General features: G+C 37.7%; 8 protein-coding genes, 1 long non-coding RNA gene and 3 pseudogenes across 22 annotated transcripts; 4 read left to right on the top strand and 8 right to left on the bottom strand.

Moving 5' to 3' along the window:
- Positions 1-30,687: 30,687 nt before the first annotated feature.
- On the bottom strand, positions 30,688-33,083 carry LOC127426836 (5-hydroxytryptamine receptor 7-like). Its single transcript, XM_051673860.1, has 2 exons — positions 32,608-33,083; positions 30,688-31,441 (listed from the first exon to the last, which is right to left on the bottom strand). The coding sequence occupies exons 1-2, from the start codon at positions 33,081-33,083 to the stop codon at positions 30,688-30,690; spliced, it is 1,230 nt and encodes a 409-aa protein (XP_051529820.1).
- Positions 33,084-47,931: 14,848 nt separating this feature from the next.
- Positions 47,932-75,203, bottom strand: LOC127427172 (uncharacterized). 5 transcript variants are annotated; one of them, XM_051674612.1, is made up of 30 exons: positions 74,163-74,540; positions 73,554-73,961; positions 73,375-73,461; positions 72,039-72,425; positions 71,876-71,947; positions 71,231-71,626; positions 70,620-71,027; positions 70,441-70,527; positions 69,114-69,500; positions 68,951-69,022; positions 68,305-68,700; positions 67,696-68,103; positions 67,517-67,603; positions 66,204-66,590; positions 66,041-66,112; positions 65,396-65,791; positions 64,786-65,193; positions 64,607-64,693; positions 63,285-63,671; positions 63,122-63,193; positions 62,477-62,872; positions 61,897-62,304; positions 61,710-61,799; positions 60,768-60,887; positions 60,468-60,652; positions 60,073-60,230; positions 58,447-58,692; positions 54,818-54,980; positions 49,388-49,490; positions 47,932-48,342 (listed from the first exon to the last, which is right to left on the bottom strand). In XM_051674612.1, the coding sequence occupies exons 1-30, from the start codon at positions 74,413-74,415 to the stop codon at positions 48,239-48,241; spliced, it is 7,230 nt and encodes a 2,409-aa protein (XP_051530572.1). In that variant the 5' UTR covers positions 74,416-74,540; the 3' UTR covers positions 47,932-48,238. The 5 variants fall into 5 exon arrangements, with proteins under 5 accessions (XP_051530572.1, XP_051530573.1, XP_051530575.1 ...); XM_051674613.1 differs by lacking the exons at positions 71,876-71,947; positions 72,039-72,425; positions 73,375-73,461; positions 73,554-73,961; positions 74,163-74,540 and adding exons at positions 74,808-74,879; positions 74,971-75,203 and having other exon boundaries at positions 47,933-48,342; XM_051674615.1 differs by lacking the exons at positions 70,441-70,527; positions 70,620-71,027; positions 71,231-71,626; positions 71,876-71,947; positions 72,039-72,425 and having other exon boundaries at positions 47,933-48,342.
- Positions 75,204-97,454: 22,251 nt separating this feature from the next.
- On the top strand, positions 97,455-117,798 carry LOC127427180 (pantothenate kinase 3-like). 4 transcript variants are annotated; one of them, XM_051674630.1, is made up of 8 exons: positions 97,455-98,975; positions 101,503-101,855; positions 103,049-103,302; positions 108,386-108,562; positions 108,661-108,784; positions 109,385-109,510; positions 111,347-111,445; positions 116,813-117,798. In XM_051674630.1, exons 1-7 carry the CDS (start codon positions 98,705-98,707, stop codon positions 111,404-111,406), a joined length of 1,365 nt encoding a protein of 454 aa, XP_051530590.1. In that variant the 5' UTR covers positions 97,455-98,704; the 3' UTR covers positions 111,407-111,445; positions 116,813-117,798. The 4 variants fall into 4 exon arrangements, with proteins under 4 accessions (XP_051530590.1, XP_051530593.1, XP_051530591.1 ...); XM_051674631.1 differs by lacking the exons at positions 97,455-98,975; positions 101,503-101,855; positions 116,813-117,798 and adding an exon at positions 107,934-107,973 and having other exon boundaries at positions 103,202-103,302; positions 108,391-108,562; positions 111,347-112,919; XM_051674632.1 differs by lacking the exons at positions 97,455-98,975; positions 101,503-101,855; positions 116,813-117,798 and adding an exon at positions 107,934-107,973 and having other exon boundaries at positions 103,257-103,302; positions 111,347-112,919.
- A 4,167-nt stretch (positions 117,799-121,965) lies between these two features.
- slc16a12b (solute carrier family 16 member 12b) lies at positions 121,966-142,938 on the top strand. 2 transcript variants are annotated; one of them, XM_051674626.1, is made up of 7 exons: positions 121,966-122,302; positions 124,174-124,428; positions 127,281-127,384; positions 129,267-129,410; positions 133,682-134,276; positions 141,162-141,421; positions 141,864-142,938. In XM_051674626.1, exons 2-7 carry the CDS (start codon positions 124,319-124,321, stop codon positions 142,094-142,096), a joined length of 1,446 nt encoding a protein of 481 aa, XP_051530586.1. In that variant the 5' UTR covers positions 121,966-122,302; positions 124,174-124,318; the 3' UTR covers positions 142,097-142,938. The 2 variants fall into 2 exon arrangements, with proteins under 2 accessions (XP_051530586.1, XP_051530585.1); XM_051674625.1 differs by having other exon boundaries at positions 124,171-124,428.
- Positions 142,939-144,120: 1,182 nt separating this feature from the next.
- On the bottom strand, positions 144,121-145,927 carry LOC127426835 (interferon-induced protein with tetratricopeptide repeats 5-like; annotated as a pseudogene).
- Positions 145,928-159,347: 13,420 nt separating this feature from the next.
- Positions 159,348-166,193, bottom strand: LOC127427179 (interferon-induced protein with tetratricopeptide repeats 5-like). Its single transcript, XM_051674628.1, has 2 exons — positions 166,035-166,193; positions 159,348-164,152 (listed from the first exon to the last, which is right to left on the bottom strand). The coding sequence occupies exons 1-2, from the start codon at positions 166,037-166,039 to the stop codon at positions 162,778-162,780; spliced, it is 1,380 nt and encodes a 459-aa protein (XP_051530588.1). The 5' UTR covers positions 166,040-166,193; the 3' UTR covers positions 159,348-162,777.
- Positions 166,194-166,277: 84 nt separating this feature from the next.
- On the bottom strand, positions 166,278-169,746 carry LOC127426833 (interferon-induced protein with tetratricopeptide repeats 5-like; annotated as a pseudogene).
- LOC127427192 (uncharacterized) lies at positions 168,181-171,491 on the bottom strand (annotated as a pseudogene).
- A 13,291-nt stretch (positions 171,492-184,782) lies between these two features.
- On the bottom strand, positions 184,783-202,352 carry LOC127427193 (uncharacterized). Of its 2 annotated transcripts, XR_007894913.1 has the most exons (4): positions 202,194-202,352; positions 201,936-202,068; positions 185,174-185,285; positions 184,783-184,909 (listed from the first exon to the last, which is right to left on the bottom strand). It is a non-coding gene; the product is annotated as an uncharacterized LOC127427193 (long non-coding RNA). The 2 variants fall into 2 exon arrangements; XR_007894912.1 differs by having other exon boundaries at positions 201,936-202,352.
- Positions 198,501-200,173, top strand: LOC127427190 (cholesterol 25-hydroxylase-like protein). 2 transcript variants are annotated; one of them, XM_051674654.1, is made up of 2 exons: positions 198,501-198,701; positions 199,189-200,173. In XM_051674654.1, exons 1-2 carry the CDS (start codon positions 198,674-198,676, stop codon positions 199,821-199,823), a joined length of 663 nt encoding a protein of 220 aa, XP_051530614.1. In that variant the 5' UTR covers positions 198,501-198,673; the 3' UTR covers positions 199,824-200,173. The 2 variants fall into 2 exon arrangements, with proteins under 2 accessions (XP_051530614.1, XP_051530613.1); XM_051674653.1 differs by lacking the exon at positions 198,501-198,701 and having other exon boundaries at positions 198,788-200,169.
- Positions 202,353-220,090: 17,738 nt separating the features above from the next.
- Positions 220,091-259,596, bottom strand: stambpl1 (STAM binding protein-like 1). 4 transcript variants are annotated; one of them, XM_051674634.1, is made up of 14 exons: positions 259,201-259,596; positions 259,004-259,102; positions 256,648-256,754; positions 253,576-253,793; positions 252,285-252,360; positions 244,306-244,401; positions 243,559-243,868; positions 242,622-242,746; positions 240,328-240,465; positions 239,587-239,699; positions 238,371-238,470; positions 238,198-238,250; positions 220,829-220,931; positions 220,091-220,560 (listed from the first exon to the last, which is right to left on the bottom strand). In XM_051674634.1, exons 3-13 carry the CDS (start codon positions 256,675-256,677, stop codon positions 220,862-220,864), a joined length of 1,329 nt encoding a protein of 442 aa, XP_051530594.1. In that variant the 5' UTR covers positions 256,678-256,754; positions 259,004-259,102; positions 259,201-259,596; the 3' UTR covers positions 220,091-220,560; positions 220,829-220,861. The 4 variants fall into 4 exon arrangements, with proteins under 4 accessions (XP_051530594.1, XP_051530595.1, XP_051530596.1 ...); XM_051674635.1 differs by lacking the exon at positions 220,829-220,931 and having other exon boundaries at positions 220,094-220,560; positions 259,201-259,594; XM_051674636.1 differs by lacking the exons at positions 220,091-220,560; positions 220,829-220,931 and adding an exon at positions 235,714-238,089 and having other exon boundaries at positions 259,201-259,593.
- Positions 227,266-234,955, top strand: acta2 (actin alpha 2, smooth muscle). Its single transcript, XM_051674646.1, has 9 exons — positions 227,266-227,419; positions 229,552-229,723; positions 230,448-230,576; positions 231,424-231,534; positions 231,762-231,846; positions 231,942-232,103; positions 232,256-232,447; positions 233,641-233,822; positions 234,419-234,955. Exons 2-9 carry the CDS (start codon positions 229,595-229,597, stop codon positions 234,560-234,562), a joined length of 1,134 nt encoding a protein of 377 aa, XP_051530606.1. The 5' UTR covers positions 227,266-227,419; positions 229,552-229,594; the 3' UTR covers positions 234,563-234,955.
- Positions 259,597-272,309: the final 12,713 nt, after the last annotated feature.

Raw genomic sequence — 272,309 nt, 5'->3', positions numbered from 1 at the left:
AAAGTCATACACATCTGTGATGGCATGAGGGTGAGTAAATTATGAGAGAATTTTCATTTTTAGGTGAACTTTTCCTTTATTATGGATTAACAATAAACAATACTTTTACAGCACTTCTTCATTCTCGTTTAATGTTAATTTTAACATATTAGTACATAGTAACATTATAAGTTGTATATGGTAGCAATGAATGCATTATGAGCATACAGTACACAATTGTGAATGTATAAATTAATATTAACCAAGATAATAAAGGCTTAAAGTGATACCAAATCATTAACTAATGCTAATAAAAGAACCTTATTGTAGAGTGTTACCAAAATATCTGATCAGTGGGTTTTAATGTGTACGGAAGCCCTGAACCGCAAGGTGAAAAAAAAAAAAAAAAAAAATAGTGTCTCAGTTCCTTCCTGAGCCTAAGTCTTAAATTGTTTTCTTTCTCTCCTCAAAAAAATGCATGTGGTACCAACCTTGGCCACCAGGTGCCACTATAAGTAAACATGTAATCTTATGCTTTTAATGCTTTCTCTGTTGCTATATAGCTGAATAATACATTTATTATTTATTTAAGGGTTTGCAAACCTTAAGACAAAATCAGGTTTCATATGTTTGATATGGCATTCGTTGTTGTGTAACAACTGGAGTTATTTTTTTTTGTTTGAAATTGTTGGTCTTTCTAAACCATCTATGCCATTTTCTCAGTGTTACATGGTGGAAGCGAAGGAATGTATTGAGGAAAACAGGAAACATGGGGAAATTATTATTATGTCTGTCCTTTTGAAGTGCTAGGGGTACATCTGGTAATGTTAGTATTGTTGTAAGTAATCTAATTTCTAAACAAAAAGATCATTTATAAATTAAATCCTCGTGACTGAACAGGGATGTCATGTGCAGACTTTCATGGTGGAATTTAATTATAATAATATATTTTAATATAACAAGTTGTCTATGCTTTTGAAACACACTGTCTACTGCAGAAGTGAAGAGTTCCAGATGAAGAATGTCAAATAAATATCTAAATATTGTTGGTCTGTCTAAACATGAGCTAGACGATTACACCGATGTAAAATGCTCATCCCAAACAAATTGGTGAGGGGTGAGGAATCACCTATAGTATCGCTCCCCGGGTTCCGCCGGGGGGGAAGAATAGTAGGCTACACACACCTGTTTTGTATTAGCAGTATGGGCGTGAAGCTATAAAAGTACAATGATTTCTGTTGTTGGGGGGGTTTGGTACTGCTAATTTTTTTGCCGGAGCTGCCGTGCCGGGACATGGGCTGGCTGTTATTGCGAAAACGCCTTGAGTAAATTGGGAGGGGTTATTTGTGACTTCTGGGTAATCTTGAACTCAAAATCTTTAAAAAAAAACTTTTTTTGAAGAGAGAAAAAAAAAATTTTTGAAGAGAGAAAAATGTATTCTTTTTTTTTTTTTGGAAGAGAGAAAAAAAACATTTTTTTTAGGCTCAGGAAGGAACTGAGACACTATTTTTTTTATTTTTTTTTTACCATAATTTTTTTTTTTTCCACCTTGCGGTTCAGGGCTTCTGTAAATGTGAGCATTATTGTTGGTTAATGTTATATTTCACATCCTGATATCCTTTAAAAAAAAGTTTCCAAACAAGCAGAGGTGAAGGATATAAAGAATGTTCCAGATGAATGTTTGGGGTCAGCTTGTTGTATGAAGGCCATTTATTACTACTGTCAGTAAATGGAGGGTGGCTGTCATCAAAGAAGAGTAAGTAATACATTTTACCAGCGCCTCTTGATCTCTGCACTCTACACTAATACAGGTCACACCTGCACTAATACACACCTCACTTCGCGAGGTGAAATAAATTTGACATTGAAAACAAAAACCTTGTGTGTATGTGTGTTTTTGTGTGTGTGCTTGCATGTCATCACAATAGATTAACTTGCTATGGATTGTTGCACGATAAGATTTAGTGTATGGTTTGCATTTGCATCCCTGCTGCATCTTCCATGTAGAAGATATGGGATCTGGTTTCCAAAGTGTGCTGTCCTTTTCACATTCGATAAATGTTAGATTATACTGTTCTATTAAATTTGGTTATCAACGTGTGATGTAAGCTTTAATGTGTGTAAATTGCATTACTATGCTCCATGATATCATCCTAGTTTTAACATCCTTAAAATAATCTGGAAGTGCTTTATAATTGACTAGCCTGAAGAGTGAGGAGAGTGCTCTTGTCTTTGGTCTCTGTCCGCCACACATAGGTGAATTACGGACTGGGCCAATGGGGCCAGTGCTCAACTTTGAAAACAAATGTTTATATATGCTTAAATATACAGCCTGGTCTCATGAAATTTACGTGAACATGAACATGAACGTTTTTGCAGTTAAAAATATACGTTTAAAAATTATTTTTTTTAATTTACGTTTTAAAAACATTTTTTTTTAAACATACCTCTCTATCACATACTGTAACACATACAGCCTAAACCTAACCAGTAGTGGTTTAAAATATAAATGAAACGTTTAAAAAAGACACATCAAATGAATGCCTAAACAACCATTAGTGTTTTAAAATATTATACGAGAAGTTAAAAAGACATCCTTACCTTATCAATGCCTAAATCTAACCAATAGTGTTTCAAAATGCAGAAGCAAAATGAAAAAGCTCATTTTCTGAAACAACCACCCCATTTTATGCCGCTTCCATGACTGTAATGTCACCTGTCAGCTTGAGTTCAAGCTCGGCCTTGACTCTTAAGTCCAACGCCCTATCAAGTGAACTACCACACAAGCTATCTGTGTTGGAATAAGTGTCTATATGTAGGTGAGTCTGTAATAAAAGCATAAAAATGTGTTGTTTTTCAAAAGAGGTGTTTGAATAAAAGTGTTTCGATATCATAAAATAGCAGGTTCTGAGTAACAGAGAGAAAAATAAGTATTTATAAAGTCATGATTTGAGTGAAAGTGAATAAAAGTTGTTGTAGCGCCTCAAGTGTTCATTTCTCCTGGAAATGGCAGGGAATTGTACCTGGAGACACATATATCAAGTTTTGCAAAAATGTATATACAGTGTAGTCATGTTTTCACTATGAGACCAGGTTGTAAATATGTGGGCCCCACAGCTTATTCAAGGCCCCCTCAACAGGTCCCTGTGACTATGAGGGCCCCCAGCCCTCTTATATGACCCTTTTGCCTTTCTGTTTCTAATTAAATTTTTTGAGCAGCTCTTTAACCTTATAACGCCATGCGTATCATATTTGATACATTACTTTCTAAAGCCTCTGCATCATCATCACGATGTGTATGAGATGTCTACTGTCTCCTGGTGAAAGTTTTCAAGCTGTACTGGAAGTAGAAGACCTTGTTATATAATTTTCCAAAATAGCTGCCATGATGCACTCATCTTTTTAATGTGAAATCTTTGCTGATTTTGATAACATTTACATTTATTCATTTGGCAGACACTTTTATCCAAAGTGACTTACAAAAGAGGAACACATAAGCGAATCATCTTAAGGAGACAGTGGTACGAAAAAGTGCCTTATTAAAAAGTTTCACTAGCATCAGAATAGTATTCAAAACAGATTAAAGTGCAACAAGAATTTTTTTATTATTATAATTGTTTTTTTTTTATGACTGGTTAAGTGCTCATGGAAAAGATGTGTTTTTAGCCATTATTGAAGATAGAAAGTGAGTCAGCTTCACGGATGGAGTTGGGAAGGTCATTCCACCAACGTGGTTTGAGATGTGGTAAGTGAAATTTAGTTTGTTATCAATGGTTACCCCTAGATTTCTGACCGTTTTGGAAGGCATTACTGTAGTTGAACCCAGCTGCACGGTGATGTTGTGTTCAACAGCAGGGTTGGCTGGAAAGACAAGGAGTTCGGTCTTGGCTGGGTTAAGTTGCAGTTGTCACGTTCTGTCTCCCTCATGTTTACCCTGGACTCTTATTTTGAAGTTTCCTCCCAGACTACATCTCCCATAGAGCACTGCCCTCATCACTACCAGCTGTTCCTGATTATCCTCACCTGTCTTTCATTCCCTCATTAGTTCCTTTGTGTATTTATACCCTCCTGTTATGTTCATTCATTGTCAGTTCTTGTCCATGTAAAGCTTGTGTTGGTTAGTTGATTTTGTTTATGGCACGCTACATTGTCTTATGTCTTCACCTTCAATAAAGCCTGCATATAGATACATCGCCTCTCTCGCCTCTCCTTCATCATCCTCTCCACCACAACTTGTGACAGAAGAACTGACCGATAAGGATGAATCTAGCGGCTGTATGGATCATCTTCCTCAAACAGGGGGAGTGTCCAGTTGAGGATCACGTTCATGAGTTTCTCCATCTAGTGAATTTGGTGCACTATGATGACCATGCTCTGGTGAATTTCTTCTGGGCTGGTCTGAGTAGTGCACTGAAGGAGCTGATGCCTCCGACAGGTCCTCACTGGACACTCGCCGACTATGTTGAGGAGGCTCTTAAACTTAGCGGCTCACCATTATCTGTGGGTAAGGAGGATGAGGACCTTGAATCTCCCCCCACAATGGATGCCCTCCAGCCTTCCATGGCTCCTCCCTCGTCGCCTTCAACGTTTAACAAGCCAGTGCCCAAGCCCGCCACGGTTAACGAGCCAGTGCCCATGCCTGCCACGGATAATGAGCCAGTGCCCATGTCTACCACGGTTACCGTCCCAGAGCCTGTAGCCTTGACCGTCCCAGAGCCTGTAGCCTTGTCTGTCCCAGAATCAGAGCCTGTTGCCCCGTCTGTCCCAGACCCAGCTCTCGCCAAGTTGGTAGACCTGGACTTTATTCCCACCGTGATCCCCACCCTGACTACCCATCACCCTCTGCTGGTTCCAGCCAGAATATTGGACACTCTGGTTCTGTCCTGTACCTTATCCCTTCCTCCTCCACTGGCTCCACTTAAGACATTTGCTCCTCCTCCTCTTCCCTCTGTTCAGCTGTTCCCCTCAAGTCACCAGGCCGACCATCGGCCTAGTTGACTCCACAGACATGGGGATCTGCCTACCCCCTGCCTTTGCCCTCCAAACCCTCTTCATCACCTTGGCCCTACATCCCCTCGTCTCCACCGTGGGCCGTCGGCCTGTCGGCGTCACCGGGGTCCTTCGTCCCTTCAGCTCCACCTTGGTCAGTCGGTCACCTGGCTCTGCCTTCGGCTCTACCAGGGACCTCCTTCCCCACTGGCTCCGCCTTGGTCCTCAGCCCCACCGGCTCCGCCTCAGTCCTCTGATCCCCAGCTCCACCTCAGTCCTCTGAGCCTTCAGTGCTGCCTCGGTCCTCCGGCTCTGCCCTGGTCCTTCGAGTCTTCGGCTACGCTTCGGGCACTAGGATCCCCAGTTCCGCCCCTCGAGCCTCTCATGGCTCCACCTTCCATGACTCTGCCTTCTGGCTCTGCATTCCATGGCTCCCCCCCTCAAGCCTCATGGCTCCACCTTCCATGGTTCCACCTTCCATGGCTCCTCCCCCAGAGCCTTCTAAGGCTCCGCCTCCTTTGACTCCGTCCCTCAAGCTTTCCATGGCTCCACCTTCCTTGGCTCTGCCTCTCATGACTCAGTCTCCCAGGCCTCCTGACTCTGTCCCAGCCCTGAAGCCGCCCACCCAGGCCTCCTGACTCTGTCCCAGCCCTGAGGCTTCCCCCCCAGGCCTCCTGACTCTGTCCCAGCCCTGAGGCCGCCCCCCAGGCCTCCTGACTCTACCCCTGTCCTTTGGTCACCTGTTTCCTCCTGCCCCTCCATCTTTAGGTGCCGAAGCCGCCTTGTAAATGGGGGGTGTAAATGTCGCATTCTGTCTGCCTTAAGTTTACATTTGACTCTTATTTTTGAAGTTTCCTCCTAGACTACATCTCCCATAGAGTACTGCCCTCATCACTACCAGCTGTTCCTGATTATCCTCACCTGTCTTTCATTCCCTCATTAGTTCCTTTGTGTATTTATACCCTCCTGTTATATTCATTCATTGTCAGTTGTCCGTGTAAAGCTTGTGTTGATTAGCTGATTTTGTTTATGGCATGCCACGTTGTCTTATGTCTTCTTCTTCATTAAAGCCTGCATATAGATATATCTCCTCTCTCGCCTCTCCATCATCCTCTCCACCGCAACTTGTGACAGCAGTAAGTTGATAAAGTAAAATTAACAAAGTTTCTGCTTCTGATATTTAAAAATTAGTAATTATTGATTTCAAGCAATATGTGCATCAAATTTCATTATTTTGTAGAAAAAAATGTTTAAGCAGGTTTTTTTATGACTTATTTCATATGTTAGGCTTTATATGGTTAAGGTTTATTCTTTGTGTAAAAGGGCTGTCGAAGAAAAACGTTTATTATATTATTCATTGCTATAACTGCATGTTTGCCCTACATTACAAAAAATAACTTGGCTTAGGTGGTTGGGAAAATGAAAATATTTTATTTTGTGTGGTTCAGAACAACTGTTTAAACTAGATACATAAAGTTTGTCAAGACAAACTATAATGTTGGTCTGACTAAACCTTGTCTGGAAGTTTTAAGTAGTTTTAAATGCTTTAAGTTAGATATTTTTACAGGTTTTGCAGAAAGAAAGAAAATAGGGATGATCACTTCTAAACGGAACGCACCCCATCATTCAGATGAGCTAGAAAAGATATAGCAGCACGAGCCAGAACTGCCTGAACTCTTTGCCGAATTTCACCAAACCCTTGTGTAGATGCTGCAAGAGCCTACTGTATATATTTAAAGTGTTTGAAATTAAAATATTTCATAATTTATAATGGCCCCTGTAAATTATGCATTTTGTATGCATAATTTGTAGTATTTACATTGAGTTTACATTATATAAAGTAAAACGGCACTGTCTCTTTAAAAACATTGCCTGTTCAGCGAATGTCTTCCGGTTGAGTGGTTTCATTACCACACCTGTGCTGTGTGTTTGACTTCTTTTAGGAGGGCCCTTGCTAGTCATAATCCGCCCCTGCTGCCACAGTGTGATGAATTGATTGACATCTTCTCTCTGTCATGGCCATTCATCAGCGCAGTCTCTGGGCAGCAAATGGTTCGTTAAGGGGAAGTGCTTGTGTTTTTGACCTCTGCTTATCCGCATTACTCAACTGAGAAAGGACAACACTGCATGGAGCCGTTTGCTAATATGGTCATTTGAAGGTTGAGGGATAAATTTGGTGACAGCTGGCTCATTTCGATGCCTTTAGTTGTCTGTGGGTGACAAACATGGTCTTGTCTAAAAAGTCTCGTGTCAAGATTCTAGCGCATGCGCGTTCTGTTGATTCTTTCACCACTCTCACAGGAATGCGAAATGGTGAAACTCTCAAATTAATTAGGTTATGCACAGTAAAAGATTATTTTAAATTGTCTGATTTCAAAATTGTCATTCTTGATGACAAATTCAAGCGCTCAAATAATTACAATTAATGTAATAGCTTCAGCTCTTACATTTACTGTCCTGGAACTGTTAGCTCATGGAAATACTGGTAGGTAAAGTGAGTAACAATGTTGTCATTATTAGTGACTACGGTTGCAGGTTCATAGCCACAGTTTTGTTACTTTTATTTTAATTAACCGAAACTGCATCTGCACATACGGAGACTTTTCTTTGAATATTTTTTTTTTTGCGATTCTTGACTGGAAAGAAGCAAGTAGAGCTCGCGTCTGTGTGCACAATAAACATTACAGCTGTCACTCAGTGCCTCTGATAACAGCCAACAATCACTCATCATACCATTCAAAATAACACATTATAGCACTGGATCGCCACTGATTTTCAACACATACGAACGAAATGGAAACTACTGCTCAAGAACTGGCAATGTTCCCAAATCTCCCTGCACACAATGGAGAAAGTACCATCCATCTGATCCGAACCACCAATTTTAAGTCAAAACATGAACTTCCAACACACTCTCACGGTGAAATCGTCAGGATTCCTATGACTTCTAAATTTGGCTAATTCGTATGATATCATGCGACTGCACTCGTTTGAATTCCTACGAATTTCACTACAGCCAATGATGTCGCTGGACATCGTTTCCATCTAATACGCGATAGTTACTTGCTTCTGTCACACACAACAGCTTCCTATCATGTTTACACACTCTACTGATCAGTAAAAGTTTGGGTAAGGGCATAATATTAACAAGTACGTTCTTAATGCCTCGTGTGCGGAGTTCACGCTTACTTCCACATTAGATATCCGGAAATTTGCACGTGATGAAGTTGGACGAGTTTATGCGAACAACATCGTGCGAGACCATATGAAATAGCCAACTTGTAAATTATGTACGAATTTTCATGAGATCAGGTTGTTTTTTAAGTTATTCATGGCACATGTGATCATCATTGCAGGAAATAATAATAATATTTGTTATCATCATCTAGAAAAAGCTATTTGAAACAGGTATCAAAGAAAGTAAAAGGAACAAAGGCCAAAACATCAACTAAGACAACTTTACCATTCTAAAATTACTGCTGCTAAACAGGGCTGCTTTTCCCAAAAGCATCGCAAGCTTAAGTTGACTGTAGAGACCATTGGCACCAATGGTTTCTACGATCAACTTAGCTTATGATGCTTTTAGGAAACGCAGCCCAGTATTGCCGTTGCCAGCTGTTCGAATAACACAACAAAAAGTACAGAACTTGATACAGTGCTACACACTCAAATTCTTCCTTGCGTTAATCAACTCAGTGCGACTTGATACTTAAAAAGAGACTTAAAGTATTTAAAGGGATAGACCTTTTGAAGCTCCAAAAATCACAGACAGTCAGCATAAAAGCGGTTAAATAAATGTTTTCTAAAGCAATGCGATGTGAGAAAGATCACTATTTAAATACTTTTCAACTATAAACCATCGCTTCCGGTCAGCAGCACTATTCGTGTTGGCATGTTACAGACGTAATCTCACATTCTTCTCTCGGTTGTGACATCCAGCATAAGCACACAAATGCACCATTGTGAGTAAAGAAACAGATACAAATACAGATCTAAACCAAAACCAATTGCATTTTAAAAAATAGCATTTTAAGGACTGAGCTAAGATGTTTTTCTATTTTTCTTCAAATGTGTTCTGCAAAAGAAATAAAGTCATACACACTTGGGATATCATGAGGGTGAGTAAATGATGAATCACCTTTTTTGGGTGAAGTAACCTTTTAATGCTCTCCATCATTATGCGAGCAGCGAAAGCATTTACAGAACGCGCATGCGCAGGAATCTTGACATGAGACGGTTATCTTCAAGACACGACCAACTAGGATTAGGGACAAAACATAATTCAGAGAAATGCTTTTGATTATTGGGACTAAAAGCTCCTCTGCATGTATAAGTTTGACAGGGTGAACCGAAGTGGGCTCACAGCGCTTTCATTCACGTAGCACTTGGGAGGCCTAATGTAAACACTGTCAAGATGGTTGGTTTTCTGTCAGACTGCAGAGGGCAATATGACTTACGAAAAGTGGCATTAAATATTGAAATCCAAGCAAACATGTCAGCTTTCATTTTCTACTTCATTTGTTTTAGAGTGAAAATCCCCTCCTCCTCTCCCAGCAGCCTTCTGAAATATTTCAGGAGTGCCATATTGAGCTTCATTGCACCCTTATCAGAAGGGTCACTGCACCAGCCCAAAAACTGCACTCATCAATTACCTCATACCAGCGAGATCCTCTGCAAAACAAGCAACTAATCACTCTTGTTAGAAATAGCTTTTTAAATGTAACTGCATATCCAGTGTCACATCTCTTCTCAAGCCACAATGTAACCTGTGAAAAAAAAAAAAAAAAGACAAAAATGCAAACAAAATCTCCTCAGGAATTTACACAGAGGGATCCAAAAGTCTTGTGAAATTATTCTATTTTGTGTTTTTAATTAACACATTTTTTTTTTATTACAAGTTATGTTACTATGAGCATAAACATTTGAGTGTCATGTTGATTAAAATATATATACAGGTGCATCTCAATAAATTAGAATGTCATGGAAAAGTTAATTTATTTCAATAATTCAACTCAAATTGTGAAACTCGTGTATTAAATAAATTCAATGCACACAGACTGAAGTAGTTTAAGTCTTTGGTTCTTTTAATTGTGATGATTTTGGCTTACATTTAACAAAAACCCACCAATTCACTATCTCAAAAAATTAGAATACATCATAAGACCAATAAAAAAAACATTTTTAGTGAATTGTTGGCCTTCTGGAAAGTATGTTCATTTACTGTATATGTACTCAATACTTGGTAGGGGCTCCTTTTGCTTTAATTACTGCCTCAATTTGGCGTGGCATGGAGGTGATCAGTTTGTGGCACTGCCGAAGTGGTATGGAAGCCCAGGTTTCTTTGACAGTGGCCTTCAGCTCATCTGCATTTTTTGGTCTCTTGTTTCTCATTTTCCTCTTGACAATACCCCATAGATTCTCTATGGTGCCAAATCCTGCTGGAAAATGAAATCAGCATCTTTAAAAAGCTGGTCAGCAGAAGGAAGCATGAAGTGCTCCAAAATTTCTTGGTAAACGGGTGCAGTGACTTTGGTTTTCAAAAAACACAATGGACCAACACCAGCAGATGACATTGCACCCCAAATCATCACAGACTGTGGAAACTTAACACTGGACTTCAAGCAACTTGGGCTATGAGCTTCTCCACCCTTCCTCCAGACTCTAGGACCTTGGTTTCCAAATGAAATACAAAACTTGCTCTCATCTGAAAAGAGGACTTTGGACCACTGGGCAACAGTCCAGTTCTTCTTCTCCTTAGCCCAGGTAAGATGTCTCTGACATTGTCTGTGGTTCAGGAGAGGCTTAACAAGAGGAATACAACTGTAGCCAAATTCCTTGACACGTCTGTGTGTGGTGGCTCTTGATGCCTTGACCCCAGCCTCAGTCCATTCCTTGTGAAGTTCACCCAAATTCTTGAATCGATTTTGCTTGACAATCCTCATAAGGCTGCGGTTCTCTCGGTTGGTTGTGCATCTTTTTCTTCCACACTTTTTCCTTCCACTCAACTTTCTGTTAACATGCTTGGATACAGCAATCTGTGAACAGCCAGCTTCTTTGGCAATGAATGTTTGTGGCTTACCCTCCTTGTGAAGGGTGTCAATGATTGTCTTCTGGACAACTGTCAGATCAGCAGTCTTCCCCATGATTGTGTAGCCTAGTGAACCAACCTGAGAGACCATTTTGAAGGCTCAGGAAACCTTTGCAGGTGTTTTGAGTTGATTAGCTGATTGGCATGTCACCATATTCTAATTTTTTGAGATAGTGAATTGGTGGGTTTTTGTTAAATGTGAGCCAAAATCATCACAATTAAAAGAACCAAAGACTTAAACTACTTCAGTCTGTGTGCATTGAATTTATTTAATACACGAGTTTCACAATTTGAGTTGAATTACTGAAATAAATGAACTTTTCCACGACATTCTAATTTATTGAGATGCACCTGTATATATATATATATATATATATATATATATATATATATACATTTTAAGATTTATTATATTTGGTATGGCTCCATTTTTGCTTCAATGAATGCATGCACTCGAGCGGACATGGACTCATTGTATGTCAATGTTCCAAAGAGCATCTTGTGTGCTTTAGAGGAAGCAAGCAAATCTGACCTTTTGCACAATGTTGCAAATTTGCTTACATTTGATAAAATATCTAGAAAAAGTGCAGAATCTTTCATATTTCTTCTTAATTTGGCTCTTTAACATTTCTTTGTTTTTTTTTTATCGAAATCATAAAACTTTGTATATTTCCAAATAAATAAATAATAAGGAATCCCAGATTTTCAATGTGGTCTCACATCTGGACCCCACTGTATTCACAGTCCGATCTCATTCCAAATTAGAACCTTTTAGTTCAGCAACAGATCTCTATTTATGTTTTCAAACCTTTAAAAACGACTATACCAATGACCATACTTTTTATTTATTTCTCTTTTTTAGAATGGAGAGAAGTTAAAGACATTTCACCTGTTTTAGTGCTGTGAAAAGTAATTTAAGACATGGTGAAATATTGTGGTGTGATTGTACTTATTGTTGTGATGATGAATGTCTATGGACTGATCCAGACCTGGTCAACCTACAGATTGTGATTAATGTGGCGGGTGCTGAGGGGGCTGTTTTAGACCTCTACTTTAAAAACTATTGAGAATTATTAAATTTTCTAATTCAAAAGAAGACTTTCAAAGGCTTGATTCTGCCATGCATTTACCTGTACATTAAAAACTTCAAAGAAAAAGTATATTTGGTTCATACTATGTTCTTCACATCAAGTTCTTGGTTGATTTTCTCAGCTATGGCCTTCAAAAATTATTAGTCCTACTTTTTGAAGTATAAAATATAAACAGGCGTTGCTGTATGCTGATTGAGCATCCTTTGTTCTTGATAGCTTGTTAACTTGTACAGTATATTGAATTCTTTGGAACAGCACCAAACTGGTTCGATTAGATAAGGAGACCTTGTTCAATAGGGAATGCTGAAATTGAATTAGTCTGTGGCTATATGCCACACTTTTCTTGTGCATGAACATTATTAAATTTTGTGATTGTGAATTAGTTTTAGTTTTGCAACCTCAAATGTCAGCACACAATTTCTTTAAAACAGCTGTGTCAGAAAACAGCGGGGGTGCTTTTTTCTTCTTCTTTTTTCTTCTGGCACTTACTGTGTATAGCTCTCTGTAAAGAAAAAGGGTGAATTAGGATAATCTGGGTCTGGGACTTGTTTTGCACTTTCAACTTGCCATTGATCTGGCTGGAATTAAAATGTTTTCTTACTATTTTTAATACTTATGATTTTTTTCTTACTATTTAACAAGGAACAAATTAAAAAGTAGGAACAATATACAGTATCATTCTACTTGGCATGTCACCACTTATAATGTGCAAAACCAATTTTCATGCTTTTCATAATTTGGGACAGTACACTTAGTAATTTTGGACACTTACTAAAGGGATAGTTAATCCAAAAATGACATTTCTGTCATCATTTGCTTATCCTCATTCTGTTCCAAACCTGACATTCTTTTTTCAGATCAATATTTTAAGTCCTTTTTATTTATTTATTTTTTACTATAAATCTTGCTATAAATCACATTCTTCTTTTGTTTTTTGGTGATTTGCCTACTTCATGGATATCACCACCTACTGGTCAGGTCTGGTCAAAGGTGGAGATTATAGTAAAAAAAAAAATATGATCTGACTTAAATATTGATCTGTTCCTCACCCACATCGTATCACTTCTGAAGACACGGATTAAACCACTGGAGTTTTATGGATTACTTTTATGCTGTCCTTATGTGCTTTTTGGAGATTCAAATTTCTGGCCACCATTCACTTGCACTGTATGGACCTACACATCTGAGATATTCTTCTAAAAACTTTGCTTGTGTTCAGCAGAAGAAAGAAAGTCATACACATCTGGGATGGCATGAGGGTGAGTAAATAACGAGAGAATTTTCATTTTTTAGTTTTTGATCCCTTTAAGTTAGTTTCATAGGTGTCTAACCAAGACCACTGTAGCACAACATTTGCTGACTATGCTATTGTAACACCTAAACATATAGTATTTCCTTCATCTGAAACATGACAGTCAAAAGCAAACTTATACATCATAAACATCGCCAAATTAAAGTTTGTTTTCTTTATGACAGATTTGTATCCTTTTTATCTTGTAAAAATCGAATGTCATTGACTTTTGGATTCCTTTTCTTGGGGTTCCTATACTTTTACTCTTACAATTACCCCACTCAGGGTAACAGGGCCATTGACTCACATCACCTCAATCACTCATCTAAGCCAGAATATGTTAACATAGACTTGCTTGTGATATATCGAGAAATGTACACATCAGAGCATATATGTCTCCCAATGTCCCAGATTACCCTAATTCACCCTACATTTCATCAGTTTTATTATGTATTCATTTCAGCAACTGGCCATTTGAAAATGGGGTCTCAGCACATCTGAGTAATTGATTTTAATAGAAACAGTTTTGCTTCAGTTCCAAATTAATCTCCAGTGCTGTCTCAGCAAGGTCAGTGAACTGCTATTAACCCGATTTGTTTCCTTTTAATTACTCATTCAAATTATACAATTAAAAATCTGCAATAAAGCCCATGGTGAAGCAGAAGTTTTTTGCAAATCTTGATACAAATAAATACATGAAATAAAAAGTGTGTATAAAACATGTATATCTGGCAATGCCAAATTTATTTCCTAGAGTGCCACAGTCCTGCATTAACTTTGAGTCTGCCTTTGCAAGTACAGAGATTGACTTACATAAGCATCAATGAATAATTTTTTGAGCATCACAGTACATGACTGTGCTTCTAACAGTGAGGTCTATTCCATTAAAATGTAAAGTACAGCGAGAGAGGATTTTGTGACCCAAATCCTTGGTCAGCTTACTGGGTGGGTTCAAATGGAAATTATATCTGTCCTGCTTGAAACAAGAAGAAATGTTTTGAAGACTGTTAACAAGAAAATCCTCTGATTTTGAGAGTGTCTTTCACCAGTGAGCTGAAGGTGAACAATTTCACAAATGTGACGTAACCTTGAAAAGACAAAGTAAAATGTGTCACAGTTGATTGCAGTTTGCAACCTGTCTTTCTGGCTGCCACCCAACACATTCTCACTTCAATCATCCCTCTCACACTCACACACAGACGACCTGCAGGAATAAACTGTATGGAGTTCAAGGTTTCCATATCTACCTAGAGATCCAAAAAATGCCTCTAAAAGGGATAGTTCGTCCAAAAATGAACATTGGCATCATTTGCTCACCCTCTTTCTGTTTCAAACCCATATGAATTTTCTCCCCATGGAGCACAAAAGGAGATGTTTAGAAGAATGTCTGAGCTGCTCTTTTCCATTCTATGGAATTGAATGGTGACCACAGCATAAATCAAGATATTAAAGTGGGATTTTCAGTGAATAATGACTACAATTTTTGTCTGTTCTACACACAAAGCTGTCATAATTTTTGGCTTCAGAAGACTTGGAATACAGTTCATAAGTCATATGGAGTACTTTTATGGTGATTCTTTTTGTCCTTTTTGGAGATTTTTGGAGCCAAAGTTCACCATCCACTTTCATTGGATGAAAGAAAGCAGCGTGAACAATCTTGAAATCTTCTTTTGTATTCCACAGAAGAAAGATAATCTGATGGGTTTGGAACAACAGGAGGTTGAGGAAACAAAGACAGAATTTTCTTTTTTGGGTGAACTATCCCTTTGATAACATGGAAGTAAAACAATTTGTAATAACAAGAAGAACAATTTGCATTTCAGTCATAATTCTTTATTTTTCTGTGATGTTTACTTGATCCATAGTCCCCCACTGATTGATCATAGATTGAGTCTCACTGAAGCTATGCATGTTAGAACACCAAAGCAAGCCTTTAAGATGACCCAATCTAATAAGATTTATGGCACAATGGGACTTTGTTGAAAAACATGACGCAAATGATTCCTCTAGGGAGTTCCCATTTAGACAATAAACCTGACACCTGACCTGACATTGTGTACAGAAGCTCTTGCCACCTTTTTGGCTGCTGAAGAGTCCTTGAAAATGTCCTGGTGAAAACTGTTTGTCAGTGTATTATGTTGGGCAAAGTGGAATGTTTCTGTAGTAATATACATCTCAAAGTGTGGGAAAAATCGAATTCCTGAAGTAGTCACCCAGGCCCCAGTTTTTAAGTGAAACCATAACATTCACAACCATTTGCATTCAAAATGTAAAGAGAGCAGTGGCAAATTCTCAGGGCCAGCAAAGCCTTCACTGCTGGCCTAACATGCCAAATAAATAAATATTTTTCATCCTTTCATTGTCAATCACCTTTTTGCCTATGTATTTTTAATCGTTTTCCACTCTTAATTAATCTACAAACAAATATAGAAAAACAAAAAGTTTATCCGGTCAGAATGTATTCCTTGACGCTTACAAACAAAGCGTGACAACTGTTTCACAAATCGCATGCCCGAAGCAACGTATGAGTTTCAGCTCCACCCTGTCAGGCCTTCAGAATTTCCACAGAATCCCTCAACACTGCACATGAATGGGCAACTAAAGTCAGATTGTCAGATTCATCAGCCAATCAGATTGATTTATTTGTTCTTGGTGGGTGTGATCTTTAGGATATGTCCCGGTCGAGGCCTTCTAGCTGGCCTTGAGTGACGCAATCGTGCTTTAAGTGATCTACATAATTTGAAAGTCAAGAGCGCGAGATCTATAGCTGACGAGTCAACTGTCATTACTGCCCCTATCGCCATTGAGAAAGAGATCCTTATGGATTTAAAAACACAAGATGTTCTGCATGACCTTGTGATTGCTTAATTTATTAAACAGGAAAGGAGAACTGATTTTCACTTCAAGTAAATTGGTAAGTGCTTTTTGCATTGTTATAGCAACATCAGGAGTTTTCTAAGTGTAAATTAGGCTGCTTGAGCATTCAGTTTTCAGTTTTGAAAAGTAGTGCTGTGTTCCATTCAACTCGGAAAGTTGGATTTTACAACTTCCTACAAGGAAAAGTACAATAGAATGCATCTTTAAGTCAGAATTACAACTTGTAGGCTCATGAAGAAATTCTTTTGCCGAGATGCAGGTTCATGATGTCACACAAACATGTCGACACTCAGGGAGAAATACAAAGTAAGTGATAAACATTCACTTTATTAAGTAATATGGATAAATGAGTTAGTTTCCACATTACATGATATTAAAGCTTGTTTAACAAACACCTGCAGAAACAGGTGTATAAAACATTATAATTTATTTTGATAATCGTACACCTGAAGCACAAATGCTAGCGCTGCAGCATTGTTTATCAGTTGGGTTGCTAGGAGACATCTCAAACCCTTGCTATGCTAACTGGAGCGTTGCAGTTTTGTTTCCTTAAACGTCATCTTCCGAATATCGGGGAATGGAATGCATTTATGGTCGGAGATATCAAGTAGGAATATCTCACATCCAACTTGAATGGAACGCAGCATAACTGTGTACCCTGATGAAATTAAAATTATCAACATTTAAATCGCAAATATTATTAGATAGATTTTTCCAGGTATTAGACCTCCCTGGTAGATTCATATTGAAAAATTATGATTTTTGTTCAGGAGACAATCATGCTGCAGTTAAAATTAGGCTTGCTTGAGCATTAAGTGTCGTTTCAAGTTCTGGCTTTCGTGCGTGGACGTGTTTTTAAAATGTCAATTGGTATTATTAGTTAGCTGCGACATAATGTATGATGCCCAAAGGCGTAGGGTGTCTTATTCATTGTGAAACTGTGTTTTCTTAATGGCATGAGTCACACTGAAGGCCTAGACTTTTAATACATGGCCCGCCACTGAAAGAGAGGGAAATAATTTCCTAGATTTCCATATGTTTAATCAACATCCAACCAAGGACGGATTAAGAACTGAGAGGCCCATGGGCAGGTACACCATAGAGGCCCCCCATGTTGTGTCACGTGACTAAATTCACCTTTATGCGCTACAGGACACTTGCCAGATTTGGTTACATTTTCCAAATTGACGGAAGAAAAGTTTGGAGCAATGTCTTACACGGCCAATTATATGTACTTTTTAATTATGAACCGGTCCAAAATCATGCGTCATTAATAGGGACGTGCATGGTATTCAAATACCAAAATCACTATTCAGTTATTCTGCATGTGTTTAGAGGTCTTCAACCTGATCTGAGTCCGACAGGACCCGACAATCCTACAAGTTTTGGGCCAGGTTCGGGTCAGTGTTTCAAGTAGGCTATAGGGTGAGTTACGGGCTGTTAACAGGTGTGTCGAGGCCATGTAAACACGCACTGGACGGACATCACAGCTCACTGTAAAGTTTAAAAGAACTTTAATATTTAGAATCAGAATCAGAATGAGCTTAAGGAATTTTTTTTGGTGATAAGAGAAACAAGTGCACACAGAACATTACAGTGAGGCACAGAATATAAAACAAGGTAAGAGTATAAATAGACATGCAAATAATACTGTACGGGGAGTGCGGGGAGATTTCTTCTGAAATCCACTATCATCTCCACTGTTTTGAGAGTGTTCAGCTCAAGGTTGTTGTGACCGCACCAGACAGCCAGCTGTTCAACCTCCTATCTGTATGCAGACTCGTCACCGTCGCGGATGAGGCCGATGACCATGATGTCATCTGCAAATTTCAGGAGCTTGATAGAGGGTCCTTTGCAGTGCAGTCAGAAAGCTGCTGATCCATCGACAGATTGGGGTGGGCACGGAGAGCTGGGTCAGTTTGGTTGAGAGAAGATCAGAAATGATGGTATTGAAGGCTGAACTGAAGTCCACAAATAGGATCCTTGCATTAGTCCCAGGTCTGTCGAGGTGTTGCAGGATATAATGCAGTCCCATGCTGACAGCATCATCCACAGACCTATTTGCTCGGTAAGCAAACTGAAGGGGGTCTAGCAGGGGTCCAGTGATGTCCTTCAGGTAGACCATAACCAGTGTTCCCACTGCTCCAGTGATCTATTGAAGATCTGTGTGAAGATGGGGGCCAGTTGGTCAGCACAGACTTTCAGACAGGCAGGTGAAACACTGTCTGGGCCTGAACCTTTCCTAGTCTTTTGTTTCTTGAAGACCCGGCACACATCCTCCTCACAGATAATAAGTGCAGGTTGAGTAGCAGGAGAGGGGTTCCAGGAGGTGTGGGCGTGTGTGCGTGTGTGTGTGAAGTGAAGATCAGAGTGGGGGAGGGGTGTGAGACTGGGATTTTCAAACCTGCAGTAAAACACATTCTTTACTGAAAAATAATTTAAATATTTATTAACACATCTCGAGACACCTGTGTTCTGTTTCACCATTTGTTGAACTGCATCAAGCTTTTTCAGCACTGGTGTCACAAATCGACATTCTAATGAAGTTCAAGTTGCAAAGAGGATTTGATGTGACTGTTACACATGATTCCAGATTGTTTTTCACCTGGCAAAGTTTCAGCGCTTGATAAATGGTGAGTTTTTTCCCCTGTTTGCTCTGGTGTGCAGACAATAATTACACAATTTAAATGCTGAATCATTTAAAAATCAAAGCATCCCAAAGAAGTCCTATAATCCATAGTGTTCACTGCCTCGTGGAAAGTGAATCTGCCTGGGCACAATTATGCATTTTCCATCTATTAAGTATAGGCCTACTATGTTGTAGGCAGTGACAGAGATTATTTTTGTTCGACTTTTATGTGATTTTATCACATTTATGTAGGCCTATTGTGCTATTTAGGCTCATAGCTCACTGTGCACTTTATTCCATGCTATCTGAGATTGTGTTTGACTCATCCGTGGCAATAAACGTTCTTTATTCCTGAGTCCCGACTCCCGACAATTAATAGACTAACCGTTCGTGAACTCTCACGGTTAACCAAATAGTACAAATGGTTACCGTGCACATAGTTAGGGTATTAAGGCACCTTTTGCTTTATCATTAAACATTAAAAGCATGCAGGACTTAAACATTTTAAAGTACTCTTTACCTTTGCACAAATTCTGTTGCTTATATGAATTTAAACCATCAGCATTGTACACAGCCAGGGTAAACTGCACCTTATCTTTGTGTTTGGAAGCATTTTGTAATCCAGACACTGTTTTCTGTAGCTCTTCAAATAAACGCACTGCACCTGTGAGACACAGATTCCCTGAGCACGCACTCGAGTCGACCAGCACGCTTTCAGCCGAACAAATGGTATTTCACATAAGGCTGACATTTATGTGGATTTGTAATAGATATCTCAAAATAAATAAATAATTGATTCAAAGCTCGGGGCCCTTTAGGTTTAGAGACCCCTGGGCAACGGTGGTTAATCCGACTCTGCATCCAACACATGTAATAAGCACATTGACAAACATGAAATTGAAATTAAAGTGCTATCACTCTGGTTGCATTGATTTGTTTTACCTGGTGGCTTCATTTATTATATTTCTACACAATGTTTGAGGAACTTAACAGGAATTTTGCTATTGTGTGTGTGTTTTTTTTTTTTTTTTTTTTTTACCTCATCACAAGTACACTAACAATTACTTTGGTAAAAGGATAATTTATCTCTGTAGGTCTCTAAATATACAATAGACCAAGACAAAGCATTTATTGATTTTAATCTTACTTAACATATTTCCTTAACAATTACTGTAACCAAATGGTGAGTGAAAAGATCCTTTTTATCTGATCAATGATAGCAAAAGAGGAGAATCTTTTACCACTGAACCCCCTTGCATGAGCCAACATATATACAGCAAACAATAATAATAATAATTATTATTATTGTTATTGTTATTATTATTATTATTATCATCATCATTCTCATTTACTTAATCAGTTTTTGTCTTGTTTTTCAGTAAAACTATATAAACATATGTACTGTAAATATATGAAAAAATACTTAAAATACTTGTTCTTGTTTTAAGCATAAATCTGCATAAATGGGGTGTATGCATGAAACAATAAAAAAAATTGCCAACTGGACAAGAAAATAAACTTAAAGGGGTCATAACATGAGAAATAAACTTTCCTTTGATCTTTTGACATATAAGTGGTCCTTGTGCTATAAAAACATACAGTAAGTTGCAGAACTCAAAAGTTCCTCCTCACTGCGAAAAGAGCATGTGTTGAAACCAAGCTGCCAAAACGACTCTCTCTACTCTCTAACGTTCTCTACACAATTTTGCTCCTTAAGTGTACAATTATTTAGTTTCAAGAATGTTTACATATTTTACTACAAAACAAGACAAAATACTGATTAAAAAGATTTTTTTTCTGTGTAAAGTTTGATGGAAATTTGTCACACTATTGAAATGTGTAACTCTTATTCTTTGAGTGATGGGCCTTTTGTTACAAAGTTTGAAGTTATGGTTTAAAGTTATTTTGCTCTACATAATGTCAATATATGCACACAATTTCAGTCATCTCTTCCCTCTCAGATGAACACATAAGCATGTTTGACAGAGCTGTAACTCAAGGTTCAGTGGAGAGTGAGATTAGTGCAATATTGCAGCCAGCCTCTCCACATTAGCACAGGACATTAGCTCGACCTGCTGTGAAACTGGCCACTGCTGGGGATCTTAAAATTACTCTGAAACCCACAAATCCACCTCTTTTACCTTCTTTTTACTTCACCATTCAAGGGGCGATACTCCATACTATCCCCTTCCATACCATGGTGCTATTTACCTATTAGCATTTATGTTTTTCTATAAAATATGTAATATTCAGTCTCCTCCTGAGAGGTATTATAAAACAAGGAGACAATATCAATGGTCCTCTGCTCCTGCTCAGAGGAGAGCTGTTAAAGCAATATGGAATATTGACTCATACCTTTATTTGTGAAGATTACAGTTTATGAAATCACAGTAGATCAAAGGAATCTGATTGCTATCACAATCATATTCATTACCATGGAAACACTGATTTAATTATACACTTTACGTTAAGGTTATATACGTTAACACATGCACATGTAACGTATAACATTCCAAATAAGTCAATATTTTTTTTACGCATTTGTTCATCTTGTTTTATGTTAATTTATAAATACAGTATTGTTCATTGTTAGTTCATGTTAGTTCTTAATGATGTTACATTACTAATTTTTAATATTAAACTGTGTTAGTGTATGTAGAAACTGACATATACCATGATTAAAAATGGTGTAAAAATATTGTTAATTCTTCATGTTAATTATTTGTGTAATGTTAATGTTTACACACAACCTTACTGTAACGAGTTACCAATACATTTAATAAAAAATGAATCAAACAATACTCCATGGATAGACTACCTAAATGTAAATATTATCATGCCCTTTCTCAACTACTCCTAAACTAACGTTTCTTCACTAAATAGTAAAAACTTCCCTCTTTGTTCTCTTCCTCTAGCTCTTGTTGTCTTCACTGGAGATTGAAATCTCAGTACAAAAGGAAGGATTTATTTACTTGTTGCAAATATCACTCCATGTTTCTATAATTCGCTTTCATTATAGGGATTAATTGAACTTTTTCTTGGTTCAAACATAGTGCTTTTGTGAGTAGGGTTGTTTCTGACAACACTACCATCAGGATATTTGAAACAGAAAAATGAGTTGATTTTATTTATTCATTATTCTTAATAATGTTATTTTGTGTGACGTGAAACCACGTCATATTTTCATTTCAAAAAGAGCGCTAGCGTTTTATTTATTTCTTTTTCTTTCAACAGGCCAATGATGATTCTGAGAAAACACGCCCACAGCCTATTATTTTTGCTATAGTAACGAACGCAACTTCCAAGCCTGTCTGATTGACAGGTAAAACGCAAACTTTTACTTCAGCTTTTTTGTTAGATTTGTGGTTATTTTCCATAATTTCAGCAGACAGCTTACTTCACACATTCAAATCATCAGCATTAAGTTAAAAAGGAGAAACTTTATCATTCAACTGATCTGTACACAAGCATTTTAGACACTTACATTCGCTGCTCTCTGTCCATGCACGGAATGAATGTGCATCATTGAACTAGGTTTTTCCCCCGCACATTCACTTGAACCGCTCAGGCAATGACAATGGCAGTGGCAGCCCATGCATTTTAAGTCTAGGCCTTCAGTGCGATTCATGCCATTAAGAAAATACAGTTTCACAATGAATAAGATGCCTTATGCCTATATTACATTACGTGGCAGTCAACTAATAATACCAACTGACATTTTAAAAACACATCCACGCACGAAAGCCAGAACCAAGGAGGTCTAATATGAAGAAAAAGCCATCTAATATTTACGATTTAAATGTTGCTTGCAATAAATTTTGTTTCGTCAGGGTACACAGTTACTTTTCAAAACTTGATCTGACACTGAATGCTCAAGCAACCTAATTTACATTTAGAAAACTCCTGATGTTTCTATAACAATGCAAAAAGCACATACCAATTTGCATGAAGTGAAATCAGCCCTCCTCTCCTGTTTAATTAATCAATCGCACGATCATGCAGAACATCTCAGGTTTTTAGATCCATAAGGATCTCTTTCTCAACGGCAATAACAGCAGTGATGACAGCCGACTCGTCAGCTATAGATCTCGCGCTCTTCACTTTCAAATTACGTACATCACTTAAAGCATGATTGTGTCACTCAAGGCCAACAAGAAGGCCTGGACTGGGACATATCCTAAAGACCACACCCACCAAGAACAAATAAATCAATCTGATTGGCTGATGAATCTAACAATCTGATATTAATTTCTCATTCATTTGCACTGTTGAGGGATTCTGTGGAAATTCTGAAGGCCTGAGGGGGTGGAGCTCAGACTCATGCGCTGCTTCGTCTAAGGAGCTCGGCTTCTGGCATGCGATTTGTGAAACAGTTGTCACACTTCGCTTGTAAGCATAGAGGAATATTTTCTGATTGGATAAACTTTTTGTTTTTTGCTATTCGTTTGTAGATGAATTAGGAGTGGAAAGCAATTAAAAATACATAGGCAAAAAGGTGAATGAGAATGAAAGGATGAAAAAATATGTATTTATTTGGCATGTTACTCCAGCAGAGAAGGCTTTGCTGGCCCTGAGAAATCGCCACTCAGTGATATAGTCCATTTTAGGGGTGGCCTAGATTACAACATAAAATCAAGCAGAGCTATAGAAATGTTCATATTTACAAATAAAGCTTCATATTACGAGTACATTCTACGACCCCCACCCAAAACTGAACATTCTGTCATTGTTTACTCTCCCTCATGTTGTTCCACACCCGTATGACTTACTTTCTTCCCTGGAACACAAAAGGAGATGTTAGGCAGAATATTAGAGACTGACAGGCTCCATCACCATTCACTTTCATTGTATAAATATTGAAAAAATAGTGACTGAGACTGACATTTCCATACGGGTTTATGTTGTAGAACAGCATGAGGGTGAGTAACTGATGACAGCATATTCATCCGTGTGTGTACTATCCCTTTAATGAGAATTTCTTGTTAGCCTGCATGCCCATTTTTTTTTTTTATGCCAGAGCCGCCTATGATGTCAGGCTAATAATATCACCTCCTCTCACTTTCAGTGCTTTTGGGACTGTCCTTCAGGGCCGTATGATTTATTAGTCGTGAGACTTTTTTGTTTCAAAGGTAGCAGGCTCTAAGAGTGGAGAGCATGTTCACATGGAGTGGCGTATTGTGTGGAATCTGCTTGGGGCCACCAGTGTAAAGAAAAGCTGAGTGGAGGTCCAAGCTATAGTCATCTGATAGGGTCATCCTAACTTGCCTTTGTAAGTTTAGGTGGCAATTAAAGTGATGCCAGGTGGAATTAATGTCATTAAACTAGAATTCAAAGACATCTTGTTAGTCTGATGGAACATGCTGTTTTGCTTATGTTGTATTTTAAATAAGACACTTCACAATTAGATTGTGTACATAACATTGGTTAATGTTCTTTTTTACATAAATATTTTTTTAACATTACAGGGGTAGTTCACCCAAGAAATGAAGATGTGGTCATCATTTACTCACTCTCATGCTGTTTCAAATCCATCTGACTTTCTTTGGTCTATGGAACACTAAAAAACATGTGAGGCAGAAGCATGGTCTCAGTCATCATTCACTTTCATTGCATCTTTTGGGGATGAGTAAATGATGACATCATTTTCATTTTTTTGGGTGAACTAACCCATTAAAGGAAAATTCTGAGTTCAATTAAAGTTAAGCTCAATCGACAGCATTTTTGCCATATTATTAATGGGATAGTACACCCAAAAATTAAAAATCTCTCATTATTTACTCACCCTCATGATATACAGGTGTGTATGACTTTCTTCACTAGAACACAATTGAAGAAAAATACAAAAATATCTAAGCTCAGTAGGTCCTTAAAATGCAAGTGAATGATGATCGGTTTTTGAAGCTCCAAAAATCACAGACAGTCAGCATAAACGTCATTGATACGACTCCAGCGGTTAAATTAATGTTTTCTAAAGCGACACGATCATTTTTGGTGCAAAAAAAATAAATATTTAAGTACTTTTTTTTATTCTAAATCATGCTTCTGGTCAGGAGCGGTACGCGCATGTGACGTAATCACATTGGCATTTGAAACATGCGAGAACTGAGGCACGTGTGTCACAACCAGAAGAGCAGTGCTGTTTACAAGTGAGAAGGAGGAACACTGTACAGAAGCTTTGTTGGTTTTGGTTTAGATCTGTTTTGATCTGTTTCTTTACTCACAATGGTGCGTTTGTGTGCTTATCCTGAATGTCTCAACCGAGTGAAGAACGTGGGATTACGTCTGTATCATGGCAACAGAATACGTCACACGAGAGACCACGTGATCTCCACCCACTCGTGAAGCTTGCCGGAAGCGATGATTTAGAGTTAAAAAGTACTTAATTATTTATCTTTTTTCTCACCAAAAGCGATCATATCGCTTTTAGAAGACATTAATTTAACCACTGGAGTCTTATCATAGACGTTTATGCTGACTGTCTGTGATTTTTGGAGCTTCAAAAGAGAAATCTCCATTCACTTGCATTCTAGGACCTATTGAGCTATGATATTTTTCTAATTTTCTTCAAATGTGTTCTGGTGAAGAAAAAAATCATTCACATCTGGGATATCATGAGGGTGAGTAAATAATGAGAGAATTTTCATTTTGGGTGAACTATCCCTTTAAACAAATTTTGACCCGTCCCTCCTTAAGGGTGCACTCAGTGATTTTTTTTCCTTATTAAAAAAAGTTTTACTCCTAAATAAATGAATTATAACTGTGAAACATATGTATAAAATCATGACCACTCACATGAGATGAGGACTAGTCATATCAGTAACCTTATAAAAGCTGTTTTATTCTACATGGAGAGGGTCCCCTCATGGGGGCTGCCATGTTAGGATCACATGACCAGCCGAATACTACTCAGCAACCTCAGTAATCATCTTGTTATTGAACATTTTCACTGTTGGATTAAATTAATCATGGCTGACTGTGAATAGTAAATTTCTACAGTGGCATCTGTAACTGAAAACTATTGTGTTTGAATGAAAAGTCCAAGATGTGACAAGATGTGCTAATTTAAAAAGCACATGCTGTGAGGCATTTACAATGGAAGTGAATGAGGCCAATTTTTTGAGGGTTTATAGGCAGAAATGTGAAGCTTATAATTTTATAAAAGCACTACCATTAATTATTATTTTAAAACTCATGTTTAAATCGTCATTTTTGTGGTTGTATAAGGGTTTTGAGGTTTACAGAGTTACTTCGTCATGGCAACAAAGTTGTAAAATTGTATCTTTACTCATAAAAGTTTAGTAAGCAATTTTATATAATGTAAACACGCATATTGTTTATGTCATGTGGTAATACTTTTCAAAAACATGCATGCCTACTGACTACAGATATTATTGACTTTTGTATGACAATTTACTTGCTATGCTCCTTATTTGCCAGTCACTTTGGATATTTTTTGTATTTTTACAATGAAGGTGAACCTTATTCACGTTAGCGCCATCTTTGATTTTTATTGGGAATGACAACCAGGCTGTGAGGGATAGATGTACAGTCTCTTCAATGGCACACACGGTATAAAGCTGTATACAGTAAAGCTTCTAGATCACATCTGATTTTCCACAGCTCATGTTGTCATGTTGTGGAGATTTATGTCTACAAAGTGTTCTTGAAAATATATTTTTTCAATGTTTTGTCCGCGGAACGATCCAAAAACACTTTAAACTGCAGTACAGCCCATTGAAGAGACTGTCTATTCCTCACAGCCTCGTCATTCCCATCATAAAACAAAGATGGCGCTGCTGTAAAATCTATGAAACAGTGTTTTAAGGTTTATGGATTAAGTAATGTTAACACATAAAGACCTAATTGTAAAGTGTTTCCTGAAAACTTAAGTTTGACCAGCTAACTATTACTTTCATAATGAAGAACATACAGAAGATCAGTAGGCTACTTGAGGACAAGCAAACCTGTAGTCCTTGCTGGAAAGCATCACTCTTTCATCTGTTCCACATGGTCTAGGTAGAAGGACATGTCTCTGTGATTGAACTGGTATAGTGCTTCTTAAACTGCTGGTTGTAGATTCACCTTGTAATTCTCCCTTCATTTTGGTTTTGGAATTAATTTCTGAAATGACTTGTTTTTACAAGCAGCCTCATTAAAAAAAAAAAAAAAAGCTGCACAAATAGGTGACAAATATGTTAGTATTCTTAAAAAAAAAAAAAAGAAAAAAGAAAAGAAAAACACATTCCAACAAACAGAGCAATGTTTCGATAACGCAGCAGAGACAGTGTTTACACTTTTTGCGGACATCATCAACCTACCAATGGCTTAGTTGATTTAGGCATGTTACACTGAAATAAAGTTTATTTTGAACATGAAAAAAGCAAAACACACTTCACCTTTAAAATTGCTATACCTGTCTGTGTGTGACAGTGAGTGCATCTGGAGCAAGATAAATCATTTATCACCCTCCTCACAAAATGTCATTTTAATACACCATCTTTACTGTACAAAACAAGATATACATTTCCATTAACAGATTCACAGATTGCATATTGAAATTATTCACTTATTCAAGGTATTTTAGTCAGACTGCATGTTGCATATGAAACACAACTGTATCAGCCGCAAAAGAATGCAAAGTTGGCTATATCAAAGTCCATTCTCTAGTGATCACCGAGGGAGTCAAATTTACCATTTTACATTGATGGTCGACATGGTTAGAATTAATCTACATTACATTAGAATTAAAGAATATATTTGCAAGAACACTGATTCCGAGAAGCCTTCGGGAAAATGGATAGGAACCGGCCCCCATGCTGTGCTACCTTAAATGGAAAAAGAAGAGTACTGAAAAACTCAGCAGGGTGCAGCGTGTCACAGCATTCAAAAAGAGATACAATTTATAGAGCAGCCGTTCATATGCAGTTCAGTTGTAACATGAGAAGAAAACCTCTTGACCAGTTGAGACTCTATGCAAAGCTCTTTTATTTGTTTCTGTTTGCTTTTTGTAATGTGACCCCATCCAACCCATCCTCAGCCTATTGCTCTTGGAAGCTAGACATATTCAGCTGATGACATCCCCATTCATTTCCCCTTCTGTGTCTGACAAAGGACAATATATGTCCTCACATGGGATGCATACAAAGCATAACTCCCAAATCCTTTCTATATGAAAATCAGGGCAGTAATGGAAGCCGAATGTTGACTTTGATCATGTAGAATAGTATGTCCATAGACTGAAGGGCAATCGCAAGGTTAGGGATTTTATAATAAATCCTATTTAATTCTATTTCCATAGCCACCTTGCATCTGCCACTGTGAATGAGCTTCACATACATTTCATATACAGGCATTCTCCCATAATTTGGCATGTTCTATAAATCCAAACAACAGCTGGTTGTTTGGAACAGTTACATTGCTCTGTGCCTGTTTAGTGCCCCCAGCATCTTAATGATTCACTTCCAATGCCATATTTCCATTTACCACTCATATTTCCCTTCTCCTCCAGGCCCAGAACTCATTAACCATTAACCTTTGTATCTAGGAGGGATTTTTTGACAGGTTGCTGTGTACTCTGTTTACACTGCTTTGCTTTAAAGTTTTGTTTTGGGAGGAATTTCTACTTGCATCGCATCAGTCTGATTCACGTACAGAATTTGACAGCAATTGGAGCTGTCTGCCATGTTTTCTTTGAGGTGGTCTGGATGCATTAAGTTCATTGCTCTTTTTTTTTTTTTTTAACAGTAAGCCAAAACACATCTAATCGCATTATGTAGCAACTGATAACTGCCCTCTTCCAAGTTCTGCCCTTGCAATGAAGAAGGATCATCCCACATCAACCATAAAATCATAGAAAATCAAATAATCTTTTTTCCACTGTAATAATGACTGTTTTACCTAATGACTTTCAATAACCTATTTCAAACTTTCAGTATTAGTCTTTCACACAACATTAACTGTAAATTCATATGCAAAGAGGTTTTGTTCCCAAGATCATGGTCATTCAAAATGTTTGACGAATTTGCAGGGGTACTTACTGTAGTGTTGATATGTTGTTGGCCAAGCACGTTGTCAGAAATTAAAGTCACCTGCATCGTATTTGCCCTATCCTGCCTTTCTCACAGCTTGAAGACAATAAATGCCTTGCTTCTATTAAGAAGATTATTGGTGAGACATGCCCAGCTTGCTGTCACATTATTAGTGTATATCACTGATGGTCAAATCAGGTGAATGTTTGGAGGACAGAACGGACGGTTCTACAGAGACTCAAAGCAAGACTGTAAAATGAAGTGCATCACCCTAGAGGATTTTTAACACATTTATAATCAACTGTACACTAACACTGCATATCTTATTCTTTTGTTCTGTTTTGCTTTTATGACTTTAAAGGGATAGTTTAACCAAAAAGACAATTCTGTAATTGTTTACTCACCTCAGTGTTGTCCCAAACCCAAATTACTTACTTTCTTCCCTGGAACACAAAAGGAGATGTTACAGAATGACAACTTCAGTCATTCACTTTTTTTGTGTGTGGAAAAAGGATGTTCCATGGAAGAAAGAAACTCATACAGATTTGGAACAACATGAGTTTGAGTAAATAATGACAGAATTTTCATTTTTGGGTGAACTATGTCTTTAAGTCACTTACTGTAAGACTTAAGAATTCTTACACCCACAGCAAATCTGTACTACTGCCATAGGGTTCATTACTTTAAAGCAAGACAGATATTACATATATAATAAAAACAGCACATAAATAAACAACAGAGTATACTGTAGGAGAAAGACGAATATGGTACTGGAGTTTTCAGCTATCAGTGATAGCTTTTACAATGTTCCTCCTTCATCAAGAACATTGCAGAGCAATACAATTTCAATAATAAAGCACTTTATAAAACATTCCATTCCAACCTTTTCGATTTCACTTAAGGAATATTCCAAGTTCAATACAAGTTAAGCTCCATCGACAGGAGTTGTGGCATAATGTTGATTACCAAAAAAAATAATTTCAACTCGTCAAATTAAAGCAAAAAACGAGGTTACAGAGAGGCACTTAGTGGGAGTGAATTGGGCCAATTTTTGGAGGGTTTAAATGCAGAAATGTGAAGCTTATTATTTTATAAATGCACATACATTAATTTCCAAAACTCATGTAATATTTGAGCTGTAAAGTTGTTTAAATCATCATTTTTGCAGAAATTTTAAGGTTTTAGTGTTTACGGCATTACGTCGTCATGGCAACAAAGTTGTAAAATTGCATAGAACTTTACACAAAAAAAAAAAGGTTCATAAGTGATTTATCACACTACTATCATGTTAATACACATATTTTTTTTTTTTTTTTTTTTTTTTTTTACATCTTGTGGCTATACTTTTGAAACTGTGAGTATTTTAATGTTTACGGATTGGCCCCATTCACTTCCATTGTATTAGTGCCTCACCGTAACCCAGATTTTTGCTTTCTTTAAAGAAAAGGAAGGAGGGATGAATCAAAAATACTTTTATGGTAATCAAGATTTTGCCACAAATGCTGTCGATTGAGCTTAATTTGTACTGAACCTGAAATATTCCTTTAACTAAAGTCATTCCAATTGTACTTAACTGAAGTGACTGAAATCCACCTCTGTGAGAGCAATAAAGAATTAATCAAAACTGTCTCTGTAAAACGGTCTCTCAGGCTCAGTGTGATTACATCGGTCCTGTTTGTCCCTGTCCCAGTAGATACATGAAGGGTAGGAACAGCCTACAGCACCAGGTCTGGTCTTTCAGCTAGTTTCAAAGTCTCCTGCATGCTGGCCCCCGAGAGTTTGCGGTTGATGTTGCGATAACGGCAGCAGATGAGATTGTGGTAGGTGGTCCTGAGGTCCCGGTTGAAGAACGCATATATGAAGGGGTTGATGAGCGAGTTGGCGTAGCCAAGCCACAGCAGGGTCCTCTCCACCCACAAAGGCACACAGCTGCACTGCACCCCACAGATGAACGGACGTGCAGTGGAGAGCACAAAGAAGGGCAGCCAGCACACGCCAAAAGCCCCCACGACAATCCCGAGAGTGGCTGCTGCCTTCTGCTCCCTCTTGAAGATGGAAATGTTTTTACGGTCATTTTTGAGGAGGCGAGAAAAGCTCACACACTCCTCCATCTCTCTCTGAAGCTTTAGGACTGCAGTAACGCAGTTCAAGCTGTCCTCATCTTCAGCTTTGGGAAAGCCAGCAATAGTGTGTTTGGCGACACTCACCTTTGCCACCCTGTATATCCGGTAGTACATAATGAGCATCACAGACATGGGAATGTAGAAGGCCACGGCAGTGGAGTATATAGTGTAACCCAGGTCCTGGCTGATCAGACATACCTTGTCATCGTTGACATTCTGAGCCCATCCAAATAGTGGGGGTAGGGTGATGGAGGCGGAAAGAAGCCATACAGACAGTACTATTTTAGCCATGCACTTTCCACTCTGTCTCATGGGATATGTCAGTGGCTTAGTGATACCCAAGTACCTGAGAAAATGGAGTGCAGAAAGGAAAAAATTTAAAAAGAACTGTTCAAGTGCATCAGCATCAAAGAATGAATAAGTGGCAGGCAATTTCACAGTGACTTTCTTTGTTTTTCTTTGGGATATTATAATCAAAGCTCAAAATAGCCATATATCATATTTTCAAAAAGTGCACTCTGAAAAAGTGTTAAAAGAATGTTCCGTGTTCATTACAACACCTCCTTTTCTTTAAAGAAAGCACAAATCTGGGTTACAGTGAGGCACTTACAATGGAAGTGAATGGGGTCAATGCATATACTTTAAAATTCTGTTTCACAAGACATAAAAATGTGTGTTAACATGATAGTACTAAAGGAAAAATCGAGGTTACAGTAAGGCACTTACAATGGAAGTGAATGGGGTCAATTTTTGAAGGGTTTAAAGGCAAAAATGTGAAGCTTATAATTTATATAAGTACTTACATTAATTCTTCTGTTAAAACTTGTGTATTATTTAAGCTGTAAAGTTGCTTGAATAGTTGTTTTTACAGTTGTTTTAGATTTTACGAGTTATGTCGTCATGGTAGTAAAATTGGATATAACTTTACATGGAAAAGGTTAGTAAGTTATTTTATCACACTGAAATTGATTGGCCCCATTGAATTATATTGTGAGTGCCTCACTGTAACTCAAATTTTTGCTTTCTTTAAAGAAAAGGTGGGGAAAATATGAAAATTAATGTGTGTGGGAATCAACATTATACCACAAATGCTGTAGATTGAGCTTAACATGTATTTTACTTTAATTGTTAGTATTAGTGTTTGTATTAGTATAGCTATTGAGATTCTTGTTATGATAATAATGATAAATACAGCTGAATTATGACTTTCTTTTCCCGAGAAGAAACTTTGATCACAAAAAAAAAAAAAAAAAAACTACATTAAAAAAACTAACGTAGCCTATTCTACCTTTATTCTGCCCTGTGATGTATACTTGAAACTTACACTTGGTCACTCTATATCATACATAAGTGCCTCCTTTATTTTACGCGAATGATTCAACTCATCAGCTCATTAAAAGTGGCTCAAAAAACTGAACTGGGTGTGTCAGATAAAGAAGAGTGCTGAAGTCCTCCAGGACCAGGATTGAGAGTCACTGCCATGCATGAGGCATAATACTATGAGAGACCTACCTATCAATACTTATGACACAAAGTGTCATTATTGAAGCGGTGCAACACATCACGTCCATGGCGATGAAAACATTGCAGAAAACACGACCAAAGATCCACTGTCCTCCAATGAGATCAGTGATGCTGACAAAGGGCATTACGACCACTGCCACTGAGAGGTCTGCAACGGCCAGAGAAACGATTAAAAAATTAGAAGGTTGCTTGAGTTTCTTGACAAAACACACCGATATGACTACTAGCAAATTCCCGCAAATTGTTAGAAAGTTGAGCAAGAGAAGAACCCCTCCGATGAGCACTTTCTCAATATGTCCGTAACTCAAAATCTGCTCTCCGCATCTGGTCTCATTATCCATAAAACTTGCCGTCGTCAAAGTTGTGGTCACTTCTGATGTCAAACTAGTCATGAGTGTTTGAACGCGATCCATCATGTTTTCTGTTGAGAGCTGTCCTTGGTTCTGAAACGAGGTTTCTCTCATTATCCATCAGATATCCAAGTCCCCGTTAAAAACATATATTTTTAATGACACATAAATTAGATCTAGAAGGTATTTCATTGATTTTTTTTTCCCCCCCCCCGGCTTTTTTTGTAGAAAATATCACAGCTAAACCCGCTGTATGAGAGCCACCACAGTGAGTTGAGAAGTTAACTCTCACATAACGAACCGCGCGCTCTTCACCACTTATATTTGCGTCTAGCCTGTGCGTAATGACGTTCAGATGTTTGTGGGCGTTGGTCTTTTGACTTTAACTTATTCTCGAGTTCATTAAATAACTGTTTATATCAAATATTTGATTCAAGATAAAACAGAGCAATATCATGTGTAAAAAGGCCCCCGGTGTAAAAGGCACCTTTGATTTTATTTTCTCCAAAAGCCTTAAATCAGGTTCCAGATCAAAATGGCTGAAGGTGCTTCTGAAAATAGTGTGGGTGCTTTACATAAAATGGAGCAATGATGTGTGTGCGTGTGTGGGGGGGGGGGGGGGGGGGGGGGTAGGAGCAACAAAGAGGTAAACACTTAATCTGCTTCAAACAGTAGGCTATAGCTATTTTTTAATATCTTTCAAAGATTAAATGCCATAAACTTTGCAAGCTTTGGCAAATCTAATAAAAAGTAGTTCTTCCGAGGTGCCCATTGCAGTCTGGTTTTAAGCAAAACTTTGTTACCTGATGAACTGATAAAAACCCATATTGCACACCTGTCTCACAAGAGTTGCCTAAAGCACGCCAGCCAGCCAGTCAGAATGGATATTCTTGCCATTTTTGCTGCAGTATGTATCATACTTGCAGTGAATGGTCTGTGGGCGTTCCATGGGCATGCTGTATACGACTGAGATGAACCTTTAGCATTGAGGAAATTTAAATCTCCTTCCTTGTCTTTATTGAAATGTTTAGTGTTTTACATATAGCAACTACAACATACGTGAGAGCAAAATAAATGATCAATCACTTTTAATTAAACCCATATTCATAACATGTTTTGATATAATAATTGCATATTTTATTTCTGTTAATATACACGTTAGGACAAATGATAGCAATTTCTAAAACTCCACCATACCAAAGAATATGTTTTTTTCTAAATTCCTGCTTTGTAATTAAATGTAATGGTGTAAACTCTGAAACGACAAATCCCGAAACCCATTTAAACGTTTATTTAAACATTTATTAACAAGTTTTTACAGAAGAATGAATGTGTTTTTATAAAATAAAAAACTTCACGTTTCTTTAAAACCTCCAGAAATTGGCTCGATTTGCTTTCATTGTAAGTGCCTCACTGTAACCTTAATCTTTGCTTCTTCTTCTTCTTTTTTTAAAGAAAAGGAGGGACAAGTTGAAATTATTTTTGTGGTACTCAACATTACGCCTCAAATGCTGCTTAACTTGTATTGAACCAGGAATATTCCTTTAATGGTGTTTATTTTCTCACCAACACTGAATTTTTTTTTTTTTTTTTTTTTTTTTGAAATGGGAAAATGCAGATTGTCCGATTTACTAAATCATATTATTTGCTAACTACACAACAAATTGTGTTTCTCTTCTAAACTTGTTTTCTTTGCCAGTCAAGTTCAAAAACAGTGCAAAAATTTTGCTGCTTGGTCAGTGTACTTAATTAAATACACAAACCTTGAACATTTTGTCACAATTTTATTGCATTAAATCTATTTACACATTTAAATGGAACTTTACTGAATCCATGTGTGTTGGAACTACATGAAACAGTTATATTGACATCTAAATCTGGGCTGAGGATTATTTCCCAGCATGCTTTGCATGGGACTTGATGGGGAGAATAAAATGTTTTTGAGCAAGATGAGAAAAGGGAGAGACTTGATAGTGTTTAATGTTCTGTTATTTTGGGATTTAGAACAGATTCTGTTACGCTGGCTTACCGTTGTGATGAAGAGTGGAGCTTTTGCTTAGACTGAGGGCGGGTACAGGGAAATGCTGTATGCTGCTTTACTCAAGGAGCAATTACTACTTAACTTTTAGCATGCTAGTGCAGCTATTGCTAGCTAAAATGTATGTAAAACTAAAGAAATGAAGCATTTCAGGGACACATATAAAATCATTTTGAGGCTACTTAACTGGGTCATTTCCATTGTGTTGAAAATATGTGAGCAAATTAAGTTTTCTGACAATTAATTAATGAACTAAACTAAGAGGAAGAAAATTATGTTGATGTAACTTAATCAACTTAATTCAAGTGAAACTGATGCACATGATTAAATCGTGTAAATTCAATGCATGTTTTATTAGTGAAGTTACAGTTTGCTTGGTAGCTTACAATGATTTATATTATCAATAAAGATAATGTCTAAATATGAGAATAACTTTTAGAGGTTCTCTTTTAATTATTTTCCTTTAATCAGCAGATAAACAAAACAATGAGTTCACAAATGTTTTAATAACTATTTGAGAAGCAGAAGGATGGGTGAACACTAAAAAGTAAAAGTGTGAAAACTTGTAGAGATATGAAAAGTGAATTGAACTGAACCTGTAAATTGGAGTGTGTAGAACACTAGATGAGTTAAAATACAGGATTTGTTTTTCCAGTAATCGTCTAGATTTGTACAGATAGCTACTAGGGTATATGTGAATAAGGCTCCTAGAACTGGGATGAACACTGAGGCACAGGAACAATAGAGTATCTGGCCGCTAGTTATTATTGGCTTATCGAGTCAGGATATGGTGGTGTGTTCTCCCTCTGGAGAGTGACCGCAACTAACGTTAGGAGAGAGCATAACTGGATGGTGGTCCCAAAAACCCTGCAGGAGAGAAATAAAAAGGTGAGGTGATGTATTGGTCAAGAACAGCAAAGTAAAAACAATGGAAAGTGGGGGACAGAGAGGACAGGTAAGAGAAAGGGATGAGCCACTAGAGAGAAAGGAGAGAGAGAGACTAGAGTAAATGGAAGGAACAAGAGAGTGCAGGAGAAATTAGATATATGATGTCAAGGACACAGTTTAAGCATGTTTGAATATTTAAGTAGGCACTGTAGATTCATGATTGATCATGTAATGTCAAACTGACAGATCATTTTTATTAAAACAGATTGTTGAATATTGTGATACTTAACCTTGAGTACACATCCTTCAAAATGATATTTAAAATGTACATCATAATTTAAAAATAATGTAGTTTTTTTCATGGAAATAAAAATTTATAAGGAAGTAAAATCAATCAACCTTGATTTAAATACTGCACAGCAAAATCCCTGGTGTTAAATTAACACTCCTTGGTGTCTCCACGAGTTCACTCTACAAGAGTGTTAAAAACTAACACTGAAGAGTGTTGAATCTACTCTGTGTTGTGTTGAATGTTGAATTGCCCAAACAGATGATTAAATAAAGTAGGTACACTCTCCGAGTGATGAGTGATCATTAGTGTTGACACCTGCTGTTAACAAGCAGAGTCTACTGAAGGAAAGAGGAACAACAAGAACAGGAATACAAGAGAACAAACCACAACAATTGAATCTGTGTAACTGACATGTACATCAGCTGCAAATAAAACAGATTACTGAACAACAATCTCTTAATATTGTTGGGCCTCATGTATTCAGATAGAAGGCAGGCCTAACACAGTCCATGAAGCCTTGCTCACTAAAGGATCGAACTTTCAACTTCTATTGGATGAGGCACACAACAGAACGTCACCTCAAACCATGACATCATCAGGAGTAGAAATACCTCTGAAATGCTTCCGGGATTTGCTTCCAGCAACTTTGCTCACCATGCGTAGACGCAGCTCATCGCTGCTCTCAGGTGTAGCCTCGTGGCACAAGGAAGTAACGTACGACTTGAAACTGTGGCCATACAATCTCCATCTCGCTGGACGAGTTGAGATTACTCTGTGTTCCACCGAACACTCTAACGGATCCGAAGGAGACCGCCGAGCAATCCGCATCTTCATCCGTTTGCCTGCAGAAGTGAAGAGAGGAAAGATTTATCTTCCATCTTCAATCAAGTCGATGTCGCTGATTTCTCCGCCAGCCTGCCGAGAATCAGCAGCCGTACCGCCCGCTGACAGAGCGAGGAAACGGCCTCCCGTTATCACCCGAGCCTCGAGGAACCAAGTCGGAGTTAAAGGACAGATGAACACACATTCTGCATCCTCATGCGATTCAAGTAAGAGGTTTACGTCTGGGCAGAGATAGAATATTATAGTGTGATATTCTTGTGTATCAAGTTATTGCTTGTACAGTTTACGGACCACCGAGTCCGCTCATTGCGGCTAATACTCAGAGTATTAATTATCACGAATGAGATTTGCTGTGTTGTAGTCCAACCACATTGGACTGTTGTGCATTTCCGCCATCGCGGGTGAGACCGGCACACTGAGTTTATCCATTAAAAAATCAAAGACCGCGGGACGGTTTACGAGCCATCCACTGTGTCTCTGAGTTATAAACTAACAGCTGCTTTCTCTCCTACGATCGCGAAATCGGCTTTGGGGCCGTCACTTTATTCTCTCTCTCTCTCGTACTAACCACACACACACATGCGCGACCCCTCACAAACTTTCTCGCACACATTTTTGGCTAGTAGATAGCTTCGTGATAAAGCTCAGCTTTGTCCCTAAGCTATAGTACAAGCGGATACACGCGGTAACTGGTAGACGCCATTGACTGGTTTTTCTCCACCCACATTCGCGGCCATATTCTCTGGCCGGAAGTCTCACGTGACATACTCTCCACGAGAGTCACGTCCGCCATTTTGTTTGTGACCCTCCTTACACACACACACACACACTTGCTCTCACACACACCCTCATGTGTTATAGGATTATTTTGATTTCCATTTCTAATCATATCACTGTTTAGTTTGTAGTTGTAAGTCGGAAGTTTATTGACTGCATTGTATTAATTATTAATTGATATTACTGCATAAATAAACTTTGTTATATTACAAAGATAAGTGTTTTGGTTTGTTTTGCATACACCTGTGTCATGCTGATGGGATGTCAGTGCTCGGATTCAAGCCTTCATTCATTGTTTTTTTCCCGAAAATCAATATTCTTCGGATGTCGATTTTCCTAAGAAAACAATCTAATATTGAGACTGTTATACTATCTGGTTATTAGTCCCTGATTCCTGGGTGGTGCCCCAGCAATCTTAATCCTTATTAATATTCTATTGTTTTATTTTTGATAATTATCTTTGATGATTGTTGATTTTGAAGGATCAATAAGCTAGTGTTAATTTTAATTAATGTTTCATCGATGTTAATGACTGGTGATTATCTTTGATAATTGTTGATTTAAAGGATTAAAAAAGCTAACATTTATTCTCATCAATGTTCTATTGATTTTAATAATTAATAATTATCTTTGATAATTGTTAATTATTGCTAATAACCAAACCCGCTCCTAAACGTAGCGCACTACATTTACTGGAGCCCCATATGAGGTTTTAATGACTTAGATTAAATTAATTAATTTAAATATTAATTAATAACTAAAGAAATAATTATTAATTATTTCTGATAGTAACACTGATCTAAGCAACCAGTAAAGCCCTATAATATGTTGTGTAAGGATGTTTAAGATATGTGGGTTATTTTGTTTTTCATATGAGTACAAAAGTTATTTTTAAGAGAGGTTTGTCTCTATTTAGTGTTGATGTCATTTTGTTTCATTTGAAGTCACCATTATGGTGATTAGTGTTCACTTTGGTTAGACACTTGAACTTTGATTAATCATATGACAAATTTTTTCCAGCCAGTGCAATATTGTTCAAGAGTACAAAAATAATGCATTGTGATGGAGAAAAAAAAAACATTTGGTTAAGTTCAAGTATCTTCAATTAAAACATTTTATTGATTCAAAAATACACAACAGAGAAATCATAACACATACATATCGAATTAACATTTAACCCCCATAATATCCCTCTCCAATCATCAACCCCACCCTGACCCCCAACAAACACCCCTGTGGTCACATATCATAATACACACAGAGACACACAAAAAAAAGAAAATATAGTAAACATACATAATTAAACTAAACTTCTCTCTCCACATCCCCTCCCCGAGAGTCCCCTCACAACGCTAAATAATTGCCCATTTCCTAACAAACAAGTCCCCAAACCCCAGCCTTCTACTTGCCACCTCCTCGAAAGCTGCCACCCTCCCTATCTCCGCACACCACTCCGGAAATGATGGCGCTCCATCCGACTTCCATCCCCTTAAAATAATTTGTCTACCAATGATGATACTGGTCAGAACCCAATTTTTTATGTGTTTATCCCCCAAATTTATGACCACCCCATCACCCAAGATACAGAGTCTGGGGCAAAGTAAAATTTGAGTGCCCAAAACATCACACATACAACTCTGAATCTTCAACCAAAATTCTTGGATCTTAACACACCCCCAAAAAACATGGGTTGTGTCTCCATCTTCTGATTGGCATAGCCAGCAGGTGGGTGTGTCTTTAAGACCAAGCCTATACATTCTAGAAGGGGTCCAATAGAATCTATGTAAAATCTTGAATAGCATAAGGCGCACCCTTGCATCTCTAGATGCACACTTGACATTTTGACTCCGACCCCCAGACTCTGAATTAGCAGGGAGTAATTCACTGATGCCTCATGTCCTTATTCAAAAGCAGTAATCACCTCTCCCAGAGTATATGCCGCTTTAGGGGGGTGTGTGCTACTCCCAAAAACAATACAGAGCAGGCGGCACAGCTGTAAATACCTATAGAACTGAGATCTGGGAATTCCAAAATGTTGAACCAAATTTTCAAAAGATCTCAACCCTCCACTCTCATATAGGTCACCGAGTGTAGTAACCCCCTTCACAATCCACTCTGACCAGCAGAAAGGGGACTTATGAATTCATAATTTAGGGTTCAGCCATATGCTTGAGGCAACATTTAAATAAATGTCTGAATTAAACACTCTGGACACTTTTGTCCATACCGAGTGCAAAGATAATGGGGTGTAACTTAACTTCTCCAATTAGTTTGATAGAAAGGCTTTGCAATGGCAAAATAGGGGCAAGAACTTCCAGTTCAATACAAAACCAGGGAGGAGCTCTCTCAGGTGGAAGCGACCAATGAGCCAAATATCTGGGACCGAATGCATAATAATAAAACAAAATCTTGGGTAGGCCTAGCCCAACTTTGTCAATCGGCCTATGTAACTTATTAAAATGTAATCTAGGATGCTTACCATTCCAAATTAAGGACTTCACTATGCTATCAAATTGCTTGAAATAAGAGAGGGGGACATCTACAGGGAGAGATTGTAACAGGTAGTTATATTTTGGAATACAATTCATTTTGATAACATTAACCTTCCCAATCATAGATAAATGTAATGAAGCCCACCTGTCCACATCGCTCGAAAACCTTTTTATTAAGGGGTCAAAATTAACTCTAACTAAATCAGACAAATTTGCTGGGAATAAAATGCCCAAATACTTAATGCCCTGTTTGGGCCACTGGAAGGCACGTGGCTGGAAAGCCGTAACTGGGCAGTACGCTGTCAGAGCCAAAGCTTCGGATTTAGACCAATTGACTCTGTATCCTGCGAACTTAGAAAAGGAATGAATAATTCTATGGAGGCAAGGCATAGATCTAATGGGGTCAGAGACGAATAATAAAATATCATCTGTGTAAAGCAAAAGCTTATGCGCCACACCTCCCGCCACCATCCCTGGAAAATCATCTTCCCTTCTTATCACGGCTGCTATTGGTTCCAGGGCAAGACAGAACAATAATGGGGAAAGAGGGCAACCCTGCCGGGTGCCCCTGTCCAGAGTAAAATAATCTGAAATGAATCCATTTGTTTGTACCGCCACTACCGGTTGTCTATAAAGTAACTTAATCCTTCCAATAAAAGTATTCCCGAACCAGTATATTTCCAAAATCTTAAAAAGATAATCCCATTCTGCCATATCAAACACCTTTTCGGCGTCAAGTGAGATGTCCGCGACCTGAGTCTGATCATTCGCCACTGACCACATGGTATTGATGAAACGCCTAATGTTATCAGAAGAGCTGCGGCCATGAATAAACCCCACTTGATCTATATGTATAAGAGATGTCATAACTTTACTTAATCAGTTAGCTAGAATTTTTGACAATATTTTTACGTCTAGCTGGATCAGGGAATTTGGACGGTAACTCTTACACTCGCTTGGATCTTTGTCCTTTTTAAGAATCAGACTGATCCAGGCTTGCGTCATGGTTGGCAGAAGCTTTCCATTCTTTAATGATTCCATATAAACTTCTAACAAAAGTGGAGCCAGTTCTGTAGCATAAGATCTAAAAAACTCAGTGGCAAAGCCATCTGGCCCCGGAGACTTGCCTGTAGGCAAGGCCTTAATTACCTCGCCAAGCTATTTTTTTGCTCAGTCATCAGTTTAGGGAGTTCTAATGGTTCCACAAAGTTTCTAATGTCTTCATCAGTAGACGAAGATGTGGAACTATAGAGATCAAGATAGAATTCTTTAAAAGCATTATTAATATCAATGGCTGAGGTAAATATTTAATCACCAGCAGATTTCACTGAGGGAATGGTAGAAAAAGACTCTCACTGCTTTATATATCTAGCCAAAAGCTTCCCTGCTTTGTCCCTCAGCTCAAAATATGACTGTCTTGCCCTGAATTGCCAAAACTCCACCTTCCGCGACAAAATAGTATTATATCTATATTTCAATTGGGTCAATTCTCTGAGGCCATCAGACGACATTCGGCGCTTCAGCTCTGCCTTGGCACTTTTAATATTCCCTTCCAACTCCACGAGTTCTCATGCTTTTGATTTTTTGATGAATGAGGTATACTGTATGATCCGGCCCCTAAGAACCACCTTAAGTGCCTCCCAAGCCATGCCCACAGAGGATACTGAGGACCAGTTGGTCTCCATATAGACACTGATTTCAGCCTTTAGCATTTGTTGGAATTCAGGATTTTGCAAAAGGGATACATTAAAGCGGCAACTATATGATTTATTTTTCTCCGTATGTGACAACACCTCTAAATTCACCAGGGCATGATCTGAGACTAAAATGTTTCCAATTGAACAATCAACAACAGATGAAATGAGGGACTTAGATATACATAAAAAAAATCTATTCTAGAATAAATCTTATGGACTGATGAAAAAAATGTAGTCCCTACCAGATGGGTTCAAAAGTCTCCAGATATCTGTAAGACCAAGATTTTTACACATCCTGTGAAGCGTCAATGTTGCTCTAGGGGGCTTACACACTTTTGCTTCACTATGATCAAGGACTGAGTCCATCAAAAGATTAAACTCTCCTCCCAATATTATATCATGAGGGGTGCCAGCGGCTTGCAACCTCCCTTCAAGATCTATAAAAAAGCCCTGATCATCAGCATTAGGTGCGTAAATATTAGCCAAAATCAACCTATGCCCCTAAATTTCTGCTAAAACAATAATGACTCTTCCTAATTTATCTTTAATCTGTTTGAGACATTTGAATTGTAAATGCTTACTTATCAGTGAAATGACTTGTGCCAGCACTAAAGAAAACATGTCCACCCCATATCTTCCCAAATTTTTCAGCTTTGAAAAATCTATAAAACAAACTAAAAGCCAATAGGAGGCATAAGCACAAAGAACATGTAGATTCATCCACATAACTGTTCTGAAGGTGTGTTCCTCCACAAAACAAACTCCAGCCACAAGGCTGAACCAGCACAAAAAGAAACAAAAAAGGCACCCAGTTTCCTCGGACAAACAAGTGAATGTTCAGTGAGTCAGGCTCACTTGGCTGTTACATGAGTGGAACAGATGCCCTAATCACTCCAATGTTTTGCAAGAAATATTCCACAGAACAAACTCCAACCAATAGGAGGCATAAGCACAAAGAACATGCAGATTCATCCACAAACTGTCCCGAAGGAGTGTTATTCCACAAAACAAACTCCAGCCGCTAGGCGGAACCAGCACAAAAAAAAACAAAGAAGACGCTCAGTTTCCATGGACAGTCAAGTGAATGTTCAGTGAGTCAGGCCCACTCGGCTGCACAGAGAGTATCACACAATAACCTACTCATTCCATTGAATTTATGAAGGACATCACTTGCTGTGGGCATGTAAATATTTGCAGCCATTCTTAGTATCTATTCTCAATTTGACCAGGAACATCAGTGCATAAGCGACCTTCCGCTGATGTAAGAGTTTCTTGCATTCCTTGAGTCTATCACTTTTCTCTCTTGTCCAAAGTCTGGGAATGAGAAAATGTTGTAGTTCTTCCAAGAAAGCCTTCTTTTACTCCTCGCCTCGCGTAACACAAGATCTTTATTGGATGATCTCAGAAATTTGGCCAGAATTGATCGGGTCCTGTCTCCCTCCGCGAATCTCCGAGCCGGAACTCTATGAGCTTGCTCGATTTCCAGCTTATGGCCTGTTATGTCGAGCAGACTCAGGAAGAGCCCGTCTAGGAATTTCACCATATCTTTGTAGGGCTTTACTGGTTGTTTAGATCAGTGTTACTATCAGAAATAATTAATAATTATTTCTGTAGTTATTAATCAATATTTAAATTAATTAATTGGATCTAACTCATTAAAACCTCATATAGGACTCCAGTAAATGTAGTGTGCTACGTTTAGGAGCAAGTTTGGTTATTAGCAATAATTAATAATTATCAAAGATAATTATTAATTATTAAAATCAATAGAACAATGATGAGAATCAATGTTAGTTTTTTTTTTTAATCCTTTAAAATCAACACTTATCAATTGTTAACATCGATGAAACATTAAAATTAACACTAGCTTATTGATCATTCAAATTCAATCAAAAATAATTATCAATTATCAAAAATCAATAGAATATTAATAAGGATTAACATTGACGGGGCACCACCCTGAAATCAGGGACTAATAACCAGATAGTAAAACAGTCTCAATATTAGATTGTTTTCTTAGGAAAATCGACATCCGAAGAATATCGATTTTCGAATAAAAAACAATGAATGAAGGTTTGAATCCGAGCACTGACATCCCGTCAGCACGACACAGGCGTATGCAAAACAAACCAAAACACTTCTCTCTGTAATATAAACAAAGTTTATTTATGCAGTAATATAAATTAATAATTAATAAAATGCAGTCAATAAACTTCCGACTTACAACTACAAACTAAACAATCCTATAACACGTAAGGTGTGTGTGTGACAGTGTGTGTGTGTGTGTGTGTGTGTGTGTGTGTGTGTCAGTGTGGTTAGTGAGAGAGAGAGAGAGAGAGAGAGAGATGATTAAGTGACAGCCCGAAAGCTGATTTCGCGATAGCTGGAGATGAAGCAGCCGTGTTCATCACTCAGAGACGCGGTTTTACGAGCGGGGCTCGTAAAAGTCCCTTGTTATTTGACTCTTTAATGGATGAACTCAGTTGCTGTCTCACCCGCGATGGCGAAAATGCACAACAGTCCAATTTGGTTGGACTACAATACAGCAAAACAAATTCGTGATAATTAATACCCTGAGTATTAATAATTAGCGGACATGGCGGTCCGTAAACTGTACAAGCAAAAACCTTGAAACACAAGAATAACACGCTATAATATTCTATCTCTGCCCAGACGTAAACCTCTTACTTGAATCGCATGAGGACACAGGTAGAATGTGTTTTCCTCCGTCCTTTAACTTTGACCCGGTTTCTTGAGGCTCGTGTGATGACTAGAGCCGTTTCCTCGCGCTGTCGGCGGCCGGTACGGCTTGTTGATTCTCAGAGGGCGGTACGGCTGTTGATTCTCGGCGGGCTGGCGGAGAACTCAGAAATCTTCCTCGTCCTCAGGAATTCCAACAATTCGGACGTTGTTTCGCCGGTTATGTTTCTTAAGGTCTTCCAACTTTTCCCAAACATGCTCCAAGTCTATCTTGGTCGCTAGCGGATTAGCAGCTAATTTCCTCTCTGACGACTCCAGATAATTGATCCATTTCTCAACATCTGACGCTCTTGTAACCATATCAGTGAATTTCGTCTCCATGGCAGTGATCGATCGACATATTACAGCAAGATCCTTCAAGTCAGCAACGACCTTCGCCAGCATTGCCAACATGTTCAACAGTTGACGCTGAATCTCTTTCACCGCACTGTCCTAACTGAGTCCTTGGCCTGTGGCCTTGTCAAGTGTTTCAGCTTGAACACGAAAGTGTCTTTTAATGTCTCCAGAGCCCGAGTATTTTGAATTCTTTGACATGCTGTCTTCCTAGAACAGTTAAGAATCAGAGTGTATAGAATCTCACCGGTTTATGACATGAAAAGTATTAAAACTAGCAAAGTGCACAGAGCTCGCCGTTCACACGTCCGATCCTTGCATGGCACTTCAAAAGGTGTATCAGTAAGATAACTGAACTCATCAAAAGGTATCCTCTCCATAGTGCATCACAACTGTTCTCTTGAATAATACTGCACTGGCTGGAAGAAAATCATTTTACTATTAAACAAAGTTCAAGTGTCTAACCAAAGTGAACTCTAATCACCATAATGGTGACTTCAAATGAAACAAAATGACATCAGCAACACTAAATAGAGATAAACCTCTCTTAAAACTATCTTTTGTACACATATGAAAAACAAAATAACATTTCTTAAACATCTTCACACAACATATTAAGAGTCCAGTAATCTGTTTTATTTGCAGCTGATGTACATCTCAGTTAGACAGATACAGTTGTTGTGGTGTCTGCTGGTTTGTTCTCTTGTTTTCCTGTTCTTGTTGTTCCTCTTTCCTTCAGTAGACTCTGCTTGTTAACAGCAGATGTCATCACTAATGATCAATCATCACACAGAGAGTGTACCTACATTATTTAATCATCTGTTTGGGCAATTCAACATTCAACACAACACAGAGTAGATTCAACACTGTTCAGTGTTAGTTTTTAACACTCTTGTAGAGTGTTAATTTAACACTGGGGATTTTTCTGTATGCCGTTTAAATTATTGGCAAAAATAATGGGTGATTTTCACTGTTTAAAAAATAAATAAAATAGGTTCCATCAAACTTTGCCTACCTGAACTGTATTATAGTCATATTCCAACTGTACTAGCATGGCAGCACCAGGACACTGTTAAAGAGGGCGATGCCAAGGATCTGCTGCATTCTCCTGTTGTGATGGACATTGCTGCATCCTAAATTTTCCTAAACTCTATGATTTTTGAATTTGTAAGGTCAAGACATAGAGGCAATCACAACAGGGGAATAAAACCTGTGACAGGTAAGACTTTGTAATCACAGGACATTTTTAAGTGTCTACTAGCTGTAAACCTCTTTACTATTTACTAAGTAAACACATTTGAACATAATAAATCAGTAAAAATTACACACAATGACATTTGAAGAAAAGAAAAAAAATTAAGATACACTGAGGAGAGTTATACTGCTACACTCCAAGGTATTATTAAAGCATAGAGCTTGTGGGCCTAAAAGAGCAATATGTTTATGAATACTGTATAACTACACATATTCTTTGAATAGGGAGACTATCCAGAGGTTGTCAGTTTTGTGGATTTCCAAAAAAATGTTAGAGGTGTGTATGAGCAGGAGCAAATTTTTCAGCTGAATTTAGTGAACTTCATCTCCCCAGAAGAAATGTATTTGCATGGAAACTTTCTGGGTTTAGAGGTGTAAAGAGGAAAAAATTAGCTTCAGAAGTCTTTTTCTACTGATGAAAACTCTGATTGATTCTGCCTCCCTGTGAAATGTGAAAATACCAAGAGATTGGGATTCTTTTAAAAATGCGAATGATAGTTCTGATGGTGGTTCCTAGATTTATACAGCAGAATGAATTTAATGATAAGAGTCAAGGACAGGTCCTCTTACAGACACAGTGGTGGACACCATTTTTATCCTCACCCCATCCCATTCATCCTCAGATTATTCTGCATTGAGCTCTTAACAAGGACAGGTCAATGCCAAAAGAAAGAACATTATATTCTTACAAAAGCCCTATATTACACCAAATCTGTAAAAATGTGTGTGCCAAAAACATAGACTAAATGTGCATACAGATAAACAAAGCGAGAGATGATTGACAAAATCATAAAGAATCAGGGTGCAAAAAATAAATAAATATCAAAAATATTTAAAACCCAATTTAGTTAGTATAAAAGATACTATGTGCCTAAAACCTAAAGCAAGGAAAGCTAATTATTACACCAGACTGACATGGCATAGTCAATGATCTGCAGATGGATAGACAGGTAGATGCCATTTAGGTTTACAGTAATTCTATCAGCTAGCCACTAGATAGAGTCATTCAGCTATAAATTCATAAAGTCGCTGTGTACACTTGTCTTCATTCAATTGTTTAGCCCTGTTTAAGTTAATTGCTGAAGTTCTTTGCTGAGAAGTTTGTGCTCGCCTTTGACTTTCTTGAGTTTTTCCTGTGTATATTTAAAGTTTGGTTCATTTGATTCAGGTCATCGTGTTCGACCTGTTTTACACTTGGGTGCACATTCTTCAGTTCTTCCAAAAAGGCTTGAGGTTAGAAGCCTAGTTTCTTATTCCAAAGCCTTGAAATCAAAACGACTACTCAAATACTAGTGACCTCCTGTTTTGACCTGTATCTGAATTGAGCATTCAGGGGCATGGATTTGTCAAGTGGTTTCAAATTGAGTTACCAAAGTGTTCCAACCATGTTTATTATTAAAAAATAAATAAATAAATAAATAAATAAATAAAATTTGTGTGTGTGTGTGTGTAGGGGGATGCATGAAGCATGCATCATGTGCACTCCAAATACATGTGCTGGACCTTAGAACTGCTGTTTGCAGCTAAATTTATAATTTATCATAAATACAAACTGGACACACACAAACTTTGATCTGACATTTTATTACAATAGCAAAACATTAGCACAGGTCAGTTAATATTTTAACTTTCAAAATAAACCTTTTTTATTTAATTTTTTTAGCTATAAAACCTAATAATCAAGAATAATCAAGAATGTCACATTCAGCAAATAATTAATCAATAAACAAATAATAATAATAATCACAGTTTAAAAATGTCAAGTAATATTTCAGATAATGAGGTTTTGTTTGTAAGTAAACAAGCTAAGGTCAACACACTAAGTTATGATATATGTACAGTGTATAATTCAACCAGATCTATCTAAAATGTTTCCTACTATTTGTAGGAAAATATTAAAACAAGGTCTGGACAGTCAAGAGAGAAACAAGCAAAGCCATCAAAGAACCACACAGAACTGAGGTCCTGGATGCCCTCACTTGGTCTGTGACCCATGTATCTGTGAACAGATATATTGTAATACAGTGATGTTTAATGCTGATATACACCAATCAGCCACAACATTAAAACCACCTGCCTAATATCGTGTAGGCCCCCCTCGTGCCACCAAAACAGCTCTGACCTGTTGAGGCATGGACTCCACAAGACCTCTGAAGGTGTCCTGTGGTATCTGGCACCAAGATGTTAGCAGCAGATCCTTTAAGTCCTGTAAGTTGCGAGATGGGGCCTCCATGGATCTGACTTGTTGGTCCAGCATATCCCATAGATGCTCAATCGGATTGAGATCAACACCTTGGAGGCCATTTGGAGGCCAAGTCAACACCTTGAACTCTTTGTTGTTTTCCCCAAACCATTCCTGAATAATTTTTGCATTGTGGCAGGGCGCATTAGCCTGCTGAAAGAGGCCACTGCCATCAGGGAATACAGTTGCCATGAAGGGGTGTATGTGGTCTGCAACAATCTTTAGGTAGGTGGTACGTGTGAAAGTAACATCCACATGAATGCCAGGACCCAAGGTTTCCCAGCAGAACATTGCCCAGAGCATCATACCGCCTCTGCTGGCCTGCCTTCTGCAATTTGTGCTACAGTAGCTCTTCGGTGGGATCGGACCAGATGGGCTAGCCTTCACTCACCACGTGCATCAAATGTGCCTTGGGCGCCCATGACCCTGTCACCGGTTCACCAGTTGTCCTTCCTTGGACCACTTTTAGTAGGTACTAACCACTGCATACCGGGAACACCCCACAAGGCCTTCCGTTTTGGTAATGCTCTGACCCAGTCGTCTAGGCATCACAATTTGGCCCTAGTCAAAGTCACTCAGATCCTTACGCTTGCCCATTTTTCCTGCTTCCAACACATGAAATTCAAGAACTGACTGTTCACTTGCTGCCTAATGTATCCCACCCCTTGACAGGTGCCATTGTAACTAAATAATCTATGTTATTCACTTCACCTGTCAGTGGTTTTAATGTTGTGGCTGATCGGTGTACAGTATATAATGAATAAAGATCACATAAGTCATTTTTAAAAGAGAAAATTCTTACCAGTTTTCCCATCAGACCAGATCAGAGGACCCATAGTTATGGAAGCTGTGTCATGGAAATCTACAGACCTGGGTATTCTCCTCTGGTGACCTGGGTTACAGTGCTAAAAGACAATATTTAAGCAAGTTTATTTTAAATTCCAAAAAGTTTGAAAATGTATAATATTATATTAACATGTAGGGCTTTACTGGTTGTTTAGATCAGTGTTGCTATCAGAAACAATTAATAATTATTTCTGTAGTTATTAATTAATATTTAAATTAATTAATTGAATCTAACTCATTAAAACCTCATATGGGGCTCCAGTAAATGTAGTGTGCTACGTTTAGGAGCAAGTTTGGTTATTAGCAATAATTAATAATTAACAAAGATAATTATTAATTATTAAAATCAATAAAACATTGATGAGAATCAATGTTAGTTTTTTTAAATCCTTTAAATCAACAATTATCAAAGATAATCGTTAATTGTTAACATCGATGAAACATTAATTAATATTAACACTAGCTTATTGATCATTCAAATTCAACAATCATCAAAGATGATTATCAATTATCAAAAATCAATAGAATATTAATAAGGATTAACATTGACGGGGCACCACCCTGAAATCAGGGACTAATAACCAGATAGTAAAACAGTCTCAATATTAGATTGTTTTCTTAGGAAAATCGACATCTGAAGAATATCGATTTTCGGGAAAAAAAAAATCAATGAATGAAGGTTTGAATCCGAGCACTGACATCCCGTCAGCATGACACAGGCGTATGCAAAACAAACCAAAACACTTCTCTTTGTAATATAAACAAAGTTTATTTATGCAGTAATATCAATTAATAATTAATACAATGCAGTCAATAAACTAACGACTTACAACTTCTGTCTCACCCGCGATGGCGAAATTGCACAATCCAATTTGGTTGGACCACAATACAGCAAAACAAATTTGTGATAATTAATACCCTGAGTATTAATAATGAGCGGACATGGCGGTCCGTAAACTGTACAAGCAAAAACCTTGAAACACAAGAATAACACACTATAATATTCTATCTCTGCCCAGACGTAAACCTCTTACTTGAATCGCATGAGGACACAGGTAGAAAGTGTTTTGTCCTTTAACTTTGACCCGGTTCCTTGAGGCTCGTGTGATGACGGGAGGCCGTTTCCTCGCTCTGTCGACGGGCGGTAAGGCTGTTGATTGTCGGCGGGCGGTACGGCTGTTGATTGTCGGCGGGCGGTACGGCTGTTGATTCTCGGCGGGCTGGTGGAGAACTCAGAAATGTCGACTTGATTGAAGATGGAAGAGAAATCTTTAATCTCTTCACTTCTGTAGGCAAACAGATGAAGATGCGAATTGCTCAGCGGTCTCCTCCGGATCCGTTAGAGTGTTTGGTGGAACACAGAGTAATCTCAACTCGTCCAGCGAGATGGAGATTGTATGGCCACAGTTTCAAGTCGGACATCACTTCCTTGTGCCACGAGGTTGCACCGGAGAGCAGCAAAAAAAAACTACGTCTATATTCGGTGAACAAAGTCGCTGGAAGCAACTCACGAAACATTTCAGAGGTATTTCAACTCCTGATGATGTCATGTTTGAGGGACGTTCTGTTGTGTGCCTCATCCAATAGGAGTTGAGAGTTCGATCCTTTAGTGAGCAAGGCTTCATGGATTTGTAGTCTGTTTTGGACTCCCTTTGTTTGATTTTGGCACGATTTATATCAGTAAAATTTACGACATGGAATGTGTGGGGGCTGAGTTAGGTTTTACGACTGCTAGGCCTGCCTTTGTCTTCTATCTGAATACATGAGGCCCAACAAACAGAATAGTCCTAAAATAGCAGAGGACAGTATCTTAACAATCTAACATTGTGCTTTCAACCACGCATGTTGCAACAGGACGTGACCATTATAATAAAATTGTTGTATTTCTGGTATTTGATTCATCTATCTAATCCTAATGAATCAATGGCTAATTTTGGGGGGAATTGTAATTGCTATGGAGGTCACCTAGAGTTCAGGAAAATAACCAATGATCTACTGCTTGGAGCTGTCAATATTATTGAAGCCAGGTTTAATCTGGTGTCTAAGAGTGACAAGAACCCTGATTCATATGTGGTGTTCAATGGACAAAAGATCACTATATCCATCTGCAGAGATACAGTATGTAAACAATCTGGAGAAACTCCTCCACATTTCTACCTATATACAGTGGCCCCAAAAAGCTTTTAGACTCTTTAGCTACACTTGAAGGTGCACTCAGAATTTTTTTTCCTCATTAAAAAATATTACTTCTTAACAAATTAATAGTAATATTGAAACATATGTATTAAATCATGACCACTCATGTGAGATGAAGAGTTCAGTCATATCAGTAACCTTATAAAACCTCTTTTATTCTACATGGGGCAGGGGCGCCCTCATGGAGGCAGCCATGTTAGGACCACGTGACCAGCTGAATACTACTTGTTTAAAGGTGAAGTGTGTAATTTCTGCACTACTTGTGGCACCAAACGGAATTACAATCATAGGGCAATCCCATTATTGCCGCTCCCATTTGCCAGAGTGATCACATCATTGGTGGTGTGTTTCCTTCACCTTGTTTTACTCCATTTTTTTGTCTCCGAGTCTTTTAGCAAGTCTTCTAATTTTGGCTTTAACATCTGTAGACGAATCTAAATTTCTTTTCCTCTGTACAATTCAGCCATGGTTGTTCATATTCTCCCAGCTGAAAAGCTAGTTCAAGTAGCCACGCCCCAAACTCATGCTATAGGCTGAGATAGAAAGGGATGGGTGGAGCTGAGCAGGCAGCTCAAAATATAAACATCTACTGTTTTGATAGTGCCTGAAGGGTTTATACTTTTGGGGGAGGTAAACCAACGAATGGCTTACTTAAAGTTGTCAATGAACAATAAACTGGGAAAGTAGAACATATTTTGACATCAAAAAAGTTACACACTTCACATTTAATCTCAGTAACTGCCCTGTTACTGGACACTTTCATTCACTGATTAAATAAATCCTGGCTTACAGTGCATAGTGAATTTCTACAATGCTTTGGTAACTGAAAACAACTGTGTTTGAATGAAACAGCTTCCAGGCCACTAGGTGTCACTGAAAGCCAATGTAAGTCACTTCGACATACATAAAACATTTACTGAGAGCAGATTTAAAATATATTTGTGGAAGCCCGTTTCCGCCACGTCAACAAAAAACAAAAACAATCCAGCACAAAAGTCATTATTTTGAGATATATCTCATTATTTAGAGATAATATCTCATTGTGATAATATCTAAAAATTTCAAGATAATAATTTAGTATTTTGAGATAATATCTCATTATTTTGAGATAATATTTCATTATTTTGTGACAATATCTAAAAATTAAGATAATAATGTATTATTTTGAGATAATATCTCATTATTTTGAGATAATATAAAGTAGTCTATCCAGAACAATATATACACCGATCAGCCACAGCATTAAAACCACCTGCCAAATATTGTGTAGGTTCCCCACGTGCCGCCAAAACAGCGCCAACCCGCATCTCAGAATAGCATTCTGAGATCATATTCTTCTCACCACAATTGTACAGAGTGGTTATCTGAGTTACTGTAGACTTTGTCGGTTCGAACCAGTCTGGCCATTCTTTGGCACCATTCAGAGTAAATTCTAGAGACTGTTGTGTGTGAAAATCCCAGGAGATCAGCAGTTACAGAAATATTCAAACCAGCCTGTATGACACCAACAATCATCCATGCGATTTTCTAGGTCAACAGAGAATGGCCAGACTGGTTCGAACTGACAAAGTCTATGGTAAATCAGATAACCGCTCTGTACAACTGTGGTGAGAAGAATATAATCTCAGAATGCTATTCTGAGATGCAGGTTGCCGCTGTTTTGGCGGCACGAGGGGGACCTACACAATATAAAAGTTAGGTGGTCGATACCCTGAATACTAACTCAATCAATAATTTCAGATATTATGAAATTATTCTGAAGTGTAATCTTGGAATAATGCAATATTATCTCAAATATTGAGATATTTTCTCAAAATGATGAGATATTCTCTCAAAATACTAAGATATTTTCTAAAAATAATGAGATCTCAAAATATTGAGATATTATCTCAAAATAATGAGATATTATCAAAATAATGAAATAATATCTCAAAATAAATTACTTGTGTGCTGGATTTTTTTTATTTGACTGGGCAAAAATGGGCTTCCCTATTTATTAGTCATTGCATTAGATAGCAAAATATCAAATTGATGTCATCTTTAAACAAATGATGCAAGACTTCTTAAGAGATTTCTTAAAACAAACTTTTTTGAGCCATTTTTGCAATCACTTTAAACCAACTATTTTCAAAGTGATTTTTATTTTATTTTATTTTATTATTTTCTCCTCTTTTTCTCCCCAATTTGGAATGCCCAATTCCTAATACGCTCAACCTGGGTGGTGGAGGACGAATCTCAGTTGCCTCCGCGTCTGAGACCGTCAATCCGCACATCTTATCATGTGGCTTGTTGAGTGCGTTACCACGGAGACCTAGCACGTGTGGAGGCATCATGCTTTTCTCCGGCATCCATGCACATCTCATCACGCGCCCAACCGAGAGTGAGAACCACATTATAGTGACCACGAGGAGGTTAACCCATGTGACTCTACCCTCCCTAGCAACCAGGCCAATTTGGTTTCTTAGGAGACCTGGCTGGAGTCACTCAGCACGCCCCGGATTCGAACTCACGACTCCAGGGGTGGTAGTCAGCGTCTTTACTCGCTGAGCTACCCAGGCCTCCCAAGGTGATTTTTAGTGGATATATGAAGTTAGCTCCCCTCAAGTTCACACAGGTGCCCTAGCAGAGTATCCATAGTTGTAGTTCATCACTTTAACTATAAACACATTCTATTAACATTTTGACAACAGAAAGGGACCAAATACATCTTAATTTCGAACAGTATACCTTATAATTTTATGATTTTAAATCTAATTTCTTTCTTTAGAATAAGTGCCACTTTGTTTGATATTTTGTTATATATAGCAATGACATTCATAATTTTTTTAGGTGTGTCTTAAGTCTCCAAATACTCTTTGGGGCAACTGTATGTCTCTTTCTTGAAAGTTTTAACCTTATCAGCTTATAAACTGATTCCTACTTTTGAGGTCAAAATTAGGCTATATTGGCCAACAAAGCAGAACTATAATGTGGGTTATCTTCTATATGTCTATAGGCTTCTTTGAGTACTGTAACAAACCTGATTTTTCTTTTTCCAAAATAAGTATTCAATGTTACATTTTAGATATAATATCGATTTACGACTTTTTTGTTGAAAACTATCTCATCAATTCAATCCTGTTCCATCCACATCGGTAAAAACAAGAAATATTAATGTGAATCATGGATTAGAAAAGTTTCACCAACTCACCGCTAGGCAGTCATTGTTTTTCAGAAGGCAAAGGTGAACAGAACAATGCAGGAAAATCTTATATGAGTCTGCAGTGAATGCAAACATTCTGAAGGAGAAACGACCTGAAGTGGACACACCATTCTGCAGCAGATCCACTGTGCCATCTTTTGGATTGGGGCACCTGAGAATATTTGGACAATACTGTTAATATCATAAACTTCAATAACTATGCATGGGAAACAAAAGAATTTGAAGAGTACAATAAAGAAAGCTGGTTGAAAAAAAAAATCAACAGAAAGACAAAAATCCATGTATCATTCATTCATTTCTTATTCAATTAGGAATTCAAAATCGGGAAAACAAAAAACGACTTATTTCTTTATTCATTTACAAAACCAATATTAAAAAAACAAATAATGACTTGTTTTTCGTAATTTCGATTTAATGCTCAAGTTAAAAATAGGACATTAGGAAAACAGCCACGGGACACTGTGCGTTTTGATTATTTAATTCACAAATCTGGGTGGACCTGAAATGCCCCCTTTCTTCTGATTGGTCAACCGGCACTGTCATCTTCCTCAATGAGTTCCCTGCTGTTTAATTGTTCAGATGAATTCGTCTCAGTTAATATTAAATTATTTACCATTTATTCCTCAAAAATCACCAAGTTTATTGCAGCTGAGCTAACTCTGTCTAGTAGTCAGATTTATCAGACAGCCCTAAACATAAACCTGCTGTCTTTGACGTTGTTTCGGTTTGAAAAGGTATGGTTTCAAATGAGATGACAAAAACAACCATACATTCATAAGACTATTGAAGCATACGCCTATATTGTAAAGACATGAAGGCTTACATTTAACTGCGGGGTAAAGTTAGTTTTGATATTTGCCTTAATAATTTTTATTTATTTATCACACATTCATTTGAACAAATACAGTGAAATTATTTTTTTCACATATGGCAGCTAAGCTGGGGTCAGAGCACAGGGTCAGCCATGATATGGTGCCCCTGGAGCAGATAGGGTCAAGGGCCTTGCTCAAGGGCCCAACAGTGGTATCTTGGCAATGCTGGGGCTTGAACCCCCAACCCTCTGATCAGTAACCCAGAGCCTTAACTGCTGAACCACCACACCCATTATTGTCACATCCCAAAGGTTGTAGTAAGCTTCCAGTAGATAGACTGACTTACTACAGGTGAGATTATTACAGTTATCAGTCTATCCACTGGGAAGTTACAATAACCTTTGGAATGTGTAAGTAACATTTACAGGAATGTTTATGATATGTATCCTAAAATAACCTAATACTGTCCTCATATTATTGGATTTACTGTAATAATCTCACCTGTCGTAAATCAGTCTATCTACTGGGAACTTACAACCTTTGGAATGTGAGATAACATTTTGGTTAATTTTTTTTTTTTTTTTTTTTTTTTTGAAAATAAGCTAATACTGCATTCATATTATTGGATTTATTGTAAAAAGCTCACTTGTAGCAGCTCAGTCTATTAACAGGCAACCTACTACAAAATTTGGAATATAAAAGTGTACTTTTAATGTTTTATGTTTGTTTAACTTGCACTTCAGCTGAATGAGTGATTGGACACGTCTGTGTTTAATAGTGAGTGGAATTTTCAGATGGTCCCTTAAGTACGCTAAGCAATGAAAGCCCATCAGAGCATTTTCAGTCATAATTCTGCAGCCACACCAACTGACAATTCTGAGTGCAGTGTTTCATGTCTGTATATTATAGTTATAAACCATTTATATGTATATACCATAACATCAAGCCAAGTGTGCGAAATCTTTGCAAACTTGCTGCCGGCAGAGAGCACGGGTACGAGAAACCGAATATCCCCAAAAAGATCTAACTTAAAACTAACTTTACCCCGCTCTGGGAGTTTAGGTGTGAGGGACTTGCTCATCATGGAAATTATGCTAAAGGAAGTTCATGAATGCTCATCTCTCAAAAGCTCGACCAGTGAATTTAAAAAAAGCATTTACACATAGCCTTCACATTTCTGATAATAAAAGGCACACAAAACTGCTGCCTATACGACCCAGTAGGTAAAGGCCACCCATATTCCCATTCAAAAACATGGATGTCGGAATGATCTGAGCTTGAAATTAGCACTTTTCGCTGCCATGTAAATACTTGTTGTCATATATTAAATATTACATTTAATAACATCTTTCAAATTTAGCTATTTGTTGTTATTATTATTTATAATTTGTTATTTACTGTTGTAGCTGTTATAATTCACTGGCATGAATGCTCATCTGTCTTGGATGCACCCTATGTTAAGTCTGTATTTTCCCTGAACCGCAACTTGCTTTGTTCATTGCACTGCAATATGTAAAATGAAAATAAACAGATTCTTTCATTACTCTTTGATGATTTCTCATTTAAAAAATGTACGAAACACTGATGTCAATTTAAAACGCTTATTTAAAGCAATCAAACTATAGCTGCCTTAGACTTATTATTAGGATAAAGGGTGTCCTAACTGTAAGTCCACAGTGATGCAGTACATGACTTGTAAACTCGGGACTGTCCTGGGTTTTAAAGTGAAGCCTGGTCACCCTAACAGCGAATGCCAGACCCAACTACAGCCGACTGTCCAGTGCAGTGTGAATCATCAGTGCCCAACTGATCAGCTGCACTGCATGGTACCACTTATAAATGAATAAAACAAGAAGGATAACTGTGAGAAGACATTTGGCATACAGAGCGAGGGATCAATCTTAATAAACATCTTAATAATGTGTGAGTGTGTGCATGCGTGTTTGTATCGCTCTTATAAATTGCATCATGTGGCAATGATTGTCCTAATGCTGAATCGCATGAAGACGAAACCCTGTCTGCATTCAGTGAACATTTTACAGTTATATGTAGGCACTGGGTCTGACTACTTGATGAGAGAGATAGCTCAGCTTCAATAAACGTGGCGAGTTTTGGAGAATAAATGGTAAAGAATATAATATTAACTGAGACTAATTCATCTGAACAATTAAACAGCAGAGGACTTTTATTCTGTCTCACAGCATTGAGGAAGACGACGGTGCAGATGACGGTCTTCAATCAGAAGAAAGGGGTGTTTCAGGTCCACCCAGATGTGCAAATCAAATTTTCAAGCCATATATTAGTAAAATCAAATAATCAAAACACAGTGTCCCATGGCTATTTTTCCATTGTCCTATTTTTAACTTGAGCATTAAATCGAAATTAGGAAAAACAAGTCATTATTTGTTTTTTTAATATTGGTTTTGTAAACAAATAATGAAATAAGTCGTTTTTTTGTTTTCTGATTTTGAATTCCAAATTGAATATGAAATGAACGAATGATACACAGATTAACAAAGTTTAAATTGGTGCATTTTTGTTTGAACTTACACTTGGCCTTCTCATTGAGGCTCTGGGAGGGGAAGGCAACCCATTCATTATTACATTTTGCACTAGGCCTCATGACTGTAATTCAGGCTATATGTAATCGTATCAGCAATGCATGTTTTAAAATGTTAAGCTGAGATAAAATGAAAACCTGATTAAAAGTAAGTATCAAAAGTTATATATTTTTTATGCTCATAAGAAACTTTGCCCTATAAATTTAGTTGTCTGTTAGTGGGCAAAAAAAGCATAGTCTCTTACTCTCCAACAATGAGGTCCCAGCGGACATGATAATGAGGGTCATTCACAGGTGTTGCCCAACATGCGTCAATCAACATTGCAAACTGTTGGCCATCAATCCCATCCACGAGAACTTCCACAAAAATCAGCTGATTCACCTCCACATTCACACTACCAGTGAAGGGTTGGGAAAACTCAGGATCCTGATATGGAACCATCCTGACCTTATATATGCCTTGACCAGCAGGAAGCGTCCTGTGCAAAACGCTGTTGAAATGTTCAGTGCAAATATTATGCAATTGTTTACCACAAATCTAAACATTTATGAACAGATGCAATATTATAATATATTATACATATATTAAACTCAACTACACGTTTTATGGATATAATAGCTCTGTTCCAAAACCTAGTGAGCTGCCTTCAGACCTGCAGACAGCTATACGGTCAATGTTGGGTTAGATTAAAGGCTAGGGTTAGGGACTTATACAACATTCTTATCAACCTATTATTTCCCTCTAATTTTAGATGTAGGTTATGGTCAGGGTTTTTTGTCATATTTCTTGGTCAGAAATGTAGGGCCTACTAGCCATCAGCCATAATTACATTGAAGATGAAACTGTTACTCACACATAAATGCCGAACCAATTACATTGCTGTGGTAAAGTTAGTTTTAGTTTCGCAAATTGCTTTTGTACTCAGCTTCAAAAATGTACATGAATGCACTTGTGCTACAACTTTTAAGACGCTGATTCACAAATATAACTAGTCAGATCTGTTTAGATGCTGTTTGTAATGCCAAAATTTCCGAAGAAAATTGTAAGTGCCTTTATTTAATTCAGAAACAGACAAATAGATAGTAAAACACACAAGAATCATATCATATCATATTTGTCAAAATGGTACAAGCTTTTCCAACTCAAATGCGTATGACATCGAATAAACAAGAATTAGGTCAGAAGTAGTAAAAAAAATAATCCAAAAGCAATCAGATTAGATTACCTTCAAATGAAATCCAAGAGATTACATTACTGACTAAAATTTTTAGTTATGTAATTTGTAATCAGTACCAGATTACAATTCAAAAGTAATCTATCCAGCACTGTTGATAAGTTAAAGACAAGATACTCTAATAAGCATGTAAAATACATAGTACACACAAACGTTGGGTAAAATAATACATTTTTATTACGCGGAACTATTAATTACATATTTATTACGTTTATTTATAGTCAACAGTTCTCTCGCCTTGTCCGCCATCTTGGACTGTATTTTTCAAAGAGCTTGTTGTGATGCATTCTAAAACTGCCTTCTCTGTGAAGGATACATGCACTGGCGGTTTAGAATTTGAGCAAAACCAGGTATCTTTTGGGTCAGATGAGGCAAAATGAGCCAAGGAAGTAAACAAAGTAAGAAAGCAGCATTATTAAGTTTACATTTTGGAACAGCCTTTGTGATTTTAGTGTGCCTATAATACCTAAAATACTGCCTACGTAGGCAGCTCACTATGTTTTAGAACAGAGCATATTTGTGTTTTCACCAGTAATAATTTACATTTACATTTACATTTATTCATTTGGCAGATGCTTTTATCCAAAGCGACTTACAAAAGAGAAATTTAAGAGAAATTTAAGTAGTATGTCCTACCTTTCCAGAGGATTGATGTGCACATTCATGGAAAATGTTTGGCTTTGAGAATATATACAGGAGAAAGGCAACTTCAGATGTCTCTTCCTGCTGATGAGTTGAGTTGATTCCACCTCACCCAAAATAACATTCTCATAGATAAAGTGTGTGCCATTAGCCTGCATAGTAGTAAAAAAATATTTGAAAAATTCAGCATAATTTGAATCTGAGTGGTGTTGTAAAAGCAATACTGCTGTGTGGAAAATAAAAACCTTTTGATTAATCATTGGGAGGGTTGTACGTGATCATGTGTGTAATTAAGATTAAGCCGTGTTCTTTCGACCAGAATTAGTCTTTGAATTTTGTTAAAAGATATGAGAGACTATTAGACTGTATGGAAATTGATTATAGCCTACCACAAGATTTGTACCACAGAGGTGGTCTTTGCTATCAAAATGGAACTCCACTCTGCCATTCTGGACAGTTCCTTTGCAGTTAGCATCACTGAGGTGTAGATTTTCAGCAGGAATACCATCCTCAAAAAGCTGACAACGGGACAGAGAGAGGAAACCAGAACTGCTCTCACAAATTTCAAAGGAATCTGAGAAAACAAGAAGATAAAAATTAGATGCCATGGAAAAGTTAAGAGGATAAAAAGCAAATAGTATCAAAATAAAAAGTATATACTGTTTTTTTTTTTTTTTCATTAATCATACCATAATAGTCAGGGTCTGGTCGGGGATGGTTCTTGTTACATAAACAGCCATAGAATCCATCTTTCTCCCCACACCATTCGTCATCAGTGCAATTGAGCTCAGCACATGGGTCTGTTATGGCTAAGGTGCAGTGGTGAGATACGTGAAAAAAATGAATTAGTTTCTGCTTAATATACATTATAGTGGAGACAGGGCTAGTTGTCAAACTGGGAAGTTGTCAACAACTTCGGGAGCGTGTTGAATCGGGTTTCGCCCAGGGCGCCCTACCAGCTAGTACCGCTACTGCGCTGGCCAAGCGAAATGTTAAGCTTAGCTGAGGCACATTTATATATCTCCACCAAATCACAATCACAAAAATTTGACTGTGCTACGTTCGGCAACATTATCCTTAATTTTAATGGTTGGTCTATGAACTGAAAGTAGTGCAGCCCTGATGCTGAGGAAAGTCTTCACAGGGAAGAGAGTAAGAATGCCATTTTAGGGCTTCACAGCAGTTTATATAGGAAGGGGGTGGGCTCCTTATTATAGCTGTGATTGGTTTGCCATTCAGACAGGTGGGGGGTAATTGATGCTTCCCTTGTCTATCATGCCTGAGGCATTTCCCATAGTGAGACACCAAGCAAATGTTTGAACGTTTGATGTGAAAAGGAAATGTAAGGTATAAATATTACATAAATTAAGAAATTAGTGAATGAATGCAAATTCATTGTATTCTTCATAAATACCCTTCGAAATTAAATGCAAAACAAATTGCCTTTGAATAAAATAACACTTATTTTCACAATTTCAAAAACATTATATCAAAACAGTTACTTAAGAGTACTACACATATGTTTTTGTGGTGAAATGAACTGTAAACATTAATTCATTAATGAAAATGTGTTCTAGAAAAAAAGAGACAGAGCTCTAATGCCAGTTGAAGTAAATAAATGAGTACATTACCAGTGGTTGTGATGGGCAGAGATGAAGTGGACTCTGTGATTGTTGTTGTCTCTGTTGTTGTTGTTGTTGAGGGGTCTAGGCTTCTAACCTCTGAGAAGAGGAGTGTTTTATATTTCCAATAGTTATGTAAATTACAAACCACATAAAAAAAACAAGCAAGTAGTTTTATGAGAATAACTTTGTCTACCTGCACAGTACGCTGAACAGAATGTTGGACTGACAAACTCATAGACATAGTAATTCCCTGGACAGGCTTTCATTTGTATGGGATGGGACCTGTAACCACAACAGTCACCCCAAGAAGAAGCACAGACTTGTCGAGTGACCACTCCATCTTCCAGCTGTGGGTGAGTGCCATTGAGCCACAATGGATGAGAAGTGCCACACGAGCCAGAAGTTACACATGACTCAGGCATCTGAGCACTCTGACCCTGAGAGAAGAGTCTGTACCAGCCATTCCAGTTGACATTATAATCACACATTGAATAGTAATAATAATAATCATAGGAGTAGTAAGTATAGCTGGGGGATCTCCAAGACTCATCCAGACTGGAATAGCTGTCACAGGGGTCGACACTTGGACTAGTGAAAGCAACTGTAAATAAAATTGAATTATGTGATTAACATTTTTTTTTTTTTTTTTTATGTAAAGTATTTATATAAATTGTAGGGCCAGAAATAGCTGACAGTTACAAAATTCAGCATTTAAGACATCAATAGATAAATGTTAAAAATAAGAATATAAATATAAAGGGGAATGACTGGACCTGCACAATATACAGGGGCTGGGATTGCCACATTTGGTTTGGAAAGTTCATAGACATAATAATCGCCAGGACACGCTTTGACTTGGATTGGACTGGATCTGTAGGAACTGCACTGCTGGTTTCGAGAGCTGCCGTAGACTTCAAGAGTAACAACTCCGTCTTCTAGATGTGGATGAGAGCCACCAAGCCATAGAGGGCTGTAACCACCACATGTCATATCATTCAGACACCACTCAGGCATCTCAGCACTCATCCCATTAATAAAGAGTCGATACCAGCCGTCCCATTCAGCAATGGTGTCATCATGTTGTATACTCCAGTAACTGCGTGTGTTTCTCCATTCATTATCAAGACTTTTGTAGTTATAGCACGGGTCAAAATTGGTGCCGATAGTAGCTGTTAAGACCATAAACACATTTTCATGAAGGACGCGATTCATTTGACATTTAACTTAATTCATAAAAATTCTGTTCTACTTTCATTCCTGAAGCATATTTAATTTGGGACAAAACAATAACTCTTTTACAGATAACAACACAAGTTGATGTACATGTGTATATGGCAAACTCCACAAATATGAGAGTGGCCTTTAGTTCATGAATATATTCAGAGTATAGTACATTCATCGACTCTCTGGTAACTTACACAAGGGCATGCTGAATTTGGTCACCATGGCTGGATTTGTTGAGGAATCTGTCTGGGACAGAGTGCTGATATCTAAGAGGTTGGAAATGTAAAACATGAATGAAAACTGATTAAACCTGTGGAATGCATGATAAGACCAAAAGTTTATTTCAAGCCAAAGTACCTGAGCAGTACGCTGAACACGAATGTTGTGGTTTTACAAATTCGTAGACATAGTAACCGCCTGGGCAGGCTTTGACTCGAATGGAGGAGGACGTGTAATAATAGCAGTAGCCCCAAGCACTCCCCAAAACTTGCCGGGATACCACTCCATCTTCTATCTGAGGGTGACCACCACTGAGCCACAGACTCACGTAAGCGTTACAGCTGTATGAATCAACACAGTTTTCTGGCATACGGATGTTCATCCCATTGTAGAAAAGTCGGTACCATCCATCCCAGGAGAAATTTTCATCACAAATATACAATCCACTTTCATTTGTGGCTCTCCAGGGACGGTCCAGAGATGTAAAGTTGTCACAAGGATCATAAATGAGGCTGTCCAAAGTAGCTGTCATCAAGAAAGGAATACAAAATTTACAATTTTCTATTTCCCAAATGAATGTTCATGGCAGAGTTCAATTTGGAGTCATGTTGCACTTGAGCATCCAAAAAGTTCAAATTCGTTTTTAACAGGGGTATACATATATTATTTGATATAGGAGAGCTTGGAACAACACACAATTAGTTCTGTATATAAATAACTGGAAATGCAAATAAAATAACTGGAATTCAGCACTGACATTTCAATCACAATCTCACAAATCCCCTACAATTGTCCCTGCAGTTCCACTCCACCCCGCAGTTGGGAAACCCTGACCTAATACATGTGAAATGGAAATGTATGATATATATATATATATATATATATTAGATAACTTAAGAGATATTTTTTGCATAATTTCTGTAACTACATCTATCAATTTTTTTTCAATTCATGCATTCATCAAAGTAAAAACAAACTGCAAATGCATCTTAAAAATTATCATCCATGCACATGAATAAAAAAGGTATAACCTAGATATATCAGTTATTATCAACAAAAACGAATAAATAAACCTACATTTAGAGGTTCTCGGTTCCTAAACGACAGTGACTTAATGCAAAAGTGTGGTGTTATTCCTCAGAAATATCCTTCGAAATATCACTACTAATGCTAAAAAAAAGTTTTTACATGTCTACTCTCAACGGCTCTTTGACAGTTTTTTTTTTAAATAATTAAATGCAAAACCTATTGCTTTTGAACAAACGTAACACTTATTTTTACATTTTAAAATGTAAAAAAAAACATATATATATATTATATTAGAACAGTTAATTAAGAGCTCTACACATTTCTTTAGTGGTGAAATGAATTGTAAACATTAATTAATTAGTGAAAATGTGTTCTAGAAAAAAAGAGACAGAGCTCTAATGCCAGTTGAAGTAAATAAATGAGTACATTACCAGTGGTTGTGATGGGCAGAGATGAAGTGGACTCTGTGATTGTTGTTGTCTCTGTTGTTGTTGTTGAGGGGTCTAGGCTTCTAACCTCTGAGAAAGGGAGTGTTTTATATTACCATCAGTAATACAAATTATAAACCATATCAAATAGTCAGTCATTTTACATGAATAAATGTGTCTACCTGCACAGTACGCTGAACAGAATGTTGGACTGACAAACTCATAGACATAGTAATTCCCTGGACAGGCTTTCACTTGTATGGGATGGGACCTGTGACCGCAACAGTCACCCCAAGAAGAAGCACAGACTTGTCGAGTGACCACTCCATCTTCCAGCTGTGGGTGAGTGCCATTGAGCCACAATGGATGAGAAGTGCCACACGAGCCAGAAGTTACACATGACTCAGGCATCTGAGCACTCTGACCCTGAGAGAAGAGTCTGTACCAGCCATTCCAGTTGACATTATAATCACACATTGAATAGTAATAATAATAATGATAGGAGTAGTAAGTATAGCTGGGGGATCTCCAAGACTCGTCCAGACTGGTATAGCTGTCACAGGGGTCGACACTTGGACTAGTGAAAGCAACTGTAAATAAAATTGAATTATGTGATTAAAAAAAAGAATTTTTTTTATATATGTAAAGTATATATAAATTGTAGAGCCAGAAATAGCTGACAGTTGCAAACATTGTTTTTATTTGTATTTTTTTTATTTTTTTTAAGCATTTAAGACATCAATAGATAAATGTTAAAAATAAGAATATAAATATAAAGGGGAATGACTGGACCTGCACAATATACAGGGGCTGGGATTGCCACATTTGGTTTGGAAAGTTCATAGACATAATAATCGCCAGGACACGCTTTGACTTGGATTGGACTGGATCTGTAGGAACTGCACTGCTGGTTTCGAGAGCTGCCGTAGACTTCAAGAGTAACAACTCCGTCTTCTAGATGTGGATGAGAGCCACCAAGCCATAGAGGGCTGTAACCACCACATGTCATATCATTCAGACACCACTCAGGCATCTCAGCACTCATCCCATTAATAAAGAGTCGATACCAGCCGTCCCATTCAGCAATGGTGTCATCATGTTGTATACTCCAGTAACTGCGTGTGTTTCTCCATTCATTATCAAGACTTTTGTAGTTATAGCACGGGTCAAAATTGGTGCCGATAGTAGCTGTTAAGACCATAAACACATTTTCATGAAGGACGCGATTCATTTGACATTTAACTTAATTCATAAAAATTCTGTTCTACTTTCATTCCTGGAGCACTTTAAATCTGGGACAAAACAATAACTCTTTTACAGATAACAACACAAGTTGATGTACATGTGTATATGGCAAACTCCACAAATATGAGAGTGGCCTTTAGTTCATGAATATATTCAGAGTATAGTACATTCATCGACTCTCTGGTAACTTACACAAGGGCATGCTGAATTTGGTCACCATGGCTGGATTTGTTGAGGAATCTGTCTGGGACAGAGTGCTGATATCTAAGAGGTTGGAAATTTAAAACATGAATGAAAACTGATTAAACCTGTGGAATGCATGATAAGACCAAAAGTTTATTTCAAGCCAAAGTACCTGTGCAGTACGCTGAACACGAATGTTGCAGTTTTACAAATTCGTAGACATAGTAACCGCCTGGGCAGGCTTTGACTCGAATGGAGGAGGACGTGTAATAATAGCAGTAGCCCCAAGCACTCCCCAAAACTTGCCGGGATACCACTCCATCTTCTATCTGAGGGTGACCACCACTGAGCCACAGACTCACGTAAGCGTTACAGCTGTATGAATCAACACAGTTTTCTGGCATACGGATGTTCATCCCATTGTAGAAAAGTCGGTACCATCCATCCCAGGAGAAATTTTCATCACAAATATACAATCCACTTTCATTTGTGGCTCTCCAGGGACGGTCCAGAGATGTAAAGTTGTCACAAGGATCATAAATGAGGCTGTCCAAAGTAGCTGTCATCAAGAAAGGAATAGAAATTTACAATTTTCTATTTCCCAAATGAATGTTCATGGCAGAGTTCAATTTGGAGTCATGTTGCACTTGAGCATCCAAAAAGTTCAAATTCGTTTTTAACAGGGGTATACATATATAGGAGAGCTTGGAACAACACACAATAAGTTCTGTATATAAATAACTGGAAATGCAAATAAAATAACTGGAATTCAGCATTGACATTTCAATCACAATCTCACAAATCCCCTACAATTGTCCCTGCAGTTCCACTCCACCCCGCAGTTGGGAAACCCTGACCTAATACATGTGAAATGGAAATGTATGATATATATATATATATATATATATAGATAACTTAAGAGATATTTTTTGCATAATTTTTGTAACTACATCTATCAATTTTTTTTTTCAATTCATGCATTCATCAAAGTAAAAACAAACTGCAAATGCATCTTAAAAATTATCATCCATGCACATGAATAAAAAAGGTATAACCTAGATATATCAGTTATTATCAACAAAAACGAATAAATAAACCTACATTTAGAGGTTCTCGGTTCCTAAACGACAGTGACTTAATGCAAAAGTGTGGTGTTATTCCTCAGAAATATCCTTCGAAATATCACTACTAATGCTAAAAAAAAGTTTTTACATGTCTACTCTCAACGGCTCTTTGACAGTTTTTTTTTAAATAATTAAATGCAAAACCTATTGCTTTTGAACAAACGTAACACTTATTTTTACATTTTAAAATGTAAAAAAAAACATATATATATATATTATATTAGAACAGTTAATTAAGAGCTCTACACATTTCTTTAGTGGTGAAATGAATTGTAAACATTAATTAATTAGTGAAAATGTGTTCTAGAAAAAAAGAGACAGAGCTCTAATGCCAGTTGAAGTAAATAAATGAGTACATTACCAGTGGTTGTGATGGGCAGAGATGAAGTGGACTCTGTGATTGTTGTTGTCTCTGTTGTTGTTGTTGAGGGGTCTAGGCTTCTAACCTCTGAGAAAGGGAGTGTTTTATATTACCATCAGTAATACAAATTATAAACCATATCAAATAGTCAGTCATTTTACATGAATAAATGTGTCTACCTGCACAGTACGCTGAACAGAATGTTGGACTGACAAACTCATAGACATAGTAATTCCCTGGACAGGCTTTCACTTGTATGGGATGGGACCTGTGACCGCAACAGTCACCCCAAGAAGAAGCACAGACTTGTCGAGTGACCACTCCATCTTCCAGCTGTGGGTGAGTGCCATTGAGCCACAATGGATGAGAAGTGCCACACGAGCCAGAAGTTACACATGACTCAGGCATCTGAGCACTCTGACCCTGAGAGAAGAGTCTGTACCAGCCATTCCAGTTGACATTATAATCACACATTGAATAGTAATAATAATAATGATAGGAGTAGTAAGTATAGCTGGGGGATCTCCAAGACTCGTCCAGACTGGTATAGCTGTCACAGGGGTCGACACTTGGACTAGTGAAAGCAACTGTAAATAAAATTGAATTATGTGATTAAAAAAAGAATTTTTTTTATATATGTAAAGTATATATAAATTGTAGAGCCAGAAATAGCTGACAGTTGCAAAAATTGTTTTTATTTGTATTTATTTTATTTTTTTTAAGCATTTAAGACATCAATAGATAAATGTTAAAAATAAGAATATAAATATAAAGGGGAATGACTGGACCTGCACAATATACAGGGGCTGGGATTGCCACATTTGGTTTGGAAAGTTCATAGACATAATAATCGCCAGGACACGCTTTGACTTGGATTGGACTGGATCTGTAGGAACTGCACTGCTGGTTTCGAGAGCTGCCGTAGACTTCAAGAGTAACAACTCCGTCTTCTAGATGTGGATGAGAGCCACCAAGCCATAGAGGGCTGTAACCACCACATGTCATATCATTCAGACACCACTCAGGCATCTCAGCACTCATCCCATTAATAAAGAGTCGATACCAGCCGTCCCATTCAGCAATGGTGTCATCATGTTGTATACTCCAGTAACTGCGTGTGTTTCTCCATTCATTATCAAGACTTTTGTAGTTATAGCACGGGTCAAAATTGGTGCCGATAGTAGCTGTTAAGACCATAAACACATTTTCATGAAGGACGCGATTCATTTGACATTTAACTTAATTCATAAAAATTCTGTTCTACTTTCATTCCTGGAGCACATTTAAATCTGGGACAAAACAATAACTCTTTTACAGATAACAACACAAGTTGATGTACATGTGTATATGGCAAACTCCACAAATATGAGAGTGGCCTTTAGTTCATGAATATATTCAGAGTATAGTACATTCATCGACTCTCTGGTAACTTACACAAGGGCATGCTGAATTTGGTCACCATGGCTGGATTTGTTGAGGAATCTGTCTGGGACAGAGTGCTGATATCTAAGAGGTTGGAAATTTAAAACATGAATGAAAACTGATTAAACCTGTGGAATGCATGATAAGACCAAAAGTTTATTTCAAGCCAAAGTACCTGTGCAGTACGCTGAACACGAATGTTGCAGTTTTACAAATTCGTAGACATAGTAACCGCCTGGGCAGGCTTTGACTCGAATGGAGGAGGACGTGTAATAATAGCAGTAGCCCCAAGCACTCCCCAAAACTTGCCGGGATACCACTCCATCTTCTATCTGAGGGTGACCACCACTGAGCCACAGACTCACGTAAGCGTTACAGCTGTATGAATCAACACAGTTTTCTGGCATACGGATGTTCATCCCATTGTAGAAAAGTCGGTACCATCCATCCCAGGAGAAATTTTCATCACAAATATACAATCCACTTTCATTTGTGGCTCTCCAGGGACGGTCCAGAGATGTAAAGTTGTCACAAGGATCATAAATGAGGCTGTCCAAAGTAGCTGTCATCAAGAAAGGAATAGAAATTTACAATTTTCTATTTCCCAAATGAATGTTCATGGCAGAGTTCAATTTGGAGTCATGTTGCACTTGAGCATCCAAAAAGTTCAAATTCGTTTTTAACAGGGGTATACATATATTATTTGATATAGGAGAGCTTGGAACAACACACAATAAGTTCTGTATATAAATAACTGGAAATGCAAATAAAATAACTGGAATTCAGCATTGACATTTCAATCACAATCTCACAAATCCCCTACAATTGTCCCTGCAGTTCCACTCCACCCCGCAGTTGGGAAACCCTGACCTAATACATGTGAAATGGAAATGTATGATATATATATATATATATATATTAGATAACTTAAGAGATATTTTTTGCATAATTTTTGTAACTACATCTATCAATTTTTTTTTCAATTCATGCATTCATCAAAGTAAAAACAAACTGCAAATGCATCTTAAAAATTATCATCCATGCACATGAATAAAAAAGGTATAACCTAGATATATCAGTTATTATCAACAAAAACGAATAAATAAACCTACATTTAGAGGTTCTCGGTTCCTAAACGACAGTGACTTAATGCAAAAGTGTGGTGTTATTCCTCAGAAATATCCTTCGAAATATCACTACTAATGCTAAAAAAAAGTTTTTACATGTCTACTCTCAACGGCTCTTTGACAGTTTTTTTTTAAATAATTAAATGCAAAACCTATTGCTTTTGAACAAACGTAACACTTATTTTTACATTTTAAAATGTAAAAAAAAACATATATATATATATATATATTATATTAGAACAGTTAATTAAGAGCTCTACACATTTCTTTAGTGGTGAAATGAATTGTAAACATTAATTAATTAGTGAAAATGTGTTCTAGAAAAAAAGAGACAGAGCTCTAATGCCAGTTGAAGTAAATAAATGAGTACATTACCAGTGGTTGTGATGGGCAGAGATGAAGTGGACTCTGTGATTGTTGTTGTCTCTGTTGTTGTTGTTGAGGGGTCTAGGCTTCTAACCTCTGAGAAAGGGAGTGTTTTATATTACCATCAGTAATACAAATTATAAACCATATCAAATAGTCAGTCATTTTACATGAATAAATGTGTCTACCTGCACAGTACGCTGAACAGAATGTTGGACTGACAAACTCATAGACATAGTAATTCCCTGGACAGGCTTTCACTTGTATGGGATGGGACCTGTGACCGCAACAGTCACCCCAAGAAGAAGCACAGACTTGTCGAGTGACCACTCCATCTTCCAGCTGTGGGTGAGTGCCATTGAGCCACAATGGATGAGAAGTGCCACACGAGCCAGAAGTTACACATGACTCAGGCATCTGAGCACTCTGACCCTGAGAGAAGAGTCTGTACCAGCCATTCCAGTTGACATTATAATCACACATTGAATAGTAATAATAATAATGATAGGAGTAGTAAGTATAGCTGGGGGATCTCCAAGACTCGTCCAGACTGGTATAGCTGTCACAGGGGTCGACACTTGGACTAGTGAAAGCAACTGTAAATAAAATTGAATTATGTGATTAACAAAAGAATTTTTTTTATATATGTAAAGTATTTATATAAATTGTAGAGCCAGAAATAGCTGACAGTTGCAAAAATTGTTTTTATTTGTATTTATTTTATTTTTTTTAAGCATTTAAGACATCAATAGATAAATGTTAAAAATAAGAATATAAATATAAAGGGGAATGACTGGACCTGCACAATATACAGGGGCTGGGATTGCCACATTTGGTTTGGAAAGTTCATAGACATAATAATCGCCAGGACACGCTTTGACTTGGATTGGACTGGATCTGTAGGAACTGCACTGCTGGTTTCGAGAGCTGCCGTAGACTTCAAGAGTAACAACTCCGTCTTCTAGATGTGGATGAGAGCCACCAAGCCATAGAGGGCTGTAACCACCACATGTCATATCATTCAGACACCACTCAGGCATCTCAGCACTCATCCCATTAATAAAGAGTCGATACCAGCCGTCCCATTCAGCAATGGTGTCATCATGTTGTATACTCCAGTAACTGCGTGTGTTTCTCCATTCATTATCAAGACTTTTGTAGTTATAGCACGGGTCAAAATTGGTGCCGATAGTAGCTGTTAAGACCATAAACACATTTTCATGAAGGACGCGATTCATTTGACATTTAACTTAATTCATAAAAATTCTGTTCTACTTTCATTCCTGGAGCACTTTAAATCTGGGACAAAACAATAACTCTTTTACAGATAACAACACAAGTTGATGTACATGTGTATATGGCAAACTCCACAAATATGAGAGTGGCCTTTAGTTCATGAATATATTCAGAGTATAGTACATTCATCGACTCTCTGGTAACTTACACAAGGGCATGCTGAATTTGGTCACCATGGCTGGATTTGTTGAGGAATCTGTCTGGGACAGAGTGCTGATATCTAAGAGGTTGGAAATTTAAAACATGAATGAAAACTGATTAAACCTGTGGAATGCATGATAAGACCAAAAGTTTATTTCAAGCCAAAGTACCTGTGCAGTACGCTGAACACGAATGTTGTGGTTTTACAAATTCGTAGACATAGTAACAGCCTGGGCAGGCTTTGACTCGAATGGAGGAGGACGTGTAATAATAGCAGTAGCCCCAAGCACTCCCCAAAACTTGCCGGGATACCACTCCATCTTCTATCTGAGGGTGACCACCACTGAGCCACAGACTCACGTAAGCGTTACAGCTGTATGAATCAACACAGTTTTCTGGCATACGGATGTTCATCCCATTGTAGAAAAGTCGGTACCATCCATCCCAGGAGAAATTTTCATCACAAATATACAATCCACTTTCATTTGTGGCTCTCCAGGGACGGTCCAGAGATGTAAAGTTGTCACAAGGATCATAAATGAGGCTGTCCAAAGTAGCTGTCATCAAGAAAGGAATACAAAATTTACAATTTTCTATTTCCCAAATGAATGTTCATGGCAGAGTTCAATTTGGAGTCATGTTGCACTTGAGCATCCAAAAAGTTCAAATTCGTTTTTAACAGGGGTATACATATATTATTTGATATAGGAGAGCTTGGAACAACACACAATAAGTTCTGTATATAAATAACTGGAAATGCAAATAAAATAACTGGAATTCAGCATTGACATTTCAATCACAATCTCACAAATCCCCTACAATTGTCCCTGCAGTTCCACTCCACCCCGCAGTTGGGAAACCCTGACCTAATACATGTGAAATGGAAATGTATGATATATATATATATATATATATATATATATATATATATTAGATAACTTAAGAGATATTTTTTGCATAATTTTTGTAACTACATCTATCAATTTTTTTTTTCAATTCATGCATTCATCAAAGTAAAAACAAACTGCAAATGCATCTTAAAAATTATCATCCATGCACATGAATAAAAAAGGTATAACCTAGATATATCAGTTATTATCAACAAAAACGAATAAATAAACCTACATTTAGAGGTTCTCGGTTCCTAAACGACAGTGACTTAATGCAAAAGTGTGGTGTTATTCCTCAGAAATATCCTTCGAAATATCACTACTAATGCTAAAAAAAAGTTTTTACATGTCTACTCTCAACGGCTCTTTGACAGTTTTTTTTTTAAATAATTAAATGCAAAACCTATTGCTTTTGAACAAACGTAACACTTATTTTTACATTTTAAAATGTAAAAAAAAATATATATATATTATATTAGAACAGTTAATTAAGAGCTCTACACATTTCTTTAGTGGTGAAATGAATTGTAAACATTAATTAATTAGTGAAAATGTGTTCTAGAAAAAAAGAGACAGAGCTCTAATGCCAGTTGAAGTAAATAAATGAGTACATTACCAGTGGTTGTGATGGGCAGAGATGAAGTGGACTCTGTGATTGTTGTTGTCTCTGTTGTTGTTGTTGAGGGGTCTAGGCTTCTAACCTCTGAGAAAGGGAGTGTTTTATATTACCATCAGTAATACAAATTATAAACCATATCAAATAGTCAGTCATTTTACATGAATAAATGTGTCTACCTGCACAGTACGCTGAACAAAATGTTGGACTGACAAACTCATAGACATAGTAATTCCCTGGACAGGCTTTCACTTGTATGGGATGGGACCTGTAACCGCAACAGTCACTCCAAGAAGAAGCACAGACTTGTCGAGTGACCACTCCATCTTCCAGCTGTGGGTGAGTGCCATTGAGCCACAATGGATGAGAAGTGCCACACGAGCCAGAAGTTACACATGACTCAGGCATCTGAGCACTCTGACCCTGAGAGAAGAGTCTGTACCAGCCATTCCAGTTGACATTATAATCACACATTGAATAGTAATAATAATAATGATAGGAGTAGTAAGTATAGCTGGGGGATCTCCAAGACTCGTCCAGACTGGTATAGCTGTCACAGGGGTCGACACTTGGACTAGTGAAAGCAACTGTAAATAAAATTGAATTATGTGATTAAAAAAAGAATTTTTTTTATATATGTAAAGTATATATAAATTGTAGAGCCAGAAATAGCTGACAGTTGCAAAAATTGTTTTTATTTGTATTTATTTTATTTTTTTTAAGCATTTAAGACATCAATAGATAAATGTTAAAAATAAGAATATAAATATAAAGGGGAATGACTGGACCTGCACAATATACAGGGGCTGGGATTGCCACATTTGGTTTGGAAAGTTCATAGACATAATAATCGCCAGGACACGCTTTGACTTGGATTGGACTGGATCTGTAGGAACTGCACTGCTGGTTTCGAGAGCTGCCGTAGACTTCAAGAGTAACAACTCCGTCTTCTAGATGTGGATGAGAGCCACCAAGCCATAGAGGGCTGTAACCACCACATGTCATATCATTCAGACACCACTCAGGCATCTCAGCACTCATCCCATTAATAAAGAGTCGATACCAGCCGTCCCATTCAGCAATGGTGTCATCATGTTGTATACTCCAGTAACTGCGTGTGTTTCTCCATTCATTATCAAGACTTTTGTAGTTATAGCACGGGTCAAAATTGGTGTTGATTGTAGCTGTTAAGACCATAAACACATTTTCATGAAGGATGCGATTCATTTGACATTTAACTTAATTCATAATAATTCTGTTCTACTTTCTTTCCTGGTGCACTTTGAATCTGGGACAAAACAATAACTCTTTTACAGATAACAACACAAGTTGATGTACATGTGTATATGGCAAACTCCACAAATATGAGAGTGGCCTTTAGTTCATGAATATATTCAGAGTATAGTACATTCATCGACTCTCTGGTAACTTACACAAGGGCATGCTGAATTTGGTCACCATGGCTGGATTTGTTGAGGAATCTGTCTGGGACAGAGTGCTGATATCTAAGAGGTTGGAAATTTAAAACATGAATGAAAACTGATTAAACATGTGGAATGCATGATAAGACCAAAAGTTTATATCAAGCCAAAGTACCTGTACAGTACGCTGAACACGAATGTTGTGGTTTTACAAATTCGTAGACATAGTAACCGCCTGGGCAGGCTTTGACTCGAATGGAGGAGGACGTGTAATAATAGCAGTAGCCCCAAGCACTCCCCAAAACTTGCCGGGATACCACTCCATCTTCTATCTGAGGGTGACCACCACTGAGCCACAGACTCACGTAAGCGTTACAGCTGTATGAATCAACACAGTTTTCTGGCATACGGATGTTCATCCCATTGTAGAAAAGTCGGTACCATCCATCCCAGGAGAAATTTTCGTCACAAATATACAATCCACTTTCATTTGTGGCTCTCCAGGGACGGTCCAGAGACTTAAAGTTGTCACAAGGATCCTCACTGGATCTGTCAAAAGTAGCTGTCATGTAGATAATAAAAGTTAAAGTACAGAAGTAAATCGTTGCCACTTCATCTGTTCATCTTCCACTGTGTGATATGTTAGACTACTCATTTTGTCAGCAAAAATGAAAAACTGCTTCATCCACTTTAAAAGAAGCAATATTTAAATTAAGAGTGCAGGGCTGATGTCCTTGGTTGTATAATGTGAAATTTTAGAATAATTGAAAATGAAATGAAAATGTATATGATAAATACAACTTAAATAGTTTTCTTCTTCAATTTCTATGCTTTCTATTCATTTTCTAAAATGCTCTCAAGAGCTTCAATGACAATTTAGGAAAATAGTATAATACTTTACCAGTGGTTGTGATTGGTGTAGTTTCAATCAATTGTGTGATTGTCATCTCAGTTGTTGTAAAGCTTGTTGAAGGGCTAAGGCTTCCAGCCCCTATGGAGAACATTTTTATATCAATCATTTTGTGAACCAGGTAGCCTGTGACATTATATGAGCATCTAAGTGGATGTACCTGTGCAGTACGCTGAACAGAACGTTGGACTGACCAACTCATAGACAAAGTAATTCCCTGGACAGGCTTTTACTTGAATGGGACGGGACTTTTTACCACAGCAATCATTCAATGAAGAACCACAGATTTTCCTGGTGACCACTCCATCTTCCAGCTGTGGGTTAGGGCCATTGAGCCACAGTGGATAATAAGTGCCACAAGATCCATAATTTACACATGACTCAGGCACCTGAGCACTCTGACCCTGATAGAAGAGTCTATACCAGCCATTCCAGTTGACATTATAATCACACATTGAATGGCCCAAATCAGTATTGCTGGTGGATCTCCACGACTCGTCCAGACTGGTATAGCTATTGCAGGGGTCGACAGTTGGACTGGAGAAAATGACTGTTATGAAAACAAAAACTGTTGTTTAAAATTTAGAGATAGCTGACAATCAAAATGTTCCTTTTCAATTTCTGGGTCTATTCTTAAACCTAGTGAGCTGTCTTGCTGCATACATAGGCAGCTGCTTCTAATGCAGCTTCTGAAATGGAGACCGTTTTGGAATGATCTTACAAAGTCCCATTCAAGGCAAGTCAGTCACTCAGCCGGCATCTTGGGAATGCTACCGATCAGATATTTTCTATGGATACAGGCAGCATAAAAGAACAGCTCTCGTCTACTTGAATGAGGAAAGACCAAAATCTCCTAACTGGATGGTCAAGATTACAATCAAAGAACATATTTCAAATCAGCAGTAAAATATGACAAAAATGGTATCGTAAATTGTGCTTCTTTAGCTCAGATCATGCTAAAAAACGGTATTTTTCTGTCTGGTCCTGCTAATGCGCATGCATGTTCTCGAGTTGACTGGCATGAAATGTTTGAAAGTTGATTGGCATTTTTACATGTAGTGGGGACTTCCTTTTATACATCAGCCATATTGGGTGTTCTGATTTATTGAATGCTCCGTCTCAGGCTAAATAGTCTCTGATTCCACATAGGCAGCAACTCTGCAAGTCATACAAACTGTTCACAGGAGACTCAACTCGCAAATGCTTTTGTAGCCAAGTGGAGAAATTTCATGTAATTTAACTCTTGTCATAAATTGGACGTGGCCCTTTTAATAACCAGAGTTTTACCTCACCTGCTTTCCGACACACTCACGTGTTACACACGTGTGCTGGTTAGAACGTGAGAACATGTATTGTGCAAGAGAGCTCCCAGTTTTGTTCATGGTTTGAGAATTCTTTGGGTAAATATACAATTCTACACAAAATGTTGTTAAATTGTATTAAATATGTGTTCAGAGGAGTTGTATGTTAAAATTGAGTGTTTGTTATGGATCATTTTTAAGGATGCATATGGATTGCACGTGTGGAGTTTGACCAAGTTTTGGTGCTCATGCAAGGACTGGGTTTGTAAAATTCAAATTAATCATATCTTATTTAATAATTTATAGCCCAGAGCTTTTTCCTATTAAGTAAATATGTGTAATGAGAATTTTGTAGTTTAAAACTGTTATACATGTCCTTAAAACCTGGTTTAAAATGCATAGAATGCTTTGAGTGATTTAAGCATGCATTAAATGCATAGAATGCTTTGAGTGATTTAAACGTGTTAAATGCATAAAATGCTTTGAGATATTTAAGCATGTGTTAAATGCATAAAATTCTTTGAGTGATTTAAGCATGTGTTAAATGCATAAAATGCTTTTAGTGATTTAAGCAAGTACTTAAATGCATAAAATACTGTGAGAAATACTGTAAGCATGTTTAAGCATGTAGAAAGTATATGCTGAACCTTATGGGTAGGCTAATGCCCTATTTGTATTTAGCCTCTACCATATTTCGTTGAACCATATTTCATTTTTGTATTTCATTTCTGTTTTCAATTTTACTATTTTTTCATATATACCCCCATCTGCCACGGTTGTTTTTTTTTTTTTTGTTGTTGTTTTTTTTTCAACAACTGTCAGAATAAAACCCAAAAAAGATAGTTTTGGATCCTGTGTTGTTACTTTACAACCACCAGCTACACTTTTAAGAGATATATCCACCTAAATTTGTGTGTGGGTGCTCTGGGGCTTAAATCCTGAGGAGATAGTATGGATGGATAGATAAACCCATGGACTTCTCTCCATGCTTTCATCTATTGGTCTTGTCTGTGTGACAGGCTGTACTATGTATCCATAAGTCAATATAAATCCTCCTGTGCCTCCCTCTCACAAAGTGTCCCTCAGAGTTCAGTCCTTAATCCTCTTCTCTTCATCATCTATCTGTTTTCTCTTGGTCACATAATTTGCTGTCATGGTCTCTGTTATTACTTTTATGCTGATGATATACATACAGATTTATCTAAGCACCCGTTCTCTCGCATACCTGACATTTCCCTCAATTGAAGCACAAAACTAAACCCTACCAAAACAGAAATAATGCTTATTGGATCTCAAACTCTAATTTCTAGGTACTCTGGTTACTCCTTGAACATTGATGGAGCCCTGGTTAAAGCCACTAAGACCATCCATAACCAAGGTGTTGCATTTGACCCCTCCCTCAACTTCACAGACCATATCAGGCCCTATCAGTTCTCACACACACTTCACGGTGCTCCCATATTACACCCATCTTATATAATCCCTAATGTATAGGCTTCCTATCTCATCCCATTTTTATATTAAAATCTTCCTTGTGACCTTTTAATCTCTTCATGGCTTTGCCCACACCCCTACCTTTCAGAGCTGATTCATCCTTCACCCTAGTCCGCACTCTCAGGTCTGCTGACTCAGCCATACTCATTATATCCCCTGTTTCCATTGGTGGTAGATTTTTTTGCTGTCATGGCTCCCAAACTATGGAATTTACTCTCACAGTCTCTTTGTGACATCACCTCTCTCTCTACATTCAAAACTCACATTTTCTCTCAGTACTACTCCTCTGATAGCTGATTTTGTCTCCCTGTTCTCTCTCTCTCTCTGTCTGTTATTTTTTATTTCTTTATTTTTTCTGATATTATTCTTGAGTTCATACTATTTAATTTGTACTGCCTGTTGTACTGCCTTTTTTCCTGCATTAATTTGATTGATTATAAAGTGTCCTTGAGCTTTGGAAAAGTGCAATATAAATAAAAGATATATATATATATATATATATATATATATATATATATATATATATATATATATATCACTTCGTCCTCCATCATGCTTAATACAGTGTATTGTGGGATTGTCTGTTCGTGGAAGCATGGCTGTTTCTAGAAGATTATATTTCTCTCAAGGTCTCATTTGCTGTAATTAAGGTTAGGGTTAGATTTAGGGGTAGGTTAAAGGTTAGGGTTAAGTTTTTGGGGAAGGGGTAGGGTTTTTTGGGACTGCAAATAAACACAATTAAGTTAACACAGTGTTGTATGAAACTCTTGCAAGACTTTCCCTACTAGGACGTTTACCTTACGGTTATCTGTGATTCTAATGGTGCCACGGTTGGCCGCCTCAGTGTGGAGCTCTCCAGTTCTTTTGCTGTTTTTGTTTGTTTGTCCTGTGTTTAGTAATGTCTTTTCAATCAGCTTCTCTTGAGATGAACCCTTAAATATTTGGCAGCAAACACCAGATAATTTTTTACCGGTATTAGATTATTCAGACGTTTTGTTGGACATTTTAGTCAGAGGAGCTGCGGTGCCGTACAAGCGTGCTACTAAAAGACGCAAACGAGGGAAGCGAGCTTGTGCACTGGTCAAACTGCATCAACACGGCTTCTGAACCGTGCTGCCAAGCATAAATCTAGCGAATCTCCGCTCCCTAACAAACAGATGAACTACTTTTCCTAACCCATACAAATAAGGACTTTGCTAACTCTGCTGCTCTGTGCTTCACAGAAACCTAGCTGAGTGAAACCATTCCAGACAGCGTGTTACATCTGCCTGGCTTTCAGCTGTTCAGAGCGGATCTCATCATGGCGTTATCAGGGAAAACGGTGGAACATGCTTTTACATCAATGCAAGTTGATGTACAGATGTAACAGTTCTGAAGAAGATGTGCTGCCCTAATGTAGAAGTGCTCTTCCTCAACTGTAAGCCTTTCTACTCGCCACTGGAAATTTCCTCATTTATTCTGGTGAGTATTTACATTCCTCCACAAGCGTGCGTGAACACAGCGCTACAACAGCTGGCCGATCACATCATAGACACAAAGCAACAACACCCGGACTTACTTATTATTATTCTTGGGGATTTTAACAAAGAAAACCTCACACATGAACTGCCCAAATACAAACAGCACATTACACGCCCAACCAGAGAAATATACTGGATCACTGTTACACTACATTAAAGGATGCATATCGCTCTGTCCCTAGAGCAGCTTTGGGACTCTCTGATCAATGTCTGGTTCATGTTTTTTCAACATACAGGCAGAAACTAAAATCAGCTAAACCTGTAGTTAAGACTGTAAAGAGATGGACCAATGAAGCAGAGCTGGAACTACAAGCCTGTTTTGACTGCACTGATTGGAGTGTTTTTGAAACTGCAGCCACCGACCTGGACAAGCTCACAGAAACTGTGACATCATATATCAGTTTCTGTGAAGACATGTGCATTCCTACTTGGACTTATTTAACATACAGCAATGACAAACTATGGTGTACAGAAAAACTCTGGCAGCTTCATCAGGCCAAAGAGGATGCTTACAGAAGAGGGGATAAAATCTTGTATAATCAGGCCAAAAACACACTGACAAATGAGATTAAAATGGCTCAAAGAAGCTACTCTGAAAAGCTGGAAAACAAGTTTTCAACTAACAAACCTGCATCAATGTGGAGTGGCCTGAAATACATTGCCAACTACAAGACACCATCCCCCAACACTGTTGGGAATCAACAACTGGCTGATGACCTGAATGTGTTTTACTGTAGATTTGAAAAGCCCAGTCTCGCACCCCACACCCGCTTTGACCTTCACTTCAGACAAACTGTTGAAAAGGCCCAGGTATTCTCAGATGTGATAGATAATTCTGACCAATCAGAGTGCTTGATGTTACTGCAGCCTCACGTGCTTGAAGCAGAAACAGTATGTGAGCGTTGAGCAGATTCAACGTTACAAGTGAGAGTTAACAGTTCACTAAATTCACTCTAGTGTAGTTAGTTTAATAACTGTTCTTTTGGCAGTACTTTTGAGTTTACCCTTGGGATATGGTGTGCGTGCATGTCAAGTGGACATTCTGTTCTTAATGAGGAGCAGTTGCTTGATCTGCAGTATCATAGCAACATTTTATCTTCATTAATATTCAATCTAGAATGTTTATTAGTGTCTGAAGATTGTGCTTCGCTGTACTTTTGAATCTGTATTGCACACTATTATTTATTATTGATTACATGCAATCCAAGGTGCTGTGTTGAAGATTATTGTATAATTTCGCAATGGTCAGTCAGTTGCATAATGTTCACATCTACTGGTGTTCAGATAAGTGCTATTCATGGTTTAGTGGTGCCACTTTGTGGGCTTATGAAGAATAACCACCCAACAGTGTCATTTAAATGCTTTATTAATACATTTGTTCTTGTAGTTAATGTAGACATAAAAAGTACTGTTTATATATTCAATTCGGTATTTACTGTATGTTGTGAAATACATATAATAATGTTACTAAGTTTATTTAATGTGTTAATTTGTTTCAGAACCACACGTGTATGTCCAGCAAAGTGATATTCAGTAAACTCATTGAAAGAACTTGGAAACTGCCTGGTGATTCTCTTCAAATAAGTGTCATCACACACAGTTCTGACCGAATGTCAGCAGCGTTTGAAATTCATCCGAATTAGTGCCTAAACCTAAACCCCCTTTATTTCACAAACACCAACTGTTGCCGGGACTTCCGGAAACAGAAGTCAAGGAAAGCACAGGCCCAGACGGTGTTTCACCCACTTGTCTAAAAGTCTGTGCTAACCAGCTGGCCCCCATCTTCACACAGATCTACAACACATCACTGGAGCACTGTGAAGTTCCCAGCTGCTTCAAACACTCCACCATCATCCCTGTCCCAAAGAAACCCAAGATTGCAAGACTTAATGACTACAGAACTGTCGCCCTGATGTCTGTGGTCATGAAGTCATTTGAGAGACTGGTGTTGGCCCACCTGAATGACATCACTGGACCCTTTCTGGATCCTCTGCAGTTTGCCTGTCAAGCTAACAGATTGGTGGATGATGCAGTCAATATGGGACTGCATTACATACTGCAACATCTAGACAAACCAGGGACTTATGCAAGGATACTATTTGTTGACTTTAGTTTGGCTTTTAACACCTCTCCTATGGACTAAATTAACCCAGCTCTCTGTTCCCGGCTCAATCTGTCAGTGGATCACAAGCTTTCTGACAGATGGGCAGCAGTTAGTGAGACTGGGGAAATTCACTTCCAGCACATGTACAGTCAGCACTGGTGCCCCCCAGGGATGTGTGTTCTCCCCACTACTCTTCTCCCTGTACACAAACGACTGCACTTCCAAGGACCCTTCTGTCAAGCTCCTGAAGTTTGCAGATGACACTACAGTCATCAGCCTCATCCAAGATAATGACGAGTCTGCTTGCAGAAGGGAGGTTGAACGGCTGGCTCACTGGTGCAGTCAAAACAACCTGGAGCTGCACACGCTCAAAACAGTTGAGATGATAGTGGACTTTAGGAGGAACACCCCAGCATCGACCCCGCTCACCATTCTAAACAGCACTGTGGCAGCAGTGGAGTCATTCAGGTTCCTGGGCACTACCATCTCACAGGACATGAAGTGGGAGACCCACACTGACTCCACTGTGAAAAAGGCCCAGCAGAGGTTGTATTTCCTTTGCCAGCTGAGGAAGTTGAACCTGCCACATGTGCTGCTGATCCAGTTCTACTCAGCAGTCACTGAGTCTGTCCTCTGCACTTCTATAACTCTCTGGTTTGGTTCAGCTTCCAAGTCAGACATCAGAAGACTTCAAAGGATAGTCCGGACTGCTGAACGGATTACTGGTTCTTACCTTCCCACTCTCCAAGATCTGTAAACCTCCAGAGAGAGGAAATGGGCTAGAAAAATCATTTTGGACCCCATTCACCCAGCCCACTACCTTTTTGAACTGTTGCCCTCTGGCCGGCACTACAGAGCACTGAACACCACAACAGTCAGGAACAAGAACAGTTTCTTCCCTCAGGTCATTCACCTTATGAACAGTTGAAATTGCCTCCAATACTCTCCATTGTGGCAGTACAATCATGTGCATATTCATCTATTCATTCATGTTTATATTCCATTTATATTTATTTGACATATCCTACCTCTTCTGCACAATACATTAAATCACCTGCACATAACTGTATATCTGTATATAACAAATTTGAACAACATTATTGCCCTACTGTAGTTTCCTCTATATATTTATCTGTTGTACCTTATTTTTTATTCTTATTTCACTGTTTATGTATATACTGTGTGTTTATATGTATATTTCTAATGTTTGTATGTATATGTTGTATATGTAAATTTTTTATATTCTCTTTGCACTGGAAGCTTCTGTCACCACGACTAATTCCTTGTGTGTGTAAGCATACTTGGCAATAAAGCTCATTCTTATTCTGATTCTTACACGAAGGATGTTAGCTATCTTACGTGGCAGCATAATTAGTGTACCGACCTTTTGTAACAGCCTTCACATCTTGAGTGCACCTATGATTAGGGTGGCCAGACGTCCCGTTTTTCCCAGGACAGTCCCGTATTTAAGCACTTTTTCTAGTGTCCCAACTTATTCTGAAAAAGAAATTGTGTTTTGTCCCGTATTTTCCCTTTTCTAAAATTTCTCTATCGCCTATGCTGCTTTCTCAGTCACGTGAGTATTCTAATCAAAGGTAGCCAAGGAAATGGCTTGTAAAACCAATAAAAACACACCGTGTTATTTGAAGTACATGATTGGATTAAATTATCTAATCACAATCCCCTATCAATAGATGTCCAGTTAGTGAACTGACTGAAGAGTCAGTTTGAAAGAGCACACAGATTAAATTACGGCTGGAAAAATGTCAAGGAAGCATACATGTACATTTAATGAGGATCTTCAAAAAGAGTTTACATTTCTAAAAAAGGAGTCACAGACAGAGCCTAAAGTGAGGTGTGAGATTTGTGGAGCTTGCTTTTCCATCGTCCATGGAGGCCGCACCGACATCGCACAACATTTTCATACAAAAAAGCATGTGGACGCTGCTAAAAGTAAGTGTGCCACACCGATTGTTAGTGATTTTTTTGTGAAGCAAAGTTCCGAATCTGACCAGGTGCATGCAAGTGAAGGACTTTTTGCTTATCATTCTGTTGTGCACAGCCATAGTTTTCGGTGTGCTGACTGCACTGCAAAATTGATCAAGAATGTGTATGATCCGAAATTTTCTTCTGGCCACACCATATCTGAAGCTGTCATATGCAATGTACTCGCTTTTATGCAGCTGGACTATCAGAAGTTACTGCAGCATGGCAACACACTTTTCCTTTCTCTTGGTCCAGCTCTTGAAACAATACTATGGTGGATTACCTCCAAAATTGGAGCCGCTCATTGGAGAACAAAGAAAAACTTGAGTGGGCCCTACTGAGAGAAATCCCAGAGTGGAAAGACATTCAGAGCAGCCTCGAACACTTCTACTTCAGAATCCCCGGTCTCAGTTTGATTGATGAAACCACACTCTTTGATGAGTGGGCTTGTGTGAAATACATTGTTTCTCATTACATCACTGAGTGGAACATGAACAAGATGGCTGTGTCTGAGAGATGGACAGGCGTTTTTTGTGAGCTGGAGAGCAAGACCATCAACTTCAGAGTCTTAGCCAAGGTCGTGGAGTTTGTTTTATGCCTGCCTGGGACATCTGCATCTGTGGAGCATGTGTTCTCATTAATGAACACAGCATTTTAGAGATAAATCTCGACTCAGTGTAACAGTCATGAAGGCAATGCTTTTAATTATGTCTTAATTATGGACTGGACTGCTCTGCATTTTACGATAAACTCTTGAAAGACAAGCGCACACTGAGAAAAATTTCTGCCAGCGAAAAGTAAAAGGTGACAACAGTTACAGATGTGGATGCACCCTCTACTTCGCATTGATCTGCGCCTAGGTAAAGATATGTCCGTTTAATTTGTGCTGGGAGGGGGCTGTCCCATTTCCACAAGCAGGAATCTGGTCACCCTACCTATGACTCCTTAAAATGCTGCCTGTTGAGGCAGCTTACTAGGTTTTGGAACAGACCCAATATTAAAAGCATTCATTCACTAATACTGTGTTAGCAAAATTCTGTTTCTTCTTTCAGATAAAGCATTTAATCGGGTCTTCATCAAGGTTAACCTGTTTTCAGAAAACGAATTCTTACAAAATTACAAAACAGTAAACAAAAATTCACGGCTATTGTTTATCTCAGTTAAACCCTTGTGAAAAAACGTGTTGCTCAGCCTTTCTTTCTAACTCAAAATATTACTTTTTCTTCATTAACTGAACAACTAGAAAAAGGAGCATACCAGTTACAGAAGAGAAGGGGGATGTTTGAACGAACATGTACAAACAGTGTTGCATTTCAACACATCTAAACATACTGTATATTAAAATGTTTTTTCTGTTTTTATAATATCTTTCTTGTTAAAATTATTTAAATTATGGCTCTAACAATACATTCATTAAAAAGATTGTAATTCACAAACAAATCTGGCAAAATCAGAGAATGAGAGTTGAGGCTGTACCTGCACAGTATGAAGGCATGTAGATTGACTCCTCTGGCTTAACGAGTTTATAGACATAATAATCTCCAGGACAGGCTTTGATCTGGATGGGGGTGGACCTGTAGCTGCTGCAGTCATAGGAGGAAGATCCCGAGACATCACGTGTCACCACTCCGTCTTCAAGTCGTGGATGAGAACCATTAAGATATAGTGCAGTATCACCACCACATGTGATGTAACTCACTAACCATTCTGACAATTGAGCAGGTTCTCCGTTCAGATAGATTCGATACCAGCCATACCACTCAACAAGGGTGTCGTCATATCCATAATTGGCATATTGACGTATGTCTCTCCAGTACTCATCCAAAATATTATAGTCATAGCATGGGTCAGTTACTGTTTGGGAGAATCAATAATAAATAAAATAACTAAAATAACAACTATACCTTATTGATATAAAAATATATATAGGCCTAGATGTTTTGTGTGTTGTTATAAATTGTAAATTAATTTTCATAGTTCCACTCTAAGTGGTCACACACCAGTTGTTGTGCTGGTTGTCAACTCTGTATAACTGTCCTTGTTTGATGGTGTAGTAGTGGTGTAAACTTCTGTGAACACAAAATTAAACAAAATGTTGTGCAAGTTATTGTACATCATACACATACTGTACAGCTTTGCATTCACAATAAACTGATAAAAGTGGATGTGTGTCTTCTCTTGCCATTAAGTACTAACTTATTAAAAGTTAAAGCTAAAAAAATTAAGTAAGGTATAATGTACAGTCAGCCAGTCGCCGTTACCGCTATATAAATCCTGACATGAAGCAGAGGGGTCTTGTATCACCCTGAAGGGGGTTAGTTTGGGATAAACACTAAATGACAATTATTCCACTTATTACATGACTGCCTATCAAATAAATTAATAAATGGACAAGAAATATTTATCTGAGCTAAAATTATGTGAAAGGAAAGCACAGAGTCTCCACAAACAGCTTGAGTTCTGTTGGGGTTTCTTTTGCGAAAATTAAAGTCTGACTTCTCATTATTCTGCTTCTAACATGACTGCTTGCCAATGAAAAAACTAAATGGAAATGGAGTATTGATTTGAGTTGAAATTATTTTATTATCTTACTTGTAAATATTGCTGAGTGATACGACAAGTAGGAAATGACTCGTAATACCCGGATGACCGGTCTGATATAATTTTATTCCCGGATGTAAAAAACAAAATGACTTGAATTATGACTAAAAATTCTATTTTAAATTACCCATTTTATCCCCCCCTCCCCCCCAACCCCAAAAAAATATAAATAAATAAATAGATACATTTAATAGAAGTAGCAGCAATTGTATCGACGATATTTGACTTTTAAAGTGGTATCACCCATCCCTTGTTTGAAATGGACAAACTCTCGCGTGATGTTCATTCTTCTGTTGTAAATGAGTGCCGATTCCGAATTCTCCTGTGAACTCGGACCCCTTTAGCCAGAGGGGAACTGGCCCCACAGTGAGCCTGGTTTCTCCCAAGGTTATTTTTCTCCATTAACCAACATCTTATGGAGTTTTGTGTTCCTTGCCACAGTCACCTTCGGCTTGCTCACTGGGGTTATAAATACAATTATTATTTAATTACTTATTTTTAAACACAATTCACAATCATACACAATGATGACTCTAAGACATTATAGATATTACAGTTTTATCTTCTGTTAATGCATGATCTTCTGTAAAGCTGCTTTGAAACTATGTGTGTTGTGAAAGGCACTATACAATTAAAAATGACTTGACTTGACTCGCCGACGTGCTTACATCACGTGACAGATATGTGATGTGTCAACTGCTGGCAGGAAGCGCTTTTTAAAAGTTAATAACGTTTTAATTATCGATTTATTTTTTACACAAACATATCAGTTTGCTTCAGAACACATTAATTAATCGACTGGAGTCGTGTAGATTACTTTACTGCTGCCTAAATTTGACTTTTGGACCGTCAAAGTGCTGGCACCCGTTACTTGCATTATAAGGACCTGACAGAGGTCTATCTTCTTCTAAAAATCTTCATTTGTGTTCTGCTGAAGAAAGATAGTCATACACATCTGGGATGACATCAGGGTAAGTGAATAATGAGAGAATTTTCATTTTTGTGTGAACTATTCCTTTAATTGGTTTTTATTTTTGCTGTTCTACACACTAGGCTCCCTGCCCAGCAAACTTGAGATGTCTGCTAGACATGTAGATCATGTCTATATTGCGTCAGTCGGTCCAAGACCATATCTGTATGTCTGCACGACGTGCAAATCAGGTTCAGCATCTGGACATCTGACTACGACCCCTCTTGGGCGTAGTTATGATGTTCAACATTTGCAACTACAAATGAAAATTTGAATTAAAGTGAGTTTTAATTGAATGCAGCGTAAGACTGTTTATTTGATTCAGAAGCAGTACAAATTATGTCTTAAAGAGTCTGCAGTTGACGTTATAAGACGTTGAAAAGTCATCCACAATGACCCCGTTTTAGCTAATTTTTATCCTTGTAAAGAGGTCCTGTGGACATCAACATTGGACGTTCAGAGGACGTCATAAAAAGACGTCATAAGAACTTTCATTCTAGCTCCTCAGGGGATGTCTTTTTAATGTACAACAAAGATGTTCAAAAGACGTCTTTTGGACATATCTTTGCTCAGTGGGTGGTTTTGATTTTCACTTATTTAAGCCATTGCATTATGAAAGTTCTTCAAGGTCAGTTATGTTAACTGACATTGGTACTGTATATAATATATGCAAACAACAATTGTCTCCAGAACTATCAAATTCCAACTGCACCCTCTAGTGGCTGGAAGTACTGAACCTCCTTATGGAAAAGATAGGTGCTCAAAAATCATTTTGTCTATTTTAATACATATGGAAACATTTCAGACAACAAAATACCTGGCAGAGAAGAATTATCCTGCAGAGACAATATACACTATATGACCAAAGGTTTGTGGACACCATATATGTTTGATGAACATTTGATTTCAAAACCTTAGGCATCAATTTCCCCCTTTGCTGTAATAACAGCTTCCACTCTTTCTTTTTTTTTTTCCTTTTTTTTTTCTTTTTTTTTATCACACATTATACGTTTGCACATACACAGTGAAATTCTTTTTTTTCACATATCCCAGCTAAGCTGGGGTCCGAGTGCAGGGTCAGCCATGATACGGCGCCCCTGGAGCAGATAGGGTCAAGGGCCTTGCTCAAGGGTCCAACAGTGGCATCTTGGTGGTGCTGGAGCTTGAACCCCTGTAACCCAGAGCCTTAACCACTGAGCCACCACTGGGAAGGCTTTCCACTATACTGTATGTAGTAACATGGCTGCAGGGATTTGCTTTCATTCAGACACAAGCCTATCAGTGAGGTCAGGAACTGATGTTGGTCGATGGGGCCTGACTTACAGTTGCTGTTCCAGTTCATCCCAAAAGTGATCAGTGGGGTTCAGGTCTGGGCTTTGTGCAGGCCAGTCAATTTCTTCCATGCCAGACACAGTAAACCATTTCTTTATGGACCTCATTTTATTCACAGGGGCATTGTCATGCTGGAGCAGAAAAGGGCTATCTCCAAACAGTTGTGACAAATTTGGAAGCACAGAAAGCCCAAGACATTACATAAAGAAACATTAAGATTTTTCTTTACTGGATTTAATGGAGAAACCAAATTCATTAATTAGAAGGGGGTGTCCACAAACTTTTGGCCATATAGTGTATAGTAAGCCACACTTAAGCAGTAATTTGTTTATCTATATTTAAAAGCAGTGTATTGATCTGGGAGATATACAGTAACTGTTGTGAGTTAGCATTAGTAAACTGCACTGTTGGGAATAGAAATTGTGTTTGTCAGACATCAGTATTGGGTTGTTGACGTTGCAACATTCAAAACTGCATTTTGAGTTGTAGTTCAACAATACCTTGTAACTAAATTAGAATCAAGGGAGAGAAAAATCCTAAAATATAGGAGTAGAATTGCAAGCAAATACAAAACTGTCAAATAATAATATGCCTAATATAATCCGGGTGTCACTAGACCAACCGGTATTTTAGGATACTCCTAAAATACTTACAGTTTTAAAGCTCATATGTCTTAACACAATAGTATTCACACCTGTCTATGTTATGCATTCAAACCTTCAGTCAGTATGCAGTGCTGTATATGATTGTAAACTGAGTGCGTTAATTTGGCATTTGTACATTCCTATCAGGTAAAACATTTGTTTATTACAATTTTAAAATAAAATTGTTCTCATTTATTAAATTATTTCATATTATAATAATGGTGAATTGAAGCTGGAATTTTTGAAATGTTGCAACCAAAACCTTACCATTATTCATCAGTAGTAGCACCACAAACAATGAGATTAGAAACCCCATTGTGTCAAATTGCACCTGGAGATTTTCTAAATTATCTGAAAAAAGAAAAATAAAACCTTTCTAAGAACTGATATTCATGATGATGGTCATTCTATTCTAATTTTAAATCATGTTGGAGCAATTCCACATAACATAACTAAAATTAAATTAAAGAATGATCAAAACAGGGGTGTTCAATAATATTCTTTTCAATGAGAAATTACTACTGAAAATTATGATGTTCAATGATTAAGTGAAAAATCTTTTTTTTTTTATTTACTGTATTTAAATCCTATTTCAGTTTGATAGATTAAACTATATGTTACAAACATTGAATCATATACTGTTTGTTGCTTTATACTGTTGCTTCATGATGTTTGTTTATTGCTTTATACCTTTATATTTTAATAAAATTGCAACCATTTTGCAGTTTTAACAAGTTACATAACCAACATCTCTGTAAGTGCAAGAATTAAATCAAGAATCAAATATTCCTATAAAATTTGCACAGGAGAATTTTTTTTATCTATAAGAATATCATTCTATATGGTAAAAGTAATGTAATTTGTGTACCTCACCTGAGATAAAATATTACTGCATTAGCTACCTCAGGGAGCCTCTCTCTTCAGGATTCACCAGAATGCAGTGATGCAGTCAGCATCTGAATACCACCCTATATGGATTCATACAGGTAGTCAAGGCTAGATCTCTGAACCAGTTTTCCTTTCATTTCACATTACATGAAAACTTTTTGAGAGAAATGCTTCAGTCTGCTGTTTGCCTAAAATTAAATGATTAATTTGACTATTATTATTATTAATATTATTATTGTATTATTTATTATAGTAATAATTAAATGATTATATATATATATATATATATATATATAAAATTGTTTTTTTTCTTTCTTTTTTTTTTTTTTTTTTTGTGCATAAGTAGATTTCCTAGACATTGTGTGCAGTCCTACACTCTTAAAGATTTTCTCATCAAAAACAGTAAAGAACTGGCAGCAGGGTTGCCAGCATGTTACTGTAAAATTAATGGTGTCTTGCTGTTGCTGAAATTAACAGCTAGATACTGTTTTTACAGCTACAGTATACAACTGTAATTTAGCAGCATGAAGCTGACAAATTGCATACTATCTACTGATATTGAAATTAACAGCTATGTTCCCAGCATGCACTACGGCATGAAGAAATTACTTCAATTTTTTACTATTTACTGGTTTATTTTGATGTTGTTTTTGTTGTAGTCCAAGTTACTTGGATTTTAATGTTCAGCTCTTACTTATTTACATAAAAGTATGTTTGTTAATTGTCACCACTGTTGCGTTTTGTATGCCGAGAGTTGATATAAGTGTGTCTTGCCAACATCTGAAGTTATGTTGTAAGTAAATCAAAAACGTCAAACACTCAATTTGCTGATATAATTTTGCTAATATCATGTGTAATGCATCACTATTGCCACATATAGTGCCATTTGCAAGGTATGATCAGATATTCAGTCTGATCTTATATTTTGTCTTCCAATTAGCACAGTGCAATAACTTTTACTTAAAAATAAATTGACTGGCTGGAAGAACATATTATAATAATAAAGAAGGTCCAAAGTGCCAGCTCAAGAGACACTAATCAACATAATGGTGACTACAATCAAAACACAACTATTGATAACAAAACAACAACACTAATTAAACTAAGCCTTCTATTAAGTCTGAATAAATAATTTTGTTCGTGTTTTTTTTTTTTTTTTTTTTAGCTCCAATGCATTGCAAGCACACATACTTATTCAAGCGCAAAGGCTTATGAGTATTTCAGCATTATAACCCACAATGCAGTACTATACTGTTATTTTACTGTGTACAGATTGTTGTTGTTTTTTCATAAAAAAAAATACACTGTTCAATCCTGGCAAAATTGTACGTTTAATATGTACATTGCTTCTAAGGTTGATTTTTTTTTTTTTATTTTACTTCTAATTAGACAGACAAGTGAAAGCTGATGTGAGATGGTATAGAACAGAGGTGTTAGTCAGAAACATCATGAACACTAACCATGTGCCACAAACTAAAATTTTCATGGGGGGTTTAAAATAAACATTTCAAAATGTCACTATACCTTTCACCAAGATGATATCATGATTTTAAATGTTCATTTTCCCCTAATGCCTTGCATAGAACAGCTATTTACTGTAAAACTAGTCACTTCACAGTGAGCCTGCTCTTGATCTCCCAGAATGCAACATTTGTAACAGCAAACTACTGTATTTAAGAATCACAGTAGATTGCTGCAGAAATCTGGCCGTAAATTTACAGCAGTTTTTTACAGTGTAGAGCAGAGACCCCTCAATACTGCACATTTTAGATTTCTCCCTAATTCACACACCCAATTTAGGGTCACGGATCACTTTACATATAAGACGTCCAAAATGTGCAGATTTGAAGGGAAGTGTTTAGATACCTGTATAAGCAGAAGAATCAGAAAAATACAAAACTGACGCAATGTGACGCAAACCATTTGAAAAGATGATCGTCACGAAATGGAATGTAGCAATGGAAAATGCCACATGAAATGCATTGAAGACTACTTTCTATTGTTCCTTTCTCTGGAAGTTGAGAGTCTTGTTTAACTTGTCCTTGCATTATATTGCCTGCCTTTCTTGTGGGTTTTTGGATGCTTCATATCTCCCAGGTGCTGAGAAAAGTAATAGTCCTCTTATTGTTGACTTGATCTTTTGACAAACTTGATATCTGAAAGACTTCATTCAAAATTTCCTTCATTCAGCTATACACATTTGTTTGCTTATGCATTTAAATACCTACATTATGACCAGTTTATTAATTGTAAGCTCCACTGTTGAAGGGAGAGTGGAAACATAAAGACTGAAAACAATGTACACATTTACTTGCAACTTTCAAAAAGTTGTGCAAAGAAACGCTACTATGCATAATTAAAGTTTTCATGCATTATTGAAGTACTATCAAGCTGGATAGTATGAGACACAAAAAAAAAAAAAGTTGTACAAAGGCATTACATGGGTTGAAGAATATTGCAGTATTCAATGCTGTCGGGCAGCAATGAACCATCTGATTGCAGCAGGCAGGTGTAATGCACTGGTGGTTAAAGGACATCCAAGTAAAAGGATTAAAGAGAGAGTGAAGGATTGCTGCTGTTTTCTTCAGTTTAGACACAACTTTTCCTTTCTATTGCCTCCATTGCTTACATGTTGAGTCTAGAAAACTGAAGCCAGACTTCTTGATCCGTATTCTGAGCAAGGGTTTGGCTGACACCAGACTTACTGTATTTTCTTATAATAATAATAATAATAATAATAATAATAATAATAACAGAAAATAAAAATAAGCTAAAAATGTATGGCTAATAAAGAACAAAAAGTTATAACATTACACACAGTAACAAAGGACAATACAAATTCATAAATCTCCTGCTATGAATACAGTGATGACATCCATGGATTGTTCAAAAAATGAGTGTGACTTCTGTACTGATAAACAGTGGTACACTGTTTATATATATATATATATATATATATATTCAAGTAACCTAAAATGTGCTTCATGTGGTTGCATCTAAACTGGTTTTATTCAAGTCAAATTATTACATAGTATGACTAAATCAGCATGACTACATTAGGTTACACCAACTAAAGTACAGTCATTTTTAGGATTAGATCAGAAAGAAATAGCTCCTTAAGGTAACAAATGCATGTTACCACTTTTAGACTATACTGTATGTTTTTACTGTTGTTCTGATCTATTGTTAACCTTTCCCACAGTCCAGCAACAAAGTGAAAAAGGGTGGACAGAACACAAGCAATCTCTTTTGTCCTCTTATATTGTCCTCTAAAGCATTTGAGGCCTCATGAGAACTCACAGTGAGTCTGTTTCAGAGAAAAGGGAGAGGCCTAACAAGACCTTGTGAATGGCAGACATTAAAAAAAACAGCAAAAAATATACAGTATATAAGATTTAATGCAACAAAATGGAAACGTGTTGAAAAGTATGACAGTATGCATACAATTAACAGACTGTCACTGTAACTGTTACTCAGTTGTGTGAAACACTTGCAGACCCACACTCTAGTTCATTCCGTTTTAAGCTGTCCAATCTAGACTTCTTTTGCCCTTTGGTCTTTTTTTTTTTTTTAATCTGCATGAGATTGTCCCCGAAGAGAAAAAAGAGAGAGGCAGATACAATGGCTGCAAAAAGTACATCTAACAAACACCTTTCAAGAATTTTAACAATATGAAAACTGGCACATAGGACAGAGACAATCGCTCTTTTTAACACAGAGGAAACATGTATTGCTCCAAGTTTACTCTTTAATAGCTCATAGACATGTCATTTAAGGGTCGATTTTGCCTGAGAAGTTTTTTCAGAATGGACACAGATGAGACACTTGTTTAAAAAATAAATAAATAAATAAATAAAAATAATAATAATAACTTGTTAAATGAATGTGGATTGAAATATTGGATTTCAGACTTTGGTATCTTGTCAGATTTGACCACATACAGTTTGTGACATTGTTGGTATAGCCTCTGAAACTCTAGAAGAGAGACATGTGAGATTAGTGAGGTCTTTTTCTCAATAGAAAAATCTGAAATGCTATGAAACTTCTTTCGTATGGCTAAAGTTCTGAAAAATGTAATCATGCTTTGTATAACTCATAATGGAGTGTGTATCAGAAAACCCTTGAACTCCCTGTAGCTAAATATTTCTGTATACATTCAATAGTAGGCCACAAAATAATGATAATTATACTGCAATTTGTTCATCCCATTTTTAAAAGCATTTAAAAACATTGTATTTTACACCATTATGCACATACTGTAGCTTGATTAATAATAGCATTTTTAATACTTTCTGTACAAGGTAGAACTTAAAAGTAGAATGAACAAACAGAAGGCTAATATTGATTCACTTGTTTGAGTGAAAAATTATTTTAAGTTTTTAATTCACTGATTTACTTCTATCGTGCTCATAGCACCCCCTGGAGGCTGTTATTGTGGCCATATTTGTCATAGTACATGGTGTATTGATTCCTATTTATATTATCATACAATATTATATGGCATTTTTTTAACAGATTTTAAATGTAAAACTATAGAAACCAGTTATACCTTTACAGCCTCCAGTATTTTGTTTTTGACAGGACCCGATGACCTCCTCTGCCGTGGTAAATACAATATGAGCTGTTTTTCTCTCAGACCTCTTCTTCCACAATTAAAATCTAATATTAATAATAATAAGTAGACACTACAAGTTAACTTCTCCTACTGATGATATTGAAATAATCCCTGTTGTCCTGTCTTCTTATGTTGAAATTGTGGAGAATAGAGTTAGTAAACTCAATTCAATATTCTTAAAGGGATAATTCACCCCCCCAACCCCCCCAAAAAAAATTCTCTCATCATTTACTCACCCTCATGCCATCCCAATTGTGTATGACTTTCTTTCTTCTGCAGAACACAAACAAATATTTTTAGAAGAATATATCAGCTCTGTAGGTCCACACAATGTAAGTGAATGGTGGCCAGAACTTTGAAGCTCAAAAAGCACATAAATAGGGCAAAAAAATTATCCATAAGATTCCAGTGGTTAAATCCAAGTCTTCAGAAGAGATATGACAGGTCTGGGTGAGAAACAGATCAATTCTGAAGTACATTTTTACTATAAATATCCACTTTCAAACAGCCCTCTTAAGCACTCCCTTCTCTCCTAAGAGTTCTTCTATGTTTGGCAATTTGCATTATTCGTGCACATTGCAACCTACTGGGCAGGGAGGAGAAGTTATGGTAAAAAAGGACTTAAATATTGATATTTTTCTCACCCACACCTATCATATCGATTCTGAAGACATGGTTTAAACAACTGGATTCTTATGAATTACTTTTACTGTATGTTTTCTTAATGTGCTTTTCGTAGATTCAAAGTTCTGGCCACCATTCACTTGCATTGTATGGACCTACAGAGCTGAAATATTCTTCTAAAAATTTTCATATGTATTCTGCAGAAGAAAGAAAGTCATACACATCTGGGATGGCATGAGGGCGAGTAAATTATGAGAGAATTGTCATTTTCGGGTGAACTATCCCTTTAACATTTTCTAATGTCAGTGAAGTTTAATTGTACTGGCTTTTGGAGCTTACAGCATAACATGCAGAGGAAGATGCATTTGCCACAGGTTTGTTAGCATAAACAGTTTTAGTTTAACAACTCATGTTATGAGAAAAGAAATTAAAAGCTAGAGTTCCCCAAAGCATACAAAAAGAGGCAGGCACACATCAGCTATTTGTAAAATGGATTGTAATAATCAGAATATTTGCCTTTTCTAAATAAGACAACATTCCAGTTGAACTATTTAAATCAAGGCCGTAACCATGTCTTCAACATTGGGGGGGAACAAACCATTTTGAGGGTGGGGGGTCACGGTGTTGAGGTCACAAATATAATGGTCCTCTTTGGTCCTTTAATATAATAAAGGCGCTGAATGCAATAAATTTCTATATAAAGGCCCAACATTTTATAATTTTTGGTTTTAAAAGATACATGTATTTTTAAAGTTCATGCAGTAGAAGACAAGCACTCAAGTCAAGTCATTTTTATTTGTATAGCACCTTTCACAAAACAAATTGTTTCAAAGCAGCTTTACAGAAAATCATGCATTAACAGAAGATAAAACTGTAATATCTATAATGTCTTAGAGTCATCATTGTGTAGTTTGATAAAATACGATTGTGAATTGTGTTTAAAAATAATTAAATAATAATTGTATTTAGAAACCCAGTGAGCAAGCCGAAGGTGACTGTGGCAAGGAACACAAAACTCCATAAGATGTTTGTTAATGGAGAAAAATAACCTTGGGAGAAACCAGACTCACTGTGGGGCCAGTTCCCCTCTAACTAACATCATGAATATAATGCCAATATTACTTATGTATAGTGCAAGTCATGGTTTAAAATTATTAAACTAAGTCAGTGTTAAGGGTCAGTGTTTAAACAAAAATTTTGTAAGAACTGTAAGATTAATGACTAATGTCGTTGAAGTTCATCCTGGATTAACTGCAGAAGTTCACATAGATGCATTATCCTTTGTTAGTTGGCTGATGAAGGGTTTTGTTGGCAATTAAATGATAGTCTATGTATTCCATTTCAAGAGTGTAGTCCATCATTAGGCCGAGGTGATGCAGGCAGAGATCAGTTAGGTGCATCGCAGTTCAACCTGGCTGGTAATTTCGGTGAGGTCTATCGTAAGGCCAAGGTTCAGGCAAAGGCATATGAAGTATCCCATGTCTTATGGTTGGAGTTGGCATCAGTTCATCCTCTGAAGTCCATCGTAATAAACTAAAGTGTTGTTTGGCTGGCACCGACTGCATATTAGTCATCATTACTCAGAGACACATAGCAGTGGAGTCCAACACGAAGCAGGAATGGAGCTGGATCCAGCCGGTTCTGGTGACCTCAGGATAGGAGTCCCGAGGTTAAGACTGGGATACAAATAGAATAATATTAGCATAGATGCCATTCAATTTATTGCAAAGTTATAGATCATGATCAGTGTTTCTGGTTTCTGGTTCCGGCAGACCTAACTAAAGCAGCATAATTGTGAATTGAAGGATAAATTATGTGTATGCCTGGCTAAATAGATGAGTCTTTAGTCTAGACTTAAACTCAGTGAGTGTGTCTGCGTTTCCATAATTTAGGAGCCAAATATGAAAAGGATCAACCTCCTTTTGTGGATTTTGATATTCTAGGAACTATTAACAGGCCGGAGTTTAGACATTTATTCATTTGGCAGACGCTTTTATCCAAAGCGACTTACAAAAGAGACTTACTCTTAGGAGATACTGTACAAAATTCAGAATTAAAGACAAAGAAATTATTTCGAAAATCTTAAATTGATTTTAAATGATTACCTAATAATATTTATATCAGATTATTGGGAGGGACTTGTCCCCCTCAAAGTATATTATGGTTACGGCCCTGATTTAAATGCTTACAGAATTATTACATTCATTTGTTCATTCTGTTAAAACATTGAAAGCTGTGTATTGTGGTGTTGTAGCCTATTGCTGTGCTATCTTCATGCAATTTTGTGTATGGATTTTTTATCTTACCCGTGACCTGGATGATCTGATTATTTCACATCAGCAATGAATACATTTCTATCTCTTTCCATGTTTTATTACGCTTGTTTGTTAATCCAGGTACATGTATAACCATGCCATAAAGAACTCCTAGGAACAAATGGTAGGCTATACAAGTCTCCAGACCAGGGACATTTAAACAAGATTATCTTGGCAGATGGTGTAACATTAATTAAGGCAACTTAATTAAGCTTCTTAATGTAAAGCAACCGCTCTGTGAGATTTACAGACCTGTAGGATGCAGTAATAGGAAGAAGTGCTGTATTGAAGCAGGCGGCTCTGAAACATGACGTTTCAGCAAAGTGAGCGGAGGCATTTTCCTTAGTGACGTCGCATTATACCGGCTGTTTGATTCGAAAACAGCCACAGAGCGTGTAAAGAAGAAATGACCGACAGTGACCTCGGATAAGATGTTGAAGACCTACTCAATGTCTTCATCTCGTCACAACCCATCAGCATTGATGTAGAATTAAGTAAAACGACGATTGTAAATTTTATTAGCGCCTTCGAGACGTCGAGAGGAAAACGGAGTCCTTACGCACCATTCTGTCTTCCGTGCGCTCACATTTAGTACTGCGTAAATAATGGAAAATGTTGAAACATCCGATGAAAACGGAACGTTGCATTATACTAACGGTTTAGTAAACGGATTTCGCAGTCCACCGTCCGGTAACGGGGACTGTATTTCTGGAGGTGGTCTGGGTGTTACTGACAGCGGTTGTAACAGTAGCGGTGGCCATAATGGTATTGAAAATTTCCACCATCTTCATCAGGATCATGTACACAACAATGGTTCCCCTGCGAAGCGCTGCAGACTCAGAAGACGCGTGGATTCGGGAAAGAAGAACAGACCGCGTAAGTCGAGCCTTCATCGTTTAATTCATGTCTTTAATTGTAACTTTAAAGAACAATTACATTTAACACACTATTGCGTGAAATTGTTTGACGTGTTGTTTATTTAAAAGAACCATAATTTAGGCAGATAATAGATTCCAGTGCATAAAGCTTTTTCTTTTTCTGTAAGAGTCGTTAATGGGGGGGAGGAGGACAGGGACACTGAAGAACAACCTTAGCCGGATATATAAAAATTGACTCATTCGACATCGTAAATTTAAGGTTATCCCGCTTTACGTTAAAATGTCCATTGTAATTTTATGACTGTTTTGCATAAATGTTTATTGCGAGTCAAGAAACTTTTTTTTTTTTTTCTTATTCTTTTTCGCATTGTCGTTTTTCATATTTCTACCAAGAACGCGACATTTTTAGTGTCACGTACCGGAAGTAGCGACCTCCTCCCCCCCCCTTTTTCGTTTTATTTAACCACTCCACTCAATTTTAAAACTTTACAAAAAATAAGTATGCCTCTTTGGGAAAGAAGACGGTCAAACCCATCAAGTCTATGCTCACGTTTCAAAATTGCCTGTATTAAGAGGTTTATTTGTTTTGAAAGACGGGGCTATTTGGTGTCGTGAAATCAATGTGCTGTTTGTTGTGCGGATTTCATTGGCTAGATCTGACTTAGGAGGTGTGGCCAAAGCACGCCAGATATGATGGACAAGCGTGCTCAACCAATGAGCGGGATGAAGCACACAAAGGGGTGGGAAAATTGCTCATTATGAACGAACACACTGTACAGTTCTTGTTGAATCAACATAAAATGAACATAAACATTCAACACCACCCAAGTGACATAAACACATGTATTCTTCTGACGGCGACACACACTACACTTTTTATTAGATCGTTGCTTGACTCAGTTTCACTTCCTTCCTGTCTTACCTGAAAGTATGAAGCTAATTGTGAAAAAGTCAGGTAACCTCTTATGTAATCATTTTAAGTAATAAAGGCAGTACAGGATAGTAAACAATTAATTTTAAGATGTACACATATTTGTGATTCAGGTTTTTATTGAGTTTTCTGTGTTATTGTTAATTGCTCTACAAGTGTTGCTTTTATCCACCTTCCTAAGCAAGTATTTGCAGTAACAGTAATTGCACATTTTAGTGTGTCCCTTGTATTTCTAACCGGAATGTAAAACAGTTAAGAAAGTTACAGGTTGATGGTCAATATTGTTTTTAGCAATTAATTTTTTCTTTATATATATACAAATTATTTATATTGCATTGCTTTAATACTTGTCGAGTTTCTTTATTTAGATCTAAAACAGACCTAAACTGGTGTAACTTTACGTTTTGTCCATTAACTGCTTTACTGTCACTCTGTTCTTGGTGGCTGTGGAGTACTTTGCTCTCTGAGCCTCATGGCAAGGAGTACAGACACCTTTCACCTACATGCACCACTACTAGCTACATTATCATCACTGGTCGAAGCACATGTTTTTTTTTTTTAATCCCCTTTTCTCCCCAATTTGGAATGCCCAATTCCCACTACTTAGTAGGTCTTCGTGGTGGCGCGGTTACTCACCTCAGTCCAGGTGGTGGAGGACAAGTCTCAGTTGCCTCCGCTTCTGAGACCAACAATCCGTGCATCTTATCACGTGGCTCGTTGTGCATGACACCGCGGAGACTCACAGCATGTGGAGGCTCATGCTACTCTCCGCGATCCATGCACAACTTACCACGCGCCCCATTGAGAGCGAGAACCACTATTCGCGACCACAAGGAGGTTACCCCATATGACCCCCATATCCCCTCCCTAGCAACCGGGCCAATTTGGTTGCTTAGGAGACCTGGCTGGAGTCACTCAGCACACCCTGGATTCGAACTCGCGACTCCAGGGGTGGTAGTCAGCGTCAATACTCGCTGAGGTACCCATGCCCCCAAGCACAGGCTCTCTTATCTAATCAATAGCCTAAGAAACTGCTTTCTCTCATACACTGCAAAGCTATTCCCTGATCTAAGATTTCTATGAGAAAAACACTTACTGAAGTTATATGATTAAGGTTAGACAAAAAGCATATATTTTTATTTAGAGGTATTTTTGCGAGACATTTTGTGTGCAATTGATGTTTCACTTTTATTTGGAAGATCAGCTGTTTCTCTGAATCTCCATGCATTCTCTTCAAATCCACTGTTACCATAGCAGCAAAATGCCTCACAAGATGCTGTGAAAAGACCAAAATGCTCTGACATTTTCTCCTCTACCACAGCAATCATAGTCATTTGTAATCAGAGTCACAAGTATTCATTAATATATTTATTACCCTCAATATCAGGTGATGGCTTGTAAAAATGTAAAAAAAAAAAAAAGAAAGAAAAAAAGTCACTTAGGTATTGCATTTATAAAGATTGCAATACCACCTGCATTATTTAGTTTAGTTTTGTAAAGGGTTATGTCACTCACACTCATTGATACAGTAAAGAAAGACAGGTTATGAAAGAACAGAACCAATTGCTGTTTCTATAATGTATGTGTTTTGCAGCCTTTCCGTGGTTTGGGATGGATATCGGAGGAACCCTGGTTAAGCTGGTTTATTTTGAACCCAAGGACATCACAGCTGAAGAAGAACAGGAGGAAGTCGAGAGCCTGAAGAGCATTCGCCGCTACCTGACCTCCAACGTGGCCTATGGCAACACAGGTATCCGTGATGTGCACCTGGAGTTGAAAAATCTCACCATGTGCGACCGCAAAGGCAACCTGCACTTTATCCGCTTCCCCACTCAAGACATGCACCGCTTCATTCAAATGGGCCGAGACAAGAATTTCTCCAGCCTGCACACCACACTGTGTGCCACCGGTGGAGGCGCATACAAGTTTGAGGATGATTTCAGAACGGTATGTGGTCAACTGAGGAATGGCAACATAATAATTAGGTTTTCCTTATTAGGCCTGGAATTGTCATTGAAATAAATAAGATCTTTAGAAGTCCTGGAAAATTCCAAAATTAATATACAGTATTGTATTTAGCTGTAATGTAAAATATTTCTTTGGCTAGATATTGCTCTTGTTTAGAGCTTATCTAGAGTAAAAATGGCTAGCAAGCTGTAGTGATGTCTAATTTTTTAGCAAATCTTCTTTTCAATGATTTGGTTGAAATGGTTAACAAATGGTCTAAACAAATCGGTTTGAATCAAAATTATTTAAAATAAATCTCTATCCAGTAATCAAAAATGACTGTAAAGGCCATGGAAATTCATTGGTCAAAAGTTGTAGGAAACCCTGAATATTGGGATTTACAATTTAAAGGTGGAGTGTGTAATTTCTGCGCTACTAGTGGCACCAAACAGAATTACAAAAATAAAGTATGTTTTCAAACAACCTTTGCCAAAACCCCTCAGACTCATCACGCCCTTTTGCACTCTCTGATTTCCTATGAACAAATAGGCCCTTCTAAATAAAAGATGATCAAAATTTAACGTCGTAATAAACAAGACCACTATAACATAAACACACCGGACAGAAAGCGTTGCAGAGGAATCGGCTTGTCCGATATCATGGCCAGTGTTACGGTTCAACTGGGTTTCATGTTAAAGGTGGATTAAACAATTCCTGAGAAAGACTGTTGATATTTGAACTCAACAGACTAACAAACACACCCCTCCCTTCTGTGCTCCTTCAGAAGCTTCGTCCCTAAATGCATGCACACCCATTGGCAATGCTGTGTGATCGCAACAGTGTTGTGTGGATCAGTCCGATCCACTTTGTTTATTTTCCCATTTACAGAGCCAGGGCTGTGTATAATCACTGGACTTTTTTTCAGCGCACACAAAGAACGGACAGCTAGTGGACCGTGAAGAGATATTCGCTGAATTTGACAAAGTCTATTGGATTAAAATTACACACTCCACCTTTAACAGATTAAATGTTGTTTCATGAAAATACTTGTCGATCTGTGGCATGCTAGTGTTTTGCTGACATAACGATTCGCTATCTTACTTTCACTTATCTAATGCCCGTTATCAGGACAATGTTTGATATGACTCTCCGGTCTCTCACAGTTCTGATTGTGTATTTACTTCCTCTCCCAGGTGGCTGGTCTGGAGCTGCAGAAGCTGGATGAATTGGACTGTCTTATTCAAGGTCTGCTGTACGTTGACTCAGTCGGGTTCAATGGCCACCCTAATTGTTATTTTTTCCAAAACCCCTCTGACCCTGAAAACTGTGTCAAGAGCCCATGTAGCCTGGAGAACCCCTTCCCCATGTTGCTGGTAAACATTGGTTCGGGGGTTAGCATCCTGGCCGTCTATTCCAAGGACGATTACAAGCGGGTCACGGGCACCAGGTAAATGCCCTCTTCCTCTTTTGATTGTAGCTAAACGAGCAGAAGTACCCCAGTTAACTTTATTCCAGAGTTCCCAAACTACCAGCCTATGAGCCAAATTCAACCTGTGAAATTCTTTCATGTGACCCGGCCCCTCAAGTGTTAAGGTACAGTTGTGCTCAAAAGTTTGCATACCCTGGCAGAAATTGTGAAATTTTGCAAAAAAATGCCAATAATACTGCCTTTTATTTAAGGATAATGATCATATGAAGCCATTTATTATCACATAGTTGTTTGGCTCCTTTTTAAATCATAACGATAACAGAAATCACCCGAATGGCCCTGATCAAAAGTTTACATACCCTTGAATGTTTGGCCTTGTTACAGACACATAAGGTGACACACAGGTTTAAATGGCAATTAAAGGTTAATTTCCCACACCTGTGGCTTTTTAAATTGCAATTAGTGTCTGTGTATAAATAGTCAATGAGTTTGTTAGCTCTCACGTGGATGCACTGAGCAGGCTAGATACTGAGCCATGGGGAGCAGAAAAGAACTGTCAAAAGACCTGCGTAACAAGGTAATGGAACTTTATAAAGATGGAAAAGGATATAAAAAGATATCCAAAGCCTTGAAAATGCCAGTCAGTACTGTTCAATCACTTATTAAGAAGTGGAAAATTCGGGGATCTCTTGATACCAAGCCAAGGTCAGGTAGACCAAGAAAGATTTCAGCCACAACTGCCAGAAGAATTGTTCGGGATACAAAGAAAAACCCACAGGTAACCTCAGGAGAAATACGGTGTGGTTGTTTCAAGGAGCACAATACGACGATACTTGAACAAAAATGAGCTGCATGGTCGAGTTGCCAGAAAGAAGCCTTTACTGTGCCAAAGCCACAAAAAAGCACGGTTACAATATGCCCGACAACATAATTTGGAGTGACGAGACCAAAATAGAGCTTTATGGTCACAACCATAAGCACTATGTATGGAGAGGGGTCAACAAGGCCTATAGTGAAAAGAATACCTTCCCCACTGTGAAGCATGGTGGTGGCTCACTGATGTTTTGGGGGTGTGTGAGCTCTAAAGGCACGGGGAATCTTGTGAAAATTGATGGCAAGATGAATGCAGCATGTTATCAGAAAATATTGTAGGGCTTTACTGGTTGTTTAGATCAGTGTTACTATCAGAAATAATTAATAATTATTTCTTTAGTTATTAATTAATATTTAAATTAATTAATTGAATCTAACTCATTAAAACCTCATATGGGGCTCCAGTAAATGTAGTGTGCTATGTTTAGGAGCAAGTTTGGTTATTAGCAATAATTAATAATTATCAAAGATAATTATTAATTATTAAAATCAATAGAACATTGATGAGAATCAATGTTAGCTTTTTTAATCCTTTAAATCAACAATTATCAAAGATAATCGTTAATTGTTAACATCGATGAAACATTAATTAAAATTAACACTAGCTTATTGATCATTCAAATTCAACAATCATCAAAGATAATTATCAATTATCAAAAATCAACAGAATATTAATAAGGATTAACATTGACGGGGCACCACCCTGGAATCAGGGATTAATAACCAGATAGTAAAACAGTCTCAATATTAGATTGTTTTCTTAGGAAAATCGACATCCGAAGAATATCGATTTTCGGGAAAAAACAATGAATGAAGGCTTGAATCCGAGCACTGACATCCCGTCAGCATGACACAGGCGTATGCAAAACAAACCAAAACACTTCTCTTTGTAATATAAACAAAGTTTATTTATGCAGTAATATCAATTAATAATTAATACAATGCAGTCAATAAACTTCCGATTTACAACTACAAACTAAACAGTGATATGATTAGATATGGAAATAAAAATAATCCTATAACACATAAGGTGTGTGTGTGTGTGTAAGGAGGGATGCGCACAAAATGGCGGACGTGACTCTCGTGGAGAGTATGTCACGCGAGACTTCCGGCCAGGGAATATGACCGCGAATGGGGGCGGTGAGAAACTAGTCAATGGCATCTACCAGTTACCGCATGTATCCGCTTGTACGATAGCTTAGGGACAAAGCTGGGCTTTAGCATTAAGCTATCTAGGAGCCAAAAATGTGTGCCAGAATGTTTGTGAGGGGTCGCGTGCATGTGCGTGTGAGTAGAGAGAGAAGTGACGGCCCTAAAGCCGATTTCGCGATCGTGGGAGAGAAAGCAGCTGTTAGTTCATCGCTCAGAGACGCGGTGGATGGCTCGTAAACAGTCCCGTGTTCTTTGACTCTTTAATGGATGAACTAAGTTTACCTGTCTCACCCGCGATGGCGAAATTGCACAACAGTCCAATTTGGTTGGACCACAATACAGCAAAACAAATTCGTAATAATTAATACCCTGAGTATTAATAATGAGCGGACATGGCGGTCTGTAAACTGTACAAGCAAAAACCTTGAAACACAAGAATAACACACTATAATATTCTATCTCTGCCCAGACGTAAACCTCTTACTTGAATCGCATGAGGACACAGGTAGAATGTGTTTTCCTCCGTCCTTTAACTCTGACCCGGTTCCTTGAGGCTCGGGTGATGACAGGAGGCCATTTCCTCGCTCTGTCAGCGGGCGGTACGGCTGTTGATTCTCGGCGGGCTGGCGGAGAACACGGAAATGTCGACTTGATTGAAGATGGAAGAGAAATCTTTAATCTCTTCACAACTGTAGGCAAACGGATGAAAATGCGGATTGCTCAGCGGTCTCCTTCGGATCCGTTAGAGTGTTTGGTTGAACACAGAGTCATCTCAACTCGTCCAGCGAGATGGAGATTGTATGACCACAGTTTCAAGTCGGACGTTACTTCCTTGTGCCACGAGGTTGCACATGAGAGCAGCGATGAGCTGCGTCTACACATTGCAAACAAAGTTGCTGGAAGCAAATCCCGAAAGCATTTCAGAGGTATTTCAACTCCTGATGATGTCATGTTTGAGGGACGTTCTGTTGTGTGCCTCATCCAATATGAGTTGAGAGTTCGATCCTTTAGTGACAAGGCTTCATGGGATTTGTAGTCTGTTTTGGACTCCCTTTGTTTGATTTTGGCGCGATTTTTATCAGTAAGATTTAAGACTTGGTGTGTGGGGGCTGAGTTAGGTTTTATGACTGTGTAAGGCCTGCCTTTGTCTTCTATCTGAATACATGAGGCCCAACAATATTGGCAGACAATTTGCATTCTTCTGCACAAAAGCTGCGCATGGGACGCTCTTGGACTTTCCAGCATGACAATGACCCTAAGCACAAGGCCAAGTTGACCCTCCAGTGGTTACAGCAGATAAAGGTGAAGGTTCTGGAGTGGCCATCACAGCCTCCTGGCCTTAATATCATCGAGCCACTCTGGGGATTCAGAGCAATGCGGTTCATGCAAGATGACCAAAGACTTTGCATGACCTGGAGGCATTTTACCGAGACGAATGGGCAGCTATACCACCTGCAAGAATTTGGGGCCTCATAGACAACTATTACAAAAGACTGCATGCTGTCATTGATGCTAAAGGGGGCAATACACAGTATTAAGAACTAAGGGTATGCAGACTTTTGAACAGGGGTCATTTTATTTTTTTCTTTGTTGCCATGTTTTGTTTTATGATTGTGCCATTCTGTTATAACCTACAGTTGAATATGAATCCCATAAGAAATAAAAGAAATGTGTTATGCCTGCTCACTCGTGTTTTCTTTAAAAATGGTACATATATTACCAATTCTCCAAGGGTATGCAAACTTTTGAGCACAACTGTATATCTTTAAATCTGGCCTGCAAATCACTTGTGACTTTCTGCATTGTTGTTTGGCCTTTAATGCTATGCTGTAGTTTCCTTAAAGGATTGTTCAAGAGTTTGGCTTATTACAAGCCTAAAACACGAATGTAAATGCGCAATTATAGCCCATTTGACAGCAAACAAGCTTGTGTGCTCACATCCATCAAAAAAGTTTGGGGACATGTGTGCACTAAATTGTAGGCTAACTGTATAACAGTGCCAATAACTTGTAATATAAGTAGTTTTTAAATTCATAGTTGCAAAAACACTTTAAGGGATAGTTCACCCAAAAAGGAAAATTCACTCATCACTTACTCACCCTCATGCCATCCCAGATGTTTATGACTTTCTTTCTACTGCAGAACACAAATTTTGATTTTTAGAAGAATATTTCAGCTCTGTTGGTCCATGCAATGCAAATGAATGGGTGCCAAAATTTGACGCTCCAAAAAGTGCATAAAGGCATCAGCTTTATCTTTAGAAGTAATATGATTGGTGTGGATGAGAAACATCCTAGAAATTCTTCTCCCTGCCCAGTAGGGGGTGATATGCACGAAGAATGTGAATCACCAAAAACACAAGAAGAAGAAAGTGAAAATTAGTGGAAATTGACTGAGCAGGAAGGAGAATTTAAAGTACAAAAGGACATGAATATTGATCTGTTTCTCACTCACACCTATCATATCGCTTCAGAAGACATTGATTTAACCACTGGAGTCTTATGGATTACTTTAATGCTGACTTATGTGATTTTTGGAGCTTCAAAATTTTAGCAGCCGTTCACTTGCGTTGTATGGACCAAAATAGTGGAGAAATTCTTCTAAAAATCTTCATTTGTGTTTAGCAGATGGAAGAAAGTCATTCACATCTGGGATGGCATAAGGGTGAGTAAATGATGAGAGAATTTTCATTTTTGGGTGAACTAACCCTTTAAATCTTTTGTAAACGTTCAACTGACCCGATAACTGGGAAGAAAAATGGTAACTCTGTTTAAGTGATTCTTTCATACATAATGGTAAACATTTATTCATTTAACTGACACTTTTATCCAAAGCTACTGACAAATGAGGAACATAAGTAATTTGTCATACAAAGCCCATCAATATCTGCAGTATTTCACTGCATGACCGGGTCTAAGGGGTGAAGATCCCCAGTTCTTCCTTGTGTCGCAACCCCACCCCCCCACCCCGGTCCGATGAAAAGACAAACACTTACCCACCGTACAGATCAAAATGCCTTTAAATACTGTTCTTTAAATACAGTGAACATTGATTTGTTCCATCGGTTGTTCTTCAGTCTAGGAGGTGGTACGTTTCTAGGCCTGTGCTGCTTGCTGACTGGTTGTGAGACGTTTGAGGAGGCCTTAGAGATGGCAGCTAAAGGGGACAGCACAAACGTGGACAAACTAGTGAAGGACATTTATGGTGGCGATTATGAACGCTTCGGCCTCCAGGGCTCTGCTGTTGCATCCAGGTACAGACAGATTTGCTAGCATTAGTGTGTAAAAATTATAAGGTTTGTGATAGAGAAAACCATTTCAAGATATTTTTCCTTTATTTTGAATCCTTTAGTTTTTGTCATATGATGTGCAAGGAGAAACGTGACAGTATAAGTAAAGAGGACCTGGCCAGGGCCACTCTTGTTACCATCACAAACAACATTGGCTCCATCGCGCGCATGTGCGCAGTGAATGAGGTTTGACAATTCTTGCATAACTCTGAACAAAAAAGCTCATTTATCACAAGCTGTAGTTTTTTATCTGTATTTCTAGCCACATTACTAGCTTAAAATTAAATTGAATCTTGCACACATTTTATTTGGTGCCTACGACTCTTGAACAAACAATATCGAGACCATCCAGTCCATGGTGACAATGATGGGGATGAACTCTTTGTGCTCTGAGCTTCTTTACAGTGTTGCCTTGTGGCATGGAGATCAAGCAGCATTGTACAGGGCTATCACAGCACACTGAAAAGCTGCAATGTGGACTCTTGCACAGAATTTGATTAATACGCTTGTTTAACATGGCATGTTTTCTTATTATAAAAACTTGCTGTGATGGTCATATGTTCAGTCTGAGAAAAGTGAGGGGTTTTCCTGCACTTTGTTCATTTTGTCATTGACCAAGGTTCCCAAATTTTATATAAATGATTATTAAAGCAAACTTTTTTAAAAAAAAGCAAAAGATGCTATGGTGATTTGAAAAATTGATCAATCATAATGTATTTCACAAATTTGAAATACAACAATATTACTGTTTATTTTGACTGTTTGCTTTTATTTAATTACTTTCAGAAAATTGACAGAGTGGTTTTTGTTGGGAATTTCCTTCGAATCAACACAGTATCAACTAAGCTACTAGCGTATGCCATGGACTTTTGGTCTGACGGACAACTGAAAGCCCTTTTCTTAGAACATGAAGTAAGTCTATTTTCTTCTTTTACAGTTTCATGTTTCTGATCAATGCTAGAACCTCTTGCACTTATGTTTGTCCATCTAAGAGTTTTCAGTTCAACAGCATATTCTCATATAACTGAGGCCTATTAATCAGCAAGTATCAGTTAATAAAAGTACCCACTTTGCTGATTAACAGAAGCATCAGCTCCCCCTTGTGTCAGTTCCAAAATCTATTGCAGACTTGTCAATAGATAATGTGGATTTTCTGTTTTCAAATATTGTCAATTTTGAGGAAATATTGAAGAAGAAAGAAATGTCCATGAGCACATCTGGTACTCAAACAATTAAAATAAGAAGTTGAAAAACAAATAGTGGAAACAAAAATCAACATCTAGGCACTCTTGTGGGGTTTTAAGTTAAAAAGCCTTTATTGTAATATGCGTAGAGCACTATGGGAAGACTATTAAGTCACTTCCTGTGTCGTTCATTTTGTGACACCATGATGAAGGCCTGTTTGGGCCAATACGCATTGGTGCTTTTATAATATGTAGCCCTCACAATAAAGGCTTTTTAACTTAAAACCCCACAAGAGTGGCTAGATGTGGATTTTTGTTTCCTATATTTGAGGAAATATTGTTTGAAATTTAATCATATGCAAAGTCCATCTCATATGCTGTCTGTATATCTGTAGATTGCAGATAATGGGGAAAAATCAGTGCAAGATAATTAAATGCAAGTAACCATTAAACTGTGTATAATTTTAATAGCATAATAATTTCTCATCAACTCATCAACTTTTATGGAGTAGAAAATGTTTCTTATAAACTCTGTTGACATTAAAAGAATACTTCACCCAAAAATGAAAATTCTCTCATAATTGACTCACCCTTAAGCCATCCCAGATGTGTATGACTTTCTTTCTTCTGCTGAACACAAATTAGGATTTTTTGAAAAATATCTCAGCTCAGGTCCATTCAATGCAAGTGAATGGTGGCCAGAACGTTTAAGCTCTTAAAAGCACATAAAGGCAGCATAAAAGTAACCCATGACCTACTCCAGTGGGTAAATCCATATCTTCTGAAGTCACATGATGCATGAAGAATGCGAATCGCCAAAAACAAGAAGAATGTGGAAGTGAAAGTTGAGATTTATTATAAAAAAAGGACTTCAATATTGATCTTTATTTAATATTTACAATATTGAAATATTGTATTTTCTCACCCACACATATCATATTGCTTCAGAAGACATGGATTTAACCACTGGAGCATTGTATTGTATTGGACTACATTGAATGGACCTGCAGAGCTGAGATATTCTTCAAAAAATATTTGTTTGTGTTCTGCAGAAGAAAGAAAGTCATACACATCTGAGATGGCGGGGGGGGGGGTGAGTAAATGATAAGAGAATTTTCGTGTTTGGGTGAACTATCCCTTTAAAGGCTGTGCGAAACCAGCTGAGAACCACTGCTCTAGCTATCAGTATTGTTCTTTGAAAAACCCATATTGATTGACCATTAGTCCTCTACAAATGCCATCTTACCAGAACTGTGGTTATCTTTAATAACCCAACAACATGTAAGGGTCATGTAAACGCCTTAAACCTTGTTCTTTTATCTGGGAAAGTTCATAAACTGTTTAAGCAAAAATGATCTGCACACATACCGGTATATTTTTATCCATTACCCCATTTAAACACCTTTACATCCAATCCAAAGAAAAACACTATAATTTCAAATGTTGTGTAAATGTCATATTTTCTTGCGTTGTCTTGTTTTTAGAATGAGCAGACTGCTAGTAATTATCAGGTATCATATTATATTATTGTGCATGTAATTGCTGCAATTCTGCTCTACTGCAGGGTTATTTTGGAGCTGTTGGTGCCTTCCTAGAGCTACTAAAGATGACAGAAGACTTCTAAGACGCAGAAGACATCCCAACCTTCAAACCAGAAGCTGCTGTAAGATTTCAGGAAAGCCACATCCCCTAATAAGGAAAAGCCATTTATAATGTGACCAAGTTTTCATTTCCCATCAAATCATTGACACCCTCACCCTTCCAGCGCTGGCCTATTTCCATGCTCCTGACAAGAGCAGGTGACCAAGAGGAGGTGCCACAGTAACAGAGCACTGTTTTCAGTGTCTGATGAGCCGCACCTCACGCTAACTGTGCCTCGCACCGCTGCTGTAAATACAGCATAGCTTCTCCTTTGCCAAGACCTGTGTACTGATGATTTATGATACTAATTATAATGTCCTATAGTGTCCTTCCTCCACTCCATTTTTGATAGCTTTATGCAAATAATCTTAATATATGAAAAGGGTCTGGTGGTGAGTTTCATGTCTATTGCGGTACAGTCTGCTGTATAAAAATGAAAATGCATGTATGTATTGCTACAACCTTCCCCTCCTAAACAATTTATTTTGGCCTTTTTAAGGTTTTGGAGCTGCAAATTTTGTCATTAAATTTATATAAAAAAATGACCAAGTAGAATGAGCAGTCTGTAAAAGTCATTTATCAAGGACTTTGCTTGTTTTGTTCTAGTCACAGACAAGTGTTCATTATGTCTGTGTTACAGGAAAAGCAAAGTTGTATTATTTTTATTTATTTATTTATTATCCCCTTTTCTCCCAATTTGGAATGCCCAGTTCCCACTACTTAGTAGGTCCTCATGGTGGTGCGGTTAATCACCTCAATCCGGGTGGCAGAGTACAAGTCTCAGCTGCCTCCACTTCTGAGACTGCCAATCCACACATCTTATCACGTGGCTTGTTGTGCATGACACCACAGAGACTCCCAGCATGTGGAGGCGCATGCTACTCTCCACGATCCACGCACAACTTACCACGCGCCCCATTGAGAATGAGAACCACTAATCACGACCCTAATCACTCAGCACACCCTGGATTCGAACTTGCGACTCCAGGGGTGGTAGTCAGCGTCAATATTCACTGAGCTACCCAGGCCCCCCTGCAAAGTTGTATTATTAAGCATAACATAGTTTTGTACTCTCAGGTGTGAGTCTGAATTCATGATTCTATAATAAGACATTTTTTTCAAATGCCAACTGAAATTTAAGGTGAAGTGTGTAATTTATGTGCCACTAGCATCACCTGAACACTCCCCTCCTCTGCTGTTGGTCAAACAAACAAGTGTTTGCATAGTGCAACAGAGCTACGGTGTTTACACTTTTCGGGGGAAACAACCTATGAGTGGCTTACTCGTCTCAGCGCAATAAGCTGGGTTAGGACGAAGTATTTTAAAGGGATAGTTCACCCAAAAATGTAAATGTTCTAATTGTTTACTCGCCCTCATGCCATCCAGATGTGAATGACTTTCTTTCTTCTGCAAACACAAATATTTCAGCTCTGCAGGTCCTCACAATGCAAGTGAATAGGTACCAAATTTGTAAAAGTCCTAAAAGCAAATTAAGGCAGCATAAATGTAATCCATAAAACTCCAGTGGTTAAATCTACATCTTCAGAAGCGATATGATATGTGGGTGAGAAACAGATCAATGTTTAAGTCCTTTTTTACTATCTCACCTTTAACCAGCCCTGACCAGTAGGTGTTGATATGCACGAAGAATGCAAATCACCAAAAACAAGAAAACTAAAATGTGGAAGTGAAAGTGGTGATTGATAGTAAAAAAAGGACTTAAATATTGATCTGTTTCTCACCCACATATCATATCGCTTCGGAAGATATGGATTTAATCGCTGGAGTTGTATGGATTTCTCTTATGCTGCCTTTATGTGCTTTTGGAGCTTAAATATTTTGGTACCCATTTACACTTAAAAATAAAGGTTCTTTATCAGCATGTATGATGAACATTTAACATCCATGGAAACATCCCATTGCACAAAAGTTTCTGTAGACTGGAAAAAGGTTCTTTAAAATGGTTCTTTTAAGAAACTTTCACTGAAAGGTTCTTTGGGGAACCAAAAATGGTTCTTCTATGGCATTGCTGTGAAACACCCTTTTAGGAACCCTTATTTATAAGAGTGTACTTGCATTGTATAGACTTACATAGCTGAGATATTCTTCTAAAAGTCTTAGCTTGTGTTTAGCAAAAAAAAGAAAGTCATACACATCCAGCCTGGTCTCATGAAATTTACGTGAACATTGCAACATGTTTGCAAATCTGAAATTACGTGCTTCATTACATGTTGGCTACAGTTTTCAAGTGAAATGTCCAGCGGTGGGTTCCGAAACCGAGCGAAATGAGGTTGTAATCAGATGAGGTTTTAATAAGTAAAACGTACCTCCATAACCTAAAACTTTACCTTAAACCTAACCAATAGTGTCCGAAAAGATAAATGAGAGTTTAACAAAACAGACATCCTTACCCTAAACCAACACCTAACCCTAACCGATAGTGTTTTAAAATGCAAATTCTAAATAAAAAAGAAAATGCATAAACTGAAGCAACCACGTCAGTTTGTGTCGCTTCTATGCCACTTTCACTTTCGTGCGTCTTTGACTGGTCTCGAACCGCAGTTGTCAAGACCATATTCCAATGCACTTTCAAGTGAGTTACCAAACAAGTTAATGGTGTGTATATGTAGGTGGGTCTGTAATACAAGTGTTAAAATGTTCAGTTTTTCAAATCATGCATTAAAGTAAAAGTGTTTTGATATCACAAAAAAGCGGGGGGTGAGTAAGAGTGAAAAATAAGTTTTTATAAAATCAATATCAACAATTGTACTCGTGATTTGTGTGACAATCATTAAACCACACAGTTGTTGTAGCGCCTCTAGTGTTCATATCACTAGGAAACTGCGGTGAAATGTAGAAAGCGGCACATACAAGTAAGTTTGCAAAAATGTATATAGAGTAACGTTCATTCTATGAGACCAGGTTGCATACATCTGGGATGGCATGAGGGTGAGTAAATGATGATAGAATTTTCATTTTTTGGTGAACTATTCCTTTAACATAGAATTACAAAAATTACTCACATTAGCTTTAAGTAGTTTCTCAGTTAGATAAATGTTGTTGTTTAGCTTACAGAATCTGAGAAATTACAGGTAGACCTATTTTATCTTTGTTGGGCCTTGTTTGATTAGTTGATTGTTGATGACAAGAGTAGCTGTAGTTTCTAATATATCTTTACCTCTTCTTGACTGGTCTGTCTAGGGGTGGGCGATATGATCAAAATCTTATATCACGATATCACTAGTTTTATATCACGATATAGTTAACGTTTAAAAAAATAAATAAAAATTGTGTCGTACGTGTTATGTAAATAGAATGAGGTGCACATTTCTTGCCATGTGGTGGCGGTTTTGCGTAACCGTGATACAGATGATAATCCAAAATATATACCGGTTGCCAAATTTCTACCAGTGTATCATGTCTACCGGTATATCGCCCACCCCTATGTCTGTCTAATGAACAGAGAACTTGTGCACCTGAGCTGACACTGATTGTGTTGGGACCAAATTGTCAGTGTTGACTGGAGAATATATATGTTCATCCTACACACTCACGACGAAATCGTAATTCATATGACTTTTCTAAATTTGGCTAATTCGTATAATATTGTATGACTGCACTCGTATGAATTCGTATGACTTTCACTACACCCAATGACGGCGCTTGACATCGTTTCAATCTAATACGCGACAGTTACTTGCTTCCTTCACACACATCAGCTTCCTATCATGTTTTCACACACTACTGATCGGGTTAGGTTTAGATAAGGTGTTTGAGTAAGGGCATAACATTAATAAGCATGTCCTTAATGCCTCGTGCGCGAAACTTGTGCTTACTTCTGCATTAGACATCCGGGAATTTGCACGCAATGAAATCATACAAATTTATACGAACAAACTTGTATGAAATCATATGAAATAGCCAACATCATAAAATGTGTACGAATTTTCATGAGACTGGGTTAGTTCATCAGATAGAGAATTCTTAAAGTTCACTACATAAGGCTCTTCTCTGTGATTTTTGGGTTTTACAATCCCTAATGCTGAGATTTATCTGATCTGAATGTGTTGCCAATTCCCCTTACCTTTTGTATATACACTGTAGTATGTATTTTATTTTTTACATTTAATTTAACATTTGCACAAACCATCATTTAATCATATTCAAGACATGCAATGATGTCTCAAGTGTCATGCGAGACTGATAACTAGTCTTTCAAATGCCTTCATCCTTCAAACATTTTCAGCTTATACATGGCATTGTCTAACTGAAAATATTTAGCCTTTTGTGACGTATAACATGAGAGATCTGCTTTATTCCTAAATGCATTTTTTAAACTTTATATTAATACTGGACAGCTAGGAGGATAAAATGTACCACGGTGACTAAGTTGAGACTGACTGAAGGCTCCATTTTGTTTGTTCAGAACTAGAACTATGCGAAACATGTATTTCTAAAGCTGAAATGAGGGATTCCAAAAAAGCTACTCCAGTCACTATAATCTGTCTAAATATGTAAGATCAAAAAACAAAAGTACTTCCAAGAAATAAATGTATTGCCTTTTTTCTCTCTCTCTTTCTCTCTCAGCAATTGCATATATCCACATTTGGCCCCAATACTATTAATTTAAAAGACATTAAATCCTTTATTTTAGGCTGTTCTTCAGTTTGCAGTTGTTTGCAAGCTTCATGCACTGCACTTAGTTTTTTTAGTGTTCTTTTTAGTTCATTGTGAATGCAAGCAAGACCAAAACTCTTACCAGACATAATATTTCCATGTAGAATACTATTAGGATGCGATTTTTATTGGAGGACTTGGTTATTTTGTATCAGAAGTATTAACATTAACACTGTAATGTGTGTACTGAAACTATAAAGTATTTATCAGCTGTAGCTTAACAACAGACATGTGCTGACATTTAAAGTGTGTTCTAGCTTCTCTTAAAGGGGTAGTTCATTCAAAAATTAAAACCTGTCATTATTCACTCCCCCTAATATTGTTCCAAACCTGTATGACTTCTGTGGAAAACAGGAATATTAGACATTAGGCAGAATTTTAGTCTCAGTCACCATTCACTTTAAATGTATGGAAAAAAGATGGAATGAAAGTGAATGGTGACATGAACATTCTGCCTAACATCTTCTTTTGTTATCCACAGAAAAGACATACAGGTGTGGAACAACATTAGGGTAAGTAAATAATAACAGAATTTTTAATTTATTAGGTAAACTGTCCCTTTAAAATCTGTAACAGCAAGTTACATGCACTGCATCTTTATGTCTTGATGCCACTTACAGTATACAAAATTTGTACTAAAAGCTGTTTGCCTCTCCCCTCCTCCGCTGTCTCTCTTTTGATTCATGCTTTACTTCCTCTGCTCAATCCTTAGAATTGCCTTATGCAGTAGGGTGCCGTTTTGACTTTGGGTGTCTGGATTATGCACAATGGCACCCCAACATCTCTATGAGCCTCAAAAGTAACTTCCAAGTGTTACGGAGTGCCTTTTACTGATGGAGACAAGGCTTTATCTCTGTATCCTCTTTGTTGTTGCAAATGTAACATCCAGATGTCACTGTATCCATTGATCCTAACCGTATATTGAGGAGTTGTTTCTTTTTCTGATTAGACATCCCACAGCAGACTGAATGCATGTGTTGGTACATTGTATTTTAACTGAGCCAATGCAAAGCATGTAAGCAACTGAAAAAGTGTGTCTTTTCCTTAGGCCCTTAGATGGTTCACTCCATCTAATGTAGACCAAATGCCTTTGCATCAGGTTCTGTTCATGTAAACCAGCGTTATGCCTAAATCGTATGTCAGCGCATGTTCATTCCTCATGCTAATTGTTAAACTTGTCTTTTTTTATCATGCAAACATTGTATTATATGTCTATCTCGAACTGTACATTTTACAGCTATTTTTAGGAAGCATGTTCTAAACTATAATTGCTTTTTCCAGAGCTAAATTGTTTGTTTATAAATCTGATAATTTTATGTGAAATCCCATGCTAATAATCGACATTAATGACCTCAGTCTTTTGACAAGTTTGTCTGTTATGTACATGATCTGACAGAGTATGTGTAATTCCATGAAGTCAGTTATTTTTGTTCCATTCTCAGTATTCAGACAAACTTACCTATGAATCACAAACAGTATCACCAAACAATTAAGGAAGTGCATTTCTTATATTGGTGTTGATCGCAGAGGTGCACCTGATTTATTTATGCCTTCTAAAAAGTTTGCTTTACTGGCTCTGAAATTCATGTCACAAAGATTTTTTTCATATCAGTTTTTAAGTTATATTCATGTGAAAAGCAAACTACATTTGTCAATAAACTGATTTGTAAATACCTAATAAATGTGTTAATGAAAACAGTTTAATGTTGGGTGTTTCTTCAACTTTGGCAGTCTTGGCACTGTGAAATTCTAGAAAGTATACATCTAAAAAAATAAAATATAAATATTTTTTTTATTATTTGTCTACTAACCATGTCCAACAGTTAATGTGCATGCCCAATAAAAATATTATGTTCACAAGTGATATTTAACTTTTATTTATTTTTTTTTTTCTTCCAAATATCACTTGTCTCATATTTTATCTCAAGCATGCTCTCATGCTCTGACACTAACTTTTGAAAAAAGAAAAAAAAAAAAAAACTTTATTTGGAGCAAAATCATTTTGTGTGGTGGACATGGCACCACAACTGTGGGACATTCTTAATTCGATTTGAATAATTGATAGAATTCATTTTCACACAATAAATATTGAAATAGTTTATTTCACTTTTTGTTTGGATTATTACAGTTTTAAACATGTTATTGTTTGTATTTTTATAATGGTTTTTCATAGTTTAATTTTGAAAGTCTGAAGGTAAGGCTAAAACAATAAATAATGATACATAAAAGGCATTTTAAATGTACCAAAAATAACTGATAATGCAATGGTAAAAAGTCAGTTTTAATGTGACCTTCATATAACAAAAAGGGAAAAGGGGCAAAATTATTAAGTGTGGTGAAAATGATGCCACAACTGTGGGACAGTCACCACTTTTAAAAAATTGAGAAATAATTTTCACACAATAAATATTTAAATGGTTTATGATTATTTCACTCTTTGTTTAGATTATCGTAATTTTAAACGTAATAATTTGTATTTTTACAATAGATTTTCATAGTTTATTATTGAAAGTCTGGGTCTGGGACAAGTTTAAAACAATACATTCTATACATAAAGAGCATTTTAAAAGTACAAAAAATAAATAAATGATTAAGGCCTTGAAAAAGTTTCTAATTCAGCTTAAATGTGACCTTCATACCGATCAGCCACAACCTTAAAACCACCCCCCTTGTGCCCGTTGAGGGATGGACTCCACAAGACCTCTGAAGGTGTCCTGTGGTATCTGGCACCAAGACGTTAGCAGCAGATCCTTTAAGTCCTGTAAGTTGCGAGGTGGGGCCTCCATGGATCGGACTTGTTGGTTCAGCACATCCCATAGATGCTCAATCGGATTGAGATCTGGGGAATTTGGAAGCCAAGTCAACACCTTGAACTCTATGTTATGTTCCTCAAAATATTCCTGAACAATTTTTGCAAATTGTTTTTCCCCGCCGGCCTGCCTTCTTCCCATGGTGCATCCTGTTGCCATCTCTTTCCCAGGTAAACTACGCACACGCGCTGGGCCGTCCACATGATCTAAAAGAAAATGTGATTCTGATGAATCAGGCCACCTTCTACCATTGCTCCATGGTCCAGTTCTGACATTCACGTGCCCATTGTTGGTGCTTTCGGCGGTGGGCAGGGGTCAGCATGGGCACTCTGACCGGCCCACGTCTACGCAGCCCCATACTCAGCAAGCTGCGATGCACTGTGTGTTCTGTCATGGCCAGCATTAAGTTTTTCAGCAATTTATGCTACAGTAGCTCTTCTGTAGAATCGGACCAGACTGGCTGCATTTCTCTTCTAGTGCTTTTAGATCTTAGTGCTGCATTCGACACGATATATCACAACATTCTCTTGAATAGGCTGGAGAATTATGTTGGCCTTTGTGGAGTTGCATTAGCATGGTTTAGGTCCTATTTAGCAGACCGCTACCACTTTTTCTATGTAAATGAGGAATTGTCAAACCAAACAAAAGTAAAGTACAGAGTGCCACAGGGATCAGTTTTAGGGCCTTTGCTTTTCTCCTTGTATATGCTTCCCCTGGGAGATATTATCAGGAATCGTGGAATAAGTTTCCACTGTAATGCTGATGATACCCAACTTAATATTTCTTCAAAACCTGATGAGATTTCACAATTCTCCAAATTAGCAGAGTTATCAATAAAATAAAAGATTGGATGGCCATAAATTTCCTTCTACTCAATTCTGACAAAACAGAGGTACTAATTATTGGACCAAAAACTTCTAAAAAATTAAGCCGCTAAAATATAATTTGACTCTCGATGGATGTACTGTTACATCATCATCAACAGCGAAGAACTTAGGTGTTATATTTGATACCAATCTGTCCTTTGAAAATCAAATTACCAATGTTTGAAGAACAGCATTCTTCCACCTAAGAAATATTGCTAAATTACGACACATGCTCTCTGTTGCTGATGCTGAAGAACTAATTAATGCATTCATGACCTCAAGATTAGATTATTGTAATGCATTACTGGGAGGATGTCCATCAAAATCAATAAATAAACTTAAATTGGTTCAAAATGTAGCAGCCAGAGTGCTGACTAGAACCAAGAAATATGATCATATTAGCCCCATTTTATCATCATTACATTGGCTACCTGTTAAATTTCGTATTCATTTTAAAATTCTGTCAACTATGTACAAAACTTTGAATGGTCTAGCTCCACAGTACTTAAGTGACCTTCTACCATGCTATATTCCATCATGTTCATTACGATTGCAAAACTCTGGCCTGTTAATAGTTCCTAGAATATCAAAATCCACAAAAGGAGGTAGATCCTTTTCATATTTGGCACCTAAACTATGGAATAGTCTCCCTAACACTGTTCAGGACGCAGACACACTCACTCAGTTTAAGTCTAGACAAAAGACTCATCTATTTAGCCAGGCATACACATAATTTATCCATCAACTCACAATTAGGCTGCTTTAGTTAAGTCTGCCGGAACCAGAAACATTGATCATGATCTATAACTCTGCAATAAATTGAGTGGCATCTATGCTAATATTATTTTATTTGTTTCCCTGTCTCAACCTCGGGACTCCTATCCTGAGGTCACCAGAACCGGCCAGATCCAGCTCCATTCCTGCTTCGTGTTGGACTCCACTGCTACATGTCGCTGTGTGATGATGACTAATAGCAGCCGGTGCCAGCCAAACATCACTTCAGTCTATTACGATGGACTTCAGAGGATGAACTGATGCCAACTCCAACCATAAGACATGGGATACTTCATATGCCTTTGCCTGAACCTTGGACTTAGGATAGACCTCACCGAAATTACCAGCCAGGTTGAGCTGCGATGCACCTAACTGATCTCTGCCTGCATCACCTCGGCCTAATGATGGACTACACTCTTGAAATGGAAAACATAGACTATCATTTAATTGCCAACAAAACCCTTCATCAGCCAACTAACAAAGGATAATGCATCTATGTGAACTTCTGCAGTTAATCCAGGATGAACTTCAACGACATTAGTCATTAATCTTACAGTTCTTACAAAATTTTTGTTTAAACACTGACCCTTAACACTGACTTAGTTTAATAATTTTAAACCATGACTTGCACTATACATAAGTAATATTGGCATTATATTCATGTTGTTTAGCCAGAGGGGAACTGGCCCCCACAGTGAGCCTGGTTTCTCCCAAGGTTATTTTTCTCCATTAACAAACATCTTATGGAGTTTCGTGTTCCTTGCCACAGTCACCTTCGGCTTGCTCACTGGGGTTATAAATACAATTATTATTTAATTACTTATTTTTAAACACAATTCACAATCATATTTTATCAAACTACACAATGATGACTCTAAGACATTATAGATATTACAGTTTTTTTTTTTTTTTTTTTTTTTTTTTTTTTTTTTGAGTGCATGGTTTTTCATAGTTTAATATTGAAAGTCTGGGTCTGGGACAAGAATAAAACAATGTATAAAAAGGCGTTTTAAAAGTGGCATATACCAAAAATCAATCAATAGTGAAGGCATGGTAAGAAATAGCCTATCCAAGACGGTTTTAATGCAACCTTCATATAACAAAAAGAAAAAAGTTGAAATCTGTTAGTTTTAATAAAAATCAACCCATCGGACATGAAAGTGTCTGAAGTTGTAGAAACACCCTGTTAAGAAAACTCTTTGTTATTCACTTTTGTACCCAACAAATCGCCTAAAATAAAAAATAAAAATTAATTTAAAAAAATACAATAAAAAAATCTAACTTTACACCAAAGTTTGCTATATTTTCTCAAACAAAGCCCAGAGACATTGTAGTTGCAAAGCACGTTTGTAAACAGAGGCGTTGTTCTTTCACAACTTCAGAGCTGAGTCAGCTCCCAGCAGTGGCCTACCACAGCCCAGACTGAAAACGAGAAGGAAATCCTCACAATACCCTGCCATGCATAGGCTACTTGCATAATTCTTTTCACGTGTCAGGGGGAGTGGAGACAGAGGTAGATACTTTCACTGCTCGCACGCTGGAACACTTTGAAGTACAGCGGCCAGGATGTTCCCGCAGCTCCAGACTTGTTCCCAGCAGAAATCCGCACGATGATGATGATGACCATGAGCATGTCGCATCTACTGACTTATTTCAATGTGCAGAACTGGACCTGTTCATGTGTCTCTAGGATCGGAAAACAGACTTGAATGGGGAATGTTGGGACGGTGTCTGCGGTAGATTTATTAAATGGTAAGTGCTTCAAACGAGTTTGCCGCTTTCAGAAGTTTACCAAACATCTGGTGTGAGCGTCAACAAGTGAACGTACGCGTTCCAATGGTTAATACATGTTCATATTCAAAGAAAATACAACACACCATAACATTTTACCAGTTTTATTATTATTATTATTATTATTATTATTATTAGCCTATTATCATGAACAATTTCTGCCATCTAAAAGCCACTGTCTCCTTAAGGGCCGTTCGCTTCCCCCCCCCACAATTTTTTCCCTTTGTAAACATGCGCTAGACGGACGTCTTGGACCGTAACGCCGCGTCTTGGTGTTTTTTCAGCGTCTTGCGCAGAAGCGCCGCGTTTTTTAGACGCCTGATCAAGTTCTTGAACTTCAGCTTTTGAAAACGCGTCTCGGGTCGTGGTGTTGCATTGCTTTTGTAGCGCAAGAACGCGTTCGGTCTGAACGGCCACATAGGGGTCAAACTGTTGTTCAATTTTTTAACATTGTATAGGGTGGAACATATTTGATTGTTAGGCAAGTTAATTGCAAAAATTCTTTAATACGCACTTATGCTCAATGAAATAATAGACTATATACTGTAATAGTAAAATTATTGAATGAATTAAGAAAACTGAATAATTGAAAGCAAACATCAGAAATGTCCTCTTATGGCCCTTACTCAGCAAGACTATTGGTTGAGGTCTTTGAACTCTTTTAAATTAAACTTCTGAAGGGAAGCACTTTAAAATGCACCAGAGCAATTCTTTGCAAGTCCTTGCATGTGACTGGGCTTGCATGTCAAATATCAGATTTGAAACACCACGCATTGACAAGGCATACTTTAAATGGCTGTAGAGAAAAAACATTCCTTGAAATCAACTGGTGGCACAATTATACAATTGTTAAATATTAATTGAAAAGAAATCTGTTGATTTGTTGTCTTTTTTTCATGTTGCAGGAAAGCAATGTGTAATTGGGACTGTTCCTACAGAGAAGTTGTGCCAGCACAGACAATATCTAGACTAAAAGACTCATAAACTACAAGTTCAGTTGCATAATACGGAGGAAAAAAGCTGGCTTCATCTTATCCTGTACATTATGTACCAGGCATATTGCGCATGGCCAGATTTCATTGTTATTAGCGCCACACCAGTGTCACTGATTTGAATAGATTGTGATTTAGAAGTAACCTCAGCTCACTGCAGCTGCTGTTTTCTGCAGATGTAAAGAGAGATCACATTAACATAGATTTATAAAGGGGAATGACTGCAGAATTGAATCACAGATTTTTAAGGGATGATAGACGAGGGTTCATGAAGCCCTCCAAAATAGGGTCTAGCAACATTGTTGTTAATAACTATTGTCAGTATTGTCAGTGTGTACTGTAGGATATGAAAACTGGGTGATATTTAGAAACAGAAATCCAGTGAAAATGTTTTACTAAAATATTTTTTATTATTATTATTATATATTTTTTTTATACATGTCAATTTTGTTACAAAATTCCATCAAATTGAGTAATCTTTAATAAATTAAAATGTATAAAAAATTATAAAATGCATTATTTACACATTTAATTTGGTTAAACATTACACAATACAATTTTTATGGAATTTTGTTATGAAATAGAAATGTGTAAATCTTAAAAATAGGTTAATATTTTTTTGAGGTTCTCTGGCAATCGTTTGAAAGAACTTTTCACTGTGAGTCATTTGCTTGGCTCACTTTTTTCATGGACTGTCCACATTATAACATCAAACCTGGATGATGTCACATTTTCTGTGGACTCTTAAAGAAAAAATGCATCACACCTCCTGCCTGTTAATCATTTTAGCTGAGCTTGTTACATATTCCTGGTTGTTTTGCTGTGTGTTTTGCTCAGCAGAGTCACTGGCTGGGCCTCACATCTGCAGAAGGAATTCCATGAGCATTGAGTGTGGCGGCAGAGACGTGTAACGTGTGTTTGGGACTGGCTGCAGGGCTTTTGGAGTTTTGGAGGGGAGATATTAGCAGTGGGAAGGACGTATTCCATGGCTCAGGAAAAGAAGAAAGGAGGTGTCCTTCCTCCAGACGGTGGGTGGGGATGGATGATCGTAGCTGGCTGCTTTGTGGTCACTGTTTGCACTCGAGCTGTCACAAGGTAAACTTTGCTCCTTTTTTTTTTTTTTTTTGGAGGTCATGCTGTATATACCTGTATATATATACTGTATAAAACAAGAAGACAATTGCATAGGATGTTATTTAATATATATTAGTGATTTTATTTTAAGCTGTGAAGAAAAACCTTAGGTAGTTGACAGGTTACTAGACAAAAGCTGAAGAATATTTTGTTAATAATAATATCACTTATACACTCTATCCTTAAAGTGTTAGGATTTGTTCCACATATGGGTTTAACCTGATAAATAGTACATACTCTTTTAAATAAGTACAGTACATGATGTACAACAGAATGCTATATTTAGTTCATTCCACATTCAGAATTTCTTAGAATGAGTCATTGGTTCACAAAGTGACAAGAGCTATCTGGTGTTTCTGCAACAGCCTTTCAGGTCAGGTTACATTTGACACACTGGTAAACAACCTATAGACCTTCACACATGAAGCCATCATGGATGCAGATAACCCATTGTTGTTTTACGACCACTGTCTAGTAATTACTACTCATTGAAAAAGTTTTTCTTTAAACAAAGAGAAGAATATTTTTACTTTGTCGACTGCATTTTTTAAAAAATGTGCTTTGGTGTGGTAACATTTAAGTTAACTGATTTGATTCAAGTGGAAAAACACTGAATCAACCAGACTACATAAGGTTACACCATCTAAACTAACAGTAAGGGTTAGATCAGGTAGAAATAGTTCCTTAATGTAAAAATTGCAGGTCACCACTTTTTACAGTGAGGTTAACATGTTTGTTTGTTGTATAAATATTTGTTGTTGTAAGTGTCATTTGTTATTATGATATAGTTACATTTGTATCTAGTATAGATTAAATAATAATTTCTTATACTGTATGTTATTATGTATTTAATATCTTGTGAGATGATATTACCATATGGCGGTTGGTTGCTTCACCACAAAGCAGTATGTCCACCCTCGCCCAAGGCGAAGAATTTGTCAGACTGACAGGGTTTCATACAAATTAAAGCACTATAATTATGTCATTATGAGATTAAGATTTATGGGTACATTCCCTGTCACGCAAGGTGTGAAACATGAGAACCTGTGGAAAAGGTCTGCAAAGCTGCTGCTGCTGTATTATACAAAAGACAAGTGGACTGACACAGGAGACGAGCGGACTGGTGATAACACAACAGCTCTGTCATGTGACCTCTTACCTCTGAAACAAGGACCCTTTTGACCATTTCTTAAGTCTTGTAAAGATAAGTGGTAATAATCAACCTGAAGAGTAACAGATGATGAAACCTCTTAAAGGGCTTAAAGGGCAACCAGTGGTATTTGGGTGGAAAATGTGCTTTTTTTAACCACTTCTTTATCTTATATTCTCTTTTCTCTCCTTAAAGGGATAGAACCCCTAAATGGGAAATTCTGTAATCATTCCAAACCCCAGTGACTTTTTTCTTCTGTGGAACACAATAGGAAATGTGAGACCACATCCATACTAATCCGTTTTCAGTTTCCTAACGTCTTCGTTTTTCAAAGTGTGTGGTAATGGAGAGCGTTTCTTAAGGTGGAGGAAAACGGTGTTCTAGTGTGGAAACTTAGCTAAATTAATGCATTTTCAAATTAAAATGTATTAGTGTGGATGTGTACTGACTGCTGACTGATCATACTTTGAATTCGGCAACAGGAGGACGAAAGTTGTGATGCTAAAATCTGTCTCCACTCACCAAAATTTGAAACCACTGCCCCCAGTGGCCGTAGCTGGAAGTGTTGTTGAGGTGAAATATCCACAGGGTATAACCAAAAGAGAATTTATTTTTAGTTGTAAATGACAAAATACTGTCAACAGAAATGCATATTTTATTTACCCTACACCCTAACCCAAACCCTAAACCTAACCATCAGTGGAGTAAAAATAAATTTTAGATAAAAAATGCAACCACTGAATCTCACGTACCATTGTTTACATGAATGCGGTTACTTCCTGGTTTCCATGGGACCAGAACCCATGTCTTAGAGATTGCTCGCTCAATGAACTATCAGAAGCACGACATGGAAAATGAACACATTGGAATTTATTCAAAAATGTCTGATTGGGGATGCCACTTGTCAGTAATTGTCAGTAATTCAGTAGAATGGGGTCGATACATGGTACATGAACATTCGGAAGCAGCATGTTGATTTCCTTTGTGATCATTTTTGCTGACTGCCTCAGTTTCACTTTCATTGTGTGGAAAAAAAGAGCCTCTTCAACATTCTTCAAAACTCTTTGGAACAACTCTTTGGAGGTTGATTAAATGATTTTCATGTTTGGGTAAACTAACCCTGTAACCCCTTCAAAAGTTCTTAACAACTTTGTATTTGTATGTTATAAGACCTAGAGTGAGATTGTACCCTTTGAAGACTTGGGCGATCATGAGCAATATATTCAGTGTTTTCACACTGATTGTGGAACGGTTGGCTGAAGGACATCTCCTTCTTTGATGGCTGACTGCCAGACACGTCTGTCTGTGGCCAATGAGAGAAGACATGATAGTTACTGGTTGCCCACACTGAGTGCTGTGACCCGGCTGACCTGCCTGGTGATCTAGTTGTGTTTGTTCAGGTGCAGAGCACAGTCTTGTGCCTCATTAGCCCTGTCCCAGCCTTTCATATCCAAACAGTCATGATCTGCACGGCTATACATTATTAATGCCTGTGAATGGCACTCGGGCATAGTGTCTCTTGAAATCTGCTACCTCAGCATTGGACTTTAAAGCATGTTGTTATTCTGAATTATCACACTATGTTCCTTAAAACCCATACAATTTGTGTATTCTGTCTGAGTGTATCTTTGGTCAGAGTTGTGATGTCTCTTCTCTTTTCCAGATGCATCTCCATATTCTTCGTTGAATTTCAAATGCACTTTGCAAGAGATTACTCTGGGACGGCATGGATTCATTCGTTAGTGGACTGCACAACCATGCTTTGTGGTATGTAATAATCATACTGCATTCTCACAAAACACTGAAAACTATCAAAAATCACTGCATTTTGAAATCAGCTCCTCAGACATGCCTCAGACATGCGCACATAGAATATCCAGCCAGAATGCCGGTAAAGGTGAGCGAATTTTGGGTAGTGTGCAAAAATCTAGATGTGCCAATCAGGTTTTGCTTAAACCGTTTATGAGCTTTCCCCGATAACATTTTAATGCATTTACATGACCCAACATGCTATTAAGCATAATAACCATGTTTAACATTGCACATGTAAATGCAATCACAGTTGAACACTAAAGCCATCTTTTATGACTTCAGACAATAGTATGATACCACATGATGACGAAATCGACATATTGTTTCTGCTGAACTACTGACAAGCACAATCCCACATCAGATGTTTTTGTCGATTCAAACGCGATCACTTTTCCCTCTAGCACAACTGATAGCATGTTGCGTGAGCAACCTCTGAGACAGGGATTCTAGTCCCATGGAAACCAGGAAGTAATCGCATTCACATAAACAATGGTGAGCACAATACAGATGTTGCATTTTCATTCTAAAATAATATTATGTTCAGCATGCTTTTCCTGCTGGATGGCATATTTTGCTCTGGACATCTAAGATATAACATTGGTTTATTCAGCCAAGCAAGCTCACAGACAAGTAAAAAATGGCACATTTTTTAGACAACTGCTAAGTTAAAAGCAGATATAAAGTTTTTAGCTATTTGCGGCTTACAGCAGCAATGATCTGTGCATAAAAGTGATTTAATGACATACAGAAATCATATTTCATTTTGTGATTCGTTTGAATTTTTTCTTTTGAAAAAATGTCGAGCTGTGGTATTGGGGCAACAGAATAAACTGTACATTCACATTTTTGAGAATGAGAGCTTTCATTTGATATATGATTTGTCCATTTAAGTGCCATGTGAAAGACTTTTGTATTTATATTAATATTTGTATCCCATTACATCTAGGTGGAGCTAATTTGCGACGCAAAAATTTCATTATTTTGTTATTTTGTGTAACATAAATGCAAAAATGATAGTATTCTTTGAAAATGTCAGATTCTAAGCTTTCAAACGATACCTCATATGCCTGTATATGGGGACTTTAAAATTTGAAGTGTAAACGTTTTTCTCTATAGAGTTAAAATTTTGACCTAATGTCACTAAATTCACTGGCTCTTGCTTGAAAAAAAGATGTAGATTCTTTTTTACACTAAATACATCTCTACTAGCTGAATTCTGTTTTCTACATTGGTCACACATGTTTTACTTGAGAAGCAGAATCAGTTTTTTCCATCTGAGACAATACTGTTGCATAAGACACTAGGAAGACCTGTAGCCTGTGGGAGGCTCAAAACTTTCTCTTGAAGTCAGCAACATACAGCGAACATCTTGAGAGGACACACCAGTGTCGCAAGCCTGACCCAAAACAACAGGCCTGTTTGCTTTCATTACACACAGTGCTGTCTGTTAGAAGAAGCAATGTAAAAAATGACATTGCTAAGGAAAGGCCATCTTTAGGCTGTACCTGCTGACTAGTAAACAAATGTAAGGAAAGGTGTTATTACTTAAAGCCATCCAATAGCATGTTTGGCTAACATGTTCTTTTTTTATCACGAGTCTGATATGTTTGTGGGGCCGTTCAGCGGAGGTCTTTGGAAGCACATAGTTGCAATTTATGTAGATGTCATGACATAATGAGAGAGAGAGCAGCCTTGTCCATCATAGATGTACTAATTATTTTTAATTTACTACTTTTAGACTGATATTGTTCTCTGATGTTATTATTATTATTCTTTTTTTATTACTGTTCCGTATGACTTACTCAACATGCATGTTTATGTACATTTTATTTTGCAGCTCCACTTGGAAGCCTGATCGGGAATCGGTTGTCATGTCGCATAGCTGTAATACTAGGAGGATTCCTGGCCTCCATAGGACTAGTTCTCAGCTCATTTGCAACCAGTCTGGAATACCTTTACCTTACCCTGGGAGTGTTAACTGGTAAGACTTCTAAAAATAAAACACTGACCTACAGACCCATTTACTGCACTTAGTGTATGGAAGCAATGTTGGCCTACACTGAAAAAAAAAAGAAAAGAAAGAAGGAAAGAAAGAAAGAAAATATGCAGTTGTTACCAAATTCTGTCATAATTCACTCGCCATCATGGCCCGTATGACTTTCTTTCTTCCATGGAACATGAAAGGAGATTTCACAATGATAATCTCTCATCATTTTCTCACCTTTATGTGGTCTCAAACGCATACTACTTTCTTCTGCAGAACACAAACAAAGATATTTTATTGGAGATATGTGCAGATTCTGGCCAAAAAAGGTGTTGTTGAATAAGTTGCGGTGGTTCAAAACAGCTTTGCCAGTCGCAACCTTTCAGAAAGACTTTGTACCAGCTGTGAAACACCTTCATACTGCCATTGATCTTCTTCAGATGATCTTACGTGGATTCTTGTCACAAAATTCAACATAAAAAACAGTAACATGGTTAGTGGTGCATAAAATGGCCACTTATAGCATGTTAGCATTAGCTATCTATCTATCTATCTATCTATCTATCTATCTATCTATCTATCTATCTATTATTTAAATCATCATTGAGTGGTTAAAACAGTTTATACCACGGGTGTGTTGAATGCTTGATTCTGATCTTTTTTAGGTGCGCAATTATTTTTCAAGTAAGCGCACGGCTATGAAGTAGTTCCAGGTCTTCACCGCATAACGGTTCCATATCACTCCACCAAGTTAACTTAAATAACGAAAAAGTTATAGGCTAGCCTGCAGTGTCCACCACAGCATACAGATCAAACAACAAACAAAAGATCAAACATCAAACAAATAGTGATGTCCAGTTCGTGAACGAATCGTTCTTTTGAACTGGTTATTTTTAGTGAACGAGTTGAACTAGTTCACCAAATCGAACTGAATCCTTTGAAACAGTTCGCGTCTCGAGTCAACACTGATCCACAAGTTACTATATCTTAACCTGTCTCTTGGGTGTGCCTGACACTTCGAATCGAAATGAGCCGATATCCGGGAGTAATATGATCCTAGAACTGGTGATATCTGCTTTTGCCAGCTCTTCTTTACAATTAACTGCTCCAAATAGTTCACAAATCAGACTAAACACTCAGGTCGCAACAGTTCTAGAGTCAACAGTACACTGAACTGAGAATCGCCTTTTTTGGAGGTGTCTGACATCCTGAGAACCGATGAGCTGCTGACATTGAGCATGTGTGTGATTAAGGGGCGAAATGTATGTTTCAGTTGTATTTTGCTGAACAACAGAGAGTGTAACAAATAAAACATACTGGAAATATGTTTATGACTTGATTGTATTACCATTTTATCAACATATGAAGATGATCCAGTCTACAGATATTATTTGCAGCTTTACGAATAAGTGCCTTGGCTTCCAAATTTGCTCATGTGAATTATGAGTTCGACATTGTTACATTTTAATGAGTTTTTTGCTAGTTTCTCCACAATCTCTTTTCCTTCTACTCCTACATGTGCAGGAACCCAGAAAAAACGTTTTGTTTGTTGTTTCAAAAAAGTTTCCTTGATGTTTTCTTGATTATGCAGTGTGTACAAGAGTTTTTCATATATTATGTCTTATCTACAGTCAGAATGTGCAAAATGCAAACTTTTCAGGGCTGCTAGAGAGTCTGTGCAAATGACTACTTTGTCAAGTCTGACTTTTCCACCCAATGGAGAGCCAAATATATTGCCACCAACTCAACCGTAAACACCATTAAATTGTCTGGTGCTCTCTTTTTAATAGCTGCCTGATATTTCGGTACATACACAGCTGCTCCTGCTTTTCCAGATGCTGGGTCTTTTGATCCATCTGTAAAGATTTCTACCATATTATTATATTTTTGTTTAATATATTGATTAAGTATACAATCCTCTGTCAAGTCCTTGTTTTCTTTGATATGTTCTTGTAGAAGTGTATCAATGCAAGGCATAGGAAATAAACACGGTGGAACTACAGGTAATGGCACCCTTGTCTATATTTTCTTTGATCAAGATCCATTGATTGGGCGGTTCTATTTCCTGTCCATCCTAAGCTCTTGATGCTGCCTTGTGTGTGTTCACACAGATTTTGTGGGATGCACATCATTGTGTCCTTTTAATGATACCCAATAAGCCATTGATAGTTGTTGACGCCTGACTGTCAGTGGCATTTCACCCATCTCCACTTGCAGGGCATTTACAGGAGATAAAAAAGCCTCGCAACATATTCTAAGAGCCTGCGTCAGCACCACATCTATTTTCTTCAGTAGTAAATCACTTGCTGTTCCATATGCCATGCAACCATAATCAACTGCTGATCTTATAAGCGCACAATAAATGTTCTTGAGTGAATTGTGGCTTGCTCCCCACTCACATCCTACCAGGCATCTCATAACATTTAGTACTCTTTTACACTTTGTAATCAGTTTTCCAATATGTATGGTAAAGGTCAACTGTTTGTCTAGCCACACTCCCAAAAATTTCATATAATGTGAAAAAAAAACATTAAACATTATTTGGGTTTTAGCTGTTGACAGGTGAAATCCCCATTTTATTGCCCACTCCTCAACCTGGTGTATCGCTAACTGGACCTTTTTTGCAGTGTACAAGATATTCCGTCCTCTCTTCCACACTGCCCATCATCAGCATAAAGCGATCGTCCCATACTCGGTTCACATGCTTAAAGATATCATTGATCATTATGTTAAATAAAAGAGGGCTGCATACACTTCCTTGGGGTGTTCCATTTTCAATTGGATAGCTGTTAGAATACGATGTTCCCACCCTGATCTGTATGTTCGGTTATAAAAAAAATCCATCACCCAATTATATAGTCTACCACCAATACCCTATGAATTTAATTTAATCAGAAGCCCCTCTTTCCATAACATGTCATAAGCTTTCTCCACATCAAAGAATACAGATTCTTTGCATACTTCAGCCTTTCTTATATCTGATTCCAGGCAAAGTCCACTGTAGTTCGACCTTGCTGAAAACTACTTTGATATGGAGAAAAAAGGTTTCTGTCTTCAATAAAATGCATTATTCTGTCAGTTATCATTCTTTCCTTAAGCTTACACATATTTGATATTAGTGCTATTGGTCTATAGCTAGTGGCTTCCGAATGGTCTTTACCAGGTTTTTTAATAGGAATGACAATTGAATGTTTCCAGCTAGAGGTTATCCACACTTTGTTGTACAATTCCAGATGAACTTTACACGCCTCATCAGACAGATGTTCAGTCATGCTGTAACAAATCTCATCATCCCCTGGGGATGTTTTCATTGCTCCAGCAATAGCTCTTTTAAGTTCAAATAATGTGAATGGAACATCCATAAAGCTTTCATTCATATTACACTTCTCTAACACATCCGGATTTTCTCTTCTTACTGTCTCTCTGGATTTCTTAGCTTCTTCTGTCAAATTACTATTACTATGTACCTTAACAAACATTTTAGCTAACATTTCAGCTTTATCTTTGTTAGAAATAGCCATTTCTTCACCATTTTTAAGTACAGGCATAGTGTAGTTTTTCCTGATTCCTCCCATTTTCCTTATCATATCCCAGATGTCAGATATCTGTGTTTCCCCACCAATAGAATTACAAAAATCCTTCCAATATTTCTGCTTTGCAGCTCTAATAGTTCTGTTGCTGTTCTCTAACTGTTGCTTGAGCTTTTTTATAATTAACAAGATCATAAAAAGCATATGATGATTTAACTTTTCTAAATGCATTATTTCTAGCTTTAGTTGCCTCACGGAAAACTGGGCAGTGCGCAAATAGGGCATTTAATTAAAATTACCAAGCGGGAATGTTTTTAAAACACTGAGGGATAAAACAATTCAAATCTAAAGTGATATTCAATGATAGACTGACAAAACATTGTGTAAAATGATGAATAAAAGTAAATTTATGCTTACCTTTTCAATGGGGAATTCAATGAAAGTGAATGGTGACTGAGACTGTCAGTCTCTTACATTCTGCCTAATATTTCATTTTGTGTTCCATGGAGGAAAGTAATATGGGTTTGGAACAAAATTAGGGTGAGTAAATGATGGCAGAATTCATTTTTTGGTGAACTAAGGAGCTATTACTATTATTTGGTCTTATTAATTATATTTTTGACTTTAATAAAACCAGTTAATTTCGATGTTACCATATGAAAAAAAATTCAGTGTAACATATGGTATGTTTACAGTTTTATTTTAACCCCTCAGGATAAGTTTTCCCAATTTTTTTAGGTCTTGGCTTTGCTCTTTGTTATACTCCGGCTATTGCCATGGTTGGAGTGTATTTCTGTGAGAGGAAGGCTTTGGCCTATGGCATTGCCATGTCTGGCAGTGGCATTGGGACCTTCGTCCTAGCCCCGGTAGTGCAGCTGCTAATCGAGCACTACTCATGGCGGGGGGCCCTCCTCATTCTGGGTGGCTTTGTGTCTAACCTGTGTGTATGTGGAGCTCTGTTACGTCCCATCATTCTAAAGGAAGAGGAGGCCTGTCCTCTTCCTGTGGACTCAGAATGTGGTTATGATGTTAAACTGCCAGTGGTAAACGGTATCCATACGGTGATGACTGCAGGCGATAAATTAAAAGTGGACACCAAACAACGCTGCCTTCAGTCCATGCAGGAATACAGCTTCCTGCTCATGCCTGACTTCCTGGTGCTGGCTGGCTCCTTCTTGCTCCTGGCTAGTGGCTGCAGCCTGCCATTTGTGTATCTAGTACCATACGCACTGGATGTAGGTGTCAGTCATCACCATGCTGCCTTCCTAATGTCCATATTAGGAGTCATTGACATCATTGGGAACATCACATTTGGCTGGCTTACTGACAGGAGGTATGTTGTTTTGTGCAATGCGATAGTGTTCCATTACAATCCAAAACAGGAATAACTTGTTTGAGCCACAACTTGTTTGTTTACTCTCTTTAGAGATAATTATGAATAAATTTCTACACTGCAATGGGTTTTTTTTTTCTTATTCATTATTTTTGTCTTGTATTTCAGAAAGAAATATCTATAAACATCCTTAAAACAAGATACATTTACATGTGAAGTACAATGACATAAGATATTACAGGAATATTCCGGATTCAATACAATTTAAGCTCACTCTGCAATTGTGGCATAACATTGATTAACACAACATTAATTTCAGCTTGTTCCTTTCTTTTCTTTAAGGAAAAAAAAAGGGAAAATCTGGGTTACAGTGAGGCACTTACAATAGTTATAGGGGTCAATCGATAAACATACTCATTGTTTCAAAAGTACAGCCACAAGATGTAAACAATATGCGTGTTAACAAGATTTCAATGTGATTTAGCCTACTAAACATACTAACCTTTTCTGTATACTTATAACCAATTTTACAACTTCATTGCCCTGATGACGTAACGCCATTAACCCTAAAGCGATCGTAAAAACAACAATGTAAACAACTTTACAACTCAAATAATACGTTTTAACAGAATAATTAATGTGCTTTTACAAAATAAGCTTCATGTTTTTGCCTTTACACCTTCCAAAAATTGGCTCCATTCACTTCCATTGTAAGTGCCTATGTTTACATGCACTCATTTTTGTCAATCTGAATAAATTCAGTCCGATTGCAAAATCTGTCCCCTAAACTTTGCAGTCCGATACAAATATTTGTTTACATGTGCATTACATGTATTCCGAACCAAATTTCTGCACATGCGAAGAGCGTCAGTCGTTGCGTTCTGAAGAAGCAGAGAAAGTGAGAATGGCACCAAAGTCCGTAATTGCCCTTTTTGCTTTGTTGAGATATCTAAAAAATACATATATATGCCAGAAAAGCTTTCTTCTTATGTTACTCACTCTACTCGGCAAATGAAGAGTTAGAAGCAACGTCTAATAGCCTACCCTGTCTGACTTAACCGTGTATTTGCCTCATGCCCATTACTCCTTCAGTATAACTGCAGACATCTCTGGATGTGAGTACGAAGTAAATACAGGTGGATGAGAGTTGTCCTTAAAGGAGTTTAAAGATGTGGAATGGTAACAAAATAATAGGGACTTTAAGCAACATCTGCGGGCGGGACGCTACGCAAAAATCACTAAGCAATAATGACGTGTCATGGTTTTATGTGTTTTGGTCTTATGTCTTTAGTTCCTGTTCCTGTTCAGGTTATGTGGTTTCATGTCGTGTGATTTCCTGTTTCCTCATGTGTTCCTGGTCATTTGATATCCTGTTCCCCTCCATGTTCATGTGTCTTGTTTTCATTGGTTCATTGTCTTATCTCTTTAATACTTCTGTCTGTTCATTGGTTGTCTTGTTACCCTTGTCTATGTATTTATTCCTTCATGTTTGCCATTGTTCAGTGTCAGGTATTGTTTGTGTAACATCGTGTTATTGTTTATGCCAAGTTCATAATCTAGTCATGTTAAGTCAAGTCAAGTTCATGTTTATGTTTTGTTCAAGTCAAGTTTAGTCAAGTTCATGTTTTTGTTCACGTTTGGAGTTATGGTTTTTGGATATCACGTTTGTAAATAAAACTGCTCCTGGGTTCATCACACATCATCGTCTTCTTCATCTTTGTCATTGCCAGCGACAGCATTACAGAATACCTGACCATCGCAAGATGAACTCAGCAGTTCAAATCCTGCGTCTTCACCAGGGGAATCGATCCCTGGAAAATTATGTGGAGGACTTATGCGCTCTGGCCTGCCGGGTGGACTTTAATGAAGTTGTCCTCAAGGACATTTTCCAGGTGGGATTGTGTGAGCCGGTTCCTCCTTGATGCCTGGCGGTCACAGTCCCCTCAATCTGGCTCAGTATATCAACCTTGCCCTGCAGATAAGTGGTTCTACATTCACTGTGGGGGAGGCGGATGCCGAATCGGAGTCCCACGTCATGGCTACCAAGCCCGAGTCCCACATCATGGCTGCCAGGCCCATGTCATGGTCGATGAGCCAGCGCCTATGCCTGTAGCCTCAACCGTCCCTGTAACCATGCTCCCAGCTGTCCTGAAAAATAGGAGAAGGAAAAGGACACCTTTTCCCCAGTCTCAGCCTGTACTCACGACCACAGAGTTCATTCCCCAGTCTCAGCCTGTACTCACGATCATGGAGGTCATTCCCCAGTCTTAGCCTGTACTCACGACCACGGAGGCCGTTCCCAAGTTTCTGCCAGTGTTCATAACCACAGATGTCGTTCCCAAGTCTTTGCCCATGCTTACGACCACGGAGGTCGTTCCAGAGTCTCTGCCAGTGTTCATGACCATGGAGGTCGTTCCAGAGTCTCTGCCAGTGTTCACGACCATGGAGGTTGTTGCCAAGTCTCTGCCCATGCTCACAACCACGGAGGTCGTTTCCCAGTCATTCAGGACTCTTAGCCTCAAGCCTTCCACGGCTTAGCCCCTCAAGCCTCCCACGGCTCCGCCTTCCACGGCTTCACCCCTCAAGCCTCCCACGGCTCTGCCTTCCACAGCAACACCTCTGTCAGCTCCAAGCCATGTCACAGCCATGCCTCGGCCTGCTCCATGCCATGTCACAACCACGCCTCTGCCTGCTCCATGCCATGTCACAGCCACACCTCGGCCTGCTCCATGCCATGTCACAGCCACGCCTCTGCCTGCTCCCTGCCATGTCACAGCCACGCCTCGGCCTGCTCCCTGTCATGTCACAGCCACGCCTCGGCCTGCTCCCTGTCATGTCACAGCCACGCCTCGGCCTGCTCCCTGCCATGTCACAGCCACGCCTGAGTCAGCTCCCTGCCATGTCACAGCCACGCCTGAGTCAGCTCCCTGCCATGTCACAGCCACGCCTGTGTCTGCTCCCTGCCATGTCACAGCCACGCCTGTGTCTGCTCCCTGCCATGTCACAGCCACGCCTGTGTCTGCTCCCTGCCATGTCACAGCCACGCCTGAGTCTGCTCCCTGCCATGTCACAGCCACGCCTGAGTCTGCTCCATGCCATGTCACACCTCAGCCTGCTCCTTGCCATGTCACAGCAACGCCTCAGCCTGCTCCATGCCATGTCACAGCAACGCCTGAGCCTGTCACAATAACGCCTCAGTCTGCTCCATGCCATGTCACAGCCAAGCTTCATTCTGCTCCATGCCATGTCTCAGCCAAGCCCCAGACTGCTCCATGCCATGTCACAAGCAAGCCTTTTCTCCACAGTCCTGGCCCGCCTCTGTTCCACGGTCCTGACCTGCCTCTGTTCCACGGTCCTGGCCCGCCTCTGCTCCACGGTCCTGACCTGCCTCTGCTCCACGGTCCTGACCCGCCTCTGTTCCATGGTCCAGGCCTGCCTCTGCTCAATGGTCCAGCACTCTTGTCTGCCATGGCCAACGAGTCAGCATCCACACTTACTACGGCCAAGTCAGGATCCTGCCGTACCATGTTACCATGTCATGCCATGTAACCATGTCAAGTCGCCACACCCCCCCCCCCCCCAGCTCCCTCTTGAACTCTGTGTTTTTTGTTTTGGGGCGTCGGGAGCCGCCCCTAGTGGGGGGGATATGTCATGGTTTTATGTGTTTTGTTCTTGTTTTCATGTCTTTTATTTTAAAGTTTTTTCCTATTCTTGTTCAGGTCATGTGGTTTCATGTCATGTGATTACCTTTTTCCTCATCTGTTCCTGGCCATGTGATATCCTGTTCCCCTCCATGTTCATGTGTCTTGTTGTCACTGGTTCATTGTCTTATCTCTTTATTAGTTCTGTCTGTTCATTGGTTGTCTTGTTACCCTTGTCCATGTATTTATACCCTCATGTTTGCCATTGTTCAGTGTCAGGTATTGTTTGTGTAACGTCGTTTTATTGTTTATGCCAAGTTCATAGTCAAGTCATGTTAAATCAAGTCAAGTTCATGTTTTTGTTCATGTTTGGAATTATGTTTTTTTGGATATCACGTTTGTAAATAAAACTGCACTTGGGTTCATCACACATTATCATCTTCATCGTCTTTGTCATTGCCAGCGACAGTGTTACATGATGGCGGAACGGAGCATTTAATCATTCAAGAAAAAAAGGTAAGCTATTTTAAAAAGCAAGAGACGGGATGCTTGCAGTGTTAAATTTCTTTCAGAGGAAGAGTTTTATCTTGTATGAAATAAATAGCCAACATAACCTAAAAAGCCTATTATTAATAGGCTAATAGGCTACTGCTATTTTTTTTATTTTTTTTAATCAAAGCCTATAACCGCATGTGTAATTTAATATACGTTTTGAGGAGGATATTTAGGCTGTTTACCATGTTCACTTTGCATCATCTCTTGTAAAACATAATCTAACATTTACTGTCCTAATCTGTCACGTACGATCGACTGTCACTATGGCAAAGAAGAAATGCTTTAGAAATGATGGAAGTCACGTACACGCAATGGAACACAGAACGCCATAACCGCACCTGCTGCTTAAAGTCCATATTAAGAATGACACAGTGTTCTTTTTGCTTTATGTAGGCCTATGTCATGAAAGAACATACAGTATGTGCCCTGCAGAATATTCAGTGCGAGCCCGCATACCCTTTATAATGCATTTTGTCATTGCTTTGTATAAATTAGGTTCCCACGAGGAGTATCGTATAAACATACATGGGGGCACAGAAATCTGCCTAATACAACCTTTATATAGGGGGGTCCGAGGGTGTGCTCCCCAGGGAGATTTTTTTTTGTAAAAACAACACTCCAAAGCATTCAATTCTGGTGACTTTGAGAGAAGCATCATCGAGTGTGAGTAGCATTCATGTAACTATTGGCTAAAAGCATTTCTTCCAGTAACCATTCAGAACAAACGCGTTCTCTGTTCTGTGCCTGGAATTGTGCATTGTGAATTGTGTATTACCGGGTTCGACTTAAAGCATTGCGGGTAAGTATCTGTGCAATTGTGCGGTCAGCTCGGGGGGGCGGGGAATCTGGCCCAGAAGTTGTCTGCATATTGCTGCCCCCTTCGGCATATCACAGCGCCGTTTTGTGGCCCCTTCTGCATAACGCGGTGGCCCATTTAAGCTTATCGCGGCCCATTAGGCCCCGTTTTGCGGCCGGCCCACCGGTAAAAGTCTCGGTTCTCCCGATGGCCAGTCCACCCCTGGTTAGCAAGGTTGAGCTCATTTGCTGAATTGCTAATTATTTTATGAGTAGCATTCATGTAACTACTGGCTAAAAGCATTTCTTCCAGTAACCATTCAGAACAAACGCGTTCTCGATCCAAAAAAAAAAAAAAGCAAAACGTACAAAAACAAATAGAGCAGAACGCAGGTGTCTCGAGATGCATTTTTATCAGTTGAATTTCTTTATAACTTGACATGGCGTCTAAAAATGCATCGCTCCCGTTAGAAATGCTAAAAACACAGTGAAACGTGACACAGTTGTCAAAAGACATCCATCTAGCGAATGTTTACATGGAAAACGATTGAAAAACAGCGCGAGCGGGCGCACGAACACGTTCAGTTTGAACAGCCCCTTATTCACATGACACATCACTAGCTAGTTTCTCAAAGACACCTCTCAAAAAGTCAGCCTTTTGTTTTAGTTGACTGTAGGTAAATTTACACTGTCTCCAGCGCTGTATTCGTAAATATCCCGACACTGTTTTACTGTGTGAGAAACTGCTCCAAATGATTCAGCGAGCGCTTTGAACGAACTGTACTGAATCACGAATCGATTCAGACCGTTTTGCAAGCCCGTTTGGCCAGTTCACTGAAAAGAACCGACTCAAATGAATTATTAATTCGCAAATTGGACATTGGTAGTTACTTTATACAGCCAACAAAAATACGGGACACATTTCATGATTGGTGAAATATTCTGAGAGCAAATGTTTCTCAGGTCAATCGGAGCGCTCATGGCACGCACACATACAGCTGCAGGCGGCACTGTAAACATACATATGCACCACATCTCTGCACATGAGCGGAAATTAGTCGGAATCAAATGTTTACATGGCTAATATTTTTCTTTTAATCTGATTATTTTAAGTCAACACCACCCCCTTCAATCGGATGGAAATTTAATTCAGATCCAGCTCAATTGGATAATTGTTTGTGTTTATGTGAAGGCTTTTCAATCCGATTGAGCTATCAGTCCGATTCAAGACGGATTATTTGGTTGCATGTAAACGTGGCTAGTCTGTAACCTCAGTGTTTGCTTTTTTAAAGGAGGGAGGAGTTGAAATAATTTTTTTGTGGTAATCAGCATTATGCCACAAATGCTGTTGATTGAGCTTAACTTGTATTGAACCCGGAGAAATAAAAAAAAATAAATAAAAAAAATTGAGGCTTTTACTTAAAACAAGAAAAAACGATTTGCCAGTGGGCTAGGAATAAGAAAAAGAATTCAATGGCAAAATAAGTTTATTTTTCTATCCTCATTAGCAAATAGGTTTTTCTTGTTTTAAGCATGAATATTACAAATTTTGGTTTCACTAAAAACAAGGGTTAATGTCTTGTAAATACATCTTGGTTACTGGTAAAACAAGACAAATGAACTGATTTTTTTTTATTTTATTTGTTTATTTTTTTATGTAAGCACCAATATTGTAATAAACAATATTGTTTATTAGAATATTGTTAATTATAATATTAGAATGAGAATAGAAAACATTCAATTTTATGGGTGTTAATTTACAAGTTTGTACTTGTCATGGTTTTTCCCCCAGAGAGGTCAAAAATCTAAAAAACTATTCAGGTTTTAAGAAAACACAAAGAATGTCGATAGTGTTTCTGATTATGCTGACTAACCCTTTCTGTATCTCTTCTAGATGCCTGAAGAAGTATAGGAATATATGCTACATGTTTGCAGTGGGAATGGAGGGACTATGTTGTCTGTTTACCCCACTCTTACGCACATTTATCTTGCTGGTCCCCTTTTCTGTGCTCTACGGGTACTTTGATGGAGCCTATGTTACCCTTATTCCTGTGGTGACATCAGATGTTGTAGGGTCAACTTACCTTTCTTCAGCTCTTGGGATTGTTTACTTCCTTCATGCTGTTCCCTATCTGGTCAGTCCACCCATTGGAGGTGAGAACCACACAATTCTGAGACTAACTTTGTGAAAATAATTTTTTTAAATCAATTGTAGATGAATTAGTTTCATTACAAGTGCAAAGCTGTTTATTTATACACAGAGACAAGTAGAAAATATTGTCTGTATGGTAATTCACGGCATGCCAAAAATGCGGTACATAGACAATGGTTTAAGAATAACCCAGACTATACTTTTAATAAAGAACCATTTGCCACAGTTTTCACTTTTACGTGACATGTGCATTATAAAAGTAGGCCATTACATGGTTTCACAGGAAAGAGACGTTAACAATTAATATAAAGAGACACATTAACCAATCAAACCTTTTCACCACACTGAAAAACTGATAGTCTGTACTACAAAGACTGCATTCATATGACAAAATGTAATCAACTCTGTGAGGTAATCATGTAATTTGGGGATTTTGTTTCTTAGGTTGGTTGGTAGACACCACAGGGACTTACACAGCGACATTCTTTCTGAGTGGCTTTGCCCTGATTGCCAGTTCTCTCCTGCTGTTCTCAGTCGCCATCATTCGCTATTGCCAGAGAAACCATAAGAACAGCCTGAGCAAAGACCCAAAATTGGAGCCATGTAAAGGCAAACAAGTGGACTATTATACTCCAAAAAATAAAGACTTGATGATAATTATCCCAGCCACTTTGTAGCATTGGACAGGGGCGTTTTTGCTGTTTAATTAACAGCAAAAACTGTTTGTGTGTAAAAATGTTTGTGCCTTTTTACTGTTTCTCTTTTAAAAGCATTTCATTCTCATCTAGAATGGCAAGTTTTACAAAGGAGTAGCTAAGCTGATGCACACTGCATCAAGATTTATTTTTAAGTATTTTCTCCATGTTTCTCATACCTCATGTATCAACAAGGAGTGTGTTTTCCTTTTGTAAATATGTCTGTTTTCTTGTGGACCACAGAATTACGGAATTGTAACTCAAGTTGGAGTAAGTTCTGTTTCAAGTCAGGAGAGGGCAGTGTTGATCCCTAGACTTCTGAGCAGCCTGGGTTGGATGGAAAGCAAATCCACCCCTAATCTGCAAATGGTTTGTTGTGTGAAATTATTGCTCAAAAATAATATGTACATATACGTGTATAAGCATCTTATGTCCATGAGTGGTACCAGTACCAATTAAAAAAAAAAAAAGAGTTCTTTGTATCTCCAAAAGGATCTTGACAGCTCGAAAATGTTATTTGTAAATATAAAAGGAGGAACCTCTGTAATCTTTCCCTTGGCTAACTGTACATTATATTTGATCTAATAACATCAGCAAAGAGGTTTTTTATTTATTGCCTTTTTTCTGCCACATCAGGTAGACATGTGTTGTCTTAAACTAAAGCAGTAAAATAAAGTTTTCTAATGCCTATAAATTCTATAACATCAACTTAAGTGTGTCAAGCAACATGATCAGTTTATGAAGTTAAACAAGCAAAAACAAAAATGATTGATACTTGTTCATTTACCTGTGCACCTGCCATTGTATTAAAGAATACTATACTAGTACTGTACATTTTAATGAAGTATTTTACAGATTTTATTAGTTCTTATAAATGTTGGTAATGTTCAATTTGAACTTTTACATGTAACAAAAAGGATAGCACGCTCACTACAACTAGACAAAGGAAAATATTGCATACATTTTTTAACACAAGCATTAAATTAAAATACATACACCTGTATAGGGAGCTTTGTTTTATAGGACTTTTTTGTAGTCTACAGTACTACAAAAATATGCCTCTCTGCAGATGTTTGAGTTTGTTGAATTATTTAAATCAATTTTATTTAAATGTATCACTACCTAGAGATAAGAACTACTATGCACTACATGGTAGTGACTTGGAATGGCATTATTATTATATTGTCAAAATAGCAATCTTCTGGGGCTCTATTAAAGAAACATCCAACTATAGATCCTATCTTATCTGTTTAGTAACCTTGGAGTTTAGAATCTAAATTTGAACTTCTCAGATCTTAATTTAATATTTAAAGGAAAAGTTCACCCAAAAATTATAATTCTCTCATCATTTACTCACCCTCAAGCCATCTCAAACTCATATGACTTTTTTTCTTGGAAATAATTTGATACTTGTTTTTTTGTCCATACAATGTAAGTTAAAGGGGTCCAAAAATTTAAAGTTCTAAACAGGACATAAAGTCAGCATTCCCTGTTTCGCAGACAGGTGCAATTTACACCTAATGCAAATAGTCACTGTCAGGGGTGGACTGGGAAGAGAAATCAGCCCTGGGTTTGAAATGAAAAACAGCCCAAAACTTCCAATTCTCCCTATGGCCAGTCCGCCCCTGGTTATTGTTGCTCTTCAACTCTATGTTTTCGACTCAGTTAAATATAAAATTGTTTTATTAGATGTATTAATTTATGTTCAGTTTAGTATGAACTCAGTCGTTCAATTTAATGTTGCCACCCTATTTATTAAATGTCTCTGTAATTGAGACGGTCATTGTTTCTGTGCCAGATAAATTCCACATAATGTATAGTGAATTTATAGTAGAAATATTTGGCTTATCATTTGAGTTATATTATTAAAATGTTTTCTTCCTTTAATAGCTTCAATGTAATTACCTACTTTTTTTGTGAGCTGTCTTTTTTATGGAGTGGGATGAGAGGAGGTTCAAATCTGGACTTACTGAGGCACCTTGTGAATCAGGACTGCCACTGCTCAATTAAATGGATTGTAATAGTTTTTAATTTAACAATAACACAATATTCTATAAATTTAACAATGCAATAACACAAACAGATCTGTATTGGAATGGTGGTGGTGTAGTGGACTAAAGCACTGAACTAGTAAGCAGAAGGTTGTTGGTTCAATCCCCACAGCCACCACCATTGTGTCCTTGAGCAAGGCACTTAACTCCAGGTTGCTCCAGGGGGATTGTCCCTGTAATCAGGGCACTGTAAGTTGCTTTGGATAAAAGCATCAGCCAAATGTTTAAAAAGGTGGGAAACATGTAACATTTCATAAATAACAATTGTCACTGGTTATAAAGAAATTTTCTCACTACATAATTTTGCATCCTTATAGAAGGTTAAGCCAACTATATTACTGACAAGAGCTCATCAAGATTATTGCGGTATTCACCACCCTCTTCATTGCTTGATGCTTTCGCATAACATTCGCTGTCCTGCCACATTTCACCCTTTTCTTGAAAAATGAATGCTAGTATCCCATGGGCCTTCCAATCATTTGGGTCATCCTTTATGCGTCTTTGGGCAGTCTTCTTCAGTTTCTGAGCACTTCTAATCCCCTCACCAGTATGTGGACGTATTGCCAAACACTCCTTGTAGTGCTGGATTGCTAAATCCTCACGTCTGGTACTGTACTGCTGGAACTGACCATAGTGGTGAAGCACTACATGCAGATGTTCATTTTTTTTTCAGTTGCCATATTAAATGTTGTTTCAAAAAGTTCCTCTGCCATGAACAGATCACCTCTCTCTGCATACTGAAGTGCCAGCTCACTCGTTGCAATAATAAAAGAAGCTTTTAGGGAAGTTGGTTTTTCCAAATGGTAGACACTTTTATCGCAAGCCTCATCTACTACCCCAGTGTCACGTCTTTCTTTCTGTAAATTGATTTTCTTGATCTTGTAGCACAATGCTAACGATGATGTATGAAACATGAATTTGGTGAGCTTTCAAGTGCTTTCTTCAGCAGTGCAATAGACTTGTCTATAGATCCTTGGTCCCTGAGGAATATCCCAACATATCTCATGACTTGTGGATTTTCTGGAGATCCATTCAAAGCTGCTTCCACCAATTTCTCAGACTCTTTCATAAATTTCTTGGAACATAACAATAGTTTCAATCCTAGAAGTACTTGTAAGACATCATTATCTGGATTTATGTCAATGGCCTTTCTCAGCTGCTTTACTGCAGATGAATCCACTGTACAAGATGTCCCAGTTTCAAGTTTGCGATACAGAGCGATGGCATAACCAGCATTCCACTCGCCATGGTCTAGTTCCAGCTCTAGAGCCTTCTTGAAAACTTCTTTTGCTCTTTCATAATATTTGCAAGAGAATTTAATAAAGGTCCATCCTTTCTCACCAAGCACCTCTGGATCAGATGAAGACTCAGTTGGGGATTTTTCATTTATCTTCTGAAGTCTCTGCAGGTAACTTTCACACTCTGTGTAGTTCTTCATGTGGTAGTTTAACCAGACAAAATTTCCATAGGTAACAATGAGTATCTTGTCACAGTTGTGCTTTAGGCTTTCTTTAACGAGTTCCTCAGATCTCAAAAGGTGGCTAAGGGCCTCTTCTTTAAGCCCGCAAAGGAATTTCACATATCCTAAAGAGTTGTGGGTTTGTGCAACTCCTTGCTCCCTCCCTAGTTCCAGCTCAACCTGTTCCTTTAGCCTACTAAGGAGATTATTTAAGTCTAGATCTTCCTTTTCAAGTTTCCATGTGAAGTGACACTCAAACTGGCTGAGTTTTGTTTTTAAACTTTCCTGAGTCAAACTGACAAGAAAGAAAATTAATTAGTTATATGAATTAAAACAACTAATTGACCTTTTGCTAAGCTCCGCCCCCGCCCTTGGTTACGGTTGCTTGCTCTGACAAGCTTTGCAGAACTCCCCATCGGAATGAATGGGAGATTGCCACGAACTGCTCGTTTTTTTGGGAAAACATTCTCATAAACTGAATGGATAATATTATTACGTGGGCTGGAATGAAGAATGACATTGTGTAGCATATTATTTGATGTTTTTTTGTCAAATAAATTGTTAAATTACACAGTAATTTAAAGAGACAGTAAATTGTGGAGACTGTGAATCAGGATTGAGGCAAACGATCATCACAGTCACATAAACGGAAAAAAGGATCGTTTGATAGCAATTACAAACCTAATAACATTAGTGTAAGTGAAAAGTAGTGCTTATAGCATCTCATAACAGACTTACTTTGATGCTGTGAACTCTTTATTTACTATCATCTTTACTAAGTCAATATGTAAATGAATTAACATTTGGTGGTTAGCTTTAAGTCTCCTCTCTGGGTACTGTACCTTGTGTCACTACAAGTAACCCAGCAACAATGTTTTTACATTTTTTTGGATCAGAACAATAAAATCAAACATTATTGCCATAGGCTCTCATCATAAAACAGCAAACGCTTGTCAGAGAAATAGTGATGGGGAGTCGACTCCAAAAGAGCCTAGTTGGCATATGCCTAGAAACAGCCCTGACCACACAAAATATCTTAGTTAAACCTACTGCTATTTAATTGAGGTTGAGTTTGAGACTGTTGAGTTTAAAAAGCTGAAGTTTTTACATTTTCACCATACACTAAATTAATTTTAGCGATTTTACATACCATACTGTAAGTTCCATTTAAAAACAATGGTCCATATTCATTATTTTCTTATTTTATTGCATCTCCATACTATTCCTATTGATAAATATTGAAGTGAATTGAGCAAAAATATCCGTGATTTGATTTTCCATCGGCGTAGAAGCCATCTGGACTAAAGTAAGCTTCTCCCACCCCATTAACAGTTAGGGTATGTATACAGGTAAGAGAAACTGACCAGTAGTTACAGAAAAACTTCAACTTTATCATGGAGCGGTAAGTAGTGGACTGAGTGAGCTATATACAAGTAAATATTAACAATGATTTTTATATTTCCTTTGATTTTCTGCTCATGCCTGACAAGCAATTTTGGGGGGTAAAAATATGTCACTTGGAAAGGCACTGCCCACTAATGGCCACCCCTGGTGATGGCTGATTCCATCGACTCCATCGGAGTCGACTCCAAAAAACTCGAACACCCCTAGAAATGGCGGCAGAGCATCAGTTGATAAAATTGGATTGGTCAGAAACTCTTAAGGTGGGGCTTAGTGAAAGGACCCTTCCCTAAGCCCCACCTTAAAAGCGCTTCTGACCAATCCTGTCTTAGCATCTATTGCCCTGCCGCCATTACTCTGACATGCCTTTGCTATTTTCCAATGACAGCCTATGGAAGTAATGTGTGTTTGAGTACATTTAAGCAGGATTTTATCAAAATAAGTTAAAAAGTTTGTAATAGTGAAACGAGATACCCAGAGAGGATACCTGCAGTGTTTTTCTTTCTTGTTTTTAAAATAATCTTTAAATAAATCTGGAGATGATTAATCCCAAATGAACAAATAACATCTGCAACAACCTACATTTGCTCCAATGTAAATTGAAGCTATAACTGAACTTTAATTCATTTATGTATTGATTCAAGTCACAGTAAATAAACAGTTCACAGCATCAAAATGAGTGTGTTATGAGACGTTATGAACAGCTCTGTTCCCTTAAGATAATGTTATTAGATGTGTAATCGCTATTAAATGAAGTTTTTCTCTTTTCAAGTGACTGTAATAATCGTTTGCCTTGATTCTGATTCACAGTCTCCACAGTTTTTAATCAAATTAAGGTGTAATTTAACAATTTCTCTTACAAAAAACTTCAGATAAATATGCATTACAATGTCACTCTTCACACCAGCCCAGTGAAAAATTCATCCATTCCGTTGATGAGAATATTTTGCCAAAAAATATAAATCTCCCATTCATTCCAGTGGGGAGTTCTGCAGAGCTTGTCAGAGCGAGCAACCGTAACCAAGTGGGGTGGAGCTTAGCGAACGGTCAATTAGGCTATGTTCAGACTGCCACTAAAAATCCAATTTTTTGCATATCCAGATTGTATCCAGATGAATTTTGATAGTCTGGACAGCAAAAAACCACATGAAATCTGATTTTTCAGAATCTGATTCAAACCACATCGGGAAGTGGTTTCAAATGCGATTTAAATCAGATTTTTTCAGATGCGTCTCAGTCTGGACGCACTGGCTGCTCAAATCGGATTTCAAACGGTCTTTTGCGTCACTCTTAACGCGGCACACAACGATGACGTCAAAAATCGGTGACTGCAGCACGGAACATCACAATATTTACCAGTCTCCTCCGTCACTGAGTTTTTCTTGTGTGACGGAGGAGTTCTGCACCGCGACTGGACAGGGTGCTTATTTGGAGAGCGAGATGATGCACCTCCATTTTTCCCACATCTGTTTTGAAAGCATCATCACGTGGGTATGCCTACGTCGTTACCAATGCAACCCATGCAGATAGGTTGGTTATGTCTGAACACGCAAATCTGATTTGATCACTTGCAATTAATAGTGCGGACAGTCTGCCTGAAAAGAAAAATCCGATTTGCCTGCAGTCTGAACATAGCCTTAGAGAACAAAATAAAAATCAGAATCAGCTTTATTGCCAAGTATGATTACACATACAAGGAATTTGTCTTGGTGACAGGAACTTCCAGTGCACAACAATACAAAACAACAACAAGACATAGATAATAATAAAAAATTATTACAAATTGAATAAAAAAGGAAAAATTTGAATAGAAAATAAAGTATATATATAGAATACACAATAAGACAATATATACATATATACAGCGCAAGGGAATGTAATGGCAGAAGAGGTTGGATGTGTTGGATAAATATAAAAAGACTAGACTGTGAATTGCACATAATTATTGCTCAATGGGGCAGTTTTAACTGTTCATCAGATGGATAGCCTGAGGGAAAAAAAATTGTTCCTGTGCCTGATGGTTCTGGTGCTCAGAACTCTGAAGCGTCGGCCAGAAGGCAACAGTTCAAAAAGCTAGTGGGCAGGGTGAGTGGGGTCCAGAGTGATTTTTTCAGCCTTTTTCCTCACTCTGGAAGTGTATAGTTCTTGAAGGGAGGGCACGGGGCAACCAATAATCATCTCAGCAGTCCAAACTGTCTTTTGTAGTCTTCTGATATCCGATTTCGTAGCTGAACCAAACCAGACAGTTATTGAAGTGCAGAGGACAGACTCAATGACTGCTGAGTAGAACTGTATCAGCAGCGCCTGTGGCAGGTTGAACTTCCTTAACTGGTGAAGGAAGTACAACCTCTGCTGGGCCTTTTTCACAATGGAGTCAATGTGGGTCTCCCACTTCAGGTCCTGTGAGATGGTAGTACCCAGGAACCTTAATGACTCCACTGCTGCCACAGTGCTGTTTAGAATGGTGAGCGTGGGTCAGTGTTGAGGTGTTCCTCCTAAAGTCCATAATCATCTCCACCATTCTGAGCGTGTTCAGCTTAAGGTTGTTTTGACTGCACCAGACAGACAGCTGTTTAACCTCCCTTCTGTATGCAGATTCATCATCATCTCGGATGAGGTCGATGACAGTGGTGTCGTCTGCAAACTTCAGGAGCTTGACAGAGGGGTCCTTGGCAATGCAGTCATTGGTGTAGAGGGAGAAGAGTAGTGGGGAGAGCACACATACCTGGGGGGCACCAGTGCTGATTGTACAGGTGCTGGAAGTGAATTTCCCGTCTCACAAGCTGCTGCCTGTCCGTCAGAAAGCTGGTAATCCACTGACAGATAGACATGGGAACAGAGAGCTGGTGTAGTTTAGTCTGGAGTATAGCTGGGATGATGGTGTTGAAAGCCGAACTGAAGTCCACAAAAAGGATCCTTGCATATGTCCCTGGTCTGTCCAGATGTTGCAGGATATGATGCAATCCCATGTTGACTGCATCCTCCACAGACCTGTTTGTTCGATAAACAAATTGAAGGGGATCTAGAAAGGGTCCAGTGATGTCCTTCAGGTGGGCCAACACCAGTCTCTCAAATGATTTCATGACCACAGATGTCAGGGCGACAGGTCTGTAGTCATTAAGTCCTGTGATTTATGGTTTCTTTTGGACAGGAATGATGATTGAGCATTTGAAACAGCATGGGATTTCACACTGCTCCAGTGATCTATTGAAGATCTGTGTGAAGATGGGGGCCAGCTGGTTAGCACAGGACCTAAGACACACTAGTGAAACACCATCTGGGCCCTGTGCTTTCCTTATCTTTTGTTTTTGGAAGACATGGGACACCTCTTCTTCACAGATCTTAAGTGCAGGTTGAGTAGCAGGAGGGGGGAAGAGGGGGGTTGCAGGAGGTGTTGGTGTGAAGTGAAGGTCAGAGTGGGTGTGGGGTGTGCGATTGGGCCTTTCAAATCTACAGTAGAACACATTCAGATCATCAGCCAGTTAATGGTCCACCACAGGGTTGGGGGCAGGAATCCTGTAATTCCTAAGTTGTTCCATGCCACTCCACACTGATGCAGGGTCATTAGCTGAAAACTTGTTTTTTAGCTTCTCAGAGTATTTTCTTTTAGCCACTCTGATTTCCTTATTCAGTGTGTTCCTGGTCTGATTGTACAAGACTTTATCCCCACCTCTGAAAGCATCCTCTTTGGCCTGACGAAGCTGCCTAAATTCTGCTGTAAACCATGGTTTGTCATTGTTAAACATTAAAGTCCTATTAGGAATGCACATATCCTCACAGAAACTGATATATGAACAGTATCTGTGATGGAACAAATACAATAGACCATGTTTTTATTTACACTACATTTACATAGTATGTATATTTTTATAAACATGTTAAATAATCTTTTACTAAGGCAAACACTGAAAGTCAAGCATGAAAGACCATTTGCAATGTCTCTTTCAAACAATGCCATGTCCTTGGCCATGCAGGCACCTCAATCTCTGGTTACAAAGGCACTCGTTTTTTGTCTTTTTTAGAAACCCATTTGACCTCTACTACTCTTGCTCCTTCTGCCATATCAGTCTATGGTAGAAATAGTGAGAGTAGTATGGTAGGATGCCATTCAACTAAATGTCTAACCTTAATCAGACTGATGATGACACAGCTTATCCATTGTTGGTCAGACCTCCATCGACATGCATTTCATGTTTATGATGACACCTTCAGTTTCGCTACTATCATAAATGAATCTTAATCTATACTGTGTCATGTTTATAAAAAAAAATATTTTTTTTTTTTTTAAACGGTCGTAAAATCACTAACTCCAGTTAATTATAACAAATGTGGTTGGTTATAGCAAAGTCTTTCTAGCAAGACAGTTCACTGTCGGCCATCTTTGGAATGCTCCTGGGAGACTATTTCCAGTCATGACAGTGCAGCTCCTATCTACTTGAATGGGGAAAGACCAAAATCTCAAACATTGTTGGTCAAGATAACAATCAAAGAACATATTTTAAATCAGCAATAAAATTTGACAATACTGGAATCATAAATTGTGCTTTTTACCTCATATTAAGCTAGGAACGCAATTTTCCCGGCTTGTATAGCTAAAGCGCATGTGCATTCTCGAGTTGATTGACAGGCGATGTCTATATCTAAAAGGTGATTGGCTCTTTTTCCTGTAAGGCGGGACTTCTTTTCTACATCTGTTTACGCTTATTCTGCGTTCCATTCAACTCGGAAAGTCACACCGTGAGTGCTCAAACACTGAACACGGCAGAAATGTCCGTAACTGGCCATTGATGTAATCTATCACACGATTGGGCACTGATGTAATCTATCATGCGATTGGCTGCTGATGTAATCTATCATGCAACTGGCCGCTGATGTAATCTTTCATGCAATTGGCTGCTGATGTAATCTTTCATGTGATTGGGCACTGATGTAATCTATCATGCGATTGGCCGCTGATGTAATCTATCATGCGATTGGGTGCTGCTTAGGTCATTCATTCAATAGGTCTGTGTTGTGGGCTCAGTTAAGGCAGTTTGAAATTAATAAACCCCTACACAATGTACATTTATTTTTTATACATCGGGATACTAATGCTGGGGTTCCAATGCTTTTTCTTAGGGTGGCATTTGACAGACTGATTTGGAAAAAGACGGTGTGGTTGTTTCAAGGAGCACAATACTTGTTGACCCCTCTCCAAACATAGCGCTTATGGTTGTGACCAAAAAGCTCTATTTTGGTCTCGTCACTCCAAATTACAGTGTGCCAGAAGCTGTGAGGCGTGTCAAGGTGTTGTCGGGCATATTGTAACTGGGCTTTTTTGTGGCATTGTCTTCTTTCTGGCAACTCGACCATGCAGCTCATTTTTGTTCAAGTATCGTCATATTGTGCTCCTTGAAACAACCACACCGTATTTCTCCTGAGGTTACCTGTGGGTTTTTCTTTGTATCCTGAACAATTCTTCTGGCAGTTGTGGCTGAAATCTTTCTTGGTCTACCTGACCTTGGCTTGGTATCAAGAGATCCCCGAATTTTCCACTTCTTAATAAGTGATTGAACAGTACTGACTGGCATTTTCAAGGCTTTGGATATCTTTTTATATCCTTTTCCATATTTATAAAGTTCCATTACCTTCTTACGCAGGTCTTTTGACAGTCCTTTTCTGCTCCCCATGGCTCAGTATCTAGCCTGCTCAGTGCATCCACATGAGAGCTAACAAACTCATTGACTATTTATACACAGACACTAATTGCAATTTAAAAAGCCACAGGTGTGGGAAATTAACCTTTAATTGCCATTTAAACCTGTGTGTGTCACCTTGTGTGTCTGTTACAAGGCCAAACATTCAAGGGTATGTAAACTTTTGATCAGGGCCATTTGGGTGATTTCTGTTATCATTATGATTTAAAAAGGAGCCAAACAACTATGTGATAATAAATGGCTTCACATGATCACTATCCTTAAATAAAAGACAGTTTTTTTGCATGATCAGTCATATTTTCAAAATCAATGCCAAAATTTCACAATTTCTGCCAGGGTATGCAAACTTTTGAGCACAACTGAATAGTCATAAAGTTAAAAAAAAAAATTTCATTAAAAAAAAAATTTTTGGTTTTTTATATGTTTATTTTGTATGTTTTATATATGTTGTAAATAGGCTAATTATGTGTTAAATTTTGTGACATTTTGGTACATGTGGACATGTAAAGGCGAGTTACTATTTCATCACTGTCAAGGACCACAATGGAAATAAGTATTTATCTTTATTGTATTATCCTTGTCAAATTATTTGTGTTTCATTTAACTTTTATTGTAAAATAAAACTGAAACTAGAAACCGAACTGGTATATATAGGCTACACATTCTTTTCACTTTTGTTTTTGTTTTGTTTTTTTACACATTTTATTACCATGAGAATATACAAAGGATTTAATTATAGAAATATAATTAATTAATATTCATAAATAAAACCATTAGAAATAATAATATAAAATGTGAGCACATTTTTAAAAATTAGGCTACTGAAAGCACTGACTTCTTAGAACTGTTTGGATAGACAATTTGATGTAATTCTTTAAAAAATCAGTAAATAGATTACTTTGTTGTATGTTTGCTTTAAATATTAAAATACGCAAAGCAGAATTTTCTCCGACTCGACGACTCCCTTTTCAACTTCTCCCCGGACTGCAACCGGAAAATCTCCCGATCGGCGCAGTTGTACACCTCAACACTTCACCCCTTTTACATACCTGCATTGCGAGCAGCTCTTTCTTTGCGAGCTTGTTTTGCTTTTCGTTTAGCAGCTTGCTATGTTCATTATTTGTATAAAAGCGTCTGCTAAATGATCAAATGTAGGCCGTTTTGCCGACAATAAACGGGTGTCGCGTTCCATTTTGAGCTACACGCGCTGGCGCCACTACACAAATTAAACGGTTTAGAACGTTCGTGTCGATGCGTCGTGTAGACAGCCTCAACCCGTTGCGGCGCGTCGCGTCAACGGACGCGCCCTGTGTAGACAGTGTGTTAGGAATCAGATTTAGAAACCACACTCACCTCATCTTAGAAGACTCTGATTTACGTTTTGGAAAGTGATACTGATGTTTCAGAAGCTCAGTACATCCAGTGTAGTACTTTCACTATTCATTCAATCACAGTGACTTTATGATGAAAGCTTATAGGCTTCTGTTTATTTTGACCAACAGCATAGAGACTATCATGGATACATTTGTTACCTGGTTACAGTCTAATGATCCGCTATCCTGCCTGAAACTGTTTCAGAGACAATAAAATAAATAAGTAAAATCAAAATCAATCAAAATCCTTGTACTGGGTAGACTTTTCATTGTTTATTAAAATAAAATAAAATAAAATATGACAAGAATTTCATGATTAGATCTACCTGAAATCTATTTTGAAGTAAGTTTTAGGTCAAAAGAGCTGGGCTGATTCATAGAATTGTATTCTAATGGAACTCTAATACATTTTCTTTAAAAAAATATTCTCTTGCATAAAATTGTGCCTTAAATTGTAAAACAAAAAAACAATTATTATTATTTTTAAAAACACTTTTACTATTTTAGCAAAATTTTATAATTTTAGCAAAGGACTGTTTTGTGTATTTCTTTATTTATGGAAGGATTACTCACATATTCACTTGAAAAAACTGAGCATCTAATATTCACTCACCCCAAAATCAGACCACAAACACAACAGCTGTATATCACCAATATACATTTTGCACCTAGTAGTCTAATATACATTTGTGCCATTGCTAATTGTTTCTAGATTTTAGAATGAGTCAATGTAGACTTCTGCAATGGAATGTTTCCCAGCTGTTACCTGCTGAATAAATTCTACTATTATTGGATATTTTATCATTAGATAAAAGCATGTTAGCAATCTCAAAAAATTCATAACACTTTTCTTTCCATCTTGTGTCATGTGCAATCTTGTCTTGTAGTATTTGATGATCTATGGTAGATATCTTACTATTGAAAATTCCCAGCTGTCAGTTTTGACAGAAAGTTGAAATGCACAAGTTGTTCACAGGACAAGTCATGTTTTCTTTTTGTTTACCCATAGAATTTAAATGGAGCTAAAAAAAGCTTTTTTTCAAAAAGCTTAAAAACTGTTCAGGTTTTCGGAAAAAAAGGGAGGGAATTTTTATATTTTTATATATAGTATTTTTATCCCACTCTTGCGCACATTTGTCTCGCTGTAACTCTTCTTGTATACTCTTCTGTTAAAGATTCATTGTGTAATTCTTTTGATGAATGACTTTCTCTTATCCCAGTTTAATGAGACATGTATAAGTAAGCCATTTGTAGTTTAGAACGTAAAAACTATGGCTCTGTGCCATTTCCAAAATATTGCTGTTTGTTTTAGGTTTAAGTTTGTCACTATGGTTTAAGTTGATCTTTCTGTCTTTGACTGCTAAATCTATCACAACAACCCAGACATGCATGAAGTTGTCCTATGTTGGTTCACAGACTGAATTGGTCTTGTAGAGCAAACAGGTGTAAGATGAATCACTTGATGAAACAGGTGTAAGATGAAAATGACACATTGCGATTAGCATTTATCGATATTCTCAACTCTCTTGGAGTCAGACAAAATGTGACAGGACCAGCTCATCGCCATAATCATATGCTAGATTTAATTCTGTCATATGGAGTTAATGTTGATACTATAGAAATTCTATAGTGACATCTGAATGACATATTATAGTAATGACATCTCAGATCATTACCTCGTCTCTTGTTTGCTGCAATCAGATAATGTCACTCAATCTAAACCACACTATCGTTCAGGTAGAACTATTCTTTCGACCACTAAAGATATCTTCACTAATACACTTCCAGAATTGTCTCACATACTCACTAAGCCAAAAAGTCTAGAAAAACTTGATGTAATAACAGAAAATAAAAATACAGTCTTCTCTAGCACTCTTGATAGTGTCGCCCCCCTTCGATTGAAGAAAATGAAAGAAAAGAGCCCCACACCATGGTCAGGGCCATAGCAAGTAATTCTGGGCCCCCTGACTCTATATTGCTCTGGGCCCCTTACCTATTAAAATAATACAGTTTTGAATTTGTCGTCAGCCCCCCTGGACCTTTGGGCCCCTAGAATCGTTACCACCTTTCACCCCACTAGCTACGGCCCTGACCGTGGTACGAGCAGCTCGGAAAATGGAGCACAAGTGAAAGAATACAAAATTAGAGTTATTTCGCGGTGCATGGAAGGATAGTGTCTGTAGCTACAGGCAGGCACTTAAAGCTGCCAGGTCAGCATATTTTAGCAAACTCATAGAAAATAACCACAACAATCATAGGTGTTTATTCAGTACTGTGGCTAAATTGGTTAGAAATAAAGCATCGACTGAACCAGATATTCCGTCGCAGCACAATAGTAATGACTTCATGAATTTCTTTAATGATATTATTGAAGTAATCAGAAATAAAATTGGAACTATGCAATCAACTGTCATACCACCTCGGAAAACAGTGTCTCATAATTTTCCTCACAAGCAACTTCAATCCTTCGCTGTCATAGGTCATGAATATGGGATCAAAATCCCGCCAAATGTATTGGTCACGGATCCAAAAATAATAAGCGTAAATCAAAATAATAAGCGCAAAAATAAATAAAAAGCGCAGATCAAAATAATAAGCACAGATAAAAAAATAACAAGCATGAATCAAAAATATATAAACACATTTAATATATGCTGCAAATAAATAAATAAATAAATAAAATTAAGCAGTCATCAGAATTGCAAACAAAATCACGTTTTCCTTGGTTATATTACTGTTTTTTGTGCTCTCTGACAATTTTGCTCATATTTGAATTTTTTTGTACGCTTATATTGTATTTTTCTTTGCTTTTGTTTCCAAGTACTGTGCTTGATTTTCCAAAACTTGTGAGTAGAGTTTCATGTAAATCAGGGGACGTTTTGCATCCCTATTGGTCCACTTGTTCTTGATGTCAGCTCCTCCTCTAGCCAATCATTCGAAGAGGGGAGGTGACGTCACTCCAATGCGACTCTGACGGCTGCTGCTCAATATTATATTATTTGTGGTTGATAGATACGCTGCTTGTGTCTGTTTTGAGTATTTTCTGCCAGCTCTAGGAAACAATGTGTTGTCCGAGTAGGCCATTATCATAGTCCTTTAACATGTATCGAGTCAGCTGAATTTAGTTAGCAGAGTTTTAGTTTAGGCATTAAGACTTCCTTGTTTGTAGGTTATTGACTGCATATCTAAAAATCATAATAAAAAAAACAAAAAAAAAAAAAACAAGGCTGGGTTGGTGTGGATGTTTGATGCATGTTTTTACCAGCTGTACCAATGTATTCACGAGTTCAGAACCCAACTTGATCCGCTTTTCCATGTAATAAAATCCAGATCCCGACACCAAGGCCTATTACAATACTGATAAATATAGAAATGCTTACATATAACTGGCCGTAGCTAGTGGGGTGAAAGGTGGTAACGATTCTAGGGGCCCAAAGGTCCAGGGGGGCTGACGACAAATTCAAAACTGTATTATTAATAGGTAAGGGGCCCAGACCAATATAGAGTCAGGGGGCCCAGAATTACTTGCTACGGCCCTGACCAACCTGCTCTCTGTTGCTGATGCCGAAAAACTAATTAATGCGTTCATGTCCTCAAGATTAGATTATTGTAATGCATTACTGGGAGGATGTCCATCAAGATCAATAAATAAACTTAAATTGGTTCAAAATGAAGCAGCCAGAGTACTGACTACAACTAAAAAATATGATCATATTAGCCCAATTTTATCATCGTTACATTGGCTACCTGTTAAATTTTGTATTAATTTGGAAATTTTGTTAACAACATACAAAGCTTTGAATGGTCTAGCTCCACAGTACTTAAGTGACCTTCTACCATGCTATATTCCATCACGTTCATTATGATCACAAAATGTTGGCTTGTTAATGATTCCAAGAATATCAAAATCCACAAAAGGAGGTAGATCCTTTTCATATTTGGCTCCTAAACTATGGAATAGTCTCCCTAACACTGTTCAGGACGCAGACACACTCACTCAGTTTAAGTCTAGACTAAAGACTCATCTATTTAGCCAGGCATACACATAATTTATCCATCAACTCACAATTAGGCTGCTTTAGTTAGGTCTGCCGGAACCAGAAACATCTATCATGATCTATAACTCTGCATAAAATCAAATGGCATCTACACTAATATTATTCTATTTGTTTCCATGTCTCAACCTCGGGATTCATATCCCAAGGTTACTAGAGCCAGCCAGATCCAGTTCCGTTCCTGCTTGGTGTCGGACTCCACTGCTACGTGTCTCTGAGTGATGACAACACACTACAGCCGATGCTAGCCAGACATCACTTCAGTCTTTTGACTTCAGAGGATGAACTGATGCCAACTCCAACCGTAAAACATCAGATACTTCATATGTCATTGCCTGAACCTTGGACTTAGGATGGATCCCACTGAACCTCACCGAAATGACCTGCCGGTTGAAATGCACCTCATTATGCCTGCATCACCTTTGTCTATTGATGGACTACACTCTTGAAATGGAATACTACCATTTAATTGCCAACAAAAGCCTTCATCAGCCAACTAACAAAGGACAATGCATCTATTTGAACTCTGCAGTTAATCCAGGATAGACTTCAAAGACATTTGTCTTAATCTTAAAGTAAAAACAAATATATATATATATATATATATATATATATATATATATATATATATATATATATATATATATATATATATATATTAATTTTTTTAAACACTGGACCTCAACGCTTACTTAATTGACACATTTTAAACCTTGACTTGCACTGCACACAAATAACTAACATTGGCATTATATTCATGATGTTAGCCAGAGGGGAACTGGCCCCCACAGTGAACCTTGTTTCTCCCAAGGTTATTTTTCTCCATTAACCAACATCTTATGGAGTTTTTTGTTTCTTGCCACAGTCGCCTTCAGCTTGCTCACAGGGGTTCTAAATAAAATTATTATTGAATTATTTAATTTGTATACACAATTTGCAATAATAATTAATCAAACTACACAATGATTACTCTAAGACTATAGATATTACAGTTTCATTTTTTTTTTATGCATGAATTCCTGTAAAACTGATTTGAAACAATGTGTGTTGTGAAAAGCACTATACAAATAAAAATGACTTGACTTCTGTATAAATGTAGTCAATCTTTCATCTCATGTCATGACCACATAAATTCAGTAACCCTGCTATCTTTCACATGAGTTCTGTGAAAAGACACTGAGTAGGGACATGATGAAACTACTTGTAAAGCACTTTTTACACTGCGCAAACTCCACCCACAGAAATACACATAAATTCATACATCTACAAAAGAAGTCCCATTTCCAAATTACAATTTAGAAAACTTTATAGCTCAGACATCAATCAAATTTTACTAAAGGATTCATGTAAATGCTTTAACAAAAATACAAACTAACGAGCAATGAGAAGAACGTATTTTCTATGGAAATCGCCAACATGTCACAAATGCTCTAAATAGAGCTTTAGTTGTTTTTAACCCGGAATATTCTTTTAAGCCCAATTTATTCAGTTACAGTTAACAAGGCAACATCTATCTCAACATGTGAATTATAGTCATGGTAATCAACAGCTCTTTAATATCCCATTGCTAAGATAAATATCAAGAATATTTTGCACATTTTATTAGTTCTTATGTAAATTCTTCATTTTGGTAATATTCAACTGCAACATTTAAATATGCCTGAAAGGATAGGGTGTTTTCTTAATAAAAGTAGACCAATGCCTTAAATGAAATGGAATGACTCATATTGTGTCTGAGCCTATTTATTTAGTAGAGACGGGCCACTTCTATTAAAATGAATGGGAGAAGTTGGAACGCCCATCCAAGAAGCTCTAGTGCTCAAGAGTCCACGATGGGAGAAAGGTGCCTCATGTTGTTCCTGGCAGGGTACTCAGCCTGGCAGGCTCCATATGGTTAGGATTGGGGTGTGGCCTGCCAGGAACAAACAGAGGCACCTTTGTACAATTAGCCCAACGGCAGTCCCGACTTACAGGTAAAAGACCCAATCACCTTTTAGATGCAGACATCTTCTGTCAATCAACTCGAGAATGTGCATGCGCATTAGCTATACAAGCCGGAAAATTGCAATTTTTAGTGTAATATGAGGTAAAGAAGCACAATTTATGATTCCAGATTTTGCTGCTGATTTGAAATATTTCATTTACACATAAGCTTGGAAAACAGTTTTTTTCTTTTTTTTTTTTTTTTTTTTAAAGATTTTGGTCTCACCATTCAAGTAGATATGAGCTGCACTGGCATGACTGGAAGTAGCCTCCCAAGAGTGTTCCAAAGATATCTGACAGTGGACTGATTGCTAGAAAAACTTCGATTGTGTTTAGTGTGCAGAAGAGATTCGCTGTGCAGATTTGTGTGCTTGTTTAATTATTTTCAAATGAAATACAAAAAATGTATTTGTATCTTTGATTACTATCTTTGGATTACTGCATGTATAAACAAATGCCTGTGGTAGAAAAAATTATTCACATGTCTAAATTTTTTAAGTCCAATTCCAATCGTGTCACAAACGTTCCGCTATACACAACGTCCCGTCACAGCTTCGGAGGTCACGTTCATGGGGAAGGTCGAGCACCAAGGGAAAGCGTGGTGTGGTAATAATAAATAATTAATTGCATCAACTTCAGTGCAGTTACGTTTGGCAACTATGTCTGATCTCTGTGGAACAGTCAATCAGTGTTTTTTATATAATCTACTGTAATATAGATTAGGTTTAGCCTATGTTTTTGTTTGATCAGTCGCTGTTCATTTACTTTGGTGCTGAAATGCATTTGACAGGTTTTGTGGCTTCTTTACACTCTCTTAGTGTTTAAAGAAAGCAGCTGTTTGTTATTTCAGTGTGAATCCTCTCCTTTTCAACAATTATAAAAACTTTAAGTAACGAAAGACTTCTTTTTTTTTTTTTTACGTGGTTCCTCAGTAGCAGTGTTCCGAATTTTCAATGGGAGAAAGGCGGCAAGGGTGGCTAAACCACTGATATATATATATATATATATATATATATATATATACGACTTCTGGATATGACAGTTGCATTTCACCCTCTAGTTTTCACTCTCTATTGAGCTGAAGCAGTTGTGGGCATCATTGCGTTTGTGCTGGCACCTTTTGCACAACCTCTTGTGTTATGTATAGAAAAGGCTTGTGAAAAAGAGGTGGCAAGATCGAACAAAAGTGACGTAAAACCGCCTCAAAATGTCAGACACGCACCTTATAAAATGTAACCAAATGCAACCATTACAGTTAGACTAGGGCTGGGCGATATACAAGAAATATGTTCACAATATTTTTATTTAAAAAGTATCACAATATCCGATTACATCGTCAACCCCTCTGCCCCTACTACTGAGGGTGTGTGTGATATTTTTTGCTTTATTGATTTTTCTTTCAAAATTAAATTCATTGAAACATGAAGTATTTCTAAATACAGTATTTCTAAATTCAAATTGCAACTGAAACAATGAAAAGTTTGGTCAAAAAAAAAATGTATTTAACCACCTCTTATTTGCTGCCACGCAAGTGTCCGTCTACAACAACAGGTGGAAAATTACTTATACAAATTAAGATCTAAAGAAAATTATTAATGTAAACATCATAATAATAATAATTGCAAAAATAAATACATTTTAGGTTCAAGTTGTTTTTGTATTATTTTATTATTTGTGAACCTGCAGAGTTGCGTTCACAATGCATGTTAAGCTCAAACTATCCTGTGGAAATAAAGCGAACTTAACTCCGAGCACCACCTCAGAATGCCTTAGGTCATTTGCAGCATTCTCATAGACGACACTATTCTTGCAAACTGTTCTTAGACAACTCAAATAGAGAAGAAAGAGTGAGAACTCTTTACATGCTTGTGCTCCACGAGACATGCTAGCACTTCACACCTCTGAACAAACAGCGAATCAGACTCCGAGATGTCTTGCAGGTCGCCCACCACAGTGGCGGATAGATGAGCAAAATTACCCACCACTGCACATGAAATACACAACCTGCATTTGGCGGGTCGCAACTTGCAGCAGGTGCTAATTTGAAACCCTGGGCTTTAATATTTTTGGTGACTTCCCATGGTTTTGTCATTTCCCAATATTGTTGAACATCGTTTGTCAATGAGCGTCGATATCAGCATATGAAAAATCGGTGCAATACGCCCCTGACTACTATAATAACTTACATTTAGCTTTCACTTAAATTGATACCTATACAAAAAATAACTAACATTAAGGTCCTTAAGGATTTTAAAACTGTTTGTTTCATATGTGTTACATTTAGTTTTATTGTGAAGCGAAAATGGGTCTGAACATTACAGAGTGCTAACTTCGAGACCTGGCATTCACTGTAAGAAAACCCAATGTTATTTAACTGTCTTTTGATGGGGAAATAAAATCAGAGGAAATTTAAGGCTGTATGTACTGTGGAATTCATTCAATAAAATCTCAAGTCAGAAGAGGGTAGTGCTGATTCATTGTGCTCAATTCTACAGAGGCCTTAATTGCCATATAAAGGAAAGATTATTGTAGTGAGCTCCATTTGTCCTCTACCGACACTTAGACAATAAAACCACAAACATAACTGCAATACAGTATGTTCAATAAAATACATTTTGTATATCTAAAAAAATACAGATTTTGTACTATTCCTCATTACGTGTAGATTCCAGAACATGCTCACTGCCCTCTGCAGTGGAATGTTTCTCACCTGTTACCTGCTCAATAAATTCTAGTATTCCTAAAGCTTCTGCATTGCTTGTGTTCTTCAATAAGCGTCTGTCAGCAATCTTTCTTAAACTCTTAGCACTTTTCTTTCCATCTCGTGTATCAGGTGCCATCTTCAAACATTTCTTGTAGTATTCAATGGCCAATGGCAGACATCTTGCTCTGTACTGCTGGAACTCCCCATAATAAAAATAAAGTGCTTGTAGCCCCTCATTTTTCTCTTCAGCAATGGGCAAGGCTGTTTGAAACACATCATCAGCCCGTTTGATTTGTCCATCCTCACCATAAAGAAGTGCCAATTCTGCCATTGCAATAATGAAGCCACTCTTCAGTGTGATAGCCTTCTCAAGATGAGAGATGCTCAACTGACGAAATCTCTGAATCTCATGCAGCTCCTTGAATTGTACTTTTTTCATTTTGTAGCAGAGACCTAACTGATGGTGTATGAAAGCTGAATTCGGTGCAACCTCCAATGCTCTTTTCAACAGGGCAGTGGACCTATCTAAAGATCCGTAGACCCGCATGTATTTCCCCACATATCTAATCACATGTGGACTCTCTGGGGACATCTCGACAGCCCTCTCCACCAAGTCCTCAGCCTCATCAAATAGCTCAAACGCAGCAAGTTTCAGAGCTAAAAGAAGCTTGAGCTCGTCATTATCTGGGTTTGTGTCTATTGCCCGTCTGAGTTGTTGAATTGCTGATGAATCCTTTGGACACTTGCATTTACTTTCTGTTCGGTATAATACAATGGCATAACCAGCATTCCACTCACCCTCCTCAGGCTCCAGCTCTAATGCTTTCCTGAAACACTCCTTTGCTCTGCCATAATACTTGCGTGAAAACTTGAACAGGGCCCAGGCCTTCTCACCAAGCACCTCATGATGAGGGACAGAATTGGAGTCAGGTGGATTTTTTTCTTTGATCTCCCTCAATTTTTCCAGGTAACTTTTGCAGTCAGCATTCTGTTTCATGTGATAGTGTAACCAGGCAAAATTTCCATACGTGACAATGAGCTTATTGTCGTAGTTGTCCCTATAACATTCTTTAGTGAGCTCCACAGATCTCTGCAAGTTTGTAAGTGCTTCTTCATAAGAACCCAAAATATACCTGACGTATGCCAAAGAGTTGTGTGTGCATGCAGTCCCTGCTTTGCCCCCGAGATTTAAGTCACGGTTGTGCTCCAGTCTAGTCAAAAGATCAGTGACGTTTGTGTCTGCTTTTCTCAAATCCCATGTGAAATGACATTCTAGCTGGTCCAGTTCAGTCTTCAGAGGTTTCTCATCTGTACAGCTGCATTGAATGAGAAAATATATTTAATCCATATCTTTACTCATTTAATAGAGTCAGATGTTTCACTTTGTTAAGTGATCTAGAATATGCTATTTAACAGTGCAGGGGGTTGGAACGTGTATAATCAGATACATTTTCCCTGTAATGAAGTAACATATAAGGACTTTGAGCCTTGCGCCGTGTCTCCCTGTTTTTTGAGCAGAAGCGCCATGTTTTTTAGACACCGTGTCCAGTTATAAAGCCCCATTCATAGGAGTTCACACCATCTGTCTCCAGGCAGTGAAGCCCGGTACACATATGCAGCGACTTCCAGCGACAAAGCGACTAGTTCTCATTAATTTTCAATAAGAGCTGGCGACTTCCAGTGACACGAGTAACAGCAACCTCTGGTGACTAGATGTGGCCGTGGCGAGCGACATGACAAAACTGAGAAAAGTTGAACTTTATGCAAATGAGAATATGTTTTCTGTTATCAGATTTTCAAAATACATGGCCAGACATGCAGTCCACCAATACCGTTAGTGCAACAGCAGTAGAAATTCCCACTAGCGACTTCACAGTACAGAGACTGGTGACATCAAACGATAAAGGATTGAGATACTGGAGTCGAGTAAAGGCAAGTGCAGGCAAGATGGAAAAGGTAAAAGTTTCTGTGAGTGATTTCACTGTTCTATATCATTGTTTGTAACCACATTGATATGGGCTAATAAAATGATGCGTGGAAACCCGTGTCGGCATTCTGAGGGAGTTTGATTAATATTGATAAATTGTTCGTCGTGTTCAGTGATATGTTGCATTGAGCTCTTCTGCAGGTTGTATAAAAATCTCTTCTGCAAAATATTTATTTTTAGAAGCAATATAACTGATTCCTTGTCAAATTAGACTGACATCTACCGGCAGTATAATCTGTGATCCGAATTTCAAAAACTGCTGCTGACACCGGTTCTGACAATCTGTGCTACATGCTCAAGATGTGCTACCAGCAGTAAAAACAGTGATATGTGAAGTTAAAACGTGTAGCACATGTCGGGAGTCATGGGAGAACCTGTTGGTATGTACTACAATAACATGAAATATGTTAAAAAACTAGGTAGCACATCTTGTCAGGCAGATGACACCTATCAGGATGTGCTACCAGCATAACTATCAGATATTGTGATATGGTGTGAGACTGTACTAAGCCCTACCCCAAACCCCAACCCTAAAACTATGCGAATATAGCGTTGGTAGCACATCCTGATAGGTAGCATAAACTAAAGCATATATTTTCAGGCCACAGGACGTGGCAATAGCATTAAAGCGACCGCAATAGGAACGCCCACCAGCGACACCATTTTATGTCATTTACGGTGTGAACAGGGTTTAAATAATAGGCCTAATTTTAAAAACGCGAATGAAACACAAGCGTTCTGTTCCATTCGCTGCGCTGCGTCTTGCGCTTTTTATTACGAGACGGGAGGAAAAGGTGCCATTCATTGTTCCTGGCAGGCTACTATGCCACGCAGGCTACATTAGGTTTGGATTAGGGTGGGGCATCTTCTACCAGCCAGGAACAACCCGTGACATCCGTGGCTTTTTATTAGCGCAAGAAAGAGGCTAAATTTTAATTAGTTAAACTGGTGGTATTTCAGCTCGCCCCATATTACTGTCAAAGATAATCCACGGTCTCCCCTTAATTCATAAAGATAAAAAAAATAATAAAGTATGTTATCCAACAATGCTGTTTGAGGTCGTCTAATCACGCATTTGCTTAGCATATGCTCAACAGACAGGATGGTTCCTGCTTGTCTAGTCTAAAACGCAAGCATTGATAAAAAGAGCAGAAAAAAATAAAACGTTTTCAGATAATAAAGATACAGTAACAATAAAGACGAAAACTTGCCTCATTTTCAGCGTGGCACCTTTTAGCGATTTGGAGCGTAACGGTAGCCTACTATCGTTCTCCTGCGCAACAGAATCTAAACCGAAAGCACCGTGCTTCAAGTATCATAAACATTACAAGGATTTGTAGGAAAACTATCCGTCTTCTCAGCAGACGTAGTCTGTGGAATAGGTGACTACATAAAAGCTTGAGTAACAGATTTTTTTTTTTTTTTTTTTAGCAATTATTATTATTTCCATAATGACTTACAGACACTGCGGGGAAAGGATTATACTCTTTTTTTATTTCAGCTTTTACTCTTAGATCAAAGTGCAATGGATAATGTGTAACATTGAGGAAATATTGTGAAATATTTGTAACCTTATTTAACAAGATGTTATATCTTTGCCAAGTTAAACTTAAAACTGAAATATAGTGACAGACAATAAATACAGTAATAAGAACAATTACATATACATTTTCTATTTAACACTTAATGTGCATTTTCATGTAGAATAAACAAGATGCAATTGTGCAGGTAGATTGCGTATATTCAGTAGATTAAAATACTAATACATCAGTAAACAGTGATTGTGAAAATGTATCTAGGCCTAATAATGTTATGATTTTACTGCAAAGACAGCCTGAGTGCACAAAGGTTACTGAGGTGTTCGTCATTGTCCACATAACTCGGCTTTCTCATAGCACTCAGTGGCTTGACATTTCTCTCCTTTTATTTTATGAAGGAACCCTAGTATCCCATGAGCCTCTCCATCCTGTGTTTCTATGAATACGTTTCTCAGCAATCTTTTTCAAATTGTAGGCACTTCTCTTCCCTTCAGCTGATTCTGGGCTCATCTTTAAATATTCCATGTAGTGCTTGATAGCCAAAGACTCACACCTTTGGCAATGCAGCTGGAATTCAGCAATGTAAAAACTGACCACATGTAGATTGTAATTTTTATCTTTGGCTGTTTTAAATGTGATCTCAAATAGCTCCTGGGCCCGTGACATGTCATGTTGTTCTCCATACTGCAGTGCCATATCACTCATTGCGGAGATGGAGGTTGTTAGGGTGGTAGCCATTTCTAAATGGTAGATGCATTTATTACGAATCTGTTGAACCATAGACCCCTTGGCATGGTAGCTTCTCTCCTGCAGCAGTTGGATTTTCTTCAGCTTGTAGCAGAGAGCCAACTGATGATGTATGAAACTTGAATTTGGTGATAGTTCAAGTGCCCTTTTCAACAGAGCAATTGACCTATCCACACATCCTTGATTCCTGAAAAATTTCCCACATATTGCATGACATGCGGGTGTTATGGAGATCTTTCTAAAGCCGTTGCTACCAAGCTTTCAGGCTCATTGTACCTCTTGTGAACAATCAGCCGTATACCTAGGAGAACCTTAAGAGCATCATCTGAGTTTGTGTCAATGACCCATCTTAGTTGCTTGACTGCGAGTGTATCCTCCAAAGTAGAGCTCTCATATTCAGTGCGATACAGAGCGATGGCATAACCAGCATTCCACTCGCCTTCTTCTGGTTCCAGTTCTAAGGCCTTTCTGAAACATTTTTTGGCTCTGTCGTAATACTTGAGAAAATTTAAGAAAGGTCCATCCCTTCTCACCAAGCACCTCTGGAACAGATGAAGACTCAGTTGAAATTAGTCCATTTATCTTTTGAAGCTTCTTCAGGTAACTTTCACACTCCGTATAGTTCTTCATGTGGTAGTTCATCCAGGCAAGGTTTCCATAGGTGACAATGAGAATCTTGCGGAATTCTCCTTCATGGAATTCCATGTCGAGCTTCACAGATGTCATTAGATTGCTAAGTGCCTCTTCATGAAACCCCAAAAGGAACTGTGCATTTGCCAAAGCACTGTAAGTTCCTACAAGTCTGTTTCTTTCCAAGATCCAACTTAATCTGTTCTTCCAGCTTATTGAGAATATCAGTTAGATCTAAATCATCTTTTATCAGAGCCCAGATAAAGTGGCATTCCAGCTGGTGGAGTTTTACTCTTAAAAGAACTGTCCTGATTCATACTGGTTAAAAAAAAAAAACAAAAAAAAAAAATTTTTTTTTAAATGAATGAAATTATAAATCAGCACAGTTTTCAGCAACAAAAAAACCACACTGTAAAAAAATACTGTAAAATTTACAGTAACTTACTGCCAATTTTGGTTGCTAGTAAGACTAAATTTACAAGAGTACTGTAAATCATTAAGTACAATTTTACTGTAAAAACAGCACACTGCTGTATATATGCTGTAAAAGTTGTTTACAGATGTCACTGTAAAATTACAGTAGAAATAATGTTTATGTGAGTGAAATTACAAGAGCAACTGTGAACTTACATGTACTGCTATACATACATTTTACAGTAAATTAGAGCATTTGTTGTGAAATTCAATTCAATTCAGATTTTTCACTGCTGTGATAGTGTGTAAACCTACTTTTGCTGTAAATTTCAGTAATTTTTCCCTTGTCGTCAATATAATGTGTAATGTGAACAATAAAACCTTTCATAAATGTAACAATTTATTGTACAATAATGGCCATTTAACATAAGCACCAGTTTCCAAAACATATTTGGAGAAACAAAAATGGAGATAGCACAATAAATGAAAGGCTTTAGCCTTGGAAATACTCAGGAAAAAAAAAAAGAAAACTACTTCCTTCCGCAACAAGAACCACTGAGAACTGCAGCATTTCAGTATCAACCATAAAGGGAACACATCCCTACATTGTGACTGAACTTCAGTCATAAACTCAAAGTTTAAATAAACTAACACAAAAGAAATGGTCTGAGCTGTGCCTACCTTTAAATTGACAAATCCATTAAAAGGCAAGACATTGCATGTACATTAACTTGAAAATCTGTTGAAAATGAGTCTCTTATTTCAATTCCATTGGAATTTTTTTTTTTTTTTTTTTTAAATGGCAAGCCATTCAAAGTCCATTAGCTTTCATAGCAGTGTGCATACATGTGGGTTCATTCCATGCATTTTCTTGTCTCGCTTTCCAGCAGCAACTTTTGATCAAGTTTCCAGGTTAATGCCCACAATTCCTCAGTGAAAAACACCCACAACATCCAATTATAAACAGCAAATACTCAAACAATAAAATACAAAATTTGTCAGACAAAGTGTAATTTTAAATCACATTTCATTAACATTTCATTTAATGAAGAGTTAGGGTCATTTGGCTATAGAAAATGTAAATTTATTGTATTTTGTAAATAAACACATTGAGTCTGATGGCTGCAACACGCTCCAAAAAAGTTGGGACAGAGACGAATAAATTTGTTTTTAATTATTACAATTATTATTATTCTATATATATTATTTTTTAATTATCTTATTTCATTTATTTAATTTATTTTTGTTATTTATATGTTCTTTTTTCTGTTATTTTTTCTAATAATATTATTGTATTATTTTTTATATATATTTTATATATGGTTTTGCTTTGTAGTATCTGAATTATTTGCATATTTGTAATAGATTATTTGCTGCAGTTGTACATTTGTAATGTTTTGTGCTATACTTGTTAACTGCTATACTCTCTTGGTGTTCTACTCTTGCTAATTGAATCCAGGTGATTATCCTTAATTAGTCTACAAAGAGTGAATGTTTGCTGGAATGTGAGCACTGAGGAAAGCAACTTGCTGAAACGTCTGCTTGTGCTTGTCTAGTTTTTAATCCACATGCACCTTGCACTTTTTTGCACCATGCAGTGAATAAAATATTTTTGCTAGACTCTAGATTCTGCTAGTCTGTACTCAATTCAGTGTACAGTTAGCAATTTTTTCTTGTTTGTTTGGAAACTTTTCCATTAAATATCTAATCCTGATAAACCATCCTAACCTGAAAATCTAAAAAAAAATTTGGATGTCTACAATAAATATTGAGTAAGAGTTTATGCTCTGACAATCCTCTGAATAAATTCCAGTGTGTATGCAGCTTCATCCTGATAAGCAAGGTTTAAGTTGTAATGCAAACAATGCTGCCAGGCCCTCAACAAATGCCTCTGAACATGGGCCCAGGAAAACTTCCCTTTCGACTGACAACATCCATTTGCTTGGGGTCATGGATTCACCTATAAAAAAATATGGAAGGTCATAGATTAATAAGTGTTGTAAAAATATGGTTCATGGGTAGCTCATGTAAACTAATAAAGACACTGATACTATAATACTATAAACTAAAAGATAATGAAGATTACAGTTACTAATAAGGATTTCTGTTATTAAGGAGAAAGAGAGAGCATGGTTCAGAGACAATAACAAAAAACCGGGGCACAGAAAGTGCTAACTATGGAAGGAATATAGGAGTGAGAATAGAACTGTGAAATAGAATACAAGAACAGAGGTGGCACATTTTTTTTTTTACATTTTTAAAACGGATTATAAAAGTGAGAGGAAAAAACAAAACAAAAACAAAAAAAAACAGTATGGGACAAAGAGGTATGCATGTGCAGAGCTAGAACGCAAAGAATAGTGTGTATAATGGAGACACTGAGACACACAATGTAAAGCAAATTACCTTGGATGATCAGTGAGGGTGAATCTGGTAATCCAACTCTTTCCATGTCGGCTGCAGTTGCTGCTACCTAAAAATAAATAAATAAATAAAATAAAAATTTTGCCTTACAGTTCAAACTTTAAGACATTAAAAATCTAAATGATATTACTTACATCAGCTTCAATTAGAAGGGATTCTGTTCTCTCTTTAAAATGGGCCATTAAGAGTTGCAGGATGCACAGGACCAGAGAATTTCCCTCTTGATACTTTGACAGAACAGCATGCACCTCATTGTTTGTTGGCTTTTCTTGAAAAAAATCTTAGAATCCTCTTCCCTTTCCCTTCAATGCTCTCCATGATTCTTTGGAGTAGTGAGATGTCAGTAAGCAAATGGAAATGTAAAAAGATCCCCTTGAGACAAAACAGGTAAGGCCATGAGTTCTTTAGTTCAGACAGTGGCAGAGGTGGAGTGGCGTTTATATCACGGCGCTGACGGTAATAGGTGACTTCCATCAACTTGTGAAGTTCTCCTCTATTGGCTCCAGACATTCCTTCAGTAGAATGAAGCCGTACCATTTGCTTGAGTTTCTCTTCTAGAGTGTCGTCGTCATCTCCTGCAGGAAGCTCCTCTGGCTGCCAACTGACACAACCATATTGATCAGCCGGCCTTCTTGATCTCTGGCTTATGCTTCTACACGATGATCGTAGTCATTCTTTTCTCCGACGAGCTAATGTGTTGTTTCTGTTTACATGTTCAACACGGGTTTTAACTTGCAAGAGCAAAGAGGCATACCCACTACCTATTTTTGTTCCATCAGCAAAGCTGTCCTGGTACTGTTTAACATTGTTCTGAACTACAATCTGACACTGTGCCTTTGATGGGTTGACTTCATGTTTTCGCATTTTATCCACTAACATCTTTACTAGCTGCCTTCGATCAACTGGTGATGGTCTTTTTTTTATTTTTTATTTGCAATGGTCAATTTAATTCCAGAAGGCAAGGTTAAGTTATGTTTTGTTTACTGCGCACGTGCGAAGAGCACCTTTTTTGGGTTAGCGCGTTTTTCTGGGAGCGCAGAGAGTTTGGCATCCTATGGAAAGAGGATCTGCCGTGTTGAATGTTATGGAGCAATAAAGAGTTTTACTGTCAAAAACAATTGCAGTTATTGAGTTAACATTGGTAGCAGAGGATGGCTGCTGCTGGGAATTACAAAAATCCCCCACCGTTTGACGAGAAGACGGCTTACGAAAGTTGGAAAAATGAGATTGAAATTTGGAGACGTGTTACTGACCTGGAAAAGAAAAAACAAGCCTTGGCGGTTACTTTGTCACTAACGGGTAGAGCAAGGGACAGTGCTCTGGAAATTTCCGCTTAAGATTTGAATGCTGACACTGGAATGCAAACACTTATAGCGAAATTGGACTCTGTGTTTTTAAAAGAAGAAAAAGATCGACAGTACGAGGCGTACACGGAGTTTGATCGGATCACTAGAGAGAACGGTGTTTCTATGGTGGAATACATCGTTGAGTTCGAACGCCGATACAACAGGCTACGTAAGTTCAAAATGGAGCTCCCTGATTCCGTACTAGCCTTTAAGCTACTCGATACTGCCGGACTTACTGTTAAGATAAACAGTTAGCACTTACAGCTTGCTCTAGCGTTTCTTTCACTGATATGAAATCAGCATTGAAAATTTTTGGAGATAACGTTACTTCACCATGAGAGGGCGGCAGTGCACTGCAGAACACAGATAGTGACACTGCCTATTACACGAGATACTCAGGCAAACGGGGACATAAATCAAACACTCAAACCATAGCTCAAGGCACAAACCCCCTTGATAAATATGGAAGAAGAACGAAATGTGCAATTTGTCAAAGCACGTATCACTGGGCAAAGGACTGTCCAAATAAAAAGGAACATGTAAGAATGACAAAAGATGAAGAACTAAAAGATGACGTTGAAGAATGTAACATCACTTTGTTTTCAAATGAATCTTTGTCTAACACAAATTTTCATGGTGGAGGCTTTAGGGTCAGCTGTGATTGACACAGCCTGTACAAGAACTGTGTGTGGAGAAAAATGGCTTGAGGATTACACAAGTGGGCTACCACAGAGTGAATTACTGAAAATAGATGACAAAGTACAAGACCTTTCAGATTTGGTGATGGCAAAGTTATTTATTCCACAAGGAAAGTTACCATTCCAGCAAGGATAGGACATACCAGATGCAAAATAGAGACAGAAGTTGTTCCTGCAGAAATACCAATGCTTTTAAGCAAGACTTCATTGAAAAGAGCAAATGCAGTTCTGGACATTGCACATGACAAAGCAACGATGTTTAAACAACCTGTTAAACTTGAACTAACATCTTCAGGACATTATTGTGTGAACTTGAGAGATGACAGTCATCTAGATGAAAACGAGACAAGTGAGAACAAGACACAAAATGAAAATGAAATTCTTGCTGTGACAGAAAACATGACAACAAAATAAAAGGAGACAGTCCTATTGAAACTACACAGACAATTTGGACATGCTTCAGCTGATAGACTGCAAAAATTACTGGCCTGCTCAGGTAATCACGATGATGAAAGCAACACAATTCTCAAGAACATTGTTAAAAACTGTGAAACATGTATCAGATACAGCAAGCCAAATCATAAGCCTGTAGTGGGTTTGCCTATGGCATCAGCCTATAATGAGACTGTGGCTGTGGACTTACATGAGCTTGAGCCGGGAGTATGGTATTTGCATGCTATTGACCACTTCACACGCTTCAGTGCAGGGAGTATCGTCACCACAAAGAACCCAAAAGAGATAGTGAAGCACTTTATTCACTGCTGGATAAGTGTTCATGGTCCTCCATGCAGACTGTTTAGTGATAATGGAGGTGAATTTAATAATGATGAAATGAGGGACATGGCTGAAAAGTTTAATATTGAAGTTAAAACAACTGCAGCATATAGTCCATGGAGTAATGGCCTTGTAGAAAGGCACAATCTGACCCTAACTGAAATTTTGCTGAAGCTGAAGGAGGACAACTGTGACTGGAAGACAGCTCTAGATTGGGCACTGATGGCAAAGAACTCCATGCACAATGTGCATGGTTATAGTCCCTACCAGTTAGTGTTTGGGCAGAACCCAAATCTGCCCTCAGTCCTCACCAATAAGCCTCCAGCTCTGGAAACAAGTATGAGTACTTGGATAGCTAAACAAATCACCACACTACATGCAATGGGAAAAGCATTCACAGAAGCCGAATGTTCGGAGAGAATTAGAAGAGCCCTTCGTAAGCAATTGCGGCCCATTCATGACAGATATGAAACGGGGGACAAAGTGTATTATAGGCGAGTAGATTGTAATGAGTGGAAAGGTCCAGGTGTAGTCATAGGCCAAGATAATGTGGTTGTATTTGTCAGGCATGGTGGAACCTATGTTTGAGTGCATCAGTCTAGACTAAGAAAGGTGGATGACCCACAAACAAAACTGGAGGAGACAGAAAGGGAACAAATGAAAACAAATGAATATCCCACAGTAACGCCAGCAGCAGATCTCAGTGACACTGAAAAGTGAAAATGAGGAAATAACACCAGCTAATGATGAACGTCTTAATGCTGAAGATGACAGTGAACCTTCTGCATCAGTGCTTCCTGAAGGGGATAATCTTGATCAATCCCACACGCCACAAACCCGCTCACCCATGAGCTGTGAAGGTCTAAGACTGAAAACAAACCAAATAGTTAAATACACAGATAATCAAAGTGGACAAATCCATACTGGGAAAATCCTCAGCCGAGCAGGAAAGGCAACCGGTAAACACAAAAACTGGTACAATTTGCAGTACAGTGAGCCTGAGGAAATTGCTGGCACAACTACATCAGTCAATCTAGGACAAATGGACAATGTTCAGGTGATTCCATCCGAACATGCCAAGTTGAGCACTGACTCCAATGAAGATGATATATTGATAGTACATGATGATCTCTTTATGCCGGCAAAAAATACAGAACTCAGCACCTGGAAGAGAAATAACATCTATGAAGAAGTGAAAGATGAAGGCCAGAAGTGCATCTCCACGAGGTGGGTGTGCACACTTAAAGAAACAGCTGCTGGAGTTGTACGTAAGGCTAGACTAGTTGCGAGAGGCTTTGAAGAAATAAACACTCAAGACCTTCCCAAAGACTCACCTACATGTGCCTCAGAGTCTCTAAAAATGATCATGGCAGTCATATGTCAAAATAAATGGCAGCTAAACTCCATGGACATTAAAGCAGCCTTTTTACAAGGTGAAGAGTTAACCAGAGATATTTACATTCACCCACCACAAGAAGTGCAGAACAAAGGAACCATATGGAAGTTGAAAAAAATGTGTTTATGGCCTAACAGATGCTTCTTTATTCTGGTATAATAGGGTGAAAGACACCATGCAACAACTGGGAGCTACAGTGTCAAAGGTAGATCCAGCAGTATTTTACTGGCTGGATGATTCCTGCAAGGTGATGAGAATTCTTGCATCACATGTGGATGACTTTATTTGGGGTGGTACAGATGCATTCACCATAAACATCATTCCTCAATTGAAAGCTGCCTTTCAAGGTGGACGGGAAGAACATGACAGTTTCAGCTACATTGGAATAGAAGTACATTCTAAGGAGGATGAAATACAGGTGCATCTCAATAAATTAGAATGTCGTGGAAAAGTTCATTTATTTCAGTAATTCAACTTAAATTGTGAAACTCGTGTATTAAATAAATTCAATGCACACAGACTGAAGTAGTTTAAGTCTTTGGTTCTTTTAATTGTGATGATTTTGGCTCACATTTAACAAAAACCCACCAATTCACTATCTCAAAAAATTAGAATACATCATAAGACCAATAAAAAAAACATTTTTAGTGAATTGTTGGCCTTCTGGAAAGTATGTTCATTTACTGTATATGTATCAATACTTGGTAGGGGCTCCTTTTGCTTTAATTACTGCCTCAATTTGGCGTGGCATGGAGGTGATCAGTTTGAGGCACTGCTGAGGTGGTATGGAAGCCCAGGTTTCTTTGACAGTGGCCTTCAGCTCATCTGCATTTTTTGGTCTCTTGTTTCTTATTTTCCTCTTGACAATACCCCATAGATTCTCTATGGGGTTCAGGTCTAGTGAGTTTGCTGGCCAGTCAAGCACACCAACACCATGGTCATTTAACCAACTTTTGGTGCTTTTGGCAGTGTGGGCAGGTGCCAAATCCTGCTGGAAAATGAAATCAGCATCTTTAAAAAGCTGGTCAGCAGAAGGAAGCATGAAGTGCTCCAAAATGTCTTGGTAAATGGGTGCAGTGACTTTGCTTTTCAAAAAACACAATGGACCAACACCAGCAGATGACATTGCACCCCAAATCATCACAAACTGTGGAAACTTAACACTGGACTTCAAGCAACTTGGGCTATGAGCTTCTCCACCCTTCCTCCAGACTCTAGGACCTTGGTTTCCAAATGAAATACAAAACTTGCTCTCATCTGAAAAGAGGACTTTGGACCACTGGGCAACAGTCCAGTTCTTCTTCTCCTTAGCCCAGGTAAGACGCCTCTGACGTTGTCTGTGGTTCAGGAGTGGCTTAACAAGAGGAATACGACAACTGTAGCCAAATTCCTTGACATGTCTGTGTGTGGTGGCTCTTGATGCCTTGACCCCAGCCTCAGTCCATTCCTTGTGAAGTTCACCCAAATTCTTGAATCGATTTTGCTTGACAATCATAAGGCTGCAGTTCTCTCGGTTGGTTGTGCATCTTTTTCTTCCACACTTTTTCCTTCCACTCAACTTTCTGTTAACATGCTTGGATACAGCACTCTGTGAACAGCCAGCTTCTTTGGCAATGAATGTTTGTGGCTTACCCTCCTTGTGAAGGGTGTCAATGATTGTCTTCTGGACAACTGTCAGATCAGCAGTCTTCCCCATGATTGTGTAGCCTAGTGAACCAAACTGAGAGACCATTTTGAAGGCTCAGGAAACCTTTGCAGGTGTTTTGAGTTGATTAGCTGATTGGCATGTCACCATATTCTAATTTTTTGAGATAGTGAATTGGTGGGTTTTTGTTAAATGCGAGACAAAATCATCACAATTAAAAGAACCAAAGACTTAAACTACTTCAGTCTGTGTGCACTGAATTTATTTAATACACGAGTTTCACAATTTGAGTTGAATTACTGAAATAAATGAACTTTTCCACGACATTCTAATTTATTGAGATGCACCTGTACAAGTACAACAAGGAACGTACATAAAAAATCTGCAACCTATCCCAGTGGACTCCACCAGAGCAACACAGCGTGAAGCTTCATTGACAGACGTTGAGATTGACATGCTAAAATCAAAGATTGGACAAATATTGTGGGTTGCCAGGCAAAGCAGACCTGACATAATATATGACATAGCCATCTTGGCATCTAACACAAAGCATGCTACTGTTCAGACCCTGCATTGTGCAAATAAACTTATCAGAAAACTGAAATCAGAAGAGGTCATCTTGAGGTTCCAGTACTTAGGAAAAAACAGTTCTGTTAAATTGGTGGTGTACAGTGATTCCTCAATGGGAAATCTTCCAGACGGTGGCACACAGGGTGGACATTTCATCATGCTTATGGGAGAAAATGGAAAATTTTCACCTATATCTTAGCAGTCAAAACGAATCAGGAGAGTTGTACGGAGTACCTTAGCAGGAGAGACTTTGGTACTTGCAGATGGAGTTGACAGTGCAGTTTTCCTTGCTACACTATACTCTGAGATTATCACTGGTGACGGCTCATGCATCAATGTGCCTATTGTGTATGTAACAGATAATCGTTCCCTTCTCGATGCTCTCAAATCTACAAAATCTGTCACCGAAAAGAGACTGCGCCTAGAAATCAGCAGTATGAAGGAGCTTATACACTCTGGAACCATTCAGCAGATCTTGTGGTCAACCACCAAAGAGCAGCTAGCTAACTGCTTGACAAAAAAGGGGGCATCTGGACTTGGCCCTCTGAAAGCTCTCAGCACAGGTGTTTGCTGTCTTAAGGGCTGAATGGTTTGACAATGATTAGCTTATGTTTTGTCAATGTCTAGTCATTTAAAACTAAAACTCTAAAGTTAACCTGTTATTCTGTTAACCTGTTAAATGCTTATGTTCTAAACTTAAACAGTTTTCTTTTTAAAAGAAAAAAAGGGAGATTGTTAAGTTATGTTTTGTTTACTGCGCATGTGCGAAAAGCACCTTTTTTGGGTTAGCGTGTTTTTCTGGGAGCGCAGAGAGTCTGGCATCCTATGGAAAGAGGATCTGCCGTGTTGAATGTTATGGAGCAATAAAGAGTTTTATTGTCAAGAACCATTGCAGTTATTGAGTTAACAGGCATGATGTCCCATGGCATCTTAAATGTTTCAGCCCAGGTACAAGATGCTGAAGAGCAAGCAGAAGAATGAGATGGTGAGAACTCTCTGATCCTGGGCTTGATGTATCAGAAAGAACTTGATGTGATGAGCGTTGGGGCACTTGATGTGATGAGCTGGCTTGTTCTAACACAAATAACCAATAAAAAAAAAGTGATGTTTGAACATGGAACATTTAACATTTTTCAAATGGACATTAGTAACAAGTAGTAGTAATTTTTCTGTCTACTTGAAGAGCAATTAAAATAACGTTTAGTAGTTTGCGACATTGGATAGGCCTGAGGTATTGCATGAGGTCTTCTTCATTCACATAGTGTTGTTTCAACACCAATAGCAGTAAGCCCATGGATCAGTTTTTGAAGTGTTTCATCAGAGAGACCAGGTAACGAAAACCAGATAGTGAGTTTTATCTCCTCTAAATTGGACATACCTTAAAAAGATGGAAAAGAGTGGTGTAACACAATCAAAGACAAGCCACATGTTTTGTACTCCAGGAGAGGGTAATAATCTAATAGCTCATCTTGAAGTACACAGACATATCTTGGGTCCTCATCTGTTATGCAGTATACACCCAAATCCACCAACTGCACAGCATGCCGTTTCTCAGACACAAAGTAGACCACTGAATTCTGGTGAACAAAAATTAGTTTAATTCTGCCAACCTCCAAACCCTCATCATTACTGGTCAAAAGAACAACCATGCCTTTCCTGTACTTTGTTCCTTTCAAAGTGATTTCAGTAGCTACTAATGTATTGACTGGCTGAAAATCAAAATGATCAACTGATTCCTTGATCGCTTCGTTATAATCATCAGAATAAAATTCAGAGCCTTTCTGAACTTGCATAGAAAGCTGAAAGAGGTTTCCAGCACTTAAATAGGCTTGGGGATGCTGGTGCCTTTCTGCAAGTGTTGCACATAAGTTTTTGAAGTTGTGCAGTTTTCTAGCACATTGCTTGAAATAGGTATGTTTGCTCTCAAATCGCATAGTCCATAAGCAAATGAGTGGTCCAAATTGTTTTATAAGCTCAGGGTAATGGCACAAGTAGTGATGTTTAGGCTTGACAGGCTTAGAAGGGAAAGTCAAACACCTAAATTGAATGTACTTATGAGCACTTTCAGATAAGTTCCTGATCTGCTAGTACTGCTGGTGCACAAATTAGGTCTACAACTTGTCTGAGGAGTAGAACAAGCTGTCACACTTCTGATTCTGGATCGTTAAGCCGGTGTCCAACAATAACTGGTAAAAGTCTTAAAGACACCAGTTCTGAACAGCGTGACCACAAAGCTTCTCACTCTCTGAGTAAATCTCAGCTGGTTTATTGGCAGCAACATTTCCTGTGTATTCAAACTGTTTAATATAGCGATTAAGCTCTGTGAAAGTAAAGCATTTCTCTTGATTTACCAAGTAATCAATGTACAGCTTAAGATCAGATGCCACAACACCCTCAAAGAGGTCATGGCCAAGGCAGGGGGGCAAGCCAGGCTGACAAACATGAAAAGAATTCAGCTGATTGAAAGGAGAGTTCAATTTTATTCCAACTATTATCGCCACTGGCAGCAAGTTCCTGAATGTTTCTCTCATAAGACTCCACAGTTCGCTTCATAGCAGGTTCCAAAGGTGTGGCATGAAATGTGTCTCTGGCACTGGTGCAATACCTTCAGCTAAAGTTCTCGACAAAACCACCAATGGTGTGGGATCCCAGGTTGTCACCTACAATGGAACACAAAGAAGCTTTCAAAGTTTTGCCATCATTCACAACAACACCATTCTCTTCAAGATCTTCAATCAGTGATCTAAAAACATGAGCTGGTCCAAAGTGCTTAAAATCTTGCTCATTACACAAAATAACAAGTTGCATGTGGTCTATGTTTGACCTGTTGTGAGGTAAAATATCAGACATAGTAAGATAAACTGCCAGTAATTTGTGTTTCTTTCTAGCTGAGCCCAAAGGATTTACCACCTCAAATGAATCCTGATAAATGATCAAACCCAGAGAAGATGGATCAGTTTGAAACAGAGAATTTTCAGAAAAATTCTTACCATCCTTTACATCCCGAAACAGACCATTTTCAGCTGTTTGTGAGTGCATCTGTTCATATTGATCCCTCACAGACTGGCAGTGAAACAGAGCCCTAACTCCTAGAAAAATAGGGACTGGCTCAACATAGTGGAAATCTTGCTTGGAAGCAGTCTTTCTCCTCTGTGCTGTACTTAGAACACCACTATTACAAGCTGTCAGCAAATCCTCCCTAGACAACTGATCAATCACATTATTAATCCTCACCTCTGGTAATTCAAGCAAAGCAACCTTTTCTCTCAGTTTGCTAAGAAAATAAGACTGCACAATGTCATGGATATTTTGAAATTCTTCAACAATGCCTTGAAATGGTAGACTCAGGTAATAGCAATTTAGCTTGCAGTTTCAGATAGAAGAGGGTTACATTTCTAAGAAAAAGAGATTCATCGACAACTTCAAGAAAATTGTGCTCTACAACCTCTGATCTCTTGCTCTCAGACACAACATCAGAAACTGGAGTTTCCATGGCCATAGCAGGTTCTATCAAATGGTTTACAGAGCACATTTTATGTGTCTGTGATATATGTGATGCGAATGTAGATCTCACATTAAATGTCCTGTTGCAACCAAATGGGCACCGGATCTCCAGGCCTGACTGAATATGGCTCTTCAAATGAGACAAAAACTGTGTTAGGGTCCCACATTGAACTTCACAAAAGTCTGCATGGCATTTAAATGTTTTCACACATCTGTGCCCGATACTCTTTAGCAAACCTGTGATGTCTGTGTATGTGGGACTTCAATGAAGAAAACTTAGTGAAAACATGTGGGCAGTCAGGCACACCATATCTAAATCGTGAATAGGCACATTCCTATGCAATTTCACATGCTGCACAAACCTCAGGATTGTACTGCTCTCATTATTACAGAATTGACAGATAAACATGTTCAACTGCAAAAATCAAAACTTCAAATAATATGAACATAAAACTAAAACATAAAAAAATTAAAATAAATAAAAACTTCATTACAGCATCTTCATCGAACAAACATGTGCTAATTAGCTAATGGCTTGGCAGTTAAGTGAACCACTATGAGTTGCATAAAACCTACACAATTTAATTTTATTAATTTAATTGCAATGTTTAAAAGTTTACATGACTACTACCAACAATCTAAGATAATTTTACCGAACAGTTATCGAAAATGTAATAGTAATATGGAAGCCCGGTCACACTTTCATGATGAAGAAAATATACCCAGCTAATCGTAAATCTGTGACTTTGGACTCACCAAGCAAATTCAGTATCATAAAACTGGACAGATAATCTAGAGTATCCCTTTTGCAATATCACAAAATACAAATAACAGTTATACAATGAAAGATCTTGATGACTGGTAAAATAATTATTGGATGTAACAGGATTTCACGGTTTAACTGAAGCATGAATTACTGGCTACACTCACCTCGTCTCACTCTCACTCTTTGAGGTCCTCCTCTGATCATTTTAGCGCGCGCATGAGGGGAGCTCAAAAACTGAGCGGTTATGCAGCGCGCGCAAAAGTCCCAAGATGTCCGCTGCTGATGACGAAATTACATCAAACGCACTGCGCTACGCCGATGTTGTTGTCTAATCATGTGTTTTTTTGAAAGCCAACAGTTTTAAACTACTAGATGTATACATTATATAATCAAATGTCAGAGTCTACATGGTGTAAATAATTCGTTAAAAAGGCTGTATTTATTACAGTTGACTATTGCTTTAGTTTTATTGGCTTGTGAAGTACCAAAATTGTATTTCAAAACTTGTGCAACAGTTGGCTTTTTTCTTCTTTAAAAAAATCAAAATATAACAGTTGTATACATGATATCCTGTAGCATTTACTGCATAATCATATTCCAAGAATTCACCTTAAAAAACACAGTATCTTATTGTATTTACTGTATTTACTTATTGTAAAATGTACAGCAATTATTTAGCATGTTCCCACAATTCAAAGCAAAATACAGTAATACTGTAAATTTATTTACAATCTATTACAATCTATTGTAAATATTTACTGTAAAAATTACAGCAATTGTTTACAGAGTAGCATTAATCCAACGATGAATATAACAGGATGGCATACAATAGATAAAATGAATAATCTACTAACAATACTGAATTTACTCTTGTTTATAATTAATTCTTTCATGACAGTGAGCTCTCTTTAACATTCAGTTGTTTGTCCTTGTTTGTTTAAATATGACATATTTATGTTGGAAATGTCCAACAAGCTGATGGTTTTGTTTTTGTTAAAAATGATTATATATAGGAAATGCATCTTGCCTCATCTTGGTTGTCTGTACAATAAATGTTCCAGAAGCTGAATGATGCGGAAGACTGTACAGCCACTGTTTTATTGTCCTCTCTCAGAGATGGGACTGGGAGGGTCAAACTTACAATGGAAACTGAAACTTCCATTGGGGGGGGGGGGTGTTACCTGAGAGGGTGTGTAATGTTTGCAAGTTAAATAAAGGCAGGTCTCATATTCATGACTCTTTTGTACCAGTTGATATTCCTCAGGTAACAGTGGGATCCTGCTATTTTCATTTCTGACTTTTAAGTCCTTGATCAAGACATTCATTTCTGTCATTTCAAGGTGAATTATTTTTTTTTATTTTTTTTTTTAATGCTAAAAAACTCAAACTACTCTACTATACCTATAACTTATTATGCATATACAATTAGTAAGTCATTTCTAGTTCGATTTACAATTTAAAGGGTAAACGTATGGCTCTGTCCATTTGCCCAACACAGCAGCAATGGCACAACCAGAGTTTGAGGTGAGACTATCTGTTTGCTCAACCACTGGAAGTTGGGGGAGTGTTCAGGAAACCTGTTTACAAGAAACTGTTTGGTGCATCTCATCCAGAAGTGATCATTCCTATGCCCTATTCTATCCCTTCGAAGCCTTTGCCAAACACGATGAGAGAGCTTCAGAAGGCTGAAAGGTGTAAGGCTCAAAAATTACGTCATTTGATACTCACTTTTTAAGTCATTTTTATTGGAAATTCTGTTTGAAGTGCCCTCCGAATGCACCATTTATGCCGTTTGGAATGCAGTGATTATTTTTGCAATTCCGTTTGGTTGTGCTAGTGGAGCAGAAATGACACTGATGTACTTGTTTGAGAGTATGAGAGAGTGGCATGGGGTGGGGTCGTGGTCATGTGTCGGTCTGCGGTTGAGGGAGAGCGGTAAGGCTCGTCACCTGGGTAGGGTTGCACCAGCTGTGAGTAATTTCTCAGTTAGTTTGGATGTAAAGTTCACACTAAGGGCTTAGTAATTAATTAATTTGTAACTAATTCAGTGCTTAATTTGGTTGCACCAGCTGTTCTTAAGGCAAGACTTAACTACCCAGCAAACATGCCCATGCGGGCCCACCATGAGTAAGTGTGGGTTTACTGTGGGATAGTGTGGGCAGGGCAAACCCACACTAATCCCACATGGGCCCCATGTGGGTTAGCCCAGGCGGGGCCCACAGCAGTTTTGCCCTTTGGGCACCTATGAGGGTTTTCTGTGGGCAACCCCTGTGTAAACAATACAGGACAGTTAAAACTTTGTTTTTAGATTATAGATGCTCTAGGGCAGTGGTTTCCAACCTTTTTTCTTTGAAGCCCCCTTACTTAAATGTCAGAAAATCCGAAAAAACTGCTTTTTCGTTTCTCTGCAATTTTTTCTGTTGTGATTTTGCAGAATATTTGCAAACATATGATTTTTAATAACATTTTAAAAATGTATTTTACAATTATAGTGGAACACACAATGCACAGTTTAATGATTCAAACTGTGTTCAGTTTAATTCATTCAAATTATGATCAGTTAGTTCCACAAGCCTGAAACAATATGGCCATAATCAGGCAGTAGAGGACACTCATGCAATGTTTTTAGTGTTTACTTACCATTTTCCTGGAAGGCCCTCCAACACTGCATTGTCTGCCTTATCTTAAACACCCATTTCAGGTCTTGAAGCAATTTACTAGTCAATTTATGAGTTGAATTAGTAGATTAGGGAATGTGCAGTGTTGGAACCACTTTCAAACAGCATTTACAAGCATGTTTAAGTGCATTATCAATATCACACAAATATATCACCTGACAAATGTCTGTACCCACATGTGCTCAGTCATGCTGTGTTTAAGCAGTATTTTACACTTGACAAAATTTTACAGTGCACAATCATGAATTTTGTCATCTGATAATTGTAGCAGGATCAGTTGTAAGACTGTATGTTTAGTACCAAACACTGTACTGCCCTATCTCTGAAAGTAACAGTGGTGAGCAAACACTGCATAAGACAACATAACTGTGGCCAAACAGTTGCACTACATGAATGGAGTAGCGAAACAGTCCTGTACTCTGCTCACTGGAAAAGATGATAGGCAGTCAGGTAAGACATTATATAAATATGCAATGGTAAACAACAAAAAATCTTTAAGCATTGTTGGCTTGTAATCTTTTGGGCAAGACAAAACAATACTACTTCCATTATACAACAGGGCAAACAGTTTTATCTAAACAGGAACCAGTGGAATAAATAACAGGACAAACTATTTTATTACATTAACATTTATGCATTGGCAGACACTTTTTTTGAAAGTGACTTACATTGCATTCAAGGTATACATTTTATCAAGTTCATGCATTCCCTGGGAATCAAACCCATGATTCCAGCAGTGCTAGTGCCTCATTCTACTGATTGAGCTACAGGAACATATGGAATAACAGAACAAACCATTATATTACAACAGGAACAATGAGAGAAATAACTGGGCAAATAGTTTTATTAAATTGGAACAATAAAGTGAAGAACAATAACACTGGGGAGCATTTGGAGTACAATGAGTCAAGAGGACTGCAGTTTGAGCCTGAGCTCCAGCTTCACGCATAGAATTTCTACAAGAGTGGGCAACAAAACACCTCATTAAGAATAAATGTCATTGATCTCCAGGGTAGAATAAAAAAAAATCAATTCAATATTGCTGAAAACTCCAAGACTACTTAAAACCGTGGTAGTCAGGGATGGAGTGTGTGTTTTAAATTAAGAGAGCCTTGGTGTGCAACTGCAACACCATCCAAGGGGAATAAAGAATTAGCAGCATATTGGACACATTAAAATGCTGATTTCACTTTGCTGCTATTTAGATATTAAATGCTTACCTCTCAACAATTTCCACATCAAAAACACTGGATGCTGCAACATATGTTGTCATCTGCGGACCGCAGATAACAGACCTATCTTGCTGAGCTGAAGTGCCTCTCCAATTTGCCACTAGAAAAGATCGGGAAAGAGTTAAGACATTTTAATGTATGAGATTGTAAACAATGAACAAATCTAGTAAAGTTTGTAGAATACTTTTTTTTTATACTTAATTTATATTTTAAATTTTTTTTCATTTGATTTTATGCTTGATTTACTTCTGTTTTAATGAATGTAAAGTTATATTACTATTCTAGTCAAAACAATAATATATATGTATATGAAGTCAACACTGCTGCAAAGAGGTTATTAATACAGCTGAGGAAGTGATTGTAAATTTGTCATCTTTCTCTCTTCTGACTGATGTAATCCATCTCTCTACATTTTTGTCCTCTTTTGGAAAGTCATGTAAACACAATAGTGGATTTTTTATTTATTTATTTATTTATTTTTGCTGTTGGAGACCACAGACCCTTTTCAAATGTCCGGGTTTTTAACACTTAAGTATAGTATTCCATAGAGGTACATAAAAGACCACAGCAAATATTAATTTTGCACGGAAATTTACTCCAAAAGCTAAGAGAAAAATATATTCAATTATATGGCCATTTCTTTAATGTTCTGTTTTTATTTCTTACTATAGATGTCCATACAATACAATAAAATAATAGTGATTAATGTACATTCAAGGGTATGTAAACTTTTGATCAGGGCAATTTGGGTGATTTCTGTTATCATTATGATTTAAAAAGGAGCCAAACAACTATGTGATAATAAATGGCTTCATATGATCACTATCCTTAAATAAAAGAGTTTTTTTTTTATTTTTTTTTTTGCATGACCAGTCATATTTTCAAAATCAATGCCAAAATTTCACAATTTCTGCCAGGGTATGCAAACTTTTGAGCACAACTGTATACAGAACTGGCCACGAGCCAAACTGTCACTCAATGAGTGAATTTCAAAGTGATTGTCTCGTGACCTATTGTTAACTCCGTTAAACAGCTGACTGGAAATCCATTGTGCTTTACTGATAATAATTTGTTAGTTTTTAGTTATACGTTTTTAATATTTAGTGTGTAGATCGCTTTAGTAGTTGACTAATTAACGTTAATGTGTTAGTATTAGTAATAGTTATTACGAGTTAGGGTTGTATTTGTATATTAGTTTTGTATATTAGGAAAATATAAACTGACCATCGGTCATTGACCATTACCTGTGGAAAATTCAAGGTATATATATATATATATATATATATATATATATATATATATATATATATATATATATATATATATATATATGTCTAATGTTTGTATTATACAAGTCATACTATAAACTCTAAATGTTTGATGAAATTAAACTGACCTTCACTAGGTTTCACTAGACGCTTCGGTTCTCATCTGTTAATGCGAAAAGTTTAGTTGGGAGAACCTCAACACCTACACCCACCAGTCGCAGTAGAAGGGTTACATAACTAGACATCATCCATCTAATAATACAATACACACTAAACCGTAATAATAAAATAAACGCTTACCTCTCAACCATTTTCACATGAAAAACACTAGATGCTACAGCAGTGTCGCGGCTGGATTCTTCATCAACTTACAAATAAAATAATGTTCCTAATAACTACTGAATGAATCAGCGTTTGAATGAATCGGTTGAATTCATGATTCAATGACTCACTCATTGCCGCAACCTACTGGCGATTTTAGTTTCATATTTAAAAGGATCACTTCATTTTTTTCAATCATTTCATATTTCTGTTATTCTCAAATCATACAAGTAACTGTTTTATAATATAATTATATTTGTATTTTTTCAGATCATTTTCTTGGTGTGTTCTGTTGTCTTCCATTGGCTGAAGAATAAGTATTACTCAATATTACTCTGTAAGAGGATGTGTTTTGCATCACTTATTAAATATGGACAATGAAAGATAGCAACACAATAGCTCAGATTTTTAGCACCTGAAAAATAGGTTTCAAATTTTAAGTATTAATCTATAGCATCAAATATTTGGGACTAGGTCAGTCAAAGTTAAAATTAACATCCCTGTTTAAAATTAGTATGGGTGTGACATTGACACTCAAAAACTGACCTAATCAGGTTGGACCTTTTCATTCACACATACATGTAATGGCAGGGAGGATATAAACTAAGCAAATACAAACCAAAAATATATTTTAGAATAAAATTGTTCCAGTTTCTGGAGTGACAAAAAATGCAGCTGATAGCCTACTTAAACGACATCATACTGGAAATGTTTATTACATTTCCCATTACAGTTTGTTTCTGTCTTATGAATACACTAATATATTATTACCTCAATTTAGGCAAAGTATCTGGCAACAGTTAGGGGTCCCAACCCATCCACCAACACAAGACGCATCCTTGTGTGCATGCTAACCACCCCACTTGCTCAAAAATTGAGCCAGGCGTGGCTCTGGCCAGAAGTTGGCTTTTGGGGATATGCTGGTCTGCAGAGCAGTCATAGGTACATTATGTAATGTACATATGCGATAAGACCTTAGAAGGGGAACAAAATTACAGAATATTTTTGGCTGTGGCTCAACCAGGCTAGACCTTTTTAACAGCTGCCATTTGTTTAGTTTTGACCAAAAAACAAGATGAACTAAACTGAGGTATTACTACGAACTAAAGGTAAGCCGACATATTATAACCAGAGGTTGCATTAATGGAAAAGTGTCCGTCATTTACAATTACTTTTCAATTGTTATTTTCTTTCTCACTTTGATGCTGTGACAAAAAGCATCCGAAGTGGAAGCTGCGATTAAAATGTGGCTCCGCAATGCTAGAGACAGGGATGGGAAAAGGAGCAGAAGGACCAGAAGATAAACGGCAGAGATCCACTGGTGCCCCTGAAGGGAATAAATGCAAGTATTTGAAACATATGACTGTTAGTTTATAACTGCTACTTTCAACAAGTGCAATTATTCTGCATATGCTGTGGTAATCTGCAGGTACAAAGTAAGAACAAACTAATTTTATTATTTGTTAAGAACCCACTGAGCACATCCACAGGGCGTACTGTGGCCCAGATACCATGCCCACAGTATGCCCACACAACCTGTGGGCACACCCGGCTTCGCTTTGGGGTTAGGGTTAAGCAGAGCAGGCCCCCAGTGGGGTTCACACTTTGAACCTGCAGTGGGACAGCCTAGACCCAGCCCAAAGTGTGGGCATACTGTTGGCATGTTTCAGGCCCAGTGGGGCCCATTCTACTTAGTGTGGGCAGCCCACACTCATCCCACACTTTTGGGCTGGCCCACTGGGGCCCCACACGTGCCCCACATTTCACGCCGGCTCCACACGGGCCCCAGAGGGGCATGTTTGCTGGGTAGGAACTTGGCTAATTCTGGGTTCAGCTGTGGTTTGCCGACTTGTCCTTGCAGTTTTCAGACTCTGCCTGCACTTTAGTCACACATGCATTGGAAGCAAACACCTAATGTTAGCTGTAGACCTGCTCAAATGGATGCAGTGATTTGTCAGGTTGAGGGATGCGAGCATACATCTCCCAATTTGCTTAGCTTGTGTGACCATTTAAAATGGCATATAAGAAATGGGAAAAAGGTTACCTGCCCCTTTCCCAACTGTAAAAAACATTTTCATGTAAAAATCATCTTTCACATCCTACATCAGCATTCTATTTTGTACGTGCAATGCCCTCTAACGGGCTTCGCTATTGGTTAGCCCCATCGAGGTTCTGCCTTGGCACCCTGAGACGGATCTTTGCATGCACTGTCCAATCAGGAGGTAGCAATTACACACTATAAAACACCATCATCTCCCTTTTTTACTCAGCCACCTAGATCTTACTTCCTTACCTTATCCTGAGACAGTTGGTCAATTTACTGTAATGCAATATAAATATTGTGTGTGTGTGTGTGTGTGTGTGTGTTGTGTGTGTGTGTGTGTGTGTGGGTAGGTTTAAGAGGTTTACAAGGACTTTTGCTGCACCAACATGTGTGTGTGTGTGTGTGTGTGTGTGTGTGGTTTTGAAAGATAAAATAATACAAGATAGCCATTAGTAACAGCTCACTCATAACAAGTGCAATAGCATTCAATAGCCACAGATATCAATGGCCTATAGTTTGGCTGCAACACACAAGCTAACAAACTAATATTAAACGAACAGTATCCTAGTCACAGTGGGCTAATATAATGTAGGAGTTCACTAGAAACTTAAATAGTCACTCAGAAAAATTGTATGCATCATTGTCAAAATTATATACATAAATAACAAATGTAAGAAACTCAGAAGTAGAAGCATAAACATAAAAGGACTGTTCGGTGCTGTTCGCGTCGATAAATGACACATTATAGTGTATATATGTATAGACTATAGTATATATACTATAGCTATATACTATACCTATAGTATATCAATTATACACTCTTAATGAAACAAGAGACCAGCCTTTGCTCTATTGTTGTACACAGTATAGGTGATCACAGAGACAGGGGGAGAGAGAACAGAAGTTAACCAGGCTGATACTCAGCAGAGTTAAGTGTTAAGGTGCTTTCAAACAATCATTCGCCAATGTCTGTGCTCTTTATTTTGAACTGGCAGCAGCCAATCCTACCAGGCTGTACACCACAGGCTGCTGCTATCCACTATCCACCTAGTATAATCTCACCATGCAGCTAAACAGAGCGGGTTGCAGTTTAAAGGAGGAAAGGGCTAGCAATATGACATTATTAATATAGCAAATTTTGTTAAATAATATCATAAATGTTGTTTATTTTATTAAAAACTATAAACACCATAATGTAGTCAGTACAACACCACCTTTAAGCTCTATCACCTCATCGTCATAAGTCTTAAGTTGTGTTATGGTATGGTAGTTTTTACCCATTGGCTGACCATAGGCTAAAATAACACTGAAAAGCTGCTGTGCCGGTGTCTGTTATAGGACATTCTGTTCTCCAAGCATAAACATGGATGCTGACTATGGAGGGCAAAGTCATCATCCAGCCGCAAGAGCTAATGGATTTTTCATCAGCATTAGCTGTCCTGTTTGGCTGCTACTTTGTATTCAATGTGCAGTAGCAGGAAGAGGCGGCCAGTACGCTGGAGTTCATTCAGAGGTTTGTACATCATAAATTAATTCAAAAGCAGGATAACTCCAATTGTCATATAACAGTGTGACTAGCTGTGGTTTGCTGACTTGTCCTTGCAGTTTTCAGACTCTGCCTGCACTTTAGTCACACAAAATAAACCTAACGTTAGCTGTAGACCTGCTCAAATGGATGCAGTGATTTGTCAGGTTAAGGGATGCGAGCATACATCTCCCAATTTGCTTAGCTTGTGTGACCATTTAAAATGGCATATAAGAGATGGGAAATAGTTACCTGCCCCTTTCCCAACTGTAAAAAACATTTTCATGTAAAAATCACCTTTCACATCCCACTTCAGCATTCTATTTTGTACGTGCAATGCCCTCTAACGGGCTTCACTATTGGTTAGAGTTAGAGTTTGTACATCATAAATTAATTAAAAAGCAGGATAACTCCAATTGTCAAATGACAGTGTGACTACAAATTGTGCGTCATTTTTATTCCTAATTTGTTCATGACCCCGGACATTATTTGAGAAAATACAGTAATTTTTTATCCGTTTTGATATCCATTTGAATGATGAAATATAATATATACACTGGTGGCCAAAAGTTTGGAATAATGTACAGATTTTGCTCTTATGAAAAGAAATTGGTACTTTTATTCACCAAAGTGGCATTCAACTGATCACAATGTATAGTCAGGACATTATATAGTCAGACCACTCTTCCATTCTGCTTCTGCCCGCTTAAAGGCAGAAACTGAAACAGGAAGCACCCGCCCTCAGAACGATCCTGTGCTGGTCGGACCAGTCAGACTCTACGCTACAAGACTGTTTTGATCACATGGACTGGGAGATGTTCCGGTCCGCCTCTAATGACGACATCAAGCTTTACGCTGATAGCTTAACGTGTTTCATCAGAAAGTGTGTAGAGGACGTCGTTCCGACCAAAACAATACGGATCTATCCGAACCAGAAGCCATGGATTAATAGCGATGTTCGCGCGGCACTTAATGTGCGGCCCTCCGCTTTTAATTCCGGGAATGCGGAGGAGCATAAACAAGACAGTTATGCCCTCCGAAAAGCTATCAGATCAGCAAAACGTCAGTACAAGAACAAGATTGAAGGACAGTTTAACACCACTAACTCTAGAAGCATGTGGCAAGGAATTAATAACATTAATGGGAATAAAAACTCCGCCATGAACACCGCTGCCTCTCTCCCGGATGAGCTAAATACTTTTTATGCTCGTTTTGAGGGAAATAACACCGCCCTCGCGGAGAGAGCTCTCGCGGCCGAAGCTACAAAGGTTAGTTTACTCTCCGTCTCTGTAGCGGATGTAACCCGATCCTTCCGACGGGTGAATATCCGCAAAGCCGCGGGTCCAGACGGCATTCCGGGCCGCGTCATCAGAGCGTAGTCCCCACATGCTTCAAAACATCCACCATTGTGCCTGTTCCAAAGCAATCCAAAATCACTTGCTTAAATGACTGGCGTCCTGTTGCTCTGACTCCCATCATCAGCAAATGCTTTGAGAGACTAATCAGAGATTACATCTGCTCTGTGCTGTCTCTCTCACTTGAACCATTGCAGTGGGCTAACCGCAACAACCGCTCCACTGATGATGCCATTGCATCTACAATACACACTGCTCTCTCCCACCTAAAAAAAAGAACACTTATGTGAGAATGCTGTTTGTAGACTACAGCTCAGCATTCAACACCATAGTGCCCTCCAAGCTTGATGAGAAACTCCGGGCTCTGGGCTTAAACAGCTCGCTGTGCAGCTGGATCCTGGACTTTCTGTCAAGCAAATGCCAGGTGGTTAGAATAGGCAGCAACATCTCCTCATCACCGACCCTCAACACTGGAGCTCCGCAGGGCTGTGTTCTCAGCCCACTCTTGTATTCTCTGTACTCACATGACTGTGTGGCAACACATAGCTCCAATGCCATCATTAAGTTTGCTGATGACACAACGGTGGTAGGTCTGATCACTGGCAATGATGAAACGGCCTACAGAGAGGAGGTGCACATTCTGACACACTGGTGTCAGGAGCACAACCTCTCCCTCAACGTCAGTAAGACAAAGGAGCTTGTGGTGGACTTCAGAAGAAAAGACAGAGAACACAGTCCCATCACCATCAATGGAGCACCAGTGGAGAGAGTCAGCAGCTTCAAGTTCCTGGGTGTCCACATCACTGAGGAACTCACATGGTCCATCCACACTGAAGCCGTTATGAAGAAGGCTCATCAGCACCTCTTCTTCCTGAGACGGCTGAGGAAGTTTGGAATGAACCGCCACATCCTCACACGGTTCTACACCTGCACTGTAGAGAGCATCCTGACTGGCTGCATCTCCGCCTGGTACGGCAAAGCACCACAAAGGGTGGTGCGAACTGCCAGTAACATCATCTGAGGTGAGCTTCCCTCCCTCCAGGACATATATACCAGGCGGTGTGTGAAAAAAGCTCGGAGGATCATCAGAGACTCCAGCCACCCGAGCCATGGGCTGTTCTCACTGTTACCATCAGGCAGGCGGTATCGCAGCATCAGGACCCGCACCTGCCAACTTCATGATAGCTTCTTCCCCAAAGCAATCAGACTTTTGAACCCTTGATCTCCCACGATCAAAATATATCAGCACTGCACTTTATTACTCTTACTGTTATATCTCACACCGGACTGTCATAAATTATATTATTATTATATTATATTCTCTCTTAACAACTTACTATCAACCGACAGCCTGAATGTCAATACAGTACAATACAACCTACTGTACATTCTATATATACTATATATACTTTTTTATTGTATTGTGTGTATTGTATACTGTACAGTGTATGTTATTATTTGTATATTGTGTTTTGTGTAATTATGTGTATATTAGATTTTAAATTGTGTTGTGTAAATTTGATGTTTATTGTAGATTGGTATATGTCTCATCACTTTCACAACTGCTATGTTGCTCAGAACTGCACCCAAGAATTTCACACACTATTGCACTTGTGCATATGGTTGTGTGACAATAAAAGTGATTTGATTTGATTTGATTTGACATTAATAATGTGAAAAATTACTATTACAATTTGAAGAAAATGTTCAGAACTTCTTAAACTACTTCAAAGAGTTCTCATCAAAAAATCCTCCACGTGCAGCAATGACAGCTGTAATGTTTAATGTGTGTGTTCATGTATTTCATGTCTTTTATTTTGAAAAGTTTAGTTCCTGTTTCATGTCATGTGTTCCCTTGTCATGTGATTTCATGTTCCCCCCCCCCCCATGTTCATGTGTCTTGTTTTCACTGGTTTATTGTCTCGTTATTTTGTTATCAGTTCTGTCTGTTCATTGGTCATCTTTGTCATGTGTTCACCCATGTCTAGTATTTAAGCCCTCATGTTTTCCTTTGTCCTGGGTCAGGTATTGTGTTTTGTAACGTTGTTCATGTCTAGTCTAGTTTAAGTCTAGTCTAGTCAAGTCAAGTCAAGTTCATGTTTATGTTTATGTTTTGTTCATGTTTGGATTTACGGTTTTGGGATTTCACGTTTATTAATAAATTTGCACTTGGGTTCTTCATTTCATCGGCATTGTCATTGCCAGCAGCCCATCGTTACAGAATACCTGACCTACAATGAACCCAGCAATCCAGCTCCTCCGCCTATGTCAGGGGAATCATCCCCTGGAGGACTATGTGGAGGATTTTTGCGCTCTGGCATACCGGGTGGATTTTAATGAGGTGGCCCTCAAGGACTGTTTCCGATTTGGACTGAATGAGTCTATAATTGATGCCAGGCAGTCAGAGTACCCACAGCCTGGCTCAATATATCGACCTCACCCTGCAGATTATTGGTTCCACGTTCACTGTGGGGGAGGCTGATGCCGAGCCAGAGTTCCACGACATGGCCGCCGAGCCAGAGTTCCACATCATGGCCACCAAGCCAGAGCTCCACGTCATGGTCACTGAGCTAGCACCATCTTTTGCCCCAACGCCTCAGCCTGCTCCATGCCACGTCACAGCAACGCCTCAGCCTGCTCCATGCCACGTCACAGCCACGCCTGAGTCTGTTCCACGCCATGTCATGGCCACATCTGAGCAGTTGGACCTGGAGATGGTTCCCGCCCTTGTATGCACTATTAGTTCTCCTGAGCAGGCAAGGGGAACTTCCAACCCTCCGACCCCACCTGGTATGTAATGTTTAATGTGTGTGTTCATGTATTTCATGTCTTTATTTTGAAAAGTTTAGTTCCTGTTTCATGTTATGTGTTCCCTTGTCATGTGATTTCATGTTTTTTCCCCATGTTCATGTGTCTTGTTTTCACTGGTTTATTGTCTCATTATTGTTATCAGTTCTGTCTGTTCATTGGTCATCTTTGTCATGTGTTCTCCCATGTCTAGTATTTAAGCCCTCATGTTTTCCATTGTCCCGGGTCAGGTATTGTGTTTGGTAATGTTGTTCATGTTTATGTCAAGTTTAAGTCTAGTCAAGTCAAGTTCATGTTTAAGTTTTATTCATGTTTGGATTTACGGTTTTGGGATTTCACATTTATTAATAAATTTGCACTTGGGTTCTTCAGCCCATCGTTACAACAGCTTTGCAGATTCTTGGCATTCTAGCTGTCAGTTTGTCCAGATACTCAGGTGACATTTCACCCCACGCATCCTCTAACACTTGTCACAGATGTGGCTGTCTTGTCGGGTACTTCTCACGCACCTTACAGTCTAGCTGATCCCACGAAAGCTCAATGGGGTTAAGATCCATAACATTCTTTTCCAATTATCTGTTGTCCAATGTCTGTGTTTCTTTGCCCACTCTAACTTTTTTTCTTTTTGTTTTTCTGTTTCAAAAGTGGCTTTTTCTTTGCAATTCTTCCCATAAGGCCTGCACCCCTGAGTCTTCTCTTTACTGTTGTACATGAAACTGGTGTTGAGCGGGTAGAATTCAATGAAGCTGTCAGCTGAGGACATGTGATGCGTCTATTTCTCAAACTAGAGACTCTTATGTACTTATCCTCTTGTTTAGTTGTACATCTCGCCTTCCACATCTCTTTCTGTCCTTGTTAAAGCCAGTTGTCCTTTGTCTTTGAAGACTGTAGTGTACACCTTTTTTTGGCAATTTCAAGCATTGTATAGCCTTCATTCCTCAAAACAATGATTGACTGAGTTTCTAGAGAAAGCTGTTTCTTTTTTGCCATTTTTTACCTAATATTGACTTTAAGACATGCCAGTCTAATGCATACTGTGGCAACTCAAAAACAAACACAAAGACAATGTTAAGCATCATTTAACAAACCAAACAGTTTTCAACTGTGTTTGATATAATGGTAAGTGATTTTCTAGTACCAAATTAGCAATTTAGCATGATTACTCAAGGATAAGGTGTTGGAGTGATGGTTGCTGGAAATGGTGCCTGTCTAGATTTGATCAAAAATTACTTTTTTCAAATAGTGATGTTGCTGTTTTTTTACATCACTAATATCCTGACTATACTTTGTGATCAGTTGAATGCCACTTTTGTGAATTAAAGTACCAATTTCCTTCCGAAACAGAAAATCTGTACATTATTCCAAACGCTAGTGTATATTCCTGTGTAAGTACATTGAGAGCAATGAAAAAAACCCTCAAATTCAGAGTCAGATTCCTTGTATGTGTACTGATTCTCATTCTGATATTAACCAACAATGTAGTAGATTAGGGAGGTGAAATATATCGGTGGGAAAATGCACTGTGGTTTTGTTGTAATAACCAACTTGAAAAAGGGCAGCTCAGTGGTAAGCATTGTTGCCTCAAAGTAAGAACGTTCTGGGTATGCATCTGCTGGCCAGCTAGGGCCTTTCTGTGAGTTTCCTCCCATTGCTATGCTTTCCTCCCACAGTCTGAAGACATGTAGGTCAGGTTAATTAGTAAGTCTATATATGTTTTTAAATATGTATTTATTTTATATGCATAGACTGGCGACCCATCCAGGTGTACCCTTGACGAATAATGTCCTGCACCTAAATGAGAATAAAACTGAAATTATTTGTTTGGACCTAATAAGACTAAAAATGTGAATAATTTTGAACTAGGTAATCTCGCTCCATATCTCACTACTTGCGCTAAGAATTTAGGCTTTTCTTTTGACAGTAGCCTTAAGTTTGATAAACAAATTAACAACCTGGTTAGATCGTTTTTTTTTTTCCACCTACGTCACTTAGCAAAGACTAAACCTTTTCTTTCAAGCAAACCATTTGAAATCGTGATTCATGCTTTTATTTTTTCGCGCCTAGACTACTGTAACTCCCTATATTCTGGTGTGCACCAATCACTTTCTCGCTTACAAATGGTCCAAAATGCTGCGGCTCGATTCTTAAAGGGCAGTCGTAAACATGAACATATTACTCCCATTTTGATCTCTTTGCACTGGTTGCCTGTCAGATTCTGAATCAATTTTAAGATTGTATTATTTGTATATAAATCTCTGAACAACCAGGCACCTAAATATCTCTCTGATTTGCTGCACCGCATAATCCAATTAGATCCCTTAGATCTGGGGAATGTGACCTTCTGTTTGTTCCTATAACCAGGCTGAAGCACAGAGGTGATCGAGCATTGGCCCCAAGCTTTGGAACAGCCTGCCGGCACCTATCAGAACTGTGTCTTCCCTGTCAGCTTTTAAATCCATCCTTAAAACATTTTTATTTTCCTTGGCCTATAACTTACCTTAATTCTATTCCATGATGTGACTATGTCTCCCTCTCTCTCTCTTTTTTTTTTTTTTTTTTTTTTTGTTGTTGCTGCTTTTATGCTTGATTATCTTAAGATGCCATTGTACAGCACTTTTGTCAACCCTGGTTGTTTTTAAATGTTTATAAATAAAATAAATGAATTGTATTATGAATAAAAAGGTATAGATGGATTAGGTTAAATGGCACCACCTGGTGGAAAATCTAAATGATGACATCTTGTCCAAATAAGGTTTGCTGCATTAGGTAATCCAAAATACATTTTGTTGTAATGGATGGAGCTTCGGTGATTTGAATGTGATGGATTATCTACTAATTATGTACCTTCCCTTTAGGTGCATTCAGATGTAGTACATAGTACATATTGCTTTTATTAACATCAAAGTGCATACAGCATCAAGTAATGACAGTTGGGGAAACACTGGTTTGAGAAATAATGTATTTTTTCTTGTGCTTACAGGTTCATTCTGAGAATCAACCCTGATGGTACCAAATGCCAATCAAAGTCACAGATCAGCTGGAAATCTAGAAAAAGAGGGTCCAAAGAAGAAGCATCAGCCTGAATCACTTCATCAGAGAGCTTGTCGACTTTGGCAAAACGACTGAAATGTAACACAACACAAACTGATTTTTTTATTGTATTTTATTTTTGTAAGGCCTTTTTTTTTTTTGTAAGGCCTGTTTTTGTTTTATTAGGACAAGAGGTGGACGTTTCTTATGATGGTTATAAATGTTAAGACAAAGTTATGTTGTCGGCTTCCCAAAAAGTTTATAAAAAGAACAAGATAGAGTGTGAGAGAGAGTACATGAACACATTTGTAATTTGTACTTTTAATAAGTAAATGTTCAACAATTAAAAAGCATATTTTTATATAATTAAAAAATTATGATTTACAGTGCTGTACTGCAATTGGACTGTTTTTTACAGGTAGAAAATTAATTTTGTTTAAAGTAAATTAAGCTAAACTCTAATTGAAAAACAGTAATAGTACTGTAAATGGAAATACAGTAATAATACTATAAATGGAAATACAGTAATAATACTATAAATGAAAGTACAGTAATAATGAACACTTTTACAGTAACATACTAGCTTCCAGCTGCCAGTAAGTTACTGTAAAATTTACAGCAACCTTTTTGCAGGCCCCCTTGCCACCTTTAAAATAATAATAATACATTTTGCTCAAAATAACCATCCGTGATATTTATTTATTTCACAAAAAATATCAATATTCAATAAAAAGAAATTAAATTTTTAAAACTTGATACATTTTCACACCAGAATATATATATTTTTTTATTTCGCACATTTTCATTAAGGGGTGCCTTTAGCTCCGTTTTAGCCTATTCATATTTATCTGTCCTGTATCTGTGTCCCAAGAGCGTTTGCCTATTATTACCAGAAGGTGGAAGTATTTACTTCAGAAAAATCAGAAGAACTTTCTTAACCTATCAGCAAATTCTCATTTCCTTTCCTCGAGGCACCCGTAAATAACAGCTATCAAGCGTCACAGAATCTTACACGTCACATTTTGAAAGATTTATGAATATTTTGCCAGGTTTTCATTTTCGTAGTGTAGAATATACATTTCAGATCTCAAAGGAATATGTACAGCACCCGCCTCGAGTTAACAAAGTTATTAACTAATGCTAAACACATTAGCAGTTTCTGAAAGTAAGTAGGATACTTTACTGCTTTTTTATTGTTATTCTATTTACACTATGATTGAATACATGTCGTTTTTCTATGGTAGTGTGTAAATGTTAATATTATTACATTTTTGTCTCAAAACAAGTTTCAGTGTAGCATTGCTGGATTTTTATATCCGTAGATTAAAGTTAATCATTAACTATGTGGCCGATGTGAAATAAGATGCAATGTTCACTCACAGTACCACGAAAAATGGGAAATTCCGAGAGGAAGAACCATATAAGGTCCGGAGCTCAGAAAGGGGGCGGGGATTGGTATAGAGTAGCATTTATAAAGCATTATTTTACTACTCTGATAACTATACAGAACAGCTAAGGAATTGAGAAGATGTCTGGACTAGTACAGTACATCTGGGATTGCGTTCTACAGTATGAGACCATGCTACGGTCTCCCTTTTTCCCAGTGCTCTTTTCTCTCACAGTCTACTTAAGTTTCTGCCTGCCTTTTGTAGTTCTGGACTCCCTGTCTCCCAGAGTTGCGCTCATAAGGAGATACAAGATTCAACAGAAAACCAACGTGTCTAGGACTATGATGTGGAGCTGCCTTGCCCTCTCACTCTACAACCATGCGGTGTACATCTTCCCGCTGAGCGTCGCTCATTGGTACTGGAGACCCGTCAGCTACACGGTGATGGCACCTGGGATCCTGCAAGTCATCTGGGACCTTTCTGCCTGCCTGCTTCTCTTTGACTTCCAGTACTTTGTGTGGCATCTTCTACATCACAAAGTACCCTGGCTCTACTGCACTTTCCATAAGGTGCACCACAAACACACATCCACCTTTGCGCTGACTACGGAGTACTCTGGGGCTTGGGAGACTCTGTCACTGGGTTTCTTTGCTGCGGTTAATCCCATGTTACTCGGGGTTCATCCTATGACAGAGATGCTTTTCCATATGCTGAACATGTGGTTGTCAGTGGAGGACCATTGTGGCTATGATCTGCCGTGGGCAACACACAGACTTGTGCCCTTTGGACTGTATGGAGGAGCACCGCACCATGATCTTCACCATCAGAAGTTCAAGTCCAACTATGCACCATACTTCACCCACTGGGACAAGCTCTTTGGCACACTCCATACTGAATGAACTAAATAACTGGAACAAGCTAAACAAACTCTCTTTTTTGTAAAAAGTATATCTGCAGCTTTTTCATTCTATGAATGAATACTTTTAACTTAATGACTCTTTAACTTAAAGTTTCTTCAAAGTTTTCTTTCATGTACTTCAAAGGTGTTTTACTAATATTCTCCATTATTTATTGAATGACTGTATTTAAGTGTGATTGGATGAAAATGAACAAACAAATTTGTATACTGTGTATAGGGACTGCATGAAGGACATTGTATCTCTAACCAACTTGTTTTTATACTGAATGTTTTAAAGTGGATCATGAAGAACAATTCTGGAAAAACTAAATAAAACTATTAAGTAAATACTAAAATAAACCGTGTTTGTGTTTACTTTAATTTAGCACAAAAAGAATACTTAGAAATACAACAATATATACAAGTTTGAATAAAGTGATATTACTAGCTACAATGACTGAATTACAGTTTGATTATAAGCTTAATGTAGGATGAAGTGTTCTCCATATGTATTATAATTATTTTATTTATTCACATATTTTAATCAATATTATGCAATGCAAGTGTGATGCTCCAGTTCTACCCACTCCGTACGGGACTCGAACCGGTTTCTCCAGTGTGGGAGGTGGTGCACTAACAAGGAGGCTAAAGGCTTCAGCCTCTAGCATCAGTCGCTAGTGCATGTCTTGATGTCAGGAGAGTGAGGTTTTTACACATTGCACAGCTATCTATCAGCTGGCCACCATTACACTCAACCCCCTAAGCCTCACTCCCATCCGAGTCACGGCACCATTGTGATGCTCCTGTTCTACCTGCTCCATATGGGACTCAAACCGGCGTCTCCAGTGTGGGAGACGGTGAGCTAACAAGGAGGCTAAAGGCTACAGCCTCTAGTGTCAGTTGCTAGTGCACCTCTTGAGGTCAGGAGAGTGAGGTTTATACACATTGCACAGCTATCTATCAGCTGGCCACCATTACACAAGCAAAATGAAATCACATATTGGTATATTATTTAGAATGTCTATGAAGCATAGACCCTCTGCTTCCAAATTTGATAAAGCTAGTTTCTTCCAATTCAGGGCCATTACTAAATTGAAATAATTTCTGTCTTTTGAAGATCTGGAGACATGTGCATGTCCACATCTCCTCTAGACTTGACTATTGTAATTCACTGTACATGGAAGTTTCCATATCACGCCTTCAGTCAGTCTGAAATGCTGCTTTACTGGAACCAAGAAAAGAGAAAGGATATCACCCGCAATGGCTTCTCTTCACTAGTTTCCTGTTACAGAATCCAGTTCAAGATTGTTTTATTTGTTTTTAAAGGTGCAGTATGTAAGATTCTAACACCTGTGGCCATTAAGGGAACTGCAGCCACCTACCTGTTGCTCGTGCTCGTGCTCGCGCTCGTGCACCCACTCCATAGGGATGTGATTGAGCAAGCATCCAAAACAATGACGTAACGTACAAAGAGACAACGTGATTCACCGGCATCATGCTATGATGGTAGCATAATTAAAATGACACAGTTATGACTGTTTTACTACAAACTTTCAGACTGTATATTATATTTGACTCTCCAGTGCTGGAACAGGGCTAAAACAAAGTGTGGATATAGGTCTGACTATGTGAGACTCTAGTTTGAAGTAATCACTTTTCTTTGCATGATACATTGACTGCATTTATACGATAGCCTATATCAGCGTTAGCTAGCTAGCCAGCTTTATCAATAACTGTTAGCTAAATTTGGTGGATGACAGTAGCTGTTTATAAAATAGACTGTACATTATAAATATGTTGACAATTCAGAATTGATGTAATTCCATCACAACTGTCATTTTGATATATCAGTGCGCTATTGTTTTATAATAATAGAATGTATATATTTTCTGTATAACCAAGTTACGTTACACTAATGAATGGGTCTTTTTGCATTATCTTGAACATTGTTTAGCATTCATTTCATGTGTTATTGTAATTTACCTTGCTGAATAATTACAGATTAACATTGATCATGACAGTTACTGTGCAGGCAAGATCAAGTTAGCTAAAATTACACAGATCAATTCTTATGGCACTATATTTCACATGCTTTGCAGTTATGTAAGCTTACCTGTCCAATAAGAAGAATGCCAATTCAGGGTCTGTTTTGATCCCCAAAACCAAACAATGGTCCCTCCAGGAATCAAATGCCCTGCCGATGTTCACTCTAGTTTTCACTCGACCACAATCACGTTTCCACTTAGCTAGACAGGATTCAGTAGATTAATGTTTTTTTTTTTTTTTTTTGGCTTACTCTGAGTTTGTGTATGAGTCGGTGTTGTGCTGGGAACCGGCCGTTTGCTGGATTCCATCTCTAAGATAACGTTACCTAGTGTTGCAGTTTGTTGTCGCTGTTGAATAGCGGAAGAGAAGCTATTACTGTCTGAGGCAAGGCTCTTGGGAGCACGCATATACGTCACATCCTTTGGATTTTCCTGGCAAAAGGGACCCGCTCCCTTCGCATGAAAATCAGTCCACAGGCTTTAATAGGCAACCTAGAAAGTCCGGAAAGGGCTCATTTTTTATGTTGCATTACAAGCCGTTCACACATTGGCAAAAAAAAAGGTGAATATTACATGAAAATTGTTACATATTGCACCTTTAAGGAGTTCCATGGACTGACTGTTCCATATTTCTTATCTCTTAACTGTCCATCAACCCTCCAAGTCTCTCAGGTCATCAAATGATATGCATCTGGTCATTCCTCTGACCCGTTTAAAATGTAAGGGTGATTGTGCCTTCTCGGTCAATGGTCCAGGACTGTGGAGTTCCAATTTAGTACATCTTCCATTAACATCTTTCATTAGTTTATTCAAATCTAAGCTCAAAACTTACCTTTTCTCCCTTGCATATGTTACACTGTTAGTACAGCAATATTGAAGTTGCTGTAACTCTGTCTATCTCTAACTCTCCCCACTTTTCTGCATGCGTGTGTATTGTTTAAATCCTGTGTATTTTATTATCATTACTTATATTGTAGAGTTCTTTGGTTAACTTGTGTTGTTTTTAAATGTGCTATAGAAATAATGTCAATGTCAATACAATGTATAGATAGATTATGAAAAACCATGGCAAATAACAGTCAAAATGAAATGCAGTGCAATCTCCCCATGAAATATTACATAACTGGTGTAGCTTGAACCTCATTTGTGGCCTCGGCCTATAATAATAGATAATTTAGCTGTGTTCTTCTGCTAAGACTGTTTACTTAACCTGTTTATGTTAACAGAAATAAAAAATAAAAACAGAGATTACCAATTAGGTTTATTATATTTTTATTACAAAGATTTCCCTGTGAGGCAAAGATGCATATCTTAAAAAGCTAAAACAAAACAGGAATGTGACGTAAAAAAATCAAAAACAAAACACAATTCACATAAAGAGGGAAAATATTTGGTGAGTTTGCAATTACATTTGCTATTTTTAACTTACAGTTCCAGTAGCTAACATGTCTGCAGAGAGACAGAGACAGAGAGAGAGAGAGAGAGAGAGAGAGAGAGAGAGAGTGTGCGTTATTTGAACGCACATCCTGAAAAAGATGGAGAATTTCCTTAGTCATGGGAGAATTCCCAGAATTCCCGTCATTTACATGAAAGCTACACAGTCTGTTTCTGACATTATTCGGGCTGTGGAGATAACAGTAATTGGTCTTATATAAATATTTATCTGAGATACAATATTAATTGGAACACCCTTCCTATTCACCTCTAGTTATTTTTCATGCTATTGTATGTATAGTGTCACCGTGTTGCTGTCACACCTTTGGTTTTTGGCACATGTATAAGCAGTCAAGTTTTTAATCTAGGGAAAATTAGCAGAAGTTACAGCAACCTGGTGTAACCTGTTCATCTTCATGATTGCTTTTTGCACCCTTTCCAGTTTAGCAGTCTGTAAAATCGTCTAAACATACTCCATAGTTTCTGCTTTATGTGTGGGAAGAGGGTTTTGACATGCCTTGATGTCAGTTTGTCACTCAGTAACCAAGAATATCAAGGAGGGACTAACAGATTTACATTACAACCTACTGTATGCATACTCATTATTACATCTGACTTCAGCATCCTTAAAAGATAAAGCTCCATAGTTTATGGCTATATTTCAATGGCAACTTTAAAAACAGTGTGTGTTTGTGTATTACAATGTGAATACCCATAAAATATGTTCATACCATTTAAATGAAAACGAGATAAAACTAGTGCCTACCTTGTCCATCTTGACTGTTATGTCTGCTGTCTGCATATCAGACAGTGTAGTCTATTTCTGTTGATACAAGGTAGTAGATACCAGACACATATCAAAACAGCCAGAAATGTGGTTTCCAGACATAGAAAGGGGAATCCGACGTGTGGTCACACATCCTTTTTTCAAAGGACAAAACAAAGTATTTATCAAATAATAAAGGCAATTCTAGTGAAAAGAGTGTCTAGTGAGAATACATAACTGGAAAAGTGTGACTGAATATCAAAATGTTGCCATATGCCAGTGATTTCAAGTGTGAAATTTTTTTTTTAGCACATATGATTTACCACGTGACTTCATGATGATTGTCTCAGTCACAAATATCTGAGACAGAGTCAGACAGATGGGCATATAGACAGCTATTCTTATCCAAAGCGTCGAAGGATGATACAAGTAAAAGAGGAAAGGCAAGAGGAAGAAACAGCAAAAGTGAGAGTATGATGAAAATTCTGTTTCCTCTGAGCACAGAAATTTAGTTTCAAAACCCATTTTTAAGCATGGAGTGAAGCTTGCATAATACTCAATGAACATGCTCTGCGGAAAAGTGAAACAAAAGGACACATTGTGCAACTTCCTGCACAAGTAGATTTTGTAAGAGGAAATGATCATTCTGGTTCATCCAAAATTGTCCGAGTTCTACTCATTTGAGGACAAAAGTTTAGTCTTTAACATTTAGACAGTTTAAGACTGCATTGTATTTCAAAGTGGATGTGGAATCAACATTGATGTTATCTGTCTAATTTACAGAAAAATGATGAAAAGGGGCAGAACCTTTTGTCAAATGTCAAATGTTGAGGACATTTTCCACTGCATGCAAGATAGTGATCAATGGGTAATGGGCACTTGAGTCCTGTATTATATGTGTATCTATATTGGGGTTTCGTCGTGGGTGGGAAACATAACTAAAAGACCTCGGGGAAAATACTGGCACACAGACAATCTTTCACCAAAGTGTAGTATAATTTGACAAAACCACAAAATTCTCCTAAAGAGTAGGAGTCAACTACTGTGATGGAAAGACACATGAAAGCAGTTGTCAGATTACCACAGCGAGTCTGTCATTTTCTGATAAAAATGAGTATACTGTATATCCATGTATGAGTTATAATCGTGGAATAATGCGGAATGTCCATCCCATTGGCATTTATGTTACAGAAAGCATGCATTTATCATGTGCGATTAAGCAATGTGCTGTATTTCATTGTATGGAAAAAAGGACACAAGTAAAATAAATGGTGACTGGCATCTCTTTTTGTGTTTTTAATTTAAAACATTTAATGAATACCTGTAGTAACATTAGTACATTTAATAATAGCCATAAAATAAAATACTGCAACATAAAAGCAGGAAAGATCAGATGCCTGACGGACCCAGTTGTGAAATTCCATTTTGTTCTATTGTTTCTATTATCACAATAGTTTAAATTTCCCTGATATGAAACAGGTGTTCTCTCCAATAATTCACAGGGTTGGGAAACATACTTTCATGTACGTTATTGATGTTTCTGGTTGAGAGCCAGAATAATTGCATAAGCACACGTAAACACGTGAAAACTGATGCGCAGTATCACAGAATGTATGATAGTCCTGACAGTAGATAGAACATCACTATGAAGACAAAGCTAAATCATGGACATTTTTAGTCACCCTACTTCCACAGAAGGAAGAAAGTCATTCAGGTTTCGAAAAACATGAGTGAGTAAATGGTGAAAAACTTTTGTTTTTTGGGCGAATTATCTCTTAAGGCTGCCTTCAGCTCTTCATCAGAGAAAGATGTACTTCTACTGACGTAAGCAAAGAAATACCAATCATCGCTTCAGTATTAAAAACTTTAATGGCAGCAATTCTTTCAGCCAAAAAAATTTAGTAATATCAGCGTATAAAGAGCACATTTGAAATGTTCAATCATTTCCAGGCCTGAGGACATTTCACTCTAATTGGCATCACATCAGGCATAACAAAATCAATTGTCTACATGCACTTCACTGTGAGATTTCTAACAGAGTAAATATTTGTGTAGTGATTGATATATAGCCTCCAGAAAAAAAGCATTAATTCAAAGGTGTTTAAACATGTATTGTCATTTAAGAATTCAAATCCAAAAGTGCTTCTCATTAAAAGCATTTCTTGAGAAAGGTTTGCATGACCCTACAGAGCCTTTGAAATTAATGGAATGCCAAGAACATGCACCTGCAAAAACACTTACCAGTTCAAACTGAATAATGGCAGCCTGATCCTTAAGGATCTTGCCCAAATATTAAATCCCTTTGTCTGCTTTGTTCATGCTTAGGGATCACTTCATCATATTTCACGCCATGATTCACTATAGTTGCTAGACTTGTATAGTGCCAAATCCAAAGTGTTTCTTCTCTGTTAGTGTTCTGATTCTTTGAATAACTACATCAAATATATATTTAGAAACCTAAAATGTGGAAAGAGCAGTTTAAAAACAAAGTATGTTGATGTGTCCATTGTGTTAAAGGGACAGTTCTCCCACAAATGAAAATTCTGTCACCATTTACTCATCCTCCTCATGTTTTCAAATTTTATTTAAAAAAATAAAAATAAAAATGTTACGCAGAATGTTCGCCTTATGGTGACTGAGGCTACGTAAGGGTGAGTAAATAATGACATAATTTAGTTTTTTGGGTGAACTGTCCCTTTAATGTGCTTCTGGAGTTATTTTGTTCACAATAAAAAAGTAGTAGACACAAATGCATGTACTGTACAAGTGACATTTGACAAAGAGAAAAGTCTATTACCATGAACTTTTGAGAGAACTGAACCATAAAACAAGTTACTACTAGACAGGTTATGAGCCTTGCCAAGTCATCATAATGACCTCGGCTAGGTTATAAATACTACTTTACATAATGACAGTTGATTCATTTGATAGTAATGCTGTGACTATTTGCTTTGGATTGGAAATTTCTGAGAAATTTTTGAGTCACAGCTTTAAAGTGTGTAGATGACCTATTGCCCTCGAGAGTTAAATATTTGCTGCAGTCAATACACAATGTCAGCTTTGCAGTTGTTAGTGATTAAGGTAGATAAAAATACCACTTTTCTTAGATATGTGAAGTACTGTTACAAGACAAACACATTCAGTCACTTGATTAAGTACAGATATACCTAAAAGAAATTACAAGTTGATTAAAATTAGAAATGGAGAACCTAGAGCTGATGACTCAAGTAATAGACAAATGGAAATGCAAAATGATGAGAGCATTTGAACACATAAGGTCAATTCAATCACACTGAAATTTACAGATTACACTCACTTTAACTACAGGACATTCGTAATTGGACAATAAAAAAGGAAAGCAGAAAACAAAATGATAACACACAATACTTAAAGGAATATTCTGGGTTCAGTACAAGTTAAGCTCAATCGACAGCATTTATGGCATTATGTTGATTACTACAAAAATTATTTCGACTCGTCTCAAAAAAAAAAAAAAGCAAAAACCTGTGTTACAGTGAGGTACCTACAATGGAAGTGAATGGAGTCAATTTTTGGAGGGTTTAAAAGGCAGAAATGTGCTTCTGATTTTTATAAAATCACTTACATTAATTCTTCTTTTAAAACTGGTGTATTATTTGAGCTGTAAAGTTGTTTAAATCATCATTTTTACAGTCGTTTTAGGGCTTTCTACACAGAAAGGTTATGAAGCGATATTATCACACTAAAATCATGTTAACACGCATGTTTTTACGTCTTGTGGTAATACTTTTGAAACATTGAGGATTTTAATATTTACAAATTGGCCCCCATTGACTTCCATTGTAGGTGTCTCACTGGTAATCAACATTTTGCCACAAAAGCTGTCAATTGAGCTTCACTTGTATTGAATCCAGAATATTCCATGATGCAGAATAATAAAACACAAAATTCAAACACAAACTAAATAACTGAACCACTTCCTAACTGACATACAGTTCAGTGTTACCTTATAGCCAATGCAAAAATATCATGCAGTTCTTTGTTTTTTGAAAACTACATGACCAATAATTTCGAACTTCGAAAAACAAGTGTAAACTTTAAAGAAACATTCAAAAACTTCAAGTGGTGAAATGGTACAGAATGGGGCATCTTTTCACCTCAAGACAGTTCAGTGTTTGATGAGTGATAAAACCAATGATAATCCCCTATAACTGGTTATGTGACTTGTCAAAAATATCAGTGTAGATGTCTTTTACATATTGGGGTTTTGTTATGTGTAGGACACAAAACTAATGACCTCAGGGGAAAAAACACCGGCAAACAGCCAAACTTTCATTAAACTGTGAAATGATTTAACAAAAACAGAATGACACAAGAAAGCAACAGTTGAGTCAAAGAGGCTTTTATTTTTTTGTAAAATGTGAGTGATTTTAGGATTTTCATAAACACTTGTTTGTCACTATACACAACAAAATATTCCTGATCCATGAGATCATTGTGTGTGAAGTCTAAAGTTTGATTTTGAGGTCATTTGATCTAATATTTAATATTTTTTTAATACTGTGCATCCGGAAAGTATTCACAGCACTTCACTTTTTCCACATTTTTTTATGTTACAGCCTTATTCCAAAATGGATTAAATTCATTATTTTCCTCAAAATTCTACAAACAATACCCCATAATGACAACGTGAAAGAAGTTTGTTTGAAATCTTTGCAAATTTATTAAAAATAAAAAACGAAAAAGAAATCACATGTACATAAGTATTCACAGCCTTTGCCATGACACTCAAAATTGAGCTCAGGTGCATCCTCTTTCCACTGATCATCTTTGAGATGTTTCTACAACTTGATTGGAGTCCACCTGTGATAAATTCAGTTGATTGGACATGATTTGGAAAGGCACACACCTGTCTATATAAGGTCCCACTGTTAACAGTGCATGTCAGAGCACAAACCAAGCCATGAAGTCCAAGGAATTGTCTGTAGACCTCCGAGACAGGATTGTATCGAGGCACAGATCTGGGGAAGGGTACAGAAAAATTTCTGCAGCATTGAAGGTCCCAATGAGCACAGTGGCCTCCATCATCCGTAAACGGAAGAAGTTTGGAACCACCAGGACCCTTCCTTGAGCTGGCCGCCCGGCCAAACTGAGCGATCGGGGGAGAAGGGCCTTAGTCTGGGAGGTGACCAAGAACCCGATGGTCACTCTGACAGAGCTCCAGCGTTTCTCTGTGGAGAGAGAACCTTCCAGAAGAACAATCATCTCTGCAGCACTCCACCAATCAGGCCTGCATGGTAGAGTGGCCAGACGGAAGCCACTCCTCAGTAAAAGGCACATGACAGCCTGCCTGGAGTTTGCCAAAAGGCACCTGAAGGACTCTCAGACCATGAGAAACAAAGATTGAACTCTTTGGCCTGAATGGCAAGCGTCATGTCTGGAGGAAACCAGGCACCGCTCATCACCTGGCCAATACCATCCCTACAGTGAAGCATGGTGGTGGCAGCATCATGCTGTGGGGATGTTTTTCAGCGGCAGGAACTGGGAGACTAGTCAGGATCGAGGGAAAGATGAATGCAGCAATGTACAGAGACATCCTTGATGAAAACCTGCTCCAGAGCGCTCTGGACCTCAGACTGGGACGAAGGTTCATCTTCCAACAGGACAACGACCCTAAGCACACAGCCAAGATAACAAAGGAGTGGCTATGGGACAACTCCATGAATGCCCTTGAGTGGCCCAGCCAGAGCCTAGACTTGATCCCGATTGAACATCTCTGGAGAGATCTGAAAATGGCTGTGCACCGACACTCCCCATCCAACCTGATGGAGCTTGAGAGGTCTTGCAAAGAAGAATGGGAGAAACTGCCCAAAAATAGGTGTGCCAAGCTTGTAGCATCATACTCAAAAAGACTTGAGGCTGTAATTGGTGCCAAAGGTGCTTCAACAAAGTATTGAGCAAAGGCTGTGAATACTTATGTACATTTGATTTTTTTTTTTTTTAAAGTTACCCTGTTGCAGGGGCTAAAGGCCCCTATTAAACACACTGTTTTTCTTAAGTGGGGAGAAAAGATTTGTTATGAAGAATGTTCAAAGTGGGCTCACATTGACTGATCCAATAACAGAGATTTTTTTTTAATTTTCTTTTTTTTATAGAATACTTGGGATGTAATGAAATGTCAAATGTGACTGAAATGGACAAAAAATTATGCACCCTTTTCTGAAGTGGTTATTTGAATAAGCAATATATATTTGCATAAGCTGACAAATTGTGCCCTGTAACTATTGCCCCGGTATCTATACACTATATCAAATATTCCCCCTGGTGGCCTTTTACCACAAGTGAGGGAGTCTTTTACCTCAGGTGTGGGGTAAAAGGCCCCCTCACCACATTTAAAAAAAGAAGGAAAAAAAACATTTATTCAAAAGGAATCTTCTGGTATTTCTTTTCACACAAATTATGTTGCTTCATCAATATTCAATAAAAATACATTTATTTCTTGAATCCTGATACACTTTGTGAACAGAAAAAAAAAAAAAAGCAAATTTTCCTTAAGGTGTGCCTTTAGCCCCGTTGTACCCTTATATTAATTTTTGGTAAAACTTTTTAATGATCAAATTCTTGAACTTTTGATGTGAATAATTGTGTTAATTGCAAGCTCATCAATCAAACCCTGAGACAACCCTGAACTGTGAAAAAAAGTTGTGACTTTATGGATTCCATTCATCCATGGATTCACCTAATTGTCATTACTTTATTACAGTATACTGATGTGATAATCAAGATCATTCTTCAATTTTACTCGAGCAATATTGTGTAAAGATACTGTAATGGGTCTTCTGACAATGTGTTTCCAGTTGTGCATTACACCTCCTGTAAAATACAAGCTCATTATTGTTGCAAACGTCTCAATTGAATCTGTCATTTGCATTGAATGCCGCAAAATGTAGAAACAGAGTAGAACAAATGATCAGTTTCAGCAGCAGAGAGTCATGAATACTGAAAATAAAAAGGCCAATTACTAAATAAACAACTATTGCATAAAACTCTGTGGAACTCAAATTATGGTTACATGGCCCTTTACTTGGTATGAGGACTGTCTCGGTCACTGATAAGCAGCCCATGACTAATTCAAAGAGACCTCATGGGAATGAGTCAAACTTTTTAAAGTAGAATAATATTTCATTGGAGGTAAAATGGGGTTGCCAGTTGCTGAGTTAATCAGGGAATTGAAGGCCTGTTTTAAAGTTCAGGCATAAACAGTGTATTAGCAGCAGCAACACGACTTTTAGATATCTACATTGATTATTTCTTTTAATAACTGCCAAAAATTATAAAATGGTTATCAGTAGTGCGTGATATTACTAACTTGATAATAATTAAATCTAATTTACATGAGAAGGGCAATCATAATATCAAAATGGTAATTAATTCACATGGAATCCAAAACCCTGAGTGTTACTACGTACTGCTTAAAGGGATAGTTTGCCCAAAATTTTAAACTCTCTCATTTACTCATCCTCGTGCCATCTGACATGTGCATGACTTTCTTCTGCAGAACTCTAATAAAGATTTTAGAAGAATATCTAAACTCTGTAGGTCCTTACAATGCAAGTGAATAGGTGCTCCTAAAAGCACATAAAGGCAGCATCAAGTAAAACATACAGTATGTAAATCTATATCTTTAGAAGCAATGTGATAGGTTTTGGTGAGAAACTGATCAATATTTAAGTCTTTTACTATAAATTCTCCTCCCTGTCCAGTAGGTAGCGATGTGCACAAAGAATGTGAATCACCAAAAACAGAAGAATGTGAAATTGAAAGGTAAGTATATGATGAGAATTTTCTTTTTTGGGATAACGATTCCCTTAAATCATCCAGATTTACTGGATAGTGTTGTTTGTGTTCCTGTTCCAGCATGTGGAAATTGTATCAAGTCAGACAGATGTCTTTGTCAAATAAATTTAAGCTGCGTCATAAAAGCCCGTATTGCAAAAGATTGTGTGGATAAATGTTTAGTGCATTTTCCAAGTATTTTCCAGCACTGCACTGCTTGCACATACAGTGTGAAAGCTGTAACATATGGGCACTGAAATAAGTACATGTTGCTTACAGGGGTGGTTCTGGGGGTTCCCCACATCATAATAAATAGACCAAACAAATTATATTTAAACAAAACATCAATGCATTATGACTGTATAATAAACTTTACCCCACTAAATTTTAAGTTAAATATTTATTAAATATTTGCTTATGGTTCATAAGAGATCATCTAAGTCCACACACTGTGCTAAACGTCACTGGTGTCCAATTGTTCAGTGCAACTGCTTTGCATGGTCTGTCTTAAACACTTATGTAAAAAAAGAAAACCAAAACATTCTAAAGACTGTAAATTGTATGCGTAACTTACACTTTAATTGGATTAATGAATGAATACTTTGACATCTCCTTGATGTTTTAAGTGCTGTGGGTGGAATTTTCAGACGGTCCCTTACAAGCACTAGTTAATGAATGCCCATCGGAGCATTTTAGCATAATTCTCCAACTACAACAAGTGTTCACAGTTTTTTATGCCTGTCAATTCCTAATTGTGTTTTTTAACCCTAATTGTGCTAATGGTATCGTAAAATGGTCGGCGCCAGAGAGCACGGGTAGGAGAAACCGAATGTCAAACGAGTAGCGAGCCAACAACTTCCGGTAGAAGTTCAGCGTTAGTTTCGCATCTTTGGACCTGCCAGCTCCAGATTCAGTTCTACTTAATGTGGATTATACATGCTGGTGTAAATGTACGTATAAGTTACTTTTATAGCGCAATTTCCCACGTTATCACGAAACCCTGATTTTCTACCTTATAGAATGCACCTGAGCCCAACTCGTTAGAGATTGCTCTTATTTGGCAAGAATTCAGCTAGCGTTATATAGGGCCACACCGCACCTGCAATGGCAAATTTATTATGAATATGCTTAAAAAAACATAAAATTGGAACCCTTATAAACCACCCCATTAAAGCCCAAATAAATGCCTTACCTTCGGTGAGAAAGGCTCACCACGTCATAAATAAACTATGCTCACCACTTCAACCTAATAATATAAACAGATTAAAATTGGTGTTGGGTACAGATGCAAGAACAAAAAGCAAATGCGCAACTAACCGGGAGAGAGAACACAGCTTCAGAGTTGATCCTGTTGCTTCTCTTACAAATGAAATGCAAGTGAAGCACTAAAAAATAGTTTACATGGTAGGAAACAGACACAACATCCTCTTTATGATCACCATTTATCAATCAAATACTCAATGCGCGGCGCACCAATCACAATGGAGAGGCACACGTGTGCTCAATAACCCAGTAGGGGACAGCTCTCACTCCACCTGCCTCGAATTGAACTTAATATTTAGCAACAGCATTCTCTAATAAGAGGCGCACACCAAGCGCGCTCAATAAGGAATGCGCATAGACATTGACAGATATAATGATAAAAAAATAAAATAAAAAAACATTAAAGCTATCATTGGTCACATATAAGTAAGTTGCATGCAACTTTTTTAAACTCATGGTAATTGAGATAGATACATGCATTTAAAAATTCACTTGTTACACTGGACCATTTAAAATGAACTAGTGAATATAAAAACTGTGCTTAAAAATTCTTAGAATAATCTTAAAGGAAATGGTGACCATTTACAAGACCTGTACTTGCTGATTATAGCCGACCTCTTAAATTCTAATCTAAAATCTTAATGTAGCCTATCATTAATTTTACTCAAGAATTTTACTGCATTAGTCATTCTAAAAAACAGCATGGCAACATGTCTTAAAGTTTGTGGGTAAAACCAGAATGTTAGGGTGTAGTGACAATTTGTTCTCTTCCGATCCAATTCCGATACCTGAACTAGCAGTATCGGCCAATCCCGATCCGATACCAGTGTTGTTGTTTTTCTTAATAAGTTTAGAACACCTATAATTCACTGTGTGGAACTGATTGGGATTAACAAAAATAATTTCAGTAGAAAATTTCATTTGTTCTCTTTACTAATTTTAACTTGTATTTGGATTGTAAATGGTTTCAGATCTCTCTCTCTCTCTCTCTCTCTCTCTCTCTCTCTCTCTCTCTCGCTGTGTGTTATTTATTTATTTCATTTCATTTTAGTGATTACAGTAATTTTTGGAATCCAATTTTTTTATTGTAATTTCTAATAATAATAATTTTTACTACACATTGGTAATACATTTCAGTTGTAATTTCTTAAGGCTTTTATTTTGAAGTCCAGCGCTGAGCGCTCCAAGAAGTCTGTGTTTGAGTGTTTGTTTGTAGGCTAATTCACAGTAATGTAATACGCTTCTCATTCAACATCTGGCAAAATGCTTGTCCGGTGCCGTTCTCAATGCATGTTATGGGCGGACCGAACTATTGATCATCTTCATCTGAGATGGGGCTAGTGTGGAGCGACCACATATTGCGCTGAGCAGCGCATCCTCTGCGCGTGTTTATGTGTGTGTGTCAGCAGAGCAGCGCTTGTTCAGTAAATCATGGTGCCAGATTCTACTTATAGGGTGACCAGATGTCCCCGTTTTTCAGGGACAGTCCCAGTTTTTGACGGTCTGTCCCTGACTGGAGCTGTCCCCAGAAATGTCCCCGTTTTACTGCGTGTTCAAATAGGTCCACAAAGTGAAAATACATGGCAAGAAAGCTGCTATTAAAGCCTTCCGGCAACAAGGCTTACTGTATGCTGTTTATTTTGACCAACAGAGGGGGCTGCTCGCTATAGCAGCTTTAAGTCATCCGTCTTCCTTTACTGATTACTTGATCGCACAAGTTTTGCCATTAAGAACTGGACCAGGGAGCAAGCGCAATTGAAAAGAATCATCATCATCGTTATCAGCTTCGAGGTGTGGCACATAGTAGCTGTGTTATAAAGAAGCTATATTGTTATGTATTATATAAAATTAATGCATTTAAATTAAGAATATGACATTAATAACATGGAAAAATAAATGAAATGTATAATAAAGTATCTGCAAAGGACAACAATAAATGTAAGTCAGCACATTACAGCATAGATTACATCGCACTTTGCTGGGAAAGAACTGACTGAAAAGAAGCATCATAATGCATAAGAGCTGATCAAAATAAAAGGTATAATTAAGAAAAACAGGTTCATAGGAGATACCATATGAGATAACTGATAGAAACAGTTAGGTGAAATAATGTAATTATAATAATAATAATTATTATACAGTATTGAATATCTTTGTGTCATGACTACAAAGTGGAAAAATCCCCAACAATATAAGGCATCTAAGGGGGGCAATCAGCCCTTCAGTAATGAATTTCAGGCCCTGATATAATACATAGTGTAAGTGTTTCATATGATTTCAGTTGTAATACTGAGGGAAATGGTAGAAGTGAGCTCATTTCTTTTGAAATTCCTATGCCAGTTTGCCAGCAAGCAAGTTAGCAGCCTACCATCTTTTAGGAAAGTTCCAGGTAAAGGTGAAAGAAAAGAGGAGAAAAGAAGGACTTTTAGAAGAGAGTAAGAAAAGTGATGTAAAGAGTGTGACCAAGGTCAGGTTTACCTGTGCTGTGGAGTCAGCTGCAATAGTTCCTTTAAGATGTGTGTATGTGTGCGCGTGCTCTGTGTGATAGTTTATTGTACTGACGTGTTCTGGCATATTTAGTCATGGTAGTTTGTGGTGTCTTCAAATATGTCACAACCTCATTCATGCATTTCCTGCCAGTAGACCGCATAAGAGATCATCTAGGTCAAAAGTATTATTACTAATGACAGATTTGTAGTAATTAAGCTACAAATAATGCTCAACATTTTAAACATTAAACATCAAGATTTTCAATTACATTTTACAAACATGTATCATCAAGGTGGTTGGTGGTGGAACCACACAGTCATTATTTTTATCATATTGATTTGTCTCTCAATACTTGACAGCAAAAAATGGGTGAAGCTCTGGAAATCCAAAGCAATGTTCCCAGACAGTATCGGTTGTAGCTTGTATGGCGCCTCGTTCTGCCCCGGCAAGATGTCACCCCAGGCAGCTGCCCATATCGCCCATATCTAAATCCGCCCCCATCCCCAGACAAACTGTTGCGTGAGCTATGAAGGATGAATGAGCACCCCTTAGGTATCGGCAGTGTAACAGCATTGTGATGATGGCTCCACATGTAATGCTTGCGTTGCAGTTCAGGGCGGCGGCTATTACTGTGTAATACTGTCTTTCATCATACAGGAGCACATGTATAGAATGGAAAGTGCTCTGGGGAAATTCCATGACTCTTCCTAATCACAGTTTCCCTTTTCACGTTGTGGTGCAGGAGCAGAAACAACAGGTGAAATTTAAGTTAGACAAGCCTCTGAACTAAAAAAAATTAAAAAAAATAAATAAAAATAATTTTTGTAATTTCAGATCAAATGTTTTATAGTTATTTATTTTCTGTTTATTACAATTGCATTTAAAAGATAAGATAGATTAATAAGATAAGATTGATTAATCAACATTGTGAGACTATTCACTTTGATATTGAGAATATGTGGCCAGCTGCATTATTTTGACTCACTTTGACCGAGAAACACATTTTATGCACTAAAGAATGAAAGTCTAAGCTTTGTAAAAAATAAAGTTATGTTTCTACTCCAAACCATTGTTGAGATATAATCATTTAAATGTTAACTGATAAAATAATATTGAAGCTTTTTTTTACTTTAGTGCATTAAACTCAACATGTGTTTCTGGGACCAAGTGGTTCAAAATGATGGAGCAGGTCGCATATTCTCTTTATTTTCTTGATTTCTGCCTGAAAATGATTGCCACAAGGGGGCAAAAAAAGAATAGACACAGTGAGTGGACACACGTTGCAAGAAGGCTGTTTGTTACTAGCTTGTACTACTCGATTTGCTTGGGAGCTATTAATTATAGCATTCACATTAGGACTAACAATCACAAAGGCATCTTTGAAAAGATGTGCAGGAAGAACATCCATCTTACAACTTGAACATTTGAAATTAATCCAGCTTGTTGGGATGCAGGTTGTAAATGTGTTAGACAGGTGAGAGGGGGTGGTAACTGCAATAGATCAAATTTCAAAGGAAATTAGAAGATTTAATCTTTTGGATTTTATGAATAAAACATTTCTCTTTAATTTAAAGAATTTCTCACAGGTCTCTATAGAAGCAACAGCAAAATCTATAACAGTAGGATTTAACAAAGAGTCAATTGTGTTAAACAGTACTTTAGGCCTATTAGCATTTTCAGCTATTAATTTAGAGAGAAATGTTTGATTTGGCTTTCTTTACTGATTTTTGCTTACTAGTTAAACAAGCTTTTAATTAAATTTCATTAGTTTCCAGAAAACAGGAAATAGAGAGGCACACACACACACACACACACACACACACACACACATTGTTTCAAAGAGATGAATCACAATTGGGTTGTTTCCAGAAAAGATAGCAGATCAGAGATTGAGTTACAATGGCAGTACACAGCATTGCATACAGTTGTCATAAGACATTCCAGAGCTGGTTGTGTGGAGATGCTTGTTAATGCAAGGTGTACAATAAGACACAGGCTCGAGTCCATTAAGAGCAGTGCTGCTTTGCCATTTTCGGTCAAAGCACAAACCAAAAGAGCAGCGGTTTTGTCCAACACCCAGTAGTACACCCTCCTACAAGCTGCTACTGATATATTGACATTGACTCCCTCAGTTTAACATATTCATGCAATGATTTAATGCCTTGAAATGAGTTGGTTCATATTATACACTGAATTTAATTTTGATTAATCAGTTGAAATGAACTGGGCTGTATTTAAACTATTACTGTTCAATTATTGAAACAGCAGAAAACCCATTGACACAAATGATGATGATAAGAGTATGTCAGTGTTCTAATGGAGGCACTGTAGAATAGAAATCTAGATAAGTGTAGAATTTAACGGACAGTTCAATCAATAATGAACATTCTGTCATCATTTATTCACCTTCATGTTGTCCCAAACCCATATGGCTTTCTATTTTGCATGATTGATAACCTCAGTTACCATTTACTTTTATTGTATGAAAAAAAAATGCAATAAAAGTGAATAGTGACCAAGACTAGCAGTGAAAGTTACAAATCATACATGACCCAGTATATTTCATAACGAGTCATGTGTCAACATACATATTAAATATTTTTAGAATTAGTCATATGATGACAGAATTTTCCATGTGTGTGTGTGTGTGTGTGTGTGGGCAGGTTTAAGTGGTTTACGAGGACTTTTTTTTAGGTTACAAACTGGTAAGTACAAGGGTATTATGCTATAAATGTGGTTTATGATGACATTTCTAGTGTCCCCATAAATCAAATCGCTTAAAAAACATACTAAACAATGTTTTATTGAAAATGTAAAAATGCAGCACGTTTTTTGTGAGGGTTAGGTTTAGAGGTAGGGTAAGGGTTAGGGGATAGAATCTATAGTTCGTACAGTATAAAAATCTTTATGTCTATGGAGAGTCCTCATAATGATAGCTGCACCAACATGTGTGTGTGTGTGTGTGTGTGTGTGCCCTGTCCCTTTAAATCATTGTTGGTTTGAGTCTGAATCCTATAGTGTACTTTCAAAATCAGAATTCAAGGCAGTGGGATGGGAGACGGAAGTCTCGGCATGGAAAGAGCACATCTAAACATGGCAATGGACCTGCACTATTAGATCACATGAAAGATGTCTGCAGCTAGAATGGCAGTCCATAGTCGACCCTTTTTTTCAGGTTCAGAAAACATGTCTCTTCCTCTGGTCTTTCCCCCTCTGAGGGGCCTTCCCTCAGACACACAAATACTTTTACTTAAGAGATGAACAAGAACAGAGTCAATCAAAGACATTTGTAAATAAGCTGTGTTCATCTGCAGCAGTCTGTGTTTTGTGCGATTTTCCAGACCACTCCTTCTGCCGGTCATTTCTTTCCTTACATGCCTCTGAGAGCAACGGACTGCCAAGACTCTCCTTATTTACAGAACAGCTCCTTTTTTGGTGCGATAAGGCAGCACCCTTCTAAAGGGGTAGGGAAAAGCAAGGTCTTTCCTTGAATGAGGACAGCTGAGCAGAAAATGGCCTAAAAAGAGACAAGACGCATACTGCAAGCTTGTTTACATTAGAATGATTTGGACTGAGCTCTTGCTAGTATGGAATATATCCAAAAGGGAAAAAAAGCTAACCCTGCCTCAGGTGAACTGGTACAACTGGTTGGGTGTATATGTTACATCACAAGGTATTTTCCTTTCATTAAGATGTAATTGTAATTATTTTTCCATTCATCTGTGTGAATTTTCCATTCTGCTTTGGCACGTTTGCTGACTGATGGTTAATGTGAAACATTCCGTTGATTTTTTTCCACTGTAGATTTGAGCTGGAATTTCATATTGTAGGAGGACCAGAAACTCCCAAAAACAAAACAACAAAAAATAAAATAAAATAAAATAAAATAAAATAAATAAATTACTGAAACTGCTGTAGTAGTTAGTGGTTTTGAACTTGATATCTTAGAGTGAAACTCAATTCCTCTTTACCCTAATGATCCTTTACCTCATGAGTATATTTATAGCATTTCATAAGTTCATTGCCAAGTCAACATGGCTGGCTTATTACAGTATGTCATTAAGACATCCTTTATAAATTAGCTTGTATAAAAGACAAATTCAGAGTCTAAATTTGTCTGTTTGGTCTTATTACTGGATTGTATCATTTATCGTCACCTAAAAAAGTAGACCGAAAACAAAAATGGGGTTCTGTAGTGGTCAAGCATTTTTGGGAATGTGTGAAAAAATTGAAAAATTTGCCAGGATTCATTATCTAAGATATACAGTGGCCTCCACTAATATTGGCACCCTTGGTAAATATGAGCAAAGAAGGCTGTAAAAAAAAATGTCTTTATTGTTTATCCTTTTGATCTTTCATTCAAAATATTCACAAAAATCTAACCTTTAATTTAAGTAAAATAATTTAAAGGAGGGAAAATCTCATAATTAAAGAAATATTTTCTCCAAAACACAGTTGCCACAATTATTGGCACCCCAAGAAATTCCTATGAGTAAAATATATCTGAAGTATATTGCCATTCATATTTTAATATTTTTAGTACACCTGGGTGAGGAACATTAAATTGTTTAAATTGACCCCCTGTAAATAAATATAAGGTAACACACAAGCCAAATTCCCTTAGTCATCCATCACAATGGGTAAGACAAAAGAATAAAGTTATGATGTGCAGCAAAAGGTTGTTGAGGTTCACAAAATGGGAAGTGGCTATAAGAAAATAGCTAAAGCATTAAAAATGCCCATTTCCACCATCAGGGCAATAATTAACAAGTTTCAATCAACTGGAGATGTTACGAATCAGCCTGGAAGAGGACATCTATATTGTCTCCACACACGATGAGGAGGATGGTTCAAGAGGCCAGAAATTCTCCAAGGATCACAGCTGGAGAATTGCAGAAATTAGTTGGGTCTTGGGGTCAGAAAGTCTAAAAAAAAAAAAAAAAAAAAAATATATATATATATATATATATGTATATATATATCAGACATCACCACTAGTTGTTTGGGAGGGTTTCAAGAAAAAAGCCTCTGCTCTCATCCAACAACAAACTCAAGCATCTTCTGTTTGCTAGACACTGGAATTTCAAATGGGACCAGGTTCTATGGTCAAATAAAACAAAAATAGAGCTTTTTGACAGCAAACACCAGAGATAGCTTTGGCGCACACAGAGAGGTAGCCATATGGAAAAGTACCTCATGCCCATGGTTAAATATGGTGGTGGATCTTTAATATTGTGGGGCTGTTTTTATGCTAGAGGTCCTGGACATCTTGTTCGGATACATGGCATCATGGACTCTATCAAATACCAACAGATAAAAGATTAGAACCTGACAGCCTCTGCCAGAAAGCTTAAAATGGGATGTGGTTGGATCTTCCAGCAGGACAATGATCCAAAACACACATCAAAATCAACGCAAAAATGGTTCACCGACCACAAAATCAAGGTTCTGCCATGGCCATCCCAATCCCCTGACTTGAACCCCATAGAAAACCTGTGTGGTGAACTAAAGAGGAGAGTCCACCAGCATGTACCTCTGAATTTGAAGGATCTGTAGAGATTCTGTATGAAGGAATGGTCTAAGATCCCTTGCCATGTGTTCTCCAACCTCATTATGCATTATAGGAGAAGGCTCGGAGCTGTTATCTTGGCAAAGGGAGGTTGCACAAAGTATTGAATAAAATGTGCCAATAATTGTGCCACACATATATTTGATCAAAATATTATTATTATTATTATTTTTTTTAATACAATTTTTGTTGTGTTTGCAATTGTTTGATATCCATTAGAGGATATATTTTTTGGTGAATATTTTGAATGAAAGATCAAAAAGATAAACAATAAACAACCTTCTTTGCACATATTTACCAAGAGTGCCAATTTTAGTGGAGGCCACTGTATATATATATATATATATATATATATATATATATATATATATATATATACAGTTGTGCTCAAAAGTTTGCATACCCTTGGAGAATTGGTAATATATGTACCATTTTTAAAGAAAACATGAGTGAGCAGGCATAACACATTTCTTTTATTTCTTATGGGATTCATATTCAACTGTAGGTTATAACAGAATGGCACAATCATAAAACAAAACATGGCAACAAAGAAAAAAATGAAATGACCCCTGTTCAAAAATCTGCATACCCTTTGTTCTTAATACTGTGTATTGCCCCCTTTAGCATCAATGACAGCGTGCAGTCTTCTGTAATAGTTGTCTATGAGGCCCCAAATTCTTGCATGTGGTATAGCTGCCCATTCGTCTTGGCAAAATGCCTCCAGGTCATGCAAAGTCTTTGGTTGTCTTGCATGAACCGCATGTTTGAGATCTCCCCAGAGTGGCTCGATGATATTAAGGTCAGGAGACTGTGATGGCCACTCCAGAACCTTCACCTTTTTCTGCTGTAACCACTGGAGGGTCAACTTGGCCTTGTGCTTAGGGTCATTGTCATGCTGGAAAGTCCAAGAGTGTCCCATGCGCAGCTTTCATGCAGAAGAATGCAAATTGTCTCCCAGTATTTTCTGATAACATGCTGCATTAATCTTGCCATCAGTTTTCACAAGATTCCCCATGCCTTTAGCACTCACACACTCCCAAAACATCAGTGAGCCACCACCATGTTTCACAGTGGGGATTGTTGACCCCTCTCCAAACGTTGCGCTTATGGTTGTGACCATAAAGCTCTATTTTGGTCTCGTTACTCCAAAATGCAGTGTGCCAGAAGCTGTGAGGCATGTCAAGGTGTTGTCAGGCATATTGTAACCGGGCTTTTTTGTGGCATTGGCGCAGTAAAGGCTTCTTTCTGGCAACTCGACCATGCAGCTCACTTTTGTTCAAGTATCGTCATATTGTGCTCCTCGAAACAACCACACCGTCTTTTTTCAGAGCAGCCTGTATTCCTCCTGAGGTTACCTGTGGGTTTTTCTTTGTATCCTGAACAATTCTTCTGGCAGTTGTGGCTGAAATCTTTCTTGGTCTACCTGACCTTGGCTCGGTATCAAGAGATCCCCGAATGTTCCACTTCTTAATAAGTGATTGAACAGTACTGACTGGCATTTTCAAGGATTTGGATATCTTTTTATATCCTTTTCCATCTTTATAAAGTTCAATTACCTTGTTACGCAGGTCTTTTGACAGTTCTTTTCTGCTCCCCATGGCTCAGTATCTAGCCTGCTCAGTGCATCCACGTGAGAGCTAACAAACTCATTGACTATTTATACACAGACACTAACTGCAATTTAAAAAGACACAGGTGTGGGAAATTAACCTTTAATTGCCATTTAAACCTGTGTGCGTCACCTTGTGTGTCTGTAACAAGGCCAAACATTCAAGGGTATGTAAACTTTTGATCAGGGCAATTTGGGTGATTTCTGTTATCATTATGATTTAAAAGGAGCCAAACAACTATGTGATGATAAATGGCTTCATATGATCAATATCCTTAAATAAATGATCAGTCATTTTTTCAAAATCAATGCCAAAATGTCACAATTTCTGCCAGGGTATGCAAACTTTTGAGCACAACTGTGTGTGCTCAAAATATATATATATATATATATATATATATATATATATATATATATATATATTTGTTTGTTTTGTCACTCCATCACTTTAACACCCTAGCAACTGCATACAACTTGCAACCAATTAGTGCACCCTAGCCAACAAAACCCATTGATTGCCATGGTTTAGATGGATATCTCCTGATCAGAATGTCAAAGAGACTTCAGGTTTGGCTCATTATACTCAGTCCAGCAAGCAGCCTTTTTAGAATCACCCTGGAAACTGCCTAGTAACCAGATGGACTTACCCTAGCAACCGTATAGCAAAACATATATCTCTGCACCACAACATTGTAGAGACTTCAACTTTGGCTTATTTGACTCAGACCAGCAAGGAGCCTTTAAATATCATGTTGGAAAATACTTAGCCACACCTTAGGAATCATTCAGTGCACCCTAGCAACCAAAACCCTTTGATTTCCATTCAAATTGGCTTAGATCAGTGTTTCCCAACATTTGTTCTGCCACGGCACACTTTTTACAACTAAAAAATTCTACGGCACACAACTATCCAACATAGGCTAACCATCGTCAATATTTTTCCTTTTCAAGAACTTGTCCATGTTTTCTGTCCGTCTTAGTAGCGTGTTTACTTTTAATGTTTGAAATTCGGCTATTTAAAAAAAAAAAAAAAACAATTACATAGGTAGGCTATGCTGTGTGAGGTCATAGGTGGCAAGAGCGCTAAATGGGTAGTGAAAAAAACAACAAATTTGCTTCTTTTCTCATTTGTAGATTTGTTCTTGAAAATTAGTTCTTTCAATGCCACAACAAATTACAGGGATGCAAGCTCATGAGGGGCGAAAAAGGTAAGACAATCACTGGTCCACAAACATTTTTCTGGGGATATTCTTTTTTAAAGAATAAGCTAAAAGCATCAATTCCAGCTATTTTAATGATTCAAGTTTACAATTGTGCAGAATTAGCTGCAAAATAAAGAGTATTTTGGTGAGGCTTGCTTCTGTTTCACAAATTTGTTCAATTTTATTAACTGATTAGTTCAGTGACCCCTTCTGGAAATGTCACTAGGTGTCGACAGATGAGCATCTTATGTGCTATGAGTGAGTCAGTGAATCATTTTGAGTCGTTCATGACCGAAATCTACCAAGAGACTTTATAGTGTTTAAGCATTAAAAGAACAAAGAAGATCTATAGTCTTCCTTCAGCCAGAGCATCATTTTTCATCCAAAAAGACAACAATAATAGTCTAATAATAGTGAGTTTCAGTAAAGTCCCTATCTTCTCCTTTATTAAAACTTGCATGGCTACAAATCTACTGACTTCAGTATAAGAATTATAGACACAAAGCAGATCTACGGTATCATTTTCCTACAGTAGCCTATTTAAACTGCTGAGCATGGCTTTTATCAGAAAAGAGGACAATAATAGCCTAATAATAATAATTTTGAGTTTCAATAATGTACTTTCGTCATTGTAAAGCGTATTTCACATGAGTTGAGTTGAGGCGTCAATGCTCCGTTCAACACCAGCGTCAAGCACCAAATTGCCCTCCACATGACATGCGCTGCAGAAAGTGTCACAGAGGGGCGATTTTAGGAGTTTGCCATGTAAAAAAGTGGGAGGTGTGCACAATAAACATTGAAAACATGTATTTGGAAGAGAGAAAAAAGCTTACAGTTGCTTTGATGGCAGAAAGTAATAAAAGGACTTATGTTTAGGTCTAAGCGTTTTCTTGGTGAATTTAAATTAGTTCAGTAACTGGGGTCTCTGATATTCGTAAACAATAAGGTAATATTTAATTAAAAGAAATTATGTGACATTCAATGTCTCTTCACAAATTTGGACAGTTTTTATATATTTCTTGTTGCTTAGTACTCTCAAAGACATTATTGGTGAAGCAAAAACGTGTGTGAAAAACACTTTGGTGTAAGGTGGCGTCACTTCATAGACTTCAGTGTATTCTGCAGCGCTGACGCAAGTCATGTGAAAGACCCTTAACGTGTATAAATATCAGTCGCTTTTGCGCATTAATCATTGCTCTTCACAATCACAAAAGTGAATTTCTCCGAAAGGTGAGGAGTTTATATCCCTGAAATTATTAATATTTTTTTTTCATGCATTCATTTATTTTGTGGAATTTGATAATTTTCCATGGCACACCTGACAATCTTTAATAGCACACTAGTGTGCAGCGGCACAGTGGTTGGGAAACACTGGCTTAGATAGATATCTCTGCACCAGAACATCGTAGAGACTTCTGGATTGGCTCATTTGAATCAGGCTAGCAAGGAGCCTTTTGAGCTTCACTCTGGTAACTGCCTAGCAACCAGATGGGGTCACTCTAGCAACCGAGTAGCAAAACAAATATCTCTGCACCAGAGCATTGTAGAAACGTCCGGGTTGGCTCCTTTGACTCAGGCTAGCAAGGAGCCTTTTGAGTATCACCCTGGTAACTGCCTAGCAATCAAATGAGCTCACCCATAGCAACCAAGTAGCAAAACACATATCTCTGTACAAGAATATCGTAGAGACTTCCGGATTGGCTCATTTGACTCAGGCTAGCAAGGAGCCTTTTGAGTATCACTCTGGTAACTTCCTAGCAACCAGATGGGATCACCCTAGTAACCAAGTAGCAAAACACATATCTTTGCAGCAGAACAGCGTATAGACTTCTGGGTTGGCTCATTTGACTCAGGCTAGCAATGAGCCTTTTGAGTATCACCCTGGTGACTGCCTAGCAACCAAATGGGATCACCCTAGCAACCGAGTAGCAAAACACATATCTCAGCACCAGAACAATATTGAGACTTCCGGGTTGGCTCATTGGACTCAGGCTAGCAAGGAGCCTTTTGAGTATCACACTGGTAGCTGCCTAGCAACCAATATATAAAACATTTTTAAAACATAAAATATGTACTTGCTTTACGGGAGCCCCTGGTAGCTTGGGGGCCCTAAGCGGCCTCTTATAGCTAGAAATGTCCCAGTTGGAAGTAACACAAATTATTAAGATTAAAAATCTGATTATTCGTGTACATCTGAAAAGACCTCTAACATCTAATATGTCCAGGTTTCATCTATCTTGGTACCATATAGTAAATACATTTTGCATTTTCTTGTTATTTCTGTTGAATCTTTTCTTGTCTCATATAGTCTGTATTTATGCCTGGCATTAACATGCAGTTTGTATCCAGATAGAATCTGGATATTCTTCAGCTCGTTTACATTTACACTTTTCATTCCAATACATCACTGGATAGAGATAGATTTCGCTTACTGTGCAAATTGGAAAATGCTGCTTTCATGTTACGGATGCACAGTACTTGAATGCGCATAATGATAATAAACCTTCTTTGAATGTGGTCAGAATCTGTCTCAAACACCTCCAAATGTGGTTTCAGTGATTCAAGTATTGGGTGCATTTACACCTGGCTTTTGATTTGGTCACCACAAACATATGTTTATGCCAGGTGTAAAGGGAGCCACAGCGATTTTTTTATTTTACTTTATTTTTTTAGACATAATACCCAGATAAAGAGCTTTAAGCATTACAATCTTTGTTGACCCAAAACTTTTACACTTTCAGTTGATATAAACTCGACACACCGTGTTTCCCAACTCTGTGTTTCCTGGAGGCCCACTAACTGTACACATTTTGTATGTCTTCCTTATTTAATATACTGTACTTATTTCAGTTATTGGTGTCTCTACTACTGAGCGGATGTGTTCAGTCAGCTGTGTTTGAAAAAGAAGTGTAGTGTAGGGCACCCCCAGGAACAGGGTTGGGAAATAATTCTTTACAGTTTGTAAAAAAAGTGTGATTTAACCTAACACCATAGTAATCCCAGTCCTAGATGTGATTATAATATATTATTTCACTCTGACTCCAGGTGTAAATAAATGATGTGTGGCTACTGAAGAGCTGGGCCCTGACCTGTGTTTATGTTCCTGCATGGTGAGGTCCCCAAATTTCAGAGGAGAAAAAAGGAAAAGGGCCATTGGAATGCCCCAAGCGCTGAGACAGGAGGCCGCCCTGCTGCCGCCTGGATTGGAGTGTTTTCTTCCAGTCATCCCTATAAGGCTTTAGTGGAGTAAAGCTACCGATTTGAGTGCAGCCCAGGCTCCTTGTTTGGGATGTGGGAGTGTGCATTGAGCAGGGATGGGAGCTACATAAGAACAACACAAGCCGGTGAGTTGCACACCATCACCAAGTGGCTAAATCCCCCAACCCCGGCCCAGCACTGTCAGGGTAAGTGTCATCCAGCTGGCCTCACAACTTTGACTCTCACACAGGGTATCCTCTCTTTGTCTCCTTCTGTCAACCCAGCTTTGTACTTTGCATGCTTTAGCTGATGCTGAGAGACTCAGATGAGGCTTAGATTTAAGCAACAATAGATATGACGGTAGATTACAACTTACAACTTGATTGGTGAAGAACAGACTTTTTAAATTGAAAAGATGGTTTAAAGAAATGGTTATTGCACAGGCGCAAGCTGGTTTTGACATTTGACTGGTTTTACTGCTACTGCTATTACTTTCATTTCCGTAAATATATTGACAATCTATTAATTGTTTCAAAGGTTGACAGAATACATTTATATTCAATAGACATTCGTAGTAAGCCCATCGTAATATCTTGTGTCATCTTGCTTCTCAGATAAATTTATGTAATTTTAAGAATGTTTAGATATTTTAGATACTACTAAACATGGACATTGCACAGGTGCAAGCTGGTTTAAAGATGTTTAACTGCTACTGCTACTGCTTTAATTTCCGTAAATTTATTACAATCTATTAATTGTTTCAAAAGATGACAGAATACACTTATATTCAATAAATATTCGTAGTAAGCCAGTCTTAATATCTTGTGTCGTCTTGCTTCTCATGTAAATTTATGTAATTTTAAGAATGTTTAGATATTTTAGATACCAGTAACATGGACATTGCACAGGTGCAAGATGGTTTAAGATGATTTGTTGCTTCTGTGGTTGGTTAGATTACAGATGCAGTGCTTTGTGAGAAGTGTAACCAGTAAATTTTACTGTAATCTTACTATGGATGGTACAAATAAAGTGTTTTCAAATAAAGCTTAGAAAACATGAAGGCTGTGGCAGCCCATTTGATTTGTGAGGTTTATGACTAAATATGGTTGTTCTGGACCAGAGACCCATCCCCTCTTTCCCTCAGCCATGTTGTTTTTTTCATAAACTATTGTGAACAGGCAAGGACAGACAGAGGGAGAGTCTGTGAAGTCCAAAGACAGACATGCTTCCCCGTCATCTCCAAATTAGGAAGTTTTCCCATGGTGCAATGTTCACTCACTAGGGACTGGAGTGGCACTTTAGGCAGACCTTCAGAGACTGTATATATCTTATTCATTTAAAAAAATTACATTTTATGCTTCATTTTAGCAAGTTTTGAATATTTTGTTGTATTATTTCTTGCATTTACCATTAGCATTAGTTAGAGTTGGTTTTGCTAAAGCAAGTTTAAAATTAACACTGTAGATAATACCAGGAAACAGTGATAATTAAAATTGTACACTTTACACTTCCAAAACAACATTGATTTGTTGAATTGACTTAACAGATACACCTTAGTTCCTTTGTAGTATTCTCAGTGGAATAGGGTGTGGTCAATAATTTTATCTTCTTTTCACTACACACCCACACAAACAACCACACACGCTTTTATTAGCTACATGAAGAAATCTTTATTATATTTATATATATATATATATATATATATATATATATATATAATAAATACTAATTATAATTAATCTAGAAAAATCCTAATCCAATCCCTAACCCAAACCTTAAAAAATACCATTTGCATTTTTTAAATAATAATAATAATTGTATTTCCAATTGAGGATGTCCCGGGATGTTCCCACAGGGAGGTTTTGTCAGGTTTTGCCAACTATAGCTATAAGTACCTATAAGTAAACACATACTCGAAGAGACATTTAAAGGGATTGTTTACCCAAAAATGTAAATTCTGCCATCATTAACCCTCATGTCTCTCCAAACCTGTATGACTTTGTTTTCTCCATGGAACATAAAAGATGTTAAGCAGAATGATATCCTTAGTGACCATTCATTTTCATTGCATCTTTTATCCATACAATCACAGTGAATAGTGACTGATGCAGTCATTCTGCCTAACATTTTATTTTTTGTTCCACAAAAAAAAAAAAAAAAACTCAAACATCTCATGTTTGGATCAACATGAGAGTAAGTAAATGATGACAGATTTTTCATTTTTGGGTGAACTATCCTAAACCTAAATGCGTTCTTTTACAACTCAAGACAAATCTGATCTTCGAGAGAAAATCGCAGTATGTTAATCTAGTGTCTGATTAGATTAACTTTTTTGCAGTGATTGTCTCCTGTTGGAGTAAGGAAGGAAATCCAAGCTGAAAATGTGTGACGACGAAGAAAGCACTGCCCTCGTGTGTGATAATGGATCAGGACTGTGTAAGGCAGGCTTCGCCGGGGATGACGCTCCCAGAGCTGTGTTCCCCTCCATAGTGGGTCGTCCCAGACACCAGGTGGGTATCCCTCAACACTAGGGGGCCGTAATCACTCAAAATCAACAGCTATAAACTAAAAAATGTAAATTGAATAAACTAAAAATTTATATATTTAAAGGGATAGTTCACCAAAATAAACATTTTGTCTTCATTTACCCACCTTCATATTGTTCCAAGCCCATATGAATTTCTGCATTTCATGGAACACAAAAGGAGATGTTAGGCAGAACTAACAGCCTCAGTCACTATTCACTTTCATTGCATTGGTTCCACACAATGGAAGTGAATTCTGACTGAGGGTAACATACTGCCTAACAACTTTTTTGTGTTAGAAGTAGGGAACAAAGTTCTACAGTTTTGGAACAACATGAGGATAAGTAAATGATGAGAGAATTTTCATTTTCGGGTGAACTATCCCTTTAAGTGACCAAACTCATATAAAGTTTTATTTTAGGTATCATTCATGGCTAGCTACAGTATAATCTCTACAGTTATATCTGTATAAGTGGGTAACAGCTAGCTGAAATTTAAACATTATATCCTGTGCTGTACCTTTCTCTTGTTTGTCTTGATCTGATTCCAAATGTTCTGTGGAAAGTTGGACAGCAGCCCAGAGTTTGTGCATTCCAAGTGTAAAAGAGATTAAGATGCAGTTCACTGGACTGCACTCTTATTTTCTGGCAGATTCATATTAACAGTCTGTTGTATCCAACAGTATTGAACGGTTTTGCTCTGTCCTTAGGGAGTAATGGTGGGAATGGGACAGAAAGACAGTTACGTTGGTGATGAGGCACAAAGCAAAAGGGGAATCTTGACCCTCAAGTACCCCATAGAGCATGGAATCATCACAAACTGGGACGACATGGAAAAAGTAAGCAGATCATATCAACCAAGTCAGCAGATAACAAACCAAAACAAGAAGAGCGCGAATGAGGGGAAAGCCCAAACTTAAATAAAACCCCATTACTCACAATTCTCCAGTCTTATGCAACAACACCATATCATTTTTTAGATTTGAAAAAGAGGCAAAATTGAAACAACTGAGAAACGTTTGAGTTCATATTGAAATCTATGACTTTCAGTCACAGATATCTTGGCAAACCAGAGCACATTGTAAAACTTGTTTTCTGTTATCTTAAACTAGCAAGTCTAGTTTAGATTAATTTAGTAAGTCTAAGAGATATTAAAAAGATATTTAAGGGATTTTTCTTTCTGATGGGGTGTGATGTAATACTTGAGTATACCATCATTCTTCTGGTCTGAGATAACAGAAGAATGACAAAAACCTTCATAGTATGAAAAACAGACAGGCAATTAGTCTAATTACAATTTGACTCCTTTAAGCCCTCAGGGAGATTTTGTCAGAAACACCACTACAGTGTCACCAGAAGCAATATCTACACCTACATCCATCCATCAAAATCACTTTTCCAAATAAATTTGACTGATCCTGCTGATGACTCACTCACTTTATGTATATCATGCCACACAGTTTCATAATTCAGCAGATGCACAGATGGTGTTATTCACTTATCTTCTCACCCACACAACACCTCCAGTATGATTGTAATCTGTATGTTAAACTGCAGTTATGAGGATCAGTTTTCACTCACCAACACAGAGCACAAAGTGATTCATTTACTTGTCTATTATCCTAATGGAGCATTTGATATGAAAGTGTTCTGTTTTTTTTTATGTCCACTCTTTATGTTGATCAGATCTGGCATCATTCGTTCTACAATGAACTGCGTGTGGCTCCAGAAGAGCACCCAACTCTGCTGACAGAGGCCCCCCTCAATCCCAAAGCCAACAGGGAGAAGATGACCCAGGTTAGACAGAGATTAAATTCAAGTGTGAAAGAGAAACCTGGCTATTTTGCTGAGGTTTGCATGAAAGATTCATAGTTGATATAACCGGAGTGATTTTTGCCCACCGGAATTGATTTTCAGGAGCATTAATAACTGTATGGGGACATATTTTCCCCAACCACATATTAACCGAAAAGTACTGGTTAATTGTCTGTTGTGTTCATTGCAACAATGCTCCCATACTGCAGATCATGTTTGAGACTTTCAATGTTCCAGCCATGTATGTAGCTATCCAAGCAGTGCTGTCTCTCTACGCTTCAGGCCGTACAACAGGTTAGTTCACCGGTCAATCACACAAAGCTCACTTGTCCAATAATGTCCAATAATGATGGCCATCCCTGACCGAGCATCTTCTTGTTGTTGGACAGGCATTGTCCTTGACTCTGGTGATGGTGTCACCCATAATGTGCCCATTTATGAGGGCTACGCTCTTCCCCATGCCATTATGCGTTTGGACTTGGCCGGTCGTGATCTCACTGACTACCTCATGAAGATCCTAACTGAACGAGGCTACTCATTCGTCACCACTGGTGAGTGTGAAGATGTATCAGCAAGCTGATGTAGCATATAATACTAGCCACACCAGCAAAGAAACACAATCATGGAAGAGCAGCACAACATATTTTGCACACCATTTGTTATTTGATTTGCTCAAGGAATCATTCTTATCTGCCTTCTACAGCTGAGAGAGAAATTGTTCGTGATATCAAGGAGAAGTTGTGCTATGTTGCATTGGACTTTGAGAATGAGATGGCCACTGCTGCCTCTTCCTCCTCTCTGGAGAAGAGCTATGAGCTTCCTGATGGACAGGTCATCACCATTGGCAATGAGAGGTTCCGCTGCCCTGAGACTCTCTTCCAGCCCTCCTTCATTGGTAATCTCTTCCATTCATCTTTCTCTTTCTGTCATTCTGTTTTCAACAGATTCAGAGCAGTTTGATATACACAAGCCTTTGATAGGTACAGTAAGAGATAATGTACAGTCAGCTGGTTATTATCGCAAAATAAACCCAAACAGGGTGATTTATTTTGTGAAAATAACCGTCCAACACCTCAATATTCAGCCTATTACCAGACTAATTGCCAAATAAACAAATAAATGGACATGAAACATTGATTTTCGTTAAAAGTATGTAATTATGTGAGAAGAAATACATCACTGAACAGCTAAATTCCACCTCTGGTTTGTGTTAGTTTGTATTTATTTTGTAATTAATGACCGTCCGACTGCTCATTATGCATATTATTACAAGACTACATGCCAAATATATAAATAAATCCACATGAGACATTGATTTGAGTTTAAATTATTTTAATAGCTTACTTGTAGAGATCGCACAGTGGTCCGAGAAGCAGGAACGATGGCTCGCAATACCCGGATGAGTGGCCTGATATGTGGATGTGCGGTTGTTACTGAGCAATATCACACTAGATGGCACAATTGACCAATCAGAATAGAGTTTTCCAGAGAGCGTGTAATAAAAATGCTTACTACACAGCTGTGGAATACTTGTTTGTGATCGGTTAATCATGCTATTCCAAGGGGGCCTGGGTAGTTCAGCAAATAAAGACGTTGACTACCACACCTGGAGTCGCAAGTACAAATCCAGGGCGTGCTGAGTGACTCCAGTCAGGCTTCCTAAGCAACCAATTGGCCCGGTTGCTAGGATGGGTAGAGTCACGTTGGGTTAACCTCCTCGTGGTCGCTATAATGTGATACTCACTCTCGGTGGGGCACGTGGTGAGTTGTGTGTGGATGCCATGGAGAACAGCGTGAAGTCTCCACACGCGCTAGGTCTCCGTGGTAATGCGCTCAACAAGCCACGTGATAAGATGTGCGGCTTGACACGTCTCAGACATGGAGGCAACTGAGATTCGTCCTCCGCCACCCGGATTGAGGTGAGTCACTACGCCACCACAAGGACTTAGAGTGCATTGGGAATTGGGCATTCCAAATTGGGGAGAAAAGGGAACTCTACATTAATTATGATTTGCACTCTGCTTTGATTTTCGCTCTACCTTAACTTTGATTTGTACTCCAACTATATTTAACTTTGCAATACCTTAGGAATGGAATCTGCTGGTATCCATGAAACCACTTACAACAGCATCATGAAATGTGACATTGACATCCGTAAGGACCTATATGCCAACAATGTGCTTTCTGGTGGTACCACAATGTACCCTGGTATTGCAGACAGGATGCAAAAGGAGATTACTGCTTTGGCTCCTAGCACCATGAAGATCAAGGTCAGTGCAGATTGATTATTCATATCTGATTAGATCTAGGTAACAAAATTAGCATAGCTCTGCTTTGTAGTGCTGTTCAATAATGCTCTGTTAAACAGACCAGCTTGGTTGGTCACCAACATACAGTACCTGGACCAGCATAGAATTTAATGCTGGTGTAAGCTGGTCTTTAGAGCAGGGTGATGTTAGGTAAAAAAAAAAAAAAAAAAAAAGAAAGAAAAAAAGCTAATTGCTTCAGGAATTTCTAATGTTTTTTTTTTTTAGAATAGCGGTTTACAGTTTATGAGTAAAATAAGGTCTGTGGTTACCTTTCCCATTTTGTTCTACATTAATTACACAACGACATACATCAAACAATGATTTTAAAACTGTTGTGTGCTTTAAAATTGTTGCTAACATGTTGGAGCAATTGTCCTAATCATTACACGTCATACATTTAAAAGAAAGTGTTAGCCAAGATAACCCATGGCTCAAAAGTGCTAATACTCTTCTGGGTTTTAGAAACTTGAACAACCAGAAAAACTCCATTAGGGTTTATCCATATGAATTAATATTAATCACAGTTTCTCTTATGTCATGTTCATGCACGTATTCAGATCATCGCCCCACCTGAGCGCAAGTACTCAGTATGGATCGGTGGCTCCATCCTGGCCTCCCTCTCCACCTTCCAGCAGATGTGGATAAGCAAGCAGGAGTACGACGAGGCTGGGCCATCCATCGTGCATCGCAAGTGTTTCTAAATGGCACCTCCTACCACCCCCCTCCTTGTCCCCTCATTCTGCTATTGCTTCATAGCCTGTAAACTGTGAACGTACCCTTTACTTGCCTCTATTGTTTCGTCTTTGCACTGCCCACATCTGTTTGAATGTTTTGATATTATTGTCATGGTACAGTGTTATTTTCAATGGGTAAAAAAGCCTGAATGTGCTGCCAAGATGAAAGACTGGGGAGATTGCTTGGGGTGGCGAGGAGTGTGTTCTACAATCAAGGAACAGAGCTCATTCTCCCTTTTGTGTTAAAATGCTATGAGGTAACATAACTGCATGTGTTATTGCACTGCTGAGGGCTTTCAGGCAGTCTGTATGGATATTATATGATAACTCCAGAAAGGAATAAAGCTCTGCAGTAATAAACTGTATTCAATGTCTTTCATTTCAACATTTCACAGCTCAGTTTTAGACACTGGGAATAGTACTATTTTTATAAATGGGTTAAATTACATTTATGCAAATATGCAAATAATTTCCCAATTATAAAGCAAGTTCAGTTAATGCCAGATAAAATAGTTGCATTGCCATTTAACAAAATGTATTATTTAAAACATATACATTTTGTTTCCTACGTTTATATTCCTCATTTATTTGAACTATTTCACATTTATTCTGTATTCATAATCTGCACATTATTTAAAGATTACTTAATTCAGTTTGCTGGAAATGTGTCACACAATTGAAATGTGTAAATCTTAAAAAATAATATTTTTTAGAGTGCAGCTACTAGGTTAGTTTATACTTTTAACCATTGTTTGCATCATTTATTTAAGTGTAAATCTACAAATAAATATATCAGAGATTCAAAAGTTAACACTGTTTCTATTCTACAATTTCAATAAATTTTTCTATATACTATCACCCTGAATCATAACCATAAACACTCATGACCATACAATTACACAGTGGAAAACCCTGAAATTAAAATAATTCAATGCACATTAGATTAAATATAAAAAAAAAAAAAAAGTGATCATTAATGAATCATCCACACGTTGCTCCACATTTCATCATACTACACAGCTTGCATATGTTTGCTGGGAAATTACTAGACGATGACGTGGCTCACCCCACACCAAATGCAGATTTTTTTTTTTAAAATCAAGAACAACAGTGTCATGCTGTTTCATAGCAGAGGTCTTTTTTGCTTTTATTACCAAATGGGATGAGGGAAGGAATGGTGCTTGTACAGTCATATAAGCCTCTTTGTACACAGTGCACAAAGAGCCACAGCAGCACAGCACTTTTCAGTGGGACCACTGGCACAAAGCCACACACACTGGTGATGAAACATTCCAATGCCACATTGTACAAGAAACGCATGGTATATTAAACACACACTAAACTGCACGGACGAGCTCATACAGTGGACCCAAAATGTATTTGGACACTCAAGTCGCACTTATAAATGTCTGAACACCAGGGACTAAAAACGGTTCAAGGAACGAAAACAAAAAACACATTTTTGGGGCAGAATGTAACCGAAAACGGGAACAAAATCCCATTCAGTTGTTTCTGAGTGAAAACGTTATTTTTAATGCTGGTATCCAGTTAGTAACCGGTTAATTTTGTTACTTGTAAATGATAAATATGTACATTTTTCATGACACAGTAAATTTTCTGAATTCTATCACTTCCTGTTGCCCAAAAAAATAAGGCTTCTCTATTTTTATTAGAAGCATGTGCTTTGATTCTGAAGGGCACTGCTAGTTTAAAAAACAATGTAAAAAAAAAAAAAAAATACAATTATTCACAGAAGGTGAATCTTAGTACAAAAAGATTTAGGCCATTAACTGATTTTAGGTGGCCAAATGAATATTTGAAATGTTTGAAATATTTTTAGGAAAATATTTAATATAATGAACAAATTTATTGAAAAGATGTTACTTCATATAGGCTACTATATATTATGTTTATGATTTCTATTGTGAAAATTCCCCCACATGGGAAAACATTTAAATCGCTCATTTTTGCTTATTGTAGGTAAGGGAATCCTTTATTTTGAGCTCGTTTTTCCAAAAAAGTTGCCTTGTTTCTCTTGTGAGATCTGGAAACACTGCAACTGGTATATCACCCACCCTTAGCACAGAGTACTGTCATTTTAACTAACTGGTTACCAGTTGGAAAGGAGGCTGCGGAATATCGGAACCGGAATGGAAAAATACTGTTTCTACTCAGAACGATCAGAAAAGAAAAACGTTTCGTTTTTAGTCCCTGCTGAACACAATATATTGTATATACCCAAGTGGCATCTGCAAATAATGTTAGACTTTTTTTCAATGGTATAGTTCATCAAATTAACTTTTGACATGTTCTACAAAATTGGACAACCAGACCATTCTCTAATACTTTTTTCCCCCATAACTTTGAACAATGTATCTATTGCTTTATAATTCGAAGCCCAACAAATGTCTTTGTTTTGCTGAAATGTTTGGCTTGAAAAGCATGTTTCTCCTATACATCTTTCAAATAAATTCCAATGGTTTGATATTTGGTTATATAATGCAAAAACATCCATGCATTTTTAAGTGTCCAAATGTTTTCTGGGACCACTGTAGCTCAGATTTCATCTCCTTTTATCTTCTGCTGGTGAGAAAAATGAACTTCAACTTTCTTCTCAAACCAAAAAAGTAGTGGAGACAATAAACCATGTCTAGTTGTAATAATGAGGGAATGGTACCCTGAGATTAGTTCAGTCAAGGCCCTGATGGCAAAAGCCCCTCTGGTAATGCCTCATGGTTTCTTTGCTTATTCTGCTGTGGGAGCTTTGGTTTTGGGCTAAGAGATCCCCTTTACTGGGGAACATTTTTCTACTTGTTTGTACTTTTTAAGTGACACTGAGAAAGTCAGTCCAATGGCCATCACAAATATATTGCTTGAAACAACAGAAATCTTTTAAGCCGGAAATAGTTTGAATTTTCATTGAAAGCCAGATTCTGAGTTCTATGTGTTGCACCACTTTAAAGGTTGATGTAGCTCAGTATAAACATCAACCATTAAATGCTTTCAACCAATACAAATCTCCTCATGTATGTCTATAATTTAAAGTAGTAAGGCCTAGAAATTTCTCACTAAGTTTTGTTTTACTGGCAGCATACACAAAACTAAAAAAATGCAGTTAGATATAAAAAGAAATTCCTCACCTTTTTAGTGTTTATCATGTTACAGTGTGAACTGCAAGTGACATTAACCGATATCAAAGGCAAATCACACACACACACACACACACACAACTTCCTCTTAAAAAGTCCTGAAAACAAGTCACATTGTAGCAGCCTCGCATTCCTTGCTAAATGATGCCACCTTGAGGACACGGAACCCAAAAAAACAGTCAGATCATTAGACACAATCTGACAGAAAAATCTGAAAACCACCTGGCCACAAACACAAAGATTATTATGACATAGAAAGCACAAAATTCCATTGGAGCATCTCAACAGCTTCACTAAACCTGCTCACAGCAAACTGTTCAGCGGAGGGATTCCATTTCACAGAACCTTTTTGTAAAATAAATAAATTAAAAAAGCCTTCAAGTAAACAAAGATATAAATAGATATTCTCAATGGTTCTTTGACACTGCAGTATCTCTCCTCTTCCTCTGTTACCTGAGGTCCAGCACTGTCGTTTTTGTGTCCTTCACCACGATGTGCTTGCAAATCTGCAAATAGAAATAGCAATTTCTCACTTCTCTAAACAGGTTTCACATTTGATGTTAACACAAAACAGATGGCATATAGCTGCTCATTTCATCTTCCCAGCTGCAACAGGGTGCTCTTACAGTGAACAGAGGAGGGTCTTTAGAGTGAGGGTGAAAACCTTTCAATCTGCAACCAGCCACTTCTCCCATTCCAGCACTGGTGAGTCGAAACACTCCTGTGCTAAAGCAGCAAAACAACACACATTTAGAAAATGTCATTGTTTTTCTCATATTTTCTTACTAAGCTGACCCACCTTTACATGGTACAGTAATGGTTCTTTGATACATACCACGGTACTAAATGAATACCACAATTCATGTACCATGGCATTTACCAGGTAAAGGTACTACATAGAAAACCATAAACCAAAAAACATGGTATTGCTATGGCACCGTGTTTAAAAAAACATGGTAATAATACTATGGTACTTTTTAGTGATAGATATATCGATAAATACAGTATATATCATCAAGACTGATTAATTGGGCCAATTTTATTGATAATTGGCATATAATTGTGTGGGCTTAGACAATTAAGGGGATAGTTCGCCCAAAAATTTAAATTCTCTCATCATTTACTCACCCACATGCCACCCCAGATGTGTATGACTTTCTTTCCTCAGCAGAACACATCTGAAGATTTTAAGAAGAAATCTAACCCTAACTCTAACCCTAACCGTAACCCTAACCCATTCTTCATTTAATTTAATTTCAGTCAATTGAGTAAATATTCTGTGAAACAAGTGTTTGTTTGAGTTCAGCAATTTTGTTCACATCGCATTAGCTGCGTTCAAAATTGTATAGAATTTACGTGAGTAGCATGAATAGATTCTGGACATCCAGGAACGTGGGCATTGTCCTGTGAACCAAATATATATGTCATAATAACAACAACTGCAAAAATTTACCACCTGGTCTCTAGATTTCATCAACATCCAAAAAAAACTCTTTTTGGTACTTTTTGTTAGTGTGGTGACCACTTTGATGAGATGATGAGAACATGCCATGTAACAATTTTACTGGAGTTATAAATGAATATGCACTTGATACTTTATGCACTTGATTCATAACCTGATGAATCTGTCATCACAGTCATGTGTTGAATTTGTAAATGCTCATTAATGAGTGTTGAAAATGCTTCATAATGCATCTACTGTTAAACGATAAACCTCTATTGGTAATAAAGTAAATTAATCTGCATTGATTTGCTGTAGAGCTTTAGAGGTTTTGAATGAAAAAAGCCTTGGTTGTATGAGCACAGTGGAGGGTGTGGGAGTACTGTGAGTGTCATACTCACTCATTATGTTTAGGTGAACAAACAATAGCGATGGCCTCTGGAAGCATGAGTTGGTAAGAGCTGTGTGTGTGAAGATCCACGCTGGAGAGGAAGGCCGTCTGTGTTGGGTGCGTCTGTGGGACAAATAAGCATATATTCAAATTAATACATTTTTTAAGGTCTTTTCATAGCCGCTTCATCAGTCACCAAGTAGTTCACCATGAGAGAACAACTGCTCAATTAATTATTGAACTGAATTTCCATGGTGATCCTTAGGTCCTATGTGCCTCATAATATTTGATTATGCAAATAAAAGGATGAATACAATTGCATTAGGATTAGTACTTCCATATACAGTATATCATTAGCCTACTAGAAGGGATCAGATCAGGCATTTCACATACAAAAGATGGAGTACATAGCACTAATTTTATTTAAGTTGCATAAAGATTAAAAAAATATGCGAGAGACAGCAAGGAAAGTGGGAAATAGTGTTCCAACTCTTGAGTAATGAATTTCCATATCAAATTCCATTCAAAACCACTAATAAATTCGCTAATGATTAATTCAGACTCTGAATCGGTTAATATATTGATAAGACGGACTCGAAAGAACGATTCGCTCTCAAATTGCACAAGACTATGGCATCTGAAGAAGATTTACTCTATACAAGAAGAACGTCTAGTCGATAGTGTATATTCACAATGAACATTTCCATGACCTTCCAGGCAAGGACAACACATTTTAAAAAGAGAGACCCACATGGATCCAGCCCAAGGTCAGAAGATTATGATGGTCCTGGTAACTGAACAGCTCTTCCACATTCTCCATGTCACAGTAATCAGGGCCGGCGGATTGCTTGGGAATGATCACGTGGGTGAGCACAAACTCGTTGTGCGCCTGTAGGGATAAACACAGATTTCAGTTTATCTATTAACAATATATCAGATGGGCACTGTCCCTCTATTAGGATCAATCGCATTACTCATTTATAAGTCACTTCGGAAAAAAATAATCTGCTAAATGTGAATGAAAATGGAAAGCTCGAGTTGAGCTTTCATCCTGACATCATTTCTGCTGCTTAAAGCTGTGGCTCTATTACAAACTTGATTATCATGAAATCTAATTTACATGAGGACCACATTTACATCCAAATGGTACTTAATTTTCTTGGAACTAGTGGCGTGCAGTCAGTCCGTTAAAACCCTTCAAAGTTGGGGTGACAAAAATGGTGGTGGATAAGTTAAAATTATTAAACGTTCTTCCCCCTTTTAAAAAACAAGAATACATGCGTTTAATAAATGACTTAAGTACAGCAGATTAACTCAAAAGTTTGTCTGATGGAGAGTGTAATTGGTCCATGGTAGCCAATCAAAACTGCTTACTATCGTGTGTTAGTACCCTTCACAGGATATTCTGAAGTGTTCTGTAAATTAATTGTATAAGCAGAGCGACAGAAAATCAGACCAATCAAATAGATTATTTTCACTTTGGGGGTTGGCCTTCAGCAGTCTGCACTTTCACAGTGCTATGAAAAGGAGGTTACGCATTGTGCGAAAAAAGACCACAAACATTCACAGGGAAGAATCCAACTGCCAAACATTATTTTATTTATACGTATAATTGTCTTCAAAATGAACAAACTGAAACCCAGAGGGTAGCTGGTTTATCCACCTGAGACCCAGCAAAAAAATGTTTTGAAATTTCATTTTTTTTTTTTTATATCAATATAGTGTCTGAGGGAACAAGATACATATCACATATATGTTTATGTGTATAAATACATATTTTGTGTGAAAAAAAAAAAAAGTATTCCTATTTTATTTGATGTCCTCTGCAGAGGATATTAGGACCCAGTGACTATGAAAGTAAAGGAATGTTTTTTCCATTCAAAACACTCGTTTTAAGTTTTGAGCAGATTTTCTTCTATAATACATAGCCAGCAACACTGTCTTAAAGAAAATGTAAAATATATATATATATATATATATATATATATATATATATAAATGATGTGCATGTTTCTGTTTTTTTTTTTTTTTTCACTCCTGTAAGAATTAGTAGTGCCTGCATTTAACTCTGGAACAGCAATCTCATTTCATAGGAATATCTAATATTTTTATAGAAAACATGGTTATTTTATTGTTTTACCTTTTTCACCTGCATTGTGTGAAAGCACCAGTATTGACCTCCTCTACAGAGATGTGTATTTATATGAATAAAAAAGATAAAAAAACAAAAAAAGTTGTCGTGGCCAAACCCCAAAACATTAGGTATTTCTGAAAAGCCCAAAGTGTCTAATTTAAGATACTGTAAGACTGACTTGGCGTATGGCATGCATGGTCTCTGAGAGAAATAAGTAAACCAAAATGTGCCAAACCCCTAAGTGTAACTATAAACAGCTTAAATTGTGTGCATTCTATCAGATTTGTATACTAACTGTAAATACAAATTGCTGTATGCGTGCCTTGTCATGGTGTTTGTAACTTGTATCAAGGCCAAAAGATTTGTAAAAATATGTCAGGCTGATGTATACATATAGTAAATGACCCCCATAAAAAAAAAAAAAAAAAAAAAAAAAAACAATAGGGAAGTAGTTACCTCAATTAATGTTGCTTCTTAAAAGCATATATTGCAAAAAATTTTGTTGCTACATAGGTTTACAATGCATTGTAATAAGTGTCACTTGCGAAAGCTATGTACAAAAGGCCTTGTGGGTGTTCATGAATACTGAATATTGTTACTTGTCTGTGTGTGGTGAAAGTATGAGGAAGTTCTCTTCAAAGTTCACATCTTGTACTTATGATTGTGCAACACCTACACTCACCTAATTTTACAGTTAGTGAGAAAGGGTTGGGATGCATATAAATGGCTAAAGAATAATAACAATAGACCTTTAAACAATCCAGAACCCATATTCACACTCACTTCCAGGAAAGGATCAGACAACTTGATAAAATCAGGTCATTAGTCTTTAGTCAGTGCTGGAAAAAAGGGCTTGAACACTTTCTCACTCACACCAACAGAGAGGAGGTTTGCTCTGGCTGAAGGCTTACCAGCTTTCCACAGAGAACTCCACACGTCTCAATTCCTCTGGCTGTGTTACTGTCAGCCAGCAGCAGGAACCTGTAAGTCAGGTCTCGTGGGATTAAAACCCGCCTCAAGCCTTCCACACGCTGATCTACAAACAGACAGCCACATATTGTAGTACTGTTAATAATCAGGATTTTGGAGGTGGGGGAACTCTAAAATACGGTGCTGATTATGGTGCCCCATATGAAAGATATGACATGACCACTGCATCCCCTCAAAACAATGACCTGTGTTATCACCTTTATGTAAATGTTTCATATAGTGAAAGACTAATAAATCAAATGATAGCTGGCCATTTTGAGATCAGCATCAGCCAATAACCATATCCAGTTGGCCCGATTACCAGAAGTTATAATTAGTCTTTGGTCAAACTTCAAAATCTATTGACAGCCTTGTTAACATACTTTAAAATTTTAATAATGTTCTAATAATAACATTTTCTGTATTCAAATATTTTTATAAATATTAAGTCTAATTTACCATCATTTAATTGTATTATATAACGGCATTATATCAGTCAGCGGCTACCCTACACTGTAGATATTGTATCAGCATCGGCCATTATTAAAACCATTTCAGCCAACCACTATATACATATATTTGCTTGAAAATACACTGATATATACAGTATATGAATAAATATTCAAATATAACTAAAGCCTACATATGGTAAGTGTTGGTCCAGTGGTATGATTCTTGTTTTGGATGCGAGTGGTCCTGGTGTCAAAACCCTTCTGCATATACAACTTTTAATTAACCAAGCAAAATTGTTACTGTATATCAGTGGATGTATATTAGAAACATGTATATCTGGATCATTCCAGTCCAATTAAACACCTGATAAAAATACAGATCACTAACAACATGAATATGAATGAACAGCTAGGTTAGGGCACTCACTTTGTACAGCTGCTAAAGTGGCTGCTGGTTTAGGTACAGGGACCACTGATTTATTACGATTGGGGTCAAGGCGTACATGGTTCTTTGGGGTCTGGGACAAGCAGGACCCGTCGGTTTGTTCAGGCACTTTGGGGACAGCTTCTTCCCTGCGACTGGCCAGCTCCTGTCTACGCAGTTGGTCCTCAAAGTAGCGGAACTGCTCGGACTCGATCTGCATCTTCCTGAGCTGCGCCACACGCAGCCTTTCCTCCTCCAATAGAGACATCTTCTGCAGTCGTTCACCACACATCTCAACAGACATGGCTTGGCTCTGCACAAGTATTCACACAAAATGACACATTACTATGAAATTCACTCTTGTGTTCTAAGATTATCCGAACATAATGAGCAGTGTTCTCACAGTTCTTGGCCAATGCATTCCCATCAATTTTCCATTCATTCCTGATTACTAAATGTGGTAATAATTAAAAAAAAAAAACTTTTAATAAAGATTGCTCTTAAAAGCAATTTCTCTAACATTTAACATTTTAGAGCTGAACATAACTATAGCATCATTTATATTCACTACTGAAAAATCCATTACTTTTTAAGATTTGATTACTTTCCATTAATTTTACATTAAAATTCCTGATATTTCCAGGTTTTCCATGACTGTGGGAACCCTAAATGAGCTTTAGAACTACAAAAAGTTGTCTTTAATACAGGATTTTGATATGACTGAGCAGTTTTACTACTGCTATTTCTTACCTGACTCTTCAGATAATCACTGTGTTCCTTGCTGTATTTCTCATGGAGAAGTCTCTTCAACTGATCCTTTCGCGGAAAAGCTACTTCCTGTAATTTCTGGACATAATGAATGGATAATGAGGCAAACATTAGGGGTTGTGTTACAGACAGTGAGTACCAGATCGATACAAGCTAGCTCAAGCTCTCAGGGGGAATTAAATGATTTTTGAATGTAGCTGGGAATAAAGACACTTTTTAATATTTTGCGTTCGGGGAAACTCAGCAAATAGAATTATTAGGTTAAATGTTTTTATTGTGTCAAGTGAACAAAGATGACCAAGCACAAAATATGACAAATATATTCAAATAAATATCCTTGATGACATAAGAAATGAGAATGTCATAAATCTTAAAGGAACATTCTGGAATCAATACCAGTAAAGCTCAACTGGAAGCATTTATGGCATAATGTTGATTACCACAAAAAAATTATTCAACTCATCCCTCCTTTTTTTTTTCTTCTTTTTTAAAGAAGCAAAAATCAAGGTTAAAGTTAGATTTTAATGAAAGTAAATAAATGGGGCCAATTTTTTGTAGGGTTTAAAGGAGAAACCTGAAGCTTAAAATTTTATAAAAGCACCTACATTAATTATTCTGTTAAAACTTGTGTATAATTTGAGCTAATAAGTTGTTTAAATAATTTTAGTCATTTTAGGGTTTACGCTGTTACGTCACCATGGCAACAAAGTTAAAATTTGATATAATTTTACACAGAAAAGGTTAGTAAGTGATTTTACACACTAAAATTGTGCACATTGTTTACGTCTTGTGGCTATACTTTTGAAACAGTGACTATTTTTTTTTTTTTTTGTGATTAACATTTTATTAATTTTCAAAAGAAAGAAAAACAAAACATATATACAGTGAATCGATATTAACACCTACTACTTCCCCTCCCCGATCAAGAACCCCACCCCAAACGAACATCCCAGTGGTCTTACATAAGTACACACATTTACAGAGAATAAAATAATAAATATATATATATATATATATATATATATATATATATATATATATATATATATATATATATATATATATACACACACACACACACACACACACACACACATATATATATATATACACACATACATACACATACACCTATAATAAACATACAACTCTAAACTATACCTTTCTCTCCACAGACTCACTGCGAGAGCCCCCCAAAAACATCAAATATCTACCCCATTTCCCAATAAAAAAAATCCCATATCCCCAGCCTTCTACATGATACCTCTTCGAAGGCTGCCACCCTTCCCATCTCTTTGCACCATTCCCGAATTGAGGGTGCTCCCACCGACTTCCAACCCCTTAAAACAATCTGCCTGCCCATCGCACTAGTGAGGATCCAGTTATTTATGTATTTATCACCTACGTCGATGACCGCCCCATCACCCAAAACACAGAGTCTGGGGCAAAACTAAATCCGAATGCCCAACACGTCACACAGAACACTCTGTACCTTCAACCAAAATTCCTGAATCTTAGCGCACCACCAAAAAACATGGGCCATGTCTCCTTCCTCTGACTGGCATCGCCAGCAGGTGGGTGTGTCTTTGAACCAAGCCTATACAATTTAGAGGGGGTCCAATAGAACCGATGTAAAATCTTGAATTGTATAAGGCGCACCCTTGCATCTCTCGATGCAGTTTTTATGTTTTTTAAAATCCTAGCCCATTCTCTCTCCTCCAATTCCAGGTGTAAATCTTTTTCCCATAATCTCGAGAGTGGTTGAGACTCCGTCCCCCAGACTCTGAATTAATAAGGAGTAATACACTGATGCCTCAAGACCCTTTCCAAAAGCAGAAATCACCACTCCTAGAGTATCTGCTGCTTTAGGGGGGTGTATGCTACTCCCAAAAATAGTACAGAGCAAATGGCGTAACTGAAGATACCTAAAAAACTGAGATCTTGGGATCCCAAAATACTGAACCAGATTTTCAAAGGATCTCATCACACCGCTCTCGTAAAGATCACCGAGTGAATTAACCCCCCCCCCCCCGCAATCCACTCTGACCAACAAAAAGGGGACTTATTAATGCATAGTTTGGTGTTTAGCCATAGGCTCGAGGCAACATTTAGATAAATATCTGAATTAAACACTCTGGACACTTTTGTCCATACTGAGTGTAAATGTGAAATAATGGGGTGTGATTTAACTTCTCTATTTAGTTTGATGGAAAGGCTGTGCAACGGCAAAATAGGGGCAAGGAGTTCTTGTTCAATGCAGAACCAGTGAGGGGCTCTTTCAGGTGGAAGCGACCAATGAGCCAAATGTCTGAGACCGAATGCATAATAATAAAACAAAATCTTGGGTAGGCCTAGCCCACCTTTGTCAATCGGCCTATGTAATTTATTGAAATGTAGTCTGGGTCACTTACCACTTCAAATGAAAGACTCCGCTATGCTATCAAATTGCTTGAAATAAGAGAGGGGGACATCTACAGGGAGAGACTGTAGCAAGTAGTTAAATTTTGGAATACAGTTCATTTTAATAACATTAACCTTCCCAATCGTCGATAAATGTAATGAAGCCCACCTGTCTACATCGCTCGAAAACCATTTTATTAAAGGATCAAAATTAACTCTGACTAAATCAGACAAATTTGTTGGAAATATAATGCCCAAATACTTAATGCCCTGTTTGGGCCACTGGAAGGCGCCTGGCTGGAAGGCCGTTACTGGACAGTATGCTGTCAAAGCCAAAGCTTCGGATTTAGACCAATTGACTTTGTATCCTGAGAACTTGGAAAAGGAATTAATAATTCTGTGGAGGCAAGGCACAGATCTAGTGGGGTCGGAGACGAATAATAAAATATCATCTGCATAAAGCAAAAGCTTATGCGCCACACCTTCCGCCATCACCCCTGGAAAATCATCATCTTTTCTTATCGCGGCTGCTAATGGTTCCAGGGCAAGACAGAACAATAATGGGGAAAGAGGGCAGCCCTGATGGGTGGTCCTATCCAGAGTAAAATAATCTGAAATTAATCCATTTGTTTGTACTGCTGCTACAGGGTGTTTATAAAGTAACTTAATCCAACCAATAAACGTACTCCCGAACCCATATATTTCCAAAATCTTAAAAAGATAATCCCATTCTACCATATCAAACGGCTTTTCGGCGTCAAGTGAGATGGCAGCGACCGGAGTCTGATCATTCGCCACTGACCACATGATGTTGATGAGACGCCTAATGTTGTCAGAAGAGCTGCGGCCCCGAATAAACCCCACCTGATCTATATGTATAAGAGATGTCATAACCTTACTTAATCGGTTAGCCAAAATTTTAGCCAGAATTTTTACATCTAGCTGGATCAGGGAAATTGGACGATAACTTTTACACTCGCTTGGATCTTTGTCCTTTTTAAGAATCAGACTGATCCAGGCTTGTGTCATGGTTGGAGGAAGCTTTCCATTCTTTAATGATTCAGTATAAACTTCTAACAAAAGTGGAGCCAGTTCTGTAGCATAGGATCTAAAAAATTCAGCAGCAAAACCATCTGGCCCCGGAGCCTTACCAGTAGGTAGGGACTTGATTACCTCGTTAAGGGCAGTGGTGGCTCAGCGAGGGCAGTGGTGGCTCAGCGGTTAAGGCTCTGGGTTACTGATCAGAAGGTCGGGGGTTCAAGCCCCAGCACTGCCAAGATGCCACTGTTGGGCCCTTGAGCAAGGCCCTTGACCCTAACTGCTCCAGGGGCGCTGTATCATGGCTGACCCTGCACTCTGACCCCAGCTTAGCTGGGATATGTGAAAAAAAAAAGAATTTCACTGTATATGTGCAAAATATAATGTGTGATAAATATAATTAATTAAAAAAAAAATTTAATTAAAAGTTCTTCCAAGGTTATCTCAGAATCAAGAGAGTTTTTTTGCTCATTCGTCAGTTTAGGAAGATCTGATGGTTCCACAAAGTTCCTAATATCATCATCATCAGTAGACGAAGACGTGGAACTATAGAGATCAAGATAGAATTCTTTAAAAGCATTATTAATATCAATGGCTGAGGTAAAAATTTCACCACCAGCAGATCTCACCGAGGGAATAGCAGAAAAAGACCCTCTCTGCTTAATATATCTAGATAAAAGCTTTCCTGCTTTGTCCCCCGACCCAAAGCATGACTGTCCTGCCCTGAACAACCAAAACTCCACCCTCTGTGACAGAATAGTATTATACCTGTATTTCAATTGGGTCAATTCTCTGAGGCCACCAGATGACACACGGCGCCTCAGCACCTTCAACATTTCCTCCCAACTCCACAAGTTCTCGTGCTTTGAATCCCTCGATAAATGAGGCACACTGTACGATCCGGCCCCCAAGAACCGCCCCAAGTGCCTCCCAAGCCACGCCCACAGAGGACACCGAGGACCAGTCGGTCTCCATATAGACACTGATTTCAGTCTTTAACATTTGTTGAAAATCAGGACCTCACAAAAGGGATACATCAAAGCGCCAACTACATGATTTCCCCCTTTCCGTATGTGGCAACATCTCTAAACTCACCAGGGTTGTGATCCGAGACCAAGATATTTCCAATTGAGCAATCAACAACAGATGAAATGAGGGACTTCGATATAAAAAAAAAATCTATTCTAGAGAAAATCCTATGAACTGATGAAAAAAAAAATTATAATCCCTACCAGATAGACCAAGACCTTCACAGATCCCGTGAAGCGTCAATGTAGCTCTAGGGGGCCTACACACCTTTGCTTCACTGCGATCAAGGACCGAGTCCATCAAAAGATTAAAGTCTCCTCCCAATATTATATCATGAGGGGTGCCAGCAGCCCGCAACATCCCTTCAAGATCTATAAAAAAGCCCTTATTATCAGCGCTAGGTGCATAAATATCAGCCAAAATCATCCTTTGCCCCCGAATTTCTCCCAACACAACAATGACTCTTCCTAATTTATCTTCAATCTGTTTGAGACATTTGAACTGCAGATGTTTATTAATCAATATAATGACTCCCCTGCTCTTACTTGAGCCAGCACCAAAGAAAACGTGTCCACCCCATATCCTCCCAAATTCCTCAGCTTCCCGTGGGGAAAGATGCGCTTCTCGAAGAAACACTATATCATATTTCTTGCGCTTAAGAACAGAAATAACCTTCCTTCTTTTTATGGGGTGCCCCAACCCATTTACATTCCATGTGGAGAGAGACAATCCATTCATATTAACATTTGACATATTGATAAAATAAAAAAAAAAAAAATGAGTGTCAAAAACAAAATTATACAGACCACATTCCCCATCAATGCAACAACCAAACCCCGAACTTCCCCCGGAACAAAAGAAACAGAAAAGAAAAACGTGCGCATTAACCCCACGCACGAAAGCGCCAACCAGCGACAATCCCTTTAAACTCAAAGAGTGCATGTACGCATGCGAGAACCCCCACGACAACCCAGCCATCGGAACGCTCGAGTCCGGTGTTTCTGCTCAAATTTTGTGAGACACAATTACAATAACAGAAAATACTTTGTAAAACAGACCCCAGCCAACAGGCAGAATAACAGAAAAAACATGAAGATTCATTCACAGAACTGTCTTGAAGGTGTGTTCCTCCACAAAATAAACTCCAGCTGATGTAAAGCCATTCAGTTTCCTCAGACAGACAAACAAATGATCAATGAGCCGGCTGTTATGAGTGCAGCAGATGAGGTAATCATTCTACTAGGAGGCATAAGCACAAAGAACAAACATATTTAACCACAACTGTCCCGAAGTTGTGTAATTCCACAAAACAAGCTCCACCCCTTAGGCAGAGCCAGCGCGAAAAATAAAACCGGCATCCCGGTTCCTCGGATGATCAAGAGCCAAACTAACTAGAAAAACTAAAAAAACACCATAACTTACTCAGCCCGTCAACTTTACAAAAGACGTCCTTTATGTGAGCATATAGATATCCTGTGGTCATCCAAAGTGTCCATTCTCGATCTGGCCGGGAACTTAAGTGTAAAAAAAAAATCTTCCATCAATGCAAAATCTCTCAATCTCAAAATTTCTTGGAATCATGCCATAAAACAAACTCCAGCCGCTAGACGGAGTCAACACAAAAAGAAACAAAAATGGCACCCAGCTTCCTCAGATAAGAGTTTCTCAACCGCGAGTCAGTCCACTAATATAAGAAACATCAAGAGGCTTATTCAAATGTATTTATAAAGGAGAGTGCCCATTTTGGACAAGTAAATACTTTGCGACCATTCTTCGTTTCTATTCTCAGTTTGGCCGGGAACATCAGAGCAAACGAGATCTTTTTCTGATGTAAGAGTTTCTTGCATTCCTTGAACCGATCGCGTTTCTCTCGTGGAATTCGCAAAGTCTGGGAACAAGAAAATATTATGGTTCTTCCAAGAAAGCTTCCCTTTGCTCCTCGCCTGGCGCAACACGAGATCTTTATCGGATGATCTCAGAAATCTGGCCAGAATCAATCTGGGCCTGTCTCCCTCAGCAGTTCTCCGAGCAGGGACTCTGTGAGCTCTCTCGATTTCCAGCTTGTGGCCTGTTATGTCGAGCAGACTTGGGAAAAACTCGTCCAGGAATTTCACCATATCTCTGCCCTCTTCATGCTCAGGAATTCCAACAATTCATTTGTTATTCCTTCGACTCATTTTCGAAATATTCCAGTTTTTCCGAAATTAATTCCAAGTCTGTTTTGGACGTGGGCGGATTAGCGGTTAATTCCCTTTCCGATGACTCAAGATAATCGATCCGTTTTTCAACTTCTGTCACTCTTGTAAACAACTCGGAAAATTTTGTTTCCATCGCCGTAATCGATCGACGTATTACAGCGAGATCCTCCAAGTCAGCAAGAACCTTCGTCAACATCACCGACATGTTGGACAACTGACACTGAATATCTTCTCCCGACATGCCGTCCAAATTGTGTCTCCAGTCCGCAGTCCCGTCAGAGGCCTCAGCCTGAACACGTAAGTGTCTTTTAATGTCTCCAGAATCTGAGAATTTTGACTTCTTTGTCATATTTACCTCAAAGAGCAAGTATGTAACTGGGTGCATCGAATCTCACCGGATCACAACATGAAAATAATTAAAAAACTAGCAAAGTTCGCAGAGCTCGTGTCTCACATGAATGACTCTCGCATGGCGTCACGCGAACCCTCGAAACAGTGAATATTTTAACATTTACCGACTGGCCCCCATTCACTTCCATTGTAAGTGCTTCACTGTAACCCAGATTTATTTATTTTTTTAAAGAAAAGCAGGAACAAGTCGAAATTATTTTTGGTAGTAATTCATATTATGCCACAAATGCTGTTGATTGAGCTTAACTTGTGTTGAACCTGGTATATTCCTGTAACAAAGAAAAAAGTGACTGTTTTAAAGGACCCATGAAATGTGAGGTTTTGTGGCTTTAGTTCATGTGTATCAGCTTTGAACCAATCTACATTCTAGTTTACTCAACTTTTTATTTAATATAATTAAAAATAAAAATGCTCTCTGGAATGAATGCACCTACTTTCATATCACCTGCAACCAATGAGCAAGTAGCAAATAATTGTTCATGGGTTGGAAGTAAACTACAGGCTTCTGGCCATGTAAAAAAAAAAAAAAGACAATGCCCTGCAAAAACTTTCTGTTTCAAAGGGAAATATGTCAACACAAAAGAAACAAAACTGTGTTAGTCAAGCCATTTCATGTGGTTCTTTTTTGTTTTTTATGCGAAGTTTGTCCGTGAAACAATCTGTGATACGTGAAGTGATCAGGAAAAACCGTTTGAACTGAGACTTGAAGTCAGTTTCATGTCACTATGAAAGAAGAACATGTCTACACAAGGCAAACCCACCATGTGTGGCACAGCGAGGAGCTGGGAGCCTGACAGGTTCTCTAGCCAAGGTAATGGAGCATGATGCTAATCAGATTTACAGTGAGCTGAGCGCCACAGGGCTCCACCAGTGCCGGGGACTTACCTTCATTATCACTTGCTTCTCAGGGACATTGCACTGCTGATACTCCCTGTGACATGGGAGTTTCTCCACAAATAAACTGTATAGAAGTGAAACAGGAAAACTGATCTATGGATTAATGGCAATGAATTATACAGTCGATTTCATGACAGAGGAAATGAGAGAATGAAATTACAGGCGCATTACATCAATTGAGAAGCTAAAATAAAAAGCATTTACAAATTATGACACATTTGCTTTATATTGGATTGTGGCAAGGTATAACTTGAGACTGAAAGATTAAATTAAAGAAAGTTTGGACACACCAACTCTTTTCCACATTTTCATCAAAACTATGAAATAGTACTGGAATTATAAGGTGACCAAAAATTTTAAAAAGGAATATTTCACCCAGAAATGAAAAGTCTCTCATCATTTACTCACCCTCATGCCATTCCAGATGTGTATGACTTTATTTCTTCTGCAGAAGACAAAGATTTTTAGAAGAATATTTCAGCTCTGTAGGTCCATACGCATGAATGGGTGGCAAAAAAATGTAAGCTCCAAACTGCACATAAACACAGCAAAAAAGTAATCCATACGAATCCAGTGGTCAAATCCATATCTTCTGAAGCAATCTGATAGGTGTGGGTGAGAAACAGATCAATATTTATCTCCTTTTTTACGATAAATTCTCCTCCCTGACCAGTAGGTGGTGATATGCATGAAGAATGCAAATCACCAAAAACAAAAGAATGTAAAAGTGAAGAGTGATAGTAAAAAATAACTTAATTATTGAACTATTTCTCACACACATCTTTCATATCGCTTCAGAAGATACAGTATGGATTTAACCACTGGAGTCGTATGGTTTACTTTTATGCGGCCTTTATGTGCTTTTTGGAGCTTCAAAATTTTGGCATCCATTCACTTGCATTGTATGGACCTACACAGCTGAGGTATTCTTCTAAAAAATCTTTGTTTGTGTACAGCAGAAGAAAGTTATACACATCTGGGATGGCATGAGTGTGAGTAAATAATGAGAACATTTTCATTTTTGGGTGAACTATTCCTTTAAACAAATCGAAACTATTTAAAATGTTGTATTCTTATATTTGAGCTTCTTCAAAGTAGCCACCATTTGCCTGGATTACAGCTCTGCACACCATTCTCTCAACCAACTTCATGAGGTGTCAAACTGGGATTGTTTATAAACTGGATTGAAGCTGTCAAAAAGTCTTTAAGATCAGTCAAGTGTGTCCAGACTTTCACTGGCTGTGTATGTGAAGACTGCTAATATACAAAAAGACAGTACGTGATGAATTTGTTGTAGAGGACAAAAGCATTCTCCAGACTGCCCTCCTCTAGATAAATGGCTGCCATTCGCTCCATCTCCACGCCAGAGCGGAAGTAGCGCCGTGGGGCGATGTCTTCATTTATCTCGATATTGTAGCCCATTTTGCTAAGGGCCCGGACGCGCTCGACCGCTGGCAGAGTGATGTCAGTGTGGTCCGGCTCGGCCGCTAGCTTCTTCTGCAAAGCATCAGAACACAGAATGTTTGGCCTCAGATTGACACAACATAAGCTCTGTTCATCACCCAGCTTGGGTGAAACCGGAACACCCAGCAGCACTCATGCGGAGTTCCTTTCCAGCTCCTACTCCAATGACAACAGAGCCTCTGTTTTAGGGTCACTGAAAAGAGTGGGCGTCTGATCAGCATACAGCAGGAGCTGTTACACTTGTTGGACAGTGCACATGGACACAAAATCTGTGAATGCTGGTGGAAAGCCAAATCTACTGTATAGACACTAAAATACTGCACTATTGTTAGCCACCAGGAGAGGGTTACTGTCAGGGTTATTATAGTTTTTAATTTTTTTTTATTTTTTATTTTTTCTCCCCAATTTGGCATGCCCAATTCCCACTACTTACTAGGTCCTCGTGATGGTGCGGTTACTCACCTCAATCCGGGTGGTGGAGGACAAGTCTCAGTTGCCTCCGCTTCTGAGAGTCAATCCGTGAATCTTATCACGTGGCTCACTGTGCATGACACCGCGGAGACACAAAGCATGTGGAGGCTCATGCTATTCTCCGCGATCCACGTGCAACTTACCACGCGCCCCATTGAGAGCGAGAACCACTTAATTGTGACTACGAGGAGGTTACCCCATGTGACTCTACCCTCCCTAGCAACTGGGCCAATTTGGTTGCTTAGGAGACCTGGCTGGAGTCACTCAGCACACCTTGGATTTGAACTCACAACTCCAGGGGTGGTAGTCAGCGTCAATACTTGCTGAGCTACCCAGGCCCCTTGAATTTTGTTTTTATTTTTAAATTTGTCTTTATAGTTTATTTTTGTTTTCATTAGTTCTCACTTTATAAATGTTAGTTTTTGTCTTTTAGTTTTTTTCAGTGTTTTCTACAACCCCCATTCCAAAAAAGTTGGGACAATATGAAAAATGCTAATAAAAATAAAAAGGAGTGATTTGTAAATTATTTTCACCTTTTGCTAAATTGAAAACACTACAACTACACATTATATGTTTTACCTTGTGAATTTCATTGTTAATTTTTTTTTTATGTACAGTAATATCAAATCAGATGATTGCAACACACTCCAAAAAAGTTGAGACAGAGGCAATTTAAGACTAACAGCAATTTATGACTAATAACAATTTGACGAGTTAAAATAACAAGGCAATGTAAAACAGGAGATGATTGTGAGGCAATCGTGTCATTGTATACATAAGGAGCCTCCAAAAACCGCCTAGTCCAGCAAGAGCAAGGATCATTCGAGACTTGTCAATTTGCCAACAGATGCTTCAGCAAATAATCCAGCACTTTGAGAACAATGTTCCCCAAAGAAAAATTGGAAGGATTTTGGGCATTTCACCCTCTACAGTGCACAATATAGTTAAAAGATTCAAGGAATCTGGTCAAATCTCGATGCGTAAAACCTGTGCCAAGTAAAATATGCGGATCATGGATGGTCCTAACGGGAGCAGCCGAAAGAAGATATTTTATGAGGTAAATGTTAAATAATTCCATGTGTTAGATGTACATTTAAAACTTGACTAATCATTATAACCTATAGGCTAATTGAGTAAAATTCAACCTGAATTCATAGTATTGCGATTATTGCAAATTAAAAATACAGGCATCTAAATATGTGTATTCATAGGCATGTACAGTTTACTTTTCAGATTCATCTCTTTTACTGGGATTCTGTTATTTGATTTGTGTCATAATTCAGTTATTCAATTATTCTCCTAAATTGTAAAAATATATAATTATATGTAATATTTGATTTAGTATTTCACATTAAACGACAACAAATACACAATGAGGAATGATATTAGATGTATTTAATACATTCTGTCAAAAGCAGATGACACCTGGGACAAGTTTCTTCTTGACCCTGGTGGGGAGTCTTCTTACCTCAATAGTGGGGTAAGATGACCCCATTTCTTAAATTACAAATTTTGTGCTATGACAACTAAATTAGCAAATGTTTCTATTTTTCCCCATGAAATTAACGAGTTTTCAAACGAAAACCTATTAGTGTGGACATAGGTATTTTGGGGCAGCCAAAGTTAAAGCAACAGTTCACCCCCTCGCCACCTACTGGGTACCGAGAATGTAAAAAAAGGGAGGGTCATGGAGTGGTATGGATTAATATTATGCTGCCTTTAAGTACTTTATGGAGCTTCAAAGTTTTGATCACAATTCACTTGCATTGTATGGACCTACAGAGCTGAGATATTCTTCTAAAAATCTTCGTTTGTGTTCAGCAGAAAAAAGAAAGTCATACACATCTGGGACGGCATGAGGGTGAGTAAACAATGAGAGCATTTTCATTTCGGGGTGAACCATCCCTTTAATGCGTTAAGTGATATCATTTAAATATGAGTAATGATGGGAAATTTATAGTGTTATTGCTGTCTAGTGGCATTTTCAGGTTTAATGAAGGCTGATTGTAAAGGTGTAACATTTTATAATGTAGGCCTACTGTGTACCAAAAACAAAACTAATAAACATTTGTCCATTTCTATTTTGTTTTTAGTTAGTTTTGGAGAGAAATTAATTTTAGTTTCAGTTTTTACTAATAATGTTAATTTTTATTTCAGTTTATATAAATGCTGTCATTCAGTTTTTGTTAAGGATAATAACACTGGTTTTGATTGGCCAGAATAATGTGAAGTGTGAAGGGGGCTTACATCTGTTTCTTGTCTCCCTCCCACTCCAGGATGGAGGGATCTGAATGAAGGAGCAGCTGCAGTGGGAATGCTAATGGGAGTGAGTCAGAGGAAGCCATTCCATCCCTTCAACCAACCTCAGATCATCTGTCCCTCGACCACCCACCTTTGCTCCCACAATACCACTTACCAGTGTGCTGAAACTGAAGCCCTGGTCCATGGTGAATTTATGATGTTGGCTGGTAGGCTCCAATCCTCCCTATGCATCCATCTGTCATCTCCCAAGGTGATTCCAAGCTGAGAAGCAAGAAACATTGCATCTGGCATCATGGCAAGTGCTATTAAGAGGCCACCTGGTCAATACAGTCTCTCTGCCTAAAACGATGCTTTTTGTTTTCGGTTACTCAACAGTGGCTTTGGCTTACAACCCTTTGCTACCATATTCTTCTTAATCCATGAACACAGTTACCATGCCTAGTGCAATTCCATGGGGATTATCAAATAAATCTTGGTGTCTTGGTCAAACAATCTGTGCTACAGTTGCTATGACAGCTTGTTACCATGCAGCAAAATATGGTGACTCATGGATATCTTCAGCTGTGAAAAAAAAAAAAAAAAAAAAAATCCTTGGCAAGCTTTTTCACTCAGCATAAAGCTGGGCACATATTGGACAGATGCTCTGACTGAGGTTGTTTACTCTTTGAAAGCTACACTTTTGCAAATGAACATAGGCAAATGAAAATGTATCACCACTATAGAGCAAAATATTCAGGTTAATGCTGCCATGGCAACTTAAATTAGATGCACTGTTAAAATAAGAGCACAGTGTAAAATAGATTTCACAAAATGGTGAGATTTTACACCGAGCAATCACTGATACTCAAGACCTTGCCTTTGCATAATGTGAAGTTGCATTTAATGAATTAGGAAAGTTTAAATAGTTAAGCAATTTCACGTTTACCCAACTTCTAGAACCTGTTCTTTTGCAAGAAAGCAAAGAATGGTTTAGTGGATAATGAGCCAACCACTGTAAAATATAACAAATATATATATATATATATATATATATATATATATATATATATATATATATAACCTGGTTTGGTTCAGCCACCAAATCTGACAGAAGGAAAGTACAACAGACAGTCAGGACTGCTGAGAGGATTATTGGTGCCCCCTTGCCCACCCTCCAAGACCTGTACATTTCCAGAGTGAGGAAATGTGCTGGTAGAATCACTGGACCCCACACACCCTGCCAACTCCCTTTTTGAACTGTTGCCCTCTGGCCAGCACTACAGAGTACTGAGCACCAGGAAATCCAGGCACAAGAACAGTTTTTACCCTCAGGACATTTTCCTCTTGAACAATTAAACTGCCTCAGGTCTACCCCATAGTGCAATAATGTAAATACATATCTCATGTACATATGTAAATTCACATATTTAATTCAATAACTGTACATACCCCTACCTTGCATATATATTACCACATGCACATACACCATTCTGTTATATGTCCTATTATTTGTATGTTTATTTATACTCTTACCTTGTTTTATATTCTGTGTCTCACTGTAATGTTCTGTGTGCACTTGTTTCTCCTATCACCAAAATAAATTCCATGCGTACGTGAGAACACTTGGCAATAAATCTCATTCTGTTTCTGATGTATTGTATATATCAGTATATAATATATGGTGTGTGTGTGTGTGTGTGTGTGTTTTGTTCAGCTCTAACGAGGGTTTAGTAAAATCACAAGAATTTTCAAGGAGGTTTGAGTGGTTCTTCAACATACTTTGAGAGCTGAGTAAATGAAACCATTGCTTTCGTTTGCAAACATGTTTATGTTAGATCATGTTAGATGACTGTGTCTCACCTCAATACAAAATATAGCCTAACTTTTAGATTATTAACATGATGACTACTATATCCTATGTGTTTATGTACCAGGTAGCCAATGTCTGACTAGCAATTATTAATCTATTGCTATACTATGCTGGAATGATGTCAAAGTTTATGACAGAAAAAGAATATACCAGCTTCCAATAATATATTATATAGGTCTACATTATGTTGCATGTATTTTAAATTAAATGGGCTAAATCTTTTAAACTGTGAGCATTGTAGGCAGAAAGTAGCATTGTAACACTATAACGTCTATCTCTCTACATTCAAAACTTCTCCGAAAGAGAAAATGTTGTCTTCATTATAGCTCCTATGTGACACTGCTTCATCTGTCACTATAAAATGATCATTCTTTAAATCTTATGGTACAAATTCCTAAAGCAAGGATATGCTTCAATCATTGAAATCATACAGATCAAATGATACAATAACTTATATCTGTGAACATGTGACACTGAACAGGCAATGATACAGTTTTACCATCTGTGGCTTCAGACAAGATTCCAACAATTTCATATAAGCAGAATATTGTACAGAAACTAAAACAATGTGTACTAAAATATACCAATAATAATAATAATAATTGGCAGGTCTCATTTAGTAATACAATGATAAAGTGTATAAATACAATAAAATACTCACCTGTAGGTGATGATGGGCTGTTGTGATCCCATACTCCACATTCCTACAATCGTCACATGTGGCACATGCTAGAATTCCGCGCGGAAACAGGGAACTCGCCTAAATAAAAGAGAAGGTTTTTATTATTGTCTAAAACTCTCGGCCTTTTGCCTTTGTGCATCATGGAAGCTTTGTCACTTTTGCATGTATATACGCACAGGGCTAAAATGGCTGATTGCTGTCTTTCCGAGCGAATAAGCCTGCGATGTCAGACGGTTTGCACGGAGCTCCGCGAGGCAGATGTCGCGGCGGTAAATTTAGTGGATGTGTTTCCAAAATCCGTGAGCTGCCTATCTAGACAACATCCGAGTCAACTCAGCTGAATAGACAGGATTTCTCAATGATGACCCAAATGCTGTCGATCCCACTAGGTTCTGAGTCCTGAGTCACAGCCAGTGTGACCGCTCAAGGGGGTTGGGAATGACAGCGACATCGGAGCGCGAGGTGTAATGTACGACTGCAAGTGTCATCAGTGCAAATCACGACGTACACCTGATGGTGATGGTACACCATTCTTCTCCAATAGTTTACATTTATTTGGCTTTTTTCTTATCCACTAGATGGACAGGCACGACTTCTCTATTCGCCAAATTAAAGGAAATATTTACTATTTAAAAATCATTTTTTTTAGTAAGCAAGTGAATTGATTGTTCTTTTGGTTAAATGCAGTCAGAAACGTTGTATGTCACCAGTTGGTATCTCAACTGTATTTCTTTATTAGCTATGTGCATGATTTAAAAAAAGTCTACAGGAAAGTCAGGAAGAGTGTCTTTTTTAATTAATTCTATGTGATGCCCTTTTATTTATTTATTTTTTTTTATTTTATAAGTATTTAATTTGTATTTTTAATTATAATTTACCTTTATGTGGGCATTGAATGCAGCCTAATTTTGTGAAAGTTAAAAAAAAATAAAATAAAAAAAATTTTCACTGATTATTATTTGAGCGATAGCAGTGTACAACAGGGCTAAAGGCCCCCGTAAATGTGCATCATCCATTGACAAGACTGTTGGTATATTTTAGAACTGAAAAAAGTAGGATCTTAAACTTTTGTTAATCTTCTTAGCCGACACAATTATTGGCCAATAATCAGTCAAATTGGCCAAACATTGGCCCAGTTAATCAGTCAAGATGATATATCCATTTGTCATTAAAAAGTTCCGTGGTATTACCATGTTTTTTGAACATGGTACCGTAACAATCCCATGTTTTTTTGGTTCATGGTTTTCTTTAAAGTAGGGTACAATGGGGCAAAAGGCCCTTTTGATTTTATTATCTCCAAAATCACTAAACAGCAACAAAAATTACCACAGGACTTTCCTAAACACCTGTTTGTCACTCTACACTGCAGAATATCTTGATACACTCCAATCTTGATAGACTTTGTACCAGAAAAAAAAAAAATCCTTGAGGTGTGCCTGTAGCCACATTGTACCCTATTCAGAACAGAACTAAGCCATAACACAACATAAATTAGCCACAATACAACAGAAATAAGCCAGAACAGAAATAAGACATAACAGAACAGAAATAAGACATAACAGAACAGAAATTAGCCACAATACAACAGAAACAAACCATAACAGAACAGAAATAAACCATAACACAACAGAAATAAGCCACAACACAACAGAAATAAACCACAACACAACAGAAATAAGCCATAACACAACAGAAATAAACCATAATACAACAGAAATAAACCACAACACAACAGAAATAAGCCATAACACAACAGAAATAAACCATAACACAACAGAAATAAGCCAGAACAGAACAGAAATAAGCCACACCACAACAGAAATAAGCCACAACACAACAGAAATAAGCCAGAACAGAACAGAAATAAGCCATACCACAACAGAAATAAGCCAGAACAAAACAGAAATAAACCAGAACAAAACAGAAATAAACCAGAACAGAAATAAGCCAGAACAGAAATAAGCCATACCACAACAGAAATAAGACATAACACAACAAAATAGCCACAACACAACAGAAATAAGCCAGAACAGAACAAAAATAAGCCAGAACAGAACAGAAATAAGCCATAACAGAACAAAATAGCCACAACACAACAGAAATAAGACACAACACAACAGAAATAAGCCATAACAGAACAAAATAGCCACAATACAACAGAACTAAGCCATAACACAACATAAATTAGCCACAATACAACAGAAATTAGCCACAATACAACAGAAATAAGTCATAACACAACAGAAATAAGCCACAACATAAATAAGCCACAACACAACAAAATAGCCACAACATAAATAAACCATAACACAACAGAAATAAGCCACAACACAACAGAAATAAGCCATAACACAACATATATTAGCCACAATACAACAGGAATAAGCCATAACACAACATATATTAGCCACAATACAACAGGAATAAGCCATAACACAAATACAACAGAAATTAGCCACAATACAACAGAAATAAGCCATAACACAACAAAATAGCCACAACACAACAAAATAGCCACAACACAACAGAAATAAGACATAACACAACAAAATAGCCACAACACAACAAAATAGCCACAACACAACAGAAATAAGACATAACACAACAGAAATAAACCATAACACAACAGGTATTAGCCATAACACAACATAAATTAGCCACAATACAACAGAAATTAGCCACAATACAACAACATAAATTAGCCACAAAACAACAGAAATTAGCCACAGTACAACAGAAATAAGACATAACACAACAGAAATTAGCCACAATACAACAGGAATAAGCCACAATACAACAGAAATAAGCCATAACACAACATAAATTAGCCTCAATACAACAGAAATAAGCCATAACACAAATACAACAGAAATTAGCCACAATACAACAGAAATAAGCCATAACACAACAAAATAGCCATAACACAACAGAAATAAACCATAACACAACAGAAATAAGCCACAACACAACAGAAATAAGCCAACACAACAGAAATAAGCCACAACACAACAGAAATAAGCCACAGCACAACAGAAATAAACCATAACACAACAGAAATTAGCCACAATACAACAGAAATTAGCCACAGCACAACAGAAATAAGACATAACACAACAGAAATAAACCATAACAGAACAGAAATTAGCCACAATACAACAGAAATTAGCCACAGTACAACAGAACTAAGCCATAACACAACATAAATTAGCCACAATACAACAGAAATAAGCCATAACACAACAGAAATAAGCCATAACATAAATAAGCCACAACACAACAGAAATAAGCCACAACATAAATAAGCCACAACACAACAAAATAGCCACAACATAAACCATAACACAACAGAAATAAGCCACAACACAACAGAAATAAGCCATAACACAACAGAAATTAGCCACAACACAACAGAAATTAGCCACAACACAACAAAATAGCCACATCATAAATCCATAACACAACAGAAATAAGCCACAACACAACAGAAATAAGCCACAGCACAACAGAAATAAGCCACAGCACAACAGAAATAAGCCACAGCACAACAGAAATAAGACATAACACAACAGATATTAGCCACAATACAACAGAAATTAGCCACAATACAACAGAAATTAGCCACAATACAACAGATATTAGCCACAACACAACAGAAATAAGCCATAGCACAACAGAAATAAGACATAACACAACAGATATTAGCCACAATACAACAGATATTAGCCACAACACAACAGAAATTAGCCACAATACAACAGGAATAAGCCATAACACAACATATATTAGCCACAATACAACAGAAATTAGCCACAATACAACAGGAATAAGCCATAACACAACATAAATTAGCCACAATACAACAGAAATAAGCCATAACACAAATACAACAGAAATTAGCCACAATACAACAGAAATAAGCCATAACACAACAAAATAGCCATAACACAACAGAAATAAACCGTAACACAACAGAAATAAGCCACAACACAACAGAAATAAGCCACAGCACAACAGAAATAAGACATAACACAACAGAAATAAACCATAACACAACAAAATAGCCACAACACAACAGAAATAAGACATAACACAACAGAAATAAACCATAACAGAACAGAAATTAGCCACAATACAACAGAAATTAGCCACAGTACAACAGAACTAAGCCATAACACAACATAAATTAGCCACAATACAACAGAAATAAGCCATAACACAACAGAAATAAGCCATAACATAAATAAGCCACAACACAACAAAATAGCCACAACATAAATAAACCATAACACAACAGAAATAAGCCACAACACAACAGATATTAGCCACAACACAACAGAAATTAGCCACAACACAACAAAATAGCCACATCATAAATCCATAACACAACAGAAATAAGCCACAGCACAACAGAAATAAGCCACAGCACAACAGAAATAAGCCACAGCACAACAGAAATAAGCCACAGCACAACAGAAATAAGCCACAACACAACAGATATTAGCCACAACACAACAGATATTAGCCACAATACAACAGAAATTAGCCACAATACAACAGAAATTAGCCACAATACAACAGATATTAGCCACAACACAACAGAAATAAGCCATAACACAACAGAAATAAGCCATAACACAACAGAAATTAGCCACAATACAACAGGAATAAGCCATAACACAACATATATTAGCCACAATACAACAGGAATAAGCCATAACACAACATAAATTAGCCACAATACAACAGAAATAAGCCATAACACAAATACAACAGAAATTAGCCACAATACAACAGAAATAAGCCATAACACAACAAAATAGCCACAACAACAAAATAGCCACAACACAACAGAAATAAGACATAACACAACAAAATAGCCACAACACAACAAAATAGCCACAACACAACAGAAATAAGACATAACACAACAGAAATAAACCATAACACAACAGGTATTAGCCACAATACAACAGAAATTAGCCACAATACAACAGAAATAAGCCATAACACAACATATATTAGCCACAATACAACAGGAATAAGCCATAACACAAATACAACAGAAATTAGCCACAATACAACAGAAATAAGCCATAACACAACAAAATAGCCACAACACAACAAAATAGCCACAACACAACAGAAATAAGACATAACACAACAAAATAGCCACAACACAACAGAAATAAGACATAACACAACAGAAATAAACCATAACACAACAGGTATTAGCCATAACACAACATAAATTAGCCACAATACAACAGAAATTAGCCACAATACAACAACATAAATTAGCCACAAAACAACAGAAATTAGCCACAGTACAACAGAAATAAGACATAACACAACAGAAATTAGCCACAATACAACAGGAATAAGCCACAATACAACAGAAATAAGCCATAACACAACATAAATTAGCCTCAATACAACAGAAATAAGCCATAACACAAATACAACAGAAATTAGCCACAATACAACAGAAATAAGCCATAACACAACAAAATAGCCATAACACAACAGAAATAAACCATAACACAACAGAAATAAGCCACAACACAACAGAAATAAGCCAACACAACAGAAATAAGCCACAACACAACAGAAATAAGCCACAGCACAACAGAAATAAACCATAACACAACAGAAATTAGCCACAATACAACAGAAATTAGCCACAGCACAACAGAAATAAGACATAACACAACAGAAATAAACCATAACAGAACAGAAATTAGCCACAATACAACAGAAATTAGCCACAGTACAACAGAACTAAGCCATAACACAACATAAATTAGCCACAATACAACAGAAATAAGCCATAACACAACAGAAATAAGCCATAACATAAATAAGCCACAACACAACAGAAATAAGCCACAACATAAATAAGCCACAACACAACAAAATAGCCACAACATAAACCATAACACAACAGAAATAAGCCACAACACAACAGAAATAAGCCATAACACAACAGAAATTAGCCACAACACAACAGAAATTAGCCACAACACAACAAAATAGCCACATCATAAATCCATAACACAACAGAAATAAGCCACAACACAACAGAAATAAGCCACAGCACAACAGAAATAAGCCACAGCACAACAGAAATAAGCCACAGCACAACAGAAATAAGACATAACACAACAGATATTAGCCACAATACAACAGAAATTAGCCACAATACAACAGAAATTAGCCACAATACAACAGATATTAGCCACAACACAACAGAAATAAGCCATAGCACAACAGAAATAAGACATAACACAACAGATATTAGCCACAATACAACAGATATTAGCCACAACACAACAGAAATTAGCCACAATACAACAGGAATAAGCCATAACACAACATATATTAGCCACAATACAACAGAAATTAGCCACAATACAACAGGAATAAGCCATAACACAACATAAATTAGCCACAATACAACAGAAATAAGCCATAACACAAATACAACAGAAATTAGCCACAATACAACAGAAATAAGCCATAACACAACAAAATAGCCATAACACAACAGAAATAAACCGTAACACAACAGAAATAAGCCACAACACAACAGAAATAAGCCACAGCACAACAGAAATAAGACATAACACAACAGAAATAAACCATAACACAACAAAATAGCCACAACACAACAGAAATAAGACATAACACAACAGAAATAAACCATAACAGAACAGAAATTAGCCACAATACAACAGAAATTAGCCACAGTACAACAGAACTAAGCCATAACACAACATAAATTAGCCACAATACAACAGAAATAAGCCATAACACAACAGAAATAAGCCATAACATAAATAAGCCACAACACAACAAAATAGCCACAACATAAATAAACCATAACACAACAGAAATAAGCCACAACACAACAGATATTAGCCACAACACAACAGAAATTAGCCACAACACAACAAAATAGCCACATCATAAATCCATAACACAACAGAAATAAGCCACAGCACAACAGAAATAAGCCACAGCACAACAGAAATAAGCCACAGCACAACAGAAATAAGCCACAACACAACAGATATTAGCCACAACACAACAGATATTAGCCACAATACAACAGAAATTAGCCACAATACAACAGAAATTAGCCACAATACAACAGATATTAGCCACAACACAACAGAAATAAGCCATAACACAACAGAAATAAGCCATAACACAACAGAAATTAGCCACAATACAACAGGAATAAGCCATAACACAACATATATTAGCCACAATACAACAGGAATAAGCCATAACACAACATAAATTAGCCACAATACAACAGAAATAAGCCATAACACAAATACAACAGAAATTAGCCACAATACAACAGAAATAAGCCATAACACAACAAAATAGCCACAACAACAAAATAGCCACAACACAACAGAAATAAGACATAACACAACAAAATAGCCACAACACAACAAAATAGCCACAACACAACAGAAATAAGACATAACACAACAGAAATAAACCATAACACAACAGGTATTAGCCACAATACAACAGAAATTAGCCACAATACAACAGAAATAAGCCATAACACAACATATATTAGCCACAATACAACAGGAATAAGCCATAACACAAATACAACAGAAATTAGCCACAATACAACAGAAATAAGCCATAACACAACAAAATAGCCACAACACAACAAAATAGCCACAACACAACAGAAATAAGACATAACACAACAAAATAGCCACAACACAACAGAAATAAGACATAACACAACAGAAATAAACCATAACACAACAGGTATTAGCCATAACACAACATAAATTAGCCACAATACAACAGAAATTAGCCACAATACAACAACATAAATTAGCCACAAAACAACAGAAATTAGCCACAGTACAACAGAAATAAGACATAACACAACAGAAATTAGCCACAATACAACAGGAATAAGCCATAACACAACAGAAATTAGCCACAATACAACAGAAATTAGCCACAATACAACAGAAATAAGCCACAATACAACAGAAATAAGCCACAATACAACAGAAATAAGCCACAACACAACAAAATAGCCATAACACAACAGAAATAAGCCACAACACAACAGAAATAAGCCACAGCACAACAGAAATTAGCCACAATACAACAGAAATAAGCCATAACACAACAGAAATAAGCCATAACATAAATAAGCCACAACACAACAGAAATAAGCCACAACATAAATAAGCCACAACACAACAAAATAGCCACAACATAAATAAACCATAACACAACAGAAATAAGCCACAACACAACAGAAATTAGCCACAACACAACAGAAATTAGCCACAACACAACAAAATAGCCACATCATAAATCCATAACACAACAGAAATAAGCCACAGCACAACAGAAATAAGCCACAGCACAACAGAAATAAGCCACAGCACAACAGAAATAAGACATAACACAACAGATATTAGCCACAATACAACAGAAATTAGCCAAAATACAACAGAAATTAGCCACAATACAACAGAAATTAGCCACAATACAACAGAAATTAGCCACAATACAACAGATATTAGCCACAACACAACAGAAATAAGCCATAACACAACAGAAATTAGCCACAATACAACAGGAATAAGCCATAACACAACATAAATTAGCCACAATACAACAGAAATAAGCCATAACACAAATACAACAGAAATTAGCCACAATACAACAGAAATAAGCCATAACACAACAAAATAGCCACAACACAACAAAATAGCCACAACACAACAGAAATAAGACATAACACAACAAAATAGCCACAACACAACAAAATAGCCACAACACAACAAAATAGCCACAACACAACAAAATAGCCACAACACAACAGAAATAAGACATAACAACAGAAATAAACCATAACACAACAGGTATTAGCCACAATACAACAGAAATTAGCCACAATACAACATAAATAAGCCATAACACAACATAAATTAGCCACAATACAACAGAAATTAGCCACAATACAACAACATAAATTAGCCACAAAACAACAGAAATTAGCCACAAAACAACAGAAATTAGCCACAGTACAACAGAAATAAGACATAACACAACAGAAATTAGCCACAATACAACAGAAATTAGCCACAGTACAACAGAAATAAGCCATAACACAACAAAATAGCCACAACACAACAAAATAGCCACAACACAACAGAAATAAGACATAACACAACAGAAATAAACCATAACACAACAGGTATTAGCCACAATACAACAGAAATTAGCCACAATACAACAGAAATAAGCCATAACACAACAGAAATTAGCCACAATACAACAACATAAATTAGCCACAAAACAACAGGAATAAGCCATATCACAACAGGTATTAGCCACAATACAACAGAAATTAGCCACAATACAACAGGAATAAGCCGTAACACAACATATATTAGCCACAATACAACAGAAATTAGCCACAATACAACAGGAATAAGCCATAACACAACAGAAATTAGCCACAATACAACAGAAATTAGCCACAATACAACAGGTATTAGCCACAATACAACAGGAATAAGCCATAACACAACATATATTAGCCACAATACAACAGGAATAAGCCATAACACAACATATATTAGCCACAATACAACAGAAATTAGCCACAATACAACAGGAATAAGCCATAACACAACAGAAATAAGCCACAATACAACAGAAATTAGCCACAGTACAACAGAAATAAGCCACAGTACAACAGAAATAAGCCATAACACAACAGAAATTAGCCACAATACAACAGGAATAAGCCATAACACAACATATATTAGCCACAATACAACAGAAATTAGCCACAATACAACAGGAATAAGCCATAACACAACATATATTAGCCACAATACAACAGAAATTAGCCACAATACAACAGGAATAAGCCATAACACAACATATATTAGCCACAATACAACAGAAATTAGCCACAATACAACAGGAATAAACCATAACACAACAGAAATAAGCCATAACACAACATATATTAGCCACAATACAACAGAAATTAGCCACAATACAACAGGAATAAGCCATAACACAACAGAAATTAGCCACAATACAACAGAAATTAGCCACAATACAACAGAAATTAGCCACAATACAACAGGAATAAGCCATAACACAACATATATTAGCCACAATACAACAGAAATTAGCCACAATACAACAGGAATAAGCCATAACACAACAGAAATTAGCCACAATACAACAGGAATAAGCCACAATACAACAGAAATAAGCCATAACACAACATAAATTAGCCACAATACAACAGGAATAAGCCACAATACAACAGAAATAAGCCATAACACAACATAAATTAGCCACAATACAACAGAAATAAGCCATAACACAAATACAACAGAAATTAGCCATAACACAACAAAATAGCCATAACACAACAGAAATAAACCATAACACAACAGAAATTAGCCACAATACAACAGGAATAAGCCATAACACAACATAAATTAGCCACAATACAACAGAAATAAACCATAACACAACATAAACCATAACACAACAGAAATAAGCCACAATACAACAGAAATTATCCACAATACAACAGAAATTAGCCACAATACAACAGAAATTAGCCACAATACAACATAAATTAGCCACAATACAACAGGAATAAGCCATAACACAACAGAAATTAGCCAAAATACAACAGGAATAAGCCATAACACAACAGAAATTAGCCACAATACAACAGAAATTAGCCACAATACAACAGGAATAAGCCATATCACAACAGGTATTAGCCACAATACAACAGAAATTAGCCACAATACAACAGGAATAAGCCATAACACAACATATATTAGCCACAATACAACAGAAATTAGCCACAATACAACAGGAATAAGCCATAACACAACAGAAATTAGCCACAATACAACAGAAATTAGCCACAATACAACAGAAATTAGCCACAATACAACAGGTATTAGCCACAATACAACAGGAATAAGCCATAATACAACATATATTAGCCACAATACAACAGAAATTAGCCACAATACAACAGGAATAAGCCACAGTACAACAGAAATAAGCCATAACACAACAGAAATTAGCCACAATACAACAGGAATAAGCCATAACACAACATATATTAGCCACAATACAACAGAAATTAGCCACAATACAACAGGAATAAGCCATAACACAACAGAAATAAGCCACAATACAACAGAAATTAGCCACAGTACAACAGAAATAAGCCACAGTACAACAGAAATAAGCCATAACACAACAGAAATTAGCCACAATACAACAGGAATAAGCCATAACACAACATATATTAGCCACAATACAACAGAAATTAGCCACAATACAACAGGAATAAGCCATAACACAACATATATTAGCCACAATACAACAGAAATTAGCCACAATACAACAGGAATAAGCCATAACACAACATATATTAGCCACAATACAACAGAAATTAGCCACAATACAACAGGAATAAACCATAACACAACAGAAATAAGCCATAACACAACATATATTAGCCACAATACAACAGGAATAAGCCATAACACAACAGAAATTAGCCACAATACAACAGAAATTAGCCACAATACAACAGGAATAAGCCATAACACAACATATATTAGCCACAATACAACAGAAATTAGCCACAATACAACAGGAATAAGCCATAACACAACAGAAATTAGCCACAACACAACAGAAATTAGCCACAATACAACAGGAATAAGCCATAACACAACATATATTAGCCACAATACAACAGGAATAAGCCATAACACAACAGAAATTAGCCACAATACAACAGAAATTAGCCACAGTACAACAGAAATAAGCCATAACACAACAGAAATTAGCCACAATACAACAGGAATAAGCCATAACACAACAGGTATTAGCCACAATACAACAGGAATAAGCCATAACACAACATATATTAGCCACAATACAACAGAAATTAGCCACAATACAACAGAAATTAGCCACAATACAACAGAAATTAGCCATAACACAACAGAAATTAGCCACAATACAACAGAAATTAGCCACAGTACAACAGAAATAAGCCATAACACAACAGAAATTAGCCACAATACAACAGGAATAAGCCATAACACAACAGAAATTAGCCACAATACAACAGGAATAAGCCATAACACAACAGGTATTAGCCACAATACAACAGAAATTAGCCACAATACAACAGGAATAAGCCATAACACAACATATATTAGCCACAATACAACAGAAATTAGCCACAATACAACAGAAATTAGCCACAGTACAACAGAAATAAGCCATAACACAACAGAAATTAGCCACAGTACAACAGAAATAAGCCATAACACAACAGAAATTAGCCACAATACAACAGAAATTAGCCACAATACAACAGAAATTAGCCATAACACAACAGAAATTAGCCACAATACAACAGGAATAAGCCATAACACAACATATATTAGCCACAATACAACAGAAATTAGCCACAATACAACAGAAATTAGCCACAGTACAACAGAAATAAGCCATAACACAACAGAAATTAGCCACAATACAACAGGAATAAGCCATAACACAACAGAAATTAGCCACAATACAACAGGAATAAGCCATAACACAACAGAAATTAGCCACAATACAACAGGAATAAGCCATAACACAACAGGTATTAGCCACAATACAACAGAAATTAGCCACAATACAACAGGAATAAGCCATAACACAACAGGTATTAGCCACAATACAACAGAAATTAGCCACAATACAGCAGGAATAAGCCATAACACAACATATATTAGCCACAATACAACAGAAATAAGCCACAATACAACAGAAATAAACCATAACACAACAAAATAGCCACAACACAACAGAAATAAACCATAACACAACAGAAATAAGCCACAACACAACAGAAATAAACCATAACACAACAGAAATTAGCCACAATACAACAACATAAATTAGCCACAATACAACAGAAATAAGCCATAACACAACAAAATAGCCACAATACAACAGAAATAAGCCACAACACAACAGAAATAAACCATAACACAACATAAATAAACCATAACACAACTGAAATAAGCCACAACACAACAAAATAGCCACAACACAACAGAAATAAGCCATAACACAACAAAATAGCCACAACACAACAGAAATAAGCCATAACACAACAGAAATAAGCCATAACACAACAGAAATAAGGCACAACACAACA

This window comes from Myxocyprinus asiaticus, chromosome 36 (genome assembly GCF_019703515.2).
Source record: "Myxocyprinus asiaticus isolate MX2 ecotype Aquarium Trade chromosome 36, UBuf_Myxa_2, whole genome shotgun sequence".
Taxonomy (NCBI): Eukaryota; Metazoa; Chordata; class Actinopteri; order Cypriniformes; family Catostomidae; genus Myxocyprinus; species Myxocyprinus asiaticus.
Note: the sequence above shows the minus strand (reverse complement) of the source record. Positions and strands in the feature narration are given on the sequence as shown.

What these genes read in the sequence shown, in the direction of transcription:
- LOC127427180 (XM_051674630.1), top strand. Translation starts at nt 98,705, where the DNA reads ATGGAAAATGTTGAAACATCCGATGAAAACGGAACGTTGCATTATACT. An exon ending in GGCTCTGCTGTTGCATCCAG is followed by an intron (nt 108,563 to 108,660) that starts GTACAGACAGAT and finishes TGAATCCTTTAG; the next exon opens with TTTTTGTCATATGATGTGCA. An exon ending in GCATGTGCGCAGTGAATGAG is followed by an intron (nt 108,785 to 109,384) that starts GTTTGACAATTC and finishes AATTACTTTCAG; the next exon opens with AAAATTGACAGAGTGGTTTT.
- stambpl1 (XM_051674634.1), bottom strand. Translation starts at nt 256,677, where the DNA reads ATGGACCAGGGCTTCAGTTTCAGCACACTG. An exon ending in TGTTCACCTAAACATAATGA is followed by an intron (nt 238,471 to 239,586) that starts GTGAGTATGACA and finishes TTGCTGCTTTAG; the next exon opens with CACAGGAGTGTTTCGACTCA. An exon ending in AAGACCCTCCTCTGTTCACT is followed by an intron (nt 238,251 to 238,370) that starts GTAAGAGCACCC and finishes TTCTATTTGCAG; the next exon opens with ATTTGCAAGCACATCGTGGT.
- acta2 (XM_051674646.1), top strand. Translation starts at nt 229,595, where the DNA reads ATGTGTGACGACGAAGAAAGCACTGCCCTCGTGTGTGATAATGGATCA. An exon ending in TGGGTCGTCCCAGACACCAG is followed by an intron (nt 229,724 to 230,447) that starts GTGGGTATCCCT and finishes CTCTGTCCTTAG; the next exon opens with GGAGTAATGGTGGGAATGGG. An exon ending in ACAGGGAGAAGATGACCCAG is followed by an intron (nt 231,535 to 231,761) that starts GTTAGACAGAGA and finishes CCCATACTGCAG; the next exon opens with ATCATGTTTGAGACTTTCAA.
- LOC127427190 (XM_051674653.1), top strand. Translation starts at nt 199,065, where the DNA reads ATGTCTGGACTAGTACAGTACATCTGGGATTGCGTTCTACAGTATGAG.
- LOC127426836 (XM_051673860.1), bottom strand. Translation starts at nt 33,083, where the DNA reads ATGAGAGAAACCTCGTTTCAGAACCAAGGACAGCTCTCAACAGAAAAC. An exon ending in TGTGTCATAAGTATTGATAG is followed by an intron (nt 31,442 to 32,607) that starts GTAGGTCTCTCA and finishes CCATTTTCTCAG; the next exon opens with GTACTTGGGTATCACTAAGC.
- LOC127427172 (XM_051674612.1), bottom strand. Translation starts at nt 74,415, where the DNA reads ATGAGTGCTGAGATGCCTGAGTGGTGTCTGAATGATATGACATGTGGT. An exon ending in GTGTTCAGCGTACTGCACAG is followed by an intron (nt 71,948 to 72,038) that starts GTACTTTGGCTT and finishes CCAACCTCTTAG; the next exon opens with ATATCAGCACTCTGTCCCAG. An exon ending in GTGTTCAGCGTACTGCACAG is followed by an intron (nt 69,023 to 69,113) that starts GTACTTTGGCTT and finishes CCAACCTCTTAG; the next exon opens with ATATCAGCACTCTGTCCCAG.
- slc16a12b (XM_051674626.1), top strand. Translation starts at nt 124,319, where the DNA reads ATGGCTCAGGAAAAGAAGAAAGGAGGTGTCCTTCCTCCAGACGGTGGG. An exon ending in TGCACTCGAGCTGTCACAAG is followed by an intron (nt 124,429 to 127,280) that starts GTAAACTTTGCT and finishes TCTCTTTTCCAG; the next exon opens with ATGCATCTCCATATTCTTCG. An exon ending in CTGCACAACCATGCTTTGTG is followed by an intron (nt 127,385 to 129,266) that starts GTATGTAATAAT and finishes TTTATTTTGCAG; the next exon opens with CTCCACTTGGAAGCCTGATC.